This window comes from Lacerta agilis, chromosome 2, assembly GCF_009819535.1.
Source record: "Lacerta agilis isolate rLacAgi1 chromosome 2, rLacAgi1.pri, whole genome shotgun sequence".
In the NCBI taxonomy this organism is placed as follows: domain Eukaryota; kingdom Metazoa; phylum Chordata; class Lepidosauria; order Squamata; family Lacertidae; genus Lacerta; species Lacerta agilis.
Genome location: NC_046313.1, coordinates 85,221,503 through 85,509,860, shown reverse-complemented (window position 1 = coordinate 85,509,860; position 288,358 = coordinate 85,221,503). Strand labels below are relative to the sequence as shown.

General features: G+C 42.5%; 5 protein-coding genes across 7 annotated transcripts; 2 read left to right on the top strand and 3 right to left on the bottom strand.

Moving 5' to 3' along the window:
- Nucleotides 1-3,796: 3,796 nt before the first annotated feature.
- EFCAB12 (EF-hand calcium binding domain 12) lies at nucleotides 3,797-17,246 on the bottom strand. Its single transcript, XM_033141875.1, has 10 exons — nucleotides 17,125-17,246; nucleotides 15,315-15,828; nucleotides 13,399-13,587; nucleotides 12,619-12,781; nucleotides 10,684-10,880; nucleotides 9,594-9,807; nucleotides 8,568-8,712; nucleotides 7,507-7,605; nucleotides 5,599-5,700; nucleotides 3,797-4,071 (listed from the first exon to the last, which is right to left on the bottom strand). The coding sequence occupies exons 1-10, from the start codon at nucleotides 17,244-17,246 to the stop codon at nucleotides 3,813-3,815; spliced, it is 2,004 nt and encodes a 667-aa protein (XP_032997766.1). The 3' UTR covers nucleotides 3,797-3,812.
- A 2,993-nt stretch (nucleotides 17,247-20,239) lies between these two features.
- MBD4 (methyl-CpG binding domain 4, DNA glycosylase) lies at nucleotides 20,240-32,210 on the bottom strand. Of its 3 annotated transcripts, XM_033141133.1 has the most exons (8): nucleotides 32,005-32,187; nucleotides 31,009-31,269; nucleotides 28,865-29,655; nucleotides 27,952-28,026; nucleotides 25,556-25,690; nucleotides 24,147-24,296; nucleotides 22,900-23,003; nucleotides 20,240-20,524 (listed from the first exon to the last, which is right to left on the bottom strand). In XM_033141133.1, the coding sequence occupies exons 1-8, from the start codon at nucleotides 32,049-32,051 to the stop codon at nucleotides 20,447-20,449; spliced, it is 1,641 nt and encodes a 546-aa protein (XP_032997024.1). In that variant the 5' UTR covers nucleotides 32,052-32,187; the 3' UTR covers nucleotides 20,240-20,446. The 3 variants fall into 3 exon arrangements, with proteins under 3 accessions (XP_032997024.1, XP_032997025.1, XP_032997026.1); XM_033141134.1 differs by lacking the exon at nucleotides 27,952-28,026 and having other exon boundaries at nucleotides 32,005-32,204; XM_033141135.1 differs by lacking the exons at nucleotides 25,556-25,690; nucleotides 27,952-28,026 and having other exon boundaries at nucleotides 32,005-32,210.
- A 340-nt stretch (nucleotides 32,211-32,550) lies between these two features.
- Nucleotides 32,551-95,220, top strand: IFT122 (intraflagellar transport 122). Its single transcript, XM_033141132.1, is given in 32 exon segments — nucleotides 32,551-32,676; nucleotides 34,764-34,830; nucleotides 36,408-36,492; nucleotides 36,831-36,909; nucleotides 38,130-38,206; nucleotides 38,885-38,951; nucleotides 41,025-41,171; nucleotides 43,034-43,201; nucleotides 44,708-44,783; nucleotides 45,371-45,562; nucleotides 46,749-46,887; nucleotides 48,664-48,866; nucleotides 52,325-52,472; nucleotides 53,608-53,718; nucleotides 53,721-53,764; nucleotides 54,103-54,300; nucleotides 57,897-57,927; nucleotides 57,930-58,036; nucleotides 64,655-64,708; nucleotides 75,646-75,807; nucleotides 79,057-79,223; nucleotides 80,082-80,253; nucleotides 81,100-81,202; nucleotides 82,764-82,904; nucleotides 85,102-85,199; nucleotides 85,541-85,641; nucleotides 87,180-87,345; nucleotides 89,732-89,843; nucleotides 90,087-90,215; nucleotides 92,007-92,086; nucleotides 93,617-93,781; nucleotides 94,619-95,220. Coding segments are annotated over 32 exon segments (3,720 nt in total). The 5' UTR covers nucleotides 32,551-32,635; the 3' UTR covers nucleotides 94,709-95,220.
- A 3,796-nt stretch (nucleotides 95,221-99,016) lies between these two features.
- Nucleotides 99,017-105,826, top strand: RHO (rhodopsin). The gene is made up of 5 exons (XM_033141131.1): nucleotides 99,017-99,658; nucleotides 101,642-101,810; nucleotides 103,035-103,200; nucleotides 104,392-104,631; nucleotides 105,667-105,826. The coding sequence occupies exons 1-5, from the start codon at nucleotides 99,298-99,300 to the stop codon at nucleotides 105,787-105,789; spliced, it is 1,059 nt and encodes a 352-aa protein (XP_032997022.1). The 5' UTR covers nucleotides 99,017-99,297; the 3' UTR covers nucleotides 105,790-105,826.
- Nucleotides 105,827-133,347: 27,521 nt separating this feature from the next.
- PLXND1 (plexin D1) lies at nucleotides 133,348-287,682 on the bottom strand. Its single transcript, XM_033141130.1, is given in 42 exon segments — nucleotides 133,348-135,904; nucleotides 142,812-142,886; nucleotides 143,344-143,484; nucleotides 147,483-147,630; nucleotides 148,811-148,974; nucleotides 150,717-150,821; nucleotides 151,876-151,910; nucleotides 154,796-154,859; nucleotides 156,016-156,119; nucleotides 157,270-157,426; nucleotides 159,902-160,048; nucleotides 175,133-175,331; nucleotides 177,030-177,160; nucleotides 179,034-179,141; nucleotides 181,100-181,212; nucleotides 182,376-182,483; nucleotides 183,842-183,956; nucleotides 188,458-188,607; nucleotides 189,976-190,097; nucleotides 190,100-190,190; nucleotides 190,192-190,257; nucleotides 191,442-191,501; nucleotides 191,503-191,533; nucleotides 193,771-193,781; nucleotides 194,168-194,324; nucleotides 195,610-195,646; nucleotides 195,649-195,738; nucleotides 198,798-198,839; nucleotides 198,842-198,903; nucleotides 202,333-202,484; nucleotides 204,690-204,853; nucleotides 209,004-209,097; nucleotides 209,701-209,790; nucleotides 213,209-213,313; nucleotides 221,084-221,186; nucleotides 223,190-223,298; nucleotides 225,518-225,692; nucleotides 230,450-230,579; nucleotides 232,659-232,759; nucleotides 237,423-237,554; nucleotides 241,743-241,919; nucleotides 285,739-287,682. Coding segments are annotated over 42 exon segments (6,081 nt in total). The 5' UTR covers nucleotides 287,338-287,682; the 3' UTR covers nucleotides 133,348-135,787.
- Between the last annotated feature and the right edge of the window lie 676 nt (nucleotides 287,683-288,358).

Sequence of the window (288,358 nt, the reverse complement as noted above, 5' to 3'; positions counted from 1 at the left end):
TAAGCTTGAAAAAATATAGCCCTAGACACGGAAAACTATGGTAATTGCTTATTGTGCGATCTAGCAGTAAAGAGCAACCCCTTCTTACAGCCCTTCTAGACGATCAGGCTTTGAATACAATTTATTAACTCAGTAAATAAGCCATTTGTTTTAAGGGGTGCCAAGCATTTTATTGGGGGATACTGTATTTCGTTAACACTCTACTGCAGTAAAAAATTGCAAAGGGGGGGGGAGAGGGAAAATGCATTTCTTTATGCAGGAAGAGTTGCCATTGCTACTGGAACGTCCAGAAAATGAATACCTATTGGACAGTGTCTGGCACAGCGATTAGAATTTGACTGTGTACACACTATGGCACTGAACCACATTCGAGGCATTTTCTTTCCCTCAAAGAATTCTTGGGACTGAAGTTTGTTAAAGGTTTGATGGTGTTTCCTGCTTGGCAGGGGGTTGGACTGGATGGCCCTTGTGGTCTCTTTCCAACTCTATGATTCTATAAGGTTTCTTGGAACTGTGACTCTGTGAGGGGTGAAATACAGTGCCCAGAATTGCTTGAGAGGGGGAAATGTGATTCAAATTTGCTTTAAAGGCATGCAGACTGTGAATAATTACAAACAGAGTTCCTGGTGCTGAATGGGCAACAAACTGGTAAAGGAGATTCAGTATAAGTAAGTAGAAAGAGGTGCACAATAGTGCACCCCCCAACTTCATAATGTGAACAGCATGAACTAGCAAATGTATGGGATTGTGGCTGCTGCAGTCGTCCCTGGGTCCTGCTGCTGCCAAGGTTTGGCTTAGTGTTACATCTATACCTGGGATGTTTTGTCCTGCTTGACCTGTAGTCAAGCTTTGTTCTTGGCTTATTGTTTGTGTTATTTTCCGGGGGAGATTGCGGCTTAGCTCTGGGTGGCATGGCAGCAGAAGCTAAGCAGCTGTGAGTACTGCTGTCAGTCTCCACACGCTTGTACATGCATAGCCATAGTTTGGCTGAGTGTCATGGGCTACCATAGCCAATATATGCTCATAGGATCTAAGCTGACCATTAGAAACTAGGAAAGAGATCCTGTAGTTATGGTGGATAGTTAAGTGAAAGATCAACAGAGTGTGGCTGCATGTTTGGAAAAAAAGACAAATTCAGTGCTAGAGATTATTAGGAGAGACTGAAAAAAACCTGCCGGGATTATAATACCTTTATATAGATCTATAACGTGAATGGATTTTGAATACTACATACTCTTCTGATTGCCCATCTTAAAAATGAATATATATATATATATATATATATATATATATATATATATATATATATAATTACATTTTTCCCATTCAAGGACTCCCAAAGTAGCTTACAAAATAATAATAATAATAATAATAATAATAATAATAATAATAATAATAATGCTGCATTAACAATACAATCAGGAAACAAAGAGCAAAAAACTTTTAAAGAAAAGAGTGAAACCAATAAAAGCAGACTTAAAACTCCACACAAAGGCCTGGGAAAATAAATGGGGGTTATCTGGCACAAAAAAGGTAAGACTTGATGTTAGAAAAACACCCTGGGGATAGAACTTTAAAGATAGGAAGCCACCACACAGAAGGAAGGCAGATCTTAAGCTGATTACTCATTCATGGGGTAACCCTTAAGGCAGAAGTGTCAAGAAGGAACATGAGATCTACTGGTGGACCTCTGGATGATTTGCAAATGTTTCTGGCTCCCAACTCTTTTAACTATAGCAACAACTAATAATAATAATAATAATAATAATAATAATAATAATAATAATAATAATAATAATAAATTTTTATTTATACCCCGCCCTTCCCCGCCAAACCGGGCTCAGGGCGGCTAACACCAATAAAATCACAACAGAAACATAAAACAGTTCATTAAAATACAGATTAAAATACAATTTAAAATTAAATCTAAACTGCAGCCTCATTTTTAAGTAGCCCACCAATCACGCCAAAAGAACGAAACATCAGGGTTAAACAACTAAGACTCCCCCCGCCCCAAACGATGTGTTAAAATAAAGATTATGGAAGAATCAAGGAGTTTTTGTATTAAAGGATTGTGTGCTTAGCTCTTACTCACAGGAAGCAGGTTGAAATGAATGGAAATAACTTAGTCATGCTCATTAATTTCAATGTCTCCCCCCCCATCCCCCCAGCTACTATTTCACCCTCTAGTTTGTGAAATATAAAGACCTGTCTTATACTGAGCCAGACCATTGGTCCATTTAGCTGTTGCCTACATGGATGCTAGTGCCTCTCCAGGGTTAAAGGCACAAGTCTTTCTTGGTCCTTTCTGGAGACTGCATAGGTGGCACATGGCACTTTTGGCATGCAGAGCATGTGCTCTAACATGGAGCCACAGCTCTTCCCCAAAACAGATCCTGCATGCCTGATGTCTGACCACTCAAGTTTAAGGCCCTTGGATCCTGAGCCATTTAGGATGTTACAGTTAATACCAGCACTCTGCATCACACTTGGAAGCAAGGCACGAGCCCACTCTAGGACTCCAAAGTGATGGAAGAGGTGTAGAAAGAGGAATTTCAGTGACCAGTTAGTCAGATCAGCTTTCCTATGAGAAAAGGCTAAAGTCTTTGGAGCTTTTCAATTTGCCAGGGTGCTGGGAGGTGACCAAGAGAGGGCCTTGACAGTGATGTATAAAATTATTGGATAAAGAGAATTCTCTTAACACCCTCAGTAATATCTGAATAAGGAGGGGGGAATCAGTGGTCTACCAGATGTTGAGGAACTACAGCTCCTGTCATCCCTGATCATTGGCCATGCTGGCTGGAGCTGATGGACTTGGGAGCCAAACTACACCTGGAAGGCCCCAGGGTGCCTATCCCTACGCTAGAACCTGGGACCAGACTTCTGTACCTGTAGAGTCTCCCTATACATTTACAGTAGGAACCCTGATTCTCCACAGATACATAAACACTCCTGATGTTTCCCAAACTTGAGTCTCCAGCTGTTTTTGGTGCTGTAAGACAAGATGGAGAGTTCATTTGCTCTCGGCTGATGTACATATTTCTGGAATAAAAAATGACTTAGAATAGAGCTGTCGTCTTCAGAAGCTTCATTGACTCTTTCACTTCAGGAGCTGCGCTGCTTATCTCTGCTAAGACTGCTCGTTATGCAGATTGTTGGAAACACACTGGACCCGAGAAAGGCTGGGTTCTGATCAGCCGGGAGGGATCGTTATCCACTTGGCTTACGGTCGGCCTTATCTCCAATAAATTCCCATCATCCCTAGCTAGCAGGACCTATGGTCAGGGATGGTGGGAATTGTAGTCCAAAACCGCTGGAGACCCAAGTTTGGGAAATACTGAGATTGGGTGACAAAATCAGCAATGGGGCTGTGGGGACCTAGCAAGCAGGCCCCCTAAACCCATGCATTTACTTCCTCATTTTCGGAATGCCTAAAGTCAGAAAATGCAGTTGGGTCACATGACTTTTAGAAAATATCTGAAGGCAGCCCTGTTTAGGGAAGTTTTTAATGTTTGATGTTTTATCACTTTTTAATTATTATTATTAATATTATGTTGAGAGCTGCCCAGGTTGGCTGGGGAAACCCAGGCAGATGGGCGGGGATTATTATTATTATTATTATTATTATTATTATTATTATTATTATTATTGAAAGTCTTGAAAAAACCCTTTAACCAAACAAGACTGTTGCCATCCATCTTTCACTGCAATCTTCTTACCATGTCCTTACGATATTGGCTTTTCACAGCAGATTCGCTGGAGTAGTCACATGCTCATGAAATGTCAGTGTTCTGGAACATTTTGAAACACTGTCAAATATAATAATTATGCTTTTGGGAGTCTGGATCCCCGTACGACACGTATCCCTGGTCATTGACTGGCCAGCTGCGGTCAGGATTGTATCTAGCAGGATAGGCTGGGGACGTGCGAGGGACGTGGCTGAATATAGCATCCCCGTTGTCGCGGGCTTCCTGGGGTAGAAAGAGACGCAGTTTGCTAAGAAGATGTCCTGGCCAGAAATTATTTGGGTCAGTCTTGGGATTCAGGTGGGCAAACATCTTCCTTAGCTCACTGAAAAAAATAATCCAAGGAAATAAATACTGTTAGTGTGAAACACAAACCAACACACAACCACAATATGCAGGCTTCGTTACATGGAGAATTCATGAAAACATGGTTCGTTGTTCTTGCAAGCATATGAAAATACACAGGTCTGCGTAAAATGGAAAGGAGGCCTAGATCTGGAGTAGGGTAGTGTTAGAAACTCAGATATATAAGCTAGGTGCTGAATGACTCCTTAAACCAAGGTTAGGTAAAGGTAAAGGTACCCCTGACCGTTAGGTCCAGTTGCGGACGACTCTGGGGTTGCGGCGCTCATCTTGCTTTATTGGCTGAGGGAGCCGGCGTACATCTTCCGGGTCATGTGGCCAGCATGACTAAGCTGCTTCTGGCGAACCAGAGCAGTTCACGGAAACACCGTTTACCTTACCATCGGAGTGGTACCTATTTATCTACTTGCATTTTGACGTGCTTTCGAACTGCTAGGTTGACAGGAGCAGGGACTGAGGAACGGGAGCTCACCCCGTCGCGGCGATTCAAACCGCCGACCTTCTGATCGGCAAGCCCTAGCCTCTGTGGTTTAGACCACAGTGCCACCAAGGTTACTGTCACCAAAATTGAATGTCTAGTTGCCATTTTGGGGCAAGATGGCTCCAAAGTCTTATTTTTCAAATGGTGGACTGACTGTGATTGATTCTCATTTAAACATCTGGGTCATTCAGATGACAACCTTCAGCTAGGTTAAGAGCTTTGAGAACTTAAGGAAGAAAAGGCACTATATATGCCTATTCCAACCTCTTTTTCTTAATGGTGACTGCTCCTGCTCTGGCTGCACAGAAAAAGCATTTTGGTTCCTGAAATTCATTATGATTGTGCAAATCAAATATAACTGATCGAATTCTACAGGATGTGGTTTTAGTGTGTGAAAACAATCTGGATCTCCCCCAGATGATGGAGATGTCAGGCACCATCCTGACACATCTGCACTAGACATTTAAAGCACTATGACACCACCAGTCATGCGTCCCCCTACAGAATCCTGGGGACTGCGGTTTGTTAAGGGTGCTGAGTTGTTAGGATACCCCTATTCTTCTCCTCACAGAGCTACAATTCTCAGAGTGGTTGAACCCTCAACTCCAATTTGCAGGTGACTCTGAAAACTGTGGTTCTGTGAAGGGAACAACTCTCAGCACCCTCAGCGACCACAGTACTCAGGATTCTTTGACTGTTTAAAGCGATACCACGGTGTTTTAAAAGAATGGTGTGGACACAGCCTTAAATAAAGATGGGATGGGGAGTTTGAGGGAATGCACACAAGCAGGGAGAGAATAAAAGAATGAAGCATAGTTAAAGAATATTATCATTAAACCTAGGAACGGGAAGAAACCAAAGCAAAGTGGAAAAAAGGTGAGGAGAGGGAAGGAGGAGGCCAACCAAACATTTAAATCAAAATCCTGCATGAGGAAATTCCTTGAGGTATAAGACTATAAATTGTTTTTAAAACTCTTCTAAAAGAAAAGAAGAAACGTTGTGCCATACCTTTCCACATATTGTTCCACAAGTATGCCCTTTGATTCATCGAAGGTTACGTGAAAAGCATTGAAAAAATTATCTGGAGGAAGCACTTTTTTTGAGTGAGGCCTGCAAAAAAAAAAATGCATTTTAAGCTTAGAGGTGGCAAAGCTGGAAAGGAGAATCTGGTGAACAGTCAACTGACAGGATAGAGGAGCCCCAGACCCAACACCTATTTCTATCCAAACCGTATACCGTATTTTCCGGCGTATAAGACGACTGGGCGTATAAGACGACCCCCCAACTTTTCCAGTTGAAATATAGAGTTTGAGATATACTCGACTGCAGATTCTCCACCTGGCTTATAAAATGACCCCTGACTTTTGAGAAGATTTCCCTGGATTAAAAAGTAGTCTTATACGCCAGAATATACAGTATCTGAAATATTTCAGCCTGATTTCAGGTCTAATCCCTGGAAGCAAGCGTAGCCTAACTTCTATGTGACACACGTTATGCACTCATTCACACCGAATGAAGCATGCTCACTGAATGCAGTGGCTGAATTCAACGAGAAGGCAGTAGCAACCGGTTCTGCCAGCACTGATCACCTGACAAGTCCCTGACTTATTCTGAACACCCGCCCTGCGAACGCTCTTGCCCGTGTCTGCACTGGTGGTGGAAAGCAACACCTCGGCCTCCAGAATAAACGGAGCAGCCAGCAGGCTGGCTTTGGTTGATGCAGAACAGGAGTGGGGAGCTTTCTTTCAGCAAAAGGACCGGATGGCGAACTGGCCCTCCTTCCATCAAGCACCTGACGCCATCACCTGAGGGCACTTCGAAGGGGCTTGCTGCCTGTGCCAACCAGCTGACAGCGAAGCCTCTCTTGGTCAGTTTGCAGGTGCATTTTGGATTCAAACCACACCTGCACATGGATATATTTCCTCTGCAGACCGGCAAAGCTGCCTGCAAAGCTGCTCTGCGAAGGAAAAAACATCCGTTTGCGAAGCAGTGGAACCCATAGCTGTCAAACTTCCATTTTTGTAGGAAATTCCCCTATCAGTACTATAGTCTATAGTATAGTACTGATAGGGGAATTTCCTGCAAAAAAAGGGAAGGTTGACAGCTATGGTGGAACCACAAACTGAACCTGCGAACAGGCAACTGCAAAGGGGCCTGCTGTCCATGTGCCCCGCTCACCAAGGAATGTCCAGCCTGTGGGCCTGCTTAGGCACAGCAGGAGACCTCATTTGGCTCACAAGGCTGTTTTCCAAACTCTGCCTGCTTGTCCCACATCAAATGTCCTATGTGCCATCAGGTGCGAGGGCAGGTAAGGGTGCAGCCGCAGAGCAGCAACCGGACGTTTACAGTGTTCTCCGTGTCCTCAGTGGCACAAGAATGCCTTCCATCAGCTTCGGCTGGTGACCCAGCTGTGCTCTTATTTAGACAGGGACAGCCTATCTAATGTTGTCTGTGCTCTTGTAACTTCTAGGTTACCTTACTGCAGCGCGTTACACATAGGGCTGCCTTCGAAGACGGTTAGGAAACTTCAGCTAGTGCAGATTTCAGCGGCCAGGTTGCTCACTGGTGCAGGATGGTTTGAGAATATTACACTGATCCTGGTCCAACTGCACAGGCTGCCAATTAGTTTCTGGGCTAAACATTTGTCCCATGTGGTTTAGAGATATAGGCCCCAGAAGTGGCTTTTCGCCCTCACTAAGACAAGACACCAACCAGCTTTTGCAGAGTGACCGGGTCAACTTCAATAGAAAGAAATAAGGCTGCAATCCTCACCACACTTACCTGGGGGTATATCCCCTTGCTTCTGAGTAGACATGGGTAGGATTGCAGCCTGAGGGGGCCAAACTCAGTGGCACAGCTCTACATTGCAAGCACCGATAAAAATCTAGGATAACACCCAGCAGACTGAACACATACTTCATGACTTTCCAAAACTCTCTGTATGACTTATAGCGGGTGCTAAGGGTCTTGTCTGTTTTTTGGACGTCTGTCTTCTTAACCTCTGTCGTCTTCTTTCTAGGGGAGAAGGAAAAACAATTTGTTTAGAGACACCAAGAGGGGAATAGATGGAGAAGACAAGAAAACACTCAGAGCGGCATTTGTCCGCAAGCCTCCTAATATTTTTGCAGCAGCAAAGCGGTAAAAATGCTGTTGTTCAAATGTTGCTGAGGAAATGATTTTAAGCCAGTGACACAGTATTGGAGCCGTAAGCAGCCCATAATGGCTGTACTCTGAAGCAGGGGCATGGGTGTGGCATAGAAATCCGAAGACCTTCCAGTCCAGCGTTCTGGACTTTGCATCCTATAGTGCCTCTGCTTTTGCTCATGCCAGGTGAGGCATCCGATGCTCAAAGTCCACCCCCTCACTTACTTCAAGCCTTGGTGCTGTTCAAGCCTCAGGAGCATTTCCTGCAGTTCTTGGGGCTGCATTAAGGTACAGTGGTACCTTGGGCTAAGAACTTAATTCGTTCTGGAGGTCCGTTCTTAACCTGAAACTGTTTTTAACCTGAGGCACCACTTTAGCTAATGGGGCCTCCCACCGCCGCCGTGGAATTTCTGTTCTCATCCTGAAGCAAAGTTCTTAACCCGGGGTACTATTTCTGCGTTAGAGGAGTCTGTAACCTGAAGCATCTGTAACTTGAAGCGTCTGTAACCTGAGGTACCACTGTATGGTACTTCAGCCAAAACCAGGTGCTCTAACCTTATGCAGCTAACAGCCTATATTCCATATGAAAGTTGCCCACAACACCCATGGACAATTAAGCCAGGGAGCTGTGGACTGAAAGTGCCCAATCGATTCAAAATGCCCAGTTGACTGGCTTTGGTTGTAAGCAAGGAAATTCCAGCATGAGAATTTGCAAGGACTTCTCTGCTGCTTGTACAGGAACTGTAATAGGATACATTCTTCAAACCAAACCAAACCTATTTGGATATCATCTTGATTTTAAAAAACAAACAAACAAAAAAACCCAAACAAACCCTTTTTTGTCTCCCGAAGTGCTTGATGGTTGTGCTGATGGCAATTTTGGATGGTATATAGATTGGTCATAATAGCCTCCAGGTTGTCTCATCTTGCGGAAGTGGTTCCCCTCTCTTACAATTTTGTCCGGTGGGTAGAGCAAAGCTGAAGGTACAGAAAACGAAAATTTTAAAAGAGAGAAAGAACTGTGGCATTACAGTCAACCCACATACAGCAAAATTTCTACCTTAGCTATACAAATAATCCTGGGTAGGTTCAAGCAACTAGTGGATTTCCCCATGACTCACTTGAGTGGTGGACCTCTAGAGCAGACAGCTTGCCTGAAAGAGCCCAACATGAGCCAGTGCATCTGGGTGTTGCTGGTGTAACTCTGTATCAGCCAGTCTCCCTCCTCCCTTTCCCCAGCTTACAGAACTTGGGTGGGCATTGCCCACACTCTAAATCCTACTTTCATAAGAGCTAGAAACGCAGCCAAGTTGGTGTGCTTGTGGAGCACTTGTACGGAATCGCAGGATACCGGCAGGCCGCATGTTAAGTTCTGCAGAGCAACCCTACCCATCTTTACTTGGAGATAAGTCCGCTAGAACATAAATTCCTAAGCAAGTGGGTTTAGGGTTGTAACCTGAGTCAACTGTATTCTTTGTTATACCAGATCCACCACCCATCAAACCTGAACAACTACGTTACAGTTTCAGTTACAGGTAGGTAGCCGTGTTGGGTCTGCCGTAGTCGAAACAAAATAAAAAATAAAAAAATTCCTTCCAGTAGCACCTTAGAGACCAACTAAGTTTGTTCTTGGTATGAGCTTTCGTGTGCATGCACACTTCTTCAGATACACTTCTTCATGCATGCACACGAAAGCTCATACCAAGAACAAACTATGTTACAGTGTAATTCTGCCTAGGTATTTTTTTTTGGGGGGGGGATTAGCAGGCGACTTCGACCCTGAGCCAGTGTAAACACCACCCTGCTTTGATGATATACAGGTATACAGCACTCCCTCCAGTGCCCTTGTTGCACCATACCCCTTTTCAGTATCTTTTCGGTAAGTGGGACGCCGTATTTTTCGCACAGCTTGAGACACTGAGTGTAGACCAGGTGGCAAGCCAGCCGGTGTTGGTCCACCAGCTCTCCCATTTCACCCTGGATGGTGCTCGGAAAGCAGTGGCCGTCCACAACTGCGTCTCCGGATCTCACAAGCCGACACTGTTCTGCGTACTCTAAGGGGTTGGTCTTTCTCTGCAACGAAAAGACATTGCCTCTTTTGTTGACACTATCTGAACGCCGCTGTGCTGTGCAAAACATTGTAGCGTGCCGAGGAGGATTTTCCAACTGAGAATTAAAGGACCTACTAATACAGGGCTTGTGGGAAAGTGTGGCCCTCCAGATATTGTCGGGGCAGCAACTCCTCTCAATTCTAATCAACAGGACTGATGGCCCCCGCGGGATGAGGGGGATTCTTAGTTCAAACGCAGGTTTCCCATTCCTGACGTAATGTATATTCCTTTCTAACCCTGAGGAATGACTGCTGCCCTATACACTGTCGGGGCGGGGAGCCTGTGGCCCAGCCGGTGTTGCTGCACTCCAACTCCCATCAGCCCCAGCCAGCATGGCCAACAGTCAAGGGTGATGGGAGTTGGAGTCCAACAACAACAACAACAACAACAACTGGAGGGACAAGAGTTCCCACCCCCGATCTGTGAAAAGGTACCTGAAAATGGTCTGAGAAGCTTCCCCCCCCTTGAAAAAACCTCCCTTCCTCCTGCAGCCTTTTAGTGACCCCCAAATCTGCTCAGAGGGAAGGGGGAATCAAGTGTGGAAGGTGATGCTGGTGACAGAAAATGGAAAGAGAAATTGCTAAAAGGAGTGTCCAGTTAGCAGGGGGAGAATTTCCACTGGATTTGACACACTGCTGTGAATGGAGTAAGTCCTTTAACTTGCAAAACCCAAGGTTTGGAGCCAACTCAACCGAGTTAAGACAGCGTTCGAGGGGTAACTCGACATTTCTTTTTACAGTGTCGAAGGTGGCTTGAAAGAGGGATCACCAATTATGGCCTCCAGAGTCAAAGCAAGAAGAACGAAGGCGCAGAGAGTTCTGCCGCAGAAACACGGTACCTTAGCCCGCCGTCTCATTTCCCTGTATCTTTTCCCAACTTCCTCCATCTGATTATAAGTTAGATGCATGCGGTCTAGTTCGGTGTTGATGGGGGGAACTTCAAGCCGGCATATCTTTGCTTCACCAGAATGTTTGGCGAATGTAACGCTTTTCCTACAACACTTGTGTGCTGCGGAAGGTGGGAGCTCTTCTGTTTCTTTCAGAAGGGGAGAAAGGGGGGGGGAAACAGACACAGCAATAGAAACCTGTCAGAATCCCTCTCACACACGAAATCTGCGCTGTGACCACCAGCAAGCACCTATCGCCTGACAGTTTAATGCCCTTTCACGCTAGATCATGCCGGCTCATTCACTTTCTTCAAGGGATGACATCATGAGATATTTTTCCTCACAGGGGTTTTCAAAGTGAACAGTAGCCATTCTTGTCATGAAATTCTACTCAATATTGATCCAGAGCAGAACTCCGACGTTTAGTTAGTAGAGTAAAAACTTAACGTTGCAGGATTCCAAAAAAATAGACCAGAGGCAATTAATATTGAATCCAGCAGAGCTTTACTGCTACTGAAGGGAAATGAGCATAATGGTCACAAATCCAATACATTCAGGATTGGCACAGTCCATAAGACATACAGTTGCAGCAGATTTAACTTAACCTTACAATAACTTATAAGTCTAAACCTTAACACTAAGCATACTATGTACAGAACACCACACCAGAAGGAAAAGAGACAGAAAGAGAAAGTGAAACCCAGGCTCCTTCTGACCCTACTTTTATAGTCAGCATGACCTTGACTGAAAGAGATAAGAAAACCAGTTTAAACCAGCTGTATTCAGCTTCTCAGAAGGAATAACCCAAACCTCAGTAACCTTCTGCTTGTTTCTTTCACACAGAGAAGCTTCCAGAACCCTACTGAATTAATTAGAATATGAAAGATCTCTACACATCAGAACAATACTTTCTGCACTAAGAAATGCAAACTGACAATTCTGGCCTGCTGTATTAAAAGAAAGTAATTCCCTTATTCGAGAGTAATCACCTCAAATCCAGTAGGGGCCTACTTCTGGGAGCATCTGCAGAGCACTAGGAATTCTAATCTGAGGTACAGACTCTCAGAACTGTGGAATTGGAAGGGACCCAAAGGGTCCTCAAGTCCAAAGCAGGTAGCTATGGTGAAAACCAAAAGAAAGCAGCCCTTATTTCTGATATAATTCAGAACGCTTTTGCCTTTGGCTCCACCTCCACTGGCCTGCAGCCCTTAACAGATTACACACACACACACACACACCACTGAAGGAAATACAGTTCTTGACATAACAAGCCTGCCCATTTGACTCTGAATTGCATTTGTTGGGGTTTCCTTGGAGTTGGCACAGCAAAGGGGACACTTTCCCCTGCACCTTTGTCCCTGGCCAGCAGGGGTGGAAGGACTGTGGCGGCAGCTGTACTGCTCCATCAGTCTCCTTCGCTTCTGGCCAGGGGCTAGGATGGCAGCCTTACAACATATTGGACAGCAGAGTGTCTTTTGAAGAGGACTGAAAGCATGGACTGAAAACTGAGGGTGGCCTCCCCCCACCCTCCGGCAGTGGTTTGCTGGTCATGCCATTCAATTACTTTATGTGAAGATTGACTCCGCAAGACCAATGCTGCTGGAGGTGAAAAGTACTACTAGGGTTATTCAGATATGACTCAAACATGCTTTTCAAACATGTAGGCTGAACATGCCTTTCTTTCCCATCTGTAATCAGCTTGGGTTAGCAAGGCTCTTAGAAACTATTGGAGGTGCAGGATAAATTGCTACAGCCAGAGCTTGTATACACACTGGATACACAATGGAGTGCCAATTTAAAAAAAAAATTTTTTACAAGGAATTCCATCCCCGTTAGCGATGTCAAGACAACAGAACCATGTCCTAACACTTTGGCTTGTTTGTTTACCTGGCTTTGATTCTTTAGGCTGCCTCCATTGCTCTCTTAAGTTTTCTGCCCATAATCTCTGACACTCAACGAGGTCATCATTGTTTATATAATTCACTTTCTTTGACATCATGATGTAGGTGATCACGTCTTCCAGGTCAGTTGTACTGATAGGAACGTTGGTCTGCAAACGAGTATAAAATCAAAACTGCAATCATCAGGTCCAATCACAGTAAGACTGAATATGTGTGACCACCAAACTGAAGAGAGAGTCGCTCCTTATTGCAATAATCTGCCTTATCTTTGTATGTTTTTCACAAAATATGCATGTTTGAAGTGCATTATATCCTAAAAATACACATTAAGTATGCATTTTAACCTAGTATGTGCTTATTTTTAATGTATATTTAGTTTTTTGCCGAGAACCATATCAGCTAAGTGTGAAAACCGAAAGGGTGATTTCATTTCGATCAGTATATTTGCCCAGGAAGCAGAATCCAGAACCCGTTATATTCAAATGCTGACCCATTGAAATCCTTGAGCATCCGTACTGTGTGTGCCACTGTTAGCAGCAAGTGAAATGATGTAGGCCAATAGTTGCTGTGTGGATGCTTGTGCCCTGATCTGGCTAAGAGCATAAACACATTCTTCAACGTAAGAGGAATCAAGTGTGCAAAAAAATGGTTGAACATGTGATTCCCATGGCCGAGAAGCAACTACTGAAAATCCCTACCCAGGAACATCTACCTAATCTCTCTGTCTAAACAGGGACATGGTTTATAAATAGTCTTTGCCACTGACCTCCTGGATTATTTTAATGAAGTCGTCTCTCTTGAACCTCATCGTCTTGGTCCTGTCTGATTTCTTAAAGAGGTCCACCAGCTTGAGTTTCTGCTTGTGCAGAAGGTTTTGCAGCGTTATGAGGGACTTGGGGCAAGGAGCGTTGATACGAGGGATGACAATCTTGTGTGGTGGCTTCGGTCTCACATTCTGAAAGACAATGGGCGGGAGGGGGGGGAATGGAAAGGGACATGTAAAACTTTCTTCCTGTGAAGAAGAAACATTCTCATTGGTCATAGGAACACAAAAGAACCAGCCAATCAGTCATCACAGTGAACACATTATGAAGCTATGTAACCAATCAGAGCTGGCGATGTGTTGATGGTGACGGCAAGAAAAACAATTCCCATTGACCTCACTCTGAATAGAGGGAACAGTTAAGTGTCCCTTTTGATCAGGTGAGTAAGCTGAACTCCCTGTCAAGCTGCAAGTTTTCTTACTGGCCAGGATTGCAAAACAAGCCTGTTGCCCTGATCCAAATGCAGTTTGTGGAGTTGCGGGTGATGAGTTGAGGCAGAATGTGGATAGGGATGCATGCAACTCCCAATTAACATGGGGTTTGTTGCAAGGCATTGCACATTTAAGTGAAATTGAGTATATTTGAAGAACCACCATTGAAAAAGTCTGCAAACACCCTGTTCAGCCACCGCCCTGCCCTTTTTCTGACGTTTCCGGGTCACTTCTGGGTTTGGCGCGATGCATGCATGCATGGTCACACACATATTGGACGCACCTAAAAGAGTCGCTGCCTGTATATATACATTCACATCCCACTGAAGAGGATACACTGTAAATAAACTGTGTCTACTTTTGGATGTGCTTCCAGATACACATGTCCATCCATATTGCATTAACGTAACAAAATGTCCATTGGCTGCACATCCCTGTCTCCACCCTGCCCTAATCAGGATCTATGCTTGATGGGATTGTGGCAGGAGAGGGTTAAGGTTAGCAGCTTGGCAACAGAGACACGTTCCCTCTTCCCCCCAATATCCTTCCCGGTGCATAGATTTTTAACCTTTTGTGTGTGTGTGTGTGTGTGTGTGTGTGTGTGTTTGTGTATGACCTTGTTGTTATTTTGCATAATTTCATTTGTTACATTGTTCTATTTTTGTTAATGGATATCGTGAAAGAGTAATAGCTGAGATGGGGGATCATTTTTGTTTGCAAAACGAAAACCTCCATTTGGGGTCTTAACTACCTTAAATCAAAACAAAATCGAAAATTCTTTCTAGTAGCACCTTAGAGACCAACTGAGTTTGTTCCTGGTATGAGCTTTCGTGTGCATGCACACTTCTTCAGATACCTTAAATCAGTCAGTCAAATTTATCCGATCTGCTGAGCTGCTAAGGCACAGGCAGAAACCTTATACCGGTAAGTAGAATATTTATCCCAACCCATCAACAAATTACGTATTTCTCCCCCTATTATTCGAAACTGAAACTCCCTAGAGAATTCTAACCCTATGAGATAGCACAAAGGGAGCAAAACTGCCTTAAATCTCAAACAGCTGAGTTGCTGAGGCCAGCTGGGGCTCTCTGTGGCACTATGAACTTGCAAGTTCCTAATAAGTTCCAACACTCTGTCACACAGGCAACCCCTCATTTACCCGGGGGTTGTGTTCTGGATCATTGCGCTCTTGTGTGAAACCGCAAACCCATTGAAAAAGCCTGCAAACACCCCGTACTGCCCTTTTAGTGACGTTACTGGGTTACTGGGGTTTGGCACTGTGTGTGTGACAGCACATCTATTGGTCAGGAGAAGGAATCTGGCAGTCAGAGCCAACCCCCTGGGCTAACTGTAAGTAAGAAGGCAGGCAGAGATGGGGGGGGGGCCCTGTCACACTAGCCCCAAAAGGACCAGCCTCCACAGCTTACCTCAAGGGCGTCATCTTCCCACAACTTGGCTTGCACTTTAGTCTTCAACGCTTCCTTGTATTCTTGTATCTTCCTCAGCACATTTTGTTCCTGCTCACTGACGGGTTGCTTCTCCGTCAGCCACTGCTCAAGGTCCACACAGTTCAGCAGATTCTGCAGTTGTATTCTTCCCTGGATCCAAGCTTCCAGCTCTTGCAGGTCTGCCTCCTCTTTCGCAGAGGTTTTATCTTCAACCTCTGGAGGTTTTCCTGAGTCCACAGGTTTCTGCTCTGGAGCGGGAAGTTCAGGCGGGTGTGGCCTGGGCCCGCAAACTGCCATTTCACTCATAGGAGGGGCAATGAGAATGCGACGTCGAGATCTGGGGGGCCCAAACCTGCTTGGTTTCACTTTGAGGAAAAAATGTGGATAAGCCTCTCTGATCTTGAATTGTTTAAAGCAGTGGTCTAAAACCCAATCCAGGTTCTCGGCGGGGGATTCTTCGAGCGATGCTGCATTTGACAGAGCTTCGCCTTCGCTGAAAAGAGAACGAAGGGATGAGGAAGTTAAATTTACCCCAATAAAACAAAACCTTGTTTTATATCCCCCCCCCAAAGCTAAGTCTCTTTCCATTAGACCTCCACCAAGAATGGATAATTCTGCTGACCATTCAATCACAGTTTCACAAGGGCACAATTACAGGCTCTCTCTGAGACACAACAGAGCAGTGGCTCATGAAGAAACGGGGGGGGGGACAGAAGGGGCTGGAGTGTCTCTATGGCTGGGCAGTTCTTTCTCTTGTTTGTTTGTTTGTTTGTTTTTTAAATTATTGCATGTAACCCGTGTACAGATTAATGTGTGTGTGTGTGGGGGGGGACTGCTTACTTTATGTGATGGCCTCGCCCACTTTTGTTTTTAGAAAGGGATGGGGAGGGGGACATTAATGTGACAAAAACTACAGGGGGCTGGAGCTTGCAGATTTCCTAAAGGGCTCTCATACCTAATTGCCCTCCCCCCTGCACCCATAAGCCGGGCACCACATTTCATTACTGTAATGTGCAGTTTGCATGCACAGCGCATTACTGTCATACAGAATAATAAATTCACGGGGATGGGCTGCATTTGTTCATGGCATAGGAACTACATGTGTGAGCGGATAGTTGAGAAGGCAACCCGGAACAGGTGTCTTCAAAGTCTGACACCCCAGCTTGGGTTGCCTGCTGGGTGATTGGGGCCCTGTGTCTCAGCTATCACTGTCTGGGAAACATCAGTATACAGAAAGAATGCCTCTTTTCAGTTGCTCACTCAGTGCCACTGTATAACAGCAGGAAGCAACTTAAAAGCCAAATCCCACACTATGATCATGAGTGAGAAAGAAAGAACTACATACTAGGTAAATTGTACCAGATAGTTAAGATTGCCAGTTTTAAAGGTTTTTACATATCTGCACATCCTTCTTTCATAAGGAAAAACAAACCAGATTTTACAAGATTAAAATTATTCTACCCCTACTTCTTTACAAGCAAAGAACAACCTGGGGGGGGGGGGGTTCTTGTCTTTTATATGCTGTAAGGAATGTTGCTGTTTTATATGAATGTTTTCCTGTTCTGCTTTATAATATATTTATGTATGAGTTTTTCTATGTAACTCGCTTAGATAGGCCTACCTTTTAGTTGACAACTTTTGGCACCACATTGGCTATCTCCGATAAACAATAACAGATCCTAAATACTGCACTACTGAATTCACGCCCCCCCCCAAAACCCTACTGAACAAGTTGTTTATAAAGAGTTATAAACGGGCTCCGTAAGGTCTCATGTCGCAGTCTACAAACCTCTTGGGCGAAGAAACGACACTTAGCTGAGGTTGCGATGAAATGCTAAATTGCCGCGATCCCCCACTCCGAGCGCCTGATGTTCGCGATGACCAGCTCATCTGATCCATTTTGGTCGACATTTCGGTGCACAATCGGACGCCTCCTAACGAAAAACTCGTCCGGTGGGTTTTTCAGAAGAAGCTCAGAAAAGCCTTTTCATCTCAGATCGGCAGAGGGAAAAGAAGCAGCAGAGAACGAACCCCTTATTTCTCTTCTGTAGCCCTCAAGCGGTCCTGGTAGCAAAAGGGCAAGGTCCGCGTCGTTCTTTCTTACGCATATGCGTTAGAGCACAAGGCAAGAGTAGCATTTTGGCGGGCGCCAAGGCAACAGCCGCGGCCGCCGGCAGCTGATTGGCCGAGAGACGCCGGCCCGAACGTTGTGTCGGCAACCCTGGGAAGCAGCTCGCGCCAATCCCGCGCGGCAATGAATGGCTCGGCGTCGCTCTTGCGCCTGGATTGGGGATTCTCGGGACGTAAAGCGGGAAGGAGACTGGACGTGGCGTAGGCTTCTGGTTTGCCCGCAAAAAAAGGCGCGCAGGCAGCCTGATCCTATTCAAAATCCCACTGAAGTCAACGGGGAGTGCGCGTAGTTCTCAAGGTGAAGCACAAGTTAACACTTAAATCGGTTTCTGTATTTTCCCGTCCAAGCAGTTGGCCGAGCAAACAGAGTAAGCTAGCCTAAGCTTCCCAGAGCGACTTTTTAATAGTCGGTTGCCATATTTCAAACAGTGAAAATCCGGAGCTTTTTTGGGCAAAGTTGTTGAACTTTTTTTAGTTTTTCACACACCCCTTGCCGTTTTTGAGCGATTTTTATGGAAAATCGGCATTGGCTGCATTACATCCCAAGTTTCCTGGGCATCCATTGCATTTCCACCCGGATGCCGCTATAGAGAGCGGTATTCCGTATATAACCGGCAATTTCCAGACATATGGCTACCCTATGGTATTTCCATGATAGGAGCCAACTCCTAGGGGCTGAGGGGTCTTCGCCCCCCCAAAAAAATATTTGAGGGGCCCCACCCACCTCCAGCCATTCAAATAGTGTGCGTGTGCCATGTCATCTGATCCATTTTTGCGGGGCGGGCCTCCCCCCCCCATATTTTATTCAAGTTTGCACCCCTGTCTATTTCACGATTCATCCTGCAGCTCCTTCTAAAGCATGAACACTGCCAATCATGAAATTGTTTCGTTATATAAATCACAAACAATCTCATTGTTGGCACTGTCCCACTAAATGTTTCTTTGGCAACATTCATGAATATTTCGTATGCTTGGTACTAATGAAAAACCTTGTATTCCACTATGAATTATATTTTATGGCACTCATTCTTTTCTAAGTTTTATATGATTATTTTATTCTCTTGTAATTTTATTTTTCCTCTCTTTATTATTGCTTTCAAGTACAGATAGGGTAAACCCACAGAATCAGCAGGTTGCCACAACCAGCCATTTGGAGCTATATTCTCTATTAAGGCCACTTTATTTAAGGAAAGGGCTGGTGCTGTGATGTTTTCACTCTAACAAACCCTGCTCTTTGCAATTTTCTTTGCCATGTTCATCTGTTGCAGAAAATGCACCCAAGAGTCTTGCAGCTTCTTAAGGATTAATTTATTATGTTTTACCCCTTCATGGATGGAACCTTCACAAATGCAGTGAGCTATGACCCATGGTAGCTTATGCAAGAGTAAATTATTAGTCTTTGTGGACCAAGATTCTTTGTGATTTTTCTTTGAATAATGTTTGATTATCAGTGAGCAAAAATGGCCTCACCATAAATAAAAGGCAGGCAAATAAATATAATTGAGATTCAATGTTGTACCATCAAACCTAACTTCTTTCCCCTCCTTGCCCCCATGGTCCTCTGTGCTCCTCCAGGAGCATATTTTGGGCAACAAGAAAGCCTGTGAGCAAGAGGAAGCCCTGTTTGTGAGACCAGAAGTCCATTTCCCAAGTTATTTGCAATCCACGCCTAAGCACAGATGAGCAAATGTGGATTCCTGGAGCAAAAATGGCAAGTACTGCATTCCTCTCCCAGTCTTGCTGCCACCCAGGGGCGTTCCTAGCCCCTTGGCTGCCCGGGGCGGGAAGCCAAGAGGCACCCCTGGGGGCGGGGCGTCGCCGCGTGTGTGTGTGATGACGCACACGCGGCGACGCCCCGCCCCCGGGGGGTGCCGGGCGCAGGCTTTTGGAGCCTCTGCAGCCCGCGAAAAGCCACTGGAGGGCGGGGGCTATTTTGGGTGCTGCCGGGGCAGAGCCGCAGGAGCGGCCAGCGAGGGGGGTGACACCCCGACTCGCTGGCGGCCCCTGCGGCTCCACCCCGGCAGTGCCGAAAATAGCCTAAAAATAATTTTTAAAAAAATGTAGGAAAAAAGCCCAGTGGGCGGGGCAGCCCCCCATGTGACACCCCCAGCAGGGGTGCTGCCCGGGGGCCCCCCGCCCCCCCTGCGACGCCCCTGCTGCCACCACACTGCCCAGCACTAAGCTATGGTTTGCCTTGGTATTATGCCTAAACCTGGGCTTCTGGTTTGTCTCCCCCAGACAAATCATGAGCGATAGGCTAAGAACAAACCTTGTTTACAGCTTGTGGTTTATTTGACATAATCCTAAACCAAACCATGTGTTGCATTCCATTAGCTAGAAATCTGTGCTTAAGAAGTTTGTCCTGGGCAGGATCTAGTAGTTGGGAGAAGTGTGTTTGATTGTAATAAATAAGGATGTCTTTAAGAATCAGTTGAATTTATTTCTTATGGATAAATGGGTGGATATAAAACAATGGCTTAGCCCCAGCTAGTGAAAATCCATTTAAACTTAAACGTAGCTCCATTTATTTCAGTGGGTCTGCTCTAAGTATGACTTGATGATGTTTAGAGAAGTTCCTATATCTTGAATTTGTAACAATCTAATATTATATGCTATAGGGACTTCAGTAAATACAGTACAGAACTGCATCTATCGTAGAACAAATTGGAGGATTATTCTGCAATTATGCTGCATTCTAGTAAGGTTAAGTAAATTTCATGGTTGTTTGGTACAGTATTTGCAGTGTTGAAGGACTGAACAATTTAGAAAGTGTCAATATTAACCCAAGTCTTAGTCAACTTTAATTACAAAAGTTCTGAACAGGATTATGTACATAAACCAATGCTGAAATTTAATACACAGTGTCCAATATACAAATATATATATTAAAATGTTTACATTTATAGTAACCAAGAGGGATGATTGAAAAGTTTGATATTAAAAAACCCCCAGTAGATATTGTACCTACACAGAGCTATACATTAATTAATATTCAGTTTATCATGATTTTCCCGCAGCCAGGCATGATATACATTCAGCTTATGGTCTTGTGGCTGTACCTGAAAAAAAGAATCAGGATGTTAACCATTTTAATTAAGAAATACAAAATTTGTATTAAGCTCAGAGTCTCAAGCACACAAATGGAAACCATTCTTGGGCTTACTGCCATAATTTCAAGTACATTTACTTGGAAATAAGTCCCACTGAACAGCTTTGGGCTTACCGTATATCGCGGCGTATAAGGCGACTCGGCGTATAAGACGACCCCCCAACTTTTTATGTGAAAAAACAGAGTTTGGGGTATACTCACCCAGCCCGGGCTCCATGGTGGCTGAGGTGGCGGCGGCAGCTGGAGCGGCGGGGAGAGGTTCCCCTCTAGCCGCAGAGGAGCCGCACTCGCTGCCCACGCCCAGCCCGGGATCCATGGCGGCGGCTGCTGAAGCGGCGGGGAAAGCTTCCCCTCTAGCCGCAGAGGAGCCGCGCTCGCTGCCCACGCCCAGCCCGGGATCCATGGCGGCGGCGGCTGCTGAAGCGGCGGGGAAAGCTTCCCCTCTAGCCGCAGAGGAGCCGCGCTCGCTGCCCACGCCCAGCCCGGGATCCATGGCGGTGGCGGCGGCTGCTGAAGCGGCGGGGAAAGCTTCCCCTCTAGCCGCAGAGGAGCCGCGCTCGCTGCCCACGCCCAGCCCGGGATCCATGGCGGCGGCGGCTGCTGAAGCGGCGGGGAAAGCTTCCCCTCTAGCCGCAGAGGAGCCGCGCTCGCTGCCCACGCCCAGCCCGGGATCCATGGCGGCGGCGGCTGCTGAAGCGGCGGGGAGAGCCTCCCCCTCGCCACACAGGAGCGCTCCGCGCTTGCCTCCATGGCGGCTGAGGCGGCTGGAGCGGCGGGGAGAGCCTCCCCCTCGCCGCACAGGAGCCCTCCGCGCTTGCCTCCATGGCGGCTGGAGCGGCGGGGAGAGCCTCCCCTTCGCCGCACAGGAGCCCTCCGCGCTTGCCTCCATGGCGGCTGAGGCGGCTGGAGCGGCGGGGAGTGCCTCCCCCTCGCCGCACAGGAGCCCTCCGCGCTTGCCTCCATGGCGGCTGAGGCGGCGGGGAGAGCCTCCCCTTCGCCGCACAGGAGCCCTCCGCGCTTGCCTCCATGGCGGCTGAGGCGGCTGGAGCGGCGGGGAGAGCCTCCCCCTCGCCATACAGGAGCCCTCCGCGCTTGCCTCCATGGCGGCTGAGGCAGCGGCAGCGGCGGCTGGAGCGGTGGGGAGAGGCTCCATGGCGGCTGAGACGGTGCACGCACACACTCAGCCAGTGGCGGGGCGGATGTTGCCGGCGTACAAGACGACCCCCGACTTCAGAGAAGATTTTTTGGGATTAAAAAGTCGTCTTATACGCCGCGATATACGGTACTTTTGGGTCAATAGGAATATGCTCACACTGCAATTGTGTTTGCTACTACAATACAAGGCAACTTTGAATCTTCATGGTGAAGGATTGAAGGGTTGGGGATAGTCCAGCTTTCTCCTCTACTCTGATGCCTACAAAATCTTCTGCAGAGCTTATTGCCACATCTTCTGCAAGGCATGAGCGCAACCAAATGGCAGTGCTACATTGCAGGAAGGATACATGGGACTCTGAACACCCACCCCATCCCAATGCTGGTTCTGAGACTATTGCTGCATAGCAGATCACAGGGCTGGGCCACTGTACCCACTTGCTTTGTGCAGTTTTGGTTCATGCTCATTTACACGAGAGGGACTGAAGGGAAGCAGAGCCATCTCAGCTTTGCGGAGAGGCAAGCTCTGTCAGGCTCCTTCTTCCGACAACTGCCACCCGGCAGCAGCTGTTACACCAAACCCAATAGGATCGTTGGCTGACAGATCAGCAACTTTCGGCTCTTCTCTCTTTTTTGTGACTGCTTTTTGCTATAGAACGCAGTAACCTAGAGCTAGTGCCTGTGTTTGCTGTTTTCGCTCCTCCCTCCCAATCGCTTTTCCTTTTGTGTCCTGTCTCTTAGGCTGCAGGCTTGAGAGTAGTGTCTTCTTATTGATCTCTGTTAAGCTGCTCCAGGAAGCTTTTTTGGTTTAGTGGATGAAAAATCATTTAAATAAAATAAAGGAGAAAGGGCCTGCCTTCATCATAGGTCTTGTACCACATGATTAAGGGCTTCTCATTTTAGGGCCATGGCCATTCCATTATATATTTTTATTTATTTATTAAATCTGTATACTGCCCTTCATCCATAGATCTCAGGGCGGTTCACAACATAAAAATATGAGATAAAAACCACAAAATACATAACAACAACAAACCAATAACCCCATCCATCCACTCCCACAACACATTTAAAGGGGTATCAGATGTTATTCTTCCAACAGGCATTACAAAAATCAAAAGTAGAATACTTAATAATCTTTCATTGATTTAAGAAAATGTCAGCATCAGTTACCTCTTTCCACTCATTGATGCAAAAGATCCTGTAAGAGTCATTTCCATATTTTCCAATCCCATGCAACTCAATAGGATACCTCCACTGTTTGACCAAGTATTCATCTATGGAACAAACAAACAAAAAAACGTACAATAAAAGATCCAAGACTGGATTCATTAAATTCACCTTTAAAATTTGTGAAAACATGACTTAGGCTGTGTACGCACTACACTTTTAAAGCACCTTTGAAACACATTCTTTATTTCAAAGAATTCTGGGCACTGTAGTTTATTAAGGGCTGCTGCAAATTGACACACTGTGTTGGGTACACAACACCCGGCAGGCTGATAATACTGTACAAGGAATCACAGCAAGGTATTGCTAGCATGCTACATTGATGCTGACGGAAGTGACTAGAACGTCATCTATAAATAAAAGAGTTTCTGTTTTCTAAACTGCAAGACACAGCATAGAAGACATTAAAATGTAGTGTCACCGATCCAGCTCTCCAAACAGTTATCTAAATGGCAGTCAGTAAGATCAGCAGTCTTTTTACGGCAGAAAGCAAATGTATAAATGCTTTAAACATTTTTTCCCTTCAAAGCTTCCCCACTTCCTCATTAGGTAGCCTCTCAAAACTGCTTAAAAAAAGAAAGAAAGTTCTGTGCTTGGGTAGTTCAGCAATTCAATATGGGCGGTTTTCAAAGGGGCCAAAGGGGAAATGTTACCACTGTTCTCCAATCTTTCCCCTCCCACTCCAAATGGTCCTTCAAGGTAGCAAGTCTATACCCACTTACTGAGGAGGAAGCCTCACAAAACACAGTAGAATATAAACCTGAATAGGATTGCACTGTTAAAAATAAATAAATCCTAATGCTGAATCTCTCAAATATATTTTGTGTTAGCTCTATGGGTCTGAAGAACATCAAAGCTTATATAGAGACAACCTTGGAAAAAGAAACTACCAGTAAAAGAATAAAATAGAAATGCAGTTTCATGTGCAGAGCATGTGTGTTCTCATTCCTCTAGATCATAGGCTCTACTGTTCTAGCTCAGGGGCAGCTGGAAAATCTCCAGATCTTGTCTCATTCATGAATTCACTAAGTGGCCTTTAATATACCACCATCTCTCAGCCATGGCTTCCCATCTGTAATATGAGGATGACAACACCAATCTACTCTGCAGGGCCGTAATTAGGATTTTATGAGATAATGTACTCTTTTCCAAACAAGCTAAAACATACATTACATGCCAAGAGTTGCTACCTGAAAATTTGATGATGGTCTTTGCTCTGAGTTCATAAAGGCCAAGAGGTTTAAGCAACTCTGACATTTCCTTCCAGTTTGCAACTCTTGCTATTTCAGGTGAAGGATATTTCTTGAAAAATTCCCACAGCACAGGGATGGCCATCTTACCTGGTCAGATGCAAGACAGTGAATAGTAGAGTTTGTACTGAATTTCTTTGCAAGGCTGGCATAGGCACATATGCTGAATTGGTAATATAGATAATGTCTAACCTCATGAAACAGCTACTAAAAGTAACAAGACTAACAAGCAGCTTCACGTAATCTTCCACACTTAGCATGAATCCTGCTGCCAATGTGTCTTCTGGCCAAATGTATGTATAGCAAAACAGACACATGTGTTTACTACACATTACAATCAAATGACTTCCACAGGAGAATATTAAGAGTTGTGTGAAGAACTCCCGTGGCACAGAAATATATTTTGTTTTTCAGTACAGACACAGAAGATGTGTCATCTCAATTTTTAAAGGTATGCATGATGCCAAACTTGTATAATACATTCAGCAAATGGCAAAATTTAGGTCTGTTCTAGTCAACCTGCTTATTGAGCATTCATCCTGATTTGCTTACACAACGCTTAAGATGAAGATAAACTATGTGCAGTCTTTACTGAGCATTCACTGATTTGTTTAAAGGGCAGCTACACAACAACGAACATTCATACTGATTTGAATCATGCGTCTTCTCGTTAGTCATTATTTCATCTCATGCTTTTCAGTGCATTTCCTATCATTTTCCTAACCGCAAAAGTTTTTTTTTATGTATTTGTTGCACTAGGATGATAGAGCTGCAGAAACCCAAAGTTCCAGTATGTGTTGGAATCCCTCTTGCAAAAAATTGTGTCATCATTTTGGTAGCCCTTTTTCCACTTCACATAGGTCAAGATCAACAGTGGCCCTTTTCTCTTTTCCTAGGGAATGTGTGTGAATCAAGCAGAGCCATTTACATGGGTCTTTACCATCTAGCCAGCCCCCCACGGGGAAAGCTGAAGCTTCTGCCCACATAAGAGATTTATGAATGCTCCCTAGCAGCAGTGTGGGACTGTACAACTGGAAAGCAGCTCAGCACTGCAGTGTTTGCAAGTAAGGGGCAGGGCCAGGGGTGGGGGAGAACATACAGTGGTACCTCAGGTTACAAACACCTCGGGTTACAAACACTTCGGGTTACAGACTCCACTAACCTGGAAGTAGTACCTCGGGTTAAGAACTTTACCTCAGGATGAGAACAGAAATTGTGTGGTGGTGGTGGTGGCAGCGGGAGGCCCCATTAGCTAAAGTGATACCTCAGGTTAAGAACGGTTTCAGGTTAAGAACGGACCTCTGGAACTAATTAAGTTTGTAACCAGAGGTACCGCTACAGTCTTGTACCTGAGGTCTTATTCAAAAATATAGTTGCAATGAGAAGTTTCCATGGATCATGAAAGAGTGTTTCTTGGACCAAATTAAAAGGAGAACGAGGTGGAGTCCATTTCCGAAATGCCTTCCTTCTAGGTGGGCTTGGAGCTATACAGAGAGAGAATCAAAATGTGAAATTCAATTGCCTCTCTTTTATTTAAATACATTTTTTTCCATAAATCCATCTGTGTCTGTAGACAGAAGCAGAAAAAGGATTGTTTTGTCTGCCTCTAAGGAGCCTGGTACAGAAACAGCTCTTTCAATAGCCCCCTGTGGGATCAGCTGCAGTGAACAAGATCTAAGAGATGCCTGTCCATGTTGCAAGCCTTAATCTTCATTTGCCCAGCTAAGACTGCAATCCTTACTGGGAATTGTGGTTTGTTTAAACCCCACTTATTAAAGTTGGCTTCTACAATATCAGTCACCACAGTTTGGTTGTATTTTGTCCTGAAGCAAGAGTTTTAAACAACTACAATTCTCCCAAGTCTCGCTGTAATGAGGAACTAGGGTTTAACATTGGAAGAAGCTTCTGATAGCCTCTGGTGCACAAAAAGAGAGAACAGACAAGACAGAGTCTCACAGTGGCTTATTCACATAGTGAGAAACCATAGTTTCCTAGGCTCACAGTTAGCTTTTTTGATTGGATACCTTACTATTCAGATATAATTTACTCTCCCAATACCAAACATTTATGAAGTTCTCGTATCAACCAAAAGCTGGTAATAATCTGACCCATTAATTTGACCCACTACATGGAAAGGAGTAAGAATTATGGATAGTTGCTGTGTAATCTCTTCTAAACCCACATAAATTATATCACAATCTAAAAAGCACTTTTATTTGGAACCAAGTCCCAATAGGTTAAGTGGGCTTATTTCAAAGTAAATGTGTGTACTCTTAGCTATGCAAGTGAGAAATACCGTATATACGCGAGTATAAGCCGACGCAAATATAAGCCGAGGCACCTAATTTAACCACAAAAAACTGGGAAAACTTATTGACTTGAGCATAAGCCGAGGGTGGGAAATGCAGCAACTACTGGTAAATTTCAAAAATAAAAATAAATAAAATTACATTAATTGAGACATCAGTAGATTAAATGTTTTTGAATATTTATTTCAAAGAAAAACAGGGGCAAGGAGTTCCATAGGCTTGACTCTGCACCACAGGAATAAGCGCTTTCTTTTATTTGCCCCCTCCCCTCTTCCAACAGTTAGGCTTTCCTTTTTATTTCTTTGGTGTATTTTATGTCCAATATTTCCATCCCCCTACAACCTCTATCAATAAATGGGACTGATTCCTGATTGTGAGGGGGTTTATTTTCAGGCCCTTTTCTTCCCTCCCCAAAGAACCCTCCCTTCCCAAACAGCCAAGCTGTGAATGGATCCAAAGGAAGATAAGACTTGCAGAGCTCCTGTGACCTTGCCTCCTCCTGGGCTTTGCAGAGAGGAGGGGGGCAAGAGGCTCTGTTCCTTGACTTGGGGGTCCTCCCTGCACCCTCCCCTTCATCCCAGGGACCCCCCTCTTCTCCCCAATGGACCCTTTGCAAGATGAGCAGAGACTCACTGGATTCAGGAGGCGCCAGGGATGAAGCACATGCAGAAGAGAGAGACAAAGGCCCCCTCCTCCTTTTGTAGGTGGGCTTGGTATTTCCTGACCTCTCTAGGAATCCCACTCAATCCTTTTTAACCCTTGGCAAGCCAGTGCCCCCAGCTTCTCTGATCCTGTCCTGTGCCTTTTGCAGGAAAGAGCTTCTCTCCACTTCTCTCCCCCCCCCCAACTGACAGAGGGGGAAGCATTGTGCAGTGCTTCTCCGATCCTCCATTCTGTGCCTTTCTGCTGGTGAGTGGAGGCAGAGGCGTCTTTACCCTTCCAGCTTGTGTCTGGAGGCGCTAGGACCTCGCAGACAGCTGCAAACGCACGGGATGGGATCGTGCGGGATCAGAGAAGACGCTGCGTCTCAGATCTCCATCCTGCGCATTTCCTGGTGGGGGGGGGGGGAAACGGAGAGAAACTCTTTCTCTCCGCTTTTCCTTCCCAACCACCTCTCAGACAGCTGCAAACGCACAGGACGGATCGGAGAAGATGCCCCCGTCCTGCACATTTCCCGGTGGGGTGGGGGGAGGGAGAGGAAAGCGGAGAGAAGCTCTTTCTCTCTGCTTTTCCTTCCCCACCGCCCGCCTCACTTGCGCATAAGCCGAGGGCGACTTTTTCAGCCCAAAAAATGGGCTGAAAAAGTCGGCTTATGCGCAAGTATATACGGTACATTGGATTTACTTCTGACTAACTATGGCTAGGATTGGTGTGCAAATTATATTGCTAAATCTTGTAATCCCCCACAAGGCATTTCCATAGAAAGCATTTTTTACCTCCTTGAATGAATTTACTAGAAAAATATGGGCTGGTTTTTCTTCTCTCCACTTGAGGTCTTCGAAAATGGTCCTCTAAAATGTTGAAAAGCAAAGTAAAAAAACAAATGCAGGTGTATAATTCATTGCAAATTTGTATAATCTAAGTACTGCACTATCTTTGTATGTGCCATTCTCTTACAGAGGATCTTCTATCGTTAAAGAGTGGTGGATTGGGAGCCTACTGTGGTCTATCCCAGCTACTGCACTGGCTATGTTTGGAAGTGTGTTTCTCAGCTTAATAAGCAAAGATATGAATAAGTCTTCTGGTGGTGCACACAGCCCATTTGCTCCTTCCTTTGGGCTTTAACCAATGTAGTATTAAGTCTGGGTTTCATCAGCTCAAGAGTACCTGCAATTGCAATGTGACATGGGGCACGCACTGGAGGGGGGATTTCTGTCGCTCTAGCAGTAATCCTTGCACTGATAGGACGAGTTAGTAGAATACCACCTTTTGGGCAAGTGGGAACAAATCAAGAAGTCTTCCATTAACTATAATTTACCATTTTTTTTCTGAACCAGGGAGCTATGGTTAATGACTTCAGAACCAGGATATTAAGCCATGATTTGAAGCTGACTTACCCAGGCAAGCAAGAGGCATTTATTATGGCTCAAGGAAAAAGAGAAACATTCTAGCCAGGCAAAAGCACTCAAGGATGCAGGGACACCGACAGGGAATGGCAGACTGGAGAGAGTCCCAAGAACCAGACAGAGGTGCTTAGACGGTCACATTCAGCAAAATCATGTGAATACACTCAGGTAGACAATACTAGCCAAACCAAAAGCATAGAGCATGAGAAAGTTCATTTGTACCACTGGCCTGTGATTATCTCCATAGGAAATTTAGAAAAGAGCTCTACTCTGAAGAATATACCTTTTACTGATGTAAAATGGCTCTCGTCACTGGTCTGTGAGTCAGTAACTTCCATATTGGAAGCAATGTTTAACTCTTGGCTCCCTGAAGGCTGGTTTTCCAATTCTGAAAAGTTTTCATCAGCTGCTACAGAAACTACACTGGTGGGATCCTCATCACATTTTAAAACTTCTGTGCTTGACTTGTGTTCCAAGACAGCGGCTACCGGTCCAACATGCAACTCCACTTTTGGTTCAGAAACCAGCAGCTCATCCTTTAAGCATGTTTTACTTTTTCTTGAGCCTCTATGACACACTTTATGGACACTATTAAAAATGCATGTATCTTTTTTTCTTCTGGGATTTTTAACAGTTTCTGCCTTTTGACTTTTTGGGGGCCGTTTCCTCTGTCTTGTGTTATAGGCATCATCCAGATTCCCCATTTCTGAACCGCATTTTGCTTTCTTAATCTGAGTCTTCCTCTCAGCAGCACTCCTCTCTTGGGCTTTGAAACATGAATCCTTTGAGGGGTCCTCTGCAGTGGGCCCATCCTGCAAATCTGGCTCACCAGCACTGGCTTGAAATTCCAAAATCTTATTTTGCTTTTCTTCACTGCTTTGCTGTCCAAGATCTAGAGTCTGGCTGCTAGTGATACAGTTCTGTCCTTCTGACCCCAGAGCCCTTGCGCTTGACTGGATACTCTCCCGAACAGACACAGAAAAATCAAAGTCCTCTAATTTAAGAACAGTCTCTCCGTTCTTTGTAAAGTAATCCAAAAGTGCACGTCTGGATCTGACCTTTACTCCTTGGGGACTAAAAGGGAAAAAAGACCATCATGTAAAAAGCAGTCAAAGGGCAATGTTGAGAGGAATGCAGTGTTGCACAACAGGACTTCACCTGCTGCTTCTTTCCCTTGCAGCAACCACACTACCAAAATCAGCTCTGGAGGATCAGAGCAGGTTCTGAGGGCATGAAGGGGTCAGCAGGGGGAAAAAGAGGATGGTGAAGTCCCATTGTAGGAGTGTACTTTTATTCCACTCTCACATGGAAAGGGTTGGATACAAGCTGTCAACTGTAGCCACCCTGTAGATTATATTGTGGAAAGACAGACTATACATTTTTCAAAGAAATATATATTTTGGAAAATCAAAGTTGAAGCTCCAATACTTAAGCTATGTGTAAGCTGTTATAAATGCGTGTACTGTTAAACAGTGGTGCAAGTACAGCTGCCTTGGGAATTGCAACTGAAATATGAGATACAAATATTTTAAATAAAGACAAACTTACGGGTAGTATTTGCAAATATTATAAACACAGATGCATAGAATCCATCAGCATGACACTTGGTTGGAGTAGCAAAGGGGAACACAAAACTGTGTACTGACTGGATATGTGTTTCTAATCTTAAGGAAGGAAGGAAGGCATGCTATCTGGAGGATTTGAAGTTGTTGCTCAGCTGAGCACTATTATTCTTTGGTAAACTGCTTGGGAAAAAGCTGTCCAATGCCCTCTGCCTCTGGAGAGCTATGGGGGCAGGGGAAGGTTACAACAATACAGACTTTGAGTTGGATGAGAGGCAAAGAGCAAGTGATTATAATGCAAGAGATGGGGAGAAAGAGAGGGCTCAAACTCTGTGGTTAAGGAGGAGGAACAGGGGGGCTGCTGTGTTGTGGGGGCTGGCTGCTGTTGGTGGGTCACAGCCCCTTTTTCTTGATAGACCATTCACCCCTGGATATGTAGATGAAACAGTACAGAAAATTGCATCTGTCAAATTTCTGAATGCCAGGTTATTGTCAAAGCCATGAGAGTTCTGTCAGAAAACAATGGCAATGCCACATAATTTCTTCCTCTCTTTAGTAACACTTCAACAAGCTTAAACATAAAACAGTATACAGTGGTACCTCAGGTTACATACACTTCAGGTTACATACTCTACTAACCCAGAAATAACGCTTCAGGTTAAGAACTTTGCTTCAAGATAAGAACAGTTTCAGGTTAAGAACGGACCTCCAGAACGAATTAAGTTCTTAACCTGAGGTACCACTGTATTTACACTTCTCCCTATTTATAAACATAATTATGACACTATGGCTCTCAGTGCACCAAAATATCATTTGGATGACATAAGATGTACAATGTCAAGATTTACAATCAGCATCACTGTACCTGACAAAATAGATGTCATATCTTCCTTTTGTTTTGCCAGACTGTCTTTGCTTTATTATCCTTTCCCATCCTTCAGGAACAGCTTTGTGACACAGAAGAGCCAGGAAAGATACAGTTGCTTCAGACTCTTTGCACCAAGTTAGACTTTCTGTGATGGTCTCAGTATCTTCCTCCTTGGGATCAACACATTCTCCTCCTGCTGTTATAAGATGCCCTTTCTCTTTGTTTGCATCTTCTGTCATGTGCCTATTACCTATATCACTGAAAGTGAATTATCAGAATATCAGAACAAGCTTCCCCTTTTTGAAGCCTTTCCTTAAATAGACATTCTAACCTCTCAATCATTTTAACTGCTTTTTTTGCATCTCCCCCACATCTCCTTTTTGGTTGTTCCAAAACTGGTTTATTTATGGCAGAGTAAGATGCAATAAATTTTGCACTTTAATGTAGAAAAACAAGGTACAACTTAAGCAACGGAGAACCCTGGTTTTATTTTTTTGGCTTGAAACACCAATTGCCTAAAAGGTCTGGGTGAATAAGGAGGTCTCCACTGGTGCCGGAAATGAAGAGGGTGCCAGGCAAGCCTTTCTGGGGAGGATTTTCTATAGCTAGGGTGCCATCACTGAGAAGGCCACCTCAGAGGCAGCAGCCCACCTTTCCTCCTCATTTGGTGGGAGCAGCAAAGCAGTGGGAATGGAAACCAATGGGGCAATAGAAGCAGGAGGCTAGGAACGGCACAAGTTAAGAACGGCTTTATTCCGGTTTGCAGTATTGCCATAGCCCTCAGTCAGACCGTCATGTCAAGACAGCAGAACACAGGCGTGCCATTTGTCAAACTGCCGTGACATCACTGCATGCAAATGAAAGGTGATGATGATGGTGAGGGTGATAATACTGTAGTTGCTTGCAAAGGAGGATCAAAGCAACTGGCCGAGGGGTACGTTGCCTATTTCAAAAGCCCCGCCCTCGCCACTCCCTTCGGCGCTAAGTCCTTACCTGCCGTCAGGCTGCCCTGTCGCCCCTTGAACTAGCGCTAGGGACATCTTCCCTCTCCTCTCTTGTAAGGCGGCAAAGTCTCCCGCGCCTGCTCGTACGGCGCGTGCGCATTCCTAACACGCGCGCCGCCAGCCTGCACAATGACAGTAACCAAGAGCTCTCTCTCTCTTCTCCGCGCCGGGGTCAAACCTCGCGAGCAGCGCGAATACACCTTAGTGGGCTTTTGCGCACGCGCACTTTCAACATAAGCTCCTCCTCTCTCCACACCCCCCCCCGCCCCACTCGCCCCTAATATTAATATTGCGCGTCCTCCCTCGGGCGTCTTAGAAACTATAGGAGAGGGAGAGGGGGGCGGGGAGGAACTCGGCGGAGATTTCGGACATGCGCAGAGACGCTCTTCGCGTCGCACAACCAGGGCGCTTCGCTTGTCGCTTTTTTCCCCCCTTGAGCAAAGGAAAAGAAAAAAAAATGGAGGGGAGGGGCAGCGCGTGGAAACTGCGCATGCGTGTTGCCTTGGGTTGCAGCCCGGCGTCCTATGTACACAAATAAATAAATAAATGAAAGCGGGAGTTGGGCGCTGGGGGAGGGGCAGGCAGGGAGATCGCGAAGGTGATGCGCCCGAGGGGGAAACATGCGAGCTGCGCTGACCTGGAGAGATAAGGCCGAGCAGTGGTAAGAAGAAGAGGCGCCTCCCTCTGACAAGCATGGAGGGTGGAGCGGGTCGGTGGTGGGGGGGGAGACCTGGGGGGCGCAAGAGAAGGAAGGAAGTGGGGGCTTCGACCTCCAGCAAATAAAAAAGGCCTCCTCGGTTCGCTCTCCCTTCCAGCATCCAGTAAGCGAGTCGTGAGGGTGAAGGCATGCCATTATATCCCACACTTTCTGAGCGGCACGCAGCAGAAACCCCCGCAGCGTCCCCCCCCCCCCCGTTTCTGAAGGCAAATGTGTTAATGCAACCAACTGCAGCGCTAGGGAAATGAGCAGCAAAAACAACTTAGAAAGATGCTTCCAGGTTTAAACTGGAAGCCATAAAACTGCTAAGATAATGCTTTTGCAGCAGAAAGGGAGCGCGTGGGTTTCCCCTTTTGGTGGAAGGGACACAAAGCTGGACCCTGGCAGGTTTCACTTGGGGAGGGGGGTGCGCCTTGAAGAGCCGGAGGTGCTTTACCTGCATTTGTTGCCAAAAGGAGCTTGTGGGGGTTTTGAGGCGGAGAGGAGGCTCCTCGGTCCCCTCGACGGTCCTGTTTTGTCCGCTGATGTAACGTTAGTTGATGTTCCCCGCTGAGTTGATTTTCTTACGGTGCTCCATCGGTAGGACTGGAACCCAGCCAGATGGGCGGGGTACAAATAATAAAATACTGTAATATTAAAAATCCCAGATTGTCCACAATGGCCTATACTGGTTGTTTTACTCGCCGCCTCAGTTCTTGTACTGGGCAGGTGGGTAAAGCTTTCATGAGGACACATTAACAAAATAAACAGTTGATGCAGGTTCATTTTTTTCCTAACCCCGTAAGTAGTATATATTGCTGCACATCATCTTAAAATTCAAATGGTTTGGTTTAATTGAGGTGTATCTCCTCCCCTTTTTTGGTACTATCTGTGTAAACTTTGTGACATTGGTCTTCAGCTGTTGGGTTAGGACTCACCTGATCGCCACACCAGCACCATTACTGCTGGGTCAGACCATTGTCCCGTAATCCACCACCTTTTCCTCACAGTGGCCAACCAGATGCCTTTGCAGCAGGACATGACAGCAACAGCACTCTACCCACCTGTGATTTCCAGCAACTCAGAGTCAGAGGCATATTGCCTCTGATATTGGAGGTAGAACGTAACCACCTTGGCCAGTCACCGTTGATAGCCATGTCCTCCATGAATTTGTCTAATCCTCGTTAAAGCCATCCAAGTTGGTGGCCATCACTGCCCTCTGTGGAAGCAAGTGCCATAGTTTAACTATGCACTGCATTAAAAACACACTCTTTCATCTGTCATTAATCTTCCCAAATTCAGCTTTGTTGGATGAGCATGATTTCTAGGGGTATAAGAGTGTGGGAGGAAAAAAAAACATCTACACACTGTCTTTATACCATGTGTAATTGTGTTAATGTCTATCATGCCACCTATTACCTTTTCTGGAAACTTAAAATGTTCCAAATGCTGCAATATTTCCCCTTAGGGCCCTTCGGTTGCCCTTTTCTGAATTCTTATTCTTACTAAGTATTTATAACTCACATTTCATTGGATACTTAAGTACCACAGCAGAGAACAATGAAATAAAGCAATAATAAAAGATACATAAAAAGATAATATACAACAATTACAACAGCCATAAAAACAAGTGTTTGGCTGAAAAGTTGATTTTTTTATTTTTACTATTGACTGTGTGGGTGAATAATCCCCCAGTTTTGTCTAGAATACGTACATTTAACATAGATAAATCGCAATGGCTAGAGTAGCTAAATGAATAAAGTCACTCGTGTTTTGACGTAATGCTTTGAGTATGTAAACTGCAGCCTTTTGATTTGGCAGATATGAAATGTCTTGAAAATTGTATGATTGAGGAAATGTACGAATGACAATTGTGGTATATGAATATTACTCTGAACCTACATCCACAAATTGAATTCTTTAAAAAATATTCATTCTGTAGGGTGGTGATGTCTATATCTAGAGATCTTGTTTTTTATGTACCATATGGGAAAATATTGGGGATATGAGGTGTTTGGTGTGCCATTTAATACCTTCCTTTGTTTTCACAGTATATATGACCTTGCTTTTAAGCCTGATGGAACTCAACTAATAATTGCAGCTGGAAACAGATTACTGGTATGAGGTTTTTTTAAAAAACAAAAAAACACCCACCCACCCTCATTTGTTAATTAACATCTTGAAATATTTGGTAGATTAATTTGTCAAAAGAACTATTATTTCTTTATTATTTACTATAACACATATGGTAATCTATTGAAAGAACTCTTATCCCTTCTCTATTTAATGTAACACATTTTATTTAAAAAAATCTTACAACTGTGATGTAATTTGACTATGTTAAAAGCTAATTATTTTTTAGCTATTTAACATCTTTAAACAGAGAGAAGGCTCTTGTCTTTGTTTTGATAAATTAAGCTAAGCTGGAAGAAGTCAATAGCTATTTTAAGTAGATACGCCAAATTATCTGTCTGCATATTTCATAGATGCTTTTTTCCAATTTCCTAATGTTTGTCATCGTTATTTGTAAAGTTTGCCTCTAATTTCTTGGTGTGGATTTATGAATGGTTTCTAAGTACATGATGAAAGAAGTAAAGTGAAGGTAGGTCTACACCAGCCTTGCAAATAAACCCATAAAGATACTAGCCAGTGGCTTTTGTTTTTCATGCCTGAAGGCTGGTGGCCTGAGTTTCCATGCTGGTTATGGAGAAGGGGGAAGTTCCCTTCTCCAGATCAGTATGGAAATACAGGGTACTAGCCTCTGCTAGAAAAAAAGCCTTCTAGCAAGAGTTTGTGGAAGAGGGATGGGCTTCCCTTCTTTTGTGACCAACATGGAAGCTAAGCAGACTGGCAGAGGTGGGACAAAGAGACCCATTTCTTTTCTGCCAGCCTGCACACTTACCTGTATGGCAGGGATGGGGAACCTCTGGATATTGTTGGACTACAACTTTCATTGTCCTTGGCCAGTGACCATGCTAGCTGGGGCTGATGGAAGCATAGTTCAACAATATCTGGAGGGTTGCAGGTTCCCCATTCCTGGTGTGTGGAGTTTCATGCACTTACCTCCATGGGATTTTTTCTTGCTTATGTCAGTCAGGAGATTTATTAAATGTAAGGCTAGTCTCTGCACTCCTTGGATAAGAGGTTGCTATGTGCACTATGGAAATTGGTTTGGAGGGGTTGGTGCAATGGTATTCAGAGCTTGCTGAAATAAGACTTTCTCATAACTTTTCAAGGCCAGATTGTCCTTTTGATAACTTTCATTTCTTTCTAAGCCCCATGGAGCAGATTCACTGCTCCTAATGTCAGCTCAGCCTGGCGCTGGCTAGAAGCTGTAACACAGGAATTGATTCTTATATCTAGAAGAAACAGAATAGACCTGCCCAGCCCTACTCTGCTTTACCAAACCCAGGATCCCCAGTGGCCTTTATTTGTAATCACACTGGATATGAAAAGAATTGGGTTAGGCTGTTTGTCCTGTTATAATGTTGGCTTCTATGTGTCAGTCCATTAACAAAATTACTTGTTGGAGTTTTAGAAATCATGTAACTGCCACTTAAAAAAAAGAATATTTAAACAGAAGAGAGCCTGTATCTGGACTGAGAAACATAGGAAGCTGCCTTGGTTTGTCTAGGGCTATAGCGTTAATTTGTGCACCTAATTCTTAGACTTATCTCTTTATTTTATCTCTACAGGTATATGACACTTCGGATGGAACATTAATCCAGCCTTTGAAAGCACATAAGGATACAGTGTACTGTGTAGCTTATGCCAAGGATGGTAACTTAAACCTTCTGGATTTTTGCAAACCATTAGCATTTGATCAGGTTTCATAGGAACAATGTCATTTGCATTTATATCCAGTCTATTATTTATAAATATTTTAAAGAATAAAATTTGTATTACCAGACAATGTCAGTACAGTCCATACTATGACAACTGAGTTTCATGTCAGACCAGAGTGTATGCAAACATTTGTAGATACAGGTTTGATTCTTGCTCACCTGAAGGCACTCAACTAATAGTAAACAGTGTCATTGCTTTTCTGTGTGCTTTAGACTTACCAGTTGCAATAAAACTATTTCATAACTTATGTGAGCTTCCATAACATTCCCTAGGTAAGCGCTTTGCATCAGGAGCTGCAGACAAAACTGTGATCATCTGGACTTCAAAGTTAGAAGGTATCCTGAAGTACACGTAAGTGACTTTGCATGCCTTAAATATCAGTTTTGAGTATGGACTCCATCTATTATTATTAATAATGCATAGTAGGAATATGAACACAGGTAAGAAGCTAAACTTTCAAAGACAAAGGGCAATACATCACTGCACCAGGTTAAGGGGAGAATGAGAAAACAGGTTGTGAGGACTGTTCTCACTGCACAGCTCTCAAAAGGGTTTTGCTGCAGTTACTGCACTTCTGAATCTTATAGTACATATGAATTCTGGATCTGATACTGTGTTCCTATTTTCCTTGTTCACTTACATCACAGAGGCAGATTGGCCCAGCATTGTTTCTGTAAATTCTGCATAATAAACATTATGTTACCGGAGGCGGGGGGCGGGGGGGGGGGGGCGGGAGAGGTAACTCCTTCTTCAAGATAACTTCCTGAAGTGCTTTAATTCAGCATTAAAGGATAACAATATAAGTTGCTTGGCTGATGTGTTCTAGGTAAAGTTTTAGTTACTCATTAACAGCCCATTACCGTTTCCTTGTTTTATGTATTTAAGGAACTTTTATTCCACTTTTAAGGTAAAAATTGTCAAAGCGGCTAACATGGCAAAAACTAAAACAATAAGGAATAAATAAGAACTGTGTAAAATAGTACCAACAGAAAGAGAGCTGAGTCAGATCAGAGCATTATACTAAAACCCAGCATAGAAAGGCTTGGGCAAATAAAAATATATTCCCGTGCCACCAAGAGGACAGCAGAGTCATTGCCAGTCAAATGCGCTTGCACTGAGCATTCTAGAACTGGGATGCCACAACTGAAAAGGCACTTTTCATGGGCTGCCACTCATCTCTTTTCTGAAGGTAGGAGGGCCACTCAAAGAAGTTTCTCTGAACGGGGTCTTGGTAACCAGGCAGGCCTATGTGGGTAAGGTTTTGCTTAAGAGACTCTGGTCTCTTACTTTTGAACCAGCACTGGTGCAGCGTTGAGAATCATGATAGAAGTATATCTGTATTCCTCCCCTCACCCCACACAATGCTTGAATCACTTTTTATTTTCAAATAACCATATTGCACCTGAACTATTTTTAAAGCCTGTTTGTTGGATTTTGGTTTGATATGCACTGAGCTCCTGATAGAGTTGGGTGAGGCTTAAAAATAAATAAATACCCAAAGTTATTTGTTTATTATGCCTAACCACTTTTCAGATTGTTTTGTTTCAATGTTTCTGGTTAATTTGTTTTAGGCACAATGATTCCATACAAAGTGTATCCTACAATCCTGTCACTCACCAATTGGCATCTTGCTCCTCCAGCGATTTTGGTACGTCTTCCTCATCCTTAGTTTCTTCAGGCCAAATCCTATGACTTCACATAGCAGTCAGGAATCAATCAGATAGAAATGCAATGTGTGCTGTACTATAGGTATAAGCAGTTCAAGGACCACAGGAAGTTGCAGTACAACAGCTCAGACTGTCTATCTGACCCTGATCTCAGGCAGATCTCAGGTATCCAGAGCTAGTCTTGGCCACTATGAGAGCAGGATGCTAGACTCGATGGGCCATTGGCCTGATCCAGTAGAACCATTGATATTAATGTACCTGTGTTCATCATGCTCATTAATTTCATTGGAACTATTCTGGCTAGGTCTAGATTTAGATACAACAGTTGGTTTCAAATAATCTACCACGTAGAATGCTTTGGACCAATGAGATAACTGATGAGATGTGGAGCCTTCTGGTGCAAAGCATGTGCTCTGTCATTGCGCTGTGGTCCCTTGGCACTGCTGTCAGATGGTGCATTGTGGCATCATGTAAAGCCTTTGCACAGCACATAAGCTGGCAGAGATAAGATGTGGCAAGGGGAAGGACTTTGGGGAGTTGTATTTTGTTAAGATTTAGGAGCTCTTCTCTTTAACATTCCCTCGTCGTTGTTGGTGTGAATGTTTTCTTACAACGATGAATGAACTGGATGGTAACACTATGCTGTTGTTATTTTCAAGGTCTGTGGTCTCCTGAACAGAAGTCAGTCAATAAACATAAAGTTAGCAATAAGATCACCTGCTGTAGGTATGTAAATACTGCGCTCAAATGTAGTTATTTTGTTATTGCAAATATTAAAACATCTAATGAGTTGCCATACGAAAGATTGAGAACTCAAGGCAACATACAACAGAGGTAAAAACAAAACTGAAACAAATCTGACAATACAATAGAATGGGCAGCAAAATTGTCCTCTGATGGGTTTGTAGCATTTTATTATACATTTCATTATAACCTAAGGTTCCAGGATGGGTTGGAACAAAAGAGTAAGCAACTAAAGAAAAAGATAAAAGCATTAAGTTATAAAGCACGTAAAACAGTTCAAAATTGAACAGAACACTACAAATATGTATGAATAGCTTGCTTTCTCAGATAAAGAATATGTAGGCATTAACATTTTGTGGAAGACCTTTCGAAATCATCTTATAATAATTTTTTATTAGTGTTCAATTACAGTCCAATAATAGCCCCATTATAACAATACCAATTTATAATACAATTATTAATACCTATTGTTCAAATACCAAATTATATAATTTAGATAGTGGCTCCTGCGTTCTATATTTGATGATTTTCTTTATTTCTGTGTTCCAAAATCTTACTAATTTCAATAACATTCTGGTCATATTATTAATCCCTTATACAACAACTGCAATATTAATAACATCTATTCGTGTTGACACCTTAAATGATTTATAAAACTACAAGTGAGGAACTCAAACTATATCCTTGTTCTTCCTATGTGTGTCAATTATTCTGTTTGTGGTGTTTCTTCCTTTCCTTGTACAATGTTATGTCTTTCTTTCCCCTGGTTTTTGCTGTTATCCATCATGCTTTGGATGGAGCTGATATCCCATTGTCATTCCAGAAATTTCTCCATCGCTCTGCCCCATGCTTCATTGTTCTGCAACTTTAACAACAGCTGCTAGTCACTCTGTCCCAATAAATAACCCTTTGTCACCATTTTTCCTCTCTTCCTGGGAAGAGTGGTCTGTCGAACTGCAAATGACTCAATAAGGAACTGTATCAGTTCCTTGGCAGTTCAGACTCCTTTCATCCTTCCAACTGAAGAAATATGAACAGTTATTCTTCCAATTAAATTAAATTTCAAGTCCTCTTAGCATTATTCAGTTCACTTTGTAAATAATAAAGGATGGGGAAGAGTCAGCTCTAAGTTTCCATCGTAAACCTTTTGCAAAATAGAGCTTCCCTCCCTTTTTCCTTTTTTTACACACACAGTTCCCTTTGATGTTACATTCCGTATTTATAATCCAATTTCTTCCATCCTCCCTTGTACAAATATTATTTGAACTAACATTGAGAGGACGGTTGCCGAATCATAGAGAATAAAACTTTAAATAGAGAAACCATAGGCTCCCCCTCACATCTTTTGCACCGAATGAAGTCTTATCTCAAGTTCAAACCTTAAAGTCCTTGCAATTGGTTTGTTCCACAGTTTGTCATCTCATCTCTTCTAGCATGTACATGTACTTTAGTCCAAATAAGCTCTAATTAACAGGATAACCTCTGCTTCTTAATGGCTGCGTTGGAAGGTTTTCGGCAGGCAAAGGGCTTTTGCACTCAGCGCCTCCCTGCCCCCCCCTCGCGTTCCATGCTGGAGCGAGAGCCAGGTACCAAGACAAACTGCGAGTGAAGCTTGCCCCCCCCCCACGGTCCCTGGAGGAAATTTGCAAGGATAATTACCCTCAGTCAACCTTGTTTTTCCTTCGCCAACGATCTCCCGCTGTCATGGAGGCTGCTTCCATTAAGGCTGAGTGGAACTGGAAGCCGACCTTTCAAAATCACCATTCAGTTAAACAGAAGTTTCCTTATGCAGCTTCTGCTCCATAAGCTTAATTAGCATGTCCTCCCCTTCTCGGCATGTAGCTGCAGTTCAGTTGGGCAAATGTATACTTTAAAGCCATATTTGTCAGTGCAGTTGAAGAGTTCAAGGAGTACTTCTTTGTGTCCTCTTGAGCATTTTATACACACCTCTTAAGTAAAGGTATAATTTCTGTAGGCCTCTTGACTCTCTCAAATGTTGAGGAGAGGGGAATTTTTTCCCCAAACTGCTCCATTATGATTCTTCCTCTTTCTCAGTTGGACTAATGATGGCCAGTACCTCGCTTTGGGGATGTACAATGGCGTGGTCAGCATAAGAAATAAAAATGGTGAAGAAAAAGTCAAAATCGAACGACCAGGTGGATCTTTATCTCCTGTGTGGTCCATTTCTTGGAATCCATCAAGGTAAATGTTCCTTTCCCTATGTTGTTTGTCTTTGATAGTGTCTGCGCACTAGTCTGTGTGTTTGACTTTTAACAGTAGTTATATAAACATAAATAAGAAATCATTTTGATGAAGCTCAGAAGACTGGTTTAATGCTTTCATTTTCTTGGCAATATCAACAAAAATTCTTAAACTTTCTCCAATTTAAAAGGAATTGCTAGTTGCTGAAGTTGCTACAATTAACTGTTCCTGAATCTTAAAAAAAACCCCACAGAAATAAAGCACATGGTAACTGATCAGCTCCCTCTTTGTCTGCTAATACAACATATGGGATGTTGGTTGGATGTTTTTCTTTGGACTAATGCATTCTTGGATTGTTGAGGCTCTAATAAAATATAAATATATTTTACATATTTAAAGGCTTTTAAATGGTGTTTGTTGCTTAAGTGCAGCCCTCTAGGTCAAAGATTCAATGTACTCAAATAATATACTGGAGATACTGGATTTTAAAGCAAATGTAAAATCCATCTCATATAAATTAAACAGCATAATAAAACTCTGACCCTCCAATTTAATCTAGCCCCCCAAAGCTACTCAGTGCTCTTAGAATGCTCCTGGAAGATCTTTAGTGCTTTGATAAATGTTTATGGTAATATTTGCATAGGTGTCCTGAGAGATAATAATCTCAGGAGCATGTGTTTGGTTAATTTTAGAGCTTGTAATACAAAGTGGGGAAGGATGCATATATTTAGATATGCATGGATTGACTGTTGCATCAAATGATATTTGTTAGCAACTGCACGTTTACCATTGTATGTACACACAAGAGGGAGCTGCAGCAAATTCTAGCTCCTTGGTATATGTACCTGTATGGTTCTTATGCTGTGCATACATCAAAAGAGTTTTATAAACAGTTTAAACCAAGGGTTCATATAAAGTTAATACCCTGTTTCCTACTGTTGCATATTTCAGTACAGTCATGCCTTAGTTTTTGAACAGCTTAGTTCTCGAACGTTTTGCTCCCGAATGCCACAAACCTGGAAGTGAGTGTTCCGGTTTGCGAACTATTTTTGGAAGCCGAACGTCTGACGGGGCTTCCACCGCTTCCGATTGGCTGCAGGAGCTTCGCTTTGGTTTTCAAACGTTTTGGAAGTAGAACGGACTTCCGGAACAGATTCTGTTCGACTTCCAAGGTATGGCTGTATTTGGAAACAGCTGTATTTTGAGAATATATATAAGAAGAACCCTACTGAAACAGAACTAAAGGCCTAGTCCTGCATCTTGCTCTCACAGTAGCCAACCAGATGCCTCTGGGAAGCTTCCAAGCAGCCCGAGTCCGACATCCCTCTCCCTGCTCATCATGCTCTCTAGCAGTGGGTGTTCAGAGGCACACCATCTCCAATACTGAAGATGTTACACAGCCATCATGACTAGTAGCCATTGATAGTCTTATCCTCCATGAATTTGTCCAATCCCCTTTTAAAGCAGTCAAAATTAGGTGGCTATTACTGCATCCTTTGGAAGTGAATTCCATACTTTAACTATGTGCTGGACAAAGAATTGCTTTCTTTAGCCTGGCCTGAATCTTCCAACATTCAATTTCATGGGGAGACATTGAAGAATGACAAACTACTGGTATTTTCTCCAACCTTATCCTTCTCTATCCCACAGAGGGAGGGTCATGTTTTCCTAAAGCCTGACAACCAATGGAGTTTGCACTGAAGAGGACTTGCTGTCCCTTTTAGTAAATCTGGGGAAGAAAAGTTTCAAAAACTACCTGGGACAAGTGTTTTAACACCAGGAGAGTTGATCTTGGGCTAATCTGTTTTGAAATTTGAGTTTTGTAGCAGTAGGTCATGTGAATGAACAATTGATATTTGCAGTCGATGGGAGAATCTCTGGAGTTCTAGAGAGAGCGAAGAGGAGGAGGAGGCAGGTCACGCCTGTTTAGAGGATATACCAGTTCTGAAGTCCATCACATGCAGTAGTCAGGGTAGTGAGGCAGAGGAAGAAGAGCATGAGGAAGATGAGAGCCCTAGGAATGCCAGCTCGTGAGTGAAAAATCAGAGATATAAGACTATACTATGAACATAGACATATATTTAAATCTTAGCTTCTTTCTATCTCTATCAGTTTATAATTATTGGTTCACAGTATATAAACAGAACAGTATTTTATTTATATATTTGTGGCATTTATATTCTGCTTTTCAGGTGGACTTCACAAAGCAGTTTACGTGAAATTGCTACAACAATAAGCATTGGGTGTTTATTTTTAAAATATGTTATAATAACATGGAAAAGACAGCCACTTAGACAAAGCTGTAATTGCTTCTCTCTGCTCCCCGTCAGGGCAATTTGTGGTGATAGAGAAGGGAGGGACCATTACTGGGAGCTGGATTATAGTGACTCACCAGACTATTCCTTTTTTCTCCACTCAAGGCAAAGTGGAACCCCCATCAGGGCAGATAGAGGCTCCTGTGAAGACTATTGGAGGATAGGGAAGGGCCCCTGCTGGAAACTGGATGATAGCAGCTCATCTGGCTATTTTGTGACCACATGAGGTTCCCTTAAAGTGACCTCACAGTGCTTGTCCATACTTCTCCCTTCCAACAAATTTCTCTATTCTTGACTCTTAAGGATAGTATCCAGCATTTCTCAGCATAAGTTCTGGCAGTCTTCAACAGAGGTTGAATGTTTTCCCGAACTCAAGTTTGGGAAAATTTCCATGTTTGTACAGTACACCTTAACTCTAGGGATCTGTAGGCCACACAGATGTTGTCTGAAGAGATTCCTGGAGTTCCAGGTAATTGTTGAAAGGAGGGACAGTTAATACAGGTCGACAGTGCTGCCCCCTGTGTTTTTTCCTGCTAATCAGAAACTGGCATTCCCCCCCCCCCCTTGAATAGATTGACTCCTACGGCTTATGGCCAAATAGCATTTATTTTAATAGATGGAATTTTAATTTATTTTAATAGAAAGGTTTGAACAGCAGTTTGCCAAGGATCATTTTGAAGGAAAACATGGCAGCCTTCTGTAGATGGTGGGATAAGAGGTATATTTAGGTTTTGGAGTTGCATTTTCTTTTGCACTTGTGTGCAGTTGTGCAAGTGAAAGGGAGCTCTACATATATAAGAATGAGGGTCAAGAGACAGTTTTAGGTAAGGTGGGGTGGAGACTCCTTTTCAGGCTGAGGAGTCACAGCCCCTCCTGCCAACCTTCCAGGTGCTGCATGCCACTTGTGAGCGCAGCATGCACCTGTCTTCATTGCTGCTCAGCAGTATCAGCTAAGCTGAGGGAGGAGGAGATAATCAGGAAGGGTTTGGACAACCCCTCCTCGAGATCTCTCTCAGAAACTACACACATCCACACAACACGGTCCTCTTTGCCTTTGCATCATCTGAGCAGTTGGGGGCAGAGGATTGGAAGGGGATTAGTAAACTCTGTTTATACAGCTGACAGCCATAGTAGAGAACACTAGGGGCTATCTGTTGCTTTGCAGTTCATCAGAACTGTTTACAACATATCATAATTGGCTTCTCCTTTTGTGCTTGGTAGAGATGAACACAATGACATCTTAGCTGTGGCAGATTGGGGACAAAGGCTTTCCTTTTATCAGCTCAGTGGCAAGCAAGTAAGTGTTATATTAATACAATGCCTTGGAAAGTACACTTTTTATTTTCTTCCTGGGAAAGAACTGAGTTGAAAGTTCCACTTATCCAGTAAGGTGTGACTTTAAAATTATAGGCCTGCTTGCTGGCCCTTTGTACAGTAAAGCATTTATATTTTTCTATATGAATCATGGCTGAGATTTGCAAGTTGCTAAGGAGATAAAAAGCATTGTCTCCTTGATCATTAGCCAGTTCAAGCTGTACTGTTTCTCAGGTACGCATTAGAGTAGCTCCACAGCTGTGTTGAGTGGTGCCACTTGTCAATGTCGCCGTGTGCTTCAGAGCCAAAGACTGCTGAACAGGAAGATCCTGACCAGGGTCCATTGACTGGTTTGAAGAAGAAAACTGGTATATGAGGTAGACTTGCCACCTGCTACCAGAGCTAAAGACCGATCGTAACCTAAAAGCATTAATTAAGGAAGGAAAAGGAAAGCCTGTGAGATCAAAACAGCGATATGTGACAGATTTAATAGGAACTTGTATTTAATTACTGCGTTACCTATGAACTTTAAAATATATATATCTGATGTCTTCTTTCATATTGTTCTAGATTGGAAAAGACAGAGTGCTGAACTTTGACCCCTGCTGTGTTAGCTATTTTTCAAAAGGAGAATACATTTTAATTGGAGGCTCCGACAAACAAGTCTCCCTCTACACGAAGGATGGTGTGCGCCTTGGCACCATAGGGGAACAGAACACGTGGGTGTGGACGTGTAAAGCGAAGCCAGATTCCAATTACGTGGTAAGAGTGAATTGGTAAAATCCCTTGCACATGTAGAACTGCAAGGGGCCCCCCCACTTTGGGGTCATGATTTTGTTTCCACTCTCCTTGGTTCCAAAACCATCAAATGTGAGGGATACCTTGGTTGACAAACACCTTAGCGGTCAGACGTTTTGGCTCCTGAATGTCACAATCCTGGAAGTGAGTGCTCCAGTTTGCAAAAGTTCTTTTGGAAGTCAAACATCCGGCGGGGCTTCCGATTGGCTGCAGGAAGTTCCTGCAGCCAATTGGAAGATGTGCTTTGGAAGCAGTGGCAGAGGAACCCTCTCCAGCAGCCAGGGCGGGACGCCGAGGGGTGGGGCGAACTGCCTGGTGATGCACGCATGACGTCCGTACGGAATGTGCCCGCGCGGCATTCCGTATGGACTGCATGTGCGGCATCCTGTATGGAGTGTGCACACGCGGCAGTCCATACGATCGCTGTGTGAGAGGCAGCCCGTACGGATGCCCATATGCACAGTGCACGGGAGCGGCAGCCCATACGGACGCCCCCCACTTCGTACGCCCCTGCTTGGACTTCTGGAACGGATTCCATTCGGCTTCCAAGGTACGACTGTACTTCAAAACAAATGGCATGAAGATGGCTTTTTACAGTTCTTAGAACAACTTGTGTCCTAGAGACCATTTCATGTGTTACAAAGAGAGGCAAATCTGAGTATACAGTCAACAGGACAACACAGCTGTTCACAGCTGGTGTTGCCGTATGACACCTGTTTTTTGGCAGACATATTTGTTGCATTCTCCTGTGGTGGTGAATGGATGGCATGTGGATTAAGGTCTCCCGCAAGTATAGTTAGCAGCCAGATAACATGTAATGATTAAGAACAGGTCTGTGCTAGGAAAATTCACTGAGCTCTGTAGCATTTTGCCATAACTTTAATAATACTAATTGAAACCTAACATGCACATTGGGGCATATAACAGATGAATAATGCATCCAATCTCTCCTGCCTTTTTCCATTTCATTTTTCCCTTAAGTGTTGAGATTTGTCTATTTGAATGGCAAAATCTGCCTCTTACTTGGTACAGTGATCTTTAAAAAAGGTCAAGTAATCTAAGAAGGTTGCCAGCTTTTCAGTCTGTTTTATGGTTCAGATACATAACCATATGGTTTTCAACTTCTGGTGATCTTTTACTTTCTCTTCAGGCAGTAGGATGCGAGGATGGAACAATTTCATTTTATCAGCTGATTTTCAGCACAGTCCATGGCCTTTATAAGGACCGCTATGCTTACAGGGACAGTATGACTGATGTTATTGTCCAGCACCTCATCACAGAGCAGAAAGGTAGTTTTTGAGGGGCATGTCTCTCAACTTGGGTGGATATATACAGCTTAATTGCTGTCTGCACATTTGACAGTACAAAGTATATTTAAATGGAAAACATTGATCTGATGTTTTATGCCATGTGTATGAAGCAATCAATGGAGGCCCTGCTTTTTTATTTGGCACCAAAAGTGGTTGAGGCAGGGCCTTCTTTGTGGTAGCTGCTCAGCTTAAATATTACTTCCCAAAAGAAGTTAGACTAATGCTATTCCTGAGATATTCACTCTGGCTTTTAATGAAGTTTCCTACTCTCTTTACTTTTAATCCTTGCTCTTAGTTCTGTTAAATTATGTGCATAATGTTTCAAATTGTCCAGTGCTGAACATTTTTGCGAGCTCTTGTTAGGGCTGAACAGCAATCTAGAAATCGTCTTGTAAATAAATAAATTTTGCCTGAAGGTGTTTTACGTAGAGCTCTCAGCTCCAGGAGACCCAGCATACCCTCTCAGTGGGTATCTTTTGGCAGCTGTCCAAGATTTGTTGCTGCAGCTGCTATTTCGGAAGCTTGCTGTTGCTGATTGGTTTTATTGCTTTAAATCTTGAATTGTGAGCTTCGCTGAGGCATAAGGATGGAAGGTGCAGGATAAAAGTGTTATTGCAAATATATATATATATATTTAGAGAACATGAAATTTAACAAGACTCTTACTTGGATGTCACCATCCTTTTGGGGTTAGTGGGCACATTTGGAATTTTGAGGAAGGGCTGTGGGCACCAGTCACAAAAAATGCAAAGCAGAAGAGGAGTCAGGACCACAAATGGGTGAAGTCAGTGCCGGATTTACGTATAAGCGAAACAAGCTATAGCTTAGGGCCCCACTCTTTTGGGGCCCCCCAAAAAAATTTAAAGAAAAAAAACCTGGATGTACATTTCCAAAATTTTGAGTTAGAGCTTAATAATTATTTCACTATTAATATACTTCTTCTTAATTGTCTTTCACTGTTAATATACTTCTTCTTAATTGTATTTCAGTTCAACGATTACTTTGATAAAATACATATTCTGTTCTGTGCAAATGGCTTTAGATACCTATTAGGTCCATAATTTACCATAACATATATTCAACACAAAAAACAGCGACAATTTGTTGTTGACAAAGGACAGCTAGACATATAAAGGGCCCCATTACCGTCAGTAGCTTAGGGCCTCATCAAACCTAAATCTGGCCCCGGGTGTGGGCACATTCCTACTCCCAAACCAGCCCATCCATTGCAACATTGGGGGAAAGATGCTTATATTAGCCACCACAGCACTTGTTCACAAAGAAAAGCTCTTGCACCCCTCCTTTGTTTGGAACTGATGAAAGGGTGGATGTCCAATCCTAGCATCTATTATGAAATGTGGGCATCTGTAAGGATGTGCATTCAAACAGGCTGATTCATTGCACCTAGAGACAGAACAGAAAAAGAAGCAGTTTTTCATTGATAGTTATTGATACCTTCTATGGTCACCATAGGATAGTTATTGATACCTTCATTGATAGTTATTGATAGTTATTGATACCTTCTATGGTCACCATAGGAATACTAGTGGGCACAGTGGTACCTACAAGTGTCACATTAGTGACACCTTTTTAAACTAGTAAAAAGAATGAGAACTAGTAATAAGTGGCTTCTAATAATTGGCACCAGATATCTGTCTTGTGTTGTATGAATCTAAATAGATGCTGTAATAGGATTTAAAGCAATTTAACTTAACCCTGCAAATCAGTTTACTATTTTTTTTTCTTTCGTTCCAGTTCGCATTAAAAACAGAGAGCTTGTCAAGAAAATTGCGATATACAAAAACAGATTAGCAATCCAGTTGCCAGAGAAAATCCAGATTTATGAACTATATTCTGATGATACTTCAGACATGCATTATCGTGTGAAGGAAAAGATAGCAAAAAAGTTTGAATGCAACTTATTGGTTGTGTGTTCTGAGCACATTATTTTATGCCAGGTAATTAATAAATATATATTTTAAAATGAACTATATACACACATATTGAAGTTTTTTTTTTCTAATAAGGGTTTATTGGGCTGAAATCATCCATAATGAGCTAGTTTATTTCAGAGATGGCTGCGAGATGAGGTGCATTTTTTTTCACCTGTTCCATCCCAAATGTTATACATACATGGCTTTCCCAAAACGTGGTACAGTGGTACCCCGCAAGACGAATGCCTCGCACAACGAAAAACTCGCAAGACGAAAGGGTTTTGCGATTTTTTGGTTGACCCGCAAGACGAATTTCTCTATGGTCGTGCTTCGCAAGACGAGGCATTCGTCTTGCGCGGTACCACTGTAAGAAGAACCCTCCCGCTTGCGCTGGCCCTCCCTGCTTGCCGCTCACTAACGATCGCCCTCCCCGCGCTCCCCGATCGAACTCCCTACACGCGGCTTCCTCCTGCTCGCCCTCCGCGCGCTGCCCCATCGCAGTCCCGACACCTGGCTTCCTCCTGCTCGCCCTCCGCGCGCTGCCCCATCGCAGTCCCGACACCTGGCTTCCTCCTGCTTGCCTTCCCCGCGCTCCCCATCGCCTTCCCCACGCCTGGATCCTCCTGTTCGCCCTCCGCGCGCTGCCCCATCGCAGTCCCGACACCTGGCTTCCTCCTGCTTGCCTTCCCCGCGCTCCCCATCGCCCTCCCCACGCCTGGATCCTCCTGCTCGCCCTCCGCGCGCTGCCCCATCGCAGTCCCGACACCTGGCTTCCTCCTGCTTGCCTTCCCCGCGCTCCCCATCGCAGTCCCGACACCTGGCTTCCTCCTGCTTGCCTTCCCCGCGCTCCCCATCGCCTTCCCCACGCCTGGATCCTCCTGCTCGCCCTCCGCGCGCTGCCCCATCGCAGTCCCGACACCTGGCTTCCTCCTGCTCGCCCTCCGCGCGCTGCCCCATCGCAGTCCCGACACCTGGCTTCCTCCTGCTTGCCTTCCCCGCGCTCCCCATCGCCTTCCCCACGCCTGGATCCTTCTGCTCGCCCTCCGCGCGCTGCCCCATCGCAGTCCCGACACCTGGCTTCCTCCTGCTTGCCTTCCCCGCGCTCCCCATCGCCTTCCCCACGCCTGGATCCTCCTGCTCGCCCTCCGCGCGCTGCCCCATCGCAGTCCCGACACCTGGCTTCCTCCTGCTCGCCCTCCGCGCGCTGCCCCATCGCAGTCCCGACACCTGGCTTCCTCCTGCTTGCCTTCCCCGCGCTCCCCATCGCCTTCCCCACGCCTGGATCCTTCTGCTCGCCCTCCGCGCGCTGCCCCATCGCAGTCCCGACACCTGGCTTCCTCCTGCTTGCCTTCCCCGCGCTCCCCATCGCCTTCCCCACGCCTGGATCCTCCCGTTCGCCCTCCGCGCGCTGCCCCATCGCAGTCCCGACACCTGGCTTCCTCCTGCTTGCCTTCCCCGCGCTCCCCATCGCCTTCCCCACGCCTGGATCCTCCTGCTCGCCCTCCGCGCGCTGCCCCATCGCAGTCCCGACACCTGGCTTCCTCCTGCTCGCCCTCCGCGCGCTGCCCCATCGCAGTCCCGACACCTGGCTTCCTCCTGCTTGCCTTCCCCGCGCTCCCCATCGCCTTCCCCACGCCTGGATCCTCCTGCTCGCCCTCCGCGCGCTGCCCCATCGCAGTCCCGACACCTGGCTTCCTCCTGCTCGCCCTCCGCGCGCTGCCCCATCGCAGTCCCGACACCTGGCTTCCTCCTGCTTGCCTTCCCCGCGCTCCCCATCGCCTTCCCCACGCCTGGATCCTTCTGCTCGCCCTCCGCGCGCTGCCCCATCGCAGTCCCGACACCTGGCTTCCTCCTGCTTGCCTTCCCCGCGCTCCCCATCGCCTTCCCCACGCCTGGATCCTCCTGCTCGCCCTCCGCGCGCTGCCCCATCGCAGTCCCGACACCTGGCTTCCTCCTGCTCGCCCTCCGCGCGCTGCCCCATCGCAGTCCCGACACCCGGCTTCCTCCTGCTTGCCTTCCCCGCGCTCCCCATCGCCTTCCCCACGCCTGGATCCTTCTGCTCGCCCTCCGCGCGCTGCCCCATCGCAGTCCCGACACCTGGCTTCCTCCTGCTTGCCTTCCCCGCGCTCCCCATCGCCTTCCCCACGCCTGGATCCTCCCGTTCGCCCTCCGCGCGCTGCCCCATCGCAGTCCCGACACCTGGCTTCCTCCTGCTTGCCTTCCCCCGCGCTCCCCATCGCCTTCCCCACGCCTGGATCCTCCTGCTCGCCCTCCGCGCGCTGCCCCATCGCAGTCCCGACACCTGGCTTCCTCCTGCTCGCCCTCCGCGCGCTGCCCCATCGCAGTCCCGACACCCGGCTTCCTCCTGCTCGCCTTCCCCGCGCTCCCCATCGCCCTCCCCACACCTGGCTTCCTCCCGCCACCGCCGCTCACTACAGTACTGTAAGTAACCGCTCTCCCCGCTCGCTTTCCCGACACCCGGCCCCGACTGGTTTTTTCCCATAGGAACGCATTAATTAAGTTTCAATGCATTCCTATGGGAAACCGTGCTTCGCAAGACGAAATTTCCGCAAGACGAAAAGACTTGTGGAACGAATTAATTTCGTCTTGCGAGGCACCACTGTATTTAGAAGAAACATCAATATTTCATTGGGGGTTAGATTCCCTCCCTTCTTTACGCATAGCAATATTATCCCTTTTATTTTATTCAGAATGTGAATAAAATGTTGCCAGTAAATCATCTGTCCTTGCTTTTGACAGAGTTGTTCTTAGAGACACTAAAATGGTTTGCTGCAGACACTCAATCTAGTAGTAAAATAATCTGTGGCTATCCTTTAAATGCTGTCTGGTCTTTTTGTCTCTCCTGAGGCTTCTGTCTTATGCAGTCTTGAATAATTTAGATTATAATATGTTGTTGTAAACATTTCTAATGAAGGATCCTTGAAGAATTGTAGATACTGTAAAACCAGCCTTGTGTTGTTGGCCAGAGTCCGGGATACAGAGGGTTCATGGAGCCCTCTGCACCAGCCCAGCCCTCACCAACAGAGCCAAGTGGGGCCATGCCGTGCCATTTCCTCGCCCGCCCAGTGAGGAGCCCGGCTAGCTGATGTGGCCCTTGGCAGGAAAATCCCCCCGACGCTGGCCGGGCAGCCATTCAACAAGGGGGACATGGTGGTGAGGCTAGCTCCGGGGCTCAGAGACCCCTGGTAGCAGGCAGGGTGGGATGGGGATCCTGAGGGGGCCCTTGGTTTGCACTCCCTCAAAATCATGTGCCTAGGACTAAGGCCCCCCCTCGCTACACCCCTGTGTAAAACTTTCCTCACCTGTTACAATGTAAGCAGTTGATTAGTTGAAAATCAGACTGATAACCTGTACCTTGAATGCCTAGCATTAAAAAGGCCTGGCATGTGTACATCACTGTTAGGCTGAGAGATATGAAAATTACTTCAATGTGAATGTAACTTGTTCTTCCCTTTTTGTAGGAGAAAAGGCTCCAGTGCCTCTCATTCAGTGGTACTAAAGAAAGGGAGTGGCTAATGGAGTCTCTCATTCGGTACATAAAAGTAATTGGTGGACCTCCAGGCCGAGAAGGACTTTTAGTGGGGCTCAAGAATGGCCAGGTGACCTTTTGTGATTAAGTTCATAGGATTTTGTGAAATTTGTACTCATTAAGGAGATGATTTAGATACTAAAGCGCCCAGTCAATAGGCTGAAATTGCATATTTGCTTCTTAGTGTCTTTGGCTGCTCTTTAAGTGACATTTTTTGGGTTGTTTTTTTTGCACGTTCTGTATTTGATGGTTACCAAGAATTACACGTTCACAGAAAGCAGCAGTTAATTAAAAGCTTCCTTTGCCACTTCTTTCCTTTAATGGAAAATGAGTTGCAAATAACTAGTTTGCAATAAGTTAGGGAAAAGTACGTACTTAAGTAAAGTGCTGTAGAGAGCAACATAGAAGAGTTGGATTTGATATCCCGCTTTTCACTACCGAAGGAGACTCAAAGCGGCTAACATTCTCCTTTCCCTTCCTCCCACACACAAACACTCTGTGAGGGAGTGGTGGCTGAGAGACTTCAGAGAAGTGTGACTAGCCCAAGGTCACCCAGCAGCTGCCTGTGGGGGAGTGGAGACGCGAACCCGGTTCCCAGATTATGAGTCTACTGCTCTTAACCACTACACCACACTGGCTCTACTTGCAGACTACTTGCAGCTTACTGTTTGGATGAAGTTACTACACTAGCTTCCTGTAAGTGGTGCTGTTGCTTTACCAGTGGGGAGAGGGGAAGAGGCAAAGTGGCAGGGATATTGGCAGGGTGCAGTTGCACTGTGCCTGATTGGCTCTGAGGTGTGTTTCCACCACATCAGCCTTCCTGCCACTTTGCAACAGTGACCCACCTGTTGGGAAACTAATGCAGTGGCTGCCCCCCACCCCACCTAGGAAGCTGTTTCTGCTTTTAGGCCTCATTATATTAAATGCCATTTCAATATGTTTGGGGAAGGAGAATCAAAAGTGTGGAGTTATGGTAATTTTTGCTTCTGATTCTTGTGACCCTAAACCTAGCCACCATCTTGCCTCATGTTTTTATTTTTATTATTTATAATCAAGGAAGTAATTTGGGCAAAAGCGAACAGTCTGCTTAAATTTGTTAGACTAATTATTCTCCTGAGTTTTTATTCTCCCGCGCATGAGACTGACAATAAAATAGTATGCTTTTAAGAAGTATTTCATTAACCCTCTGAATTTAATCACATCCAGATTCTAAAGATATTGTAGACAATCCTTTTGCAATTGTCTTGCTGAAACAATCCACAAGCTGTGCGCCTGCTGTGGATATGAGTGCCTCTCGAAACAAGCTGGCAGTGGTTGATGAAAATGACACTGTCTAGTGTATGATATTAACACCAAAGAGTTACTCTTTCAGGTAACATTTGGAACTCCATCCCTTCCCTTCCTTGTCTACTCCCTATGCCACATGATTGCAAAGAGCTAAATCAGAGAAATAGCTCTATCAGGCTGTTCCTTTGTCACCCTGTATCTTAGAGAAAAGTTTCCCAAAAGGATGAGAAAGGAGCCTTAGTGAGACTGCTTGGATAGCTATTTGGCATTGTTATCTACTAAAAAGAGGGTGGGGGATCACTGGCCACCAGATCAATAATGGCCCAGTAGGAAGTCCAAGCCTTCTTCAAGCATGATCATATACCATAAATGAAGACCATTCATTTTTTTTTTTGCATTGCATGTTGTTTCATCCTCCTCTAGGAACCCAACGCTAACAGTGTGGCTTGGAACACACAGTGTGAGGACATGCTCTGTTTCTCTGGTGGTGGATATCTCAACATCAAAGCTAGTAACTTTCCTGTCCATCAGCAGAAACTTCAGGGCTTCGTTGTGGGATACAATGGTTCCAAAATTTTCTGTCTCCATGTTTTTTCCATGACTGCTGTTGAAGTTCCCCAGGTAATCTTTAACCTTGTTCATTAATTCTTCTCGTTGCTGATGTCAGCATCATCTTAAGTGCTCCTGAAACATGTCTACTTTCTGTCCAATAAGAGTTTAAAAATATTTCTCCACCAGCTTTTTGGCCTTCCTTTCATGAATAATGTCTGTAGTTTTGTGCTTGGAGGAGAAAGGGATAGTTTTCACTGGTAGGTGAAAGTTTATTGTGTTAATCATTTGACACAACAATACAGAATAAAATCAGGTAGACAAGAAAACTCCTAATAAAATTTGGCATTACCAACTTCAATAACATATTACTGTATTCCATGGCATGCTTTCACTTTAATGCTGCTGTTTCTCCTATTACTGTAGTTATGGGTAACTTTGCTCTCTCTGTTTTTTCTTTCGCTTTGGTGAAGTTCCAGCCAAATGCCAGTTATTCTCCTACACATTCTTGCTTGTGACTTGTTCAAGTACCAGTTGTATTGTTCAAAACATTTTAGATCAACAGCAAATGTGATTTGTCCCTAAGAAAACTGTGTTCTCAATAAAACAATTGTTTGGGCATGATGGAAAGTACTAGCAATAGAGCCACTGAAGTATTTAATATAATAAGTAAAAGCTGGTGGTGTCAGTCCACCAGCAGAACAGACCTCCGCAACAGTATTTTCACTTCTCCCCATTGCAACCCTCTGTGCACCCCCAAAGTCTGCTCCAGAAGTTTGTGGGGACTGCAGGTATTGGGAAGAGAGGAAAGGAAAATCTGGTTGCGCAAATGGAAGGTTGCTTGCACAGTGTTGGATTACAGGAATAGTTTACTTAATGGCCAAGTTCAGATGTATTTATTACAATTTAATAAGTAAACCTATGCTTAAGCCTTATGAGTATATACTTCATCCTTGTGCCATGCCTTTCGTCCTCCTTGGTGCAATGCAATTAACTCAAAGTCTTCGGCTTATCATAGTTATCCATTACCTCTAGCGGGGAAACTATGGTTACCAGAATTTAAACAAGTCATGGTCTTAACTCATGGTTTGATGTTGGGTTAAGATCCTTGCTTGTTTGTATCCTGGCAACCATAGTTTCTTGATCTGAACAAAAAGGGAAATAATTAACTGAAAATTCCTGAGTTAATTGTGGCATGCTAAGAAGGAAAAGGGGTAACATGAGAACAAACTGCGCAGGCTTGAGGTACATGCACATCTCAACTTATTAAGGCAAGACACAAACCAGACCATTAAGTTTGTAGGGACTACTTTGGAAATGGCTTTCTTTGTATTGTTTAAAATTTTTAAAAATATGTTGGTGGAATTTGTGCTTGATTTTGCACTTTGTGTCCTATTCACAACAAACATTAGCAAAAAGAATGCAGAACTGGGGTTTAAATTTAGCTGTTTTGCATTTACATGATCAAAGATCTAGTAAATGTCACTCCTAAAATTAAAGGATTTTGGAATGCACTTGTTTTCCACTTGGCTTACATTTAAAGGAAGAGAAATGGAGGGGGTTGTATAGAGCTTTGGCTTGGAGCTGGTGGTCACCCTTTTAAATAATGACTTGAATAAGGGCAGACAACAACTTCTTCACTTTGTGTCAATCTATATTTGGGAGTGTAGGATAGAGGATAGCATTAGAAATGAAAATCATCTTGACTGAGTGTATTATAAAGTTCAGCAAAAATTCTATTTACACGTAATTGTGTATAGAGAAAAAATATATAACAATACAAAAGATTCCTTCCAGTAGCACCTTAGAGACCAACTAAGTTGTTCTTGGTATGAGCTTTCGTGTGCATGCACACAAAAGCTCATACCAAGAACAAACTTAGTTGGTCTCTAAGGTGCTACTGGAAGGAATCTTTTTATTTTTTATTTTCTTTTGACTATGGCAGACCAACACGGCTACCTACCTGTAATACAAAAGATGGTAGACATGCAGAGGAGGATGTGAGGGTCATTCATAAACTAGACCTTTGGCAGCATTGTTGCAAATGCCATTTAGGCAAGTTTCTACACAAAGGGAAAAATTGAGCACAAAAGAATAAATCAACACAAATCTGACATCAGAAACGGCAATATTCAGAAACCAGTGGAACTTAAAACAGACTGCAAAGTAAAACTACTGAATTACAGTAAGAGGTCCAATAAAAGGGAGTGGGTGGCGCTGTGCATTAAACTACAGAGCCTAGGGCTTGCCAATCAGAAGGTCGGCAGTTCGAATCCCCGGGATGGGGTGAGCTCCCATTGCTTGGTCCCTGCTCCTGCCAACCTAGCAGTTTGAAAGCACGTCAAAGTGCAAGTAGATAAATAGGTACTGCTCCGACGGGAAGGTAAACGGTGTTTCCGTGCGCTGCTCTGGTTCGCCTGAAGCGGCCTAGTCATGCTGGCCACATGGCCTGGAAGCTGTATGGCAGCTCCCTCAGCCAATAAAGCGAGATGAGCACCGCAACCCCAGAGTCGTCCGCGACTGGACCTAATAGTCAGGGGTCCCTTTACCTTTACCTTTAAGGTGCTACCAGACCCCTTACCATTTGGGTTGTAATAGTAAGAAGTCTTGTCAGCCAGAAATGGATGGGGGAAATGCAATTGTTTGGCACTTGTTGTTAGACCCATGCAGGAATCTTTTAACTAGATGATTACAGAAGTAGATGTGTACATGGGATCATGTTGGGTGTTGCATTTCACAATTAAATTATCGTGCTGGAAGAGACGGAAAAGTTTAGCAGAGATGAAACAGCATAGAATACAAGAGGCAGGAGAAAATGTTGAATACATTTTAATTTATTTATTAGCACGAAGAACGTTAGCACTTGCTTTGTAACATGGATTTCCCACCAGCAACTAAAGAATGGATTTGTTTTAGCACAAGAGGGATGAAGTTGCTTGAAAAATATCTTTTTAAATTATAAATGGGTGCAATTTTAGCCTTAAGGAAAGGTATATTAAAGGGGATCCTGGAGCGGGAATAATTTTCAAACATTTAAAAGGCTGCGTGAATAGTGATGGAGTAATTGCATTCTGTTGCTTTGACAGAGAGAAAACTGAATGCTATCTGCAAAAGCAGTTTGGCAACAGAACAAGTTAGCCAGGGGATGTGTTTTGGAATTTCCTACACATGAGATGTTTTGTATAAAATTCTTGGTAAACATCTGTCGAAGAGCTTTCTTTAGTGAATACTGCTCTTAGAGAAAGAAACACTGATCCAACTAGTAACACTTAAATGGTATTTATATGTGATTAATTCTGTCATAATGTGGATGGAGATGCACATTCAGACATGAAACCTATGGAAAGCAGTGCCATTTAGATGGGTGGCATTCATTATTTGGTTTGTAGTCCAGTGGACAGTTGAATCGGATGCATGTCTTTCAGTTCCTGATCCAGCAAATGATAGACATCCAAATTTCCAAATTGGGGCACTAGGACTACATTATTGGGGCTACATTACTTATTGTATTCTATCATGTCTGAAATTGATTTATAGCATCCTAGTGGGAAATGCAGAAAATCTGGTTTGCCCCGCAGTTATAGCCGCTGTGATGTGATAGGAAGTTTATCAAGTATGGGAAACCACACTTATATCTTAATGCTTTACTTTGGTTTTTCAATTTGCAGTCAGCACCCATGTATCAATACTTGGAAAGAAAATGTTCAAAGAAGCCTATAAGATTGCTTGTTTAGGAGTAACTGACACAGATTGGAAAGAACTGGCTATGGAGGCTTTAGAAGGACTCGAATTTGAAACTGCTAAGAAGGTAAAGTGTTTTCAGCTTCGTATCTGATCTTCTGCAATTTGTATTAGCATGCAGAGTGGACAAATTGTGCATACATACCCAGCTGTATCACTAGGAACTGTGAGCTGCGTGCTTGAAAAAAATATTCATGTTGAAAACATGTAATTTCTTCTCTGCTATTTCTGTTCAGAATGCAGAAAATCTAATGGACTAGGGGTTAACACATACATTTTACTACTCAGGCTTTTAAATGCATGAGAAATCTCTAAATTCCAACTGAATTCCAGTGATAGGTAATGATTTAAATGTAAGTTTAATTAGAACAGCACCTTTTCACTATGGGTGGAAAAAAAATCACCCGTCCTTAGCTGTGTTGACCACTATGTGGCAGTAAAGATTTATTTTGCTGTAACTTAATAAGCCTGCTTAAAAAAAGTTACAATTCTTTGCCAGTCTTCTTCTCTCCATTATGAACTTCTTTAGCTTTGAATATGGACATTTATTCTATTTCTCCCTCATTCAAAAAAGCTTTGAACATCTCTTTTTAAATGCCCTCCTGTGTATGTCTATGGGGGGCGGGTATACAAACTTCACATGTTGCAAACAGTATGCACTCTCTTAACATCTGGAGCACATATGTCTTCTCATCCTGGCGGTGAGGAGTTGCATGGGCTTGGCCTTGGACATTGTAAACAAACCTAATAAGTGATAGCACATTTTCTTTCTCTTCTCCTAATATAAAGTCCCTTGCCATTAGGACTAGGTAACATTGTGTTTCCTAACATTTGTACTTAACCTGTTTTCAAGTTATTTCTGACGTAGCGTGGGAAAATGTACTTGCTGATTAAATATACTGCCCACCTTTGTCCCGTCATGGAATTCAAGGTTGAGTATATGGACTTTCCAGATGAGCTCCCATTCCGGCACTCACCAGATCTACTTTACTTCCAGCATGGTTGTGGTATGTTGTAGTGTGTCCCTTCAGACCATGCCCTGGGACCATTATTCATCATTTGTCTTTCTGCTTCAACAACAAAGGGGATTGTTTTGAAATTAGGACTAAGGTAAAGGTAACGGGACCCCTGACTGTTAGTTCCAGTCGTGAACGACTTTGGGGTTGCGGCACTCATCTCGCTTTACTGGCCGAGGGAGCCATCGTTTGTCCGCAGACAGTTTTTCCGGGTCATGTGGCCAGCATGACTAAGCTGCTTCTGATGAACCAGAGTAGCGCACGGAAATGCCATTTACCTTCCCACCAGAGCGATACCTGTTTATCTACCTGCACTTCATGCTTTCGAACTGCTAGGTTGGCAGGAGCAGCGACAGAGCAACAGGAGCTCACCCCGTCACGGGGATTCGAACTGCCGAAGTCTGATCGGCAAGCCCTAGGCTCTGTGATTTAATCCACAACACCACCCGTGTATTGCTTAAATACCAAGTTGTTCAAATGTATGTCCTTCTTTCTTAATTATTTTCACAGAGCTTCAATCAATACACAGAGTTTAGTTACAATTTTCATTAATAGTAGATTTTTGTCCCATAGTGATTTTGTGCAAAGATGTTTCTGTTCCTAGAGGTGAGGCATCTGATTTTCACTGATACCACCATCACCTACTGCAACTCTCCTTACTGTATCCTATACTGTTCCAGAGGATTCCCCTGACCCTCAAGAGCAGCTTTTTCAATGGGGGTGGGTGGGGGTGGGTTGTAGTGACAATTGATGAAAAACAAGAGCCTTGCCTTGTGCAAGCAGCAGTGTTTCCTAGAAAGCCACCACTGACTAAAACTCAATATGTTTCTTACTTCTTAAAGCATTTTTATCCTGTTACTTGGTCAAAGAAAGGGTATTAGATCTAGTAGTTTAAAGGGAGGTTGTTTTTACCATCTTGAAGATGTTAAGTAACCTGTCCACTTAGTATTAGAACAGATTAGCACAAAGAAAAATAGCTTCCAGAATACATAAAATGAGAGACACAACTATCCTTGTGTAAGCACAATATATTTGTTTTAGATTAAATATCTGTATAAATGAGGAGCCATCACTGCATTTATTCAAGCAGTAAATAGCTGTGACTTATTTAGTATGTTAAGATTATATTATTAAATGTCACAGATTATATTCTTAAATGCTACAGGGTTTGAGATTTTTTTATTGAACTTTTCACCTCTTAATTTATATGCTATATCATATCAGTGCACAAGGCAGCCCATGCAGATTAAAAAGATAATAAAGATGAAAGATAACAACTGAAATACATTTTTCTTAAAAACATTTTAAAAAGGAGCTCCATGCAGCATACTTAACCCTAGTCAACTCTCATTATTGTAATGACATGGCTGACAGTGGCTAAATTTCAGTTTCTTAGGAAGGCATGCAGGAGCTGTCTCAGATTAGCTGACAAAGGAACCTCCTAGCCATAGGTACTACATTTCCCCCTGTACTATGTTTGGATGCAGGTGCTTGCACAAATTGCACACCTGATTCAGCAGCGCCACCAGTGTCCCACGAATCACAAGTAGCTCATATCCCCAAGAGCATCCATATTACAAGCATTATCATATCTTGTCTGCATTCAACATCTGTTGTTGAGCCTCATCTATTTGACTGTGGGCACTAATCTAAGTTGAAGATAGCTACTCCTAGATGTTTATTAGTGAAATGCAGAGCATGCATGTTCTAAAGCATCAGGTGGTGTCCTCCATTAGCTTCTTATGAGTGTTAAACAACATAGGAGACAGTACTAACCTCTGTAGAACTTTGTGTCCAAACTGCTAAACAGGCTTCACCTAAAATTATTCTCTGTGGCTCCATTCACTCAGGATAGTATCTCTATCCAGAAGCAGATTCTCCACCAGAGTTATAAAAACTGACTTTGTCCTATATCTCTATTTGAAATCAGATTGAAATAGGTCAAGGAATGATATCTCATTCATAATGCCCAGAATCACTTTAATACTACATCCATAGACACCTTTCCAAGAAAGGAAAGGCTAGAAGTTAGTCTGAAGTTAGCTGGATCACCCAGATTTCCCTTTGGCTAGCAAGGCTGGTAGCATAGGTTTAGGCTGCACCTTCTGGTTAAGGCAGGAGCAAACTCTTTAGAAGTAGGCTACTCCCATGATCCTCTAGTCTGCTTCTTGCTTTTGTCAAAGATCCGTTTTGGAGCTCTTAGCAAGCCTTTTTCTGCTTGCAATCCTGAATAGGTTTTTTTGACAGCAAACATAGCCACCTCATTGCTCACCCTTAGCACTGATTTCATTGATCCCAGTACTTCCTGCACCACTCCACACGCTGCCCCACGCAAGGCACGGGGTGGTGGTGAAACCAGCGGGGATGCTGCTGCTTTCTCCACCACCCTGCGCCCCGCGCACCTTCTCCATTCACAGCGGCTCATCCCCGCTTGCTTTAAAGGGACATGGGGACGAGGGGAGAAACGGAGCGTTCTCCCCTCGTCCCCATGTCCCTTTAAAGCAAGCGGGGATGAGCCGCTGTGAATGGAGAAGGTGCTCCCCCTCCCTGCCTTTTAGAGGAGGAAAACCAGGAAAATATTGTCTTGTGGTCCGGAGCGCCTTATGGACCGAAAAATACGGTAATTGGGCTAAGGATTGTGGCCTTGTACCTTGATCCCTAAACTTTAGCTGTGAGCTAAAGGATCAGTGAATGGGAACTGCCTATGTTGTTAGGATTCCCAGCAATGTATTAATTCGTTCATTTTTGCCTCCCCACCTCCATCCCAGTTCCATAGCAGGGGCTGGATAGGTGTTTGGCTTTCTGCCCTCCTGCAACAAAAACTGGAAGGAAAGCTCTGATGGTGTGTTTATTCTTGGGCCCCACTGAATTGTGGTCAGTACACACATGAAATTCCCATTGATTTCAGTGGTACTTGCTTCCAGTTAATGCATTTGGGATCAAGTGTTAGACCAATTATCTTTCCATGGCTATGCCCATACTTAATTAGTGCATTCAAGAGATCTTACAATACTTCCGTCTTTTGAAAACAAAGTAGATTAGTGGTCTGACCTGTTTTAAAGTATGACCTGTTGTTGTCAAGTTTCTGGCCAATGCAATCTTAGTACTTGCTGTATGTTCATTTTAAAAAAAATGATACCTGCTTATTATAGATTGGTTATAATTTATCCTCAATGGTGATGACTAAGGCAGTTCCATCTTCTTTTTGCTGCCTGATGTGTGTGTTGTTTTGTCCCAAGAGTACATGACACATGGGTTCCTGTCAGGGAACTGTCCCCAGCGCAGTGCAAGGTGGTGGAAGGGCTCTTGGGATCCTACAGACCTTACAGTTCCCATTCTTAATAAAGGCTATACACTGCACAAATACATTTCCCCCTTCACTTGAATTAATATCGTATCTATACACATGAGGCTAAGTTTATTACAGAGCGCCCTGTCCATCCCGGGGGTCAGGAGCCCCGCTACCGCAAAGCGGGGCTCCGGTTGGGGTGCGGGAAGAGCGTCCCGCACCCTGGGCTCCCCGGCAGCGCCCGCGGAGGCTCCGAACCCTTCCCTCGCTCCCCCTGTAAAGGGGGAGTGGGGGTGAAGGGACAACCGGAGCCGGGCTTCGGGGACATGCCCCAACCGGGATGCAAATGCGGCGACAGAGCCCGCGGTGAGCGTCTAAGTTCTACCTGTGAAGAATGGAGCTAAAGGAACCCGGTGGTCGTGAGTAAAGAATTTGAGTAGAAATCGTGCTTTTGGGACGATCCGGGGGGAAGGAGAAGGGCAGCCTGCCTCCCTCCCTTCGAGCTCAAGAATCTAACCAATTTGAGTGATTACTGCTACAGAACTGGTTACAATGTATTTAAAATCGACACATGAGACTGGCAAACTTTTCTTTCGGGAAGTTAACTAGAGGAAAATATCTCCATTTAAAGTTGCGGTATTTGCGCTCCAGCTCAGGAAAATGGCGACGAACAAAGAGGGGAGTAGAAATATGACACCCACTTCCTCCTCCTCTGCCAGTATGTTGGGTTTCGTCCTTGAACTGGTATTGAACTCTGGACTAACGGATGAACAGAGACTCACTGCCTTGAAGGTGGAACTGCTTTGTAGAAAAGTCAAAGTCTTGTGTGGGGGTCTGAAATGGAACCAATTGCCCACAGAGGAGGCTTTTAAAACTTTTGACATTTTGGAAGAATGCCTTGCCAAGGAGCTGAGAGGGTTGATGCAAAGTTGGAGAGAAATGAGTGAGCTACTTCGGAGAAGAAATTCGCTTTCTGGGGGTGGCAGCCCCAAGGCGACGTCAAGATTTCTTATATCCAGTCCCCGAGGTGTGAGCTCGGGGGCCAGGGACAGAGAATTAAGGTATTTACAAGAAGAAAAGAAATGTTACAAAGAACCGAAGAAGCTGAGAGATGAGATGGATACCTCTGATCTCGTGGCAAGGAGAGATTTGGACTGTGCCTGGATCTGTGGACGTTTGGAGAGGGAAGCTACATGGAAGTTTAGTGCTGAAGCCACCAGGAGAAGAATAATGGACAGAGGGGGTGTGGGGTGAAGCATTAAGTAAATTTAAGGTAGCCTGATATGGTAAACTGAAATCGGAGGGTGAATACTGTCAACAATTTTCTGTTATATTTTTTATTTGAACATGAAAGGAGATATTTCAAGTTATCATGTTATTAGCAGCAATCTTAAGGATAGAAGAGATAGATTTGATCGAATGAGTTGTGAAGATCTGTGAGGGGGAGTATAAGTAAAGTGAATTTAAGTGGATTAAGTTTATGGATTAAGAGGATTGAGATCAAGATGTAGATTAAGATAAGAAATCGATAAGAATAAATGAAGAAGAATTATGACGAGGTATTATTATGATGATGTATTTTTAGTAAAATGTTGAAGATATAATTGATTGTAATTATACAACTGAATTTAATTTCTTTTTTCTTTTTTAGGAGAAATGGTTATAAAATAGATTAAGGAATATAAACTCGAAGGTGAAAAGGCAGGGGAAGTCAATAGTCAAGATATGGAAATAGAAATTTTTTTTTTTCTAGAAAGATGCAATAAGAAAACTTGACATTGTTTGTATTTGTTTATTTGTTTTGCATTTGTTTAATTGTAGGTGTGGGTGTGGGTATATGTTGTTATAGAAAAATGCCAATAAATTCTTATAAAAAAAAAATAAGTTTATTACAGAGCTGCATTTTTAAAATGTCGTTGTCTCAACCTGACTCTGTGTAACTCAGTGCTTTGCACAGCATGCAGTATGTTCATACCAGATATTCTGTTTAAAACTCCATATTTAGCTCATGCAAAAAGTATAAACAGTAATCCAATTCACTGCCACTTGTGGTACACAGTAATCAATTTTTGTCTAGTATACACAGTAAGTAACCATAACTAAGTACCGGTACTGTATATTCTGGCGTATAAGACTACTTTGTAATCCAGGAAAATCTTCTCAAAAGTCGGGGGTCGTCTTATACGCCAAGTGGAGAACCTGCGGTCGAGTATATCTCAAACTCTATATTTTAACTGGAAAAGTTGGGGGTCGTCTTATACGCCCAGTCGTCTTATATGCCAGAAAATACGGTATATGTGGAATATATTATACCTGTTGACTGTTAGCCTGCAAAATATTAGGACATTGCTGATGCATTTTTGCTTCTTTGTTTCAATAGGCATTTACCAGAGTGCGGGACCTTCAATATCTAGAACTGATAAGCAGCATTGAGGTAAAGGGAAAAAGAGGGGGATGCAAAATGTAAAATAAGGAAAAAGTTTATTCAGTGCAGTATCCATATAACAGAATGGTAAATGGACAATGAATCTATTGAGAGTAAAAAAAATGCTGAGTATTTTTGATTTGGAGTGATGATTGATATGTATTGACTTTGATCCACTCTTATGACAGAAACTTAATGAAGAAATGGGGAACGGCTTGAATATTCAATTATAATGCTGTAGATTCCTATTGGTTTTTTCAAAGTATTTTATAAATAGGAATTAATTAAGTCTTACATCACCCTCTTGAGATAGGTAATTATTTTTATCTCCATTTTCCAGACAAGGCAACTGGCACAGAGGTACTGTGACTTGCCCAAGGTCACATGACAAATCAGTGGCAGATGGGGGTAAAATTTGGGGCTTGCAACTTTCATGTTGTGCTTTTAACTTGTTCAGATTCCTAGCCCATGACTTGATAGATTTTTTTAAATTATAGAATAATTACTAAGAAGAATCTAAAAGAAAAGCAAATCTTTCACCACTCTGACCTTCCTGTAGGATGTCGTAGTAATGTAAAACATGTGGGTCTACAATGAGAAGTCTAAAGGGAATCCTTCATGTAGATGTTAATTGGGGTTCCTGTCTCTTGTGTAGGGATGCAGTCTGCTCTCTGCAGCCACTGGTGGCAAAAATGTCCTTGTTTATCACAGTGCTTAAAGGAAGTTTACTACTGACACGGATGACATTGGATGCAGGAAGAATGCCACAGTTATAATTATTTTTACAAACTACGAAAGAGCAAAAGTGTATTTGCGCTACTGAATCAGCCCACCATCTATCCTGTTGTTGTACATGATCTCTGGGTTAATTCTGATGCCTGAAAATGAATGGCAAGGGACCTCAAATTGTGCAGATCACTTTCGTGTGTAGCGATGGGGATAGCAAAGTCTAGGTTTGAGAATGGCTACCTAAACGGTTGCAACTATTTTAGACCTTTCTTGTGTAAATGTCCCCTGTTAGTGTGTTAGGCTTATTTTGAAGCTAGGTCAGAGCAGTACATGCCCAGCAGTATGCTATCTTGCTTGTGGCAGATCCAATGAAAAGAGAGATAGCAGGGTCCCAAGGTCACATATAGTGCTTTAAAGAATTTCCACTCTGTTGCAGTTTTATGCAGTAAAGGTACATTTTATTAATCATTTCACATGGGAAGAGCCCTGCCGGCTCCTTCAGACCAAAGCTCCTTCCAGCCAAGCATCCTATTTCCCAGACAATTCCAGGAAGCTCACAAGCTGGGCATCAACTCTCCAGCAACTGGTTTTCAAAGGTCTGCTGCCTCTTACTTGGATGGTCCACTTAATTAGCGTGGATAATAGCCACTGATGGATTTATCTTCCATAAATGTGCCAGATCCAGACATTTCATGTCATTTACAGAGATGCTGCATTATCCTAACCTCCCAAACCACAGTTACAGGTAGGTAGCCGTGTTGGTCTGCTATAGTCAAAACAAAATAAAATAAAAAATTCCTTCCAGTAGCACCTTAGAGACCAACTAAGTTTGTTCTTGGTATGAGCTTTCGTGTGCGTGCACACTTCAGATACACTGAACGGAAGTCACCAGACCCTTAATATAGTGAGGGAGTGGGGAGGGGTATTCCTCAGAAGGGTGGTGGGAATGGGTGATCAGCTGATAGGTGTGGAAAACCTGTAGATGACTGTTAACAACTGCAATTTGGTCTTACAGGGAAAGGCAAGGGGTGAGATGGCTAAAGATAGCTTTGTCATGTATAATGAGATAAGAATCCTTCTTGATACAGCACCTGTAGTGCCCCCTTTTTGTGCAGAATCTAGATGCTTGGTGTATCTAAAGATACTTGATGTTACTGACTCCCAGCACAATTTTAGTTTGTTGCTCTGCTGCTGTATGATTCATAAAACAATAAATCTGCCCCCTCCCATTCTATCAAGCTAATTTTGTTTTAGGTGTGGGTTTGTTTTTCCATTTGAAGGCTATGTGCTCCCCCTTTTCAGAGTGCTGTGAAAAAGCTTTGACCATTTCACTTCTCTACTTTTGATAGCAGGAGCTGAATTGAGCTGGGAGGTTCTGGATGCTACCAGTATTTGCAAGCCTGCCCCCCAGCTGTCCTCTGATTGGCCCATTCTAACAGGCAAGTCCTGCTAAGCCGTGAAGGCACAGGGGGAGGCTCTGGTGTCCTCCAATGGTGGCGCCACAATGTGGATGGCCCCAGGAGCGGGCTGCAGCTGCACCGGGCTGCAACCGCCACCCCAAGTTCCAGTTGAGCAGCCATTGTAAGTTTCACTTCTCTGATTTTGATAGAAGAAACTGAATTGATAGAATTCATTTAGGGTGCTGTGAAAGACCCTTCAGGGCAGGAAATGACAAATAAATCAAGCCTTCTGCATTGGAGCATATATCTAGCCTTTCTCTCATTAAAGTAAAGGGAGATGTGGAGCAATGGCTTCTAAAATGAGTCTGAATCTGTAGAATTAGTCATTTGTCCCTACCCTTTATCCTTTGAGATTTGTTTTAGTCCTCTGGCAATGAACTTGCAGATTATTCAAAAGATAAAATGCAGTAGGGGGTATACTTTGTAGGGTTGTGTGTCAGACAGACCCTTAAGATACATGGGGGAAGATTCTGTATGCTGTAGGATAAATCCTTGAGATGCATGAGGGAGCTACATTAATGAAGGAAAAGCTTGGGAGGCAGGGATAGAATAGAAGATGCTATTCTGTTGATTTGGAACACCAACAGCTGATCAACAAAAAAGGTAGGCTATAAGACTTCAGCACTAAATTAATTGGAGAGAGGTGGCAGTGGCGTAGGAAGGGGGGAGCGAAGGGGGTGGGGCGCCCCAGGTTACAGGCTAGAGGGGGTGACATTCTGGGCAGACACACACCCCTGGCATGACACCCAAGCCGAGCCCCGTGGACGCCGGGAAAAAGCTACACTCGGCGGCGGGGCTCACACACCTGCTTGGCGTGCGCTTTGCTATTTCCGGCTCGGGCGGAGGTTAGGGGCGGACTTGCCCCTCGCCTCTGCCTGAGTCGGAAATAGCAAAGCGCGCGCCGAGCAGGTTAGCCGTCAGTGCGCACTTTGCTACTTGGGCTGCGGGTGGAGGTGATCTGCGGGCCAAGCCCCACCCCTCCCCTCCGCCCGCAACCCGAGCGGGAAGGAACAAAGCAAAGTGCTGAGTGGGCGCCGCTCGGCGGTTTGCTTCGTTCCTTCCCGCTCAGGCTGCGGGTGGAGGGGATGGGCGGGCTTCTCTTGGGCCGCTAATGCCCCTCCCTGGCTTGCCTCCGCTTGGTAGCACGCATACGCAGCGTTGCTACACATGCTTCGAACGTAGCGATGTTGCGCATGTGCGCTACGGAGTGACTCCGCCCCCGGGTTGCTGCCCCCGGGTGGCGAAGCGGCTTCCTCCGCCCCTGAGAGGTGGAAGCAAAAACGAGCTCTCCTGCCTCATGTTAGATAACCTGTGAGATGGATCACAGATTAGTCCCTATCTTGTAATTCCCTGTGCTTCACAATGTAAGTCCACAGTGGCTATATACCAGTATGCACTGTTGTTTAGCTTAATGTGGGTAGTTTAGAGAGAAGAGCTGCAGCTCAGTGGTAGAGTACCTGCTTTCGCACATGGAAGGTCTCTGGTACAGTCCTTGGCATTTCCTGGTAGGGCTGGGAATGTCCCTGTCCTGGAACACTGGAAAGCTAGATAGACCAATGGTCTGACTTGTTACAAGGCAGCACCCTACGTTCCTTTGTGATTTGGCATTCTACATATATGCATGCTATAACATTAAACCACCTTCTCATAGATAACATGCCACTAATTAGAGAGAAACATTTGCCAAATCCTGTTTTTCATTATGTTCTTGTCAGATTAATTTTTCTTTTTAATCCAGATGGTATAAGAATAACTTTCAGCAGCCATTTGATAAATTTTAGTACAGCTAGGTTTTGTGATCTTGAAGTGGGGCAATTGCATGTGGTTTGGAATTGCTAGGCTGGTTTTTCGCACATTTGAGGAGCAGGGAGCAACAATCATATATAATAAAATAGTATATACTCACATGCAACTTGGTGTGTTTGCATATCTCTTTAGGTGCAGAACAAGTGGACTGAATTTCATTCTAGACTTGCTTCCTCACTGACTGGAACACTTCTTTGAAGTTTGCATGGTTTCTCTTTAGGTCGTCCAGTCACAGTAAAAGTACATAATGTTGGGAAACCTGTGAGCAATGTGCTTTTTTGGTATAGAAAGCAGGCAAAATCAGAGTAGACAGAATGAAGTAATTTCTGTTGTGGGCTGCCCTAGTTTATCCCTGGGAACGAACAACAGGATTGCACACTCTTTCTTTCTTTCCTTGCTTCTTCCCTCCTTACTTCCCCAGTGCAAACATTCTGGTTTAATTAAACTGCAATTAAATGGTTTGTCCAAAATGAGGAATGTCAGTTTACAAACCAGTTTCTTAAACCAACTACAAACACAATGCTAGACCATTCTTCATTGCTAAATGGACAAGCCTCATGGAGCCTGTGGTCGGCATGAGCCTTGCTCAATAACCCTTCCTCTCTGCTGCTGAGAGGAGGAATTCTGCCGAGTTTACTTTCAGTTCTAAAGAACCTTGGCTTATTTTTACGTGCAGATGAGGAAACCTGGTTGAAAACAAACAATGCTTAGTTGCTAAGCAAGTCAACTTCAAACCGTGGATTATGAACCTGTCTTGTTTAATTAACTGCTGATTGTTTTCAACCAGGTTTCCTGGGTTGCACTTTTGAGACTGAAAGTAAACTCAGCAGCCATCCTCCTGTTTGTGTGAACACAACACTGATGCTTTGCTCAGGCTCATAGAGGCTCATCCATGCAACACTAAACTATGGCTAAGTGTTGTATGTGGTTTAAGATCCTGCTTCATTTGCTAGTATTAATCCACAGTTTCCTGTTTTGGCAAGAATACTTAATTGCTTAAATGAGTATGTACCTGCCAAGGAAGGGTGGAGGCAAGGGAAGCATGCATTCTCATTGCTCATTCCTGGCTAATAAACTATGGATTCAGCATCTGAACTGGGCGACTGACTTGGTAACATTTAAGCATTCTGCAAGTCTGGATATTACATTGCTTGTTTCAAATATTTCCAGGATACATTTAGAATGGAATCAGCCTCTGTGACTTGGTTTAGAGTTCTAGCTAATGCCAAACCATGATCTCTGCAAATGCAGCAAGAGTTCAGAAAATGGCATCCTTAACGCCTGCTATCTGCCAGTCAATTGGTTCCACCAATCACATTCATGTTTTGTTACGCCTCTCTTAAGAATTTGTTTCTGTTTAGGTGATGGGCACTGAACACTCGACAAGCCACAACAGTATTTATTGCTAGCAGTTACTATTTTGATCCATAAAGTACCTAAGTTACTAAGGAAATGGTGCCAATCCTGAATGGAATTCCAGTTAAGTGGAACATCACCTCCCTCTCCTCCCTTCAAATGTCCCTCAGTTGCTGTTCTGGCATTTCCCCCACCATCCAGGGCATATTGTGAGCCTGGTGGGAAGTGGGGGAAAGAAGAGGAAGGAGGAGTTCAGTTGTGCAAGCGGAAGGCCTTGCAGGGACACCCCACCTGTTTTTCATTATTTATTTATTCGCTTTCTTTTAGCATTCCGGTTAGGATTCTTTGACAGACCAATTCTTAATCTCTATATCCAGTTTTTCTCAAGCGGGGAGGGCTGTATTTCTGTTCCTGTGAATAATCAGGTTGGTATGCCTGGAGATTGATTCTGTTAAGAGAGGTGGGGGGGGGGGTGTGAATGGACAAAGTGACACCTTTGTAGAACACTTGAGAAATAGGCCAGAGAGAATGGGGTTTGAAATTGTTTAGTGGGTAATTAAAGTAAAGCGTGGATCCATTTCCATCTCCAAATGATGTTTGTGGAGGATTAGAGGAGAGGGAAGGGAAGGGGAGTATGGTGGCAAATGCCCCTTCCCAAAGAGGGATATGCAAAAGGAACCATATTGAGTGGTATATTTTAGTCTTTGTTCTAAGATACCAAGTTATTAAATTCTTGCATATAGCCAGGCCACCTTTCAGCATAAGTGATGTAAATGCCAAAAATACTAGGGAATAAAAGGCTTGTAAGCGGCACACTGTGCTTTTTAAATAACATAAATATCTTTCGATCCTGCTGCCGGTTCTGACAGGATTGAGAGACAAAGTGCTACTTTGAACAGCTAGAGAGGTAAACCGTCCTAGGTGGTCTGGCCAATCATTCTTTTTAGATTTTTGAGAATATTTGAGTAATATACTTAAGGCCATTGCTTTTAAAAGAATGTGGTGTTCTTAGAACAGTCACTGCTACTGTTGGGATTCTGACAGCACTTGTGTGCAGGCATATTCATGAGTGTAAATGCACTCTCTCTCTCACACACACATATACAATGTGCACATTTCCTCAAAGAAAGCATCTTTCCATGGCAGGAAAATGGTTTTATTTCCACTAATACAACACACATTAGATGGGCAGGGAAAATATAAGATGATGATGATGATGATAGCTGGCAACCAATTAAGGTTAGTCCTTCCTGAATATGTAGATTTATTTCACTGAGAGGGAGACATGTTAGAGAGTTCATTGTACATGTAGCTATCCCACTGATGGATATTTTTATTCCATTGTAGTGACTTTGAAAGTTCTTCATTAAAATTTATTCTTAGCTGTCTGTCAGAGACAACTTTTTATAAAAGTTATGCTCAGTGCCATGTTTCTTAACTAGAAACTATTAAATTTAAAATGCAAAGTACTTAATTAAAAATATAGGCATTTCCATGCTGTTGATCACCATAACAACAAACTGATAGTGCAGATGGTGACCATTAATTTTTAAAATAGAAATAAAAGCAACACCACCACTTTCTGATGTTTACAACCTTGGTTATTAAATCTGCATTATACTATAAAATCTAAGGCTACCAGACACTTGAAATTCCCTTTCATTCTCCTGTTTCTGTATTCGTTTTGCGTGCCTTCCATAACCTTGTCAAAGTTGTAAGAGCTTTGCCAAGAATCACACATGTCAGCAAGTAGAACAAATGTAAATAATACACATTTTTCAAATGTGTTCAGTTTGTATTTCTTTCCTGGCAGGTACTGGAGAAGGAGGAAGGACAGGACTCATGGGGCAGTAAGTGAGCAAGGCAGAAAGGGAGTGGATAGATAAATTTGGTAGAACGGCTAAGGACAATTGCAGGTAGAAACCAGGACACTTCAGAAACATCACCTGGGCTCCTAACCAGGGCTTTTTTTCAGCCGGAACTCAGTTGCGGCACCTCTCAGGTGGATGCCATTGCCATTATAAGAGAGCGAGGGAGGTGTTCACGGTGAGTTCTGGCACCTCTTTTTCTAGAAAAATAGCACTGCTCCTTACAATTTTTTTCACATACTTAAAAAAGTTAAAACAGAGATTTTTCAATGAATTCAAGTGCATACTCCAAAGGTAGAAAAAAGGTAAAGGTAAATGACCCCTGGACAGTTACGTCCAGTCAAAGGGGACTGTGGGGTACGGCACTCATGTCGCTTTCAGGCTGAGGGAGACAGTGTTTGTCCACAGACAGCTTTCCGGGTCATGTGGCTAGTATGACTAAACCACTTCTGGCGCAACGGAACACCGTGACAGAAACCAGAGCATACGGAAATGCCATTTACCTTCCCGGCACTGTGGTACCTATTTATCTACTTGGACTGGTATGCTTTCAAACTGCTAGGTCGGCAGGAGCTGGGACAGAGCAATGGGAGCTCACTCTGTCGTGGGGATTCGAAACACTGACCTTCCGATTGAGAAGCCAAGAGGCTCAGTGGTTTAGACCACAACACCACCCGTGTCCCTTATAATCCAAAGATCCCGGCATAACTTGCATTATTTTCAAAGGGGCTTCTGCAGAACAACAGGATCCTAATGCCCCACCTGAAATTCAAGCATTTTATATGTATGTATCTGCCTTTGTAAGGCAGTCAACTGGGAGGATCCTTTTGGACTAATTTGCATTGCAATTTCTACTGCAGACTGAAGAGTCCAGTCATGGATCAGCAGGGTTTGCTGCAAATGTCACATCTGTAAACTTCATTGACCAAATGCCCTGCTTCTTACACTCAGATTTATCATGCCATGGAAACTGTTTTACACAGCAATTTTGTTTGCCTGTATCATCATCATCATCATCATTTTTATTTATATCCTGCCTTTTCCCCAGATTGGGACTCAAGGCAGCTTACAGATAAAAATCCAAAAACACAGATAAAACAGAAAAGGCTAAAAACAAAGTCTACTTCATGTAGTTGCCATAGTGGCCCACTTAGTATTATGGTTATTTTAAGTCATATTTACAGACATGCTTGTATCAGAGCTTTGGGCTTCTTGGTTTCTTTGTGTTATCTCTCTCATGCATAAGCCAGTACAGCCATTGCTTTTTTAAGAAGCACCAAGGGCCTTCATTGGTTGTCCTGGGAAAAGATACCCATAATGATGAACTGATCTTAACTCAGAAATGCTAAGGATACAATGTGAACAGTGGAGGTGGAAGCTGTTGAGCTTTCTTAACAACTGCAAGTGCATAATTTCTCATTGACAGGCAGGAGGGCAATGAGAATACATGTTTGGTAGATCAGCACCTTTGACTGATCACTTTCCCGCCATATTTAGTCTTTCATTAAATTACAAGTTATCAATTGGTGCCGGGTAACAATTTATTAACTCCTTGAGTTGTATAATTGAGGGTTATCCCAGTGCAGTCTCAGGCATTTATAGCTCAGGGTAACATTTCTGATATGACATCTGCTTTCATTCCTTGGTGATCCGCTTGCTCTCCGCTGCCTTTGGGAGAATAGGGCTGAGAGTCCTCCTGTAGCCATAATAAAAAGCATAAAAGCAACTTGTGTTTTGATATACTGATTATTCCAGTACTGATTTGCTCAGTATCTAGCTGCCTTTTGTACTGTGCTCTTTGCTGGTGAGTTCCTCAAGAATTTTTGATCATGGATCATTGTGTTTGAAGGAGACTACATTCTTTGCCTCAGTGACTGGCACCATTTCATTTGAGTAAGTTTCAACTCAGTCCTTCATGTGACTCTTTATGTGACAGAACTATTATCTGAAAGAGCTCTAGATGGTTCCAGCCATTTCCTTATAAGCCTTTTTTGTCTGGCCGGTAGACACCAAACATCACAAATACACTCTTCCATCTTTCATGCTGAAAGTGTTGATATATTGCAATGTATCCATGGAATCCTATTCCTTTTGAAGTTGCATTTACCTTGGACTGTAGACAAGAGCAGCATTGCAGTAAGCATTGGTAGGAACAAGGTTTGACATGTTGCATAGGATTTGTCTCCATATCATGGCAAGCTAGAATTGATGTCACCTCTCAGATCTTGGTTATCATTGGGAAACCTGCATGTGCCTACTGCTTGTATGTGATAAATTTATTATTATGCTATCTTGAGGCGAAACACACAATAGTGCTAAACTGCGGTTCTTTGAACGTGTTTCAAAATATTTATTCTGAGATACACAAAAGTTTCTTTTGCAAAAGAGCTGTCATTAGCCTTTTTGTCTTTAGCCTTTCCACCAGTCTGTGGGTGATACTCAAGGTTGGTAATCCTCAGTGTACATCCACTGAAAACTGCCTAAGTAATTTCAGCCCATTGGTTTCAGTGGGTCTCCTCCAAGTACGACTTGGCTGGATGTCACCTAGTATCCTAGTGGTTCCCCTCCCTGCGAGAAGTGAGGTTACAGGGAACCAGGCAGAGGGCCTTTCTTGGTAGTGGCGCCTGCCCTGTGGAATGCCCTCCCATCAGATGTCAAGGAAATAAACAACTACCCGACTTTTAGAAAACATCGGAAGGCAGCCCTGTTTAGGGAAGTTTTAAATGTTTGATGGGCAGGGTACATAGCTGTCAACCTTTCCCTTTTTTGCGGGAAATTCCCTTATAGCATTGGGAAACAGCAGGGGGGGTTGACAGCTATGTATATAGCAGTGGGGAACAGCAGGGAGGGTTGACAGCTATGGCGGGGTACAAATAAATAATTATTATTATTGTTGTTGTTGTTGAAATCCACATCTTAGGTAGCTTTTTGCCTCATGATATAACCTGTATTAGAAATAATAAGGAATGAGAAATGTGATGAATTTGGGTTTCATTTATTTGGAGACATTTCATTTGCAAGTTTTATGAGAACTAAAAGTATTTTTAGAAATGAAATTTGGGGTAAAGAGGATTACAATAGGAATATATCATTAAGAACATCTTGGAAATTTCAAGATAAAATACTTCTTCACCTGGACCATAGTTAGCACTCTTCCAGGATGCAGTGATGGGCACCAACTTGAATGGCTTTAAAAGAAAATAAGACAATTCACAGAAGACAAAGCCAACAGCCTCAATGGCTGTGTTTTACTGCTGTGTCATAAGTCTTATGCCTTTGAATACCAGTTGCTGGGAATTTCAGGTGGGCTGTTGCGCTCACGTCCCGCTTGCAAGCTTCCCACAGGCCACTGTTGGAACAGGATGCTGGACTATGTGACCATTAGTCTGATCTAACAGGCTCATTTTATGTTCTTCTTGGGTACTGCATTAAGGTGTGAGCCTGCCTTGACTTTTATGTTAAGTTAAATTATATCTTATAGTAATGGGATATGTTCCGTTTTTTTACTGGGCTATTGAATGGGCGGGGCAGGAGAGAGACTTAACATGGAAAGCTTACTAATGGTGCTATTGATGTTAGCAGGGCTAAGTCAGTTTATGTGTCAGTAATCCAGTTTAAAAGCTTTGTGAATCACGGCTTAATATTTTCAGTGGCTCTAGCCAGTCTTGTTTCCTGCCTGATTATGTTTGCTAAAACATTTCCTGTCCTTTATTATTATTTTTTTCAGGAGAGGAAGAAGCGTGGAGAGAGCAACAATGACTTGTTTCTAGCCGATGTTTATGCATACCAAGGAAAGTTCCATGAAGCAGCCAAGCTGTACAAAAGAAGTGGACATGAAAACCTGGCTCTTGATATGTACACTGACTTGCGCATGTTTGACTATGCAAAGGTACATGGATGTGATTTATGGGGTGTTTATTTAAACTGGCTCTGGCGTCCAAGAATCAAGCAGTTTCCTTTTGGTGCATGCATTTTCTTTGGTTCTTATTTTCTGGAAACTCCTGGTGAATGTCACTGACCTAAGTAACTAACCTCTCAGGAACTTTTCCACACAGCACGTAGTTAAACTATGGAATTCACTCCCACATGATGTATTGATGACCACCAATTTGGGCAGTTTCAAAAACGGATTAGAGACATTCTTGGAGGATAAAGCTGTCAATGGCTGCTAGCCCTGATGGCTGTGTACTACCTCCTCCAGTGTTGGAGGCAGTGTCCCTCTGGATACTAGTTGCTGGGAATCTGAAGTGGGGAGAGTGCTATTGAACTCAGGTTCTGCTTCCAGGCTTCCCATGGGCATCTAGTTGGCCTCTGTGAGAACAGGAAGCTGGTCTAGATGGACCTTTGACTTGATCCAACAGGGTTCTTTGTATGGTCTTAGGAACCTACATGGTGGTATTGTGTTGCATTACTATGCAATAATGTGGTTTAAAAACTAGGATTCCCATTATATCTCGACAAGTTTCACAATACCAGTTAACAGCCTCTGAAATAATCTTTGATTCCTTTGATCCTGTAAATGAACCCTGAAGTTGTTTTTGTATATGTCTGCAAATCAAATTCCCATGTAGAAATAAGTTGTACACAATATGAAGAATGTGACAGTTTTACATGCACTTTCATAAGTTTTATGTTGCAGACTTTTAACGTCTTCTGTGGTATTTTTCTTATCAAAAACCTTGAAAATCAGTACGCTTTATAGTCTCATTAATCACTTGTTACAGACTTGCTCCATCCATTACTGGACATAAGCTTTGCCTTGGCGCACATATTTCTAAATTTCTTTTCTGTTGGGGGGAAAGGTCATCTGAAATGCAGATGGTATTGTCAATGTTTGAGCAACACTGCCTTTCTCTAGCAAGTTAGACTAAAAATTGCAAGGTCTTAATATCAGTTTGTGTTTAAACTCCTCTGAAGCATAAATCTAATTCATAGAGTAGAAATTTGTCATCATGCTAATATGAATTTTCACAGTGCTGAACCAGCTTAGAGTAAAATAAAATCTTTTCAGGGTAGCAGAGCTTCATATAGAGGCTAATGACATATTACACACATTAAGCCCTGAAAGTTGGGTTTTCAGTCTGTTTATTTAATGTTAAAGAAATAGCAGCTCTGAATGAAGTAGCAATAAGGGATTACTTAACTCTTTCTCCATCCTCTCAGTCTCTCCCCCACTTCAAATCCCTCCTCTTGAAATCTGCTGTTCCTTTAAAAAAAAAAAAATCACACAGCTGCCAGAGCTTCATTACACATATTTGCATGTAATGAAGTTAACTTCATGGACAAAAGAGCAACTAAACTGAGTCAATTTTATTCAGTGGTTGAACTTTGGTTTGCCAGTACTGCTTTTTAAAAGAGTATGCGGATTCTTATTTTTTGCCTGCTACCCTCAGGCTACTAGACATTTGCAGAGCCTGTCTCTTGAACCTTGATAGTTTCAAACGACCCTGGACAGTTTGTAGTTGGGAGGGGGGATCCTATTCTGTGGGGACAGCTCTGGAGATCATGTGCATAAGGGACCATAGACTTCTTATCAGTATACCAAATCACACATTACTGTCAACTCACAAGTAATTAATTGCAGTTCAGGAAACTGAACTTTCTGCTTCTAATTTATTTCAGTGATCTAAGCTACAAAATGCAATTACACAAAACAAACACTGTCTCTCTCATTTCTTGGTTCGGCTTCTTCGCAGTCAAATAAAACAAAATGCTCTTATTTTTAACTGGACCCCACAGAACAGCAGGATGTTCTTAAGAAGAATTGAATTTAATGTTGGTAAATGCTGTTCTGGGCTCACAGTCGCTGCAATGATGCTATATACCAGTCACACGAATGGCTAATTCAGAGTGGTTACTTCATTTCACTTAGTGTCTGATCTCTACCGGGTTGGGCTCTACCTTAGAGTCCTGTAGTGTGGTACAATCTAGCAACTGGATATATTTCCTTGCATTACATTAACTAACACCAGTCTGCTGCAGGGATGTGCCAGGATGACTTATGGCACTATTTCACCCAACACAATGTGATTTCCTGCAGGCTTGGTTACAGTTGTGTCCCATTCTAAGTATGTGCTTACTCTGCTTCGAGCAACAGGATTACTGTCACTTTTTGTGGCCTCCTAACTGATCAGTTTCTTTTCTGTGTTTCTCTGTTCCCTCCACACACACCCCAATAGGTTGTAGCCATCCTGTATCAACTGATAGGGTTGTATGCTAGATGTGTGTCAGATTCACAGCCCTTCTCGTGCAGCAAACATTAAACTAGCACAACAGGTACCCAGCCACAGGGCCTTTTCCTTTACTGTGCCATAAGTATTTTAGTAACATCTGGGGTTTGTGTCAAATATGTTAACATCTCTCTAATTATCAGAGGTGCTTTATGGTCTTTGTAATACATATTTTTCAAAACAGTCTAGCAATTTAGGCCTCTTTGGTTGCCATTTTGTAAATGTAGAACCTGGGAGAGAGAGTACAAACTCATGGTGTCTTACAGAATCACAGGCGGTTGCCCCTTCACGGAGATGCCAAAAACTGAATCGGGGGTATGAGGTGTGCAAACCATGTTTCCTGACTCTTTGGTGAGAGACCTTCCTTGTCAGAATCCAGCACTCTGTCTCCTGAGCGACTCGTAGGAGAACACTAGTAAAAAGTAATGTTGCGTTTAATGAAGTGTTTGGGTCAACTATCACAACTATTTTCGACCAGATTTCATAATTGAATCCATTGGCTTTAGGACCTATTAAATTGTAAGACTGACCTGTGTAGAGAAAACTGTCACCTGTCTTTTAACTTTATTTACAGACGTTGTTCTTGGCAAGTCATGGAAAGCGGGCAAAAACTGATATTTCGTTGGTTTTTCCTCCAGAGAATTTTCTGCAGACATTCTGTTTTCTCTGTGTTCAAACTATGAGAGTTCTTGTGTATTTTGTAATACCAGTCATGCTTAAATCTAATCAGTTGATTTAGTAATTTATTCTTTTTTTACTCCTCATGTGATGTAAACTGCAATTAAGTTACCAGAGCATATTGAAAAGTGAGTTGGTAGGGAAATGGGTACCAGGTATTTGGAATGGGCAGTTGGCACAGTGAATGCTACAGGAAGTATCATGATTGTCATCTCCTGCACTTTTATCAGGAATTCCTTGGCTCTGGAGATCCCAAAGATACAAAGATGCTAATTACAAAACAAGCAGACTGGGCCAAGAACATCAATGAACCCAAATCAGCTGTGGAGATGTACATTACTGCCGGCGAGCACATGAAGGCCATAGAAATCAGCGGAGATCAGGGCTGGGTTGATGTGTATGTCTTGATTTGTTTTTTTCAGAGCTATATGCTGCCATCTTTCAGCAGAAATGTTGCCTATTTTTTCTGGTTGTGCTCACTCTATGGGTTGCACAGGTTGAGGGAGGGAGATCCTATTGGCATAGTGGGAATGGGGTCTGTAACTAGCGAGAGACGTAGAGCACCCCTGAATTACTTAGGGGCTCAGTTGTGCTAGTTGTTGTACAAATCTGTAAGTGAAGATAGTTGAAGATCATGATGCCTGTGTACTGATTTGATTTACATGTTCAGCAACCCTGTTTTCAAAGCATTCATCCATTCGTTTGTACTTTTGTGTATGGCTGCTTTTACACAAAATTGCATTCCGAGTGGCTCTGAGCATATCAAATGAGTAGCAACAGATAAAAGAATTCAAAACCATGGTATGAAAAATTAAAATTACAAGAACAATTATAAGGACATTCTTCAAGGTTATCTATAATTACTCTGATTTGTTGAATGTTGGTTTCAGAGTCTTAAGAAAACACTGCTGAAGATAAAGCATGCATGAAATATGAATTCCTTAGGATTTTAATAGGATTCCAGAGTCTGCATCAAGGCTGCAGACTGGATTCTCTGTAGCAAGGCTGAGCCATGCACACTAGAAGTTGCAGTTTTGTAGCTGGAAGCTTTTGCTTACAGTCCAGGAGTCCTTTCTGGTGAACAGGCAGGTTTATAGTTTGGCAAGGAACTTGCTGGACTATACATGTAAACAAAAGTGCTCTGCCTTCATACTTAGAACTCTGTACAACAAGTTGCATGCAAATGTTTTTAAGAGGTAGCAATAACTAAGAGCTTTATAGCCACTGATGGGTCGTCTTCTTCTTCTGCATCTAGATTGATTGATATTGCTCGGAAGCTGGATAAAGCTGAGCGCGAGCCTTTGACAAAGTGTGCCTACTATTTCAAAAAGCTATTTAACCCTGGCTACGCAGCGGAAACCTATACAAAGATTGGGGACTTGAAGGCCTTGATACAGCTCCATGTGGAAACTCAGCAGTGGGATGAGGTAAGTACAACTTATTTTTCATCCCCTGGGTATCTGAATCCTGGATATATCCTTGCCCTTAAATCTTTTCAATTGCATAAACAAAATTTCTCCTTTTTTAATACATAACTTGAGTTGCGTGCATGTCAATGTTCTGTCATGCATTTCAGAGTAACCTTGCTACTTGAGGATAAATAAACCAGTTGTATGAGAAGCCTGTCACCTGAGGAATTCCTCAGCTACAGTGAGCTATTTACCTCAGATGCTGATCTGTGACATCTTTGTGCCACATGGGATTCATTTTTTCACAAGAAAAAGAGGTCAACAGAGGGAAAGAGAGAATGGTTTGTGGGAGATGGCATTCAACTTAACACAGCGTGCTACCCTTTTGCCATTTTTCCCTGTTGTGTGGAACTGCAAAGCCACCCTTAGGGTTTTCTGGTATAACTGAACTAATGCAGTTTACCAAAATCTGAGTGGATCTATGCAGCCCATTTTTACTCAGGAATCGACCTCTCTGTTCAGTGGCAGATAGAGATGATGGAAGTCATAGCCCAAACTATCTGGAGGGCACCAGGTTGCGGAAGGTTGTATTACAGAATTCATTTTCAATTGTCTGGGGGAAGCATTACTTATTGAAATGGCGTGCTGTTGATCAATTTCTGTCACAAGGCACCAGTTCTTGACTGTAACGCAAACCAGGTCTGAAACCCAAGACCCACATGTGGCAAACCACTTCAATTTGATTTCATTGTTTATTTGCCATCAGGAACAGTTCCTCAGATGTATTTGTGAATTGGAAAATCATTTATGTTCAGCTATGTTTCTCAGCAAGCATGTTAAGAATGATTTTTATCCTGTACTTAGGCATTTGCTTTGTGTGAAAAGCACCCTGCATTTAAGGATGAGGTCTATGTTCCTTACGCTCAGTGGCTGGCAGAAAATGATAGATTTGAAGAAGCCCAAAAAGGTAGGACAGCATTGCAAGTACGCCTGTGCGTGTGTTTGACTAAAACGTTGATAGCACTCAACATGCCCTGGGAAAGTTCCAAGGAACAAAAGTTGGAGCACTTTCTCTTTGAAAGTGATGCTAAAATTTGCATTAAAAGCCAAAGAAGACTCTTAAATGGATCTTACTCAATACTTAATTTAGTTGTCGGGTAAGCTTCTTGTTGTCACTAACAGCAGCAACAAATTTAATACAATATAAGTTCAGTAAAAAGAGCAGACAAAAAAGTATATTCTACATCTAGTATTTCTACTCACTTTCTGCTCCTTGATAATAATTTGACACACATATATATTCTGTATTATTATTATTATTTTTAAGGCATGTACTGGTATTGAGGAAAGGATTATCTCAGCCTGAATAACTAGAATGGTAGCAGCTCTCAGGAGAGCTAGAAAAGCATTTGGCAGTCTTGCAAATTCATACCTAGTCTTTAGTAACAAAAAAAGTAATAATGAGCCTTTGTGTCCTTAGCATATCAGTGGAACACATGAGGATTGCTTCCCTAGCCATAGGGCGGTGATGAGTCAGACATGAAAATCTATGAGAATGCAGTTTGTAGAGCAGCAAATTCTGTGTATTACCTTTCATAAGCAGTTCTGTTGTATAAGTTGCACATGGGAATAAGACCATTAACAGAAAGCGTAGGAGTGTGAATTAACCCTGAAAGTTCATTCAAATTTCTGTTTTGAGCTTTTGTAAAGCATATATTTACTGAGTAGAATCTGGACCAAGTTTTAATTTCAACTAGTGACTCTTTATATTTTGAGCTTATGTGCGCTTTACATTTTGAACTTGGGTGCATGAACCTGATTTTAAATGGCAAATGCATATATGGCTTTGTTGATTTGGAAGTTGATGTGTGTGTTTTAAGTGACAGGGTTTCTCAGCAATGAACAGGAAGCAGCAAGGACTCTGCTTTCACATTTATTGCAGGGAATGCTGATCACTTAAATGCTCATGTGCAATTCCTCAGCCATTACTGCTGCTGATGGGTTTTTTGCCATTTTAACTTGGGTTTGTACTGAACCCAAAAACTAAAGTCTGAATTGCTGTAAATCTCTTATGTGTAGGCTTTCTTTTGGTCAGAATTATTTTGCAGCTATTGAGACACAAATAAATTTGATTGGCCCCTTAGCTAGATAAACACCCAGTTACAGTTTTCCTCACTTCACTGCTTTTCAGTCCATTTAGTGCTGCTGCACAATCTTATTGGTTTCAATGGGTCTTTTCAGGAACCATACAGAGGCAACCTTGAAATAAATGGGAGTTGTGTAGCAGTAGTGCTTGGTGGATTGTGCCCACAAAGTACATGAAAGAAGCCTGAGACACCACAAAAGCCACAAAGTATATTTTTGAAGTATCTACTGCTACATTAACTTCCCCACAAACATGGAAAAGACTGGGGTGTAATCCCTTTCATCTGCTCCTTTGTTTAGTTGTGGGCTCTGTTCTTAATTTTAATCAAGTTAATTGGTTTAATCACTTTGTAAAATCTTCTTTATTTTGGCCCCCTTTGCAGCATTCCACAAGGCTGGCAGGCAAACCGAGGCCGTAAAAGTGTTGGAACAATTAACTCGCAACGCTGTGGTAGAAAGCCGATTCAATGATGCAGGATATTATTACTGGATGCTGTCCATGCAGTGTTTAGATATCGCTCAAGGTAAGGAAATACAAGCAAGTTTACATGTAATCTGTTCATGCCTGAAGGCAGAACATCTCTCAGACTCTGACGGCTTAACTGAAAACTCATTGTGAATTGCGTTGTACAAGACTTTTGAGTTTTGTTATATTGTACATATTATGATCTTATCTTTTCATGTATGGCTGAGAAGAGAAACCTCATTCTTAACTCTGGCTCAAGCTATGTCTTCTAAGGAAACTAGGTAACTTCTGTTTCTCAAAAAATGGAGGCACACACATCTGCTAGGGAAGTCCAAGCTCAGTCTGATTGAATGAGCAGCATGGGTTGGTCATGCCCACCTATTCATTTCAAGGTGGAGGGCTTGTCGACAGTCCTGCTCTTCCACGGGCTTTTTGCTCTTCTGGTATTCCTCCTTTGGGATCCTTAAAAAATGTTCATTTATTTAAAATGTTTGTCTCCTGCCCTCCTCCTCCTCCTCCTCCTCCTCCTCCTCTTTTTTTTTTTTTTTTTTACTGATCCCATGGTGGGGTTCAGATCATACAACAACGACAGCAAGAGCAGAAAATACAACAGTATGAATATGATTAAAGTTCCTGTTAAAAAAAATAAAGTTCCAGCAAAATTTCCATAGGTTGATATCATGCAGATGCCTGTGGAAACATAATCATTTGGGGTTGCTTCCAGAAAGAAACTACTGTTGGTGTCAACTGAATCTCCAAGCTGAGAGTATTCTGCAACTGAGGTGCCAACATCAAAAAGGCCCTGTGCCATGTTACTGCTAAATGTACAATCCCTTGGTATCAGAGCATCAGGAAGCACCTCACCTTTAAAGATCTTAACATCTTGATAGGTCAATGTCAGGAGAGGTGCTGTTGTGGACTTTATTTTTGTCCCCATCCATATGCTTTTCCTTCCAATATCCCAGGCACAAAATATGGGGACAAGTTTTGGGTTGGGGTTTTGGTCTTCATTTAGGAAGGCTCACTGTGGCTGTTGACATCTGCCATATATCATTCCTTAGCATGCTGCTCAGTGGGTGGCCAGAAGGCTAAAGTTCAGAGCTACTGGTCTTTAAAAGTGAAAGGCTTTTACAGGGTAGAGAAGTTGGCATTCATTAGTTCTACTTGAACGTGATGCTTGTTCTGGCAATAGCATTGGAGAAGCTGAGCCGTGGGCCCAGGGCCCTATTGGGCAAGCTCCAGAACTAGGGCTGCTGGAGAGGTTTCTCAGTCTAAATGCTCTTGGTCAGTTTTACTGGAGAAAGGAGGTTTCAGAAGCCATTTATGAATCTTTACACTTCACTGTTAGGTAGCAATTCTTTGCTTAGGGGGATTTAATGTGTAGATAACTATGCTGAGGAGCACAGCCTCAACACCCAACTCAAACATGTTTAACTGATAGGTCCCACTGAGTTTCCTGCTGAGTACTCTTGGGATTGCAGCCTTTGCATACAAAATAGCTTAAACTATTTCTTTAATGCATACAGTGATCTTATAAAGCTGGCAGCTTATTGTTCCCATTTCAGAAAGTGGGGTTTACACCAGGAAAAAGCAATTTGCCCAGGAACATGTCAGTCTGAGAGCTGATTTTGGCTCCATATTCATTATTCCCACTGTCATAAGATGCTGTCTGTCCCTAGTTTTGTGTGACCCAAAATTAAGGCGGAGCAGGCATTTTTTTTTTTTAACAACACTGTAAGAACATTGGTATCATTTTGCCAGTACTCTTAAAATACTGTTCACTGAGTAAAGCGCTGCCCTGCCTGTGCACACTTACATGGAAGTAAGCCCTATGGAACACAATGGGACTGCCGTCCAAGTAAACCTGCACAGCAGTTGCAATAATATTGTATAAATTATTCTAAAAATGCTTGTTCAGTCTAAATGTAAACATGGAAAATGTTATTCCCTTTAGTTATAGCTTCTGCAGATGGTGTTGCTAGAAATATGCTCCGCTATTAGCTATGGCCCCTGGCTGTGTTAAAACTATGCATTTGTCTTCTTAATTTTCCTGCTTTTAAAGCCCAAAATGACATATAAAGCTCACCAAACTACATAAGCTATACTTTGAGGCACACTTGCTCAGTGGTGCTAATCTCTTAGGGGTGTTAATGCAGTAAGCAGGATGGGTCTGTGATCTTTCTTGAGTAAGTCTCTCACTGTAGGTTGGCAACTGATCAGAGGTTTTATATTGATGCTGCCTTTCCCTCCCTCAGACAACGAGCAGCAGAAGACTGAAATGTTACAGAAGTTTCACCACTTCCAGCACTTGGCAGAACTTTATCATGCCTATCACTTCATCCACAAATGCACTGTAAGATTTTCACATGGAGCTTCACAGTTAGTTCACTCTTTGTCCTTTGAAACCATTCAAAAGACTGTTAACTGATGCAATGTGTTTCTTAGGCCTCTTGTGTCTTACCCAGCATATCCTCTCATGGAGAGGCTGGTATAAGATTGTCCCCTGAGTCACTTATCTTTGTGGACTCTTTCTTTAAAGTTGAGATTAGATCTAATCTGTTTGGATTCTTCAAGTGTTGTTGCTTTCTGAATAAAGGAAAGCAGTGTGAGGCAAGATAGCGATCAACTAATGCTTAATTCTGTGCATTTCTTTATTAGCTTAACCTTTAATTTTTTTTATTTTTAACATTGCAGGAAGAACCCTTCAATTACTACTTGCCTGAAACACTCTTTAATGTGTCTCGGTTTTTACTTCATAGCCTGACCAAGGAAACACCTTTGGGAATTTCTAAAGTGTATCCTTTAAAAGGCAAAATCCAAATTCAAGAGCTGACAGGCCAAGCAGAAGGCTCATTGGTGTTGTCTGTTACTGGCGTGCTGCAAAAATCTATGTGATCCTTGCTGTCTCAGAGCTGCATTACATAGAATGTTGTTATTCCATCCTTTGTGTGATGTTTGAACCACCAACCCTCTTAAACACCGGGAAGCATAAAACACTTCCTGCATAGCTTAGGAAACAAATGTGAATCGTACAAAAATGTTGCTTAGAAAATTAGCCCTTTACTTGGGCAGATGAAGTTGAATCTGACCCAGGGAAGCTTATGCCACAACAATGTGGTCTTCACGTTGCCACACGACTCACCATTGTGTTTGCTGCAACAGACCAGCATGGATTCCTTTCTGGGGTTTGTCACTGTGAAGGTTGTAGATATGTTGCACTTGCCATAAGGAGTCTCTCGACTGGACATACAGTTTAGTTCAAGGCATGCAAAGTCCAGGCAAGTATCTGGAATGTAACTGAGCTTTTCCTCCCACCTCTCCATGGATGAATGTGTGGGACAACTTGCTTCCTGTCATTTCCTTGGTTACATGCAAAAGGCCCCATGTTCAATCCTTGGCATCTCCAGATAGGTCTAGGAGAGACTCCTATATGAAATCTTGGAGAGCCAAGACTGACATTGTAGACAGCACTGAGCTAAATGGATCTGACTGGCTCTTGACAATCCTCATTTTGGCCTGGCTCCAAATATGAAACTTCCTTTGTTTCTGTCCAGAATTGCTTTTCTGGAAGCTTGGTCCTGGTCTCCACAGACCACATTTATGACCAGCCTGAATTCAGGATGGCCTACATCAAGTTTAAACTGCATGGTGTGTTTTCCTTGGGATTTTTGAGTTTCTAAGATAAACAGGCTTCATTACAATAAGAGGATGACCAAGGTTTTAGGGTGGCTTAGTTTCTTGAAGGAGGTTCCTCATAACTTGCCCTTTTCTGTTCAGTGAAGTCCAGTTAACCCAGCTTAAGTAAAAATATTTGAATTGAGGCCTGTTAATTCCTGTCAAATGCATTTAGTTTATCTAGATAGCAGATTTGGCCCCACTTGCTGTCTAATCACCTTTCAACTGGAAGGAAGCACCCTTGTTTTTTGTAATGGACTTTGTTATGAAAAACAGACTGTAGTGATGCTTGTCTACTGGCTTCCTTTTGCATGCAGTAATTTATGTTGCAAGGTAGAGGCATTTTGACCAACAACAAAAAAAGGAGGTTCTTTTAAGAAAAGCCATCTTCTCTGTGCAAATATCACTAATTTAGAAGAAGCACCTTTCATATTGATGGGATTTCTCTTTCAAAACACCATCCCCTTCAGCCATCTAGCAGTTGTTTCACATTTTGTTTATGTAAACATGCTTATGTAAACAGACTTCTCCGACGGAGGCCTCTTCCATGCCCTGGCTTTGGTTGTGCTTAAGCACATAGCTTCTCTGATTAAAAGCAATGATGCGGGTTTTTTTCCTGCTTGCCATATTTATGTTTTGTTCCTTAATTTGATTATAGCAATACGTTATTTGCCCTGGCAAAGCAGAGCAAAGCTCTGGGGGCTTATAAATTGGCTCGTCATGCCTATGACAAGTTGCAGGGGCTGCAGATCCCAGCTAGATTTCAGAAATCAATTGAGTTGGGAAGCCTGACGATCCGGTCCAAGCCTTTTCATGACAGTGAAGTAAGTTCCCATTTTGTATTTTCTCCATTCCCCCCCCCCCCCTCATATTTGACATGATATGAGACCACACTGGCACGTTTACATCATCTGAGACGCGTTGTGAGTAAATGCACTGCTTCTGCAGAAAAAATATGATGTTATATGTCGTCTCCTTATTAAAATGAAGATAGGTGCGTTGCATGTTCAAATGTATGTCTTTCAAGAAACTGCCTCACCCACTTAATCCCCACATGCTATCCTGGTTGATACTGTTGCGCTGCTTATTCCCACCACTCTGTGGCATACTTCACCTTATTTATTTCATTTACAACATTATTTATAATCTTGCCGGCCCTTCACCATAAGTTCCCTGGGTGGGCAACAACGATACAGTATACAAATATAAAAGCAGGTAAAAGTGGTTCAAGAATAAAACACCCCAAAGAGTTCCAAATGGAAGATAACAGTGATTATCTAACAGTGCAATCATGTCTAGTCAGAAGTAAATTCATTGAGTTTAGTGGGGCTTACTCCCAGGTTGAAGTCTAAGGGGCTCTGTTTTCATGTATTCCCATAAGCATTTAGTTCCTTTCTTCTCTCTGGGACTGTTCACAGTTGGTCTCGTATGTTTGGGCCTACCCCATTCGTCAGGCTCCCCCCTTTTCCAGCACTTGGGACTCATTATTCTTTGTAAATCATGTTTTTAAAAGCTTGCCTTCCTCTTTTTAGCCATTGTCTGAGTCTTGCCAATGTTCTATAAAATTCTATCTAAAGGGGCGTGCAAATCAAAATAAATTGTATGGTGCAAATGCTTAACCTTAAATGAACAGGAAAAAATGCACTCCATCTGGCCACCTGAAATAATATAAACACAATAAGGCCCTGGAGATCCATATAGCTGCCTGAAGTAATTGTGCAATTTAAAAGGACATGAAGTGAATGAATCAAAGGTCCCATGTTTCATCAAGACTCTGAGCCAAAAAACCTGTTTCAGTAACCTTTGTTCACATCTTTCTGGCAATGAGTTGTGTGTTGCATAGTTCTTATCTAACACTGCAACGTTTGAAAATAGAATATCTAATGACTCAAGCAGTCATACACTGGAAGAATATTTATGAAAGTTTAAAGGCCCCAATTTCACTATTTTATGTTTGGTTCTGTTCTCCTCCCCCCCCCCTTTTGGTGTAAAGAAACTTAAGAGAATGAGAATTCTCATGTGGTTCATATAGCATCGTTTTTTGGCTGCCAACATTGAATAGGCAGACTGCTTCAGGGAAGTTCACACACAGTCAGATGTATACAATATTTTACAGCTGAATGTGGCTAGTAGCCATTAATAGATCTATCTCCTCCTTGTATTCATGCCGTGGTAGCAAATGTGCTGCCATCCAGATGTTGTTGGACACCAGCTTCAGTCAACCTCAGCCAGCCTGGTCAGTGGTCAGGGATGATGGGAGTTGTAGTCCAGCAACATCTGGAAGGCACCACTTTGACTACCCCTAGATTGCTTTCTAAATCCTGACACATTGTGAGGCATTCGGTTCCATTACTCACTGATATTTTGTGGTTTTAAAAAGGGTGTGTGTGTCTGCCTTTCTTTTTCTGCTTTTGGAGAGGTGAATAATTTCACTTTACTTATGTGCTTTATATCAGACATGAGATTTTACACTTTGTTGTAACTCCCTTAGCTGTTTTCCTGCCAAAGGTGTCTCTCAACTATACTGAAACTCAGCTAAGCTTGGCCTGAACAGCCTGGGCCCTCTGTATTAAAGATGAACTCTTCTACTTTATTAGGTCTTGATTGCTGCTATCTACTAAGGATGGTTTTAACGGTCTCTTCAGCACATCAGGCAAGAAGCATGATGGCACATGCTTATAGCCTTGTTAGTAGTTGCTGTCTGCTCTGGAAATTTTTCTCTTCTGAAAGTTCACCAGAGTCTGAGCACGTTTTGCAGAATCCATGGGATACATTTTTAATTTAAGATGTCATTTTAGGATTAAGGATATATGTTTCCATTCTGAACCTTTCAATATACGTACTCATTTTGGTTATTTTTAAAAGGTAGATGGCTTGATGTGAAAATAAATATATACTATAACTGTAGTGATAACTGGTCAGATTCAGTAGCTGGAATCTAGAAACCTGCAGGTGCATCTAAGTTCTTCCTCACCAGCATCAGGCTTGGGGATTTCCCCTCCTCAACCCAGTTCCTTGTTTTTGAGGCTGCATTGGAAGGCCCCCTGATTTTTCTGAAGCAGATCTTTTGAGTGGGTGGGGGCATAAGGAGATGCTAGGGAAGGGTTTATTAGGAGTTCTCAGACTGGCTCCCCACTGTTCTTACGATTCTGCCCAACATGTTCAGCTGGGCTCTTTTGCTTGCAGTAACCTCTGTGTGCTTCTTTGCAGGAGCTTGTGCCTCTGTGTTACAGGTGTTCCACCCACAACCCATTGCTGAACAACCTGGGCAACGTCTGTATTAACTGTAGGCAACCCTTTGTCTTCGCTGCTTCTTCTTATGGTGCGTTGAAATATTGCCACTCTCCTGGATAAAATATGTCTGATATCCGTGGAATCTAAAATTATTGTGGTTCTGCATTCTTACAGGAGTATCTGGCAGTGCAGTGCCTGTTTCATGTGTGTGTGTGTGTGTGTGTGTGTGTGTGTGTGTGTGTGTGTGTGTAAAACAACAATGTCTATCTCTTGAATGGATACAGCAGGCATTGTGGATTTTCTAAGTCGTTTTCACCTCTGTTCTTTTCAGATGTCTTACACCTGGTTGAGTTCTATTTAGAGGAGGGGATCACTGATGAAGAAGCTGTTGCTTTGATAGATCTGGAAGTGCCAAGACTCAACAAAAGAGACAATAAATGGCAAGAGCAGATGACTGATGGTATCCTTTCACTCTTGAAAACGTCGCTTCCCTTTTTCACATGTAACGCTAAGCCAAACCATGTCTTAGCATAAAAGAGCATAATGGGCTTCCAGGGAGGAGATTGTGGCCATTATGGTCTTCCTTGGTCATTTAGCCTTTGTGCTTTGCTGAGCTAAACTATGGTTTCGCTTAGCATGCTTTCTGAACCTCAAGTCATAGATTAACCCTCTTCAGACAAACCACAAGCTGTAACCAAGGATTGTCCTTTGGTTTACAGCTTGTGATTTGCAGAGAGAGAGCGAAATGTGAGTCCAAGTTCAGATGACACACTAAGCCAAACCAAACCTTAGCTCACTGCAGCAGCAAAACAACCAAAGTACCTAGCTTGGAGCCTGTATATTTATTCATTTGTGCTACACCAGGTTTTGTTTGGAACAACTATATAGTAACACTGTAATTTTTATTTTATTTTTTAAAAAATCCACATGGTTTATTAGGGTTTACACATTACTGTACTACAATAGAACAGTACAAATCCTTAGTCTCCCTCCCTGCTCCCCACTTCCTTCCCTCTCCCCAGCCTCATGCACTTCTTTAAAAATATATTTTTAGCTACAGTGTTTTTACCTCTGATACTCAGTTATTTAGCATGCTATGCAGTGTTCAGGGTTACATGCACAGATAAAGGTTAAGATAAATGAGTATCAGTGCTCTGCTGCAGTCCTAGATTAACATCTGTTACATTGGAGAAGTTTCCATCCCTGAACTGGGCTAAGCCTATCCAGCCCCCACAACAGGAAAAAAAAACCCACTGTGCAGTTTTAATATATTTTAAATCCTTTTTGTTTGAAAAATCACATCAAACTGTTAGGACTTAAAATAATTGTTTCCCTAACAGACATTAAAGAAACTACTTTTTTATTTTTCAATCCTCCAGCCTCCAGCCAAGGAAGACAAGACCGGGCTTTCTTTGAACTCCACCATTATTGATAGCATTGCCAAAACTTGCCATTTTAACGGGCCATTCACTTTGGGAATCTCATTCTACTGGCTGCAGTATAAAGGCATGAAGCCAGAGAGATTGAGATCCATGTTGAGGCAGGATGCTGTGTGTAGCAGTACACAGAAGAAAATGGGGAATGGGAAATGATGAGAATAACACTTTGAATGCATGTTGGGAGAAAGGTTGAGAGTTAGCCTATTAAGCATCCTTATTCAAAGGACTACCTATGGAATAACTTGTGCGTGTTTGTTTTCCATAATCTGCTGGAACGGCTTAGGGAGCTGGGTATGTTTAGCCTGGAGAAGAGAAGGTTAAGGGGTGATCTGATAGCCATGTTCAAATATATCAAAGGATGTTATATAGAGGAGGGTGAAAGGTTGTTTTCTGCTGCTCCAGAGAAGCGGACACGGGGCAATGGATTCAAACTACAAGAAAGAAGATTCCACCTAAACATTAGGAAGAACTTCCTGACAGTAAGAGCTGTCCTACAGTGGAATTTGCTGCTAAGGAGTGTGGTGGAGTCTCCTTCTTTGGAGGTCTTTAAGCGGAGGCTTGACAGCCATCTGTCAGGAATGCTTTGATGGTGTTTCCTGCTTGGCAGGGGGTTGGACTGGATGGCCCTTGTGGTCTCTTCCAACTCTATGATTCTATGCTGCTCTCAAACACGGTGAGGCAAGCCTTCTGCATCGTGATGTATGAGTTTTTCACCATTTGACATGCGGAGAATAGAGATCCGAACACCACACAGGTGCTCTCCCTGTGCACTCCTTACTTCTGTGTAATTCTTCCCTAACAAATGTTCCTAGATGTGCAGACAATGAGGCTTCTTTACAAAGCAGATGAGATCGAAGAGGATGACCCATTTACAGCAAAACTGAGCTTTGAGGTTAGAAAATGTCTTTCCCCCAAATCTCTTCACCTTTGTTTTTTGTTTTGCTTTGTGCTGCAAAGAGCACCTAGCACCAGCAAATGTTCTCTCCGTGTCACATCTTCATTTCATCTGTAAATATTTTGTAATTTCCCACAAACCTTCTCTACCTTACTCCACCAGATACAGCCTTCCCTTGACTTGTCTGACTGCTTTATTTCTTAATCCCCCAACTGGTGGAGTGTAAGACCCAGCTAAGAATTGCTTATTTGAGTCAAATGGCCAAAATTGCAAGAAGACTCATGAAAATTCATTGAAGGAGCCATCCTGAGCTCCCAAGAAGGGTGGCTGGGAGGCCACTGGATATGGCAAACCTTCACGGTCTCACAGGGAGGTTCACAGCTAGAGGTTTCCCTGGTGGGCTGCTGGCAAGGTCCACTGCTGTAGCTGAGTAAGGTAAGGGCAAAAAGGGAGCACCCCAGAAGCATGCCAGGAGCAGATCAAAGATCCAAAATCCACTTACTCTCTGACCATGCACTTGGAATGGGAGGAAAACCTATGTCAGGCCAAGAGTTGGCACAATTATTTCAGGTTTTATTTTATTTAAGAGCCCAGCAAAGAAGGAGGAGAAAGTGCACACATGTTCACAAGCCCAGCAGAGCTGAGGAACTGCCATTTTTCTGCCTTGAATTCTCCTCCCTCCTACCCAGGAAGCTTCAATAGGATTGCCATGTTCAAGGAGATACGTTAATATCCAATATGCCTCTGCACATTTCATTCCTTTTAAAAAAACAAAAAACCCCAATCACTTAAGGTTATTGATTTATTTTAGAAATACCTATCCCACTTTTTTTTCTTTAAAATTTGGAGAGGTGAACTTAAGTGAAAGGCTATAGAGGCAGCTGGACACCCTGCAGGCAAACGTTCGTTACTGTTTGTTAGAGAAATGGGCGGCTTGCAACATGAAAAAATACATAATTACAGACCTAACAAAAGCAGTCATAAGCAATAAATATAATATCAAAGAGTACACAACCAAACTGAACAATTTCCACATAAATCATAATAAGATATAAAATAAAGATACAAAAATTTTAAATAACATTGGCAGTAAGAGCTGTATGACGGTGGAACTGACTCCCTCAGGAGGTTGTCGACTCTCCTGTATTGAAGGATTTTAAAGCTGAGGTTGAATGGCCATCTGTCATGTATGATCTAGTTGAGATTCCTGCATTGCAGGGGGTTGGACTAGATGACCCTGGGTTCCCTTCCAACTCTACAATTCTATAATTCTGTGATTCAGTGCTTTCCAGCACTGCGTTGCAAGAGGACACGTGCAAGCTCTCCAGGACTAGGAATATTTCCAGGACTAAATACAGAACTGAAAAGAAACTGATAACTCAGTGCAAATGCTGCTTTAATATATGCTGATTATCCCCCCCCCCAAAAAAAAACCTCATACTCCCTCCCTGAAAAAAACCTTGCCTTTCCAGTGATCTACCAAGTTCAAACATGTTTTTCCTTTTCTCAATCACTTGTTTCCTGCAGCAAGGGGGGTCGGAATTTGTCCCTGTGGTTGTGAACCGCACAGTTCTCGGGTCAATGAGCAGGAGAGATGTGCTGGTTAAACGCTGGCCCAAGCCATTACAGTGGCAGTACTTCCGGTCCCTGCTACCAGATAATCCCATTACCACGTGTCCTTTCTGCTTTCAGGTAAGGGCAATGTTTTACTTCAGGAGAGTGTTAAATGTTCAGTTCCTCCAAATAAAATAGTACAGGATTATTATTATTATTAAAGCCCTCATACACTGCTGCTTAATTGTGAATATACCTGTGGCACTAATTAATTTTAATGCTTAAAAATAAAATAAAAGCCTTAAAATTAACTTTACTACATAAGTGGCAAGGCAAAGCATCACTTTGTGGCTGCTGTGAAGCCTTTGGGAGACCTAAAGGAAGCAGCCAAGTTGAACTAAAGTGGATCATAAATTGCACTTCTGTTTGGGGGTTGCCTCCTCTTTTTCTGACAATATTCAGGGCTCCTCCAGATGACCTGTTTATTGGGCATTTGCCTTGATTGGCTTGCACAAAACCTAAGCACACATTATACAACGTCCACTCTTTATTGTGTGTTCTTTTTGGTTTATCTGCAAATCAGGTTATACGACAATGAGGTTATATGACAATGGATGTTAATCCTGATTTGGGTGCCCAGAAGATACATGTCTAACCAGTCAATCATTTTTGCTAGTTTTCAATGTCAGACTTGTGTCCCTTTATTGTCTTTCATAGAGACTGACATGTCTGCTCTATGGAAACATTAGAAGTGCATTGTTGGCATATACTATGTGGGAGAATGTGTAGGTGAATGAGCTCCTGGTGATAATGGCTGATGTTACCAGGGTCATAGGACTGTTGTAGTTTACGTGGATGTTAATACAAATGGAGAAAGCACCAAAAATGCTTTTAGAGCAGTCCTGTCCACTCACTTTCTTCCTACACTGTGACTTAAATTGAGTCACACCTAACATCTGCAACCCTCATTTACAGATGTTTCATTCAGAAGATTACGAGCTCCTGGTGCTGCAACATAACTGTTGCCCATATTGTCGGAGGAAGACAGATGAATCCAGCCAGTGAGGGAAACCAGACGCTCATGCATCCTGCTGCTTGGTTTCTGTAAATGGTTCCTGAGGTCCATTAGGTTTTCTTAACAGCTTGTTTGATGGCAGAGTATAAAAAAGAAAATTATATATGATATTCCTACTTTCCTACTCTTTGTATATGAAACTGGCACATGCCAAGTTTTGTTTTACCCCCAAGAGAAATGTATACATATATATTTATTTTTAACAAGTGTAACTGCAGAATTTGTATGACTGGTGGGTGATTTGTACGTCTACAGAGTTAAACAGAAGAGAGGATCTATGGAGCTATATTTTTTCTATTAAGCAGCCCCCCTGCGTAATGCTAGAATGTATTCTTGACATTTTCACAACAGCCTGTCAATTTGTCACTGCTAACCTTTTAGGGTGAGATTCTGCCTGAAGAAAATATGCTAGTTTTGCACCTGCTAGCACTAGTTCTGGACTGGCTCCTTAGCATTTGGGTTTTATGACAATTTTCAATAAAATATCTCATTTTAAAAGAAACCTGTGTCCTTTTTTCATATTTGTTCTCTGTCTCTCCCTGAACTGCTATGATGAAAAATGGGCTTCCACAATTTTGACAAAATAACTGTACTTACACGAAGGACATTTCTTTTTCAAGGTCTTATTTACTGCCAAATGCTTCCTGTTATTTAGAAAAGAATTATTGTAGTGGGAGTTCCATAGAATTCAAGAGACAAAAGCTGTCATTTTTTGAGGTATCAGAATAATTAGGGTCCTTCACCATGGCCCAAAGACCTGACATTTGCCACATCTGTAGGCATCCTAATTATGAAAACATTTTGCAAGCCACACCTTGAAATGTGGGACATGAAATAGAAGCCAAAAGGATTTAAGTACTTTGACATCACTTACAGAGCTGAACTTTGGTGTGTGGGTGTGTAGTTTGAAGACACTCTGATGATTAGAAGCAAACAATAATGCAACATTTGTAAATATGACTCAGATGGAAGAATGAGTTGTGTCCCCAAATAGTTAAGCTGCTCCCATTAGCTGAAACGCTGAACTTCAATACACACATTGTCGAAGACACACTGATGGTTATAAAGCAAAGATGGGAAGCCTGTGGTGCTCTGGATGTTGTTGGACTCCAACTTCCATCAGCCTCAGCCGACGTGGCTCATGCTAGGGGATGTTGGTCCAGTAGCCAAGGTAACCGTAGCAAGATTGAGCAAAATTCAAGTGTCAATCTATGATACATGTTTTGTAACAGGTGCTGCATATGCAGGCCTCTGGTCCAGCTGTGAGCATCAGCGGTAGCCAAAGCTGCACCCATGTGGGCTGGTCAGCAAATTGGGAATCGTACTGGTCAGCTCTTCAGCAGAGAGGCAACCAGAGACTAGGCCAGAGCTCTTCCAAAAAATGAGGTTTTATCAATAAAGTAAAATAAAAGGCAAATTACTAAAGGTTGTCCAGGAGGGGGAGGGGAAAGATGAGAGTGATGAGGCAATAAGCCAAAGCCAGGTGAACAGAGATGCTTCAGCATTTGGAAGGAAAGGAGCAGGGAACACTGGAAACTTAACGCAAAAAATAGGAATAGGAATAATTTATTGGCCAAGTACATTTTCCAACATACTTGGAATTTTGCTTCGGCTACATTGCAATGTAAACATACATTATACAAACACTGTTCCACTCACAATACAATGACACAGCAAAGAAACCCCACCCATAAGTGGCCTCCCCTTCCGCTACACAACTACGAATTTAAAAATCGTACTCCTAACTCCTAAAACAATAAAACAACACCCTAAAACACTCTTAAACTCCTAAAAAAGAACAAGTACTTTACAGAGCAAAAGCTGAGGCTGCCCTTCTCGGCAGCATCTTAGATGAATGAGCATCTGAATGAGACAAACGTAATAGTGAGATCTTGTTTGATTTGATATTTATTAAATTTCTATTCCACCCCCTCATCCCGAAGGAAACTAGGGCAGCAAATATCAGAATGTTAAAACAATATCAAACACATCCTTTCATTATGATCTGTCAGGAGCATGCCAGAGGGAGGCAAGGATCACAGGATGATAGGCAGACCTGGACTGCCAAAGTCAGGAGATCCAAGAGACAGTCGGACTGTGTGCCTGCTGGCAAGACTGCTCTCTTGAAATCTCACACAGTTCAGGGGTCCAAGACCAGCTATAGCCTTTGAAAAATCAGTAAGGCAAGACACTGTAAAGTTTAGACAGTGCTGTCATAAATATGCTAGTATACATGGAGCCGTGTCCTGTTTTGGCAGCAGACTTGCCACATAACTTCAAAGGTGTCTTTTGGATCTTCATAACGGCTCGGACTGTCAGAAGTTCTGATAATATATAAATATGTCATGCTTAATCTAAAAGGAGCTTTCTTAAAATCTATAGTGGTAGCTCATAGATGTTAAAATATTAACTTTGGCACCACTCAATATCATTACTCATATATGGACCAAACAAGCAATCTAATAAAAGCATCCTTACTCAGTCAATCTGATTTGCTTTATTTCCCCTTTCCCACTTTGTTGATGTGGGTGGTGCACTTAAAAAAAAATACTTTTTATTGCCTTTCAAACCATATAGCCAAACAAATATCTACTGCTCCTATTACAAAAAGCCCTTAAAAGTGAAAAGCTAAAGAAACTTAATAGGCCCTCTTCTGTCTGGTCTTTGACTGCAATAAAGATTTATTGATGATTGATTGACTAGGCCCTCATACAGAAGCTATAGTTATTCTGTGTAGTAGTGACAATATTGCAGACATACTGCAATGAGTTAAGGAAAGTTGTAATGAAGTGATAATAAACCATATGCTGTGTAAATGTGCATTTACAATTTAGATTCTATTGGTTTTGTTAACAAATTTTATTGTCTTTGATTGACCTCAAAGCATTCCTAAGTTTTTGAGTCAGTTTCCCCATCAACACAATACTCCATTGTTGTACCTGTTAGATCTCTCCAGTGTTTTGCTATGGTTAATCGTTCCACCATTAGCAAATGTCCCACCAAAGCCTGTGGGACTTTGCGAGCTGTGTCCACCTCAGCAATGGCTTATTGAATCTTAATATAGTCCGTTTGTCCATCTGAAAGATAAAACCTTTAATCCCACAATGCCAGATCTATGTAATAGCTAAGTATTAGATATCTGGGTCATGTGCACATAGCAGATTCCATGCCCTTGGACCAGCTATGTAGCAGGGGGAGCATTCCTGTACACCGTTTCCTAATTAGACACCCCCTTCCATCAAAGTGGGAAGTCAGATATGCAAGCTTCCTGTCCCACAATGATGGTCTTGTGGTCTCTTGCGGACAGCAAGGCTGACCTGATTTACCTTGCATTATGAGTCTTTCTTGGGAGGATCAGTTGTCTGCTGAAGAAATCAGAGTGCATTTGTTCAAATCCTGACATGAAGTTGTCTACTAATAAATTAACTCTCTTGTTCCCACTGTTATTACATGCATTTTATTTAAACTTAGGTGGCACTAGAAAGGAACCAGTATAAAATACTATATAGCACCCATCCAAGGGTGCTTCATCCACAGTGCAAGTAGATTGTGCCCTGTTAATTTATGTACAAAGCACTGTTTTATTATTTCAGTGCTGCAACTTTATTGCTGATTTTTATGACTGTTTATTGTTACGATGGTTTAATGCCGATTTTTATTATGTGGTTTTATTGATAGTTCTGCATTTGGGTTTCTACAGTGGCTTTCTATTTTGGATATGGTTGGGAGGCACATTATAAATGATGGATAGTGTGCAAGCATATTTAAATGCAAGGTGCTTCTGTGCCACAAGTGTAGAACAGTTTCATTCCCATTTCCCTGCCACAGCTCCTACACACAGGAGCTTGAGGAATGTAAGGGACTGGGAATGTGTAACAAAAGCAATCTGAGCATTTGCATGATTCCAAGGGTTCTTTCAGGGAATCTATTGCATTTAAACCAATTTCGAAGTGGATTCAACTCAGGTGCCTATTGTATAAATGGACCTATTGCTATTGCCTTAAGGGCCGTATAACTGAGATTACATTCAGAAGCAGAAAAGTCTTAATAGGCTAGTTACACAGCTGAACTTCAGGTATGATCAGCAAAAGCATGCAGATATGTGTCCCTGGAACTTCCTTCCAAAGGAGACCTGGTTTTCCAGAAACGGTGCACGATGTTTCTACTCTAGCTGAAGTAAAAGGCAGGGAGCAGCCTCTTGAAGCCAAGCCAATAACTGGTTATTTCCTTTATCCTATTTGACATCTTTGTGTTATATCTAAGCACTCTGTCAAACACACACACACACACACAATCTGTTCTTGCAGCAGCTTTGTAACACCATCACAAGTACTACCTAAGCGTCACCCCAGCAGAGAATTAACAGTTCCAATCTTAGCTTGGATTATTATGATTAATGTTGACCCAAGTCTAAATTGTGCTGACATCAATAACACAGGGCTTACTTGTGGTGGTGTTTTATAAAAGGAACAGTGCTAGCTTAGCTTGGAACAGTCCAGCAAATGAAAGAAAGAGATTTATAGAGAAATACAGAGATCTATACTTGTTGAAGAAGCCAAATACCTACAGAGCTGCCACCATGAATGGAACAGAAGGTGAAAATTTCTATGTCCCCATGTCCAACAAGACCGGCGTTGTTCGGAATCCATATGAGTATCCTCAGTACTATTTGGCAGAACCGTGGAAGTTCTCTGCGTTGGCTGCCTACATGTTTCTTCTGATTCTTCTGGGATTCCCAATCAACTTCCTGACACTCTTTGTCACAGTCCAACACAAGAAACTCAGAACTCCTCTGAACTACATCCTTTTAAATTTGGCCATAGCCAATCTCTTCATGGTCTTAATAGGCTTCACCACTACCATGTACACATCTATGAATGGATATTTCATTTTTGGAACGGTAGGATGCAACATTGAAGGCTTCTTTGCTACAATGGGCGGTAGGTCTGTTTTATGTTTTCCTTCAAGTATCATGCCACTATGAATTCACTGTAGACATAAGTTCCTATTTCAGATCTTATAGAATTGTATAGGTAGAAGAGACTCCCGGTCATCTAGTCCAACCCCTGCAATGTAGGAATCTCAGCTAGATCCTAACATGACTTCATTCTTCAACAGAATTCCAAAAGCTAGTACTATTCAGAGATTCTACTTATGCCTTCTTGTGTCGCATACCTGAGCTAAGTTAACCATGCTGGAATAATGTTAATAGAATTGATGGAAACCAAGCTTTTGATAATGCTGGCAAATGATTAAAACTAGGTTCAACTTCAAAAGTGCAATGCAATATATCCTTCTGTGCACTATGCCTACTTCTCCTGTTTTATAAAGTTTGCAGTCGTGATTTTTCTCATGGTTTTGGTGGAAGACATTCCGAGAGCCCCCGGAGATGTATCTTGTAAGATCTCACACCTTAGCTGAAATGGCAGGGCTTTAGCTAAGGCACCTTTTATTCCACGTGTAAATCAGGAACGGAATTAAGTTGTTAACAAAATGTAGACCAAAACCACTTTCTGTGCTCAAGTCAGTTTCAATCATCATCTCTCAATCATTTTGATTAAGTGATGTTATCTTTTACTTTATTTCTACTTGGTTTTCCACTCGACATACAGTCCTCAGGGTAGAGAAGACCTAAATTTAAAATAAAACAAACCAGTGAAAAGCAAACAAAACCAACCAAATTGGCTCAAGTCTCTTTAGGCGGTCTTTATCCATGATCAAGTGAGGCAAAATTCCAAGTTTTATTCCCTTCACAATTCAGTTTCAAAGTGTCTTGCTGTGGGCAAGGTCCACCCAGTGCTGCTTCCCTACAAGCCCATTCATTTCATTGAGGTTTGTAAAAAAGTGAAGCTTCAAATATGTGGCTATTCCCAGGTTATTGTTTGGCTACAGGCAGACAGCAGAGAAAATAAACTTTTGATCGAGAATTATGTGACTCAGGCCCTTACCTCTCAAACGTCCCTCACTGGGAGGTGTATCCTGCATTCAGCCTGCTCTCCAAGGGCTGAGAAATGCCAGGAACAGAACGGTGGGATGCCGCAGCATCCTTTAAGAAAGGATGAAAACGAATGTGGAATGGTGCTTAAGGCAGCAGAGCTATGTTGGTTTTCGTCATGCTGGGGTTTTTTTCATGTAGCCTGTGTTTTGATCTGTTTTGTTGGGCTTTCAATCGTTACATAAAATGATTTGATAACTCTGTTGTGAGTCACCTTGGGCAGCTGTGTTGAAGCATGAGGCATGCTTGTTTTAAATAAAATATATTAGTAAATGAGTGATTAGAATAAACTCAGATTTGCCTATATCACATACAAAACAAGTGGTGGAAGTCTAATGTAATGAGAGAGGAAAGCAACATCTTCCCCAACACTTACCTCCCTATAATCCGGCCCCCGATGCCCCCCTTTCCTCTCCTGGGCTCTGCTAGAAGGTGTACCTGGTTGAGGGAGAAGCACTTGAGGAAAGGAGCGACAGGGATGTAAGCTATGAGAGTGAATTATTGAAAAGCAGTATAAAAATATTACAAATGAATTGATCAATGGTAGGCACTAAGAGGGTTCAGCGCTCTCATCCTCTGAGCTTAAGTGCATGAATTTGCCACAGTCTTGTGTGAACCTGAAGAATAAGGGAACTAAAGAGGTGTCTGATCAGACATGTAGTATGGTGCTGAGTAGACCATAGGACAGGGAGGTGGAACCTGACGCCCTCCAATTGTTTTGCACAACAACTATCATGCCCAGCCTTTGGTCATGCTGACTGGAGCGGATGAGAATTGGAGTCCAACAATATATGAAGAATCACAAGAAAAAGAGGAACCCATTGAGTTGCTTGAGGGGGTGGCTTTTCCATCTCTCCCTCTCCTTCTCACCTTCTCCCGCTCTTACCTCCACACCTAATTGACAGATGCATCTTTTGTTCTCTTACAGGTGAGATAGCCCTGTGGTCTCTGGTTGTCCTGGCTGTTGAAAGATATGTGGTGGTCTGCAAGCCCATGAGCAATTTCCGTTTTAGTGGGATCCATGCCATCATAGGGGTGAGTTTCACTTGGATCATGGCCTTGGCATGCGCTGGTCCTCCTCTCTTTGGATGGTCAAGGTAGGTATGCATCAAATTCCTTGCAGTAATACAGACTGCTGTATTTTTTTTGGGGGGGGGGAGGAGGTTGGATAGGAGAGGGATAATGGGGCCAGAACAACTAGTTAGCATTCCTTAATGATCAGAGGTGAGAGATGTTATTTGTTGGGGGAAATGACAGATAAATGGCCCACAGTGACTTGAGATACTTCTGGAAGGTGAGGGCCATTTTGGCAAAGGCATACTTTGCAAAAGTCAAAACCAGCACTTTAATTGGACCCAAAAACTAATTGGCAACCAATGCAGTAGGGGCCAGGACCATAGTATGCTCAAACCATCTTCCTCCAGTGAGCAACCTGGCCACTGAAATTTGCACCAGTTGAAGTTTATTTATACCATTAAAGCATTAAATGAATGAATGGATGTTGCAATTTAAAACTACCGGTATTGGAGTGTTAAGATGTTTACCCCCAAACTATGCTCTGTTTATAAACCCGAATATAACAAAATAAAAACCCTGTGCTGGCCCCAGGGGTTTGTCCGTGAAGCGAGGTCCAAGTCCAGTCCTGGGTCTAGGGGTCCAAAGGAGGTCAGTCCGGCGGGAAGCGAGGCAGGGAGCAGGTCAAGGTCCAAGGCACGAGGTTGCAGGTTGAGCATACGCTTGCAACTAAGCTGCTCACGCAACTTGGGCTGGGTCTGGCTGGCTTTTATCTGGCCCTATGCTTAGGGCGGCCCTGATCCTCCGGAGACTCGCCTCTCCTCCGGGCCTGGAGGCGAGCACTCCTTCTGAAAGCACTTAGCTCTCTTCGCCTCTCTGTCCTGAGCCTCTGCAGCTCAGGAGAGACTGGTGGGTTACTGGACCCGGAGGCTGCCTCAGCTTCCTCTGAAGAGGCTGGGAGTGGAGCACCTGCAGGCAATGGGTCCTCCCTCCCATCAGGAGCCAGAGCAGACTCTGCTGATGCCTGCACCTGGGGATCCAGCACAGGTGGGGATCCTTCAGGCTCAAGCCCTGGCCCCGGCTCAGCTGGTTCTGGAGGCGAGGAATCCTGTGCAGGCTGGGATCCCTCAGGTTCAGCATCAGAGTCTGACTCCCAGGCCATCACAAACCCACTGTGACTGTGCGCTCTTCCTCCAAATGAAACCAGACCTGGTTCGCTGCTATTGCTGGAGCTTCTCAACGCTTGTGGAAGTGGGGCATGCACAATAAAATACAATCTCACCCGCTAACTTTTGGTTTAACTGTAGGTATATCCCAGAAGGTATGCAGTGCTCGTGTGGAGTTGATTATTATACACCGAACCCGGAAGTTCACAATGAATCCTTCGTCATCTACATGTTTCTGGTGCACTTTGTCACACCATTGACAATTATATTCTTCTGCTATGGTCGCCTTGTCTGCACTGTTAAACAGGTGGGTGACCCTACGAAAAGATAAAACTCTTCTCCCTCCCCCAGCACAAACCTATCAAGGCTGAAAACATTTCTCCTGACTTCATTCCCAGCCCAGTGCAAGGAGACTCCACAATGGAGATGTCAGGATAATCCAAGTATTTGACTTTGTACCTTCAGTTCACTTCTGAAAACGTAACCACAGCAGTAATTGCGGAATGTTGCATTTATAGTTTACTTAGGAAAAGGGACCCCTGACCATTAGGTCCAGTCGTGGACGACTCTGGGGTTGCGGCGCTCATCTCGCTTTACTGGCCGAGGGAGCTGGTGTACAGCTGGCCAGCATGACTAAGCCGCTTCTGGCAAACCAGAGCAGCACACAGAAACGCCGTTTACCTTCCCGCCGGAGCGGTACCTATTTATCTACTTGCACTTTGACATGCTTTCAAACTGCTAGGTTGGCAGGAGCAGGGACTGAGCAACGGGAGCTCACCCCGTCGCAGGGATTCAAACCGCTGACCTTCTGATCGGCAAGCCCTAGGCTCTGTGGTTTAACCCCACAGTGCCACCTGCATTTACTTAGTTCTCCTTAAATGCTGTAAGCCCTTCTCAATGGTGCCCATGCACCTGGTTACAAAACAGAATATAAATAAATATGGGGGGGGATCAAACTATGATTTGCACCAACTATGAAACCCCATGCAGTTTTTCACATCCCTGCTGCCTGCTCCAATGCCAGCCTTACTTCTGAAAAAGGATTGGGCACCAGCTTCACAACGAAGGGAGCCAACTGTTATTCTTTGGGATGTAACTGAATGGAGGCCCAGAACCTTTAACTCAGGGGTCCCCAAACTAAGGCCCGGGGGCCGGATGCGGCCCAATCGCCTTCTAAATCTGGTCCGGGAATCAGTGTGTTTTTACATGAGTAGAATGTGTGCTTTTATTTAAAATGCATCTCTGGGTTATTTGTGGGGCATAGGAATTCATTCATTATTATTTTTTTCAAAATATAGTCTCCCACAAGGTCTGAGGGACAGTGGACCGGCCCCCTGCTGAAAAAGTTTGCTGACCCCTGCTTTAACTACAGCAACTAAACACGCCCACCCAGAGCTGTATCATCCCCCACTGCACTGGAATGCTGCTAGTTTCTGTTCCGGTGATTAGCTGCCCATTCCCAAATAGTCTTGACCACCCTCTGTTGTCATGCTTCTAGGCAGCGGCTCAGCAGCAGGAGTCTGCCACCACCCAGAAAGCTGAGAAAGAAGTCACCCACATGGTCGTCATCATGGTCATTTCCTTCCTTGTTTGCTGGGTGCCCTACGCCAGTGTTGCTTTCTACATCTTCACTCACCAAGGGTCAGACTTCGGCCCTGTATTTATGACCATCCCGGCCTTCTTTGCCAAGAGCTCTGCTATCTACAACCCAGTGATTTACATCTTAATGAACAGACAGGTAACTTGGCAATGTTGCCCTGGCTTTCCAACAATATAACAATACTTGAAGAGTTTATGGCACTCTCCCTAAGTGCTTAAAGTGCTTCCTTATATATATTAGCTTAATAATTCTTGTGGCAAACCCTGTAAGGTAGGCCATTTTTATTACCCCCCCTCCCGTATTACAAATGTGAAGGGGAGGGATGCTGAGAGACGGTGGCTTCCCCTAAGTGATTGTGTTGCTGAGCTGAGATTTGAACCAGGCTCTTTAGCTCATGTGCTAAATTTATCTTTACTGCATTTTGCTTCTTATTAATGTGCCCGAATATAATGCATCTTGATGCAGGTGCTGATGGTTAATGTGAAAAAAATCCCTAATCATCTGTTTTAAAATAGAACCGTGTGGCAAGGGACTGGAGAGGATGTTCTCACATTATCTCAAGGATGATACTTGCTCTCTGTTGGTTGCCAAAAAGCCTGTCCCCCTTCTCACCCATTTTTAAAAATTAAAACAGCAAGCTCCTAATGACTCTCACCATTTCTGAAGCATTTACGGCAACAGGACTAAGCCTAAGCATTTCTCAGACTATGAATTATAGTATTATCAATTACTTCCCTGGGAGCTGTGTTGTGCCAGGGAATCAACATATGGGTCCCAGGGGATTTTCACTTTCTTTAAAATACAGTGCAGCTTTCACTATGTGACTAGACAGAGAGGGGCAAGACAAAGCAGTTTGTTTTTTTTAAATGTAGGATTACAGTGACAGAAGAACAATGGAAGGTACAGTGAATTCAACTTTAGATGATTTGTGTAGCCATTGTCTAAATCAGGGTTTCCCAAACTTGGGTCTCTAGCTGCTTTTGGACTACAACTCCCATCATCCCTAGCTAGCAAGAGCAGTGGTCAGGGATGATGGAAACTGTAGTCCAAATACAGCTGGAGATCCAAGTTCAGGTAACACTGGTCTAAATGGCCTTTCCTGATACCCAGATACGTCAGTGACTTTTTTGGCATAGCTGCACATGCTGATTTTGTTTGTTTGTTTGTTTACAGTTCCGTAACTGTATGATCACCACCCTCTGTTGTGGAAAGAATCCGTTGGCTGAGGAGGACACGTCTGCAGGCACTAAGACTGAGACTTCCACCGTCTCCACAAGCCAGGTTTCCCCTTCGTAGATCTACCGAGGAAACCTTGGGCTTCAGGCTGTTTCATTTGCATAACCCCTGCTGTCTCTATCACTCTCTGCAGCATGGCATCTGCAATTCACCTGGCAGGGCAGAATGGAGTCTTCATTTTCTGACAGCTGCTATCAGAGAAATGAGCCTATATATATATTTGTTGTGGCGCAAATCAACTCAGGCCCAAGGCTGCAATGTCGCATGAGTTCATGGCCCTAATACGCCTGCCTCTAAAACCATATATTCCCTGCAAATTGACTTACCTGCTTGGTGCAGCATTTGCATCTGATTTTCATCTTCTGTCATATGGCCTGTGTACATAAGGTTGTCTGGGGCCAATTGGCTGTCCTGATGGATGCATTGCCATGGTAAAATTTCCATTTTCCTCCTAGGTTCTTTTCTGAGATTTGTATAGAATGAACAGCTGAACATTCATGCGTAGCGAAGAGACCTGTTTTGTTTTCGTTGTAGCTGTTGTTGCTCATTTCTTATTATGTAGAGAGACATCAAAGCTTAATTTACAGAAGCGTAATCAAAGAAAAATGTATAATTTGAAACTCACTTTTGTGAACTGGGAGTGTGGGCAAATAGGAAAACCAGGACATCTCTTTTGTAGTATGACGTGGGTTGGCCTTTCTTCAGATTGCTTCAACTTTCAATGCAATAAAACTGTGGTATACCACAATGCCAGTGCCCATATGCTGTCAGTGCAAATCTTAGCAGGCAGGATTTACATTTCACTTCAGGCATGTACTCCATTTGCCTTTGTTTCTTCCTTAAAAATTATAACCAACACCTTCAGAGCCAAGTGGCATTCCCAGGATAGATGATAGAAAACATAAAAACAATAGCTTGGATCCTAAGAAAAATTAGCAGAAGGAAAGTTTCCTTTCCACTCTTGTCCTTGCAGCAGTCACAGAAAGCTTAGGAACATAGGAAGCTGCTGTATACTGAGTCAGACCATTGATCCATCTAGCTCAATATTGTACACACTGATTGGCAGTGTGTTTCAGACAGGGTTCCCAGTCCTATCAGGAGATGCTATGGATTGAACTTGGGACATTCTGCATGTAAAGTAGATGCTCTAGCACTGAACTATGGTCCCTCCCTTTCTGGAGGACCTCATGAATAATGTGAGAGAGGCCACAGGGGGACACTGGGAGGTGGGGTTCAATTGTGCCAAATTGGATTTGGGTTCCAAGGTAACTCAACAAGTTCAAGGAAGGAAAATTTTCTATTCCCTTCTCTCGTAACAATTCAGCGCCCTGTCCCACATTGTTCAGGAAGGTCTCCTAATCCTCCAGAAAGGCTTCTCAGGGGTCAGAAGTGCCTGTGAGCAAGAGAAGTTGTGAACTGAACCCATGTGGACAGGTTTCACCTCAGGGTGGCTCCTCAGGCCTTCCAACAGAGGAGTTACAAGCTGTGTAGACAAGCTGTGTAGAGTTGTCTCATGCTGGGTGGAGGCAGAGAATATCCAGCAGTTGAAACGTTGCAATGTGGGAGTGCCTGACCCAGATTTCAGTGGGGAAGTGGACAGGAGCAACAGGGGAGGAAGACAGAAAATACAATGAAACCAGAACGGTTTGGAGGGTGAGGAGAGAGCTATGAGGGAAGAAGATGGATGACGCAGGGGGAAAAGAGGTAAGCTACAAAGGGGATTTGTGCTGCCCCAGTGAAGACAAGGAGGGAGCGGAAAGAGGAATAGGAATAGGATGGAATGGTCTGGGGCACAACAATCGCAGTGGCAAGCCAGAAAGCGGGAGAGAGTACAAAAGGCAGAAGGAAGAGGAAATTGTACAAGGGGAGAGAGGGGGTGAAAGATAGACAGGAGACGAGACCGTTCAAGGGAAAAGTGAGGAAAAAGAAAGGCAGGCAGGAGAGAAAACAGCCTATGTAAAACACCCCACGCCACTGACGCCACAGAAGAAGAAAGGCCTAGCAAAATGCGGCCTAGCCTGGCAGAGGGGCCACCCCCCCCCCCATCCAGGCAAAGAACACAAAAGGGCCAGTTACCGGTACTTACCTCAATCCGGCCGCCAGAACATGCTCCTATTGATCCTGATCCTGGAGGGAAGAAACCAAGTGAGGCTTGGCCGAAAGGGTCAGCCTATTTTCTTTGGCCTTAGCCCCACCCCCGGCCGGCCGTGCATTCCTGGCCGAGGGTGGGTCAAAGGCCAACCCAAGCAGGTGGGAGGCACCCATCCAGGTAAGTCTCTGCTCAGTGCCGCAAACCCCGCCCACCTGTAGGGGAGGGAGGGCGGAAATTAAAGGGAACAGCCAAACACTTCATGCTGGTCCCCACCAGGAGGTTGTCTGAAAACAAGGGACCACCTGAGGGGTTCAAGGACTTCTGGGACAGAAGGCAGGAATGTAGCTGACAAGGGTTTGTGTGCAATGGATAGATATACCTACATGAATGCTGGAGAACAATGGGGACAGTGGCCAAGAAAGGCAACACAATAAGGTATCGATAGTGAGAGGAGGCCTGCATTTGATTTAAGATAGCCAGCCAAATTTTTGATTTTGGATAATACAGTACTTGAATTTCAGAGTAGCTAAAGAGGGCCCAACTCCTTTGCTTTTTGTAATGACTGGGTCCCATTATCTGCTGTTGTGTTGTGTTGTGTTTTGTTTTGTTTTGTTAAGACGCAAGCCACAAGGACCAGCACAAGCAGCGCACTGGAAGAAACCATTCAGAAGCCTGTATAGGGTGTCCAGTTCTGCATTGCCGGAAAGGAGGATTTGCTTCCCCAAAAAAGAGGACAGCAAAGAATACCAATTTGCATAAAATTTGCAAATGGTAATTGTATTTGTAAAGACACTCATTTAGACATACTGTATTCCTATAATTTAACTAGAAATATGGTGCTTCTTACTGTAATGGGGAAGTCAATTTGTGTGCCAGTTCAGCGTGCTGATTAGGTTCTGCCAACTGTTGAAGGGCAACGTCAAGACTCTTGCTGTCCTGTTTTATGATTCTTTATCTAAAGTCAATCTTAGACTGGACAGCCTTTCAAAAAAAGAGAGGGATATTCTAAAATAAAGGCCTGTCATCTGGCAGCGTTTCAGATTAGAGGCCTGCAGCCTGCCCTTCTAGAAGATAGAAACACATAGTCACCCTAAGCCTGTATGAGTGGTTGAGCCTTGGTAATCCTCGCAGAGAGAGGCCAGATGAACTGAGATCTACATACGAGCAGTAGAGGTGTAATGTGGTGGACCGGGTTCGCGTCTCCGCTCCTCCACATGCAGCTGCTGGGTGACCTTGGGCTAGTCACACTTCTTTGAAGTTTCTCAGCCCCACTCACCTCACAGAGTGTTTGTTGTGGGGGAGGAAGGGAAAGGAGAATGTGAGCCGCTTTGAGACTCCTTCAGGTAATGATAAAGTGGGATATCAAATCCAAACTCTTCTTCTACATACATAATTTTATTTGTATTTTTCCCTTCTGCAATTCAAACCATGCTCAAAGCAGCTTACAACATGAAAAAATACATAATTACAACATGAAAAAATACATAACTACAACATAACAAAAGTAGTCACAAACAATAAATAAAACATTTCATGCACAACCAAACTGAACAATTCCAACACAATATCTACAATAAAGATTAAAAAACAAAAAATCTCGACAGCAGCCATTGTCTCAAACCCCCAAACAAACCCCCAGCCCAAGACTCTGTTCAGCAGCTGCAGCTTTTGTAGCTGGAGTCAGTGGGGGCCCTGTCCTCCCAGGCCAGATAAGGAAAAGCCTGCAAGGCAGGGAGCAGGTCTTCAGCCAAGATGGTCTAGATCAGTGTTTCCCAACCTTGGGTCTCCAGCTGTTTTTGGACTACAACTCCCATCATCCCTAGCTAGCAAGACCAGTGGTCAGGGATGATGGGAATTGTAGTTCAAATACAGCTGGAGACCCAAGGTGCGAAACACAGGTCTAGAAGCCAACAACAATTTCATTAAGGGCTATTCTAGCTTTCCTGCCTTGAACTAAGCACTGATTGCTATATGCCTGTCATATAAACATAGTAGCACAAACCAGTACATGTGCATGTCAGTGTGGTAGGGCAAGGCACCACCGGGAAAAAAGGCTGACTTCCTCTCAGCTCTGCAGACCGCAAAGGCATCCCTTCACCAAGACTGGGAGACAGAATGGTATTTGTTTGCCCACCTATCTTCTTTGTTTTGTTGCCTCCAGGCACCACACATAAACGATTCAAGAAAAGGCCTAGGCTAGGAGAATCTTAGTCAGCAGAGACTTTGCAATGTCTTTTTCGTGCTGCGTGACACGTTTCCATGGTAGCATACAGATTGTCATGTGGCCTCATTTTTCTCCTTTCCCTCTCCCTTCCCATTTTCCCACACAGACCACACAGCTTCTGACCTTGAGTTTCTTACCAGTCTCCAGTGGGCACCTTTCTTGTTTTCAGCTGCAATACCATTTGGCGGCTGCCCAAGTCGGAAGTTCTTGGCCAACACTCCCTCTTGAGAGGATTAATGGGCAGCTAGCTATTCTTCACTCTATAACAAGCAAACCAACTGAGCATATGGACTGAGATTTTGACATATGTTTGAGGAGCCGCAAGATGGCATAGTGTAATTGTACTGAAGTATTTGAAACTTTATTTTTAGCTCAGTTTTTTTTTAAAATAAAAAAGTCTCCTTCTCTCTCTTCTGCATTATCAATGCTGGAGACTACTTCTGTGCAGCGTGATGATCCTCTCTCTGGTTTTTAATCCTAGGCAGCTTTGCAGGGAGTGATAGGGAAGGTAACAAGAAGCACAAAAGTTAAATCTGCAATAAGGAACTATTTGCAAGGGCAGCCCCTCTCATTAATTTTACTGACATTTCTACATGTTAAGCTCTCTTTACTTAAGCTGGCACCTAATTACTGTTTCGCACATAAGAGGGGTAATTTCTAGGAGGAATGGAGGTGAACTGAATACTTTTCAGTATTGCCTGGGAATATTTTATCTCAAATTTTATTTGTAAAAAGGTATATTATGAAATATATGGGGTGGGTGGGATTTAAGCTTTGATTGATTAATTTTTACAATTAATCACCCAGGGCATTAAATTGAGTTTTTCGACAGTCTTATGGACTTATCTATAACTGCTGGGATCCACGCTGTAAATAGCAGAGCTGACTGCAGAATACTTACTTAAAATTCTCCAAAGAGGAAATACAGTGCTAGAAAAACAAGAATGAAGAACTCCCGACATACAGCCCAAGGCATAGGATTCCCCTACCCCTAATGCAAGAGGCTTTTAAAATGCAGAGCAGAAAAAAATGTCAAAATTCATTAGCCATTTTGTCCCAACACACATAGTTTTGTTTGTAATTTTGCCATCTATTTATCTATGCAAAGCAATTTCCTCTAATATAGTTATGCATATTATTTTCACTACTATGTGAGTTTAATGCATACTTTACCCTGGCATATGCATTTTTGTGCACATTACTTGGCTGGGCGACTACAGTGCAAAATTAGGACTATGAGCTCTTGTATTTCAAACTTTACCACTGTACCACTTGGTGACCCAGAACTGACATGATTTGTATCACTAGAGAGGCAAAGACCAATTTTCTACTAAGAGTAGCAGTCACCACCAGTCTGCCACATAATTAAACCAAGGAAAGTAGAGATATCAAGGTCTCAAAAGCTGGTTCTTCAGCTGCTGCCTTACATTCATTTAGGCATAAAACAATTATTTAATAATTAAGAGGAGCCTTCCTTTCTCCTAGAAGCTCATGTTGGTGCACAGGGTTCTTCCACGCTCCCTTTCTCCTCTCCACAACCCTTGTCTTGTGGGTTAGGCTAAGAGATACTGGCTGGCCCAAGAGTTTCATGGTCTGTTCTGACCCATTAACCCCTATAACACGTTATTCCTGAACAATTTACCACTGTTCTGATTTATTTTATCAGGTGACCTGCATTTGCTTTCCTGCATTCTTTTGTGTTATCCACACACTTAATTTGTCTGTCTAACTACCAGTACCTATGAAGCATCTAGCTCATGACACTTTTGTTTTAATAAAAATAATAATCTTGTTGCTTCCGTCACACCAAATAAGCTGGAATGGCCTCTATTAAAAAGTTTCTCGGTGCCACCTCTCTGTACTGTATGTCGTGGCTGATCAGGTAGCAGCACCCTGCCATGTGGACATTTTCCAAGCCTGTGCTGTTCATTCCCAATTGGCACTATTAAGGAAGAAACCCCCCAAAACAAGCCAGATTTCCCATACTCTGCAGATCAGTTGCTCTTCTGGAATTCAGTATTTCAATTCCTGAGAAAATTAGGTCATCTCCAACTTCGTTTGACGGCCATGTTAAATTGCTCCAATACATGAGGGATGAGACAAAAGGGAAGCGGGCAAAACCATAGAGAGTAGGTCTAATAGTGATGACCTGAATGTTCAGAGGTTATACAGTACATGTAGCAGGAATAAACCCTGGAGCTGTGCTGCTGTTTGTAGTGTTCCTAAAAGCATCTAGCTCACCCTTGTTGGAAATAGGATTTTCCTTAAATGGACTTCTGGTTTGATCTAACATATATTTTCTTATGGCCTTATGGAACCTTAGCTGGTGATAACCCTTCTCTCTTGCTCTCTCATTTCTGCAAACCTTCTCCAAGCTACCGCTTCCTCTATTTTATTCCTCAAATACAGTAAGATATATGCTTTCCTGAATTTTATTCATCCTTTTCCAAAGGAAAAGTGGGGAAAACTTGAATGCTCTTGCATTTGTCATGCATTTTTTTATTTAAAAAAGAACCACATTTATCTACAAAATAGGTAGAATGGAGAAAACTGATGTAATCACATTTAAAAAGAAGTTGCTCTATGTTATTCACTCTGGGTGTGAGCCTGGCTTCCTATACGGTATCTAAATGGCCTATGTACATTTTATCAAGCTGAATTATGGGCCAGCTGTCAGTCTTACTTCCTCCTTGTTTCATGCGGGCCACCCACCTTGTTATTTCTAAAATAAATGCCCGTATGTTTATCTACATGTTCATCTTTTGCCTTATTTTAAAATGTCAATGTTAAAATGCCATTAAAATAATAATTGCAAAGCTACTGGTGGAGTGGGGTGGGGTGGGGTGGGGTGGGGTGGAGGAAAATATCTTGGTGACATCACAACACCTAAGGCTTACCAGCTAAGCAATTGGTGCTGTTTATTCACCACTGACTTCCCCTGCAAAATCACAATTTGTATCTTTAACGAGGCCAAGCCTTAAACAGAAAAGGTATATTTGTATTGAATTCAGTGTGGGTGCTTCTAGTACAGCCCCACTGCTCTACAAATGTTATCTCTGTCCTCATCCAAAGATGCTGCTGGCTGTGGATGATGTACTTGGCAGTTTCTAGCTGTCACTTTGCTTCTTCAGACTGCTGCATCTCCCAATTCTCGCATCTCTGTTAGTGCATTCAGATGTTTGAATTCACTGTGTGGCTTCCAAAAAGCTCCTTATGATTTTCTCTGTTCGGCTTCCAATACTGGAGTTTCCAACCTCTTCATTTCCAGTTTTAAAACGGAAACATCTCCAGTGTTTTAGCATGGTTTCCAATACCTGTGGTAAATCCCCCCCCCGATGATTTCAGTTCAGGGGAACCATTGTTTCGCTGCTTCTTAGAAGCAATTTCTCCCCCTGTGCTAATGGCACTCCCTTTGGCTGGGGGGGGGGAACTGATATGATTCCAGGGTCTTATCAGGGTACACTCTGGACTCAGAACCACTAGAAGTATCCAACTTTAAACCTTCTTCACACTGTGGTATTTTGTGACCTAGCTTGGACAAGGCCTAGTCACTATAGCAACCACTTTTCTGTTTTGCTCCTCATTTCAGAATCCAGAGGCCCAGAGGCTGAGAAAAATAACAGTCTTCTCTTGCAACTGGAAAGAGGGAGGCTGTTTATGAAATGCAGTTCTGAATGAAATATTTACCAGAATGGAGGACATTCAGTGCTGAGTATGAGGCCTCCCACTGGATAGGAAGAACCCTGCAGCATTTTAATTCATCCCACCCTACAGATGTTTCTGCCTGTGGCTGTGACAGCCTGGACCTTTTTCCCTCCGGGGAAAAAAATCCCAGTTCTTAGCATCTTTGCTATGAGTGTGCGTTTCCTTTTCAGTTCTAGCATTTTTCTTTGTGTGCCCTCCTCCCCGTTAATTGTTGGGTTGTTCTTGTCGGGATATATAGAGTGTTGTGTAGCTCAGTAAGTCTGCAGGCTTGAACTTTCATGTAAAGGAAGCTGATGCAATAGACCTGCAATCTTACTGTGTCAGAGTGACTCAGCAAAAGTGGGCCAACAGATGATTGGCTGTTGCCTTGTATTAAAGGGGAACCTGTTAAACAGGGCGTGGTGGTGGTGTAGAGTGGAGCCAGAGAGAGTGAGAGTGAAGTTGTCCTAGTTGTACTTGTCTTGTATGAACTGTATGTATATAGCTCACATTAAAATACTGCACTAAAGATCCTGTGACTTTGCACTTCTCTGCTGCAACGCCGTGGAGCAATCCGCGACAGGGTTATGGGCCCAGCCGGTCCCGCTGTGCAAAAGTCCAGGTAGCAGTTGTCTAGCCGTGGTGAGCTGGAGGTGAGCTGCAGGCATGGAGCAGTTCAGAGCTGGCGTGTTGCTAGATAAGCTGACGGCCACGAACTACAGCACCTGGTCAGTCCGCATGCAACACCTCCTCAAGCGTGAGGGCCTGTGGAAAGTGGTGGAAACTACGCCACAGTCCCCTGAGGAGATTTGGCAGGATGACCAGGAAGAGGTGGACGAGGAAAAGCTGGCACAAGCAGAGGCCCAGCTAGAAAAGGACGAGAGAGCGCTGGCTACAATCATCCTTGGAGTGGACGACAGCCAGCTTGTCTATGTAGCAGATAAGGTGACGGCGAAGGAGGCGTGGAATGCACTCAGAGCTGTCCATGTGCGGGAGACGGCTGGCTCTCTGATAACACTAACCAGGAGAATGTACCGGTGTCGGAAGAAACCGGGTGACTCCCTGGTAAACCACCTAAAGTTCCTAACAGACTGTTTCCAGCAGTTAGCCTTAAGAGGGAAGCCTGTGGAGGAACAGGACAAAGTTTTCATAGTCCTGAGTTCTCTTGACGACAGCTATGATATGCTGGTCAATTCCCTCGAGTCTGTGGAGGCTGATAAGCTGACTCTGGAATACGTCACCGGGCGGTTGTATGCAGAGGAGGACAGGCGTGCCGAGCGAAAGACGACCTCAGCCCAGCTGTTGGAACATCCCAGAAGGAACAACAGCCAGGAGGAGCGGAGGTGCCAGGAGCCGGAGAAACAGCCAGGAGGAGCTGCTGCAGACCAGCCAGTGGTCAACAAAGTAAAAAGGTGTTTTTGTTGCAAGTCCAGTGGACATTTGTTTCGGGACTGCCCGAGAAAACGCCAGAAGCAGCAGAAACACAGGAGGCAGCAGGAGTCTACCGCTTGGGTGTCTGCAGACAGCCAAGAAAGTGAAGAGCTGTGGGTCCTGGACAGTGGAGCTTCACAAACTTTTTGTAAGAAAAAAGCATTGCTGACTGATGCTAGGACTTCTAACAAAAAGCATGTAAGTCTTGCTACAGGCCAGAAAGCTAATGTAACATGCGAGGGGGAGGTTGTGTTCCCGCAGCTGGGACACACATTCAGGAATGTGTTGTGTGTTCCTAGTTTGCAAAACAATCTCCTGAGCATTCCTGACTTGGCCAAAGCAGGCTTTGAAGTAAGTTTTTTTGGGGAACAGTGCCAGATAAAGCAAAATGGGGCAGTGTTGGCAAATGCTGATCTTAGAACAAATATGTATGTGTTACGAAGTGAGTCTAAGGTTGCAAGTGTGCAAAATGTCCCAACCCACAATATGTGCATTCATCTCCTGCATAGACGCATGGCTCATGCCAGCTTTAAGGTGCTGAACAAAACTTTGGAGTTGTGTGGGGGGATGAAGAGCATTAAAAGTTGTGATAAATACCTAGACTGCAATATTTGCAAGGAGGTTAAGAGCAGAGCTTGCCCAGTAGCAAGAGCAAGCCAAAGAGAGACCAATAGACCACTGGAGCTAATTCATGCTGATGTAACTGGTCCTTTTCCACCAAGTGTATCACATAATAAGTATTGTTTAATTCTTGTGGATGATTTCTCTAGATTTGGTTGGGTCTACCCGTTAAAGCAAAAGTCTGAGGTGCCCCAAACTTTGAAATACTGGATGAGAAGGGTTGAGAGACAACTTGGTGAAAAGGTTTGTTCTCTCCAGACAGATCGAGGAGGGGAATTCATGGCAAACTCCCTGAGAGACTGGTTGCGGTCTCAAGGGATTAAACATAGACTTGCCAACGTGGCAACTCCTCAGGAGAATGGACTGGCAGAGCGTAGGGGAGGTGTCCTGCAGACACAGATGAAAGCATTGTTAGCAGATGCAGAACTCCCAATTAGATATTGGGCTGAGAGCATTAAGACGGCCAATTATATTGGTAATCGCCTGTGGTCAAGTGTGTTAGATGACATACCCTACAGGGTTCTGTATGGCAAAAGCCCCAGTCTGCAACATTTGAGAATATTTGGGACAAAGGCATGGGTGGACATACCTGTAAAAAACCGGAGAAAAGGTGGGAAAAGAGCGCAGCAGTTGTTGTTTCTTGGGTATGAAAGTGGAACAAAATCTTACAGGTTTGAAAATGACAAAAACTTACTGAGCTTTAGTCGGTCAGCCAGTTTTAATGAGCAAAGAAACTGGCCCAAGATACATGCAAACCAGCTGCCAGAGAGTGTTTTACTGCCAAGTGTAACTGATAAGGCAGTTGAAACAAAGCCGAGGTTTGGCAGCACTCCCAGAGAAATTAAAGGGGAGGGGGTAAAGCCTGAGCAACTTTCTCCACCTGCTTGCAAACAGCAAGGGGAAAGTGCAAGTGTAGGAAAGACAGGAGGAGGTAAATCTCCAGTGTCAATACATCCCAAAAGCAGCCCTGAAAGTAGCCCAAGGGGTGAGATTGATGAACCCAGGAGGTCTGAAAGAAGTAATAAAGGTCAACCTCCAGCCCGTTATGGTTTCACAGACACAATAAACCAGGTTTGTGTAACTGAGCCAGAAAACTTTGAAGAGGTGCAAGAGTTGCCTACTCGAGAGAAAGAGGCGTGGTTAAAGGCAATGCAGGCAGAGTATGACTCTTTGCTAAACAACAGTGTGTTTGTACCTGCAGAGTTGCCTGATGGTAAAAAGCCCATAAGCTGTAAATGGGTTTTTAAAGTGAAAAAGCTGGCTGATGGTAGTTACCAGAGGAAAGCCAGGCTAGTTGCCAGGGGCTTTACACAAAGGAAAATGGTACACTATGATGAAGTGTTTGCCCCAACTACAAAAGCTGAAACAGTAAAATCAGTTTTAGCAATGGCAAGCCTGAAGGGGTTAAAAGTTCATCACTTTGATGTTTCCTCAGCTTACTTAAATGCTCCCATTGACACTGAGGTATATCTGCAACAAATACCAGGTTATGAGCTGGAAAGTGACAACATGGTTTTGAAACTGCAAAGAGCACTTTATGGTTTACACCAGAGTGCACGCCTTTGGTATGAATGCATTGATACAACTTTGAAAAAGATGGGGTTTAAACAAAGCCTAGCTGATTCCTGTTTATATTCAGCAACAGTGCAAGGGAGCGCTTGTTATCTGCTTCTCTTCGTTGATGATATATGTCTTGCAACTAGTGCACAAAAACAAGTGTCTTGGTTCATGAACAACCTGGGAAACAAATACAAACTGAAGTATTTGGGAGAAATCCAGAACTACTTAGGAGTAGAAGTTCAGAGGGATGAAAAAGGCATTTACTCTCTGAGTCAGAAAGAAAAGATTGAAAGGTTACTAAAGACATATGGGATGGAAATGGCAAATGAGGTCGACACTCCCATCACTACACAGTACAAAAATGAACCAGAGGGGCAAAAATGTGAAAATGTAACAGCATTTCATTCTTTGTTGGGTTCTCTGTTGTATTTAAGTTGCTGGACCAGGCCTGAGATAACACTGGCAGTGCACATGTTAAGTCAAAGAAGTGCAGACCCAGCACAGAAAGATTTCGTTGCACTTAAAAGAATTCTTCGATATCTGAAAGGCACAAAAGATTACAAGCTGGTGCTAGATACAGGAGGTGATCAGCAATTGTATGCATATGCTGATGCCAGCTGGGGAGACAGAGAAAATGGAAAGTCTACCACTGGCTATGCCATATATATTGGGAATGCCCTGGTTCAATGGAAATCCCAGAAACAAACATTTGTTGCCACAAGTACTTGTGAAGCAGAGTACTCAGCCATAAGTGAATGTGTGTCACAAATAGAGTGGTTTACTTGCCTAACTAAAGAGCTGGGAATACCTTCAGAAATGCCAATAACTGTGCTAAGTGATAACATGGCAGCACAACAGCTTGCCAACCAACAGAACTTTAAATGTAAAAGTAAACATATTGCAATAAGGTATGGAAATGTTAAAAATGCTTTGGAAAGAAATGTGTTAAAAGTTCAGCATTGTAACACAGAATGTAATGTGGCAGATATATTTACCAAATGTTTGGATGCTTCTAGATTTCGAAACTTAAGGGAATTGTTAGGTTTCAAGCCTTTGACTTAAGGAGGAGTGTCGGGATATATAGAGTGTTGTGTAGCTCAGTAAGTCTGCAGGCTTGAACTTTCATGTAAAGGAAGCTGATGCAATAGACCTGCAATCTTACTGTGTCAGAGTGACTCAGCAAAAGTGGGCCAACAGATGATTGGCTGTTGCCTTGTATTAAAGGGGAACCTGTTAAACAGGGCGTGGTGGTGGTGTAGAGTGGAGCCAGAGAGAGTGAGAGTGAAGTTGTCCTAGTTGTACTTGTCTTGTATGAACTGTATGTATATAGCTCACATTAAAATACTGCACTAAAGATCCTGTGACTTTGCACTTCTCTGCTGCAACGCCGTGGAGCAATCCGCGACAGTTCTCTAATAGTGTGTTAGCGCTAGTTTCTCCCTTTCTCCCTCTGCTTCTCTCTGGTTCTATCCCCCCCACCCCAAATATCCCTTAGTTCTTCCCCATTCCCTATTTTGCCACCTGGGTTGCGGATGTTACAATGGAATCATTTACCAGTTTAGACCAATCTATTGGCTTAGGGATCACCGATCAACCCTCAATCAGAGCTCTTCCAGCTGAGAGCTTGGAGGCTGAGAAGCAATGGCTGATGGAACGTGTTTCTTAGGTGCCATGTTGGACACCCTGCTGTCCTTTAGGAGGGTGTCCACCAAACATATTATTACACACCACCCCAATCTCCACAGCAGGGTGAGATTCCAGCAGTTCAGGTGCACTTTATCCTCTGTGTTTCCTTCGTAAAATGAGGCACATCGGAGACTGTGGTGTCTTTATGCTATATGGTTTATTCACACATATATACAGTCTGAGCCTATGGTGGTATGTGGCCAGGATCTGCTCCATTTTCTCCAGGAAGGCATTGCCCTGGGATTTTAATACTAACACCATTAAGCGGCAAGCGGATGCATTGAGCAGTGTGCTTTCTTGTTGGGGAAGGGGACGGTTATCTGCTCATACCCTCTATAAGGGATTCATGAAACTACTATGTAAGTAACAAACTATTATATATAACTACTATATGAGGAGGGAACAGGTAGTTGCATGGGATCATGTTTTTTATGTTTAAAAAGGTAGTTAATCTGCCAAACCAGGACTACCATGCAGCAAGTTGGAGCAGGCAGTTTCAGGTGGCAGAATTTAAAGGGATATAGATGAAGGCAGTAACTGATATCTAAACGGTGCAGAGTGATTAAAAATAAAATAATTGTTGGCCCCAGTGTGGGGGATGACGACGTATGTAGTGCTCCACTTCAGGCAGTAAAGTATCATGGGCCAAGCAGCCTCAGACTCCTGTCTTCTCGGAACGTGATTTCTGCTAGCAACTTGAGCCATCTGCTTCTCATAATCTGAGGAAGTCTGGTATGGTTTGTAGAAAGAGAATCTAAGGGGCATGTGAGATGCACGCTCATTACATCTCCAGCTATGGTTATGGTTCGTTCTCTCTCTCTCTCTCTCTCTCTCTCTCTCTCTCTGTGTGTGTGTGTGTGAGAGAGAGAGAGAGAGAGATGCAAACATTCTCTGTTCTGTATCAAACAGGCTTTTGGATTCTGTTTGAATTTACATTTCCTAAGTGCAAATTCAGCCTGCTGTTTTGTGGATTGCATTGCCACAGCTAGCAAAGGGACTCCATTGCCCGTGCTTCTAAGAAGGGTTTGAATTAGGTTCACACAGAGTATGAAGATGGGAAGGAGCATGCCAAGAGACAGATAGTTGCTCCTCTCTCCCAGTATATATACGTTTGCCATCTCTGCTCGGTTTTTACATACAGTACATTTCCAGAACAATCCTTACACCCAAGGCTGCCAATCAAACTTTTCAATATAAGAGGCTGCTTTGGAACTGTGTGGAGTTCACAATATGGGGTGTTCATTATGTGCTACAAAAGCATGCACTTACAGCAGGACCAATAAGTTCTGGATAGAAATATCCTTTAAAGCAGGAGACATCTGGCAACCTTACTCCAACCAGTGGTTGATACTCAATGGGAACTCACAAGTGGAGGAATTCTGTCTATGTTATTTGGGAAATTCCTGGTGACCCAGAAGTTTCTTCTCTTCCTATTTGTTCTGCTATCTCCATGCACTCTCTGGCAGCCTGTCAATCCACCCACAAGACTCCCATGACCCAACAAAACCGAGAATCACTCGCATATGCAAAGCCTGCTGTGAGTACACATTCCAGCAAGAAGGGAGTGTCTCTGGTTTGGATCTCTTACAGCAGCTGCCCTAATAGGTCCCCCAGTTTTCACGGCTACTCTATGATTTCCCACAGCAACACGGTAACTGGGTGGGGATGTTATCATAGTCTGTTATGTAATAAATCCTCCTCAACTCAGTTCATGCACCACTTTCTGATGCTGTTGTTGTTTATTACAAGAGTGGGAAACATCTTAAACTGGAGGGCCGCATTCCCTCTTGACCAAACTTCTGACTGGCATGGGAGGGACATATGCCAGTCAAGGAAAAGCACTCAAAGAGGGTGTGTAAGCCGGAGGGACTAGGGCCAGTCAGAGGTGTGGCCTATAGAGGAGGCAAAGCCTGTGGAGAATCCCAAGGGCCAGATTCAACCCTGGGCCTGAGGTTCCCCACCCCTGGTTTATTTGACAGTATGTCCAACTCTGTTCAACAGGGCTCACTCCCAAGTAAATGTACATAGTACTGCAGTCCTAATTATTTATGTATTCTTGCATTTCCCTCACCTCCATTCAAAGAACTTGAACAGGAAACAGTGCCATTAAAACTAATTACACTATAAAACAGATTCCAATTAGAATGCAAAATGCCACACATTTGAATTTCCACATGCCACCTTACTGCTAGTCGCTTACGGTAGTCCATACTGTAACGTCTCAGAGCGCTTTCTGAAAATGCCACAAATGCAACTCAGAGAGATTAAAATCAGGTTTGTGAAGGGATTTTAATATCTCATGTACCGGTATCTTACATATCCCCAAGGCCTTGTTTACATGCTGCTATTGGGTGCAGACCACATTTAGGTTGCCTTCCCTTTAATAGTTCTGAGGTACTGGCCTCTTCATCTATCCCTTTCCTCTCTGGAGCTGTGGGGCGAACGCAGAATCATCCCAGATACAGATGGGGAGGGACCAGACTGTCCAAAGAGATCCTTGAAATAGTGGAACAGGGGGAGGGATAACACAGCTGCATGAGCTCCTGGTGCTCAGAACTGTTAAAGGGACAGGCAGCTAATCTTTCAGTGAATACTTGGTTCATGCGAGTTGCACCTATTATCACACCCATTTCAGGCGGAAAGAGTTCACATTCAAAATGTTCTCACGCATTTAGATGAATACACTGGGGTTTGTTTGTTGGTGAGTGTGGAAAACAACCACACTCCATATCCTAATTCAATTCTCTCAGTGACATTCAAGAAGGCGATGTCAACAGGTTCAGCATCACTCTGAGCTTTGCAGAAGTACAATTTTTAAAAAGAAAAAGAAAAACTCAAGAGGAAGGGGGAGCCCCGAAGCAGCCCAATGAGGACTGAGCGTGCTCACTGGCTGTGGAATTCTGACACTTGGGATGAAAACCCAGCGGGAGGCAAAGTGGACTGGGAGTGTCTGGAAAGGAAGAGACACATCAATGTAAAGACAGTTGCTCATTCCCTCTTGTATCGCCTTCACAGCACTGGCTTAAGCGGGCTTTAGGGAGGAGGTGTGAGGCTCTGACAGGGTCCTTCACAAAGCTCGGCAAGAGCTTGTCCGGCTTCGTGAAGGAACTTAGAGGCCTCTAGGACTCTGTGAGAGCCCTCATGCCTCCTTCCCACAGCTGGGCAAGCATCTACCAGGCTTGATTGCTCCTTTGTTTTGGAGTACAACTCCCATCATTCCTGACCATTGGCCATGCTTTCTGGGGTTGGTGTGAGCTGGAGTCCAATAATATCCAGAGTGTACCAGTTTGGAAAAGGCTTGAGGTAGGCCAGTGACTTGTTCTAATTCATCAGGTGCCACTTTTCCTGACACTGAAGCACCATAATAGGAAAGCACACACCTGCCACACACCTATCAGTTGAAAGAAAAAGTTTCTGGTGACTTTATAATAATAATAAATTTATTAAAACGGTCTCAGACCAGCTTTCTGGTGACTTTAACTACAGCCACCACACAGAAATCTAGCAGGTGAAACTTTGTCCAGCACAGATAAAAGCCCCTGCTCCATGCTACATATGGTTGTGTGGAGATGCTCTCAGAAGGTGGTGGTGGCAGCGGTGGCAGCAGCCCTGCAAGGTAATTCCTGGTACAGTTTGTTCCGGTTTAAAGGTGGTGGCTAGAACAAGCCCCTTAAGAATTCTCTTTTATGGTTGAGTTCTCTAATTATCCTTTCCCTCCTTCCTCACCCACACTCCTGTTTGCAAGTGCTGGCAAACTAAATTCAGCCCCACTGCCACCTGTTCGGAATCACGCTGGCACACTGACTTGAAGGAGAATAATTAGCAGCTGCCACTGCAGCCCTCTCAATTAAGATGCTAATCAGAAGCATTAAGAGAAAAGTGAGGGAAGAGGAAGGGAAGAAAGCAAACTTGCTCTGAAAGCAAAGGTCTGCTTGTGCAGTTTTATTTTATGATAAGAAAGGCTAATTCTATTAAGGTAGGCAAGAAGGCACTGGCATGAGTTACTGTCATGGAAGCTGAGCTAGGCCAGTAAAAAGTCTTGAGAAACTGAAATGGAAATAGAACGGAAAGGTAATTAGTAGAGGTTTGGAAAAAGGAAAAATTTGTGTTTATTTTGTGAACATTAGTTGTATAAGTTTGAGAGACCAGTTAATATATTATGGAAATGAGATAAGAATGTGAAATTTAAAGATTGATTCAAAGAAGACAGAATATGGAAGATTGGAAGTCGATATTAGATTCAGAATATAAGTTACTTTATGTAACTACAAGATGTAATTATATGTAATCATATGTGTATATTAAAATCAATAAAAATTATTGGGGGGGGGGGAAAGTCTTGAGAAACTGGTCCGGTTAGTGCTGCCATTGTTTTGGCAGAGCTGCTGTGGCTCTGTAGAAGTCAACAAGTCTTTTCCTAGGATGAAGCTGCAGTGATGGGGACTGCTTTGCCAGTTGTGCAGTAGTTCAAGGCAAAAGACATCCACCAGAGAACCCCGTTTCTCTCCTGTTTGTCCCTGGAGTATTGATCTTGTGTGAATAATAGCCTTGGCAAAGACTAGTGAAAATGACTGAATATGATGCTTTGCTAGGTTTGTAGATCGGGCGAGGCACCAAAACTTCCTCTTGGCATTCTAAGGAGCTACATCCTGCCATCCTGCCAAGACTGCCTTGAATACGCAGGCACCCAATGTGACAAAGTGCTGGAGATGGAGCTTGAACCAATGAAAAAAGTAATCTGGTGTTGCTGGATTCAAATTGAATTCCTTACCTGGCCTTTTTATGCATTTATTTGTCCTATGCATGGACAAAGAGCTGGACAGGAAAATTCAGACCTGCCTTAAGTACCAGAAACGCTGCTCTGCCTTACAGTCTCTGTTTCTGATGTTTCATGTTTAGAGTCCTAAGGTCTTGACCAGGCTTCCTCAGCCTCGGCCCTCCAGATGTTTTGAGACTACAATTCCCATCATCCCTGACCACTGGTCCTGCTAGCTAGGGATCATGGGAGTGTAGGCCAAAAACATCTGGAGGGCCGAGGTTGAGGAAGCCTGGTCTTGACGTTTCTTTTATTTATTTTTATTACTAAAAGGCTAATATTCTCAGGGTGCTGCCTTATGTACAGTACCAGGCATCAACTGCAGAATAGAAGCAACCCAATGCATTCCTGCTCCCTTTATCCCAAAATCTGTCACTGTGTTTTGAGCACTAGCCTCCCCAACTTGCCTACGATTTCTGTATTGCAGAGAGAAACTGCTCTTCATTGCCACCAAATTGCTAGCCATGTGGCAAAACAAGGGCAAATGATTTTGGCTTTCTCTGACTTCAAATGGTGGTAGGATCAACATAATACAAAGGGATCCATGCAACTGTTAAACCCACCATTTTGCTTCCTCTTCCCAAGCAGGGGGATGTTCTGGACTGCTTTTCTTGGACTGAATTCATATTTTCTCATTCTAGGGCTCATCTACACTTACCCTTTGCTCTACTTTTTCCAGGCACAAGTCTGTGCTTTAAAGCTCTGGGTCTGAAAGCCCCACTTTGTTGTTGTTGTTGTTGCTGTTGCTCTGGAGTTTTGCTCTGCTTTTGCTCTGCAAAAACCCCAGTGCCCATCGACCAATCCTAGCCACAGCGGAGAAAGCCCCCTTTATGATGACCACCAACCTGATAGACGATGGAACTATTTGAACATTATCTGTGCTGGATCTTAATGAGTGGGAAGGGATATATGGGGAAATATGCTCACACAGGTATCCCAGAATCAAACCATAAAGGGCTTTTTAGGGTAGTAGTAGTAGTAGTAGTAGTAGTAGTAGTTGTTGTTGTTGTGTTGGGAGCTGCCCAGAGTGGCTGGGGAAGCCCAGCCAGAAGGGTGGGGGTATTTATTCTTATTTTTATTTTGACTTTAGCCCTGAAACAAACCCATAACCAGTGCCACTCACATTAAGATTGGTGTTTTCGGTTCCCCTTAGCTAATTCCAGAAATCTGGGCGAGCTGCAGCTTTCAAACAACTTTCAAGCCCCACATCTGACACATTTCAGGGGGTTCTAGTGCACAACAATTACCAAATCTCTTTCTTCCTAGAACAGGCATAGTTGTTAAATCAGTGGCAGCCAATAAAACATGTTATTGGCCACTCTTTCAACCAGGCAGCTTAAGTTCTGACTGATGTACTCCCAGACACTGAATTGGCTCTTTCTGGGGGGAGTGTTACCCCACTGGGTTATGATAGGCTTATGGAATTGGTCTCATCAGGCTCCAGTTCTAAATTATTCAGACACCGATACTTGACTGTGTTAAGTTCCCAAGCTCCGATGGCCCATTAACCTCCTTGATTTTGCACGAAAGACTGCCCATCTAAACTACTGGAGGCAAGTCTAGCTCTGCATCAGCGTGTTATGGTTTTGATTGACAAATTAGGCCTACTGGCTGATATAGAGGGGTGGGAGGGAGATTAAATAGCCTAATATGGCACTGTTTCTCTTGTAAACAAAAGAAAATGACTCATCTGTGATTCTCCCCTCTCTCCCTGCTCCCCATCCCCAATCTTTTCAACAGATGCTAAGGAGGAGAAACCAAAAGCTGTGAGCAAAAAACCTAAGGCAAAATCCAGCAACATTAAGTCTTGGATGCCAAATGAAGGACTCCCATCTGTTTGCCTTGCTCAGTGCTGCAAGCGCCTTAGTTGTGATTAGGAGCTACTTCTCAACAGTGTCGAAACTTGACAGTGTGGGGGAATGCTGGAAAGGACCCAGCTTCCTGCCATGGAGGTCTGAAGTATTAAACTTTTCCCAAAGCTGCAAATTGAAGCAGAAAGTGCTGGATCCGATGTTTCCGCAGTGACTTGTATTATGACAGCACGAGAGCTTACATTCCTCTGATGAGAATCTGCAGTGTGTTAAAAGTGCTAGAACCCAGTTTTGTAGGCGCGAGCTTGCATACAAGCACATGCTGTTGCGACGATGTTGACCCAACTCTTGGATGCAGGCAGGCCAGCGTGCCTGTGAAACTGAAGGAAGCAGCCCACTGAAGGGGAAAGATGCCAGGGCAGGCAAGAAGCAGGGCATCCTGGAGAAAGCTGGCCAGTGGAACAAAGACAACCACCCTGGCCAGCAAGAAGCAAGTCACAAGCTTTCCCCTTTTCACGTAGTCAAGTATTCACGAGGTTCATTTGCCACGACAAAAGTAAGTTGAACAAGGTCACCTTGCTCTGACTCCACCGTGTTTATTGCTGTGACTTCACAACCATTCTGTAGGCAGTACAATCACATCTTATGCGCTGGGGTTCGGTTCCAAGAGTTCCACATATACATGAAAATCATGTGTGCCCAAATCCTTGGAGCTGCCCTCATGGCTAGTGAGCAAGAGGGAGCGTGAATCCACTGTTCTGTTAGGAGGGTGTTATATGTATAAAAGGTGTTCCTGTTAGGGGTGCCAACTCAGGGAGGCCAAACCATTTTGGGGGAGGGGGCCGTCTCCCCACGTCCCGAAGAATTGGGAGGGTGGCTTCTCCTCCTCCTGCTGCAGAGGGGAAGGAGGGTCCAGGCAGCCCCCTACCAGTAGGGGCTTCAGAAGGCGGCGGAGGAGGAGCTGCCAGCCATTGAAGCCACGCTGTTTCTGCATTCAGCTCCTCCCAACCTCCTGACGTTGCCCATGCAGCATTGGCCTCCCAATTGCCCTTGCAAGCTGGTGCCTCTGCTTCCTATATAAGAACATCACCATAACCTCATAAGCAGGAGATGAGAGGGTGCCCAGAGCTACACAATTTCATTATAGAAGTAAGGTTGAGCTCAAGTTTCTCATCTCTAAGTTTCACCCTGCCAGGTTGGTTGACTGCCCAGAGAGTTGAACAAAGCCCACCCCCCCCACCCCCCGCTTTGGGTAAGCTAAGGTGAAAAATCCTTGCAAAATGAAGTGTTTTATTTTTGTCCTGCATTGTCTTTACTCCTGCTAAAGGTTTCCTTGAAACCTGAGTGTGGCCTCGGCTGTGATGCATTCATTTCTTCCTTTGCCCTTGTTAATTAGAACAATGATAAATGCCGTTTGGGTGAAATGGAGCTAAGCTGAAAGCATGTGGCAATCTTCCAGTCCTAAGGAAAGAATGACACGGGACTAATTAACAAAACTCAATCAAGGGTTGTTCTACAAGGGCAGCCGTGTTCACATCTTTTAGCAGCGGAGGACGGTGTCTGCTTACTCCAGTAGTCTGTGCGACGTTACAGCTCGAGCTTCTAGATAGTTAATAGGAATGATATACAGTTGAGTAGGTCAAAGCAATGTACTTAACTTTTTGAGAAAGGGAGAATTTCAGCTTCTCCCTGCCTCTTCTCTGTTTCCAGTCTGTGCAATCAGCAATTTTGCTGCAGGTAGAAAAATATCCACAGCTGGTTTACACTTGCACGAGTGTATGTGTATGGATCTTTGCAGATCTAATGCCACATACAGAACATCCTTTTTAACAGTGTGATTTTAAATATTCAGCCAACGTTAATTAACTGTAGAGAAGCCCAGGGGAACACATGAACTCATACATGAACAAGCCTTAACAGTGCAAATGCCCCATCGCTAAGTACCACAGAGGACAAAGGGGCTCTCAGCAATGTAGAGCACTCTTTTTTTATTATTAGAATCATAGAACTGTAGTATTGGAAAGGACCACAAGGGTCATCTAATCCAGTCCCCTGAAATGCAGGAATTGTTTTGCCCCATGTGGGGCTCGAACCCATGACTTTGTGGTTACGACTCTCATGCTCTGCAGACTGAGCTGTCCTTCAGGCTGTGCATGTAGACACCCACTATGAATGGAGTTAATGGTACAACAAACTCCATTCGAAAAATGGACTTTCCCCTATAAAATGATAAATAAAGGCATCTGTGGGTTGTTTTTTTCCAGGAAGTAAAGTAGGCAACATAAGTCTCTGAATTAGTTACATCAGTTGAATCTGGGAGGGGTGGGATTCTGCTTGTGATTTGATTGATTCCCCCCCCCCACGCCACTATACATTTTGTATGGTTTATTGATATGTTATTCTCTTCTATGTGTACTATTATCTGACAATTGATGTGGGAAACTGTATTTAATGTTTCGTTGTAATAATGTATTAAATGTTTTGTTGAAATAATTTATTAAGCAAACAAAACCTAGAGTTTGAAATATATTTAAAACAGGTACCATCTAAAATACCTCCATGTTCATTCCCCCCAGCTGCATAACCTGTTTTTAATTAAAATTAGAAGTCTAACAGCCTTCTAAGAAATGCTCAGACTAGGCCTTCAGTGGGTCTCTGAGGAAATGAAATTTCAGGACTATAGAGAGCAGAGCCTGGGACTGCATATGCTGATGACGTCACCCAGATTGTAGTATCTGACTTGTTCCTCAGAGGAGCTGGAGGCAACTAAATGTATGGGGAAATGGCTGCAGTTTAAGGGACAGAAAACCGAGTAAGCGGAAGCTGCTCATTTTTGAGCCTACTTGGTGGTGCAGAGAGCAACATACTTCTCCACTACCACTGTGTCTGCTCCATGTTGACCTGTGAAGCTGCTCTGGGTGCTTGGCAGTCCATATATTTTCAGTAATTAATGTGTTTTTAGCACCTCGAAGGCTAACAAATTTATGATGGCAAAAGCTTTGGTGGGCTGAAGTCTGCTTCATCAGACGACATCTCATTTCATGCATCTGAAGTGGACTATAATTTGTGAAAGCTTTAAACTAACCAATTTATGATGGCATGAGGTGTTTTACAAATTTTCCTTGTTTTTGCTGTCACAGAGCAGCACAGCTACCTCTCTGAAAGTAACTGAGGCATTGCTCTTCACAGAAACCCTAAGTGTTAGTGCTGTGTTCAGAGGCCTGAGACTCCTAGAAATAAGAACCTGGTCTTAGGATATGCTTATTAGATGCACAGGTTTTAGAGTTTCTTCCTTGGTTACAGACACAGCTTATGTACACTTAATGCTTTGCTCTGCTGAGTGGCGGACCTACATTTTTTTTGGGGGGGGGGGTTCACAACCAGCAGTAACCACTGTTGCCTTCTTCAGTGGATTTATTCCACGACAGATCACATTTTAAAAAATCAGCAACTACATCATATATTTTGATTAAAATTGCTGTAGTGGGTTATCTCACATGTTAAAATCACTGGTGTGAATAAAAATATGCCTGGTGCCTTATAGTTTTCGAGTTATAGCTTAGTTGGTAGAACGTGAGACCTTGTGGTCCCTTCCAACTATTCTATGTGGTGCATGGAAAGTAGGAAAATGTGAGATGCACTTTAAAAAGCATTTTTTTTAAAAAAAAAATGCAAGGTGGACTAAAGTCACTTATGGGGCCCTTCTGGATTAGGAGCCCTGAAGCTTAAGCTTAATTAGTTTCATAGTAGATTTGCCCCAGGCTCTTTCCAGGCACAGGTCCACATTTAAAAGCTCCTTATCTGAGCTTTCCTTTTCCTTTTCCTTTTTTGCCCTGGAGGTTTCCCAGTGAAAACCCGCTTCTTAAAGCTCAATCGGTCAATTTGGAGGAGTCACAAGCCCTTAAATGTACTTAGCCTGGAGTATTGTGTAACCCTGGTCTGGATCAAGGAATAGATCTGGCATAAGCTTTACAGGCAGGCCCCCGTTTAATGCAATGATGAATCAAACTACAAACACTTACAATAAGCATGCAACTGGCAGAGTCAGTGAGGAGATGCGCCTTACAGGGTTGGGAGTTTAGGACCGGGAGTTAGGACCAAACTGGGGCATGTCATTAATGCATCTTCTTTTCAACATTTGTGATTGAATGTTGCATGCTATCTGTATCTTTTGACAGTAAACTGCAGTCACAGTTCTGTGGCGGGCAAAGAGAGTGAGTTTAGCCCTGCAATAGTTCTGATGAAGCACCTGTGGTATGGAAGTTTCCAATGGCACCCATGTAAATAGCAGTTTCATAGGGGGTGGGGGTGGAAGCAGGCTGGGAAATGGTCAAACTTCCTCCCTCTGCCTGCTGGCGTTCTGATCCTAATGCCACTCCTTGCACCTGCCATTTGCTAAAAAACAAAAGAAAGGAAAAAGATAAACTCAGCATTCATCAGCAATTGTTAAAAAGAAATACATGTCACATTTAACTGTGTATACACACATTTTGACCCATAACTCATGAAACCTGGGTTAAAATTGCCACTCGGCCACAAAGCATGCTGAGTAACCTTGGCCGGTTTGCTGCGTCTAACCTACCTCACAGGATTGTTGTGAAAATAACAATCAGTGCCTAGTCTTGAGCACCTTACAGGAAGAGTGCAATTAAAAAAAAAACCACAGGTTACAATAATGAAATCAGTAGCTGTGCGTAACTTAAGGCTATTCAATCGATATCAGGAAAGAGGAGGGTTTTCAACCCATGCTTCCCTAGTCAAAGATCAGTGCTCCTTTGGAGAGATGTTAAAAAGTGGAAAGGGGGGTGATGGAGACCTTCCACCTGCTGAGATTTCTGAAAGGCAATGGCTGTCAGTATCCACATATAACTGCCATCTTTACAGACTGATTGTGGTTTGCCCCAGCTAGAGTTCAAGTGAGAGTTGAGTGAAATTGTTTTCCTTGTCTGCAAGCTGGCTCGGTATCTTGGTTGATGCAGGTTTAATTGGACTGAGGATTGTATTCTCTTTAGGCAATCAGATTGTAATAACAGCAACTGGAGATTATCTATGTGACCTCTTCAGTATTTTAGCCAGCTGTTTGTGATTTATAGCATCAAAGTATTGAAATATACATAGGTGAAGCAACACAGATCTACTTTGTTGGATGTCCTTCTCTTCCTACTTTTTCCTTGCAATAGTTCAGGAGTGTTCAACATGGGAGAAATCATAGAATCGTAGAGTTGGAAGGTCCTCCAAATGTCCATCCACCTGCGATGTAGGCATCTCAACAAAGTCATACCTGGCAATGGCCATCCAACCTCTGCTTGAAAACTTCCAAGGAAGGAGAGACCACCACCTCGCGTGGGAGTCTGTTCCACTGTCAAACAGCTCTTACTGTCAGAAAGTTCTTCCTGGTTTTAGTCAGAATCTCCTTTCTTGTCACTTGATTTGGTTCGTGTCCTACCCTCCGGAGCAGGAGAAAACAAGCTTGCAGCATCCTCCATGTGACAGCCCTTGAGATTTGAAGATGGCAATTTTATCTCCTCTTAGTCTCCTCTGCTTGCAGGGGGAGAGGATCAATATGATGGCTGTTGGCCCTACTTCACATGTTCAAGGGTTCCATGAGGGTGGAAGCTTGAACAGAGACTGCCATATGAATTATTCCTACCCTTCATCTCCCCAAGGTGCGTACAGAAGCCTGTTGTCGTGAAAAGGACCCTTGAACACCACGGCAAGACCAAGATTAGCTGGTGCATTTCCCCTCCACACCATCGTTTCTACACAGCTGGACATCCAAACAAGATTATTATTTCTGGTGTAAAATACAGTAAACAGGTGGAAGCTTATCTGTCTGATGTGTCTGCTAAGGAAGCTGAGGTGTCTGTTAAGGATGACCAGATGCAGAGGAGAGGACTCCAAACCTTTCTTTTGCAAAGGAATGAATTTCAGCAGGTTTAGCTTTTCTCACATGAACCACTTCACTGGACAATATCCTCTCTTCTATCCCATGTTTGAAGGCATAATGGTGACCATAGTATTATCATCACAATGCACTGAGCCTCTATGGACCATTGTATATCTGCACCTCTCAGTTACCATTCTGGGTGCTCGGTCTGTGATGTGCAAAGTTAACAATCCCCAATATCTCAAGAAGTGGCGATGAATGATGTTCCATAAATCCAGTGCTTGAAGTGAGAGCAGCAATTCCCACATTAAAAAAAGCAGTTTCTCACTTTATTCTGAGCAAGGCTGGCCCTACCATAGGCACAAGGAAGTGGCTTCCTTGGGCATTTTGATATCATGGAAGTGCAACAAATTTGTTGTTGTTGTTGTTGGTTTTTCCTGCCAGGGACAGGGAGTGGTGCTTGTAGAAAGGATTATTTATTTAATAGGCACCAAAATCTCTTCGGTAGCTTCGTGTACCATACACTTTGACTTGAAGGAGCCACCTTGGACCAGTCTGCTAGCTAACTTTTGATCCAAAACCCTGTGGCCTTTTGTCTGTCAAAAGCATATTGTACCACTTAAAGAGCTGTTATGTGCCTTTCCCTTTGAATGCCAATCTGTTTTTCTGCCAGATGCTACCACTAACTTTGGGATTTTTAGTGTCATTTTTTCTCCTCCAATTCAGTCTTGGTGAATAAGCTGTAAGTAAATTGCCCATGGTTAATTCTCACGTCTATCAATTATAAAACCCATAATTGATTGGGTGCGGGGGTTGTGGCACCTTTAAATCAAATCGCCAAACAAGGAAATAGTCAGTTAAATTCTTTACCTGCTGGTAGCACAGGTTAGCAAGCAGAGGCCCTGGCAGATAGCTGAGTGGGGGCAGGCAACCTGCAACAGGCTGTTGTCAAGAAGTGAAATGTTGAACCTGAAGCACTAGGAAGGCTAGTCAAGACTCGGGGTTCACAAAGGGCAGAAGAATGAATAGGGAGTGGATTACAAGGGACAGAAGAAAGGAGCAGCAAGGGAGCTGTGGAGGCTAAAGGAGTGTGGGCCTGAAAGCCTACAGGGTATAAAACCCCCAAGTTCAAACCTGAGAGCTCTCTACTTTTAAGAGTGGCACCAAAGAAGACAATCTACCAAGTGCCATCCCCCATTCCCTGGCTAGAAAAAAACCACCTTGATTTAATTATCAAGGGATTCTCCCAGGGCCTGGTTGTGGCAGACAGTGAAGCCCAAGAGGCAATCTGAACTGATCAGTGAATCTGCCATGTAGTGATGTAGAGATAACAAACCAAGGACTGTTCCACTAGGCATGTTTTTGCAAAGGAGCTGGAGGGAGACACAACATGGCATGTGGTGGTGAGAGCTCCAGAGCTTGCCTATTCTTCTATACATGATAGCGGTACCTCTGCCTTCTAAGGATCCCTTCTGTCAGACTAAGGGAAGCAGGCAAGGGGAGGGGAAGACACCAGCCTAATCCTGCTTTGGTCCAATTACCCAGACCAATAGCCCACAGTTTAAGAGATTTTCAGTTCAGTCTTGTATTACCAGAACCCAAAGCCCTCTTCCTCAAGACTGGAGCAGGTAGCTGGGTTGTTTCTTCTTAAGAGTCCAGTTTAGAAACGGACATATTCTCACATACTTTTTAGTGGCTTTCATCGTGGGGGTGAGTGAAGTTTCATACTGAAGCTGGAAACATGATGTTCCAGTTGACTTTTGTTCCTCTCCCAAAGTTTTATGAATGGAAACACTCCGACACTAATTTGATCACCTTGTTTTATTACAAAGATATTTCCCACCAAAGATTCTGCCACTTCCATTAAACAGCAGGTAGGGGGAAAACACACCCACAAAGAACATGACAGAATTAAAAATATATTACAATGGAGTTGGGTTCTGGGCAACAACACCAACCCTCAGCTTCTAGTTTGTAGACAATTCATTTCAATGGTTGTAGCAATTATTTGGACAAAGAATTAAATAATAAAGCATATGCCATGATACACATATGCTGCCAAGCACATTACTTAGAGCACGCACACACACACACGCACACGCACACACACACACATTCAGGATATAGTAATATGTGAGGGGGATACAGAGATCGGTCCCTCTGGCCTGGTGGCCTGTCCAGACAGTGGCTTTCTGCAAACCCAATTAAGTGCTGAAACCGTGCTGATGCTTTCCAAAATTACAGCTGTCTGCACTGACTGGGCTAGAAAAAAATCTCTAATCCTGTCTCTGTTTTCCTTCAGCTCTCTCCTCCTCCCCACAACTGGTGGTCCAGCAGACTCTCTTTTCACATTCCTGAGTCAGCCTTCTCTGTATGTGTGTAACTGGCAGCTCTTCACAGTTCAAAAAAGAAAAGAAAAGAAAAGAATTTTGAAGAAGAAAAAATCTCTTTCTAGGTTAAATGTAGCCCAGCTACATCCTTAAAGTTTCTCTTCTGCAGCCACTTTCTCAGCAAACAGATGTAGATTTCCTCAGTAAGCGTAATCTTCTGCAATTCTGTCTTTTTCATGTCTTATATTCCTCTTTATTTTTTGCACTGGATAAAATCTGTAGTTTTAATATACCAATATATAAAATCCATCATGACATGTCGGTTCCCCACATAATATACTACACTATGCATTTCTGATATACTTGACAAAGGATAACTACCCACAACAATATTGCAATGGGGGAAAATAAACTGCTCAATTCCTACCCAAGTGATCAAATCTTAGCCTCATAAACTGCGGCAACTCCCCTTTAGACCTTGCCTTTGATGAGGTAGTGTATTTTTTTAAGCATTATTTGGCAGTTTGTGACCTTGGCATTGTAAGCAGCATCAGCTGGCTTCAGTTCTCACTGTAAATCTGGATTTTGTTGTATGCAACAGCCATTGCCTTCAGGCAGTTACCTATTATACCAAAGAGGAATTCAGAGAGAGACAAGAGAGCTAGGACTACTGTGTATCTTCCTCACAGTTGAGAAAAAATAATGCTTCCTACTGTAGTCAGTGTAAAGGCATACGGGAAACAGTTAAGGGGCTTTATGTTAAAAACCAAATGATACTTTAATGATGCTGGCAAATATAGGATACTGCATTAAAGGATGTTACCTTATGAAACTTCTGTTTTTTGCTTTTGTGAAGCTACCAGTGGTCTTGCGTTAAAGCCAATTGTGGATTTATGGTGAGCCAAGAGTTCAGCTTTGTACATTCCCTCTAAAATTGTAGGGGGCAGAACAAAGGGAAGGAAGTGCATCCCTTTGACCCCCGAAGTGTGTGTGTGTGTATATATTTCTCCTTCTAGGGAAAAATTATTCCTGGAGCCAGATGGGCATTTAGAGGGGAATTTGTCGACTGCAGTTCAGTGTGCATAAACATCTGGGAAGCGGGAACAGCTGCACTGATTTGTTCTTTTTCAACATTGTCTGCTACACAATAATGATCCCTCCAGCAAGGTAACAGCCACTTCCGTTTGGGGGATAAAGTGCTTTCACATGTCTCATGACTACTTAGGAAGCAACTGCATTGTCTAGCCTGTGAGTTCCCCACCTCTGTTCAGCCTCGGATGAAGATGTGGTTATGTTTCCATGTACAGTACAAAAATAAAAGGCACAAAATACATCTAATGCAGCAGGCTGTGTACAGTAAATGGGTTCCCTGATATTTAAAGTACACAGAAGGGAGAGGGGGCACTGTTTTGCAGGGGGTGGGGAGTTCCCCTGTTGCTCCAAGGGCCTTTTGAAACCTTCATTCAGTGTTCCCTGAGATGTCTCTCTGCTTTTCTCCAAACCACCTCAGCATTGTTTCCATACCCTGAGCTCTGGTTTACAAGAGTCTCTCTGGGAAAATGAATAAAAGGAAAGACGGCCACTTTGAATACAAGTAGGAGCTCTTTAGAAGGAACTACTACATTTGGCGGCGCAACTATTGTGCCTCTGTCTGAAAGATCAAATAAATTATGGGTGCCGTGCAGTGCAGATCACATAAGGGATTTCAAGCTGTTTGGTGGCCAAACCCTCCCGTCGCCTGATGGTTCAAGGAGACTGGCCAGACAGACGCACCATCAAGTTGGTTTCTTTATCATCACATACATACAACAGGCTGCATATTGACACACACAGATACTTTGAAAAGGTGTTCCCTAAAGGACAGTGCACTGTAGAGAAGGCCACTTCTAGACGTGGAGCAAAGTCCAGATTGCCACCTATGCCTCGCTGCAGCATTCGTAAATGTTGTCTTCCATGAGTGCAATCACTTGCTCAAATTTGTGCTGCAGCTGTGTGCGCCTCGTCATGGGGTTGGCGTCCAGCGCATTCACTATCTGTGGGAAGAAGGATTGAAAGAAAGGAAAACAACACCACCAAGATTTGAGATTGCAGGGTTTGAGATCCTTGCATTTCGCCAGTGCAATCCCATGCATGTGCAGTGCAATCCATACTCTCAGGAGTAAGTGCCGCTGAGTTTAAAGGGGCTTATCCTCCGGAAAGTATTCCAGGACTTACAAACAAATAATGGTTTCCCTGCCAAATAATTTCATGTCGTTCAAGAGCCTAAATCACACATCTGTTTAAGTCCATCTATTCCCTCCTCTCCCACAGCAACATTTCCCATAATTTCGATTCTCCACCATTCACCTTCATTTTACCCTCTTCCACATCATTTACCACCCTAATTCCTAAATACTCTGCAGGCGCTCTTTATAGAAGGGTACTATCGTTCTCGGTTTAAGCTCAGCCTCTTGTCTCCCTACTTTGTGAACAGCATACTGCCACTTGATTGCAAACCAGGGTTTGTAACCCTGGTTTGAATGCCTGTATTGTAGTTAGAGCATAAACCACAGTTTCCTAGAAGTAATGGAAAACTGTGATTCTACAAATCCTGCATTTATCACATTGCCAACGATAGTCACACTCGGAGGAGACCCACTAAAATAAATTGCTTTCACTGGGTCTACTCTGAGAATGACTAATGGATTTTACCCATTGCATTTGAATTTCATCCTCATACTGCAGTTCTCATAGCTTTCACCCATATTCCGATATACAGATTCTTGCCTATGATAAGTGAATACATTTAGTAACTGAATCATAGGTGTATGAGTTATGTGACTTAATAAAACAGCCCCCTGTCTGCCAAACATTTTATGCTTATTACTACTATTTTTGTAGAAAAGCAACACCATGTTTTACTTGTTTAATACAATTGTTTTGCATTATTAATTTGCATGATCTCTCTTAGGCAAGGGGAGAAATCAACGTCTCACTAATGCAAGTGTTCTGTCAGGGCAAGCATTTCAGCTTGTGAGACTAAACAACCCCTTCTACCCCCCCCCCCGCCTGCTGTTCTGGGGGTTCTCCTGACTCCTGCAAGCCGATTTTTGGGTGCATGGGAGGGAGGAGGGAAGAACAGTGCCATTGCACAAGTGGAAGTCCTTGTGCAGGGCTTCTGCTGGCAGACTCCTTACCTGAATTCCACCCAATATGTTTGAAATACTGATGTTTTAAATTACTACATATTAAATTGCTTTGGCACTAATTGACTTGTAAGATAGGCTTGTTGTTTTTAATATCCACGTAATGTAGTCTCTTCCTGAAGTATCATGCCCTCAAAACCCGCTAAGCTTTGTGAATAAGTAACTGCTAAACACGTCCCTAATATGACTTTCTTTAATACACTGGACTTACGACTTTGGGTTTGCTGTTTCTCTGAGTTGGTGTGTTAATGGCCGTTTAACATTATGACAAGCAAGGCTATCTCCTGAGCAGTTAGAATAACACCAGGATCTGTTTGTTTCTAAACATAGTTAGAATTACTTGTTCCAAGGTGCAATATGTTTCACATCCACAATGAATCTCATCTGTCATCATTGTGCTTGACATTCTGTTTGTATGGATTGCTTCTCATTTTTTGGATTATACAATATCCTGAATGAATTTGTTTTATCTTTAAATGTTGCCTCTGATGTCTTCATATAATTTATGACAAAGTTCAGAAAATTGTGCCAGTATGATATCAAATCATATCATAAAAAGGGACAGGGACCTAGCAAACTACTTCCCAAACACTAACCCAAGTGGGATTTGGGCTCTCTACCCATTTGGCTTCTTAATGTGGGAAGATGGCAAAATTGTCACCCTGCACACTGCCCAACCTTGTCATTGTTCAAATAACATAGCAACAGCAGGTGTACTTGGATACAAATGCTTTAAAATTATAACTCTCTGGTACACGGCTGAACAGTTGTGTGCTTTCTACTGAATAAAAACAACATCTCCCGATTTTGGATACAGTTTTGATCACATATCTCAACCTTTGCTGTGCAATCCTGATGTGCAGGACTTGCAACTGGATGGAAATTTCAGCTGGTGGTAGTAAGGTTTTAATTTAAGAAGTGTTCAAATTACAGTAGGTTTATTTTTGTGTGTGTGGAAACTCCATTGTCCTTTTAAAACCCATTTGTGGATTTTAAAAGCTGGCATTTGAAGCAAAGTGCTTGACAATGGTTGGTTGTTGTTGTTTTTTAACCAGCAGTAACACAGGTCTGCTAGAAAAAGAAGCAACAACAACAACAAAAAGCTGTGCAATATAAATTCAGCACCTTCACCTAATGCTTAGGACCCCAAGGGCACAGCACCGAATCACAAAAGCTGGATGCCTGAGCAAGGTCTGCTTCCTGTGGCCTTCTTTGTTTTAGAGCTGCGATCCACTAGATGAATTATTAGAAGTCATTCATAATCCGGTACAGGTAAACCTAAAAATGATTTCCAAGGACTCTTTTAGATGGAGAATGGATGACGCATTGATGAGAGATACCAAGCTAGTAGAAAGAGCGGCGAAAAAGATGAAAGAATATTTTCAGATTAATTGGACTTCAGAAGTGGAGAAAAGGATTGCCTGGGATGCAAGTAAAGCGGTTATGAGAGGATTCCTCATTAGTGAAAAGGCAAAAAAGAAGAAACAACAAAGTGCAGAAATGGAGAGATTGCTAAAATCAATCAAAGAAAAGGAAAAGGAACTAAGAGGACACCCCAGATGTGTCAAAATCCAAAAAGAAATCAAATACTTGCAATCCCAATATGCGAATATTATGAACCAAGATATTGAATGGAAAGTGAAAATGATGAAACAAAGAACATTTGAATCGGCTAATAAATGTGGAAAACTACTAGCTTGGCAATTAAAGAAAAGACAAAAGGCAAATGTCATCAGCAAATTGGTAGTAAATGGAAAATACGTAGAGAAACCGGAGGAAATCAGATGGTGTTTTCAGAGATTCTACAAGCAACTGTACAAGGAGGAGAAGATAGAAGAAGTAGAGATAGACCGATTTCTGGAAAAGAATGGATTGCAAAAAGTCCCAGAGGAAAAATTAATAACTCTCAACCACCCAATATCGACGCAAGAAATAGAAGATGCAATAAACAATATGCAATTGGGGAAGGCTCCAGGACCGGATGGACTAACAGCAAAATATTATAAGACACTGAAAGATTGGCTATCGCAGCCGTTAAGAGAAGTTTGCAATAGAATACTAGAAGGAGATAGGGCACCAGAGACGTGGAAAGAAGCCTTTATCACACTGATTCCAAAACCAGATACAGATAAGACTCTAATGAAAAATTATCGTCCAATTTCCCTTTTGAATGTGGATTATAAAATTTTTGCAAATGTTTTGGCTACAAGGTTGAAAAGAGTGTTGAAAGACTATATACATAGAGACCAAGCAGGTTTCTTGCCAGGAAGACAAATAAGCAATAATACGAGAATTATTGTGGACATTTTAGAAAAACTGGAGAGAGACATAAATACAGATGCGGCACTATTGTTTGTTGATGCAGAGAAAGCTTTTGATAAAGTATCCTGGACATTCATGAAAAAGAATTTGGAAAAGATGGGAGTTGGAGAAAATTTTTTAAATGGCATTAAGGCCATTTATACAGAACAAAGAGCAAAAGTCATTGTAAACAGTGTGATATCGGAGGAGATCGAAGTAGAGAAAGGAACAAGACAAGGGTGCCCTATCTCCCCCTTACTTTTTATTACGGTCCTGGAAGTCCTTCTAAATATGATTCGGAAAGACAAACAGACAAAAGGAATTAAAGTGGGAGAGAAGGAATACAAATTACGCGCCTTCGCAGACGATTTGATGTTATCCCTGCAAGAACCAGAAAGCAGTGTCCCCAGAGCCTTGGAATTAATTGAACAATTTGGACTTGTAGCTGGCTTTAAATTAAATAAGCAGAAAACCAAGGTTTTAGGTAAAAATTTGAGTGCAGAACAGATCCAAAGAATACAAGAAGCCACAGGCCTCAATTTTGTTAAATCCGTAAAATATCTAGGTATCAATCTCACAAACAAGAACCTGAACCTGTATAAGGATAACTACGAAAAATTGTGGATGGAGATAAAAAAAGATATGGAGATTTGGACAAGACTTAAACTGTCGCTAATGGGAAGAATAGCAGTGGTTAAAATGAATGTCCTACCAAGGATGCTGTTTTTATTCCAAGCCATACCAATTTTGGACAAACTAGACTGCTTTAAGAAATGGCAAAAGGACCTATCGAAATTTATATGGCAGGGCAAAAAGCCAAGAATAAAATTTAAGATTTTAACAGACTCTAAAGAGAGAGGAGGCTTTGCCCTGCCGGACTTAAGGCTCTATTTTGAAGCTGCGGCCTTTTGCTGGTTAAAGGATTGGTTTAAATTAGAGAACGTTGATGTGTTGGACTTGGAGGGACATGACAACATGTTTGGTTGGCATGCATACCTTTGGTATGACAAGGTTAAAATCCACAGAACTTTTAAGTCTCATATAGTTAGAAAATCCCTATATCAGGTTTGGACTAGATACAAAGATCTGCTTGAGAGAAAGACTCCTAGATGGATCTCTCCAGTGGAGGCCAAGGCATATAAGAGACCGAATATGTCTGCAAACTGGTTAAGATATATGGACATATTGCAGCAGGAAGGGGACTCTTTTAAGCTAAAAAGCTATGATCAAGTAAAAAGTCAGGTCCCCGACTGGCTGCATTATCACCAGGTTCATGAAATATTCAAAATGGACAAAAAAGTTGGTTTTCAAGTAGAAAAATCAAAACTGGAAACAGAACTGATAGAATCAAACTTTAAAAACCTTTCCAAAATGTACAATCTTTTGCTAGAGTGGCATACAAAAGATGAATTGGTTAAATCGTCAATGATAGACTGGGCAAAAGATGTAGGACACAATATTATGATGGATGACTGGGAGAGATTGTGGCAGAAAGGTATCAAATTTACTGCTTGTCATGGTTTAAGAGAAAACATAATGAAAATGGTTTATAGATGGTATTTGACACCAGTTAAGATTGCCAAGATGAATACCAAAATGTCAGATGTATGTTGGAAATGTAAACATGCGAAAGGTACCTTCTTTCATATGTGGTGGTTGTGCCCAGCGGTAAGTGCTTTCTGGGATAAGATTTATAATGAGCTCAAGAAGGTAATGAAAGTTACCTTTTGTAAGAAACCAGAGGCATTTCTTCTGAGCATAACCAATGAAGAGATACCCAGTCAAGATAGAGTGTTTTTCATGTATGCCACAACAGCAGCTAGAATTCTATTGGCAAGAACTTGGAAAGGAGAAGAGATACCAACGGTGGAGGAATGGCAGATGAAGATGATGGAATATATGGAACTCGCAGAACTGACCGCCAGAGTCCGGGACCAGAGGGAGGGGAAGGTGTCACAGGAGTGGAAAAAATTCAAAGACTATTTAGTTAAATCAGTTAAACTGAATATTTGAGCAGAATTAGACAGAATATCGGCTTTGGTAGATATGTGTTAGATATAAATGGTAAGAGGAATTTGTTATGTGAAAGATGTATGTGTCAAAATATGTGAAGATAGGTCGTTAAGATAAGATACATAGTTATTAAGATATTTGACTAAGTAAAAGCTAAGTATATTAAAATTTGGGTAAATGTTAATTGAATAATATATAAAGCTACCTTGAAGAAGTATTCGTTTTTTGAAGACAGGGGAGGGAACGGGGGAAGTCCCCAAATAGAGAAGTTAGAAACAAGAAATGTATAAAGATAGATAGAGGTTAAGGTTTGTATATGTTCTTTTTATGCCTTTATTGTTGTTATTGTTTTTATGTTGATTATGTTTATTGTTTATTATGTTTTGTGTTGATGTTGTATTTTGTTTTTTCTTTGTCTTATTGGAAAATAATAAAATCTTATAAAAAAAAAAAAGAATTATTAGAAGTCATTAACTCCTTTTAGAGTTGATTAATGCATGCTGAGATATGGCCTTATTGGACTAAGTTTGTGAATCAGTCATATGGCTGGCTTCACTGTGCATCTAGATCAGGGATGGGGAACCTCTGCCTGTGGCTCCCTCACACGGCCAGCTTTTCCAGTGCTGAGGTGGGTGTGGCTTGGAAGAAATGGCCTTGTGGGCCAAATGGGGGAGCCACAGCCCACATCACATGTTGTGATCCCTGCATTGCAGGGGGTTGGACTAAATGGCCCTTGGGATAGCTTCCAACTTTACAATTCTATGATCCACCCCGGCACTGGAAGCTGTGGGTAGAGAAATGCGGCCTCGTATTATTTTAGCACTGTCATGCTTAGAGCTCAGATTGGGAGATATAAAATCCCTCTGCTTGCTCTTTACAGATCTTTCTAGATACTCCCATCCAATGGCCTGGAGAGGGCTGGAAATACTGAACACTTTTGTATGCATGGATGGTTGTGTGCCTGTGTGTGAAAGTGTGTGCCTGCCTGCATGTGTGTGAGAGACACAGAAAGGGAGAATGCGCAGTGTGCTTGCATGCCTGGTGCATGTGTTTGTGACAATGGGGAGAGGGGAAATAAATGTGCTTCTTTTTTACTTTTGAGAGGTTGCATTTACCCCTGTCCCACCACTGCAATGTGTGCCGTAGAAGGTTGGCCAAATCTGAATTCAGCACTTGGGCTCAAATCGGTTCTCCACCTTGGGTCTGCATCAATGACACAATAAGAAAAATCTTTCTGATAGCTGGTTGTCAATGACTTGATTAAGACCATGCACTGAAGGACAAGGATATGGACTTGTGGTTAAGCTTCAGTGCAGAGGGCACATGTTGAAATTTCATACGACTGTTTCAACCATCCATGCAAACAGAGCCTGTTTGCATTCAACCCAGGTCAACAGCACAAGGTCATGTGAATTGGCAACGAAAGGGGGAAACAGCTTACCTGGCTGCGGTATCTCTTGGCATATTTGTAAATTTCAGTCATGGCAACATTGGTGTTAAACTCATTCCGATATTTCTTCATAAAGGATAAAACAAACAGGGGAAGACTATTAATCAACATACACAAAATGATATCCATCCTGTTTGACAGAAATCAATTACACTAAAATGGTACTTGGATTTCATTGCGCTGTAAGCTAACATCAGCATATTTGAACTCTGGTTCTCTTCTAAGTTAGTTAATTAATATGTGACATACATAACTTCAGAGTTGCAGGAGAAAAAAAGGAAACCAAGGTCAATCCTTTGATTTATACTTGCTTTGGCTCATGCATGGATTTGTTTGAGGAACCCCCCCCCCCCAATGTTACTCTAAATAATATCACTTAGCATCTTTTGGCTACAGAACTTATATTCATATAGATTTGAAGCCAATGTTCTATATACTGGACATAACTAAAAACATTTGCTCCCACAATATGGGATGCTGATGTCATAAGCTACTGCTCTGAGTGGCAGAGCTGATTTCTTACCCTGGATTCCTCTGCCAAGTGTGCATTCATTTCCTGTTCACTGAGAGGTGGCATGTCATGGATCTGTTTGTAATACCTCTGCACTATTTTTCTATACTCAGGAATCTCCTTGGCATACAACAGTTTATTCGTAGGCGAGTCCTAGAGAGAGAAAAACAGGAAGAATCCATTGTTATTTCCTTGACTTAATGATTAGTTCATTTGCTATCTGATCTGGGCATAATATTGGCATCAGTTTAAGAATGTAATATGCAACCTTGCAATTATATGCACCTTGCCCTTTAAAACACAGACATGCAATAGCACATTCAAGGCATGGGGTTGTATCCAACAAAGTCCTCCTGTTACCTCAAGGATTTCCACCTGCACAATGAGACTTCCTCTCCTTGCATGCCACCCTCTCTGCCGTCCCTAAGTCTGTTCTAGGGGTTCCTCCAGAGTAGATTGCATGTGTGTGTGTGGGTTTGGGGAGACACAGAGGAAGTCCCAATGTGCTAGTGGGATGGCTTCACTGGATAAAACCCATGGAAACCGCTGTATTGGTAACAGTGGTTCATGTGTATTACAGTGTGTGATACATATAATTAACTAGGATCATTTGCTGACATGTGTACCAGCAACAGCATATGCCAAGGTTATCCGGCTTCTAGATGACCCACCAGAAGCTTCATGTGGAAAGGGCTAAAGAGCTTATATTATCAACATATTGCCAACATTACACAGAAGCTGGGTTTGCCTCTCACTATTTGCCAATACTGCAAGGAGGAGTAAGGGCATTTACACTGCCTTGGTTAGATCTGTCAAAGTGCAAGTGAAGCTGCCCACATTAAAAACTGACCAGCCGCATCAGTCTCCAACTCTGTTTCTTAGCTCAATCCACCAGTGTTCCTACTTACTGTGGATTAAAAAAACCAACAACTTTAAGACCCCATGAAATGAGGGGTCAGGATCCTTCGGATAAGTCTAGTGAGGTACTTGACTGAAGTTAGCAGCTTTTAAATCATTGGGGTGGGGAGAACTGGGTCCAGTAAAATAATGACATATTATAAACACATGTCACTGTATTTTGATGCATGGGGTTTATTTCCCCCACTTTACTCCACAATACCGCCTTTTATGCTGTTGTATTCTTTGAAACCATTTCCATCTGCTGTCTGACCCCAGCCGACCCGTTTTCTGTCCTAACTTAGGTTTTGACAAGGAAAAACTGTAGATGTTTCATAACAGATGCAAAAATGTTTAGAAACCCAAACATACACCACCAACACATCTCATTACAATGTCACTTCATGTAAATCTCTCTGGGCGAAGCAGTTCCCAGTGTGCAGAGGGGAATGCTCAGCTGCAGTGGTTCGCATGGGCCCTCTCTGCCCCACAGCTCTGCTGCGCATTCACTGCAGACGTGCCAGCATTGAGACGTATGTGATTTACAACATGCCCTAATAAAATTTATTTATGCTAGAAAGTTTCAAATGTCAACACCAAACTCAGCAGAGTCATAAAGAGGACAATATAACACACACACACACACACACACACTTTCTGCTTTAGAGATTGATCTTGCTCCTGAAGCTTGCTCCTAAAAAAATTATATGTGAGCCAGTTCTAGCAGGATAAAGCCTGTGCCAAGTAGTATATGGCCTTATGAGTTCCCATGATACAGTTTTGTGTCCTGACTGCACAGCTTGCAACTGTCCCCCCTGGAACAGGACAAGTGAGCTAAATCAGAGTATCTGTATCATTACTGCATTACCATTCTTTAGCCTCCAACTTTAGCACTATAACCTGTTTTGCAGATATCCGCAGCTAAACATGGCACATACACAAAGAGGTGTTTCTTGCTGCATGGTTCCTATTGCCGACAGTTTCCTTCATAACCATGTAAGAATCTCTCATGCATAAATGGTGGTCTAAATCAGTTCCACCACCAGCAGAACGATCATTTATTATTACAGTCATAAGGCCTGAGAAGAATATATAGGAAGAATCTCTAGAAGAGCCTAGAGACTATTGAGTCTATTCCAGCCTGGATTCTGCAAGCTATCCATCTGCTTAGCTGGACACTAAGCTCCTTTTAAAACATGAGCCAATTGGTCAGGCAGTCTCTCTAGGAAAACGGGGACACTATCTCGAATACTCAAGGACAAAACTGTGTAACTAACAAAAAAGAGATGATGATGTATTAAAAAATGAGAGGATGAAAGTCCAATGCTGAGCATATAAAGGAAATACACATACAAAATGGTCCCATTTGGTTCTATTCTGGCTAAAATGTGGAACAATGCCAAACAGGCCTTTGTTATAATTAATGGTTGTAAAACTCAGAGATGCATCCCATAAATCAGCATCAGGCTTCCTGTGGTTAGAAAGCTTCCTGGACTCCATTAGAATACGGTACATAACATCTACCTACTTAGACAAGAAACAAGGAGAGAGTGGAGTACATATGTTTTCCCCACCCCTTATTTCCAAGAGATTTAGCACTGGTATGATATATATCGATTCCCAAATTACTGCTTCTGTCTTATCTTTTCCCCTCACAATATTATTTTTTTAAAAAACCATATAATACAATAAGGGAAATTAAGCTAAAAAAAAACCCAAAAAGAAAATACAGAGTCCTGTCTCAAAGGTAGCTCTTATAGCCCTTGTCACACACAGAGTGGTGGACCCTCCCAGCTCTCACCTGGTAGCTTCCTGTTCTTCTCCCAGTCTCTCACCTTGAGGGAATCTTCCTTCCCCTGCCACTGACTTATCTTTGTGAAATAATTAAGGCCGGGAGGAGGCAAACAGGAGATTTCCAAAAGGGTGCCATGACTGTTAAAAGTGTCTTTAGCACAAAGTATTAATCATCCTAACAAAGAGAGGTTCATTTTTGTTACAACCTCTGTAAGGAATTTGGCACAAAAAAAGACAACTTGCCGCATCAAACTGTAATGCTTTTTTATTTCAACGGAGTGGAAATGATTTTAAACTAACACTTCAACCTGAAACCCCACTTTTAGTGTTGCCTGTTCAAACTACAAAATGTTGAGATGACCTTGGAATACCAGAAATATCACACTTAAACAAGGCCTGCCACTTCCAATGCACAAACTGGCATACAATGCGGGGATTTCTGGGTACCATAATCTTAAGAGTTGTCATGGAAAAGTCCCTGTTACCGCCATGCGTTACAACGTGGCAAGATAAGGCGTCTTCAGATGACTGTGCTGCGCTGGTAGGTTCAGGTGATCTTTCAGTTATTCTGCTCCCATACTGCACAATGCAGCACCCTCAGCTTGGGCCAGGAAGCAAATAGGATATCATTGCTCTATGGTCAGAAGACTGGGCTCCTGTCAGCAACACTTTTGCATTTTGCACCAATGGAAGCTTCCAGACACTATTCAAGGGCAATATACGGTAGTAGCTTTATCTTGAAGAGACACATGCATGTGTAACTGTGGCGAGAACACCCTTCTACAGAATAGGCTATAGTTAGCAAACCAAAGATGAACAAAAGGAACTCCTGGACACAACCACCTGTTTATCCAGGAACACTCCCAAACTGTGTAGCTGCCAAACCTGCTCTCTCATCCCAGGCCAAGCAAGAAGTTTACTCTCCTAAGCCACAACCTCTTTTTGAGTTGCCCCATTGGCAGGAACTTATGGCAGGCTCCTGCCCCTAGATGTAGTTGCTGAAGCTCAATATCCCAGTCCTGCCAGGTGGGGTCTCAAATTCCAGGCTGCCGATGGCCATGCAGCTCCACTGCTTTTTACCCCACAGCAGATCTCAGGTCTTTTGGTGACAAAGCTGACCTGTCTGCTGTAGGAGCTGATCACTCAAAAAGTGTTTAAAATGTCTGGATGGCAATTCATTTGAGCGGTATGAGCCGGACAATTTATCATGAGTGATTTGTGCCATTAGCATTGCTGTACTGATAACACATCTGACACAGCTACATTTAATAACAATGAAATGGAAGAAAGCTTAAAGTGCCATCATATAATTCTCATTTTGTCGGCTGCCCACAATGGCCAGATCCATCCCCCTAGTATACTTGGCTAAGCCGACACTAGCTGCATTGCAAGACAAACAGAAGGGAAATATCTGTGAGGCAAAGCAAAGGAAAAAGTTGTCCTTATTGGAAGTAACGTACCTTGCCCAATTGCAGGTCAGAGATGGAGCAGGCGTCGATAAAGGCCTGGGCTATTACAGAAAGGCAGGCATCTATGTGGTCTGTTTTGTCGATGTCAAAAACAAACTGGGGGTTCTTCAGAATGTTGACCCAAAACCTCAGAGGTAGGCTGCAAAATAGATGTAAATGGTTATCATTCTCTCATCTCTCCATTACAGTGTGATGGAAACAACTTAGGTCTATGGGAGTATTAAAATATAAACTGCTGAATCTGAATAGTGCAGTAGGGTTCTGGATTGATGTATGATATCATCTGACCGTCATGCTTTCTTCCTGGATTTTCCTGTGTTTATGAAAACACGGGTTATTTATCTGCTGACAGTTATTTCAATGTTGGCAGAGGTTGCTCCATTACTGCTCAGAAAATGACATGGAATGAAACCGCTGTGGCATGGAGAGAAGGAGCACAAGATTCAGTGAATACTCCTCCCTTCACGCATATAGGGTGCTATGGGTCATTAATCTCTTGGCTTTTCAGCCCAAACTCCTGACATGGTTGTCAAAAAACATGGGTGTATCTGCCCCTGAAGAGCTTTGCTATGAGTACCTACTTATTTAGGAGAGGTGCTGTATAACTAATTGGGGAGTGGGAGAGAACCCTACTGATCACTGCCCAATGGGTTATGTTACCTATAGAGTCTGTTCTTCAGCTCTGACAAGTCCGTTTACAGTTGTCCTCACATACAGTGAATCTGTAGAACTCTCTGCATTTGCACAAATATTTGTGGTAGCCTATATTTATATGAAAACTTGCTGACACTCAATTTTGATTTATTTTTGAGCTGGAATGGTTGTTTCCCCTGTGACAACTTGAAAGGCATCTCTTTAATATTCTCTGAGGAGGATATACGTTCCACTGCTGAGCAGACCTGAAGCTATTTTCTGTTCCCTTGCCATTTCCCGCCATTTCCTTTTCTGTATATGCTGTCTCCTGAGAAACTACAATGGAAATCAACGAGATGTGCTCAACCATAAGCATACTTATAATTACAGGAAGTTCTCCCCTTTTGTTTATTTATTCCCATCAGCCTGTCTTGCACCTCAGATGTTGCACACATAAAATGATGATGTCTGTTGCCCCCTTAGTATGATTTACTCCATGCCCTCTCCTCCTCAACTCCTTAATCTTTCTGGGTCTGGACACTTAAGTATTCGAACCCTCACTGCATATTCTTATTAATAATTCTAGTGATAAATAATATAAGCCATGGTTATTTTGAAATTCAAGGGGTTTTTTTTAGAAGTATGTGTTCATTCAAGGCAAAAGGATTGAAAATTATTTTCCCAACCTGTTTGTTTTCCAAATGTGCAATGTGTCTGGGTCAGAGATCCCTCTCTTTTCTGCTTGCTCTTCCAGGAAATCAAAGAAATACTTGATAGCCAGAGGAGGTTTGTCATCTCGGAAACTCAGAATGGCTTTGAATAAGTCATCCAGGAATTTTTGCAGTGTGCCCTAAAAAATAAGAATATTCAAGTTGGTTTAAGAAAGCGGCAACTGTGGTGGCAAAGATGTTGATGAGATATGACTATTTCTTTTTAAAACTAAATTGAAGAAATCTTGCTATAGAACGATTGAAGAATGAGGCAAAAATAAGAGCCTGGAATGGAGGACGGGTTAATACTGTGCACTGTGATATAATTAGCTTTAGTTTGCATTTAATCTCTCTTGGCACGGAGAATCTCCTTCTCTGTTGCTGGAATCCAAGAGCACATCTGTGATTGTTCTGTGTGGTAAACAGTGGGAAAAGCTACAGACCCCTGGCAACTCTTATGATCTCTCCTCCAATTATGAATCACAAAGCACTGGAATTACAGGCTGGCTTAAAGCCAAGCTCTGTGTCCAAGTCTGTTAAGAGCAATGGTCTGATGTTGTAAGTGGGAGTTTCTCAATGCAAACTGGACTGTTCTCCACTGCTGCATCAGGCTGCCTCAGACTCCGTTGAGGTTTAGCACTTTATCTGACACCCCAACATGTGAAATCCTTGCGGACTTTAAGAACTACCATCATATTTCCCATAGTGTTCAGGTCCCATTTAAGCAACAAAACAAGAAGCAGAATTAATGACATGAGAGTGCTTGAAAGTGCCATTTGTGTCACCGGTATTTTGAGAACTACATTGTGAATAATGTAAGTTAGTAAGAAACAGCAAATTAAGCTTTTTCTGCCATGTTTTAGTCCAGCCTTGCAAGTATCCACATACCTTTTTTTTTTTTTTTACACTAACCTGCCTGCTCAATCCATATATCCTTATGTGAAGTCATTTGTAAGTATGGGTGGAGGACCTAATATGTGTTACACACACTACTATGACATGCATTGCAGGAGGACCATCGTGGTCCCTTCCAACTCTACAATTCCATGATTCCATGTAATCCTCACTTCTAATCAACAAACACACTTTTCAAGGAGCTGATTTGAAGCAGAGAGGGCCCTACCCTTCCCTCAACTGCTTCACGATCACAATTATTTTTATTTATTCAAAATTTATAAGGGGTTTTTTGTTTTTGTTTTTTTAGAAAAGAACAAACTTCACAAATTAGTATCTTGAAACCCATGATGGAAAGGTGGCTGAGTGAGTGTGAATTTTAGAGGGAAAGCAGCAAGGAAGGGTTAAGCACCATTTTCTCCAATTCAAGCCACTCCCTGGCACACTCCGGTAGTGCGTTCACCTAAACCAACTGGCTGTTGGGATTTCCCTTTTTGCCCAGGCTCTCAATTATATCTCTCATAATATTATGAGGTACAAAATACAGATGCAGTCCCAGTAACTAAGCAGCATTGGCATATTCTGTGTGGTTCCACTTTGAGGGTCCTGCAAGGGAAGAACCAAAATCCTTTCCCCATTAATAAAGCATTCTAAGTAAAGGATCTTTTAAGGCCTGCTGATCTGAGTTGATAAACTAGATGTACAATCCTAAACTTCTTTATTCAGAAGTAGGCTCCATTGTCTAAGGCTGCAGTCCTATGCATATTAGCTGGGAGTTACCTCCCATTTATTTATTTATTTTTGAATACTCATGCCCAGGATCCCAATATAAGCATTCTGTCCATTTTTGATGAATGAATTTGGTTGTTCTGGGTATTGGTCATCAAAAGCCAGAGACGGGATGCTTCTTCAAGAGTTTAATTTGTGCTGATTCACACTGGTGACAGTCACCATTCTTCACACTCAGCACAGCCATAATGCATCCTACCTTTGTGGACAGCAATCTGGTCAGGTAGATTTCAGGGAGGACTTTTTTCCTGTGACTCTGCCGATGAGATTTCTTACTCTCATTCAGGTCATCTGTGGGAAGGACCTGAACAATTGCAAGAAGACAGGGTTACACATGTTTAAAATGAATGTTTTGAAATAAATGCTGCTAATAAAGCATTTGTGTTAGAAGAAGAAAAGACTGTTAGCCCATGCTATAAACCAGACAATTCATATTATGAGTACTGGAATATATATATATATATATATATATATATATATATATATATATATATATATATATATATATATATATATATAAACACAACACAACAACACCGATTGTACTGTTTGCTAGCTGTGCTGCTTGATTCCTTTCCACCACCCTCCTCCTTAATGAATGAATGATTTTGCCATAGATTCAGTTAGCAATGAATTCAGCTGTCTGAAACATCACCAGACACAATGTTCCCTTTCCCTTCTGCTAATTGGCAGTCATCATAAAGGTAAAATACATTAGAAATATATGCAAGATTATGACTGAGATTAAGATGAAAAATTGACTTCTCCCCTTCTCTCTGCCAAACATAACGTGTGTTCAATTATTATCTTATTACACAAACGATGCAGGAACCACAAGGGTCTCAAACGCACCCCCCTTGGTGGGTCTGATCCTGGGCCAACAAGCTGGCCAGCTGACAAATGCATCAGTCGGCATATGCTGCACATATGGAAAACATTCCTAGATTTGTCTTTGACAATAAACTATGCGCAGCATTACTGCCCTTTCAGTGTACATTGCTAAACTGATGCGAGGCGGGGGAAGGAAAGGTGGAGGTTTGTTTCATAACAAACACACTTGGCAAATTTCATTGGACCAGACCAGCCACCCACCCACCCACCTATCAAACCATTCCGGTTAAGTAATTATTTCCACACGTTTGCATAAAGCTGTTGCGATTTGTGTGTGAACAGTGATTTACCCATACCATGTCATTTACACACACACACACACACACTTTCCTTGTGTGTGTGGGTCCAATTCCCAAATAGACATTTCCTACGGAGGAAAGAGGGGGAAACGACCCCCTAAGAAATCTTTGGCCCACCCAGAGTGGGCGAGTCATTATCCCAGACTGATTTTGGAATAGGATACTTACCAAGTGAAAGTATTTTTCAGTGTCCAGATCTTTCACTGAAAAAGAAAAAAAAGAAATATTTTTTGGAGAAAATGAAAGAAAATGGCTTAGCTTGCTACTTTCCACAGCAAGTTTTTTTCCCCTTAGAAGGAATGTTTCTGCTGCTGAGGATAATCGGCAGTAATAACACACGATATACTTAACTGTGCTCAGAACTTAAGTAACATCCCCCAACAAAACATTAACTGACCCAGATGACATTTACATGAGTATCTGGTAGTAAAATCCATGTTTTATAACTGGAGAACTTGACGCAGTGGCTGAACCGAGAAGGAAATACAGAAGATACTGGCTTCCAGTCCTGCTCTCCAATTGCTAGGCTGCATCCATGCCTGGCATTATTTGGCCTTTGTTGCCCTCATCACGGAACACATGCCAATTCCTTGAATAGAGTGGTAGAGAATTAGACCTGGACAAACTGAAATCTCTACAGTGAATCGGCACCACTGTATTTGCTACAAGAGGAGGCTGCTGTAACTGAAGGCTGCAATCTTTAAGCGTTATCTGTGAATTAAGTCCCACTGAACTCAATAGGGCTGAAGTTTTGAGTAGGTATGTGTGGGGTTGCACTGTAGGTACTACTTCCCTCTCCTCTCCAGACTCTTTCCCTCTTTTATAAGACCTCATTTTCCAGCGAAAAGCAAAATAGCGCAGAATAAGTAGTGTTTTCCTCTTCCTCGGTGACCTTCAATTCTTTTCATCATCGTTTTATTTGTCAGCTTCGCTCTGAAAGTGGCCATTGTGACTGCTGAAAACTTGATCTGCCTACTGGTCGGCCACTTACCCAGCTAAAAGCCATTCTGCCTGGTGTCTGGAGTGGGCGGAGATTGGCAGCTGATGTGTTGCAGTAGAAGATGACAGCCATTCAAGGACAAAGGTCAACAAACAAGCCTATTTAGCAACAGTGAAGAGGATGACCTCATAACATCCAGTCTGATGATGACCAAAGCTATATTATATTTATGGACAGCTCCAGGCCTCGGTGCGTCCCCACCCCCGCCAGATTTGCCAAAATACTGTACTGCTTGCTGCTGTTTGGACACCCATTTCTCTCTCTCCGATTGCTGGCTGCCATTCAGAGAATGTCATGCACTGCAGGGAACAGGGCACTAAGTGTCTCCGCTCTGCTTTTCTGTCTCTTTGTCTAGCCATCAATCCTACTCAGTTCTGTGGTGGACGTTGAAGGCTTTCAGATGAATGGTATTATTCAACAACATAAATTACTGTAGCTTAATCACTGTGATTGAGATAGGGATGTGAATCTTGCTAAGTCCCAGTTATAACAAAGTAATATCATGATGGGTTGATTACTTTTAAGCTGTAGAAATTTTTCATAGTATCATTAAATTGCTTTCACCTTGAACTGGAAAAAAACAAGGAACAACTTCACAAGTGAGGCTTAATTTGTGCCTCCCCCCCCCCCAATTTCTCTTCTTATATATCTTGAAACATTAATGCAGAACAGAAAGTGGGGTACATTTGTAATGCAAGTAACCAGCGCAGGATTTGTATCACAAATCCAACTAAAGCAAGGACCACTGTAAGCCTCACATGTGAAAATACCCAAAGAGCACTGCTACTCCTTGGAGACTAATGGGCTTACTTCAAAGGGAGGATTGGGAGGAAATGCTGCTGAATTTTGCCACAGATGCAACAGCACTAGGATGGACTTCTAAAATGGAACATGGGGCTCAGGAATCCAAAAATTGTTTCTGGGAGGAAGGGTCCAAAAGGTTTGGTGAACTTTCAGATTTAAAAATCTGGCAATAGCAACATTGGTGAAATTGTATGGTCCATTTCCAGCCGTTTTTACAGCAGAGAATTCCTCTTACTCTCAGAGTCAAAGTAGGAAAAGCACTGCTTCCCTTAGCTTCTACCCTCCCTGGAGAAAACACACCTGGAAAAATGTGAATAGATGTTGGGAAGGGAGATCATATGAGATACTATCATTACATCATTACAGCAGCTATGCAAATGGAGTCTGCACAGGAGTGATGTTTCTATTGGGTTTTCCCCACGCCTGTGAGTTTTGAGGTACAAAAATCTCACAGCCCTGCCTTCAACTTTCCATTTTGCTGGACCAAAGATAGCAAATGAACAGACACTCAAAAATCTAAGAGGACTAGGTTGGCTTAGTGATTAGAGTGTTGGCACCAAATTGAACTTTTATCCTATGGCTAACAGCAGTGTGGGTGATTTTTTTGCCAGGATTGTGGCTGGGGGGGGGGGGCTAGACTTATCATCCTAGTATACTGCAGTCCCTGTGGAAATTGGAGTGGGTGGCCCACACCTGTCACTATTATAATTTTTAAAAACAAAACATGTTTCTAATGAACATTTAGCATCAAACCTGATATGACTCTCAGAATGCTTTGCTTGGTAAACCTTACAGCAAAAGCCTTCGCATGTGGAACACCCTCCCATCAGATGTCAAGGAGATAAATAACAATACAAATTTTAGAAGCCATCTGAAGGCAGCCCTGTAGAGGGAATTTTTAAATGTTAAGACGTTTTATTATCCTTTTATATCTGTTGGAAGCCCAGTCAGATGGATGGGGTACAAATAATAAAATAATAGTAATAATAATAATAATAATAATAATAATAATAATAATAATGAAAACATACTAAATACAACTAAGGAATCAAACTATATGTGAAACATGGTAGCATATGGGTCCATTTTGTAAAAGAAAACACAAAACATCCCAACCATTGGTGGTGGTGGTGGTGGTGGGGAACAAGTGACTGAGAGTAGCATGCAGTCTGGTCTCTAAGTAGCAATATGGAAGGCACTCTAATCCTGGCTTCAGTCTGCAATTTATGAAGGAACCCCTTCCCCTCAAAAGGCATAATTCATTAGAAAAAAGTAGCAGCTTACCTCTACTTAAAGTAGTATCTTTCTTATCAGTTAAACTCATAGCCAGGGAGGCACCTTCAGGGATCTGTGAGTGAGGGGAATACAAAATAAATAAATAAATAGAGCAATAGAAAACAGGTGGACAGATGGACTGTGCATTTCAAGCTTTCCCCTCTTTCCTGATAACACTGCAACAATATTATTGTGATGTGAGTGAGCGCACAGAAGCCTGCAAGTCTGCATACTGATAGGAAATCTGAAGATTACTGCAGGGACAAATGAATGAAATGCGACAGGAATCCTGATCAAGATGCATCCTGAAGCCCGCAATCCTGAACACACTTATGAAGGGAGCAAGTCCCAATGAACACAGTGGGACTGACTTCCGATTAAACATGTATGAGATTGCACACTGCATGCCCCGTTTTGAGTCTTCAGAGGAATTGCTTGTGGAAAATATTACACCAGAATGATTTTAAAAAAAAAACATGCGAGGGTTTTTCATGAAAGATCCATTAACAAGATGATAGACGTATAATAACCAGTTTACAGATCCTTGCAGCAGAAGACACACTAGTTTTTGTTTTGTTTTGTTATGACAACATTCTGCATGTGGGTTCCTTGATGGAAATTACTCCAAACACTGCAGTGGAACAATCATAGACCCAGGACTGGTTCACATATGTAGCCATCCATATGATTTGGGTCGTGTGTGCGTCATAATGAGACGACAAGGGCCTAGCTCCACAATACCACACTGCTGGTATTATGTTGCTTCCCCAAGCGCAAGCACCAAGCACATCCGTAGTAGTCCTTTGAATACACACTTAAATTCCTCGACTTTAACTTCAAATGAAATTATTTCCTCAAAAGAAGAAAGAAAGGGGGGGGGAGAGAAACCAAGCTCCCATAAGAGACCAATGGGAACTCTGACACCACTCTCAGCAACAAAGAGGAATGGTATGATTTTAATTAGGATGGATAGCAGCCATTGGGAAAAAGAAGCTTCCCCCCCAGCACTAACTTGTTTCGCATGAAGAGTGTTTAATTAGTCTCGATGTGTTGCAATATTAACGAGTTTCTCGCCAGGGCAGATGTCTGTTCCCCGGAAGCTCTTATGGAGTTATGGCAACCTTCCTGCTTGCTTTTGCTAATTCTGCTTAGAAAGCAAATTGTGGCATCTCCCCGAGGAAAGGCAGGCCCAAAGGAAGGGAAGTTCACGGAGCATTCACACTTCTTACCTTATAATGTGCTAGTGTGTTCAGTTTCTTCCTGCCATCCTCCATCACTGAAGTGTCATCAAGGTCCCGGAGGATGTAGCTGTCAGTGCTTGTGGCAAACCATTCTAAATATAAAGAAAATGGGACAAGTGGAAACCATCTCTGAACACAGCAAGTGCTAGCAAGAACACAGACAGTTTCCTTTTTGTGTCACGTTTGACAAGGGACACAGGTGTTTCGGTGTCAAGCTCTGCGGCTCTTTGGGGGCACTTGTGCCATGAAACTCAAATACACAGACCTTTTTAAGTACCTATTGTGGGAAATCTTACAAGGACATGCCAAGCAGGTAAGAATGTGACCACTGGCATTTCCTTCTGATGTCATGTATCTCTCACACTGTGAATAAAAAACCTGTTCAAGTACAACACATAGTGTGTAAAGAAAATAAAGGAATCTGGGTATAAAGTAAAAAGTACACACCTGATCTCCAATAATAATAATCTGGGCTTTTTTTTTTAAAAAAGTGAGAAAATTCATTTAACTAGTATCTCATTTTGAATACATTTGTATGGAAGTAAGTTCAGCAGATTCGGAATTATGGATCACAGCTTTAGAAATATAATGTAAACAAAGCTAACAGCTTTTCATGGGGAGCAGATTTTACCACACATTTTGTTCTGGTTTCAACTGTGGCACTTTCTCCCCAGTGTGTAATTCAATTACAATCGTATCCTGATTTTGTTGTGACCCGGAAGGGAAACCGCCACAATTCCTGTGAGCTTCACCATATTCAAAATGCATTGCTATGCTGTGTTTGAGGGATGTTAAGACAGACCCAGCGGAGAGCAATTGATCAATCAGAAAGGGTCCTGAATTTTTCAGGTTCTGCTCATATGCAAAATATGCAACTGTTTTGAGGTTTTATTACCATCAAGTGGTATATAAATGTTGCAATATAAATAAAACAAAACAAACACCGAGGTAACGTTCATTCTGTATCAATGTTCATTCCTGATGAGCAGGGTGGGTTCCCAAAAGATGTTTACTAGGCAAGTATTCAACCTGGGACTTGATCTTAGTAGCAGGTTATTATTATTATTTAAATCAATTCGCAATGTTGCTAAGGCACCACAGTTCAACAACAGTTAATATATGGAATACAGGTGTTCCATGTTGGAACATTAGGCTTGCGCATGATGAGCATTTGCGCATGATGAGCATTTGTATCCTAAAGATAATGACAGGTATTTCTGAACAGGGAAAAAAACGGTTTACCAAGATCAACATCTTCTACTCTAGGCCACTGGGAATATGGAATATTCTTGCAAAAGGCTTCAAGTATCTTCTCTTTAACCTGGCTGAGAGTGTCTGTATCCATGACCCGAACACTCAGTGAATCCATCCCACAGCCTTGGAAAGACACATTAAGATTCTGTGGAGAAAGATGGTTGCTTACAGTATGAGGTGATTTGCACAAGTTAAAAGCCGTAAAAAGCCTGTGAGCTATAAGTGGAAGAAAAAAATCTTGGCACACCATAAGCACTGTTCTAAAAAGAGATGAATATTAAAGCTAAGGAAAAGTGCTGATTTACAGTCTCATAGATTGAAATTGACCATATTATTCAAAGAACTATGAGACCATGAGAGAGTGCAGTCTAAGCTTCCCCAGAATTGTCCTGTCTATGAACCCAAACCCTGAAAAGCAGGAACTATCTTAAGCTGGGAGTAGGAAAAGTGACTGTTGCAATTTTCTTCTAAGCACTCACTTTGACACAAGAGGAGACTGAGTGCCAGTGAAGCAACAGGTATAGTACAGTGGCAGCTGGTTAACCTACTGTACAATGATGAACAGTGACACGAGGTAATGCTGCACTTTGAAGCCCTGCCTTTCAGGACTTCAAAGCGCAGCATGGGGCTATCTGACAGCGTTTTGTCATAATATAATGACTAGACAACTCAGCATACAAGCTCCCAAATTCAAGATTTGTAGAAGAAGGAATCATGAGTTCTTCATCATGTGGGGAGGAGCCATCATTCAATGGTAGAGCATTCATGTACTTTCACAAAAGCATTTTGACAGCATAGAATGAGCCATCCATGTTTAATAGATCTATTAATTTTGGTTTGTCTCATTTTTCGAATTTTAAATTCAGTTCTCCACATCTGCAACTTTAAAAAAAATGTTAATGAAAATTCGTAAGCATTTTAGTGTGGATTTTTCTTAACATACACATTTTGTATGCATTTTTGCAAAGGAGTTTCCCCTAATTGTGTGTTGGCATTTAGTATGCATGTGCATTTTTATGCTGACTTACCCTGGTATAAGCATTTTTGAACATATTCTTTGGCTAAAGAACTATATTGCAAAATTTGGAGAAGTGTGGCTTTCGAAGAGTGTGCATTTAGGCTTGTGTTTTGTTTTGAAAGAATTAGGAAAGTTTGCCTTTAAATGGAAGCTGACATGAATTTATCCCCCATCTGAATTTGATAGCAACCTTTTATAATGTGTTTGCGACAGGCAGGACAGCAGGGTGTATCTGAACCTTTCCCTTGCTTACAGGATGCCACTGTTGCTTATTGAACCATTACCAAGTTTGAATTATGCCTATTTCTAGGACGAGAGTTTACTTTGTGAATGGTAAGCAATGGAACTTAAAAGTTTAATGTCTTGTTTTTTTTGTTTTTTTAAAGATAACCAGGTTTACCCACAGTTTGGTTAACACTGATGTTATCTTTGCAGAGACTTTATTTACTGTCACCTGGGAATTGTGCATTCGCTTAAGTTTCACTTACTTGTAAACAAAGAGTCAGTAGCACTTTCCCAATTTGTTCTTATGGAGTTATCTCTGTAAAGAGAAAGTTAATGCCAAAAGCCCTGCTGCTAACCTCCTTTGCTCTGCATCATAAATTATAAATCAGTTGGTAATGTGAACCTACAGCAAGGCAACAAAAGATACCCAACCAAAAACCTGTTCTCATTTTTACACCAGCACAGCTCTTGAGTGAACCCCACTGATTCTGAGAGAGAGCTCCTTCAGATTTATGCTATTGTAATCAAAAGCAGAGCTTGGTTTGGACTTTGCAAAGGTCTGTCTACTGCATTTACTGTCAGGGTTGTAGTTAACATATTCCCCGAGACTCTACATTCTTTGTATGAGTCAGTCCCACAAGAGGCATTTTACAGCATCACTTTTCAGCACGACTTCTGTAACACCCTGCATAAAAGCCTTCACACCATGGACTCCGCTTTACAACCAGCAACCTTCGCTGGCAGTGAAGTCAGTGCTTTGCCAGAAGCTGAAAAGATGTGACACACCTTTTTGATAATGGCTTGTTAATTTCCCCCCAGCATATCCTGAACGTCAGCCAATCAGATGGAATTCTCAATGGCCTCCATATATTCTCTGCCTTGAAGATCTTAGTACCCAGATGTTTTAAAATAAGATATATTTCCATATGTACTTTTCCAAGTCTAATATATGCTAGCACAAGGACGGTAACTTTACATGGAGAATGAAACAATTTTGACAGCGAATCTGAAAACAAAGTTATCTGATATGCACAATTCCTAAGGAACCTGTGTACTTAGGGCACAAGCCTTCCTATGGATCTCTTGACTTGTCAGCCTCAATGTTCTTGTGACTTACTGTACCCATTGATTTTGGTCTATTTACAGGATATACTTGTTGGTCTCATCCACTGACTCAAAATACAATTTCTTTATTTAGTACTGCCCCTCTCCTCCAGTTCTCATTCCCCAAATGCCCAATACAAGTCTAGAAATAGGGCACATTGCTTCACCCAATTAAAAGAGCTTCAGTTCCTAAAACTGATACAGATGACTCAGCTTTCAAATATAGCCATGACACAAACAAATCCTTTTCACTGAAGAGCAGGAATCTCTTACCCTTGGCTTTGCTTCAATATTCTCTCTCAATAGCCATTCTTCGTTGAGAGTATACCTGGCTTTTCCAGTGATGGCATCTATGGAGCCTTTATTGATCTGTTGCTTGATTGCACAGAGCAGGAGGAAGAAGGGCTCCCCAACAGTTTCCTAATAGTGGAAGTAACAGGAAATGGTTGGTGACCAAGAACCAATGAGCACAATTTCTCACAACCCCCCCCCCAATGATTTACAGCAGGGGTTAGCAAACTTTTTTGGGAGGGGGCCAGTTCACAGCCCCCCAGACCTTGTGGCGGGCTGGATTGCACATGCGGCGGAGGGCTTCTCTCTCTCCCCCCCTCTCTCTCCCCCAGCCCCTTCCTCCCCCCCCCATGGTGCTGCAGGCGGCGGTGGGAATCCAGCCTGCCCCAGCCAAAATGGAAAAACAACGGGAAGGACAAACAAGAGGAGCGAAGAAGAGGAGCACACACAAAGCCCCAATCCTACCTCTTGGTAGCAGATCCCAAGGAGGAGCCCCCCCCCCCCCAGGTCCCGCAGAAAGAAATCAACCTCCTTGCCGCTATCAGACAAAGGCATCACCAACATTGGAAAGGAGCAGCACGTGTCACTGAAGCAGGAGAGGCTGCCCTCCCCCTCCCCTCCCCCTCCCCTCCCCCTCCCCTCAGCTGAACTCCCAGCAAGCTAGCACTCCTTTCCTCGGAGTCACAATCGCCTCTTCCTTAGCCAGGAGGAAAAAAGTAAACATTGGCCCTTTCAGGGAGTGAGCGGGCTTAGGGGCTATTTCGCTATGAGGAACAAGGAAGGTGCCGCTCACCTTATGCAAGGAAGGGGAGAGGACGGCCTTAGTTGCACCCACCCCCTCGTCGCTGCAGGTGCAGCACACCATCAAAGGCGGGGGAAATGGCCCGGGATGTGTTGGTGTTGGAGGGAAGCCGCAGTTTGCAATACCGGCCCATCCATGCCTCCCCACCCCCCCAACAGCACCCGGACTGGATTTTTATTTATTTAGTGTGGCTTAAGAGGATGCTGGTGGTGCTTTGGTCTAAACCACTGAGCCTAGGGCTTGTTGATCAGAAGGTCGGCGGTTCGAATCCCCGCGACGGGGTGAGCTTCCGTTGCTCGGTCCCTGCTCCTGCCAACCTAGCAGTTCGAAAGCACGTCAAAGTGCAAGTAGATAAATAGGTACCACTCCAACGGGAAGGTAAACGGCGTTTCCATGCGCTGCTCTGGTTTCACCAGAAGCGGCTTAGTTATGCTGGCCACATGACCCGAAAAAACTGTCTGCGGACAAACGCTGGCTCCCTCGGCCAGTAAAGTGAGATGAGTGCTGCAACCCCAGAGTCGTCAGGGGTCCCTTTACCTTTACTTTACCTAAGCGGACTTGATCCCCTGAAGCTTTGGTACTCAACTGTCCAAGCTGCATGATGAATCACTAGCTTGTAGCTGAATGTATGCAATCACACCCCTCCGGCCCGGGACCTACCTGCTCCGCTGGCTGCTCGGGGTGCAAATGCACCTATATCACACACACGCCCCCTTTTTTTCTTGGGTGCTTGCTCTGAGCTCTGGGTCTGCACCCCCTCCCCCGCCGCCGCGGCTATTTCCGGTCGCTTCTTTTGTTTTATTCTATGCTTGGGGTGAGCTGCGACCCTCCCTGAGCTCCCAGCTGAGCTGGGCGAGGTAGAAAGGGGGTGCCCCTGGTTCCACGATATCTGGCCCTTTACAAACCACCCACGCCACCAGGGTGTAACAAACGGCACATTTTATTCACATTTGGAACTGGGAAAGAGAGAGAGGGAGGAAGAGTACACGCGGCAGAGGGGGATTCTCTCCCCCCCTCCCCCAGCCCCTCCCCTCCCCCTGCCTACCTATGGTGCTGCTGGCCGCAGTGGCAGAGGGACGAGCAGCTCAAAAGCAGCCCTTTTGGGCCACTCTTCCCTCCTCCTCCAGCCTCTGACCCTCGCAAGGGCGGGCACAGGAGCTGTGGTTGGCAGAGCGCAGCACCCCTCCCACCTGCAGCTCCTGTGCCTGCAACTTGTGAGCGGCAGAAGCTGGCAGCGGCCAGCGGCGGTGGGACGAGCGGCCCAAAAGGGCTGGCTGGCTCAGGAGAGGTGCTGCCCAAAATGGCGCTCAGCCAGCTTAGCCCAGCCCCCTTCCTGCACTACACAGGGCGGGAGAAGGACAAGGAGAAGCCAGGAGGAGGCGCCACGGTGTGTGAGAGGGAGGGGAGATGGCAAAAAGGGAAAAAATAATGAACAGAATCGCCAATCCACGGACCGTCCGCAGGCTGGATCCTGAGGGCAATTGCACCAGATCTGGCCCGCGGACTGTAGTTTGCCGACCCCTGATTTACAGAGCCATTTCCCTGCTGCCATATTTACAGAGGTAAATATTAGAAGCAAAGTTATTTTAGGGGGCCTCCAGACTAGTCATTATTTTGTGGGAGGAAATTCAAGTGCAAACTGAAACATTACATTTGTGCAGTTAAAGTGGATTAAAGTCCTATGTTGTCCTAGTACAACAAATCTCACTTAACCCCCCCACCCCCATCTTTTTGCAATTAGGAAAGCGATGGGGAAGCATATAGAAAACTTTGAGGTGAAAGAATGATTAACAGGAAGATGTATCAACACCCGCAAGCGAATTTGGATGAATGCTCATTGTCATCTAGCCACCCTATAAACAAATCAGAATGAATGCTGAATAAATGGGTCGTCTGCAGGAGCCCTTAAGATCCTGGAGAGCAAATGCAGCTTTCAAGCAACCAAAAAGAGATGCTCATCATTCTATACAATCAAGCAATATTATCATAGAAACTAGAGCAGGAAGCAGAGTTGGAAGCAATAATACAATGAAATTACAGGAGGAATTTTAAAGAGTCAAAATGAAATTATCCTATTGTAAAGCCCCACAAATAGATGGGATCCTTGCTTAGTCTCTTGTGAAACCAGAACATGACATTTATATGTCCCTATATTGGGAGGATAGGTAATATTATCAATTGTACAATCTGGATCCTATCCAGACATTAACGCCATACTTATTTTACTTGGCAGTACTTCAATACTGATACCACTGAAATTGGATAACAGTAATTTTATTCACGTTCTCAGTACAGTTTTTCAGAGATTTCAAAGGCAATTTTCCAGATTGAATCCATCCAGTTTCACTGTCAAATAACTGTAAGCTAACCGCAATGTATTTTAATTCAGAAATCCTTTATATGTCAGCCTTTTTAATATTCATAATTTTTTCCTCCAACTAAAACGTTTATATTAATTTACCATTTTTGTAATTCAATTTCACTCTTCCCCTCATGCATTCATGCACACGCACACTTCTTCTGAATTTCTTAATTGCTGAGGGCAAGAGAAGTACAATTACTGCAAAAATGTTTCAGGAATCCAAGTGGCCAGCGTCTGTTCCTTCCGATTCCTCTGCTTGATTGATGCTAACGCTATTAATGCTTTCTCATCACTACAGCAGCTAGTTTAATGCCAGCTTTGGCTTTGCTACACTTGGGATGCTACTATACGGCTGAAGATGGGTACATGCCATCTGTTGTGTAAGTGCCAGGATTTAATTTGCAACAAGCAGCATTCTTATGCTAAAACAATAATCATACTAGCTTCTTATTTGAAGGTTTTGTCAACACTCTGCCAGATACCCACATCTAACTGGGCCTGTTGTGGTCAACAGTTTGCAATGTTTGAATTTTACACCCTCGATTTTTCTGCATGAGTCACACAGCGGTTGCATGAAGAGGAGAAACTATAGCCCCAAACGATAGCGCTATCAAAGCATTGATTCTGAATGGAGATGTACTTTAGGACATGCTTAATGCTATACACATGCTTAATTAAGGTGCTTTGTTGAGTCAAGTCTCACAAAAACTGGAGAACAGACTGTGGTTTAGGGCTCATTGAGTTACAAGTGGGGAAATAGTGACACTTGTTCAAAGTAGGGAGGGAGAAGAAAGATATCTAGGGTCTTGGACCCAAGAATGACGAAGGTCATTGTTACAGAATAAAATAAGATGTATTTTTTATTTTATTTTTTGGTATTCACATATGTTCTTGGAATTAAGCTTTAATGAAAGCAGACAATACTGAAAGTGCTCCAGATTGCCCTCTGCTTCAGATTTTTATAGCACAATCCTATGCATGTTTATATGCCTGCTGATCGCCGAAGAATTGATGCTTTTGAATTATGGTGCTGGAGGAGACTCTTGAGAGTCCCATGGACTGCAAGAAGATCAAACCTATCCATTCTTAAAGAAATCAGCCCTGAGTGCTCACTAGAAGGACAGATCCTGAAGTTGAGGCTCCAGTACTTTGGCCAGCTCATGAGAAGAGAAGACTCCCTAGAAAAGACCCTGATGTTGGGAAAGATGGAGGGCACAAGGAGAAGGGGACAACAGAGCATGAGATGGTTGGACAGTGTTCTCGAAGCTACTAACATGAGTTTGGCCAAACTGCGAGAGGCAGTGAAGGATAGGCGTGCCTGGCGTGCTCTGGTCCATGGGGTCACAAAGAGTCGGACATGACTGAATGACTGAACAACAACAACAAAATGCATGTTTACTTGGAGCTCAATTCTTCTGTGATCAAGGATGCTAACTCCCTAGCTAATGCATTAAAGATTGTAGCCATGCTTTCCGTCTCTGAGCAGGAAGAGTGTGTACCTTGTAAGGGAGTTGTTGAAAAGGCTGACCTTACTGTGAAATGCTAGAGAGGAACATAGGGTGGTTGTGTATTAAAATCAGATTCACCCCTACCCCCACCGCCTTGTAAGGCATGTAGCTGAGTCTCCACCACAAAATGCGTCAGAGTCTCTCTCAGCCACAGACAAATTGCACCTGAATCATAAACCTGCTTCCAAAGCCAGTAAAAGTGTTTTGCGAGAAGGCCACAGTGACAGAGCTGATATTTACTGCCTTGGCATAACATGTATCGCATATGATTAAGCAGAGCATGTGAACACTTCTCCCCCACTACGTCTGAGAGTGCCACAGCAAGAAGCAGTTAAGCAGGCATTTCAGCTGCAGCTACACTATTCATGCTGTAGACTTTACGACAAGAATTATCACACAAGAAATAAACTATTTAAGTCCCAGCCTCTGACATGCTAGTTCTTTGTGTTTCTGAATCCCAGAAATCGTGGGTTGTTGTGAAAATCTGCAGAAACAGAAAGTCAGTATATTTCAAAGATGGGAAAGGAAGTGGACAGCGAGGGAATATAGATGAAGTGGATAACTTGGAATTTATTTCAGATTTATTGCTGGGAAACTGGTTTGGGAAGAAGTCAAAACCATCCTCAGACTAGGCTTTTTGTTGTGGGGGAGGGATGTAAATGTGCTTATTCGTGGGGAAAAGGGACGTTTTGAATACATTTACAGAGCACATTTTATTCTCTATTATATTTGCTTTTAAATGAAACGTTTGGTGATTTGTAACTGCAATGTTATGGGCTCTTACAAGTAACCCTGGGAGGTAAAATCACTTTGTATTAATGAAACCCAAAGTCGGCATCCTTTGAACTGTTCCATATAGGTTGTATGAAGTTCTGTTTCTATATGCTGGAATTGAACAACAACTGGGAGGGGAAGAATGAACTCTTGGGTTAAATTTACAAGCTACTCTTCTAATGAGACTGAAACAATGTTAGAGATGTCTCTTGGGAACATATTATAGACAGTTAAAATGCCTGAGGGCACAAATAAAACTATCCCAACTACCCCAATTCAAAGTCATTTCTTACATTAAAAACATTGCTTTATGGAGGCTAGCAATGGGCACATAATAGCAAACTCCAGTGTCTCAAGCCCACTATCTTGGCTTCACATTCTAGTTCTTTGGCTAGTTATTGGGCCACAGAATCATAGCTGAATCCTTGCCCGCTGTTTCTGCTCTATGGCTAGGGGTGACTTTTACCACCTTTGCCTGGTTTGTCAGGTATGGCCATTCCTGGACAGGAATGTCCATGCATTGGCAACCTTGAAGCTGGATTTCTGCAATCTACTTTGTGTAGGGCTGCCCTTGGGCCTGGTTTGGAAGCTCCACATGGTGCAGAATGTAGTGGGCTGACTGCTGATGGGGACACCAAGCTGACAACATGTTACACCATTGCTAGAATATCTGCACTAGCTGCCTATCAGAGCCAGGTTCCAGTTATTAATTTTGAAAGCTCTGAACGACGTAGGTCCAGGGCACCTTAGGGTTAGCAAGGCTCTTCTGACATCAGCATGTAATAAGAGTTTTTAGTGTCATTGGCCCAGTCCTGTGGAATACTCTGCCAACAGAGATTCAGCAGGTGCCTTCTGTTTCAACCTTTAAATGCCTGCTGAAAACTATTCCATGCTGCCTGGCTTATGGAGGTACCGGTAATCAAGAATACATTTTTCCATAATAGCTGATGCTCTCTAACTTCAAATGTGTTTTTTATTAGACATATATACTGTTGTAAACTTCACTGAAATTGTTTATGATCTAGTGGTATATGCATATTTTTATAAATATTAAATAATAACATTTTCAAGGTGAAACGACAAATTCTTGCACTCTGTGTTCATTTGTCCAGAAGAACCCCTGGCAACACCCTCCAAGGCTCCATACTTACAACCACTAAGTTACTATTCCTACCTCGTCTCTCATCATACACTGAAAAGATGAAAAAAACAAACTACCCTCATTATGAGTACAATTGAGTGTTTAAAAAACATTGACTAATCTGCATTACGTAACCTTAATCTTTGCAAAGAATTACCTAACTTGTCCTATCAAGAGAAGATAAAGAAGTGCTAGAATGTCATTTGTGATAGGCTCGTATATTAGCATTTAGTTAGACTCCAAAGAGGACTCAGTTGATTCTTCCCCCTATGGTTTCTGAAGCTAACTCCAAAGAACTCCAAAGTGCTTCTCTTAGTGCCAAACTAGAACGATGTTACCTATATGACTGCAATGAACATACCTAGTTTCAAACCATCAATAAATAGTGACTGTACAGTGGGAGCAGGTGGGATGAGAATTGGGTACACAGCATGCAGGGAAGCAGAGTAAACTCTTTCCCACCCCCATGTTGGAGTCCCACTGAAAGTGCTCCCACCTGAAGCTGTAATTCAACCCCAGAAGAGACGCTTACATTGACAGCTTCCAATAGCAGTTGGGGAGGGTGTCATTGGGACTGCAGCATATGGAAAAGTGTCCACCCACCTTCTTGGTCCTAATTCTGATCCCCTGCAGCTGCTATTAAAAATTTAAAAACCAGACACGTTAATTGCAATCATGCAATAAACATCACAGCTTGTTTGGCTCTCGTTGTATGACAAAAGGCAAAAGCCTTCTGGGGTTTCTCACTTATAAGTTAATAAAGTCCTAAGTCTGTTACGGCAAATCTAGGTTTTTATTGAGGCACCTTCTCCTTCTCCTGAAACATACAATAACTTTCTGGAAGTCACATCATATTTTTACTGGTACACTTCAGACATCATGCCAAACCATGGTTTAAAACCCAAACCATTCCTTATGATTCCAAATCAACCACTATTTAGAGATGCTTGCTTGCTTTCCTTTTCCTTTTGTGTTTTTCATTTTCTATAGCCTCGACTATGGTTTCAGATTAATTCAGCAAAAGCATGCCTTGCAAATATACTTTTAAACATGATTTCAGACAAAGCTTTGCTGGCTGAATGCAAACCATGATTTATCACTTCAGACATCACACCAAACTATCACCTTCCTTAACCATGAAAGTTTCTTTAACCTTAATTCCTGTCTGAATTGAAGCAATGTGTTTCTGCGGAATTCTTTTCAGGCTTGTGTTTCTGAAACTCTTTGTTTTTCTTTTCCCCAAATGTCTGAACTTTCAGACCTTGACCACAACGGGGAGGTTGGAGGGGGAAGGACCCTGAAGCAAAATAAATTGTATGAAGGTGTTCCCTAAGAATTAAGCTACACGAGTCACTCTATACAATTAGCTGCATTTGTATGTCATGATAAACCAGGGTTGCAAGCTTATCAAAGTTTTAACATGAATGAGTAACATAATGATGCATGCAACCTGGTCATTCCCTCTTCATTCTTCCTTTGGCATGGGAGAAACAAACCATGAAGTTGTTCGATTACCCCCAATGAGGCAAAATTGCTAGCTAGCCTTAAACTATGGTTTGCTGTTGTCAACAGTATTAGCATACCTGGTGGCCATGCTGTGGCCACAGTATTCACACACACACACACCCCAGCAGCATGGAACTGCACCACTGTGAAGTGGACACCACATCTTTGGGTGCCCATGTGAAGGAGGTCTGAGTCTAGCCGACTAGTGTTGCAGAGTAACCAAAACAAGAAGGGGATGAGTCTAGTCAAGTTTGGCTGAGTAAGTCCAAGTGCAATGAAAATAGCTGAATTACACCAGGCAGTTCTTTGTAAGTTCTCTTAACTCTTGGGCAGCAGAACACATTTGTGAAAGCACCTAAAATCTGAGCCTTTTAATTTTCACAATAGGGCTATATTTACAAACTGAACCAACTAGTCAGGCTCATCACTGGAGTTGCCCTTTGCTTAGGCCACGGATGGCTATTTGACTATTTTTGAATGATTCCATTTTTAGAAGCTTTGCTCTTCAACCCTCCATTTCTGCAATACAAATGGATGGATTGTTTGGCACAGAATTAATATAAAACAAATGTTTAAATCATGTAATGCTAACTTACGAGGGAAAATACAAGCAGCTGGAATTTTTCCACTGCACAATTGTTAAGGACCTTTTGCAGCAGCTGTTTCAAATAGATGTTGTGATTAATGGGGATAATTCAAGAACTAAAAACAGACCCATCGTCACATATGTCTCACGGCCCAGTGCTACAGGAGGGCTAGTAAATTTCTTTACCAAAAACTGCCTGTAAGACTGGGCTTGGTTCACAAAAATGTGGTGCATAATGGAAATGGTTGATTTATAGCGGATAATTTAAATTGCAGATTGTGGGTCTAATTTCTTGTTGGTGGATCTGGGTGTAATATCCCTGAATACAGTAGGCTTGCTTTACTTTTCCAAAACCTTTGCAGCTAGAAATCAACTGTGACTTCCATTTTCTTTTGGTCGATCTGACCTGGGCTAACATTCCATTGTTAATCTGAGTTGAAGTTAGTCTGTTGAAGTAGACAAGATTCTAGTGGCACCTTAGAGACTAACACATATATTACGGTATAAACTTTTGTGGACCAGAGACCACTTCATCTAACATTATGAAGTGTAATCCTAAACTGACAGGCAAATATACACACATGATTTTTTGGGGAGAGGAGTGAAGTCAGAAGATCATGAAATGCAAAAAGAATGAGCAGCCATTATTATACAATTCGAACCTTGGTTCCATTGCACTGGACTGGGTTTGGATGAGGCTCTGTTGCTGCAGAAGTTCCCCACTGTGTCCAAAGAAAACATGAGTGGGAGGAAGCAACCAACAGCAGTATACATGCCAAAAGGTTGGCGGCATAAATTATTGAAATGGTGCATCTGGGGACAGAGAGAGGGGTAGAGCTGAGCCGACTCAGTCATCACTGGATCCTAAGATTGTCCAGCTCCTGGCAGGTTGTGGCAAAGGGGACTAAACCTGGCCTGTTTGCTTGGTCTGAAGGTGGAACAGCAAACACGTAGACTCTGCTGCCCTGGCCAAGAAAAGCAGGGTGCTTCACCACCCACTGTTGCCTGCCAGTGGTTAGGACTGCACCCTAACTATGTAAGAGCAAAATGGTGATTGTATCACCAAAACAGCTTTTTCATTTTTTTACAATTGCCACAATGCTCTTTGTTATTTTCCCATTCCCTGATATTCTCATGTTTTCAGGAGGAAAACACATCACGCAGGCACTTCTGAAGAAGTGCAATTACTCTATTGTGATGGCAACTGTAATAATGAGACACTGGTGCAGCCTAACATTTAATGTTATGAATAATAAACTTATGGGATTTTGCTACACTTACATTTACCTTGGAGGCACACACACCTGAAGAAATTAAACACAGCAAGAACATGTTCTCCAATTTTTGGTCCTGCAAGCGTGCATGCAGAAATGGCCAACCATTTCAAAATGTGCAGCCATCTATCATTTGTTTTCTGTGATTCTAGGAAACTGTTGAGTGGATTCAGGGATATCATCAGGAAATTCGTGTGTGGGCAGAATTGTTCTCAGTCCTAATTATCACCAGATTTAACAAACAAATTCTGAAGTCACCACAAATAAATGGATCACTGAACACTGCAATCATCATACTATGTAGCCACAATTGTGTAGGACAAATATAATTTCTGAAACTATACTTTGCCTTCTCATTAAGACTGCTCTCTTTTTGTAAGCATTTGGTGAAGAGCTGATGTAAACTGGATGACTGAATTTGTCCTTTAGGACCAACCTATCAGCAAACCTATAGAGCTTGCTTAGTTTCCTGAGAGAAGGGACCATTCATTTTGGTTACATTATCCATGAAGGAATGTGGGCTTGCAGTGGGAGCTTATAGTCTGAGACTGGAATCCAGACAGGTCCCAGAGTTATCTTCTGTCACGTAAATAATATTTTTTAAAGCTAGTCTAGATAAGTAAGCTAAATTTTGTGCTTGCCACAATCAATTCTGCCCCTCCTCCAATTTAATGGACAGGAGAGACCATGTTTCTGACATTGGACAGGATTCCAGGGACATTTGAAAGCATTGAAAACCTCATTGCATCAGAGTATCCCCAATCATCTATGCAATTGAGTGATCCTACTCCTGGGTTGGGCTTGTGTTTTCCAGTTGTGCTGGACTTCAGATGTGCTCTAAAGCAGTCAAAAGTCTCTCACTACTTCCAAGTGTCTCATAAGCAAATCATGAAATCAAGTGGTCCCTTATGAGACTCTTATTTTGTGCTCACTTGATTAAAGGATGTGGTCTTCACTGGGGTGCTCATTTGTGATGCTGAGGTTTAGACTTACCGCTTCCAGAGAGGAGCAATGAGGAGTGGTATGCCTCTGAATACCAGCTGCAGGGAATCACTAGTGGGAGAGTGCTGCTGCAGTCATGTCCTGCTTTAATGTATTTTAATTTAATGTATTTTTAACCTTCTGTTGGAAGCCGCCCAGAGTGGCTGGGGAAACCCAGCCAGATGGGTGGGGTAGGAATAATAATAATAATAATAATAAGTTTTCTACAAACATCTGGTTGGTGTGTGTGAGAGCAGGATGCTGGATTACCTGGGCCTTTGGTCTGATCCAGCAGGACTGCACTTCTGTACTTAGCAAGAGATGAGGCAATTCTTTCTATGTATGAGACAATCCATGGTATTTTCACTTGGATGATTAAAAGCACTTCTACCTGAGACTGAGATGAGTTCAAGATCTACTATGTTCAGTTAGGCCACCAATACACCTGATTGTTCCTTAGATCACACAATTCATAGCAGCAAGCCAGAAAGTCAGGGGTAGCTATCCTTACTTTGTTTTTCAATGTGACATTTCCTCATCAGTTAAGACAAAACCAAAACATCAGCTGTATATTTCAGGACAAGCACTGTATGTGTTCGTTGTTATAACTTCGCTTCTAAATGCAGTATCGTTCCTAACGAAAAGTGCTAAGCAATTTTATATGCATATACACAAAATATTTTTTTAAAAATATTGAACTTCATCACTGGCATGCTGCCTTTTCCTGTCTTCCGGTTCTACAGCTAAGTAGAGAAGAGCTGATTTTCAGCCGAACGAACAACAGCAGAAGGAGAGGTGGCACTGTCTCACCCTTGTCAAAACCAGCTTCCTTCCAAATTGTCTAATTTACTGGCAGGCTTTCCCCAGATTCAGCCAGTTATCGGCTGCTCCACAAAATACCACAGAATTAAAGCATTATCACAGCACACATGGAGAATCAATTTATGTTTTTAACATCTGTCTTTTATCTTTCTCTTAGCTGGGACCATGCCAGGTTTAAAAGATGGGGGGAACAAATTATTTACAAGCTAGCTTCATGTTTTAGATTAACATTTAAGAGTCCTAATCTTTGCTTCACTCTCCTGCTATGAAAGCTGCATCCTTCACCCTGGCTGTGCAGACCAAACTCTTCCTCTGAGATAGCTCTCCTGCACTCAGACAGGCGCAAGGTGGGATGTGAAGCCTTAGAGCGATAGTAAACAGTGGCTGTTTCTTCATGCGTGCCTATCTGAGAGCAGCAGAAGAGAGCTCAGAGGAACATAAAAGACCATATGAGAACTGCAGGCATTGTTAATTTCTTTTGTAAGACCATCCTGCTCAGAGGTCCCGTAAGATAAAGCTCTATCCCCTCCCAAGGTTCTCTTGCACAACGTTCAGAAGAAATTAGGCAGCTGAGTTTGGTTGTATCAGATTCCAGCTGAGTTCTCTAGTCCCAAAAGAGGTCTCCACTTTCTTAACCGGGAGGCTAAGTATATGCAAAATCAGCAGATTTTAGCACCATAGCATGCAATTAAAAAAAAAAACACACGTCTCCTACTTTCTTTCCCTTCCCAGGCTTGTTGAATGTCTATCACCGACCGCACATGAACAAACTGGTTTTGTTTAAATATGTGATGCAGTTCAGACTTTGAATGCCTACAGTCAAATGGCACACGGGACGCGGGTGGCGCTGTGGGTTAAACCACAGAGCATAGGGCTTGCTGATCAGAAGGTCGGTGGTTTGAATCCCCGTGACGGGGTGAGCTCCTGTTGCTCGGTCCCAGCTCCTGCCCACCTAGCAGTTCGAAAGCATGTCAAAGTGCAAGTAGATAAATAGGTACCGCTCCGGCGGGAAGGTAAAACGGTGTTTCCGTGTGCTGCTCTAGTTCACCAGAAGTGGCTTTGTCATGCTGGCCATGACTTGGAAGCTGTAAAGGTAAAGGTAAAGGGACCCCTGACCATTAGGTCCAGTCGTGTCCGACTCTAGGGTTGCGGTGCTCATCTCGCGTTACTGGCCAAGGGAGCCGGCGTACAGCTTCCGGGTCATGTGGCCAGCATGACTAAGCCGCTTCTAGCGAACCAGAACAGTGCACGGAAACACTGTTTACCTTCCCGCCGGAGCGGTACCTATTTATCTACTTGCACTTTGACATGCTTTCGAACTGCTAGGTGGGCAGGAGCCCTTTACCTTTACCTTTAGTCAAATGGCACATCATACAAATCATATAAATCAGACAAATGGATGATCTAGTTGAGATTCCTGCATTGCAGGGGGCTGCACTAGTTGACCCTTGGGATCCCTTTCAAAATAGTCGAGACTTCTAAATATTGTTCACTTTAATAAGCAGTGCTATTTTTTCTAGAAAATGGGGTGCTAGAACTCACCATGAACGCTTCCCTCATTCTCTTAGAATGGCAATGGCGGCTACCTGAGAGGTGCCAGAACTGAAAAAGCCCTCTTAATGAGGGAATTATAGCCAAATTATGTCATTTGGGTGGGGGGCGTGTTCAACATTATTGGTTAGAACATAAGAAGAGTCTGCTAAATTAGGCCAATGGCCCATCTAGTCCAGCATTGTAATTGTTTTAAAAGAAGTCCACCTGAACATCCATTCCCATTGTTATGCCATTGTTTCTAACAGGCACATTTTTGCATGTAATTTGGCACAGCACACACATTTTTGCAAGCGATTTCCCCCGATGTAATTATTTTTTTATTACATTTATACCCCACCATTCCTCCAAGAAGGACAAGGTGACATATATAATTATCTCACGTACCATTTAATCCTCACAACAACTCTGTGAGGTATGGCAGCCTGTGAGAGAGAGACTCAGCATAAGAATGTAATAAGACCTGGCCAATCCAGTCCAGTATCCTGTTTCCACAGCAGCTAACCAGATGCCTGCAGAGAAACTACGGAGCAGGACACGAATGCAGAGGCCCTCTGCCCACCTGCTATTCCTAGCGACTGGCATTCAGAGGCCTCTGGCAGTGGAGGTAGAACATAACCATTGTGGCTAAGTAGCCGCTGATACCTGCTTACTGCAAACAGCATACGTATTCTTTATGTCTCAACTTAAAAGGTCCACTAAAGGATATAGTACTTGGAGTAAATTTTAAACTCTTTCTGTAATGGATGTGACATTAATTCAAGAAATGAACATACACCAGGGACTCAAAGGTGACTAGTGAAAATTAGCTGTGGGTGAGGACCTTTAGTGGGCAGTAGACATTTGAGCTAATAAGCATAAGAAGCTGAGGTAAGGCAAGACTTACTTAGTTGAAAGTATGGAACCAGAAATTGGGAGCTGAACAAATAAAAGCCTTCATTCATGGGGCTCATTAATAAAATAGCTGAGTATCAGTAGTTTTGGTCATCACTGATTATGTTTTGAAGCATAAAATTGTTTTTTTTTTAAAAATAATAATAATCCAAAACTAAATTTGAGTCTAATTCTTGAAAGCAAACTGCAAGCCTCCAATCCTTTCTTGAAAAGCAACATTTGCAGACAGTATGCTGACAGCATTTGAGTTGAGCCAATTACAAAATTTGCATAAACAGGTGCAGCCTTTGTGTTCATGTTTGGATTTCTCATGTTGGGCTATAGAAATATCAGTCTAGTAATTTTCTAGGATCAGAGGGAGCCCCTCGAAAAGAAAAATGGCCAATATCAACAATCCCGGTTGAAACATTATGATAAAAATGCATTTGTTTTGAAACAAAATCTGAGAGGCTAACATTTGACATTTGAACAGAAATTCCACAACAGCATCAATGGGAATAAAAAAACAACTTGGGGATAAAGAAGTGGAAAATGCTGAAAATACGATGACATAGACAACTGCCCTCTATGCTAGTTATCACCTTAGTATGTTATTTTGCCAGAACATTATTAAGGTAGGCTAAATGGAAAAAGTATCAACTGTTTCAACAATGGGGATTGAGTTTTTTAGAATCTTAACTTTTCAGAGATCACACACATTACTGTTTTGGGACCTCAGAACAACTGCTTAAATGACAGCCGTTCTATATACTTTTAGGTGAAGCTGTGAAGTTTACTTGATGGCCTGGGACAACTCACTGTCCATTATTAACCTATTCTAAATTGAAGTGTTGCTGATAAAGTGATATAACACTATATCTTAATCTCTCACCTGGGCCACCATTACCTAAACAGAGAGCAGGGGGGAAATGCCCTGAGTAGGAAACAATGAACTATCAAATGTGCCCTGCCCATTTGCACAGCCACACCAGGTCGCAGCCTCCCCAAAAGCTAAGTGGTCTTTCCTACTTACTCTAAGAAAGCTGTACATGCAGATGGACATCCAGTTGGTTAGCATCTTCTCAACTACAGATTCTGTCCTCCTCAGCATAAGCTTGGGGTTCTTAGAGGCAGATGCGTCAATGAGATCCACCAAGAGGTCCTTCATGATGCTGGTGTAGTACTCCAGTTTCCCATGCAATGCAATGGTGAGCAAGGAGGCCAGGTTGCATCTGCAAGAAGAGTTAATGGACGGTTTTTGAGACTGATAGTACAACTGGGACCCATCAATCAACATGAACAGAAATTAAAACCATGGTAACATTCCAGATTTTTTGTGTGTGTGTGCAAAGCCTTTCAAAATTGTTGAAGCTTCAAACCATTTGTATTGCAGCTGTGCATAATCACATTGTATTATGCCCCTCCGATAGAAATGGATGCCAAGCGTTCCAAGAAAAAACACTGTTCTGGCACTCTGTAGAATAATAGAGAAGGTTGACACCAGAAAGCTGGAAAATGCCATAGTTGTATCTTTTAAAGAAATAAAGGAACAGCATGATGTTTAAGGGGATATGGTTGTTGTTTTTTGTATGTGGGTTATATACAGAGCCCTTGAGATGCAAGGCTACTTAGGTCCGCTGTACAATAACCATAAAACACATCCAGGCAGCTTTACCAACTACTTTACTTTCTTCATCCTTTAAAAGCTCCCCGGTTGCCATTTCCTTATACAGGGTGCTTCTGAATTAAGTACCATATATTGTGTCTCTTGCTGACAGAGGCAGCCACAGAATGCACTTCAGAACAGGTTAATCCTCCTTGCTCCACGATAACACCACGAAGACTACTTTGTGATATGCTAGTGACTCAGGAGGAGGCCTAAATAAGTAAATAAGAGGGCCTGAATAGTTGTCTAGTGCAGAGAGGATGCAAGAAAAGCAAAGAGAAAATGATTTTAGCCACAGTGCTGTGGAAGCAAGCTTAACTCATAAGGATATCAAATTCCTCCTCCTTCGTCCCTTCTCAATTCAAGGACTGTTGAAGTTCAGTCCTCTTCAGGCATTCTGTCTTCACATTAAGTTAACATGCAAACTCCCCACCCCACCCCGTAGGGACAAGCATGCTAGCCCAGCCCCACACGGCTCTTCCCATTGCCCTCCAACCCTACTGAAAAAGGGAGGCTCCCAAAATATTTTAGAACCCTGATTTTCCAGGAAGTTTTCTGCTTCAGATGCTTGTCCTCCAATCTGTGGAGGGTGATGAAAATTGCAATGGCGGTGGGTGGGTGTGGCTACCTGCTTGTCCCTGCAGCATCCAACAACCATGCGCAACTTAAAACAAAAATAGGATGTCTGAAGAGGACTTATGTGAAGATGAAATCCTACACCTGCTTTTTCCTGAGGTGTTGCTTGGCTTCCTTCTGTCAGGTAGATATAATTTCTGTAATATGTTGAGGGTATGTCCCCACTCAAGGTTGATTTGAGGTATGTATGTACCAAACTTTAAATCCCATCTGTAAGTGTGTGAATGAGCCCAATGGTCTTATATAGCTACAAATATTTATTCATGTAATGGATTCAAAACCAGCAGTCCAAGGCTTATTTAGTATTGCTTAATATCTTTTGGAGTACACAGAAAGTGAACAGGTTATCTACCCTCTTTAAAACTTGGAGTTGCTCTGAGTTTGTTTAAAAACAAACAAACAACATCTGGAAGCATTCATTCCCCCATAAGCACAGATATCAGGTTTAGAAAAAGAACTCAAGAGAAAACCAAGTAATGATTCTGTGTTTATCAAACAAGAAGTACTTTGAATGCCCAAAATCAGGGCAGGGCTCATCCAGGTTTGCAGGGTGAAACAGGTGTGTGGTCAAGTTAGGCTGAAATTGTGTGCCACCTAGTTATCTTAAAATCTTAAAAGAGAACCTCACCTGTCTCTAACAGCAAAATCTTTCTGCTGCTCAAGAGCATGGACGAAGACATTGAGAAAGTGCTTGTTGTTGAGTAAGGTTGAGAACAATGCAATTCCTTCTTCCATGTTGGGTCTACAATTTTCAGGAATCTAAGGCAAAACCAGCAATTTGGATGAGAACAGTGCCACCATCTCCCATTACATACATCTTAACTGGCCTACTTCATTTTAAGACTGTGTACAGCAGCTTAATAGCAGTTAGCAAGACAAACCAACAATTTCTTTACCACTGAAGGCACTCCAAATAGTTTATGACTACAAATTTGATAGGTATGAGCTACCTTGATACACAAAACGAAAACCATTTAATAAAAACCACAGTATAATTAACATATCAACCACAAAGTGAAAAGGGAAATATGCATTCCCCTGCTTTTAACCTGATTCACCTGATTCATGTAAAAACTCCCCCAAAGTTATGATTTGCCATCAAGTTAGACAGGCAACTTTTAAAAGTGAGCCTAAAAGTGTTTCCTTGTGACCTACTAGCAACGAGGGATGGATGAATTTGTCAATTTCAGCTTGCCTGTCTCTCATTTTCCTAAACTAAAGTTCAGTTTGTTTGATTTCTGCATCTGTTTGTGATTGTTTTAAAAGAAGTCCACATGAACATCCATTCCCATTGTTATGCCATTGTTTCTAACAGGCACATTTTGGCATGTAATTTGGCACAGCATGCACATTTTTGCAAGCGATTTCCCCTGATGTAATTATTTTTTTATTACATTTATACCCCACCATTCCTCCAAAAAGGACAAGGTGACATATATAATTATCTCACGTACCAATTAATCCTCACAACAACTCTGTGAGGTATGGCAGCCTGTGAGAGAGAGACTCAGCATAAGAATGTAATAAGACCTGGCCAATCTAGTCCAGCATCCTGTTCCCACATCAGCTAACCAGATGACTGCAGAGAAACTACGGAGCAGGACACAAATGCAGTGGCCCTCTGCCCACCTGCTATTCCTAGCGACTGGCATTCAGAGGCCTCTGGCAGTGGAGGTAGAACATATCCATTGTGGCCATTAGCTGCTGATAGCTGCTTATTGCAACCAGCATATACATTACATGTGTCTCCCCACTTGTGTGTCATCAGCATATGTGCTCCTTCTGACATGCACACTATTTTCGGTGCTGAAAGGGGGAGGAACGGGAGAATCCATGGTGACGTGTGGCAGTTGGGAATGGAGCCCCCGTACTTACTTCTCAACCTAAAAGGTCCATTAAATAAAATAGTACTATGAATTCAAGAAATCAACACATACCAAGGACTCAAAGGCGAAAATGAGTGAGGAAATGGAGTGGCAAATGCTTAGTGTATCTGGGCAGTAAATGTTTGAGGTAATAAGGAGCTGAGGTAAGTAATTACTTCTTTAGATGAAAGTGTGGAACCAGAAACTGGGTTTGGAACAAATCAAAACCCAATTCATGGGGCTCAGAGGTCTGCAGGAAGTCTGCAAGCAGGTATTGAGCGCAACAGCATTCTCCCCAATTGTGATTCTCAGCAACTGTTATACAAAGGCATAATGCCTCTGACAGTGGAAGTAGAACACAGCCATCGTGGTCAGTGGTCACTGGTAGTTTTATCCTCCCTCAGTTTGTCTAAACTGTTAAAGCCATCCAAGTTGGTAATAACATTGTATCTTGTTGGAGCGTATTCCATAATTTGAACTATGCACTGTGTGAAGAAGGGTGCTTCTTCAGTGTATCCTATATCTTCTAATATGTGTGAATGCGTATACATTTATTTTAGAGCTCCCCCCCATGAAATTATTATTTTTTCTACAGCTTTCTACATCCTCGGAGGACATTTCCTATTGTTTTTACTCCTCTGTAGCCAAACTTCAGCCTTTCCCTTTCCCTCAGTACGGAACATATTACTTATTTCTCATGCATTTCTTAATCACTATAATAAAACAACAAACTGATCATTACAGCTGTATCTGTAGCCAATACTCACTTTCCATTCTCCCAACAGTAATGGGTGAGTTTCTTGCACTTGAGAGCCCATCTGGGAATTAAGGTGCTGGGAAGGCAGAATGTAACGCTCTTCATAGAGGGAGGAACACTATTTTTTTAAAGAAACACAGAAAACAAATCCAAAGCACATCTTGTTATTTGGCAAAAAAGGAAGCATGATTGAATCCCTCATGCCTTCTCTAAGTCCCTGTGCCAACAAAGCAGTATTGTTATGGAGTGGCAAGGAGAGATGTCATCATGACTTGAGGCTACTCACAAGTAAGAAATAATTTGGTATGTTTTATGGAGGTTTTAAACTCTCAGCAAGAAGCTTCTGAATGAATGCATAGAAGAACTTTGGGGGAGGCATATTGTTTGAGAGAAACAAGGCATTCACAGTGTGAAGGTTATGAACTGCCTAATCTGACATTCATGGCTTCACAGAAAAGGGGGAATTATTTGGGACTAAGCCACAATAAGTAGTTATTGGGTATTTGAATATTTGCCTCTTCCAAGACAAAAGGAGTGAACTGTTTCATTCTCCTATATTTATATACTTGCCCGAGGCTTTGCGTAATCTGCAAGGCAATTCAAATTCCACTCACAGAATTCATTTGCAAATGAAGGAATTGCATATATTTCCATTTTTTCCTGGTTTTTTGTTTGCTTTCATTTATTCTGCTTCTGAAATGTGGCATTTCAAAAATGTTGAGGCAAGTACCGGGATGGAATAGTGTAATGGAGAATGAAGGAAGAGGGGGCCATGCATACTGTAACAAGAGATAAGATGCGATTGAATTTATTTATCATTTTCTCCACTTATATCCCACCTTTTTCCTTCAAGGAGTTCAAGGTAGCATACATGGTTCTCCTGCCCCTCATTTAATCCTCACACCAACCCTGTGAAGTAGGTTAGGCTGAGAGTGAAAGGCCAAAGGTCGCCCAGTGAGCTTCTTGGCCGAGAGGGGATTTGCACCCTTGTCTCCCAGGTTAGAGGTTCGGGTCCTAGTCTGAGCCTCTAACCACTACACCACATGGGCTCTGATTCACTTCCTCAGAATGTCAATTTTAACATCTTGCTATGTACTAGATTCAGAGAATGCAAGTGCTTACCTCCCTGCTTACTTTACCACAAAACAACAACAACAAATGAAGCTCCCAAACAGAAATCACCCCTCTCTCCCCCACTATCAATAAAATGCAGCTGTTTCTAGGGTGCAATGCTGCTATTAGATAAGAATATATTACATTACAGGCAGACGATAACAAGAAAAAGAAAGCACAGCATTTGGTGTGACATTCATTACCGGGTTTAAGTTAACATACTGGATCTGGAACAGCTCAGTTAAAATGTATACACCTGTGAAGAGTCTCTAAGGCTGTCATAAGGACACTGAATGCTGATTGTTTCTGCCAAGAAAGTGTCTTACAACAACTTCAATTATTGTTATATTCCTATCTTTGAGATATTTGGTTCTGAAAGTGAGCATGGTTGAACAGGCTGTCCAGATGTGATTTGACTTAGCTGAATTATGAATGTGAAATTGAACTCCGTAACACAATTCCTGAGGCCAATCTCAGTGTAACACCAACCATCTTCTCACTGGGGAACTGAAGATATATCTAACCCTGATTGCTGTAGTGCATAAATCAAAAGTCCACAACTGGGGAAAAGATATTTGCTTCTTAAACATTTAAGAAACAGCACTCGATGCTAAGTGATGACATGCTACAGCCCTAGTTTATACTAGTTTGGACTGGAGATCTCTCTTCAATGCCACTGCCTGACTGCGCAGCCATTATTTTCTACTATAAACTTGCCTTCTAATTATCAACAGGTTCTGCTTCTGCTTACAAGACAAGGATCCATGGTGATGGGAAGCAGCTTCTGGGGGCTTGCTGCAGAACTAACATCACAATAACGGGACAATAGTATTAAACTGCACTCTAAACACTGAGTGTTAAAGGCAACATCGAGCATGAAAGGCAAACAGAAACACACACACCAGTGTACAGTTGGGGAAAACCATGCATTATTAGAACCTTTAAAGTGCCACATTGTCTTACTTTGGGAAAGAATGTCCGTGTAACAAAGTACTTGTATTCCAGGAATGGGATTCCTTGGCTGCGATTTAACTCCTTGGTAAGATCTGTCATATCTGTCTGGAGTTCTGCAAAACCTGATCCAAAGAAACCACAATCAGACCAAAGAGCTGCTTTCATGTAATGCAAACTTTTTTTTCTTATTCTGTATGTTGCAGCACGTTGGCAGCAGTTACGCCTACTTTTTTGGGTCAGATCTTGCATCCTAATTATCTGTGGAACATCATGTATAGTGGAGGATTATGTAAAGACTCATGGACTAAAAAGAAATCTAATTTTCCTCTAACTTTGGCATGCAATATTTATATTTATATTTCTTAAGTATCTACAGTGCTCTCATAAAACACAGTGCTCACACAGTGCTCTCATAAAATAGCAGGGCAGCGTACAGCAACATAAAACTATAACACCCACTCCCCCAAATTAAAAGCAGTTTAGAACAATAATTTAAAAGACTGGCTACTCAAGAAAAATGTTGAATAACTGCATAGGCCTGTCGGCATTAAAAGGTCTCCAAGAGACACCTGAAAGTTAAAAGTGAGGATGACTGCCAAATCTCTACTGAAAGTGTGTTCCACAGGACTGGCAGCACTAACCACCTGACTGTGTAGTTCAGGCCAGTCAGGCTGCTGTAAAATGGGGACAACTAACAGAACTCCTCCAGGGAATGCTATTTTAGTTCCTTTCACAATGGATCATACAGCATTATTAAAGCCTCACAGGACTTTTGTGAAGAAGCCATTTCACACATATGGAAACCAGCAACATGAGACCATCTAGCAGCCACCTTCTGACGACGTCGGTAAGACAATATTGAAAAAGAGCCATAGGCAGAAGTAGATCCTGTGCTCCTTGCTCATCAGATTATTTTACAATGCTAGTGAACTGGAAGCTTGCTATTTCCCCAAGTCCATGCAACAAGTTTCATTCAAAAACCCCGACCTTCAGCCATTAGGCTGTGGTTTGCCTACTTGGTTGCGATTTTGTTTACAAGTTCCCCAAATGCAGCAAACCGTTTCTGGAAGTTTCAATCACAGTACGAGGAAGCAACTTCCCTTTTGTAACAATAATCCCATTTTGCAATCTCCGAGTCACAGGACTCAATGCTGTGGGCACTGCTGTTTCTTCTGCATGAACTCAAGAGGGGCATCTCAGGACTGCCAACTTCCCTCAGATGATTTGAGAAGAAACATTTATTTGATGCCCTTGAACACTGACTCTTTAAAGTAAAGGTACTTACCTTTGCGGATTTCTTCTCGGATCTGGGACTCCATCTCTTCCATCTGCAGAAGAGTCTTTTGCCAATAACGCTCCGCCCTGCGGCTCTTGGTGCAAAACACAAACAGGGCTGGAGGAATGGAAGGAAAGAAAGGCCCCAAAGGGAAGACAATAAGCAGTTGTGGCAGCGTTCAACACGTCCATTTCCTATTAAAATAGCACTGGTGTTGCTATTATGATTCACTGGGGAAAAGAGTACGTAACGCTACCCCCCCTAACTGGTGAGAACTGCTGCTCACAAACATGAGCCAATTGGAATGAAAAATAATTGACAGAGCCGGGTCTGATGGCTAGTCCTTTGGATCACGGATGAAGGAATATTCCAGAGGGTTAAGATCAGGGGTCAGCAAACTTTTTCAGCAGGGGGCCGGTTTACTGTCCCTCAGACCTTGTGGGGGGCCAGACTATATTTTGGAAAAAAATATATGAACAATTCCTATGCCCTACAAATAACCCAGAGATGCATTTTTTAAATAAAAGGACACATTCTACTCATGTAAAAACACGCTGATTCCCGGACCGTCCGCTGGCCGGATTTAGAAGGTGATTGGGATGCATCCGGCCTCAGGCCTTAGTTTGGGGACCCCTGGTTAAGATGGTTCAGTTTATCTCACTACAAGAGCAGATGCTGCTGTGATATGCTACAAAGGCCATTTGAGATACGAGATGAACACATTTGTGTTGGATTGTGGTATGGTCTATCCAACTTACATTAAAACAAACAAACACAAACCCACCCACTGAATTATAAACTGTGTGGGTAAGCTAAATGTATTTCTCCTGTTTTCTTTCCTTTCTCGATTATTACATTAATCAAATACATTAGTAGGGTAGCTTACAAAACAACATCAAAACCCCATAAAAAAACAGCTGGTCTTAACCTAGGCTTGGAACCACAATACATGATGGAACACGTCTTCTCATATGAGCCCTACCCAGACTCTGAGGTCCCCAACATAGTTCCTTCTCCATGTATTCCTCTGAATGAGAGTTAAATCTAATGATACCTGGAGGACAACAACCTAACTCATGACCAATATGATCCTCACTATGGCAGTAGTAAATCAAACTCTAACCCATCCCAGGGGAAACAGGAAGGAAAGCAATCCCAACACAAGAGAACAGGCCTTTTCAATTGTATCTCCTCCCAACTTGTGGAATGCTGATATTAACATATTTGATTCCCTTCTACCAGGAATTTGAGTGGTTAACATTTGACTGTTATAATTTGTGTATTATCCCTCTCAGTGTGTTGTTGAACTGCTTTTCATTTGAACAGTCTACTGCCTTTATTTCATATGTTGATTTTCCTCCAGGAAAATGACAAATAAATAAAATAAAATAATAACTCCAATATATCTTTGGAATCTCTTCTTGGAAATTGTTATGTCCAGTGAAGCTGCCTGTGACAGGCATTTGTCCCCTTACCTACAACAGAGAGCAGCAGCAAGATACTACAGATGACTATGGAAACAGTGATTGCCGTCTCACTTCCTCCAAGGTGCAACATAGCAATTGTTTGATTGAATTTCCCAACCTGGATCTAAGAAAGAACAGGATGGAACCATCATGAAGTTATTTAATGAGAAGCTAGGAGCAGTACAGAAATCAGGTACATGGGAGGGATGTTCTGCACAGACAAATGAGTTTAGCAAATCATTTAGTTGCTGGCTCTGCAATACTGAATGAATCAGAGTTCTGTAGTTTAATAGTAGGACCTACCAGTACTTTGATTAGCATTGCTGGGTCTGGTTGATGGTTATCAGACTGTCTGTGTGTCACACACACACAAAGGCAAACCTATCCACTGAAGTTGCTGACTTGGGGCCCAGATACTACTGTTTATATCCCTGCTCATACCCAAGAATCACTACAAGACCCTGGATGACTTCTTCAGATCCTGTTGTCCACTATGTTTATTTATAATGCATGGGTGCACTTTAAGAAGTCATACCCATGCCTGAAGATGAACACCAGAACTAGAATAAAGTATCAGTCCCAGGGAGACAAAATTTATGCTTTGATTTTTGAAAAATGTAAGGTGCACAATTAGCTTGTTGCAAATAAATAAAAAATACACTGCACTTTGTTTCCAACATAATACTTTCATTAAACTTTGTGTGTCACTCCCAAGAATACACCTTTGTCTTTTAATATAATGACCCTCTGTCTCAGCCATCTAAATGACTGTGGGAATTAGTTATTCAGACTCAGTGGATTAAACTTTAAGGTAAGGTTTAAGGTCAGGTTTCTCCCTTCCCTTAGCAGCATGCTTTTTTTTTCAACAAACAACCTTTTTCATGCACAATAATATTTACTCAATCCGAATTCTCCAGCTCAGTTCACATTTAGCAGTTTTTCAACATTTGATTTGAAACAGAAAGAGAAACATATGCAGAACCTCAACTATCTGCAAAGTTATAGTTCCCCCCTCATTAATTATATAAAGACTGACGAGCGCTTTGACCTTCCTGTGCTAGGTGAGCAATGTATGATTTTTTAAACAATATACTGGGGCACAGTTCTTTGTCTTTTTATTTCATGCAGTTTTAACAAATCCCTTGAACCGAGAGTATTGTTTGCCGTTTACTGTTGTCAGTTGTTAAGCTCTTTTAAAACGGGCTGGAAATCTCCAAGTAAAATAGGACCAAGAAAGGAAATGAAGAGCCACAGGCACGTGCTGAAGAATTTGCGGCAGTGTTGGGGTTAAGGCACAGTATGAGCACTGGGGCCTAAGCTCGGCTTTAGACAACCAACTTCTTCATCTCTGCACTCAGAGGTCCAGCGGAAAGCTGGGGGACAGGGAATTTATTTGTGATTTAATGGGGAAGCATACTCTCAGAACAACTAAGAAAACGAGGCATTCTCACTTCTGGAAACTTGAGTTTCGCTTCCCCACAGAAAGGAGTGTGACCTGGAGGGAGCTGGTCTGTACCAGCCATAGTGAATCAAGGGGTCAGCTGAGAATCAAACTCTGTTTTCACTGGTAGACTCTGCACGGGCAACTGCATAATCCTGCTAGAAGTTACTAGAAACGGCCAGGAATTCCACTAAGTGGCACATCTATAGGGCAAAGAAAGAATGAGAGCAAGAGGGGCTATTTGGGCCTTAAATCATTCCAACAGGCAAGAAGTGTTGCTCTTCCCTGTGCCCTGTGAAGGCAGACATCACATCCAAGAGGCCAGGCCTAGAGTTTATTGATATAATTTAGCTGTGGGTAATCTAATTTAATAGAATCTGTCACTTGAGAGTTTCCTGGATGGAAAGTTTTTTAATGTCCTGAAGTTTTATTCTGTTTTTAATGTTCCTGTGAAAGTCGTCCAGAGTGGCTGGGAAACCCAGCCAGATGGGCGGAGTAGAAATATACTACTACTACTACTACTACTACTACTATTGCCACTATAGTAGCACCAGTGAACATACACATAACATAAGCCAAAAAAAAATGAATCCCTTGCACAGTAAATTTTGATACTGAGGTAGACAATAAAGGAAGCTGAGAGAGTAATGAGAGAATTGTACCATGCCTTAGGCTTACTTCTTAGTTGGACCAAGTGAGTCTGCACAAAGCATGGTTTTTAAAAAGTACCCCTAGCCCTGGTGTGAGCCAGTGCACCAGACAAGATCGTCACACAATTGCCTCCCCCCCAAAAAATATATATATATATAAATGGAGAGTACTTACTAAGCATGCTTTTTAAAAAGCATGCTTAATGTAACAAGTAGTTTGACACTAAAGGTTTTTAAGCTGACAAATTTATGGAAAGAGTAGCTTTTAAGCAGGGGTTTGATTATGATTTCACCTAAGCATTCTGGGAAGGGGTTCCAAGCATGGGGAGCAGCAAGAGAGAAGGACTGAAGCTATTTAAAGACTTTTGCGTAAGCGAGGCTGGTCAGGTTGGAGAACTGATGATAATAAAGAGGGATTTGGGGAGACAAAGGAAGAAAAAGATAGGGCGAGGAAAGCCTATGAAGACCAGAAGGCAGTGTTAAGTTGTTCAAGCTGGTTGCAAAAGGAAGTCAGTGAAGGGATTGTGGGGGGTGGGGGGTGGAGAGGGAGTGCATGGTCCGCATGATAAGAGAAGCGAACAATTTTGGCAGCAGAATTCTGGAGCACCACGATGAAACTCAGCCTTGGTCTCTTAGCATCTTCCTGCTTAGCTGGGTTTAATGGCTGCTGGTATGGGATAAGAATGACATTTTCCAAATTTGCTGCCTCTGGGTCATATGTGGGATGCCAGCCAGGCATTGTGACCTGCCAAATACTTGGTAGACCACCCATGTTTATCAAGGAGAGCTGCAATACATACCTAGTGTGGCACATCTACCCTGGGGGGTTTGACAGGCTGATAAAGTGGCATGAATTTAACCAACGGCACACTTTTTTAGGATATGGCAATTTACATGGTATTAAAAGATCTCTGAAGTAAGGGGGGGCCCTACCAGCTTCCCTTTAAATATATATTTAGCTTACCCTATATTTATAAAAGTTCCAATTAAAGATGGAATTTTCTCATTTTATAGTTCCCTGTAACAATGGGTGAGGAAATTCTGAAGCCTGCTATTTCTGCCTGTGTTTGTTTTGCCTTTGCAATGGAATTTCATGTACAAAGACCCAAATAACAAAATAACACCCTCTTCTCAGATGCAATGCTAGAAGCATGGGCTTCTCCAGCTTAAAGAGAAGTTTCCATCCCACATTTGCGAAATGCTGTGCTTCTGGGGAAGATTTGGCCACAGGCTTCTCAAGTCCCAACAGGCTCCCTCCCTCTCCCTCTCTCTAAGCCACATATTCCTGCCAACTTACTATTAACACACTTACTGGAAAAAAGGGACAACTGAGATTTGGGGTGGGGAAAAAGAAAAAAAAGCTGTAGGTTGTTAGGCCTTAGAGAGAATGTCTCCACCTGTCTCAATGTGTGAACAGCTTTAAAGCCACTCTGAAGAAGCTAAGGGACATATAGAAAGTAAAAGTAACTGCAGAGAAATGAGTGTAATTAATGACCCAGTCTGGAAAAAACCCCAGAAATGAAGACTTGTAAAACCACAAAAGCAGACATAAGGGTTGAAGAAAGCTTGCACCAATGAGCAAAACCTTCCTGAACATGAAATCAGCAGCTGAGAAGTGGCCCTTTTGAGGGCTGCGCAACCACTCCCATCAGACTGAGGAAGAGGGAGGAAAGGAGCCCTGGGGAAAACACACACAAGACAGCCAACCATGGGAACTGGCTAAACTTTCTCCACACTGCCTCTGTCCCCACGAATATACTCCCATCTCTCACATCCACTTAGTCTCCTGCGTTGAGAGCGGTAGCAGGAGTGCTAGCTCACAATAAGCTACAGAGAATTGCCATACTCACTATACATGGGTGAATGAAGACAAAGCACTTTTAAAGGAAATATTAGATGATAGACAGGAACTGCAATTCAACACTGCAATATTGCCGCTTGGGAATTCACAAAACCATATACCCAACTTTATTTGTATTTAATTTGTTATCCTCAGCAGAACCGGTCATTCTTAATTGGACATGATCCCACCGGCCTGTCCTTAATGGGTTCAGTTACTCTTAGCCTGCAGGGGGATTGCTGCCTTCTTTCTTTCTCTCCACCTCTTGCCAAGGTTCTGTCACACGTTAGCACTACATTTTAGAGTGACAAAGAAACAAAACCCACGATGAAGAGAATGGACTTCTGTCTGAGTCACAGTTCAGAGCCGCAGTTCAAAAACATGAACATCACCCCCGATAATGAGGTCCCAAAGGGGTAGGGAAGAGACCATCTCCTCTGATGATGCATTCCTGAATCCACTCCCTCACCTTCTCCCACGTAAGATAATTGATGTAATTCCTTTTTAGGAGGTGTGAAATGATGGGGACGGAGATAAAATGGTACACTAAAGTAAAAGTGAGAATTCTAAAGATTGGGTTGGATTGCCTGTACACATAGTGGAAGCCAAAATCTAGGGTGTCAACAGTGTATGTGTGGGCGAGGAGGCAGGTTAAATACAAGCTGGCAAATGCTCTCAGGCTTCTACCACTTACCGTAACAGGGAGTTGTCTTTCTGAGGTGCTCAAAGATTCATTGACTGAGCAGTGAATTACTTTATCTGAAACTATTTGGATCTCGCAGGAAATTAAGCCAATCTTAACTTCATACTCGTTGCTTTCCAGGCCAAGGTTGTCAGGCTCTTTCTAATTATGAAAAAACAAACCAAGTGAAAAATGACTATGCCAGTGAATCAATGCTGGTCTCCGCTACACTGTCTACTTCTCAAAAGGTCCACTAAACTCTGTCTCAAACATTTCTGAAATCTTTTGATTTAGTCCAAAGCTCTCCTTTTCAGTTGACATTTTCCATTTTACCAAGGCACCACAGGAAACACACAGCCCTCTTCCCATATTTCTATTTTGGATGTGATGGAGATACGGAGGACCGGGGTGGGGGGCAGGAACTGTTTTCCAGTTCCTTCCCAACTCCCAGAATGGAAAACATCAGAGCCAAAAGCCTTAAAGGCCCGGGGAAACTGTCTTTGATCTTCCCTGATTCTGCACATCAAATGGTATCTGATTAAAGATAATCATAAGCCTGTATAGAAACTGGTGACAGAAAGAAAGACTAGATGGTGCTTAGATCCTGATAATGGCTGCATTTGACTGGACAATGCTTTTGAAGTCCATGGTACTCAGTGAGAACATTCGCAGTACATAAGGCCTGTGACTAGCATTGTTCCAAATCATTCAATTCTGCTTTGTCTCGATTTCCTTGTTTATTTAATAGGAGGTGTCAAAATGATGTAGGATTTTTCTGAGTAAGTAAATTTTCAGCCTCCATTTCTTCCTTCTAATGTTCTTTTATCTATTGTCCACTATTTCCTTATTTCTGATTTGTTAGAGGAGGCATAAACTCTTGCTTGACTCTCTGTATCTACATTTCCCCTTGTGTTTATTGATTCATAAGGTGCTCCTTCTCATCCCATCTTTAATCAATTGTTATACTGTAGTGTTTGAGGTGCTGGGAGGGTCCTATTCCAGCTAAGTCTGCCTCTTCATGATCCTCCTTTTGAGACATTAAAGGGTTTCACAAATAAGCACAGCCCTGCACCCTTTTCACTTTCTTCACTTATCTGCCTGCATAGGACACAGAGCCATCCAGGCAGCCCACCTTTGTTTTGAGGGTAGTTTCAGATGAGACATGGAAGGTGCAAGGAACAGGAAGTGCAAGTGTCTCTTCTCCACCTCCCCTGCTCAGAAGATGTAAAACTTGTCCGCCCTTCACAACTTGTACATCTTCCAAGGCAGGGAGAGGTGAAGTTCTGGATAGCTGAAGATGCAGAGGAACAGGAGGGAAGACGCATTTGCATGTCCCTCAATTTCTGCATCCTATCCAAAAACTCCCCTTAGGGGGATTAAAATGTATGCTCTTTCTTAGGATAAGCTCATTATGATGCTGTTTGAGAAACAACATCCCCCTTACAATATTTCTCATCATCGATTGTGTATCACCATCAACTCAGTCTAGCTGAACAACAAAGTAATATGAACCAATGGGAAACGCACCACTGCACCACATTCTTACATGATAACTAGCGTCAAAGGCTCTCCTGGATGGTGTTTGGATCCATTTCTCTGCTTGGCTGTGAAGAACTGGGGGTCCATATAGTATTCCAAGTGGAACGTGCTAATTGTATGGCCTCCTCAGGGTGTTCAAAAGGGAAAAAGGCTGTCGTCGGTATAACAGGCGTCCCGTTGATGTAGAAGTCCACAGGTGCTGGCTTGCTCCCGTGAGGTTGAAGCAGCTGGAGAAGGGCAGGTAATCACAGTGTCCGTGTGAACCTTACAGTTCTGAAGAGCAGGGGAGGAAAGCATGCACATCAATACAGATCAACTCAAGTGGTGGTTGATGTGCAAGCAAGGTTTCAAAAGTCCTGCAGCCATTTGAGTATTTGTTTGCATGGGGCTAGATATTTTCATCAAAGTGGACAGAGAAAGATGGCACTAGAAAAAGGGAGCCCTGCTTGCTAAAGGGATGCAAGAGAGGTTTGGGAGGAGAAATCAGCGATTATTAAATTATTGAATCATCTCTGACCATCATTTATCATAACAAAATAAAATGGAAAATGGAAAAATCCTTATATTTTGGCAAAATAAAACAATCCAAAGCCCATAATCACAAAAATGATCCAAACAGACATTTCAAATATGAGACATCAAATTCAGTTGAAAAATATTTCATTTTTAAACAATAGTGGGATTGGTCTAATGAGAGGAGCTTTACAGCTTGACACAACGAAAAAACTGGATACGGGACACCACAAGCAGAGTGCAGGGTGCACCAAGGCTGGTCCTCCCAGACCAATAAGTTAATTTGAAAGCGTCAGTGTGATGTACTAGCTAGACTCATGGACTTAAGACCAGTACTCACTGCTCGGCCATGAAGTTCACTGAATAGTCTTCTGTTGGCATCCTCTCTCAGCATAACTTATCTCACTGGCCTGTTGTGAGGCTAAGGGTGGAGGGAAGAGAAGAAACATGTGACGCCACCCTGAATAGGAAGGGCGATATAGCTGAATTTAAGTAATTTTAACCTGTGGGGAAAATATCTATGCCAGGTTAAGGAATCTATAGCACCCTGGGGTTGTTGGGCTCCAACTCCAGCGGCTCCAGCCAGTGGGGCAATGGTCCAGGGGATGAATGAGGGTTATAGTCTAATGATACCTGGAGGACAACAACCTACCCATGACCAATATGATCCTACATATTGCAGTAAATCAAACTCTAACCCATCTCAGGGGAAACAGGAATGGAATGGTAGCAATTCCCTGATGATCCACGGGAAGAAAAATATTGTAGGAAGTAGGTGGTGGAGGAGGACAGCCATTTTCAGTGGGTCACAACTGAGGTGAACTAATATCATTTCTGGCTTCTATGCAAAACTTTTGCCTTCTATTTTGCACACCAACATATTTGACTGAATGCTTCCATCATTTTGCTCTTTTCTTTATCATGCTACTCTCACAAAGACTTACTGTGTTGTTCTTTCCAACATTGAGAACAACCATAGACACATTCTGAACCATCAAGAAATCCATTTCCTTCCACGGTGATGATTCTGCCTCCACTTTTAAACAAAATGAAAACAAAAAACAGTGAAGTAAGGGATCATAGAATCATAGAGTTGGAAGAGACCACAAGGGCCATCCAGTCTAACCCCCTGCCAAGCAGAAACACCATCAATGCATTCCTGACAGATGGCTGTCAAGCCTCAGTGGAAGAATGCAACATATTTCATTCATACAAGATAAGAAAATTGAACGAAAAGGAAATAGACACTGTCCTGTATTGAATGAAGTCTGCAGTCCTGTTTAGCCCAGCATCAATCAACACTGTGACTTGCAGTGACTTTCAAAAGTTTCAAGCAGAGCCATTCTTATGTTATTCGCTTTACCAAACTGTAGCAGAATAAAGGCTACTTCACACATTACTCAGAAGTAAATGCACACAAATTTAAGCACATGTGGTGGAAAAGCATTGGTCAAGCAAGATGTGCAAGGACAATGATCAGACATGTGGTGGAAAGTATATTTGCTGTATGTGCATCTTACAGTTTTACAAGTACGCACAAAAATGCGTTTTAACATGCATGGATAAAAGAAAATGTAAAAGCATCTGCTTGGACTAAAAAGTGGACAACCTGCAGCCTAGGGGCTCCCAGCATCACCTAATAACTTCAAAAGCACAATTCACTAATAAAATAACAAATAACTATTTCACCACTGAGGCTAAATAGAGAATGCTCAGAATATATTTTACCTCGGCTGCAAAGTACGAATAAATAGTTGCGCTGACATGAATCCTGGATGTTTCAAACACTTGTTATTAAAAAGAGAAAGGTTTGGATAGTCTTACCCCCGTCAGACAAGCGGCCTGAGGAATGCTAAATGTGGCACCATCAATGTGAAATCAATTAAAGAAAATAATGAGATAGCTTTAGCACACGCCACCAATACAGAGAGGAGGAGAGAGGAGAGGCTTGTCTCCATTGGTTACCAAAACTACATCAGACTTTACCCCCGCATGTGGCCTTTCATTACTTCAACCATTTCGTGTTCTACTTCCTTTAATTATACCGCACATCAGGTGGCTCATCGGGGAATTCAGGAAGATAGTGATTTATCCCCTTTGCCTCGAAAAGACACTCAAATCCAAAAGTGATAACACACAGGGATCTTACAAAGCACAGCCTTCGCAGTCATTTAAGGCCTCTAAAGCCTCAGCGTGCTGTGGTTATGCATATTCATAGGGCTCTCTGTAGTTCACGCTACATCTGCGATGTTGTTTGGTGTTTTCCTTGAAGAAATTTAATTCCGAATGGTATTTGATCATTGCGGGGGAAAAACTATGTTAGGTCCAATTACTCTTTTGATGAGGAAACCTACAGCACCATGTTCAGCAGCAGCAGAAGCGTTTGGATTTGATATCCCGCTTTATAACTACCCGAAGGAGTCTCAAAGCGGCTAACATTCTCCTTTCCCTTCCTCCCCTACAACAAACACTCTGTGAGGTGAGTGGGGCTGGCAAATTCAAAATTTCTCTGCTTCATTAATTTTTATTTAGAGACTTCAAAGAAGTGTGACTAGCCCAAGGTCACCACAGCAGCTGCATGTGGTGGAGCGGAGACACGAACCCGGTTCCCCAGATTGCTCTTAACCACTACACCACACTGGCTCTCAGCAGCAGCGTGGTGGCAAAAATGGAACTAGCGGTGAAGTGCTCAAGAGGAATCCTGCAGTATAAATTTCCAAGCACTTTGTCGCCCTCTTTGGATGGCCTACAGTAACAGTGCCGTTTGCGCACCATGGTTTAGGACAGCATTTATTTGCAGCTTAGTGATCTTGAATGGTTTCTGCCTGACTCTTACGTTTGCAACTGCCACCCTGCATTTCTGACCCAGTTCTATCCCGCCTCGCACTCACAAGACTGTCAGAACTTCCCGCCCAGCACTGAAAACTGGGTGTGCTGCTGCTGCTCATTTGCAATTCCCCATGTTGCAATTCGTGTTTTGGTTTTTGTGATCACATGCAATCCCACTTTAAGAACGCTGCATAAGATCAGGGCAGTTGGCCCTGGTTGGCCTTAAAAGACTTCTTGAGTAACTTGGGCTTCAGGTGCACTTGCAGATTTTCTCAAATTTCTTTGTTCACATTATGCTGTTACACTTCAAGACTGTACTAAGCAGGGAGTGATTTCACGGAGAAATTCAAAAAGGAACCGGAGCCCCAAGGGCTCGAGGGGGAAAATGGAATCAAAAGCATTTTTTTTTCCAAAAAGAAAAAAGAAGCCCTGAAATGTGTCTGCCTTGCAGGGTTCTTTTGAATAATAAAAAAAAAAAATGCAAACTGTATCAATCAGTTGGAGCCAGTAGGAATAGTATGATGCTCATGCGGACTTTGGCCTGAATTTCTACATCCTTTGAAGCACATAAACTTAGGATTCTTTCCCCATTATCAGTTTGGAGTTTAGTGATGCTAGCAGAAACTGGGTTTACGGTGAACAACTGTTCTGCCTCACTCACCAGCTCTGCCTGTTTTTCACAGCAACTTGTCTATTTTACTATCCCAGCCTCAGCACAATATACAGACTCCATGAATGCCCAAACCCCAACCTAGATGACCGCCTGCCACCTTTCTAATCCTATTAGACCCTGTTAACAGTTCTAGAAAATCGCACAGAGTAATGTCTTACCTGATCTGACTCCTTTGGGGGTTGAATCTCTTATACTTGGATTTTTCTCATACTTGAAGGTGCTGTTATCACCAATGCAGGACTTCCTTTCAAACTGGACACAGACTTTCACAGTGGTAGTAAATTCCACACCTGGCATGGTGCAAGTGATGCTAGTGTCAGTGCGACTATAAAAAAGAAGACACAATGAGCTGCTGAGTGCAATGCATGGATATGCCCAGTTTTGTTCTCTACAGTGAGAATCCACACTACATGCCATTCATCCCGAAGCTTTATAACGCAATGGATGTTTATGAAATTACAAATGGTGTGTAGTGTGTGTGTTCTTTTTGTCTGTCTGCCTCTTCCCGCAAGCACAACTTGGGTCCACCTAATGACTGATTGGCAACCAGCTGAGGAAAGAAAAAGGAAGTATTTCTTCATAAAATGCATAACCAACAGGGAATTTCTCAGTATGTGGTGACGGACACTAGTCTTTATGACTTAAAGGATAGCTGGACAAATTCACAAAGGGTCTATCAATAGTTATTAGCAATGATAACTAAATGGAGCTCTATTTCCTCAAAACCACTGATTCGGGTGACAAGCTAAAGGGAAAAGTGTTGCCTTCATGCTATCTTCTTAGTAAACTTCTGAAAGGCATCCTGCTGGCGGGCTGCAACAGATGGGACTTTGGTGTGATTTCAAGTACCGGTAGTGCTCTTCCAATGTATGGTGCTGCCCATGGGCATAGCCAGTTGTTTTGCTAGGGGAGGCAGACTTTTTGTGGGGGGGGGGGGTAACTTGAGTTTGCTAGGTATTTTTATTGATTGGTTGGGGGGCAGCTGCCCCTCCTTGCCCCCCTCCCCAGCTACATCCATGGTCCTGCCTCATTCCTCCCATCTTTTACAACCATCCTCATCAAACTGCTGTGCTGGTGTGCTTACCTGTGGCAGTGTAGTGGGGAAAGCCTCATTGCAGGAGAAAAAGCTATTTTGCAATCCATGCATCAAGACTATATTAACAGAGCAAGATGTGCTTCTCCTACATCTCTCCACTGTATTGGATACTCCAGACCGGAGAACTGGGCTTTTTAATAGACTTGTTTTCTCACTTCTGATCAGGGCAGCTTCTGACCCTATTTTAATATTTGCAGCTCATGAGAAAATTCTGCAAATATAAAATTATCGCTAGTTACATATAATTTGAAAGAATTGCTAAGTACCCTTCACAGATACAAAGCAGAGGGGGGAAACCATACAAGACTAGTAGTGAGATAATATGGCTACTCAGCAAGTTTATATGCTTTGCATTAAATAGAGCTCTTCTTGATTTGTTCATACTGAAGAATTTGTGTTTCCTTGGAAAAGCCATTGGACAAACACTTGGCATATGTTTCTTGTTCTTGTTAGGTAAATTATAATTTCCTGCCTCCACTGCTGAATTATGGTTCATTCTGAGGCAAGCACTTACCTGAGGTCTTCACACTCTTTTGTGTTATTAACCAAACTCGGAGCTCAGATCCCACACTCAGGTTATTCCCTGTGATGGTTACTCTGGTTCCTCCTGCTTTAGGGCCAGTAGATGGAGACATAAACTTCACTGTACCGGAAGCTAAGTAAGAGAGGAATATCAAGGTGAGGTATCCATTAGTTTCTTAGTCTGTATCAAAAATTCTTTCCAGTAGCACCTTAGAGACCAACTGAGTTTGTTCCTGGTATGAGCTTTCGTGTCTGTAATGTTACTGATACAGACATACAGCAGGCAAGGAAGATTCTGCATGTCAAAGGTTCTGCAACAATTCTCCAGGAAGAACCAAGGGTGGTTAATTTTGCGAACAAAGAAGCAATTCTAACCACAGTTGTTTGGAAGTGGGCTCCACAGACTTTGTAGGGCTTCCAAGCTGTCAAATGGGACAAATTGTATAACTCATCTCACAAGATGAAGGATATGTAAAAGGATCTGGAGTAGGTTGTCCTCAGTATGCTGCTGATAATCAACTCTATTTCTCTTTTACATCTGAAACCAAGTGAAGGTGCTAAACTGCTATCTGGAGGCAGTAATTACCGGTACTAGATTAGTGCCCCAAAGTTCAAGCTCAGAATGAAAAGGTAGAGCTGCTGTTGGCCAGATTAAGTGGCATCCCACTTGCGGAATACCCTACTTGAAACTCTTAACTGGTATCTATTTTGATGTCATTTGATACCACATACAAATTTCTAATTCTTTTCCTGACTGTAAAAAAAAAAACCAAATGAAAAAAACCTCAAAGCCATTGTTGGCCTTAGCTGCTTGTTTTATCTAGCATTCCTATTCTGCTGCTTTCATTGTTTTGTAATATTCCATATTTGATTCTTTGAAATTGTTTTTAAACTTTGAAATCAGAAGCTGAAGAGCAACACAGAAAACAAAACAAACAATCATTTCTCACTTCCTACCACTGACCTGTTTTCAAACAGTGTCCCCTTGAACTCCGAACCCTGTCTAAAAACTGTGTTCAAATTTTAAAGTCCTCTCGAGTTTCTGATGCAGTAATACACTTACATTTCAGTCATCTTTGTATCAGACTGGCAGGCTCTGACTGCCTTGATTTGTAAGTAAGGATAATAATATCTGTGACAGTAAAACGGAGATGAAATTTATTGTACCTTTGGAAGGAGCATATTTAAAGAAATGCCATAGGTGTTCTTTTTCTGGCCTTCTGAAATATATTCAAATGCCTTTTAGTTGAGTTTAAATCTTGCACAGCAAAATTTAATACTGTATACTATACAGTCACTTTGCAACTTTGAAGGGGCCTTTTACAGAAAAATACTGGGATAAGCAGAAAGTTTTTAGATTCTTTTAAAAAGCACTTTGACTTTAAAAAACCCCCATAAGCCTGTGAAAAAGTTTTACATTTTTTGTAAAAAATACTTTATATGAGATTTAAGAGCCAAAACCATGGTGAACTGGATCTCCTCCCCATGCCTCATTTTTAACACTGAAAACTAGCCACTGGTGGAAAAGTGAAGATAAAGATTTGATGTTAGGGAAGGAGTTAAACTCTCTCTCTGCTTTAAATTGCCTTTCCAAAGCTACTATTTCCCTAAGAGGCAAAACATATAATGCAATAGTTTGGATTGCCCTTTATTTGGGTTATGATTTTTATTTTTATTTTGGTTAATGCCAATTTGCTAAGGTCTATCTCTTCAGAAAATTATCTGAGCCTTCTTCCATTGGGAGTTCCCTTGGGAGTTCCCCAACTGGTGCCCCCCCCCACTCCTCTGCATTGAGCCAGACCATGACATGCAGTGACCTCCATATACAAACTGCAAGTGGTCAAGTTATGAGTGGTACTGAAAGGCTTGAACCTTGCATGAGAGAGGCACCTTGAGGTCCAACGAGACAAGTTGAGATGGAAGATAATCTGGTGAAACACCCTCCACTAGAATTCAAGAGATGAGCCACAAATTGCTTCTCTGGTAGCACTGGACCCCGGTGAGACTCACCCATAGGAGAAGGACCTTGTCCCCACTCTGCTGGTGCAGATGTGAAGAAAAGAGAATCCCTATTCACATGGGATGTGAATGTTGCAAAGTAACCAAATTCTGGGTTTGGGTGTTTGAATTAGCCTCCGTTATAACTGTCAGATTTTTAGTCTCGGACATTGTGCTGACGTTGCTCTTAGATGAAAGTGAATAGAACCCCCTTGGTGTTCTATAGCGAATTAGCATCACTAATGTTGCCAGCTGTTTCGATGGAGGTGGACAGATGATAGAAGGCAGCTGGGCCAAAGTGTGTGAAGGAGCTCTCTCAGAACACTTGAATAATCAAAGAAGAGTAACAAGAGGTGTAGCTAAACATGGCAAGTTTGACACTGTATAGTTGCTGTTTGTCAGCTTTATTAACAGAAATACCTCCTAGCAGTCCCAATGACACACGCCATGGAGCAGGTACCTCTTGGCAAGATAATTATAGTACTGAAGTGAGAATTGTATACTCTGTAAATTTCCGTTTGTGTCAAGCTGGAAGTGTTGATAAGATAGCTCTACCTGAGAGTTTCCATCATGTTTTGTTGTTTGTTTTCTTAATCTTTTGAATTAATTAATAAAACATTTTTTCAGAAAAAAAACTGTTCAGACTTGTGATTGTTGCTGGGCAAATTTTGATGTGTTTTCCTCGTGCAGTTAATGGATGTACCTTCAATTGCTTCTCCTGTAGGAATGTTGCCTGACCTGAACAAAGGCCTGGGAATGTTAAATCAATCATTAAAGGAAGACTTCCAACCGAAGCCACTGGCTCCTATTTTTGCTTCTGTGCAGGTGTTTCCTGAAGATGCAATTTCCTCTGGCACCATCAATAGCTTTAAAACATCCTCATCCTTTTTAACTTCTCCATCACCGCCATAATAGTTCTAACACCAGATACAGTTTTTTGTGAGCTCTAATTTGCTACATTGCATTATATATATATGTGTGTGTGTGTGTGTGTGTGTGTGTGTGTATGACTTAGTGTTGCTATTTTAAAAAAGGGAGACTTGAGAGGAAGAGAACAAAGGAAGCTGCCTCATTCCATTGGTCCTAGTTCAGTATTGTCTACACGGACTGGAAGGGGTTTGAGACATGGGTATTTTCCCAGTGAAAAATTCAAAGTTAAAACCCCCAGTAAGAACTAGAAACAACTTACCACATAAGAGTATCGGTCCCTGGATTTTCCTTCTTGCTCAAATTAACTGTCACCACATCAGAAAATTCATCTGGAGCTTCTCCAGTCCAGCACACAATTCTGTGTAAAGAAAGAGAGAAAAGCAATTGTGACTGAGAAGAAAAATATGGATGAGCATGAAATAGCCCCTCATAAAATAAAAGGTGGGCTGGATTGAACTCGATTCCCCATTCCTTAAAATTCTCTATTTTTATATTAAAAGCATTATTTCGGATTCCAGCTAAGATCCTTTATACAGGAGGCAAAGTAGCTTCAAACCTATGCTCACATGGGTTGGGATACCATTTCCAGTGCAGATGATATTCCCATACAGAAAGTCTGACAAAAGGGTACTCCAGGTCAAAAGCACTGGAATCAGATTATTTTGTTTGTGTGGTCACATGCTAAGGGATACTCCATTCTGCATGAAAGGGGGGGGGGGTGTCTGTTGGTCTCCCTACCAGTTTGCATTAAGAATTCAGAGCACTTTGGATGTTTTGGTAGGGAATGCTCACTCTTCTCTCGATGAAACAGGGATTCCCCCCAAAATGGAATCCAAATGCCCAGCTTGCACTTCATGGCTTACCATGATCAAGCAGAAACAGTGTGCTCTCTTCTATGGCAAGGTACCTTGTCATACTTTCCTCACACAGAAGCCATTTCAACGTCCAAATATTCACAAGTTGGTGAATTCATGATGGCATATGCAATGCAAGGTGACAGGTAAGCCTCCAGAAGGGGGCATATATAACCAAGTGTAAACTAGCCTGGTACAAATTATTTCACTAACCCTTTTCTGTTCAGGATGGACTGAGCTGGAAAGAAGTAACACCATTACTCTTGAGGCAAAAGTCAGTTCAGAATTTTGGGGTGCCCTTCTCAGAATGAAGCAGGGGGCTCCATATCTGTTAACCTCATTCTTATTTAAAATGACTTGACTTTTGAAATTTTGTTGCCATTTTTTCCTGATTGAGCAACTACGTATTTCACATTACTTGAAAACGTGAAGCTCATGAAACTCCAATTATGCTTTATTTCTTACGAAAAGTCACTAAAAATAAAATAAAAGGTATTTTGTGTTATAGAGAAATATGAAGTTTGCTCATGACCCAACAGGAAATAACTAGGTGTTTATATTAGTAGTAAATAATCCTGTGATTTCGATTCGGTAGCACCCTCTACTTCAAACCTAAATAAAGTACATCTGCACCCGCAACCTTTGGGCTTTAATTAATTAATCTTTGGTGTTTTAATTTGCTCCTTGTTGTCCCACTGCTGCTGTTTATGCATTTCCTGTCCAGGCATGCATGTTCCCTTTGGGTCAACAGACTGCTCTTCAGATAATTGCATTCATAAACAACAACAACTAAGAGCTGAATATGTCCACTGCAAAAGCTATGGCGTATCATACTATAGGGTGCAAGAAAGAAGGGTGGGGGGGGAAGTGCTGGGTAGGGGGAACCAAGAGGTCATTTCCATAGGTAATACAACAGCCATCATCATTAAACACTGGAAATACCCCCTCTTGCACCACCCAACAAAGGAACAGCATCTCTTTTTGTGGGGATTACTGCTACTTTAAAAACTTTAGAATGCTTATTCAAGATGGTGCAAAGGACACTATGGGAAGGTTAATACTTAATGAGGCCCTACTCAGATGTACTGAGTAGAAGATCAAACCTATCCATTCTCAAGGAAATTGGCCCTGAGTGCTCACTAGAAGGACAGATCCTGAAATTCAGGCTCCAGTACTTTGGCCACCTCATGAGAAGAGAAGACTCCCTGGAAAAGACCCTGATGTTGGGAAAGATGGAGGGCACAAGGAGAAGGGGAACGACAGAGGATGAGATGGTTGGACGAGTGTTCTTGAAGCTACTAACATGAGTTTGGCCAAACTGCGGGAGGCAGTGAAGAATAGGCGTGCCTGGCGTGCTCTGGTCCATGGGGTCACGAAGAGTCAGACACGACTGAACGACTGAACAACAACAACTCAGATGTAGCTCACTGGGTGGGGTGGAGCCATTACTCTAGCTTCCCAGTGGATTACTGTTGCTTACCGGGAGGGAGAAGGGGAGGCAGCAGGGAAGTCACCACTGTGTAAATGGAACAGCAGAGCCACTCTGTTTCGCCTGCTGGTGCATTTGCACTATGACAACTTCTCTGCTGACTTGCCCCTCTCCGTGTGGGTAAGCAACCCACATGCTAGGAAGCTAGTGTAATGGCCCCGCCCCACTTGGCCAGTCACTTCTCGCACTACTTTTAATTCAAAGAAACCCAGGATTGGGAAGTTAATCGGGTTCAGGACTTGGGATAAAGTGTTCATTATAACCACTATTCACACACGAAAAACAATTGGTGCAGGAACACCAATGCCTTGTTTGCGTATTTTCTCCTCCTCCTCAGATGGAAACGGTAACTTCATAATTGCTATACCCAGCTATTTCCCTGAACTGTTCATAACGGGTAATTTCAATTTCTTCCCAAATTAGACCTTGCTACGTTGCTTGTTATCAACAGCATGCCTTTACGCACAGCCCTTATAAGATTGCTTGATCTGCTGATCTTTGGTGGCCTTGGCTCATTGGCCTCCTAGAACCGTTTTCCATAAGAAATTATCACTAGAATTTCTCCCAGGTTTTTGTGGATGATTTCATTCGAAAGTAACTGCACACAATCACCTCAGCTGGTCTCTGAAGCCTGTCTAGCAGAGATAACGAAGACAACTTTGCAAAAAAGTATGCGAATGTGAAGCTAGTGAAAGGTCTGACAGCACAGAAGTAGTTTGCCAGTTGTTTTAGATAGAGCTGCAGAATTGGTAGCAGCTGTGTGAGTTTTGATTACATTTGTCCTCCTGACCTGCTGAGGGCACAGGTAGGGGACAGGCGGAAGCTTAGAATATTGTGGAGATCAATTCCCTGGCACAGCCAGCTAACTAGGTTAGTTAGTACCTGTCTTTTCCACACTTGTTCACAGAAAGTGTTTGTCTCATGGTAACTTCCCCTCTGAGGATGCATGTGCATCACTCAAAACAAAACAGATAGGACCTACGGTAATTTTCCAGATGGAAGTCCTCAGCAGAGAGTACAATTCACAGGAACGACCTGAGAATTCTAGAATGTGACTTCTCTCAGCTGAAGTTATTACTGTGGAATGAATTCCTTGTGGGGATAAAAAATCATTAATCAGTTTCAATATGTATCATACAGAAATCTGCCCTTTTCATAAATGAGCTGATTCAGAGTCAGCTTGGTTCACTGGGTCACAAAGCAAACAGTAGCAGCTACTATTAACAACTAGGAGGCCAGTGGATAATTGGATGCCTTACTCTCCATTTACGCATGCATGTGAATCCCTGCAAACATTTGCACGCTCATACCAAGCCCTCACATTCCTGATCTCTGAAGAAAGAAAGACCGCTGGAAGAGATCAATCAGCTGAAAAGGAGGAAATAAACGACAGCAACCCCTTTCCTTTCACTCGCTTTTAAATCATTCAGCATGAGTTACTCACTCCTCAGAGACGATATATCTGTCCGGGAGCGGCGAACACTTCACATTCCCTATTTTGACAGCGTTAATGACATCACTGAACCTACGGCCCAGATTTCTCCCTCGTATTGTGACCAGAGTTCCGCCTTCCAGGGGTCCATTCAGGGGCTCGATCTGCAAGTTCAAAGGGAACTCTGATGAGAGTAGGTTAAAGCAAAGGCATGGAAGGCAGCAAGGTGGAGAGCATTCATTTTTATTACCGTCTGGGTACAAACATCAATTTTATGCTCCCTATTCTTCTACAGGTGAAAAAAAAAAGTCTGTGGGTCCAGTAAATGAGGCATATGCTTAAGATTCATCTCCTACTTTTGCTTTGTGACTAATACAGTTTTTTACAGTGCCTTTTACCTCATATAGAAATGATTTCATACACCATTGAAAATACAACCATCAGTATTCTTAAAAGTTTTGAATAACAGTTTAGGGAAGGGGGAAAGTGGTAAGAACTGACCGGTGGAGAAAACACAATAAGGCTACCAGCTCTTTGCGCTGGAAACAGTCAGCACAATCTTTTGTGTAATCCTTAACAAAAGTGTTGGTCTCTCTAAACACCACCATGCATGTTATGAATGATAACAGCTATAAGTGGGCTATTTGTTCCCTGCCTTTTTATATACTGACCCAGCACTGATTCAGAGAGAAGACTGTCTAATTATCACCCTGGGGTTTTTCATTTAAACAACAATATCCAAGTCTTGCTGCAAAAGGACTATAGTTTGTTTGTTTAAAAAAAAAACTGTTTATCTACCTGTCTACCTACCTATGGCTTTTATATACTGCCCAATGTCCTCTGGGAGGTTGTGGTTAGCATCTACACAACAACATTTTGTTGCACATTCAGGAGAGATTTTTATTTGTTGCCCTTTGTTCTGCATTCAGCCACAGAGCCACTTTGATTTTGCTGGACACCTGGCCTAGCTTAATGCCCTACATTTAGAAAGGGCCTTTTAAATTGCAACAAACCTATTGGGGGGAAAAATAAAGCCGCCAAAAGCTGCACAGGAACAGCAGCCTTCCTTCCTCAAAGTACAGTTAGAGAGGCTGCAGCTTGCCATTCACTGTAACTGCTGCCAGCATAACATGACGTAAGCCAAGGGGCAGGAGGTGAAGAGTGGAGGCTCCTTCTTCCGCCAAGCTGCTTAAGGCTGATAATGTTCCCTTACTAAGCTCAGCGTCCCTTTCCAACAGACTTGTGGTTGTCCTCCTCCCCCACAAGACAACTCTGTAGACACTAAAGAAAAGCTTGTTTGTTTTTGCAAATGGAGGGATTTGGATTGAATGTACAGTATCTGCTAAGAAATAGCATCCCCAACCCCGTGACATGCCGTAACCTCAATTCTTGCGGTTTGTTTTCAATTCTTGATTTTGGCAGAGAGGCAGGAGGCTAAGTTTCCTATACTGTACAGTGGAGCGAGATGGGCTCCTTAGCATTTCCTCTGTATGGCCAGGCCTGAGAAACGGGAATGGTAGAAGTTAACAATAAAATGGCTATTGGATTATGAATGCAGCAGGGACCTACCCATCCTCACCAATACAGTTTTAAGAGCATTTTCTCTGGATTGTGATATATATATATATATATATATATATATATATATATATATATATATATATATATATAATTACTACTACTACTGTCCAATCACAAATAGCCCTTCATGAGCAAAGAGTAAGAGAGGACTGTTTCCAAGCACTTCATATGCGCTTAGAGGAAGCAGATTTCTAGACCCATTTCAAACTGGTGCCAGGTCCAGTTTTAGCACTGAAGCGGCACTGATCGCTCTGGTTGATTACCTGTGTCAGGAGAGGGATGGGGGTGGGCAAGCATGATCCTCTTGATTTTTCCTGACCTCTCAGCAGCTTTTGATACCACTGACCATAGCATCCTCCTAGAGTTGGTTTGCAGCATCAAGAGACTTCTGATTGGCCCGGCACCATCTGTGTTAGCATTTTAAAACTGGGACTGGTGAATTTATTCCTACTTTTGTTTTGTTTTTAGGTACTGGTATTGCTTTAAAGTGGGTATTTCAAATGTTTTAATATTGTATTTTTGAAATACATTTAAATACTTTTAAGCTGATTTGGTACGCTAATTAAATACACAGTTAAAGGTTAGAAGCCCTATATTAAAATCTCTGCATTGGTGGGGTCGCACTAGTTGGCTCCAATTCTGAATACCAAGCTAGCCTAATGTATCCACTGTAAAGTCCAGAATACAAGTCCCTGTTCCACCATCCATTAATAACAACCAATTCCTGTATATTGCGGCAAAATGACACTGAGCAGAATGCCTCTTTCTGTACTGTGCCCAAGACTTACCTTCTTAATCTCAGGAGGAGGACACATGCCTGGAATCTGGAGGGACTCAGTGTTTAGTCTACAATTAGAACTGCTCTCGCTCCAAATGCACTGATGACCCAGATCTTCTCTCCCAAGACACTGAGAACAGTCAGCACTTCCAATTGCACAATTATAAATCTCCACTAGAAAAAAAGAGACAAATATCCTAAGCTGGAAGCATATATGACTCTGCTTAACTTTGTGTGTGCAACTGCCCCCCTGCCAGAGTAATGCAACATTTCCAACAGCAGAGTCTGCACATACAACAATTTAAGAAGTTTTGGCCATAGTCCTAAAGATTTCCCAGAAGTTCTGGGCACTCGTTCCCACTGCAACATAATTTAGTACTTGAAAATCCCTTTGTCAATTTGTGCTACATTTTTCTAATTCTAGATATCCACATGAGAGGCAGCTTTGCACAACTCAATACATCTAGTTAGCAAAAACTTTAGTTTACAATGGCAAACAATTATCATTACAATGCTCAGCATGATACGTACATTTCACCAACCTTCCCCCAAATGGGAATCTTTTTACTTCTCTTATTTCTGCCTGTCCTTGTTTCAATGGCTTATTACATTTTTATTAGACCAGGAATGGAAAATATGTGGGCCTCCAGGTGTTGTTGAGCTCCATCTCTCATCAGCCCCAGCTAATGTAGCAAACAAGATGATGGGAGTTGTAGTCCAACGGCATCTGGAGGACCACAGGTTCTTCATCCCTGTGTTAGAGCACAAAAGGATTACCTGCTCTCCTAAAGTTTAGGCCTTTTGCCCCCTGAATAAATAGGAAATCCTATTTATTAATCAACAGAATGTGGTGTCAAGAAACATTTTCGCCACATGCTATAGAACAAAACTAAATCACATAGAAAGCAATAACCAAATGGGAGAAGGGAGGGAAAGATCTGGATTAATAACTGTAGGTGGGGAATCATACAGACTAGTGTTTCAGCCAAACTGGAGCCCTGTTGCAATGAAAATGCAACAACAGACTTTTACAACAACAACATTATAACTCTGAACCAAAGCTTGATTTTGCCCAGTATTTTTCTACCAAACAGTGGTATTTTTCAGACAGCTATCTGAATGATTGCCTTCAGCACCCTCTGATCAGAGATGTATTACCTATGAACATTGATATTACATATGTGTATTACAGCTAACAGCCATTTATAGATCTAACTTCCATAGACACTTGCACTATGAGATACTGCAGGCGACTAGTCTTTTCCTGGTGCTGTTTAGCATCTATATGAAGACATTGGCAGCAGTCATTCAGAGTTTTGGTGCCATGTACCATCAGCATGCTGATGACACCAGGTTCTATTTCTTGATAACATCTTAATCAAGTGTGGCTATGCAGTCCTGGGCTGGTGCCTGAATGCAGTGATGGGCTGGATGAGAGCAAATAAATTGCATCTGAATCCTGGCAAGATGGAGGCTCTGTGGGTGAACTGATATATCAGTTGCTTGTTCTGCAGTGCTGTCAAGTATCCCGTTTTCCCCGGGAATCTCCCTTATTTCAAGCAGTTTCCCGCTGCTATCCCTTATTTTTTTATATCCCTTTAATTTCCCGTTTTTTCAAAGGAAGCAGCTCCTCTCCCTCCCCCCGCTGGCCAGGGACTGGGAAGACCTCACCTCCTGGCAGCCTCAAAGCAAGCGGGAGCCATTTCCCGCGCTTACAGGCGTCGTAGCCCACGGGCAGCATCTCCAAAATACAGTAAGCCTACTGCGCGCGTTCACACCAGTGCCGCCCACTTTTGCTTCTGGCTCCGCCCACCACTGCCATGTGACTGTCCCCAGGATAGGTGAGGCTGCTGATCCCTTATTTTCAAATCCGAAACTTGACAGCTATGTTGTTCTGGATTGGGCTACACTCCATCTGGAGGAGTGGATCTGTAGTCTGGAGATACTACTCATTCCATCATTGTCACTCGAAGCCCAGGTGACCTCAGTGGCTAAGAGTGTTTTTCACCAGTTTGGCTGATACAACATCTCCAGTTGTTCTTGGATGATTCATAGCTTGGCCACAGTCATCCAGGCATTGGCTGCCAGTATGCTACTGGGTCAAGTTTAAACAATTGTTTTAAGTAATCAAACAACTTGGGACCAGAGTATCTCAAGGACTACTTATGTCCCTTCTTGGTCAATGCAGTCTTTAGCAAAGGCACTTTTAGTGGTTCCATATGCTCCTGAGCAATGTCTAAACATGGCTATTGGGAACAGGGCTTTTAGGATTGCAGTGTCTCTTTCTCTGGAATTTCCTCCCTTTTGATATTGGGTAGGCATCAACCGTGCAAAGTTTTCAACCATTTTCATAACACATTTTTGTTTAGACAGACTAAACAGATGTGCCACTGATATTGAACTTATTATTTGGATGTATTATGGCATTTAATGATTTGATATTCTCTTTCTTTTAAAGAAAATTTTATTTAATGATTTGATATTCTCTGCTGCTTTAGCTGCTTTAGTATTTTTACAAAGAGCATTACACATTTTTATATATAAAGAATACAAAAATAATCACCATTTTAAAAATCTGTATGAAAATCTGTATTTAAATTCATGCCTAAATGTGTACTTAAATATTATCTGGTGACAAAATATTTTTTATTGCTTGCTCACCCCTCACTTGAAAATAATTTCTTCTGAGAAGTGAACAATAAAATCAGGTAAGTCGATACAGTATAAATATTCAAAACACTTGAAAAAATTCAGCTATCAACTAAACAAGTAATGCAAAGCTGGTCACACTCTAGGGAAATCTTAAGTAAAACTGTTTTTGGTGATAAATTATTGAATGACATACTACATAACTATATCTTTTGTGAGAAAACATTTAAATATGTGTTTTATACAAATGGACACATTTCTTAATATATTTCACCTGAAAATGCACACTTTTCACATATTTTGGTATGTTTCTGGAGCTGAAAACTTTATTGCAAAATTCAGAGAAGCATAAAACCCAAAGGCTAATAATGCCCCAATCCGTATATTACCCTCAGGGGTGTGAATGAGGTCAGTTTGCTAAAAATGCAGACCAAACAACATTCTCCTCCCTCCCTGGTTGGAAATAAATTAAAAACTTAAGTGGTTGCTCAAGAGTGTTTGCTTTGATTACAAATATATAGGCAGGGATGACAGAATTAGCAGAAATGTGTTTACATATTTTGTTTCTTCCCAGCATTGAAAATACACATATTTCAAATGTATCCCACAGTGACACTGTGTTCCCATAAAAACTGCTGCTGGTTTATCTGGAGATTTATCTCCTTTGAGCTAAATTCCATCCCTGACCCTAAACCAGGCATCCCCAAACTGCAGCCCTTCAGATTTTTTGGCCTACAACTCCCATGATCCCTAGCTAAAAGGACCAGTGGTCAGGGATGATGGGAATTGTAGTCCAAAACATCTGGAAGGCCGGAGTTTGGGGATGCCTGCCCTAAACAGTCCACACATTTTTATTTCAATATCAATCCAGTATGATATTTACAGTACAACCCTACACATGCCTATTTGAAGCCAAGCCCCACTGAGTTCAGTAGGGCTTACTCTCAGGTATGTATAGCATTACAGCTTTAACAGCTCAATCCTATACATGTTTGCATAAGAGAAAGTCCCACTGAAATCAATGGGACTTACACCCAAGCATGTACGTATAAAACTGCAGCCCAAACTATTGTGTATTTAGTAACTGGATGAGTGAACACAGCAGAACATGTGTGAGTATACTGTATACTCACACATGAGTATTTAGCTGGAACTCACCAGAACTCAGTTCTGGCACCTCTCAGGTGGGCGCCACTGCCATTATAAGAGAACAAGGGAGGCACTCATCATGGTGAGTTCCAGCACCTCTTTTTCTAGAAAAATAGCACTGAGTATCTGAGTATACCCAATATGTTGTAATCTGCACCTTATGGTGAAAGTTGGACAAGAAATATTATAATTAATAAATAAACGTCGTAAAACGAGATCCGAAGGCAACCCTGTTTAGCAAGGCTTTTAATGTTTAATAGATTATTGCATTTTAATGTTCTGTTGGAAGCTGCCCACAGTGGCTGGGGAAACCCAGCCAGATGGGCGGGGTATAAATAATAAATTATTATTATATTATTATCCGAATTTTTGTACATTTCCCTGATTTCAAAACATCTACCAATAATGTATGCAAAGAGACTCTAGGAGGTCAAAAGCACCAACTAGCTAAGAATCTGTAAGCTTTCTAAAGGATATTTTACCCTCTCCAAATAAGAAAAAGGTAGAAAATGTGTTTAGAGCAAACCTGTCATCAGCGCTGGACTATCAATGAATCTATCGGGTTTTTCCTTCAGCTGAAGGTTTAGTGGAAAGAGGTGCCTTTTGTCTGAAGTGTGAAGCTGCACAAAGAAAGTGTGTTAAGAGTTATCCCATTTACAGAAACACCAGACCCCAGTGGCAAAATACATGTTAGCTTTATAGCTGTCAACACAAGGCATTTCTATATTGCAACAAGATGTTTCTTGGAATATGATATTCAAATTCAGCAGGAGAAATCAGGAGCCTAGGGCAAAAAAAAAGAGGTACTGCTCTGACTTTGTTAATTAAACCTCAGCAGCAGAGTACCAAACCAATGGGAAAGCAAAATTATGTTTCCATGTGGAAACCAGGCAAGCAAGCTCAACTTTATTTTTAAAAAAATGTTTCTAGCTCTCAACAATTATCCAGAAAAGCCTATCGATAAGAGAGCAATTGGCCCTTTTGATAATCTTTCAATTGGAGTTTCATTGCTGGACATGTTGCACATCACTGCTGCATATTCATGCTAAAAAGAGCGTAAGAAAACTTGGAATGAACTTACGTCATGGAAATGCTAGAGTTCATGGAAGCAGAACCTAATGAACTTTGATAGGATGATATGACTTGATAAAACAGCATACACAGGGCCTGTGGCTCTGTCACTAGAACAGAGGAAACATCTCCACTAGCAGCTGTGAACTCACCAGCACGTTGCTGCACTGAACAGCAGATGCATTCAACCATTGGGCCTCAAATATCCTGTCAGTTTGAAAATGACATTCCAAAGGCATCTCCTAGACAATTGGGAAGACAGGGAAGAATTTGCATAGCAATATCAATTTTTTAAAGTAAAAACACCGATTTTTCTGTACTCCAATAAACCCAGTAAGCCAAATTTTGTTCTTAGTAGTGATGGATGTCTGATCAATTTCAGAAGATCATTTTCTGGTTAATTTCACATATGTTCTATCATAAATCTATTTTATCCCATTTCTGAATTCATCCATGACTGTTTTTGAAATTCGCATGAAAATCTGTTATTAAAATACATATGCAAATAATATTTTTATCACATATTAAAATATGCATTTTGTCTCAATTTAGGTACCTCTTAACATATTTTATCCTAAAATATGCATTGTCTATGCATTTAGGCTTTTTAAATTTTTTTAGCTAAGAGCTATATTGCAAAATTCAGAGGTGTGAAATGCAAAGGATAATGACATTCCAATCCATGTATTAATGAGGAGGGATGAACCAAGTCAGTTCATTTAAAAATGTGGACCAAATGAAACTCTCCTTCAACTCCTAGTTCTCTGTGACATAAGATTTCATTTATCCCAGTAATAATTTCAGAAATAATAACTGTGACCGATAACTAGTTTCATAATCCTAATAAGCTAGATGAAATAAATTTGAATGAAAGAGTTTGATTTAGCGACAGTACTTATCCTGAACTAACCAGGAGCCATAACTCACTGGTAAAGGTATATGATTTGAATGCATAATAAGTTGGCATCCCAGAGACAATGCTGAGACCACTTCTTGAAAAAGTAGAGAATACTGGTCTAGATGAAGCAAGGGTATGACTCATTACATATATAAAAAGGTTCTTATCAAGCTGGTAGGTTTGTTCTTGTAAAAAGTTGAATGATGCACAATGCTCTTAGACTACCAAATAGAATACTAAAAGGTAAAGGTAAAGGTAAAGGTAAAGGACACCTGACAGTTAAGTCCAGTCACAGACGACTCTGGGGTTGCGGCGCTCATCTCACTTTACAGGCCGAGGAGCCGGTGTTTGTCCGCAGACAGTTTTTCCGGGTCATGTGGCCAGCATGACTAAACCGCTTCTGGTGAAACCAGAGCAACGCACGGAAATGCCGTTTACCTTCCCGCCAGAGCGGTATCTATTTATCTACTTGCACTGGTGTGCTTTCGAACTGGTAGGTTGGCAGGAGCAGGGACCAAGCAACAGGAGCTCTCCCCATCACAGGGATTTGAACCGCTGATCTTCTGATTGGCAAGCCCAAGAAGCTCAGCGGTTTAGACTACAGCGCCACCCGCATCCCCTAAAGGCTCACCTTTCAATGCAGGCAGATAGCCACGACTTCAGTTTCCTTCCCAAAGTTGTGCTGAATCAAGCAAATGTGTATCACTCCTATTTTCCTACACTCTGATAAATCAGTGAATCAAATTCTATTCTTTGCTAGCTTGAAAAATAATGCGAGACTAGGCTTGTAGTTCAATCTAATTTCAGAGGGGATTTTGAACCCCTGGATCTGAGGTAGGATTTTGGGAAGTGGAGGCCTAAACTGGTTCAACTGGTTATTGTAGTATTGTGGCTGTATGAATGGTGGTGTTGCAAGGGCGGGAAAATTCACGAGTAATCATTAAAGATCTCAAAATACATGTGTGATTTCAGTCAATGGCGTTTGCTTGTGTTTGTACATATATAGTGCAATCGTGAAGCATACATTTTTCAAAGAAATGCAGTGTTGCTAATTTTTCCCTTGTATTTGCAGACAGGCTGAGAGGAAAGCAGACTGTAAGATACTTGTCTGGATTTGCCATCTAGGAGCTGAGTTTCTTTAGTACCTTTCCTGTTTATTTCACCTCTTATCAAGTTACACACAGTATTTCTCCCCTGTAGCCATCTTGCAGCACCCCAGAGGAAGGCAGCTTCCCCCCACCTTCTCTTTTGCTGTAAACATAAGGGCATATACTTATTTACCAGTGCCAGACCTTAGGGAAGAAACTGTAATAAAGCTACAACATAAAGAGTTTTCTTTGCTAGTGTTGCAAGCCAACTGTGCCTTTGTCTAAGGCTTGTTAAGCTCCTCTGTTGGGTACTGCAACTACTTCAAAAACTGTCAATAAAGGCCCTTTAAGAAGCTTTTAAAACACTTATTTGCTCTGAACAAAAAAGGACAGGCTACATGCATGCACAGTTATAAGCAGGGGAAGTGCTTTTCACACAAACCCACATTTAATTTATACCTGTAATCACATGTGATCATTTAAAATCATGAACCACTATGAGACACTGAAATGCTCTACAATGCTAGCTTTTATGGAAAAAAAAGTTTTCTTGTCTTTATTAATTCATGTGGCATTTGCTGATTAAGCACCTTAAACATTGTGCTCCACCTACCCCAAAAACACGAGAGGAAGAAGAAAGGTAGGATATTTGGTATATCCACACTATAGCTTAGTTATCCCTAATATATGAAACTACTAGGGGATCAAGATGGACATGTGGGAGTGGATGACTAAATTAATACCATGTGTGCATAAGCACCCTAAATTACCCAGACCTGGCCAATGAAAGAGAGGATACTGGGCAGGATGAAACACTATATTCTAATGCAATACACGAGCTCTCATATTCTTTTTAAGGGTTCATATAATAGCAGCTTTCATATACTGTACTTCAGGGGGAATGCACAAAAGTATAAGATACAAATGAAGTATTCTTCTGTATCATTGATTCCTAGACTTCTATAGAAACTAGTCTATGAATGTACCTCAAACACACAATGCTGTAATGCTAAAATTATTTGCCTGACCCAATTCATGTGTCAGGAAAGTACAAAGAGCATGTATTTCCGTAAGTGCAAAAAACCCAGATTGCCAAACTCAAGAGTGTGATTTGCAGAGCAGAGAGGAATTATGTCCATGTTTCTGGCCTTGATTCATTTCCAGTCATAGATTTTGCCACTTGTTTTTAACAAGCTGCTTTTTCTCTTTTTCAAGCACGGCTTGGAGTACATTCCCCTGTGAGAGTTGCACACCTGCAAAGTACACTGAGTGAAATATGGGGAAAATACCTTCAAGTCTATGAAGTTGATTTGCCCCCAAACAATCAGTTCAAGTGAAAGTTTTACAATATTATAAATCCACCTATTGTATAAACACCATGAAGGTTCTTGCATTACATGTAACAGACCCCAAGAGAACGTCTGCATACACAGTACATTTTCTTCTTTCTTTTTAAGCCCACCCAGTCGCTTGCCAAAGTGACTGCTTTCTATTAAAGGTCTTTCCTCTTATGCCTATTTCTGCCATAATGGCAATAGGAAAAGGCAAGTTATGCATTAACTTCATTTCATTTATGATAAGAGATTGCTACCCCATTAGTAATCTCAGTTTTCTGACTTGCGGTGTAAATGTAGACTCTACCTGCTTTTCTGCAATGCCTCTCTGTTTTGTTACCTTTATGAAAGCAGTATTCATCAAGGTGATGACAATGTCCTGGGAAGTCCCTGTTGGTGCTGGTGCAACAGAGGAAGGTACAATCTGTGGACAATCAGTGCTGTTCTGTAGTTCAAGAAGCAAGCAAAAGAAAGGAAGGTTAATATGGGAAAACATGGGGCCTTCTTAACACTCGAGGCAACAGAATTTAGAAAAATGGCATGGCGGAAACATCCTTGGCATTCACTAATTTTTATTCCCAAGTTATAACAGGTAAATGTAAGGTAAAGGTAAAGGACCTGTGGATGGTTAAGTCCAGCCAAAGGTGACCATGGGGTGTGGCGTTTATCTTGCTTCAGGCTGAGGGAGCTGGCATTTGGCCGCAGATAGCTTTCTGGGTCATGTGGCTAGCATGACTAAACCGCTTCTGGGGCAACAGGACACCGCGACGAGTGCCAGAGTGCATGGAAACACCACTTACCTTCCCGCTGCAGCAGTACCTATTTATCTACTCACATTGGTATGCTTTTGAACTGTTAGGTTGGCAGAAGCTGGGACAGAGCAACAGGAGCTCACCCTATTGCGTGGATTCGAACTGCCGACCTTCCGATCGGCAATCCCAAGAGACTACTGTGCCACCCACATCCCTTCCCCAACTCATAGCACCCTTTTGCAGGCAGTTCTCTGCCTCACAGCCTTAAAATCCAATCCTGCAAAGTCCCACCATGGCCAATGGGACTTAATCACTAGTAAACATGCTTAGAACTGTTGTTGTTGTTCAGTCGTTCAGTCGTGTCCGACTCTTCGTGACCCCATGGACACGAAGAGTCGGACACGACTGAACGACTGAACAACAACAACAGTAGTGATTTACTAATCACTAGTAAACATGCTTAGAACTGTAGGCTTAGTAATTTCATTCTATGCATTTCATCTGTGCATTATCAGTAAAAGCCCTCAACTTTACATAGAAGATAGCCGTCAATCCTGAACTCAGTGGCAGGTGCCAACTGCATGTGGTGTGAGCTGGCACTTTTGCTTGCACAGACCAAGAATATATTAGTGCGAAAACAGAAGAAACTTCACCAACAACCTCCTCCCTGGGGTGTGACCGTGTGAGGCTTGCACCATTTCTTCCTATTTATCTTCTGTTCTACGGATAAACACTGTGCTTTCAGACTTCAGGCAACTGGGATCAATCTGGGATTTTTCACAGCGAAATTAATTTCCTCACAAATTAAAAGGAAAACCATATGCTCTCATCAGCTGCCATGTCTGAGGTAGCTACTATAACCGTTATTTCACTAGAAGAAATGAAACCAAATAATATGATAGTGTATTTACAGAAATTCCAGCAAGAGTCCTTGCAAAAAAAAAACCCAAGCATTTTGCTGTGCTTTTTGTTTTTTAAGTATGCACTTGATGCTAAATTTAAGCACTGCGTGCATGTGGCTATGTACAGGCAATATCTCTTAGGAGTTTTAGAGGTGGCATTGAAGGGCTCATTGCCTATCACACACACATCAAAATCATTATTAAGGCATGATTTCTGCACAAATCCATTTTGCAGTTTTGTAGTTCTTCTATAACTGCCCCGAAAAAGCAGAAATAAACAATCAGAAGCATGGCTAGCACTGTTGCAGTAGATGAGTGTACAGTATGAGATGGTTGTGAATACTAAGTATACATAAAGAGCACTGCATTGCTGCTGCTGTTGCATAGTGCATGAAACAATGGGTACACATTTCTGTCCACGTTCACGTTCACAACCATTTAAAATGATTTGGGGGGACGGGACACATGGAAGCAGTTTCCCTTAGGAGTAAACTGACTAGGTTAAAAGCTGCTCCTAAGTTGGCCTGATCATGTTCATGTTCACAACTGTACTGATTTGTACAGGACTAGGGGAAGTTCCCCTTTTTTTAAATGAAAATGGATTAAGTTATTAAGGTTCCTCTGCTGGATCAGGTCTAGTGTAGTGTCATGGGAGCCAAATAGAGAAAGTCATTCCCATTGCTCCAAATGAAATACAGTCGTACCTCGGGTTATGTACTTAATTGGTTCCGGGTCACTGTACGTAACCCGAAACGTACGTAACCCGAACAATGCGTTTTGAGCATGCGCAAAGTGCACAGAATGCTTCTGCGCATGCGTGGATCGCACGCATGGCGGGTTACACTTCCGGGTTATGGGAGTACGTAACCCGAAGCGTACGTAACCCGAAGCATACGTAACCCGAGGTACGACTGTAACCATCTGTATAAAGACTGTGTGTATGTTGAGTGTTTACATTGAAGACAGGCTATCATGGAGCACAACAGAAAGAGGACAACCATTGGTGTGGTGTCATGTGCGTTGTTTGATTAAGCAAGGGCTGCATATGAAGCAAATACAGTGGTACCTCAGTTTTCGAGTGTCTCGGAATCCGAACGCTGAAAACCCGGAAGTAATTGTTTCTGTTTTCGAACGAGCCGCAGAGGTCGAACAGCTTCCACTGCGGTTTTTTCTTTTTTCTCCATTGACTTTGCCGACTGCCCTTTGTGCCTTGGTTGTCAAACGTTTTGGAAGTTGAAAGGTATTCAGGAACGGATTACGTTCGACAACCGAGGTACCACTGTATGTTATCTATTATTCCACAGCACCCGGCTCTATTGGGCGACTTTTATCACAGTTCAAACAAAGGCACAAACGTGCATGAAGCCACACGTACGATGTTGGAAAATACAAAAGAACCCTCTCTCCATCTTCTCAAAAGTGCATCACATAAAACTGATGAACGGACAAAGGATCTGATTACAACAAGCCCAACTTTCACAATTTGGTTCATCTAAAAGGTTTATGAACACACACGCACACACACCTCTGAAAAGTCAAGCTACCGGTAAATTCTTATCTCACTAGTCTACCAAATATGCATAAACAGATTACATGAGCTAACTGAGAAAACATCATGCCCCACAGTGCACAAAGGTTGATTCTCTTGTCATTGACTGACTTCTAATTTACACCTGAGTGAGACAACTTAAGACCTGGGCCTTGTAACACTTAAAAAGATAAACAGTAGAACACTTCTCTATCTCATACGCTGCAAGCACTGGGAACTCCTTGCACTTAAGACTGGCTCTCCCTAGGTTCCTGCTAAGCCCATCTTCAAGGCTTCTCAATTATCTTAAAGTGCTTGTTTGATGGGGAAAAGCATGTTTCATGGTTTATCGGGACACTGATCTTAACCATGCACCTTCCCTGGGCTGCCTCAGCACGAAGATTAAATAAGAGCGATATGCAAGCAGAGAAGTAAATCAACAAAGAGGGATTGATTCTGGTCCCCGAGTCTCCTTAATGTGAGCAAGAAAAAGAAAGAAAAAAGAGGGCAAGCAAACTCAGCAGGGAAATGAACATAGCTTTGTGTGTCCCTGCACAGCAAAGAAGCTAGCTCAGATTGCTAGAAAAACAAACAATAGCGAACAGATTAACTCACTACCTCCTCGCAGTGCCTTCTCCTGCCCTGTGCAAGCTACTAGTTTCATTTGCAGCTGCCTCGGGGAAAAGAGCCTGTATCCATGTTTGTCCCCAGTCTGTCCACTTTGCTAATTGTAATTTCCGCCATCCCTGCTCCGCCACCCTCTCGTTGGACAGACCCTGAAAGGTTACCAAAACAAGACCACCCCACCCCCATTTCAGCTGAGGGCAAAAGTTTCGGCGAAACAGATCCCTCCCTTTCAGCTCATGACTTGCCTGCACGCAGCGATCTCTGCAAATGCTTAAGTAAAGGTAAAGGGACCCCTGACCATCAGGTCCAGTCGTGTCCGACTCTGGGGTTGCGGCGCTCATCTCGCTCTATAGGCCGAGGGAGCCGGCGTTTGTCCGCAGACAGCTTCCGGGTCATGTGGCCAGCATGACAAAGCTGCTTCTGGCTAACCAGAGCAGCACACGGAAACGCCGTTTACCTTCCCGCCAGAGCGGTCCCTATTTATCTACTTGCACTTTTGACGTGCTTTCGAACTGCTAGGTGGGCAGGAGCTAGGACCGAACAACAGGAGCTCACTCCATCGCAGGGATTCGAACCGCCGACCTTCTGATCGGCAAGCCCTAGACTCTGTGGTTTAACCCACAGCGCCACCTGGGTCCCCTATAAGCAAATGCTTATTAAGGGTTAAACTACTAAACCCTCGTTATCAGCTAGTACCTTATTTTCAGTGCCCCTGTCTTTAGTTTCCAATCCAAGGAAACCAAATGAATACTGCAGCCCACGCATCCTGATGTTTAATCACCCCAGCAAACACATTCTAGATGGATGAACCTGGTACATTCAGTTGCACAGCAGGGACAGCTCGCCTGAGTGTACCTGAGACAGAAAGGGCCTTTTCACATTTGGTGTTTAATCCTTTAGTCTGTTATTACTAAGCATAGAAACAGCGCTTTTCATCTTTTGCTATGAAGCGGCTCTCTAAAATGGCACTAATTCTTGCAGCTGGATAGGGGGGAAATGTTTTTTCTACATTTTGCACTGGGGACACTGAAACGGGGGTGGGGGTGGGGGTGGGGGGGAACCAGTGATGCATTCAAACAAGTTAGCATCTCAGAGACAGGGAAGAAACTCCATTTGCCAAATACAATACATACTTTGTATTTCCAGCATAGCTCTCTGGGCCTATAGTTTAGCAAAAAGTATTGCATAATTTAAATAATGCACAATATCTAACTGTATCTGTACATTCATATCTGTTATTCAGACAAATCAGAGGAGTTCCCACATTGCATTTTACCAAAACAGAAGTTGATAAGTGTCAGTTTATAATGTGAGAACAGTTAGGCAGGGTGTCTGCTTCAGGGCTGCTGAGACATGAATTTGGTGAAAGCAGCCTGGGAGTTTGGTGTCTTAGCAGTGAAGCAGTGTTATGGTTTCTTATATCTATTACTAGGCCTCATGTCTTAATATCAGAGAGGCACCAAAAATAACAAAGAAGATGGCACACAGGTGTCTGCGAATACAAATACGTGTGTTTATTTCAATGCAGAATGGTTTTTTTATGTTTGTGGGACTGAGGCAATTATGCTTTCAGATGGTAAGGGTTTGCTGGCATCCTTGTCTATTAAAATTCAGTTCATGCCCTTGAAACTTCATTTGAAATCTTGCTTTATTTCCTCCATCCCCACCCACCCCCACCCCTCAGGATGTAACATCTGTTAACTAAAACCATTCTGTGAATTTCAGATTAATGCAAATCTTCAGGGCTCTCACCCACTTCTCTTAGTCCATCTCATGGCAGCAGAAATTTCTACCTATTCCAAGAGGAGATTTAAAAGGTATATAAAAAGTAAGCACAGGGGTTTCTAGATTAGCCTTGCCAAGCCTTTTTGAAGATGATCCCTTCTGGATGCCCTAGATTCATCTGCTTAGTTTAATCCTCAACAGTTTAGGAGGCTCATTTTGCTGACAGTGCAAGGATCTTAGAGTCCTGAAAAGGTGAAGCGGTGGTCAAAGGGCCACTGAAAATACCATACTTTCCCAAAAGGACTTAGTGTGGAATTCCAAGGCAGGCCTAACATATGCCTTGTGAGGGATGCTTTCATGGAAAAGACAGTATGTGGAACTGAAAAACTGAGTTTTCTTCCTCTGTGTATTCAGATTCCCAAGGAACCATACAGATAGCAATGCAAGTATATAGGCAGTTACTCCCTCCATGCTTTATTTCCTTTTCTTCTGTTCCAAAGAAAAGCAGACAAATTCACACAGTCCTTACTACCCTATTAAGATTTCTTTTCCATGTAATGGAAGTTTGTGGTAGTCAGTATGAAGCAGAGGGCTTGGCTAGAAATGCTGCTCCATAGAGCAGACTTGGCAGCTGGACAAGGAACCAGAATCCAGTGGGTACTAGGGTCAGCAGTGGCGATGGAGGTGCTGAGACCAATCTAGCAGCCTCTGAGGAAGCCTGAATTGGAAACCTCAGGATATCATGTTGGAAGAGGTGGATTGTAAGGACAGCTTCTAAATTGTTTAGAGTTATGATCAAACTAGTAACAGTTGGTTGTCACCTTAGATCAGGCATAGGCAAACTTGGCCCTCCAGATGTTTTCAGACTACAACTCCCATGATCCCTAACTAGCAGGACTAGTGGTCAGGGATGATGGGAATTGTAGTCCTGAAACATTTGGAGTTTGCCTATGCCTGCCTTAGATACTACCTGTAGACCAAACTACTCATGTGCCTACTTTTACTATTCATTCTGCTTCAGAAAAGGCCTAAAGGCATAATTTTGCAAATCTGTAGATTTTAACAACCATCAGTTCAATGTTACGTTGCTGTGGTGAAAATGACATTTACTGAGGAAAACATAACTGAACAAGCAAAACCAAGGCCAATTTTTTAACGAAGCCAAGCATGAAAAATCCCTGTATCTAATAAATTTACACCACACTGATAAGATCTGATTTGTCTAATGTATTCTTTCTGAATATTTTGCACTTATATATAATTGAGGCAGAGCAAAAACTAGAAAGTGAAAATAGAAAGTATTACAAGAAGGCCAAGGCCCTTTCTGAATAAAACAATCCAGGAGAGACTCAACACGCTAGAAAAATTTTCAAAGCTACAAATAAGTAGAATGGAATTTAAAATGCAAATGATCAGTAAACTGACTGCTAAAAGGCCAATTTGTTTAAATTAACCTCAGAAACATTATGCCAAATTTCACTATAATGACGAGATGGATTTTGGATAACAGTGATTTTCTGTTCAAACTGGTGATTTTACTAATGTTAGCTTGTTTTATTAATATCCCACAATAGACTAGTAAAAGGTAAAAAAACCCTGCAAGGTATTACTAGATTTATTTTATTGCTAAAATCCAGACATTGCAACCCATGTGGAAATAAAGATACTGTTCCAGTTTTAAATGGTAATAAAGATCCAATGGATAAAGCCTGATTGAACTGCCAGGAAATTGGAATACTTTTGTTAAACACATATAACTGTCTGTATTATTATTATTATTATTATTATTATTATTATTATTATTATTATTACAGTATTATCATTAAAAACTGTCCATACTTCCAAATATCCCGCACCTGGATAAACTTCTTAAACAGAAATGCTCTACTCTCCATGCATCCGAGTAGGAAAGAGGGTTTTTTTATTATCAATGAACACCACAGCACAAGTTTTAACAACAGGAATGGCAGTGCTCATTTCACTCACGTGGAATGTGAGACGCAGAGGGATGAGGAACGTTATATTTGGTCAAAGAACAAGGTCAGTGAAAAATGGGGAAAGCATGAATACAAACCCATCATGATTAGGAATGACTTTTGAAAGTCATCCGGCCTTCCATGTGGCTCACTGGATCAGGCTCACAGAACTACTACCTGGGACACTAAACAGCTAAATAAATGGGCCGCAGAAGATTTATGTAATCCAACCCACTGTCCATTTATTTTCCTGCACACACATATAGAAATGTCAAGTACTAGAGGTCTGAATACCAAATAGTGAGCAGGCTCTGCAACCTATTATCATTTGGGGGATAACTGGAAATCAGTGTCAAAAGACCTTGTCCAGGATTCCTCAAACTTGGCCCTCCAGATGTTTTTGGCTTGCAACTCCCATGATCCCTAGCTAGCAGGACCAGTGGTCAGGGATGGTGGGAACTGTAGTCTCAAAACATATGGAGGGCCAAATTTGAGGAAGCCTGACCTTGTCCTTCAAAACGTCACCACCACCACCACAATACACAATGTTTATGCACAACTTCTATACACACCATACTAAACTATTGCCATTTCTGTAAGATTTGTAAAAACAAGGTCCTCAAATTTCTACCAAACAAGGAGAAAAAGAACCCTAGTGTCATTAAAACAAAGAAGTATTATTAACTATCAGCGTTATGTGCTTACATTCATCTGTATTGAGTCCTCACATTCAGTTGAATTGGAGACACAGGTGTATTTTCTAGTGCACCAGTAACACTTCCATTTAGCCGAGAGGCAGCTGATACATCTGAAATACATAAAAGGTATGTACACTTACTAATCCACACCAGTGCGGTTTATAGACTCCTGTCTGGAGCTAAATTTCTGTTGCAAGTCTGCAGACTCTTCATTATAGCCTTGTGGCAAGCCCATCCACTGAAGGTTTTTAAAAGTCTAACACTCCATTTTTTTTCCTGGTGAGAAGGCCCAGAAACTGCCCTTCTGCCATTCCACTTAATCCATGGACCAGAGAGCTAATATAACATCTGGTTTTGAGCTACTTCCCTTATTGTTTTTCAGTAATAACTTTTTAAAATAAATACGACTTTCACCATTGCATAGAGGCAACTTTGTCATTAAAAAGCAGCAACCCAAACTTGCTCTGAGTAAAGACTCAACACCATCATCAATGCTCCCGCTCACCACTATTTCACTATAAGAGAAAAAAAATCTTTAGTCCAGTGTTAACATTGTGGCAATGCTGTCTGACCTGCCAACATGAGTTGTAACATTTTATCCTGTGCTTTGTAGTTGGAGCATGATATTAGCTAGTGACAGTGACTTTTAAGCTTTGGGGGATATTTTGCAGAGTGGTAGGTAAGAATCTAAACTTTTAATTTCAAAAAGATCAGTTTGATTGGCTGCAAAGTATACGCTAACAATCCAATCATAATGTAGCCCTTAATTAGCATTTCTCAAATTGAGCCAACAAGAACATACGTAAGCATGAATAACATTCTTGCAGCAACAAAACATTTATTAGCATGGATATACTGAAAGCATGTTACTGACATGCTTTCAATGTTGACCCAAGCAATCAGATTACTCTAGAAGGAGAGTGAATCTGTTCCCCATAGTCATTAACTCTATACTGCCTTCAAAACCCATATCCTTTTAATTTTGCACATCCACAACTGCCTCTTCACATCCCTTAATTACTCTTCTCTTTGATGCTTCCTGCAGAATATATCCCCCTTCCTATAAACACAACAAAAGGGATGGTTATACTTGGGGAACCAACTGTGTCCAACTTTGGGGCTGATAATCCATTCAACAGAGCAGTTGGTCGGCTCTTGAAATTGTACTGAAGTAATGCCATTTCAGTGCATTTCACATACTGCTGTAACTATCCCTGAAAGTTGTCTCCAAAGGTTGACTGGTTAAAGAGCATGATCTGTAAGCACATGGAAGAGAACTTCCTACCGGTAGGGAAAGTGTCAGTGGCACGTGTAAGAGAAACCATGCGTGACAAGCTAATACCTAGTTGTTTCCACAACTCCATAACAACAACAACAACAACAACAACAACAACAACAACAATAATAATAATAATAATAATTTATTATTTGTACCCCACCCATCCGGCTGGGTTTCCCCAGCCACTCTGGGCGGCTTCCAACAAAGATTAAAGTACATTAAAATGTCACAAATTAAAAACTTCCCTAAACAGGGCTGCTTTGAGCTGCATAACCTTCATGCTCACTATGTTTACTGAACCCTGGGAAATTGTATTTTGTTTTGCAACAGACTGATCAGTCCATTAATACAGTATGTAGAATTTATCTCCTGAAAATCAAGCAGAGTTCTGAGGGTTAACGCTAAAGCTTTCAGATAAAATAAAATAAAATATTAAACACGTTTAAGAAACTTGAAAGGAAAAAATGCCAAAAGCCGTCAAAATTGTCCAGATGGTCTGAAATGCTCTAAGACCCTTTCTCTGTGAATCTTGGCAAGCTGCACAGTCTTCTCTGCCAAATCCTGCCCAGGGTCTAAAATATCTGGTTGACAACTAAGTGGTTCCTGCTTAGTTAACCCTCTACAATAATTGCTCCTGGGTGATGAATGTACTTTTTTTTTTTTTTTTTAAGGACTACCTAATTCACAATCTCTCCCCTACCGAAAACAAAACAAAACGCAAAAAGGGTTTCCCAATGTCAGATTCTGATGCAAGTCATAGCCAAGCAACCTACTGTTTGTCAGCAAGCTGCCATCTCCTCTCCACTGTAATTTACGGACCATGAGATCACTTACGCTGTCTTTGGATAAATGTTTCCAGTTCTCTTGCAATCATAGATGGTGAAATTGGCCCACACGATGTTTTTGCCGTTGACCTGTACAGCAGTTTGAACAATCACATGATCTAGGGGGAAAACAAGCCAAAATATACCAGATCATAAGAGAGTTGCTTTTATATTTTTCTAAGCTTTCAAGACAAGATAAATGCCTGGGCGGGGTGTCTCAAAACTGTTTCCTTTCCCAGGGGATGCAAGTCCTCAGTTTGCCTTCCCCCTAAACTCAAAAGTTTCTCTTCACTTAAAATTACAGCTTTCAACTCTTATTTCTCCAAACTAGGTAGTCACACAACAAGGGGGTGGTGTGTAACACTGATGTTAGCAGTGGGATTTGTGTTTCCTGGAAGAAATTGGGGTGGCGTGTAACATATAGAACAAAGAAAGCTGCAGGGTTCTGCTTTTGGCATGTAACCCCCTTTTATTGCACATTCATGATGATTTGTGCTCATGATGCTATCTGGTTGGTCATATGTGATCTCACTTTCAATGCTATTTATGCCTGCAAAAGTTCCGAGAATGTCATACTGCTTCCTTTCTAGTCAATGCATTTTCAGTAACCTGCTGATAAAATCCCATAACCTCTCATACCACAAATATTATGAGGTCGGGTTTTTGTCCCGTGTTTGTTGCACTATATTTCCTCCAGACAGTAATTGGGGAAGAACAACTAATAAAGCAGGATAAATCCACCACTGATACACTATTATAGTGTCAACACCATGTTACAGAATAGACTTGTAATAAAACACCAGTCTGGAGGGGCCCCATGGGCAACTTTTTCTGGATGAAGGAAAATTTGGTACCAAACATTAATACACCTGTGAGAAAATAATGCATTAGTAAGAAAACATTTCATAAGTTCTGAAGCATTTTATCTTCCACACATGTCTACCCTAACAGGATGCCCAGGGAAGGTCGCACAGATTTATTTTACAGAAATAAGATACCGGTAATCATCTGACTTGGTACGTTGTGGCAAAGTTCATGTGCTGTACTCAAGAAATTAGGATACAAAATTCTACACAATTACTTATTCAACACCAGAGTACCAAAAACACCCACAAGATACAAAATACTATTTATGTTAAGCACAGAATTGCAAAGTATTGCAAGTGATTAGAACTAGGCCACATTTAGACTGACAAACCGTGCTTGGCAACTGCAGGCTAATGAGCAGAAAGCCACATGGCAAGCAGTTAATCAGCAGGTAAAGCTTTTCCCAATGGCTTTACATGTCTGAAAATGCTTCTCCTGCAGAATTTCTGCTAATCACACAGCTGTTGAAGATACAGGCGCTGCTGCGCTGAGGGGGAAAGGCTGGCAGTTGTCCGCAGAACTTTACAGGTGTCTGGCATATGGAAAATTGCAGCATAATGCACAAGTGTGGCATTCATGAATTGTCAAGGTCCAGCAATCAATACCAGATGGAGGAAAGAGGTAGTTGCTAAGGCCAGAGGGAATCCATACCACCATTTGGATATGGCGATGACAAATGAAGTCACCATTAATTGAGACTTTTTTCTTCCATCAAGGCTGGTGTTGCAGATGCTCTAGCATGTGCCAAAATCACAGCTCAGTACTTCCTGGGTTGATTTATATTTGGCAGGAGATGGTGAGCTGCAAATTCCAATATATCCAAGACATAAATGAACACGCCTAAGACTTAACGCCATGTTTGTGGTGGGCTTATCACCACAAACTGGTTCTTATATGCACTTACACTATTTGCATGATTTAGGAGCAAATATGCACATCCTTCTTTGCCATGCATCTATGGTGATATTCAACCTGAGGACTCTATGACAACCACCATGTATCCAAAGTCATACTGGATCTTCAAAAAAGAATTATCTGAATCTGCATGATATAGTGAGGTAGCAGATATTATGTTTTCCCCTGGCAACAAGTTGATGTTGTTGTTACAGAGTTCACAGGATTGTGGCCAAGCCAAAAACCTAGCAAGGTAGTACACATGAGGACTTCAATATTCCCTTGATAATGCTCACACATAAATGAACACACACACACATTTCATGCAGTAACTCAGTTTTCCATATCAAATAAATATGAATGACTACGGAAATAGTGGAGTTTCTAATAATAATATATAAGAATAATTTATTATTTATACCCTGCCCATCTGGCTGAATTTCCCCAGCCACTCTGGGCGGTTCCTAATTGAGTGTTAAAAACAATACAGTCTTAAATATTAAGTTCTAAGTCTAAGTCACTACTGCTCTCAATTAAAAAAAATTTAAGCATGTTGTCTCTATTCTTTGTTACATACCTTGATTGTATGGGAAGGCTGGATATTTTTCTCTAGGAAGAAAATTGCAATAAACAAACTGGCTCCAAGAGTGGGCAGCAACTTTAGCTACAGTGGATATATTATTTCCATAATTGCAAGACATCTCCATTCCATTCAAACTTGGAATATTCCCATTTATTTGGATTATCATGCCCTAATACAGACAAAAAATATTGAGTTATTGCTACAAAAAAAGACATACGGAATTTTGAATTGCATTGACTATCTGGTTTAGGAAACAAATGGCTACAATTGATTTTTCATTTTGCGTAATATTTGTCAGCTGGAAAATAATGTATGGAAAGCATGGCTAAACTAGTACAGCTTTCAGAAATGTAATAAGCAGTCGATGAAGGAGACTTACTCTTGGCTAGTAACATTGCTTTCTCTTAGGTTTTTATTGCAATTTCTATTTGGACATTTTGAAAAAGGAAGTTAGAAACATTTTGCTCAGGGACAAAAAAGGTATATTTATTTAAATTTATTTTCCAATTAATTAGCATAAACATTTTTCCTTTAAAAAAGCACTGAAGTGTTTTGCAACAATATTAATATACAAATTATATATATATATACACACACACCATACATAGTTGCATCCTACTACGTTTACTGAGAGTAGACCCATTGGAAGTAACATACCTATTAATCAGGTTCATTCATTTCAATTAATCTACTATGAGTAAGACCAATCCTGGATACAACCCATAGCCTCAATAAGCAGCAAAAATATTGTGTGGACTGGAAGAAGCACCACTCTCCCCAGCCAGCTGTAACAGTTGTATAACAGCTTTGCTTACCAAGTAAAGTGGAATCACATGTACCAAATCCACCCCCTTGCCCATGCACAATGGCCACACCTCTTGCTGTCAGTGCACACAGCAGAAACACTCCCCTGGTGTCTGCATAGTTGGATGGTGCTGGAAAAGAATGCTTCCCAGATACTGATGTTCATGGATAGAACTTCTCTATGTAGGGTACTTTTTGGCTCAATCAGGGTCCTTTCCAATGCTGAGCTCTAACTGTGTACATCAGACAGTACTTGAGGAAAGCCCTTTCCTATACCATTCATTCTACGCAAGCCACAGGATGGAGGAATGACCAAGGTGCACATCAGTGGGGAAGAACCGATGCATGAGGTCTTGTAACCATCCTCACCCCTCTCTCTCGGTGCGTTGCGTGAACTTCCCTTTTAGAACCAGTGAAAAGTGGAACAGAATGTCACATTGTAGGAGACATAATTCCCAAGGGGGTGAAGCTCTAGTCTTGGGAGAGGGAGTGGAATGCAGCAGAGCAACCTGCTCTGGTGTGGTGCTGTAGCATTCCAGTGGTGGCTAACCAAGTGCAACTCAAAAGGAGTGTAATCAATAAATGAGTTCTATTAGTACACAATCTGGTGGCATAATGTAATTCACCCCACCTGATCGGTGCAACAGAACTGAAGAGGTTTCTGTTTCACTAACGGAAATCTAGGAAAAGCTATTTCACGAATTCAAAGCTGAAATATTAAGTTAAATGTATTCATTAACATAATTTCCTGAAGAGCCAAGAAGCAGTAGCTTACTAGTCCTAAAAAATAAACTTTAAGTGAATGTTTGTTGGTTTACTTTAACATTAATAATGCAGTTTTATTAAGGGTTAGAGGTTTCTAGGGGAAATGGTTTAATTATTTACTGGCTCTTATAGTAAGCTAATCCTGATCTCCAGAGAGGAATGACAGAAGTTGAACAAAAATCTTCTGCAGTTTGCTGGCAACCAGCAAAGGTCTTTGGATTTGTCATTCAAACCATATTCCCCTCAAACTCTGGGGAAGTGCAGATGATGCTGTTCTTAAACATAAATAAGTTCAAGTCTGCTTAGGTTTTAGTGCTAAAGACACCTACACTCTTCATCCAATGAAATGTACCACAGTACTGGCCTTGTGTCATTAACAGTACAATCCTGCACGTACACTAGTCAGAAGAAATCCCCACTGAGTTCAGTGAAATGCACATCCAGAGCTATTTGCACATTAGCGAAAAGTGGCCCATTATCACAATTATATTATGTTATGAATAATTATATTACAACATAGAACCAATCATCATTTAGGCATAGTTTCTTCAGCAGAAAAGAGATCTTGGGAAATGATTTGACGAAAGGCTTCAAAAAAGTGAAAAACCATTTTAACTCTGAAATATCAAACTGATGTTTGTGTGCAAATAGGTATGCTGAATATTTAAACTTCATTTTTTTCCTCATCAGTTCAACTGGTTCAGCCTTTTGTGTTCAGGTAGTACTTTCTTTAGACTTGGCCTGAGTGGTATGTTAAGCCAGTTCCTCCTTGCATAGGGACGACACTGACAAAATGATGTGACTTCCTCTGCATGGACAGATATCCCCAATGACTACTTGATTCCATAGGTGCAATATTTTGAATGAAATTGCTACTTCACAGAGTCAAAAAATCCAAAATTACCAGTGCTTTCTCAACTTTCAGAGGTAGTAACATGGCAAACATTCCTTCTAATAGCGATTCAAGTCTTCAAATGTGCACCATTCTGTAGCCAAAATTGTACAGTAGTACCCCGGGTTACGCACCCCCTGTGTTGCGGACGTTCGAGTTGCGAATGCCCGCAACCCAGAAGTATTTCCGGAGCGTGCGTGACCCGCACGCGACCCCCAGATGCGCAGAAGTGTTCTGTGCACTTCGCACAAGCGCTCAAATCGCGCTACTTCCAGGGGTTTTTCGGGCGTTCGTGATACGCACGCCTGAGTTACGTACCGCGACCCGGAACAGATTGCTTGCATAACCTGGGGTAACACTGTACTGTCCATGCAAAAGGGTGATGCAATAGCAGACCTGCGGTAACCCCAAGGTTTGCAGTTGCTCAAAAACTATTTAAAAAGAAAAAAGAGGAAAACTCCCCAAACAGCCCCATGAGAACTCAGTGGTTTGTAGCACTGAGAGACTGAGAAGAAAAACCCATAACAATGGGGGTGGGATGTGTGGGGGTGGAGGGGGCAGATGGAAAGGACTGTGATCCTGTCAATCCCTACTCATAATCTGATTAGTTCTAACTCAGAGTAGACCAGTTTAGGTCAATTGATTTCCATGGGGGTGTGCTCTGAGTTTCACTTAGTCAGATACAACCCATAAAGGATAGAATCATCACATTGTCTAGAAAGGTCACTTCCTGGTTCATACTGAGAAGCCTTTTTTTTTAAAAAAAAAAATGTCCCCAAGGATGTACCGTATTGGCCCAAATATAAGCTGCACCAGAATATAAAATGCACCGTTAAAATTCAGGGGGGGGGGAATATAAAAAATACAATACCCAAATATAAGCCGCTCCCTTAAAATTCTGCAGGCACTCACACCCATTCCGTTTTACCGTATGTCTGTTTCAGCAGCGATATCGTAAAAGCCACTTTTTGTAAGGCTGCGAATTTAAGACGCACTTTAACTTTTCATGGTCGGAATTTGGGGGGAAAGGCTTATATTCAGGCCAATGCGGTAGCAAAGAGAAACCACGGAAACTCATGGATAAAACAAATAATTTCATGTAGGTTGGATACTGTGAGAGAATGGGCGCCTCTCGCAAAAAAAAATAAACAAATTTTCCAAAATGAAGAAAAAACATAGAAGGAAAGAAACAGAGGACTGAGTATGCTCAATGGGCATGGAACACTGACAGACTGTTGGTGGCGGGGGCGGAAAGTGACAAAAATGGGGAGGGGTACAGAATGAAAGAAGAAGCTGCAGCAATTTTGCTGGAGAGCACCACCGGTGACATCTACTGTATTTAAAATGCACACAGTTGAAGATGCCCCCAGCTGCACCTGAAGCCTGATAAAAAAACAAAGCCAAGTGATGTATGCCTACCAGCATACATAAAAGTCAGATTGCAAAGTTCTGTTCTTCTAATAATAGCAAACTCATTTGCTGGTGTGATTATGGTTCCTGCAGGCTTGTGGAAACCCCATGGTTTACAGGTGTAGATAAAAGTATTTATGGGAAATACCTGAGGGAGGGGGAAAGGGGTGAAACAGTTTCATGAGGATGGAGCAGAATGCTGTTGTGGAGAGGAAAAGGAAACTGGGATAAAATGGAAGTATTCTGAAAGAGGGCATGGCTAGCTGGAACAGCGAACCAAAGCACTCTATGCACTGCCATGTTTTGCTGCAGGTCCTACTTTTCCTCATAATTTCTGAAGCTCAGAGGTGGCTTGGATCCATATGCAACCAAAACAGCACAACCTACCCACAAGAGGGTTGTGTCTGCAGGCTCGGGAAAACCAAAAGTTCGCGAGGTACAAAAGTCTCTGGGTGGGGATGGGTGTCCTAATGGGGGCAGACCCTCCAAAACAGCCCAATGGGGACTGAGCATGTTCAGTGGCAGCGGGATGCTGATGGCTGAAGTGGGGATAGAAAATTGGGGCAGAGGGGGAAAGGAGTGGTGTTTCCTGGAGGCGGGCATGGCTGTTTGGAACCCTGAGCATCACACCAAGCCTTTTTTTTTTTGCAGGTTCCACTTAGAATGCTTTAGAATAAATCCCGCTGCTTATGAAACAATATCAATAAAGAGTGGACTTCTCACTTCTGCAGGACTTGATCTCCTTCCGCAGGGCCTGTAATTCCGCCTGGCCTTCAATTTAGCCTGATCCTTCATTTCTTTTTTCCCTTCCCTTTTTCTATGAAGAAACCCTTCTGAGACCCCACATTGAAACTCTTCCCTGTTTTTCTTGCTGCTTGGACAGGTAGCCCCGGCGATGCTACATTTATGTTGTACCTTGTGCTGTTTTTAAGCTGTTTTTTACATCGGTTTTTTTATATAAATGTTGTATATTTGTTGTTAGCTGCCCTGAACGCAGTTTTTAAATCGGGAAGGGCGCGGTATAAATAAAAAATTATTATTATTATTTGACATACTTTGTTCTCCTTCTCAATGTTTATTTCTGAGGGTAGAATGGTCATTGACGGACACTGCTGCACTCCTTCGCTGGCACTTATCCAGAAATTGGGTTCAGAAGAATTAGCGCACTCATGTTGCAGGGAACACCTAAAACAATTAAAAGACAGTCATGACCCTAGACCTCAAAATTATTAATAATGTTGCTGGGAGAACTGCAACCCCCCGCATATTTTTTCACTGTGCTAGCATCCATTTTATATAATCAATGTGATCTCCATGATATAAACATTTTAGCTTCAACACCCAAGTGCACAAGAGACAAAATTTCCTTGTGTTTTTCCACATACTCTTTTTCTGTATCTGATGCTGAGAAATTGACTCACAAACCCATGGAAACCAGAAATTAAGCTTTTGAACTATGTTGGCTTAGCAGACTCAGAGGAGACAGTGTATCAGCTAGCCATGCAAGTTACTTTCTCCCCCTCCCCTGCATGTTCTATTTCTGTTTTATCAGATTTTCCCTTAAAATAAATATATTGTTCCAGCAAACTAAATTGATTGTTCTGCCTTGGTTATCTTTACTATGTTCTGGCTTGTTTCCTATAAATACTCCTGTTTAGTCTTTTGCTCCTATGATTGAGTTAGGAAAGGCTTGAGAGAGCGGCAGGATTCTTATTAGTTGTAGCATTACTCCTGAAGGGGAAGTGCCATAGCTCAAGTGGTAGAGCATCTAGGCTTGGCATGCAGAAGGTCCGAAGTTCAATCCCCAAGTGGGAGAGGCTCTTGCCTGAAACCCTGGAGAGCTGATGCCAATCAGTGTTGACAATACTGAACCAGATGGGCCAATTGTCCCACTCAGTAGACGACAACTTCTTATGTTTCTATGACGTGGCAAACTAGCAACCTATGTGAAGTTGGGTGACTCTGACCAGGTTTTGAACCATTCAAAACCGCACGTAAGTGTGCGGCAGTAAAAATCAAGAGCGGTTGCTAATCTCCAATTGACATTCTTCAAGTGGTCATCCGTGAAGTTGCATGATTAGGTTCTCCACCTACAGAACCTTCTAGAGATCTTCCTTTCAGAGCTGGAGGGAAATTCTTTCCACACATGCTCTGATGGGCAAGGCAGGCACCATCCCTCTCATGGCCTTCTGCATAGCCTTAGGAAAAAACTTTGATCTAGTGTTTGGCAAGTAGGACAGAGCTTATTCTTGTTCATCAGACTATTTTTCAGCTTAGAGAATTGCAGGGTTTTATGAGGATATGTTGTTCTGGGACATGGTGATTGCCCTATATATATAGCCTATGGCTGACCTTGCTCCCTCTGCTAAACCATTCACTTGGGACCATTAGTTCAGTTCTCGGGGCAGGGGATGCTGATTTCATGTTTTCAAGACCTATAGCTTACAAACTTACTTAAAAAAAAATATTATTATCAAGACTACAGATTGCACATGGCCAGATTGTAGATACTATGCTCAGAATAAGACCAACAACATTCAGCTGTAAAATACTCTTATCATTTTCCCAAGGGGTGGTGTAATCCTGTTAGCTTCACTCTTGAATTCCATGGTTACAGTGGACATTGTATTTGACAAAGGAAAAAAGAAAGAACACTCAGCCACTTAGTCCTATGTTGTCCCTTCAAAATATTACCTAGTAACATGTTTTAAAATAATCTTAATTTTCAGGTATATGTGTTATCAAAGAAATGTTCCTAGGATTTTGGTCCCCTGCTTAAAGGAAGCCACTTGAAAAGGACCTTGATAGGTCTCTTCACAGATCTTCTATTTTATGGTACGAGAATAGAAATACAGATGACAAAGCACTTCTATACTGATTTTAATTAGAGATGCTTTTTATTCTTGTCAAACTCAGCATCTCATAATGTTTGTTTTGTAAAGTATTTTTTCCATAAACAATTATGTGTTTGAATTATGAATTATGAAATTACACTTGTGAAAAGTGTGCCTTGTTTACAAGATATTTTTTTAAATGGCTTTTGAATGCTTAGGTTTCAGCCATGACAATTATTTCTTCAAAATGAGCTATTAAAATTAGAAATGACTTTTGAAGACTGTTATCAAACAACCCTAATGTTGTCAAAAGAGCAGAAGCAGAGTAATGAAATAAAAAAGACTATGTGATTTCCCTCAATAACAGACAATTATTTTCTGCACAGAGCAGCCTATTACTAAGAGGCATGTAGTGTACAAAAATACTCACCTGGTCTCCAAGGTGCACCATCCACAGTAAGCATCGGCTGCAGCCAAGCACTCTGTACATGTAGTGTATTGATTACAGGCAGCTACTTTCACACGGGCTATCTGCATAGTAACAAAAGTTCAAGAAAGTAATTTTTAAAAAAAGCTTTCAGAGAGACACTCATCTGGTAATAGGAAAGAAGGAGACCACAGTTTATTAACATTATTGTTTTATGTCATAGGTTACTGTTACCACAGAGGTCTTTAACTATTAGCATAGATCGCGAAAGAACACTCTGCTGCAAGAGATCCTTAAGAAGAAAGTGCTAGCAATCCTAACAGTTTATAGAGACAGGCCCCAGAACAAGCTAAAAAGGTAAAGGTAAAGGACCCCTGACAGTTAAGTCCAGTCACAGACGACTCTGGGGTTGCGGCGCTCATCTCGCTTTACAGGCCGAAGGAGCCTACACTTGTCCGCAGACAGTTTTTCTGGGTCATGTGGCCAGCATGACTAAGCCACTTCTGGCGAAACCAGAGCAGTGCACGGAAACGCCGTTTACCTTTCCGCCGGAGCGGTACCTATTTATCTACTTGCACTTTTTGGCGTGCTTTTGAACTGCTAGGTTGGCAGGAGCTGGGACCGAGCAATGGGAGCTCACCCCATCGTGGGGATTCGAACCACCGACCTTCTGATCGGCAAGCCCAAGAGGCTCAGTGGTTTAGACCACAGCGCCACCCTGTGATGCTATAAATTCCTCACTTGGGTCCAAATCTTATCTCCTAGGAGAAAGCCTTCTCTCCTGTGTGCTATTCAGCATTGCTTGACCCAACCCAAACTTGCATAGCTTCAGCAAGGTTGGTACATTATGTAATTTCAAACCATAGCTCTGGCTTGTGTAGATTACCGGTAAGTGAAACTTTTGACATATTGTTCAGAACATCCTCTTACCTTGCCTAAACAAATCTCCCCAAAGCTAAATAGCTCTGGAGAAAAGGAATCAGAACCAAGTTAGCCAGAGACAAGACAAATTATATCACCTGATGCCTTGCAGACTTAGTCCACTTGACAGAATGATAAAGCCTATCCTAGGTAAACCATTTTGATTTGTTAATGCTAATGGGATACAGTAGTAGCATGATATACTATTCCAAAAGGAATCTTGTGAGAGTCTGTACAGTGATATATGGATGTTCTGTAGGGAATTGCAGCTGGAGAGTTTAAATACCAAGTACAAAATTATTGGTTGCACATCTGTTTCAGTAGATGAAGAATGAATGTAGCTTGCACCATTGATGACTGGAGCACATACCAAATTTGAGTTTCTCTTCAACTAGGCAGTTTAAAGGCAACAGGAAGGCAATAATTATACAAGAAAAGAACACTTTATATGCTGAATAGTTCTCGCTCATGCACTGTGGTATCCAATAAATTAAGTACAACTGTGTACTGAGAACAATCTCTAGTAGTGACAACTTTAAACTCCAGACAAAATTGTGGTAGAAATTTGGTGATACCTAGATTATTATTTTTTTGCTTTCACTACAGATAGCAAAGGAAGGAAGGAAGGAATCACTATCATTCAGCTTCCAAGAAAATCCAAATGCAGAATGAACAACACAGATAAAACTTTAAAGTCCTTTAAAGAGACAGAGCAAAATTATCCTATGTTATGTACTGAGTTGAATAGGATCCAAACTGCAGCAGGCTGATTGGTCCTAGAACAATAGGATTGAGATTGCAGCAGTCTGACTGGTCCCAGAACAATAGGATTGAGATTGCAGCAGTCTGATTGGTCCCAGAACAATAGTTCCAGTTACAGGTGGGTAGCCGTGTTGGTCTGCCATAGTCAAAACAAAATCGAAAATTCTTTCTAGTAGCACCTTAGAGACCAACTGAGTTTGTTCCTGGTATGAGCTTTCGTGTGCATGCACACTTCTTCAGATACACTGAAGCAGAAGTCACCAGATCCTTAAATATAGTGGGGGAGTGGGGAGGGGTATTACTCAGAAGGGTGGTGGGAATGGGTGATAGGCTGATAAGTGTGGAAAACCTGTTGACGACTCTAAACGGCTGCAGTTAGTCTTGCAGGGAAATGCAAGGGGTGAGATGGCTAAAGATGGCTTTGTTATGTATAATGAGATAAGAATCCAATGTCTTTGTTCAAACCAGGTTTCTCCATGGTTTTAAGTTTGGTGATTAGTTGCAATTCAGCCACTTCTCTTTCCAGTCTATTTCTGAAATTTCTTTGTATTAAGACAGCTACTTTGAGATCTTTTATAGAATGTCCTGGGAGATTGAAGTGTTCTCCTACTGGTTTCTCTGTCTTGTGATTCCTGATATCAGATTTATGTCCATTTATCCTTTGGCGTAGGGTTTGGCCTGTTTGTCCAATATAGAGAGCTGAAGGGCACTGTTGGCATTTGATTGCATACACAACGTTGGAAGATGAACAATTAAATAGTCCTGAGATGGTGTGTTTGATGTTGTTGGGACCAGTAATGGTGTTATCCGGGTTTATGTGGCAGCAAAGTTGGCATCTGGGTTTATTGCAGGCTCTGGTACCAGTGTCCATGTTGAGTCCTGTTTTTGTATTATTGTGGGTGAGGAGCTGTTTGAGATTGGGTGGCTGTTTGTATGCGATGAAGGGTCTGGGAGGAAGACCCTTCATCGCATACAAACAGCCACCCAATCTCAAACAGCTCCTCACCCACAATAATACAAAAACAGGACTCAACATGGACACTGGTACCAGAGCCTGCAATAAACCCAGATGCCAACTTTGCTGCCACATAAACCCGGATAACACCATTACTGGTCCCAACAACATCAAACACACCATCTCAGGACTATTTAATTGTTCATCTTCCAACGTTGTGTATGCAATCAAATGCCAACAGTGCCCTTCAGCTCTCTATATTGGACAAACAGGCCAAACCCTACGCCAAAGGATAAATGGACATAAATCTGATATCAGGAATCACAAGACAGAGAAACCAGTAGGAGAACACTTCAATCTCCCAGGACATTCTATAAAAGATCTCAAAGTAGCTGTCTTAATACAAAGAAATTTCAGAAATAGACTGGAAAGAGAAGTGGCTGAATTGCAACTAATCACCAAACTTAAAACCATGGAGAAACCTGGTTTGAACAAAGACATTGGATTCTTATCTCATTATACATAACAAAGCCATCTTTAGCCATCTCACCCCTTGCATTTCCCTGCAAGACTAACTGCAGCCGTTTAGAGTCGTCAACAGGTTTTCCACACTTATCAGCCTATCACCCATTCCCACCACCCTTCTGAGTAATACCCCTCCCCACTCCCCCACTATATTTAAGGATCTGGTGACTTCTGCTTCAGTGTATCTGAAGAAGTGTGCATGCACACGAAAGCTCATACCAGGAACAAACTCAGTTGGTCTCTAAGGTGCTACTAGAAAGAATTTTCGATTTTGCCAGAACAATAGGATTGAGATTGCAGCAGTCTGATTGGTCCGCAGGAGCCACCCAATCCAGCTCCAGGTGGAAGTGAATCTGCACTCTGATTGGCATACAGGAGTATCCCGGAATTAGGCAATCACGTGGGGCCCATTGTGTAAATAGTGTATATAAAGCAAACGTTTTGGGGGAACTACATTCCTCACTACTGAATAAAGAGCATGAAATTCACACTCGACTCCGAGTATCTTTCATCCTAAATAATATTAACGTTCCACGAGATCAATATTGATACTAACTTTGAAGTCTTGTTAACATTTTGTTGTGCATTTTTGTGATGCCCCAAAGCAGAGGTTTTTAACCTTTTTGAGTCCATGGCTCCCTTGACCAACTACATTCTTTATGTGGCACCCCTGTGGGGCTCAGGAACCCAGTTATGTCACTTCTTGCCTGCAGAGCTGACAGCTTCTCACCCTTTTTTGAACACCCTCTCTTGTAGGGTGTTTCCTCAGCCTCCTCTCCTTGAGAGCCCTCTGGGTTGCCCCCCTGGTCTCTGAGCTGCCCTCGCCCCACCCCAAAGAGAGGCGCTTTCTCACGCTGCCCCACAGGGGCCTGGGACTTGTCTGTCCATTCCCAACAGCAAGGGCTGGCGGACTGGCTGGCTGGGCTCCCTTGCCCGTTTGCTTGCTTATTCCGAGGCCACCTCAGCTCCTGGCAACCAGCACCCTCTGACCAGCCCCAGAGGCACCATTCGCCTGCTGAGCTTGTAGCCAGGGTTGCTGCAACCAACAGCTGTGCAAGCCTTTGGGAGGCAGAGACATGAGAAGGCATCAGAGGAGAGAGGTAAGGAAAGAAGGACATAGGCCAGTGTTGCCTGCAGCACTCCTGACCATCATTTAAGGCACCCCAGGGTGCCACTGCACACTGGTTGAAAACCACTGCCCCAAAGCGTTTGATTCTAATCAATGAACAAGTTATGTTCAAGCCCCTTTTATATAACCTATACTTTTACGGTTTTCATGGGTATACGGGTTTATACCAAGAGACTTATCTTTTTAATAACAAGGTATTTAATACCAAGTTATTAAAGCAGACAAATATTCCGAAAATATTTATTTCCAGGATTATTTGTTGTTGTTAAAAAAATAAGTCTCTTGGCATAGACCTGTACACCCACAAAAACCCCAAAAGTATTAATCATATAAAAGGGGCGTGAACATAACTTGTTAATTGATTAGAATCAAACTTCTACAACTTTTTTTAAAATCACCTCATCTCCAGAACACTGTTTACTCCTCCCTACTCACCTAATGGCACTGAGAAGGTATGTCTGTAAAGGAGTCTTACCTGGTGGGAAGTCATTAGATACAGGTAGCTGGAGTCAGAAGGATCAAACTGCATGATTGGATGAACAGGTTCGCCATAAGCCACAGTAATTGACTCCCTGCTTATCTCCTCCATAGAACTGTTCAGATTAATCTGCCAGGGAAATAAATATTTCATAAGACCACCACTTTGGGTTTTTTGAATGAAGAAGGGGAATCATTGTTTATAGAAACTTGAAAGTTATTAATTGAACAGTTAGCATGAATTAACATAGCATTACTGTGTGTTTGATGATTCAATAAACCAGTTTTTAAAATGAAGAATATCCCAAAAGTAAAAAAAAAGAGGGGGGGCTCAGACTGTAATACTATTGGCTGTTTTCCCCAAACCACACCAACAATGACATCAGGTACTTGAAAGATGGATTGTCCTGCTCACATGCCAAAGTTGGCTGTGGGTTGGGGACTGATAAGGATCCAGCCCACTGGGTCCGGCCCCACCCTTTGCTTAGAGTTACATCCAAAGCCACCTTAGCTTAACATCATGATTTATTTGGAGTGAAACAAACCACAATCCCCAGTTCTGATGTATTGCTAAAGTCAGAGATTGCAGTTTGCTGCACCCACTCGCTTACCGGGTGCAGTGAAGCAAAAGCCATACACAGATTCGCTGCAAACCAGACACAGAAACCCTGCTGCTGTGACACTGAGGCTTTACACATACTGCTTATCCATTAATGAATCTCTTGAATATGCCATTGATAATGGTCCTTGTAAAATGCCCTTCTGCGGTGTACTTTATAACTTACCGGATCAGATTAATTCCCTATGTGATAGGAAATCCTAATTGCTGCTTGGGGAGCTGGCTGAACATTGCTTATGCCCTTTTATACTGTCTTGTCTTGGATGGGAAACCTGAATTATATCTCACACCAAGTATTCTGTATGCAATGCCAAGTAACAAGGAGCCCCTAAGGTAAAAAAAAAAAAAAAAAAAAGCTGGTGGTGGTACAGCAGCTGTGTAGCAGAATTAGATTATAGCTATCTGAGCAAATTATCCCAGCAAAGAGCAGCCAGGAGCCTTTCTCTAATGGAGGTTCAGCAGATAAGGCTGCCTTTTCTGATATGATAATGGAAGCAGATCTGTTACTATTGTGTGAATACAAGCTCTGTAAGGAATGAATCTGCACCGACTGCCCTATGGAGCTGGCTCTGATGCCAGCTGCCTACCACTCTGCTGTGTAACCTGTGCCTCTGGGCCAATGTCAAAACAGAGGACCTCTGAGATCTTTCCCACCTTCCTGCTAGGAACATTTGTAAAGCAAAGAAATTGGATTCCCTTCTGTCCTCCCACTCTTCTGATCTAATATTCTACATTATGTGTTATTATCTCCAGACTGATATAAAGCAGGTTCTAATAATGCCCTTTTCTTTTCTTAATGGTCGACATCTCATCAACTGTAGCAACTCCACTGAATGACTACTCTGATTGGCCAATACTGAACCTTGCTTCGGCAAGTGGGCATACACTGTGGTTATTGCAGCTGGTGGCTTTTCATGGCTTGAAGACAATTATAGTGCCTTAAATCTTGGCCCTTGATGTATTGTTTTGACACAGATGAAACGGCCATATCACACACATTGGTTTACATCTCTTCTCCAGCTTAGCAATAGCAAGGTCCAATCAGGGGATATTTATTCAAAATGGAGGGTGTATCTATGTGCTTTTTTACAAGCACCAATCAAGACAGGGAGCATTTCATACGAGGAAGTTGTTAATAACTAAAAGCTGTGCAATAACACTTCAAGTATGGGCATTTATTTCCACAATATATTAAATGACATCTTGATTGCACTGTAGCCTCAAATGCTGATTAAAAGTTAAGAATTAGTAGATATTGTATATCACTATACAATTTAAAACCAACATCCAGTTGCTTCTTTATTGTAGAATGAAAGCCTATGCTGTGCGCTTGTCAAGTGAGGGAGTTTCCTGTTTAAATTAACAGAATCATGGATTAACATGCCAATCTTACATTGCACAAGTATGAATTCTTTAATTTTATCATCAGTAGTCTGATCAAGTGTGCTGCATCAGCACAATTATGCCCACAGTGCTTTGTCAACATGCTTTTAACTCTGAACTGAACACAGTCATCATTAGGCTCCCTTAAGCAGTTGTCCAGCTCTGTTCTTCAACTGTGGGTTCTCAGATATTGTTAGACTACAGCTCCTATCATCCCTGGACATTGGTTCAGCTGGCTGTGGATGATGGGGGTTGTAGTCCAACAACATCTGGGGACCCAAGGTTGACGAACACTCTATGGAAGCATTTTGTTTGAGACATCACTGAATTGGTCACGGCACATGGTATTGTGGTCCATGACTGAATGGAAAGACTTAGGAAAGGGTGGAAGATCTGCAGCAGAAGGCTAACAGCTGAATAACAAGGGGAGTGAAGAAAACTCAGCCTGGACCGACTGTAGTCTAAGAAATATGTGATAAACCTTCAGCAGCAGTCAGACAGGGCTTATTTGCATGATGAAAGAGCTGTAGAGATTCCTAGAGCAACCTCCTCAGGCTGATGACATCATCTACCCCATTGCTGGGAAACTGCAATTCACTCCAATGCAAGAGTGACTTCTGGGCAGCATCATGCCTAGACTGAACTCTCCCACTCTTATCTACTGCCAGCTGACACACAAAGATAGCAATCACCAAGAATAAAGGTCTGCTGCATTGGCAATAATAATAATAATAATAATAATAATAATAATAATAATAATTTATACCCCGCCAAACCGGGCTCAGGGCGGTTAACACCAATAAAATCACAACAAAAATATAAGACAATTCATTAAAATACAGATTAAAATACAATTTAAAATTAAATCTAAACTGCAGCCTCATTTTTAAGTAGCCCATCAATCACACCAAAAGAACGAAACATCAGGGTTAAACTGAAACCAACCCAAAGGCTAGGTGGAACAGCTCCGTCTTGCAGGACCTGCGGAAAGATGCCAAATCCCGCAGGGCTCTGGTCTCTTGTGCCAGACTGTTCCACCAAGTCGGGGCCAGTACTGAGAAGGCCCTGGCCCTAGTTGAAGCCAACCTAGCATCCTTGTGGCTCGGGACCTCCAACAAATTATTATTTGAGGACCTTAAGGTCCTACCCGGGACATACCTATCACAGCAATGGCATGACATGCAGCCTGCAGTCCCACCCCCTTCAAAACAGGTCTTGACTGCCAAAGACACAAAAGCAAACTGAGAGGTCAATGGTAAGGCAGTGTGCGTATTGTTTTAATTTCCCCCAGATATTAAACTGCCGCAGGCAGGCCCAGTTCCTTGCTTGGATAGGCAATAAAACTGCCAGTTTATGGTGAAGGAAATTTCTACAAGATACACTCCACACCTGAAATCTACAGGTTTAGGGCAGTATACAAATTTAAGAAATAATAATAAATAATTCTATTGTTGTGAGGATCTATCACAAGCCATCATTTTCACAAATGCTAACTCAAGCTGTTCAGACAGTCATATCAGCCTTTCATGATCACCCAGTTCCTCCCATACAGGGATTTCAAACACTTAAATATCACTCAGCAGACCTCATAACATCCCTGCAGCCACCTATGAGATAAAAAAGAACAGCTAGTACAGAAAGCAAATGCCCTAGGATAACTCTGATTAACAGACAAGCTAGAGCTGAACGAGCCAGATAATTGGCATTGCAGATAATCATAATGTTCGGTGCTTATCTACTGTTTAGCACTGATAGCACATTAAACAGTGCTTAATCAGCCTGTTCGGAACAGTACAATTTGGTGGAAAATGCAACTGAAATACAATTGATCTTAAACTTTCAAGAGAAACAGTCAGACTATCAAATATGACTGTACATGCAAAGAAAGTGGCTGGGGAATTCGGGGTTTAGAAAGTACAGTTGCACAAACTGTTATTTAGCCAAAGTGCACAAATTAGCAATTTTATTGTTTACAAAAAAGCACCACGGAATCTTTAACAACCACAAGCACTCAGGACTTCTTCTGTCTTTTCTCTGGAAAACCATGCCTTTGGTTCTTTAGCATCCCGTAACATTAGAAGGGAGATGAATCATTAAAACCACTTCCTTCTGATTCAGGAGCTCCTTGGCAGTCAATCATTCAGGAACTGAGCCAGCCTGACTCAATTTACTAAGCATGATAGCCACATAAAGGTGAGGTGGCAATTTAAAAAGCAGCTTTCCAAAGGTGGTTTACTTATTGTCAAGGGTTTCACCGTATAAATATATACCGATTATTAACTACGAAGTCTTAAGTAACCATTTGGTAAGTTTTACCTTGAGCAGTCTTCCATTGGCTGTTCCCAGAAATACAACTGTGTAATTATTGACGCTGGTGACAGCTACTGATGTAAGTCCTGGTGAAGTGAACACTGGCCTGGCCTTGATAGGTTGCAGGATTGACAGTGGGTGCTGGAGATGCGCTGCTCCACAATCCAACTGTTCTGGTTGCAACTGAAAAGTGGGGAAAGGTACATTAGTAAATAACTATTGGGACACTGTAGGTATCTGTAACTCATTGGATATTTATTCAGTTTTTGCATCCCCTGTGCTCTACATTGCAAACAATGCAATGGAGGTGGCCTCGGGGGTGGGGGCGGGGGCGTGCTGAGATTTTAACAGGGGAAGCAAATTTTGTATTACTTCACAATGTTCCCAAACAGAGACACATCTATTTTCCATGTTCTATATTTCCTGCTTCCCCCACATAACACTACTATGCAAGGTAGGTATTGAGCATATATAATGTCAAGGGTTTCAAGCTTGATGCTCCTTTTTTTCTTGCAATTTATTTATTACAGGTATTTTTAGGCCACCCCAGGGCCATTTACAAGAATAAAACAATTAGAACATGATTACAGAAAACAGTAACGTAAGAAATGAAAAGGTCATCAAACCATAAAAGCAGGAATACTATCAAAAGCGAATGTCACTATCCGCCTTAATGTAATCATAGTTGAAAATGATTGATCTTCTACTTCTGTTTGAAAGAGTGTTTGGTGTAATACAGATCTGCATAATCTGTCACCAAAATAGCTTGCCTGATAAATTGTATAGTAGTCTCATGACACTGATGGATTTTCTCGAAATTCATAAAGTCCAGGGGGTGGAAACAGTGGCCTTATACATGAATTCATCAGCACCAAATGCACTTGCTCTCACAGGCAGGAGGCCATGCAGAGAAAAGACTGAACAGGTTATCGTATCATTATTTGTATAAGTCTACAGGGTTTTATTCTTTGTCTCACTTGCAGGTGGTTTTTCTATCTCCCTGCCTTAAACATATGTAAATATTCTGTCCTCTATGTTTGGCAAATTTGCATATATCTTTACAACACTGCAATATTACTGGAGTTAAGCAACCTAAGTCCCTTAACATTTCCTTCCAATGGTTTTAGGCTGCAATCCTCAGCATATTGAATAAACCCCTCTGAACTCATGCTTCTCAGTAGGAATATAGCTTGAGCCTTTAGGCTCAAGGTCCATTTGAAGAATGAAAACAAGCAATGCCAGTATTGTTACGTCGTAGTTGCAGCGCCTATACGATCTCAGCCATACGTGTAGTCAGCTCTGGATAGTGATTTATCATGCTAGCAAAGATATGCTAGGAGTCAAGTTAACAAGAACAATCTCCCTTACCGGTATTATAGTATGAACTTGGCTAACTCGAGGGAAAGGCAGGCTCCTTTTATACTCTCTGACATAGGAGTTGGGGACAAGATACATTCTGATTGGGAGTAAGGATCCAAATTGTGCTAACAAGTTAACCAATAGCAACTGTCACCGCACCCGTTTGAATCACCCAGGAGCGGGAAAGGCACTCATCTGTGCATATTAAACCAATACATAACAAGTATCTTTCACAGCGGGTGGCGCTGTGGGTTAAACCACTGAGCCTAGGGCTTGCTGATCAGAAGGTCGGCAGTTTGAATCCCCACAACGGGGTGAGCTCCTGTTGCTTGGTCCCAGCTCCTGCCCACCTAGCAGTTCGAAAGCACGTCAAAGTGCAAGTTGATATATAGGTACCGCTCCGCTGGGAAGTAAACGGTGTTTCCATGCGCTGCTCTGGTTCACCAGAAGCGGCTTTGTCATGCTGGCCACATGACCCGGAAGTTGTATGCCGGCTCCCTCGGCCAGTAACGTGAGATGAGCACTGCAACCCCAGAGTCGGACACGACTGGACCTAATGGTCAGCGGTCCCTTTACCCTTTACCTTTCAAGTAAGAGTAGTTTCCTGGATCCCAAGGCAAGAAATATTAACCTTGCCAAAGCTGTTTATTTAAAAAGAACAAAGCAATAAAGGTTGCAGCACTGAAAATAAAAACTAGTAACAGCTGCACTGCTAATCTCAGAATCTGCTCAGATAACATGTTAGTAAAAAACAAAAAAAGAGCACTTTGGTGTATGCTACAAGTAAAAAAAAAAGTCCTTGGACTAGAAACAAATGAGTGATATAGAACTTTTTTTTCCTTTATAGCTCTGTTTCGTTTTGATGGTTTACAGAATTGTTCTAACTGAGCATGGAAAATGCAGCAACATAACAGACTCTAAACAGAAGACTCTTGCACAACTCATCAATGTTTTTGGCCAGCCGTCACAGGCTGTCTAGCAAGAGATGGTCAGAGATTCTAAGCAAAGAAACGGTGCATGTTGAAGAAACACACGAGATGAATCATAGAAGGAGTCACACTAGTGGAATGGCCAATAAAGGACTTGGGTCATATACTTGCTGAAAACTCTCCGCTTTTCATGTTTAAAAACCCACCCCAACTCAAAAAACACTGGATTTCTGCCTGCTATTATTAAAGTCAATGCCCTGGTTTACACAATACATTAACCCAAACTTTGGCTTAGCAAGATTGTGCAAATGCTTGGGCTCCCCAAGGCGAGCTTGCTGCCGCTTTGCTCTCCTTGGTCTTTGTTGCTGAGCAAGGGAAAGGTTTGGTTTAGCATGTTGCCTGAACAGGACTTGGGGCTAAGTTGCAAACACAAGCGCAGCAGGTCGGAGGTCACTGGGGGGGGAGGGGTTCCGAAGTGCTGAAGCAGCAAGCATCTTGGGATTGAGATGGCCACAACTTTATTGATTCAGATGGCATAGACATTGGGTATGTATCCTGAATCAGTCAACCTGAATGCTGTCTGTTAGGCCATCCTAGGGTTAAGGATCCCCTCCCCCAATGACGCAAATCAAATAGGACAATCCCACCAGGTTGCCTCTGAATGGGTCATTTTCAGAGGGAGATTAGTTTTGCCACTTTCACTGCAAGCTTTGTCAAATTATAAATTTTAACAGATCTGGGACTTTGGTTTCAGACTGTTATTGTTCCTAAGGAACTGAAACACAAAATCATATTTGATTAAGCAGGTATGGTGATAAACAATTCCCATTCAGAACATTCCCTTGGAGTTGTTCTTTACAGATGAAAGTAATTGTTGGCATCGATGGAGTGCACCTCCAGGATGGGGTTAAACTGCTGTGCTAGTAGCAGAAAAGTGGCCTCCTCAGGGCACAAGCCTGGGCAGTGTGTATGTATGGAGGTCCTGAGTGGACTAGGACTAATGGGTGGGCAGGCAGTATTCCCCATAGGTCTTCATATCCTTTAGATGCTCTTAAGCAAGTATGCAAATAGTGACCTATAATATTCTCCTTCATCAAATGCACCTCTTATCATCTATTTTGATCTCGAACCATTGCCAAGGCAGAATTGAAGAGTTGCAAACTGTTTTCGGAGCCTCTCTCTTCATTAGCAAATTTGTTGCCACAAACTAAAGGGTATGCTTTATCCAAATTACCGGTAACGAACACTATGTCTGGTCATTCTCCCCTATCCTGCAAGGCATTAGTCCAGGAGTTAACTGACTTTGTAAGTCACACTAAGGCAAGATGGAAAGGGCTGATTTAAAAACCTTTTATGCTGAAAACAAGTGCCAAGAAAGACTAACATAGGTTCAACTATATGGCATGGTTTATAAGAGACCAAACAGAAGAGATAATGTGTTACAAATATGAGGATCTCTGCAAAATGTATTTTGCAGCTCTGCATTATTTAATACTATGAAAAACAAAAATCCAACCGCATCTCTGAAGCAATGCTTTCATATCTTCCTGTAACTGGGCAACACTATTGGTTTTTACTATGTGCAAGTCCCTTTCATTTTTCTTATTTAATAGTCCTTCCCCAATTTAGTCTACTTATACAATGGAACCTCGGTTGTTGAACGCTTTGGAAGCTGAACAACTCGGAACCCAAACACCGACAACCCAGAAGTGAATGCTTCCATTTTTGAACACACCTCAGAAGTCGAATGGCTTCCGGGGCGTGTTTCTCCATTTTTTCAATGGATTTTGATGACTGGCAATTGCGCCTCGGTTGTCGAACGTTTCAGAAGTCGAACGGTCTTCCGGAACGGATTACGTTCAACAACCGAGGTTCCACTGTAAATATCTTAAATCAAGTTCCTAGGTCTCTCTCTCTTTTTTAAAAATAATTTTTTATTTTATTTTTCCAATTAACTCAAATTACATCAAATAAGACATCTACAAACATACATACTTAAATCTATGCTCTGCCGAGCTACGACTCCCCTCCCTCTCGCCAGCAGGTTTTCTAGTCCAATCCTATCGCAGTTTTTACCACTTCCATCTATTGAACTTTGTCAAAGGTTTATTCCAGTCCTACTAGTGTTTCCTAGGTCTCTCTCAAAGTGATAATTGAATCAAAGTTGTTGCCACTAAATATAAACTACAGATACTCTATAGATCAGAATAAGGGAGCAATCCAAACAAAATATCTCCTGGATGAGTGAGTTAGGATCAAACAGAACTCCAGCTCAGCTGATTGATTCCTGGAACAGCTAGACTAGGCATAGGCAAACTCGGCCCTCCAGATGTTTTGGGACTACAACTCCCATGATCCCTAGCTAACAGGACCAGTGGTCAGGGATGATGGGAATTGTAGTCCCAAAACATCTGGAGGGCCGAGTTTGCCTATGCCTGAGCTAGACTACAGTGGTGTAAATCACTTGTCCCAGCTCAGCTGGAGTTATGCTGTTTTAACTCCTTCATCTGGCTCAGCTGAGGTTAGGGAAGCTGGAACAACACTGGATGGAAAATGGGGGAATGGCAGGACTGAGCAAGGGTGACTTATGGTGGATCCTAATTCCATGCAGCTCAGTCATGTGATTGGACAACATGGTGGGACGTATACCAGCAAATCAAATTATTTTAAAGGTTTGTTTTCCCTCTGCCAGGCTTAGGACAGCTTAGTTAGCAGTAGCCTCACTCCTGAACAGCATGTCGATCAGAATACTTTACACTGGCTTAACTTAAACCAGCATACTTTATGCTGGCTCCCCATACTTATGACAGTTGATTAGTCCCTTGTAGTCTGTGCAACTGAACTGATTCAAGTACTTTGACAGCACAACTCCTTTCTATGAAACGGAAAAATGAGCCAAAGACCAGAATAAGCAATGTGTTCTTAACTACAGAATGCAAAAGGTTGTCCATGGATCTGATGAGTATATTGATTCTTATCTACGTCAGCAATTTTTGTGAATTCTGCCATACCAAGCAGGGGAGGCTCGTGCTTTTGTAATACCAGGCACCAAAAAGTGTGTTTCTTCCACACCAGAAATGGGTTCAACAAGTGAATCCTTTTCAAACACAACATTTATTCGCAATTAGTACAATAGTGGAGGCTGTCTGTATATAAAACAGCACATATCGCTCTGAAATGAGATACCCCTGTAACAAAAGTTATACCTAGGCAAAACACACGCAGACAGCACACTACAAATTGAAAACAAATGCACATGGCCTTTTCAGAAAATGAGAGTATGGAAGGCCCTTGGGAGAGGCAGGAACAGCTGCTTTCTTTATTTAACAGTCTTGGATTTGGCAACCACTGGTGAAGATAATTGTTTCCTGAACTAGAAGGTCTAGATTTCTTCTTTGAATGCTGTAGAGGACAACTTTCATGCCTAATCGTAAACATATCAAGAGCCAAGAGGGCTGTTTTTAATTCAAATCTATATAATAATCTATATATCATTTTCCTGCATGTACTAGATATAATGGGCAGAGGAAGAGAAAGTCCACTGCTTGGAGGAACCTCAGTCAGAGGTATACATAAGATCTTAAGTGCGTTGAGCTGAGACCAAGTGGTGTCTGGGTCAGAGCACACATTTGGCTTCACCTCTACAGTTCTCCCCAATACATTGTCACTCTCTCCCATTCCTTCCTATAAGAAAAAAAAAGACAACCTTCAAATAGAGAAAAAAATAGTCTCTTGCATGTGACATAGGACAAACACACAGCACCCCAATGGTGTGCCTGGGTACAGAGTTTTACTTTATGCCGAATGAATAAATACCTAGTCATTTCAAAAGGCTAAAGTAAAACTGAAGAACTGTGTCAGGAATTTAGAAGGCTACCAGGTGCAAAATTTGGGTTTGGGCATATTTTTGCACATCTCAACTCATGTTAACTGTTTATTAATCTTTTTGTGTCTTCCTTCTATTGCACATAGGCTGGTGCAAAACTTCTAAGTTAACATACAGTAAAACCAGATTGGAAATGAGAGTTTGGTAACTGGAGTGGGAAAGGCATGAAGCCGACAGAGGAACTAGGATAACAGAGGATAGATAATAAGGAGAGGAAGGACACTGGATGGGTTGGGTCCATAGTCTTTGGTTGTCATACTTTTGATCAAAATCTTCTAAATATGATGAAATATTTCTTCCCCCATATTTCTCTGGGTTTATTTTTTTGTGGAGCATTGTATGTTTCATCTCTGCAAAATTTAGCTTATTATCATGTCATTTATTTTCTGATGACAATGTTGTTGCCTTCCTATAAGGGGAAGCCTGGTTATGAAGCTTGCCTGTTCCAGAGATACTGTGAGATAAGGATGGTAAACGGATGTGATCCTTTCCTTTCTGTCCTTTCTGTCCAGAGTAGTGAATAGTCCTGAGTCTATATACCAGTTCTGGGATTATACTACAAGATACATATCAGAAGAGTACTTTAGCAACTAAAAGACTAACAACTTTATTACGGCATCAGCTGTTGTGGATTAAAGTTTGCTTCAAGTTCATTAATTAGAATTCTTCACCTTAATGTAATTTTAGGGTGATTTCCTTCCACACCCATACAAAATTATTCCAAAAAAAGACATAAACATTTGTATGGCCTACATGACTTTTGGGGTGGAGGTGGGGGGTAGCAGTTTTCTTTTTCATCATCTGCTACTTAGCAAGGAAGGTAAAGGAGGCAGAGTAAATGATGGTAGTAGGAGTCCATGATATTTCAACTGACTGGTCGTTCTTGTTTAGGTTCCTGTTTTGTATGGAATTCTGCAACATATTTATGCTGTTGAAGCTGATGAAGAAAGATGAGTAGGGGAAGAGTTGCATGACAGTGCTCCCTACTGGGCTGCTGTTATGTCCCTGCCAACAGGGTTGAAAAGCTCCCAAGCACCTGATTACCTAGAAAATGTGATGCTTGCTCCTAAAAGCTGATACCAAAATCAAGAATGTGTTATATTATTCCAGTTTTACATAACTGAATAAAGTCCAGGGAGGACACAAACAAGACACCCACCATTCCTTCTGTCCAAATTAGAGAACTGCATATTCTGTACACCTGTAAGCATATATAACCTGGCAGAGAGGTATTTCAGTGTAGGGTATAGTATTCTTATTGCAATTAACAAAAATGGCAAAACTGTTTCAATTCATCTAGTTCATACATATATAAATATATATGAGATATGATTCTGGGAGAAGAAGAAAAAGCTTATTCCATCTAAAACCATAAGGCCTTATATGGCCCCAATGCATTTTTTCTTAAATCTCAAAATTGGGAGTATAAGATAGATGATTAACCACAGTTGCTGCCATGCGGAAGATTAATTAAATTAAACAAGGAGAGGTTAGTTTTCAGGAAGTCAGTTTCTGAAGAAACACAGAAAAGAAGTGGTAAGACAACACTCAAGGAAACAATGAATTTAACAGATTTTGGGTCCTGTATTTTGTGAGCTTGAACGTTCTTGACCAAATTGAGAGGGGTGTGTGTGTGTGTGTGTGTGTGTGTGTGTGTGTTTGTCTTACAAATCAAATGTAAACCTATTTGAACAGGAAATACTGTATTTCTATTTCTGTTAAAACTTTTTTTGCCACAATGCGAAAGGAAGACAGAGGGTTTCTTCTGGTCCTTTTCATGCAACTTAGCAAAGGATTAAGCTGTTGATTCCAAGCATGCATGAAGTCCTGGGAAAATGACATTGCTAGCATTAAATTATTCTTTATGAATTTATGGGACATAAATATTGAGCATATGAAGAAGACCCAAGCCAAAAGCTATTTTTACTACACAAAAATAATTTCTATTAATTCTTATGAAAGAGACCCACTTTTTAAAAGTAAACCATTAGCTGTCATTAGAATTAAAATGGAAAAACTCTCCAAATATAAACATCCAGTGACACAAATCCAGTGTAGACAACACTTTTCACCATCATACAATTTGACAATTGTTATGAATGTGTAGACTTGTGCAGTGCTCAGCCTTTTACATTAAAAATAAATAGCCCACCCTATGCCAATAGGGTTGAGCAAAGGTAAAAATATTGTGTAATACTAGCAAATGCAGGTTGGATTCTCCCCAAATGAGCACTTCCATTCAAATCCAAATATACTGCAGCCATATTCTCATTCATGCTATGCTAGTCTTTTATTTCTGCTTGTCTCTGCCTAGGATGCGCTGTGTTCACATGTAATATTAAAACACACGTGGGTAAACTGCAGCCCCTGACCTAATTTTATGTGGAAGCTGCCCAATTCTTCCGTCCCATCAGAGTTCCTCCCTTCCTATTCGTTTCCCCCTTTGCCCTGGCATTAAAAAGTATTTTCCGTCTCTCATTGTGGAAGGAGCCGTATTTTACCTGATCAAGATAAAGTGATTTAAAACAACTGGCACTTTGTCATATGCATTGGGTCCCAGACCATTTCCTCCAGATCCAACTAAAAAGTGCTGGTTGTAACTTTTAAGGCTAAAAACAGCTTCAGAGCAGGTTATCTGAAAGACTGCCCTTTTGCATCTACAACTGCCTGGTTTTTAATATCTTAAACAGAGCCCCCTGTTTTAACATATGGTCCCTGGTTCAAGTGAAATGAAACATTGCAGAAGTCCTCCTCCTTGAGGAGACATGAACTCAATGCTTTGCTCAGGCTCAGCCACCAGCCTTTTCCACCCAAAAGAGCTGGAAGGAAGGGAAGGGGGAGGCTGGTTTAAAGTGTTTTTTGTTCTGCCATCAAGTACTGTACTTGAACAGAATATGTATCTTCCAAAGCATCTCAACACTACAAAGTTTATACACTTTGGTTTTTGCATTAGCAGATGCAATACAATTACCATTCATTGGGTTTTATAGTGCATAAACTTCTTCTTTTTTACATTTGTATCTTACATGAAAACTGGAAAGGTTGAAGGGACTGGTTATGTTTAGACTAGAGAAGAAACACAGAGGAACATGATAGCACCTTTCAAATTCTTGAAGGGCTATCACACAGAGAAGGGCTACACCGCAGACCAGGGCTGGGGGGGGGGGACATACAGACATATATTGTGATGAAGTTACAGAAGTATTAAGTTACAAAAGATTTCAGTTAAACATTAGGTGTAATGGCTCCACAGAAAAATCAGCTCAAACATGCCCCTCCTGTTTGCACGTCCTGGTAAGCCATAGTCTGAAACAGACTATGTTTTGCTGTGAATGAACTGTGTGCTGGTGTGCACTCCTCAAATCACACCTGCCCTGCTCCTCTTTGCTGAGCTTGGAGAACACCATGCTGGCGCAGCATGACATGAGAACCAGTGCGTGCAGTTTGCTTCTCCCAAACACAGCACGAGTGGCAAGCCAAAGCCTAACCTTCATTTCTGCTCATGGTTTATTTTACGAAAGGAAGCCACAAGTGTCGGTTATCATGCAATGCTAAACCATTGCTGTGGTTTGTTTCCGCCAGGCTTTGGTAAACAGGGGAGTGGCATGAGCGTGATTTGAGCAGAGTGCAACACCAGCATGCTGCTTGTTCACAGTAAGCCATAGTTTGTTTCAAACTACGACTCACAATGACGGGTAACCAAAGCAAAGAAGTTCCCAAGAGTATAAGAAATCACAGGAACCCCCCTAAACAATGAAAATGGTATGAAAATTAACTATAACAAGAAAAAACAAGGCTGTGTGCATATAAATGAGCAAATAAATATGAGTGGTAGCTACTGTTGTGTAACAATTACGACAATTTCCCCACACATCTCAAATTATGATGATGAGATATCCTGGATTGCATCCTGCTTTCTACTTCATCGGAACAACATGGAGGTTTCTCACAGATGGCAGCTGCACATCCCATTACAGCCTCGTTGTTTGACTCTTCAAAATTATGCTAATCTTTGTTTATCTTTAATCTTTAAAAGTATAATACAATAAATAATGTCACCCAAATGACAGGAATCCAAAACTTAAGAATGAAATGCTATTATGAATGGAATACCCAGTATAGTTCCTCCACAAGAGCTTCATCAATGAAACTTATACCACAAGGGCAGGGCCGTCTTTACGCGGGGGTGCAAGGGGTGCGGGGGCACCCGGGCGCTGAATTCTGGGGAGCTGCTGAAACAGCCTAAGCTCTTAACTATCTACCTGTTATGAAAAAAAATATTAATATTTTGATCAAGCTAGAAAAACAAAATCCATATATACCTAGATATTACCGAAATGTATACCTACTGTTTCACTAAAGGATTGTCGACTTTGTGCGCTCATTTACCACGGCGCCAGCAGCGGTGCTTGTCATTCACAACGGCAGTGCTTGTCAGACTCAACGAAGGCGCCTGTCATTCTCAATGGCACCGTGCACGCGAAATTAACTCTTACTTCAAAATATTATGTTATGTATTGTATTGAGCTTCTATGCGGCAGCGGGGTCAGCAGCACCTTTGACAAGACTGATGTTTTGCTAAACTAAATTTGGGGGCGCTGGGTGGATCTTTGCACCCCAGCGGTGCATATGGCCCTGCACAAGGGGCTTGTTGCTCGCAAAGATTAAAACATGAAAGGGTTGCTTAGTTATCACGAATCGTTCTAGCACAGAAAGTTTGCGTAATGGAATAATACAAAGCTACTGTATGAAGGCAAAGTTTCAAAATATATATAAAAAAGGTTTGCCTGTATTACTGCTCAAAAGATACTGCTTTTCACAAAATGTAATATAACTAAGGTCTTACACAGAGTGATGGAAATCAGCTGACAAGCCATGTATCACCAGCATATGTGATTATATTTGAATAGAACAATTACTCACGAGTAGAGCTATTGTTTTAAAAAGTAACCACATATTTACATCCACTTTTCTTTGAGAGAGGAAAATATTTATGAAAATATAGATAAACTTAAGCCATTTAAACCTGTGATGGGGACATGGTATTCAAATTTTGTATCAAAATACTTCTTGTAGGGAAGGTAACAAGTCCAAGGATCTATCTTTTTTTTGTATGAAATAGGATGACATCTTTCTAAATAAATAAATAAAATTAGAATGTATGTGATGACATTACATAAAATCAGGGCTTTCTTCACCAGGAACTCAGTTCCGGCACCTCTCAGGTGGACACCATTGCCATTCTAAGAGAATGAGGGAGGTTTCATGGTGAGTTCTGGCACTTTTTCTACAAAAATAGCACTGCATAAAAATTCACAGTTAATGGGTGCTTCTAGATTTCTAGTAAACAGCTTGGACTTGTGCTCAGTTATCCTCAACCAAGACGCCTGGCCAACATATAACATGCACACATAATCTTGCAATTACTGAAAGATTTTTGTTTGTTTTGTTTTTGTTATCTTTTTGTTATCAACAGGATGAAAAAACATTTAATATCCAAACTCTGTGGACAGCATGTATAACTGAAGTTTCATGTGCATAATAACTGCAGAGACCAATTTATCTGCTAAATGTAGGGTTCTGCTAACTCTTTGGCACCCTGGCAACTAATATCCCAATGCGTTTGCTATTATAGGCTAATGATTAAATTCCCAAGACCCAAATCATCTTATTTGCTTTAGTATTGGATGAAGATGTCAATATTGAACAATGCTATCTGTTCTTAACCTGGACTCTAAATCTGCCTGTTTCGTGAAAACCCTATTGCACAGATCTTGAGAGAAGTAACAATCCTGAGATGTATAAACTTGATCAAATGCAGTTTCCATTATTCACAGTAAGTAGGAAGTTGGACCAGATGACCTACTAGACCCCCTCCAATGATATGGATTATAGCCTACACACAGTAGACCCACAGAAATTAATGAACCTCGTTAGCCCTGCCCATAAACCTCACTGGGTTTATTCTGAGTAGAACTAGCAATGAATATAACAACCCCAGTATGCAATCTACAGTATATTTTTTTAAAAAACAGATTGACAACTGTCCTCTGTTTTCTAGGATTATTGTTGCCTAACATTTATAGACATTAATTTTAGTGCCTTTGTCATTTTATTATGCTTTTAAGTTATTAGCATTTATCTAAGCCACATGCTGAAAAAAGAATCTTGAGTAGCTGCTTCCTTTGCAATATCTATTAACAACTCTGAATTTTTAAACAGTTTTATGCACAATTATTTCCTGTTTAAAATATCTAAGTATTTTGAAAGGAATAGCTCATATATAGCATATATTTTATTCTCCGTGAAACAAAAACTCTCTTAACGTATCTGGATGCAAAACTGATAAAACTTAAATCTGTCATTAATTAGAAGCATGTTTCCATCCTACATGAACCTCTTTTATATCTAATGCCCAAATATTTGTTCTGATGATATTCCAATTGGATCTATTAAGGGAGATTTTCATGATTTGATCTGAAATTGTTGTGAACTGAAAGGGGAACATAAGTACTCTAATCAATGGGGGGAATGCTAATGAGAAAAGAAAAACAAACAAGAAACAGTGAAAGCAAACACTTTGAAGTCTGCTCAGCTAACATAATTCTTTCATCTATTGTGGTAGCTAGACAGAAGACAATGAACTGATGAAACAGCTATTCGTTTTTCTCAACTAATTCTACTGATTTTTCTTGATGTCACTGGCTTTTGTGCAGTGAATGCTCATTTATAAAAACAAGGATGATGCATCTGGGGTCGGCAGAGGAAATCAGTTAATGATTTTACGTGAGCAGCTACACTCGTGCGCTTAGCTCAGTCTTCTGAGTTGGGGTTGAAAGTTTCCATTTCAACTGAGTGTTTGTAATTTGTTTGTTTTCGTATGGTATATCCTTACATTCGGAGCGTCTCTTCTTTTACTTGTACAAAAAAGTTTTCCCTGCTCTTGAAATTCCTTTTGCATTTCAGTGTAGCTTTTTCTAGCCCCCATCACAGAGTAAGAAAAAAGTAGTCATCGGTTCAGCAATATAGTAAACATTTTGCCTCTGAGCTATATTTTCCATTATACATATAAAAAAAGTTTGACTTGAGAGGGATATCCAAAATTCATAGTAGGCCAATACCTTCCAAATGCTGGGGTATCCCATTAAAGGGATCTGGGGGAAGTGGCCATGTCCGTGTGCCCAGGCGGGGGCCAAGGCCAAAGGCACTCCCCCAATTAAAGGTCCCTGCGGGGGTTACCCTATTTGATGTAAGTCTTAGGAACCCCCCACCTGGATTGACCATGCATCACTTTTTGTGGGCGGGCTGGAAGTATTTCGATTGCCCCATGCCCAAGCCAAACCTCTTTCACCTGTATTCAATAAAGTTGTGGCCTGTTTTGACCCAAAACCAGTCTTATTGGTCTCTTATGGGTTGGGGTATGGGGAGCCAGACGCCTGGTCCTGCAACCAAAATATCACAAAACAGCATGCAAGCTTTTGAATTCTCCAGAACACTTCATCAAGCTAGACCAATGTGGGGGGGGGGGGAGTATTGTTACACGCCACCCCAACCTCCGAGCAGTGTAAGATTCCAGGGGTTCCAGGCGCTTCCCTAGAGTTTGTGTTTCCTTTCAGAAATGAGGCACAGCGGAGACTGTGGTTTCTTTATACAGTATACAACCTGAGCCTACAATGGAGGGGTTCACAGCATCAACAAGGATCTATTTTCTCCCATAACTGCAACCTTGGATTCACACAGAAAACAAACACCATGCTCTGCCTCTCTGGCTTTTCAGCCTGCAGCTTTTTGCATTCAGCTTACACCACACAACTCAACTCTGGCTTTTGTCCTTCCCACTAAGAGTTGAAGGGGCAGCCCCACCCATTTGCCATCTGGCACAGAGCCTCTTCTCCTTGCTTTCTTAATGACCCATCGCTTTTCCATTGTTTTCTCAATGGCTCATCACCCCAGGTGACTACCTCATCAGGAAGCTAGCCAGACTTATATGTCAGCTCTCTCTTTTCCGAGGGCTGCTTTGCGGACAGGAATCCGGGTCCTCACAGCGACCTGGCAGTGGGCGGAGGAACAAAAGCCCATGTCAGCGGCATCCCCGGCCACGTCACGCCCCCCCCGGCAAGCCAATTGGGTATGCCTGGGGGCGTGGCTATCAGAGTTTATATTGTGGGGTGGCCAGGGAGGGAGCCTCCTTTGCCTCCACTCGGGATCTCCCAGCCTGCCCACCCTCTTTTCTTGCGTGGATTGACTCTGGCCTTGCTATGATTTATGTCGGTAACCTGGCTGTCGGGACCGGGTAGGAATTTTTCCACTTAGGAAAATTGGCACTAGCCATTTGGTTTTCACCTACCTAGTAGCAATCGTCACAACTTTGTAAGGTTAGGCATTGGGTAAGCCTTATTATGGAAGGGGAGGTTGTTGCCTCCACCTGCCCCTCCATGTTAAGGGTATCCTGTTAAAGGATCTGGGGGAGTGGTTGCTGTCCGAAGCCTGGGTGTGGGCTAGGGCCATGCCATGACCCCAACGGTGACCCAGGGGGGGGGTCATTTGATGTACATCATAGGGCTCCCCCTTCCAGTGGTTGACCCTTAAAGAGACTTCCTGCAGTTGGACATGAGTCAGAATATTGTCTTGCTTCACCCAATTGCCTAAGCCAAACCGCTCACATCTGTAACCGATAAAGTTGTGGCCTTACTTATCCCATTAACCCAATATACTTGTGTTTGTGTATTTATTTCGGAGGGAGCTAGGGGGTCCGGGGCCTCGCCAAGCAATTTAACACTTGCTGAATGCCAGTGTCTGGAACTCAGTTTAACCCTCCAAGCCTTGATTAAATTCTAACACGATCCAGGAAGTATTAGGAAATATTAGGAGGGAATACTGTTAAGTGAATCTACTTTCTTCTCCTATTAATAATACTTTAGCACATGATGAAGGCTCTCTGACCAATTCATACATCGAAATGTCAGGATTTCCTTTCAAAGAGATATTAGCTGTCAGAAGAGCAAGTTTTTGAACAACTAGTTGAAATCTTTCTCTATAAAAATCCCAATATTACTTTTCATCACTTCGCAGATTTCTCAACTATTTTTCCTCACAGGAATAAGTTAAAATCCACACTATCCATCACAGACAAAAGTCATGATCTCATAAAACTTCTCGCTAAGTTACTTTGGCAATGAAGTATTCCATCAGCTAGAACCACTAATCAGTTACGAGGTGCTTCAGTCCATGGAATAATACATCTTAAATCCAATTTGTGTCAAACTCACTCACAAACTCAAGGCACTAATCTTCAAATTAGCTACTCCAGAGTAGCTGTGTGGTTTTGAAAAGATATCTTAGAGGGTAGCCTTAGAATAACATTTTCAGGATGGATCTAGCAACATGCTTCCTATTAGAACTGAACAATTTCCATGTCCTCAAAAACCCACGGGGTTGAAAGTGCATAAGCATATAAATTGGGGGGGGGGTCAAAGTCAGCATCAGTTCTAATGCAGACACTGCTATACAAATATTTCATCAGTTGTCAGTTTTAGAGTTTTTAATGTTCCTCACATTTTCTTTTGAATTAAAAAAGTTCAAATAACGAACTAGTCATAGAGCAAGTTAAAATGAATGCTAATTTTACAATCCAGTGGGACTTGTTTAACAGGGTTTTCCTTTTGTTATTGAAAACTGTATATGGTTTTTAAAAAAATTAAAGAACTACTCAGCTTCATTACACAAGTTTCTCTACACTATCAGCACACCTAAGTCTATGAATGTGGCTTCAGGGTGGGTGCTTAATGTCATAAAGGAGAAGAAGGGGTGGCTATAATCTCAATGCAACTAAGACAGCGAGTGCTCAACTGATTAAAGTTGTTGCAGGAAGTGTTTGCCCTTTCCTGAGAATGCACATCCTCTTTACTAGCTATGAAGATGGATTATTCTTCGTTCTGTGTTAAATACAATACTTTAAGATTAAACAATGAAATCCTCGAACAATGGCTAGACTGATGGATTAATGAATAACAGTCTCTAGAAGGCGTCTTATAGCCAAAATATTGTATGTTTAAGCAACTAAATCCTTTGTGTCCTTTAAAATCACCCTTTTTAGAAAATGCTATTTTTCTGCCCGTGCTCTCCTGGGACAGGAGACATAAGTCAAAGCACCTCTTTGCAAGGGCATCCCACCAATTTAGAAAGCGCAGCTAAAATGTCGCTTTTGAAATTGTTTGGAATAAGTCATCTGATTTATTCAGACTATACTACATTATTCAAGCTATATTTTCTTAGCTGCTCAGTTCTCAAGAGAATCCCCCTTTTACCATTCAAGCTGTGTTTCTCATTTATGTTTAGCTTTGGCTTTGCTAACGGACTTCAAAAATATCCTAACTTTCCCAGAAGACAGAATTTTGGATTGACGGTAAATTTGGCTTCTTACACTTTGGAGGATATATTCTTAATACTGCTACTAATACAGTGCCCCTCTGATCTTCAAAGTGCTTCAGAAGCAATAAAATACAGCTCTGGTTCTGAAAAATGCCCATATACAAATAACATCTTTGTAGTCATTAGGACTATTCCTTGCTTGTACTTAATCATGTGTCTGCTTAGTTTAGTGAAATGCTGGATCTTTGCATATCTTTTCCTGCTAATCCTGCACAGCCAATAGAATTATGGGAAAGGGCAGAGGAATTCATCCCCGCTCAAACTTGCATAATTTACTCAATACCGAGGACAGCTGATGTGGCATACATTTTATTAAAGCCGTTTTTGAAACAACCTTCTCTCACACTGATGTATGTAAGAAAGTTTGAAGGATAGGAAAGAGAAATATTTGTTTCAGATTTACTGGCACAGGGAAGACTAGCCCATCTTCTAACCTAGTACAGTATCTTATTTCTGATGAGAGTAGGGAGTTGGAAAGCACAGCATGCCAGTAATGGGGCACACAATGCTTATTTTTATAAGCATACCAAAACAGGCTTTTATAAGCAAACAAAAAACAATCATCCACTGATCTCAAACTTAAATTATTATTTTTAAAAACTGACACAGGTGCAATCATTTCCCACTGGCCTGGCTTAGGAGGAAATAAGACGCCTCAGGGTGTCAAAGTTGGTAATAAGGAGCAACTATATCACATATCCTGGAACTGTGAAGTGTTTAAAGACCTTGGGAATGAAGTAACCAGCAGATCAAACCTGTTCATACAAATACGTATATGGGAGTTTTAAAAAAAAATGTTATATATCCCAAAGGTGAAGAAATAAAAGTGTGGGGAACAGGAGGAAATAGGAAGATTAGCGGTCATAAATCAGAACTTGATTCAACAGATACCCCAAAATGGAATGAATAGCTTTAGGTTTTCATGAAAAAGTAGTGCACAGCAATAGGCAAACATAAGGCAAGTATGAGGGAAAATGGGGATAAGGAAAGATAAAGCCAGAATGCTCTAATACAGGGATGAGACATGAGGATGCTGATTGCTGATAAGTGGGCTTCTTTTAAAAACATGTCCTCCTTGCTCCCTTTTGTATTGCTTCACCATTTTGTATTGCTTTAATTTTGTACTATCACTACTACTTTGTCAATACTTTTTGGATTATTTGAATACATGAATGGAGCATCATAGGGAAGTGAATGGAGAATATATTAAAGCATCAAACCAATACCAGAAAGATCAGACGATTTGTCTGAGGCCATATGGAAAGTCCACAAAAGGGCAAGTACTCAGAGGTTTCTGAGACCCTGATTTGTGCACAGCCAGTTTATATTAAACTTCTGATACCTCTCTAGAACAGTTTGGACTATGGCTCCTTCAAGAATTCTGGAAACTGTAGTTGCTGAAGTATTGAGAATTCACAACACCGCAATTCCCAGGATTCTCACAAAAGAGGGACTGTTAAGCCAATTTTATTCTGTAGGGTGGATATGCTCCAGCTGTGCTGAGCTATTCTCAAAACAATCCAGGACGCAGCAGTATTAGTGATGAAGGACAAACCTCATTATAAGGCAACCCCAAATTTGAAGGGTTTGGATTCACCTCACGTTGGGATTAAGAATTTTTTGGGGGAGTGGGAACCAATCTGAAGTATACTTCCATCACTAAATCATATCTCTCCATTTGTTTAAACTGCCTCACAAGGATGTAGTGAGCACAGGCAAGATGCTATATAGCATTGAACACATTGATTAAAAGTAAAATCCAAAGTAATCGAACAATTGATTATAATTAATAGTATGCTCAGCAACTGTAGTCTATAGTCATATGATAAAACACTTTCCCAAACATCACTGTACTTTCATAGCTCTTTCCAACATTCACAGAAACAGATGTTTCGAAGAATCTTTGGAAAGATCAAGTAAATATATCAAATCCAGTGTGCGTCTTGTACCAGAACTCAGTAAAGTCAGAAAGTGATGAGAGGCATGAAAGACAATGTTACATTTCAGAGTCACTTCTTAAACTTTAGAACTTTCAGGTCAGTCACATAAACTGTCCCGTCAGATTCACTCACTTTAGTGAACAGTAAGAAAGATGGAACATCTCACCAGACAGTGATCGTTAAGAGTGAAGATTTTTGTTCGCTGCTCCAAATTAAAGTTTCTGTTTTCAGATTATACATTCTTGAGGTACATTCTCAGAGCTAGTAAGAACCTGCTTAGATCACTCCGGGAGATAAAACTCAACTAACGTTACAGAAAAGGACAATGGTGTAGTAAAATAAATGTACACTCTCTGTGTTCTCCGTAGGATATTGTGTGAATGGAAGGCAAGCTCTTTCCTTTACCTCCCCATCCCCTGCAGTCCCCTGTACTACCAGAAAGGCCTCTCCATAGGCTCGGGGACCAACCAGACATTATGGTCTGTGTCATATCTAAGAAGAAGAATTAACCAGAATCTGCTAAGGGAATCTTGTGCCACAAGAACACAAGATTCCTCTAACTGATTTTGGACAATTTCCCCTTCCCACTGTGGCCTGGCCCACAATGTTCAGTAGCCCCCCACCCCATGACTCTCTGGGGAAGCTTTTGTGGGAGGCTGAAGGAAAGATCAGAAGCACAAACAGCCTCCCACTTATACAATGGTAGAAACATCACATTTTGCTTCTGGCTTGGCTTGTGTGCCTTTTGTTTTTCCTGGCATGGACATACAATACTGGGAGACGCTTACCTGCTGGACCTCTGTCATTCTTCTGTTTAAAGACACACAAGTCCTACCAGAACAAAAGGAACCACAGGCTCCTCTGTGCTTTCTTCTTCTTCTATCGCGACTATTATGTATTAATTTATAAACATTGTTATCCCACCTTCAGATTGAATTCCCAAGGGTATCTTAGAGTTATGAAACAAATTGAGAAAGCAAGAAACACACAGCATATTACAGTGAAATAACCAAGCAGAGCAGCAGACTAACAAAAAAGAAAAAACCAGGGGAAAACAGCAGCAACAACAGTAAAACCAGATTAAAAGTTAAAAGTCTTGCTTAAATAAAAGGCTCTTTGGTGCTGAATGAAAAAAGCTTTGGGGGCAGGGGGGAGAGTTTCACAGGTGGGACCACAATTGTAAAGGCCCTTTGGCCAGTCATCCATCTGCCTCCCTCAAAAGGTGGCGGCACACAGAGAAGTGCCTCAGAGGATGCTCTCAACATTCAAGCAGGTTCACTACAATTTAGCTCAGAGGTATCCAACACGATGCCCTCCTCATTTTGTGTTCACCTCCCATCAACCCTGGCCACTGGGCCATGCTGGTGAGACTGAGGGAGTTGGAGTCCAAAAGATCTGCAAAGTGCCACCTTTGTTATCCCCGATCTAGATAGTATCTTTGTCCAGCTGCTAGAAAGGTAATGTTCCCCGTGTGATTATACATTACATTGAACTTTTACCACAGGCTGACCTGTGGCCCTCCAGATGTTGCTGAACTACAGCTCCCTTCATTCTTGACCATTGACCATGGTGGTTGGGCTGATGGAAGCTGCAGTCCAACAGCATTTGGAGGACCACAGATTAACCACTGCTCCCTTATAACATAATTGTTTCTCTTCTTACCGAAAGTGTGTTAAGTGGAACTGTTGCACTTGTGGGGCTCCTGCAGTAGGAACACTGTGTTCTAAATGGCAACTCTCTTTTACCCCATGCAGTTGGCTTGTGCGGAAAGGGAGGTTGCACAAAAGGAGGGGCGGTTGGAATTGGCAGGGAGGTGGAAATGGAGCCGCAAAGTGGGGCTGCAGAACGGAAGAGAGAAGTGGTTTGGGAAGGTGAAAGGGGAGCTTAGTAGGAAAAGAAAGTTCTAGGGGGTTAATGGGGGGGATAATTTCAGGAGATTAGCAAATGGAGCAGGCAGGGGTGCAGCCGTGTGTGTGTGTGTGTGTGTGTGTGTATCTCAAGAGATATATGCACCCATACACTTAAAAAATTAAGCCGCAGAGGGTTTTTGCAGAGGGTTAATTTAGTTGATGGTAATGGTAACACACATCAGCAAATGATGAAATATCTTAACATTTCAACAGAAAGAAGCCAAGCCAAAGAACATCTATCCCTTTGAACAGACATGGATTTAACTGGATCCAACACCGTATATTTTGAGTTCAGTCTGGATTTGGAAGAGTTTTTTCTCCATTTCCACTTTTGGTTCATATGTTTCTGGAGTCTTTAGATTCCTTGGTAATTTAAACCAGAGGCATAAGAAATGGTGGCCAACAAGTGATCGAAGAAGATCACTATCATTCAAGAGAAACTCTTCAAAAGCAGCTGGCTGAAATCTGAAGTTCATTTCTCTCGCATAAATCTATTCAACCAAATAGATAATATTTGTGCTTGAAATATTTTCAAATGGTTATTTTCTAAAACACATAAACATGTATTTTATGCAAATATGATAATGTCAGCAGTAATCAACCAAACATCTTCACTTTTGAGCACTTTTTAGCTACGATAATCAAAAAGTTTCTTTGGCATCAAAAATTAAAGAAAGTGTGAATATATTTGATATTCTACTACCAAATTTTAATGAAAGCCATTCTGCTGAAGCTGCTAAAAGCGATATAATTCTTATCTTTTCTTTAAAATTTTTGAATATTTTAATTTAAAAAATGCTATTTTCCCCACTAAATACTAACATAATAATTTGCACAGTCCTTTTTTATGCAGAAATTTGGATCAGTGCTGTTGAGAAACTACCTGCCAATTCCACAAGATTTGTGACTGCAAGATTTATAATGTCTGTAATTTATCGTAGGATTTTTTTGGCAGCACTTATTCCTTAACAGCCTTAACAGAACTGAATCTGGATTCTTCCTAGGCTTAAGCTTCCTATAATCTGGAATCTACCCCCAAACTTTGTTCACAGGTCGCTCATTTTTTCATTCCAATGATATTTTATAGTTTTAATAGTGTGTAGACTAAAAGCATGGAAGGATGTGAACTAGATGACAGCACATTCAACATAACCAAGAATAAATCTCTTATCCCTTCCACCTAGGGTAGCCAGGGTGAAATAACACTACAAAACAGAGTTGGAAATACAGAGAAAAGGAGCTTTCTTCATTTCTAGGGGAAGAGAATTCCACAGAACTGGTGCTGCAATGCTAAAAATGCATGCTGGGGTCGCAGCCTGCTTTATTGCAGGGGCATGTTGCATCATCAACAAATCTTCATCCACAGAACTAAGTGATAAGTGGAATACCCTGGTCCAGAACTGCATAAGGCTCTTTATGTACCAGAAGTAACGCTTTAATCTAGCACAGTAGCAACTGACAGGCAATGCAACACTTTCAAAGGAGGTGTTGCATGTAGTTGTTAAGTTACTGTATCTTCTGGACCAAAGCCCCATGTAAACTGCATTATAACTATCAAGTCTAAACTCTTAGAAAACTGTCATCCAAGCTCTCCCTGTCCAGGAATGGTCATAACTGGCATATTAGTGAAAGCTGGTAAAAGGCACTCCTAGACACTGAAGATATCTGGATCAAGGAGTGCCCCCCAGTTGCCAATCTCCCCTTCTTGAGCAAGGTTCTTGAGTGGTTGGTGATGGACCAGATCCTGGGGCTCTTGGAGGAAACTGGTTTTCTAGACCCATTTCAACCAGCATTTAGGCCTGGCTTTGGCACAGAAACTGCTTTGGTCACCCTGTATTATGGCCTCCGTCGGGAGAGAGACAGGGAAATGTGTCCTTGTTAATTTTCCTCAACCTCTCAGCAGCTTTTGATACCTTCAACCATAGTATCCTTCTGGAGCGGTTGTCCAAGTTAGGGGTAGGCGGCACTGCTTTGTGGTGGTACCGGTCCTACTTCGATGGTTGTTTCCAGAGGGTAATGCTTGGGGAAAGTTCTTCAGCCCCATGAAGCTTTCAATGTGGAGTTCCTGAAGGTTCAATTTTATCCCCTATGCTGTTTAACATCTATATGAAACTGCTGGGTGGAGTTTTCCGCAGTTTTGGAGTACGTTGTCAGCAATATGCTGATGACACACAACTCTACTTCTCCTTTACATCTGCAGGTGAGGCAGTGGATGTGATGGACTGTTGCCTTGCCTAGGTAATGGACTGGATGAGGGCCAACAAACTAGAGGAGAAATAGGTCCTTTAGGTGTTGTAGGCTGGTAAAGGTGACAAGCTGGAGAGAGGGTTAGAGCATGATAGTTGATTTCCTTTTGGATCCAGAAGCAAGACCCTCTTGGGATGTTAATGCTGTGAGCCCCTCCCTTGTTGTATATTTGTGTAAATAAACCATATATCCTAAAGATACCACAGCCTCTGCTGTGCCTCATTCCCAAAAGGGAATTTGCTCTCACCTGATAGAGGCTAGAGAAGAGGCAATGTAGGTGTGAAAAGTCCAGTGCTCTAAATCTACACATATCAATAAGACCACACTGATTTACAGTAAGGGGGAAGAGATCACATTTAATGATGCTTTATAATTTATCACCTTTCCCTATAATTTATTCCTGCTTTCCCTGGTCACAGTTGCAATAGCGTTCCATTGCTGATCAAGATTCACTTCAGCAGTGAATTCCTATTCTCTCACAAGAGGATGAGAATTATGGGCGGAACATGAGCATAGAATCAAAAGTATTTAGGCTCCATGTGTCACACACACTTGTGCAATGTATCAAAATGCAGTATTTCAAAAAACAACAACAGGACAGATGCAGGATACTTATCCCAAATCAGTGGTGAGAGCACACTGGATGCAGAATAATCAGGACCGTACAGCTTGATTTGGAGTTTCAGGTCAGCCCATTCTGAGGTTGGAGCTTCACAGATTCCAGAAAGTCTCACACTGTTAGAATTCATCAAAATTCTTAAACAGATGTTTGATATGAATGCTGCTCTTTCTGCTGAAATATGTCAATAAATTCAATCAGTCTCCCTAAGAGAGGGATCATTTCAAACAGATTTTTCATTTCTTCGGTTACTTTTAAATTTTTTCTCCCCACTTGGTGAGGAAAGCAGAGCTGAAACTGCTACTCAGCAGATAGAGAAATAATTGTTGAGCATGGGAAGAGCTGCACTTGAAAGTTAATTATCCTGATGCTAAATTCACAACTGAATTCACTTTATTTTTAATCACAAACTATTGATATAGTTCAAGATCTACAGAGAGGACAATTGCTCTCCATTGACAGAGCACGTGGCCTAGAGTTCTCAGTTCACAAACTACTCAATGAATAAACAAGTGACTTTCCTTTAGATCTGCAGCTTCATTACTGAGAAAGAATTTTTACTTTTCAATTTGCCTTCCCCCAAGAAGCACCAAGAGCCTTACAGTGCAATCCTATTTGTATATAATCAGAAGTAAGTTCCACCGAGTTCAATAGGACTTATTATCAGAAAAGGCCAGGGACACAGGTGGCACTGTGGTCTAAACCACTGAGCCTCTTGGGCTTGCCAATCAGAAGGTTGGCGGTTTGAATCCCACCAATGGGGTGAGCTCCCGTGGTTCAGTCCCAGCTCCTGCCAACCTAGCAGTTCGAAAGCACGCCAAAAGTGCAAGTAGATAAATAGGTACCGCTCTGGCGGGAAGGTAAACGGCGTTTCCGTGCGCTGCTCTGGTTCGCCAGAAGCGACTTAAGTCATGCTGGCCACATGATCCGGAAAAACTGTCTGCAGACAAACACCGGCTCCCTTGGCCTATAAAGCGAGATGAGCACCGCAACCCCAGAGTTGTCTGCAACTAGACTCAACAGTCAGGGGTCCTTTACCTTTACCTTTAAGCCCCACCGAGTTCAATAGGACTTAGTTTCAGAAAAGTATAGGATTGTAGCCTTAACTCCTTACTATATGCTAACTGTCTTGAGAGCAAATGTCTTGAGAGCGGGTGAAGCTGTGGTCTAAACCACTGAGCCTCTTGGGTTTGCCAATCAGAAGGTTGGCGGTTCAAATCCCTGCAACAGGGTGAGCTCCCGTTGCTCTGTCCTAGCTTGTGCCATTCTAGCAGTTTAAAAGCATGCCACTGCAAGTAGATAAATAAGTACTGCTGTGGCAGGAAAGTAAACGGTGTTTCCGTGCGCTCTGGTTTCCGTCACAATGTTCTGTTGCACCAGAAGTGGTTTAGTCATGCTGGCCACATGACCCAGAAAGCTGTCTGTGGTCAAACGACAGCTCCCTCGGCCTGAAAGCAAGATGGACGCCGCAACCCCGTAGTCGCCTTTGACTGGAATTAACCATCTAGGGGTCCTTTAACTTTTTTTTTAAACCTTTTCAGTGCTACAAAATATTATTGTGGTAATCCAGAGAAGAGTACCAAACTTCATTATAATTTCACTTGTCTTTGGCTTTATGGCCATCTCCTGAAGCTGAACAGAGGGAAACCAATTTTTAAAATGCATACCGGTATTTCTGTTAAATGAAAGGCCCCGTTAACACATACTGCAACTTTAATCTTTTCAAGCAGGCACCTCAACCCATGGAAGTCTGGAACTAAGAGTTAAAAGTTGTGCACTTAGGTCAAGAGGTAATAATTATTTGTTTGCAAGGAAAGTACTCTAATGTGTGACATGAAACTATGCTATTGACAGCTTTCCAGATATCCGAATACTTCCCCAAAGATGTGATACTAACAAAACAAAAAAACCATGTTTACTAAAAAGTAAATCAAACTGAGTTTTATGGGATTTACTCCCCAACAAATGCATTTCAGATTGCAGCCTAAATCTGTTATAGGAATTATTGCTTTAATCTTAAAGTTTAAGTTAAGCTTTGAGTTCCAGTTTCATTTTTGTGGAAATTTCAGCTGGAAATGGGAAAAAAATTCATTGTCATGTTTTGATTTTCTGGATTAGTATAAACTAGAACTTCAAAGTAGCACAATTCCTTAAAAACCCAATCCAGCTGAGAAAGGCTTGAGTATATTTGGACAGTAAGTAGATGTTCCGTCATATTCCCATGTGGATTCAACTTTTACTCTGGGAACATTTTCTTGGTTTATGTTCAATTTCTAACCCCAAGTGTACACATACCAGAGATGTTTATATAATTTACTCAAGCAATACACTTTATTCAACAAGTCATTACTGTAAAAGTAACTATTGGCTATTCAGTTGCTGAACCACAAAACACCATTTTCAAACGATATGCAAAGCCTGACAGAAAACCACAAGAGCCAGGAAATTCAAAGTTAATGCTAAAATTGTCCTTGCACATTTTACAGCATCATCCTAAGCCTGTTTACGTAGAAGCAAGTACCACTGTGTTCAGTGGGACTTACTCTGGAGTAAGAACTGAAGCTGCTCAAGTAGAACTGTTTGGACTTGGAGCGCAAGTATTTTTCCTTGAAATTAGTTCTCTTGTGTAGAAGATGACCATCTGCAATCTTCACTCACAGCAGAGGTCATCTTACTCAAGGGGATATCTGAAATGGCATTAGTTTGTGACTACACAAGTGCCAGACCAGGAGTTGCTTACATGTTGGAAACATCCCCAAATGCAGTCATTCCATGCAATATGTACCTTCTGGTGAGTTGATTGTTCACAGATGCATAATGACACACCCCCAAGCCTTAGGAACTTCATTGGAGACTGGTGAGATCATCTTAATGAGATTAGCTCAGTGTCAGAAATGGTGTAAGAGCAGTAGAATCTACTGTACAGCCTCATAAATCAACGATACTGCACAATTTTGAACTAGACAGACAGAACAGTAGCTTAAATTGCCTCTGCTATTCGGTGCAGCATTCTGCTGCTTTGAATGGGAACTAAGAGACCTTCAAACCATTTGTGAAGGACTGCCAATGAGTTGCTGTTATGAAGTTCTGATAATGTTTAATGCACTATCCGAGTACGCACAGATCAATCACATCTCCCATGAAATGTGTACCCAACTCTCCTACCTGCAAGAAGGAGGCTGATTCCATTTTCAAGACTTGCACCATCAGGTCTGCCTACACAGCCTGGTCACTTAAATATTATTCCTGCTGCAGAGGCATAACTCAATGAAAGCTGCTCCCATGCATATAATATAAATGTTAAAGGTCCTTTTGATTAAAAATGGCTTTAAGTCTACTCTAACAATTATCTAATTAATAACACATCCCCGTGGAAATTAAGAACACTGCACCGGTATTCTAGCAACGACATTCCACTTTCAGTTTGACAGGGCTATTCACAAACATAAATTAAGCATAAAACAAACATTTTCTAGAGGTGGTGCAAGGAAGACAAATGGTTCTCTGACAAAAGATTATAATGTGAAGTACAATTCTGCAGTTCATTGTTCACTTTATGTGGCCAGCATCAAACCTGAGTCCTTTTGCACTAATTACTACTGTGGGAAAACATTTCAAGAGAGCCTTCCATTCCAACCAACCTCCAATCCCACCTGAGTTCTAACTGCCTGGGGCTCCAAACACGAACAGTCCTGTTAAGCGCTACAGATACAATACGAAGCTTTGCCAGAATAGAATAATAAAGAATAATAATAATAATAATAATAATAATAATAATAATAATATATCCCGCCTTTTCCCCTGACAGGGACTCAAGATGGCTGACAGCTAAAATAGAAACGGCTAAAAACATAGAAAGAAAAGCAATAAATTAAAAAAAAATTAAACATCAATATAATTTATGTATAAGATCCATTAAAACATACAGAACATAACAATACAAACATCACAACACCAGCCCTTTCCTTAAGAGTGGTTGGGGAAACCCAGTCAGATGGGCAGGGTATAAGTAATAAATAATAGCAATAATAGTGGTGGTGATGATGATGATGATGATGTCAGTTCCCAAAAGCCTTCCTTCAAGGAGCTGAGGGCAATATACAATACTCCCTTTATCCTCACAATAACCCTGCAAGGTAGGTTGAGAGAGGGTGGATGGTCCAGAATAATCCAATAAATTTGGGGGATGAATGAGGACTTGAACACAGAGGTCTGTAATCTTAAATCCAACACTCAAAATCACAGCCTTTTTACTTCTTCACTTTTTGCTGGAACTGTGTGTTGATTCTCTGAGGGGAATGATTTGGGAACAACACACAGAGAGGCCTAAAATAAGGGGTATCTTTTTCTCTAAACCCCACTCGGTATTATGAAAAGTGAAAGCAACTTAGCTTTCCTGCTCCTTTCTTCCTTTTCTTTAGTGTTTGTAAAAGCAGGGTCTAGTTTGTCATAAGCAAACTCTGTCAGTTAATAAAATATAATCTGTGTTAATGAACCATCATTCCTTAGCTGCCCTTAATTGGGCTGTTAGCTCAAAGGCAGCAAGTGTAGTGCCCTGAAGATAGAGGTAACATACTCTCCTAGAACTGTATATTAACTGTGCAAAATCATTCTATACTAACTGCAGTTTCTGGATCCTCTCCAAGCTTCTGGATCTTCTTCATGTAGAGGTCATTAGAGAGTGGATCACTGCAGGCAAACCCAGTTGAGGAATGGTTGTAGCTGGTGAACCAGTCATAGCTGGATGTAAGCATTCCTTGCCGCTGAAGCCACCTGTGCCTCTAACAACAGTTTAGAAAGACCAGGGGAGTAGCAAGGGGGGGAAGGCCGCCCCGGTTTCCATAAGGGAGGACTTTGGCCGGGGGAGGGTGGGATATAAATAAAAGTTTTATTATTATTATTACTTGTTATATGAAATAACATAAAACCATTTTTGCGGGGGGGTGTCAATGGGGGGGTCGACAAGAAATTTTCCGCACCGGGTACCACCTGACCTTCCCATGCCTCCGGGGGGGGGGGGACAAATTTTTTTTGCCCCCGGGTACCAATTTACCTTGCTACACCCCTGAGAAAGACCGCTTCCCTTTCCAGGGATATGGCGATTGTGGCCTGACGTGGCCAATGGGAGCCAAAGGGCGGGACCTTTGTTCCTCATAACGGGTTTAGGATCAGAGTTTTCCTTCTCCTAGACAGGCTACCTTCCCAGGTGGTGGAGCCCTAGCAGAAACCACCTTCTTGACCATTGGACCCACTATTAATCTCATCCACTCAATCATGGTGGGATGAGGATTTGAACCAGGGTCTCCCTGGTTATAATCCTACATGCTAAGCTCCGTACCACACTGGGTGTAACCAAACAGAACAAAATAATCTAGGCTAAAAAGCAGTTAAGCACTTGAATTGTGCATGAGCAAAGACACACTTGGAAACTCACTAACCGCTGAAAAGTGGCATTGCAACAGAAAGGGAGACAGACCCTTAACTGCAACACCCTGACAGCTGCTCTAAGAATATATTTTTCCTACTGCGTATTCAAAGCTGGGACACAAAATGATTTAAAATATTTCACTGCCTCAAAGGTAAAAACCAAGGTAACAGGCTTAGTGCAAAGAAACACAACAGTACAACCCCCCTTTTCTCCAGCAGTTCAAGGAGTCAGAAATAAAAGCAGCTTGTTAGTTCACCGGCATTCATGATGATTAAGGAAAATGGGGAGAGGGCATTAAAAACTCTTTCCAAGTAGATGACGAGCAATGAGGTGCCCAGTGGATCCAGTCAATGTTTCTAGAGGCCCAGAGATCAAATTAACAGGACATATAAAAATAGTAAGCAAACAATAATAGCATGTTTCACACTGCGCACTGAAGTAAAATCTTCAATGCAAAATTATCAAAGGACTTTCAAAACGTAATGCTTTTCAGCCACTAAGGCAGGCTTGGTGATAAAAACATGACTATTTTAACAGATCTGAAAGCCCGAACATGTAGAGAATGAACTTTTTGTAAAGCCCTAAGTAGCTCAGGGTGTAAACTTCAAACCTCTTCCCCCAGAATACTTCCACTAGCTTCAGTATATCTGCTCTGAAGCAGATGCTTTTCATGCATCAAAGCCTAACTGCCTGATCCTGTGCTTGCTACTCAGATGTAACAAAATCCAGCAGAAGAGCTCTGGCACCCAAAGTTATGTGCAAAGGCTAAAGACAAATCCTTACATGTTAGAGAAGTGAGGCCGTTTTTTGTTTTTGTTTTTGAATGGGTAAGAACTGAGAAGGGCACAGATGGTGTGAGCAGAGCTTTTCACTGCAGCAGTTATGATCAGGGTCAGGTTCAGATCTCCTGCATCATTATTTATACAATGGGCAGAGCAATCCTAAATGGGTTGGGGGGGGGAGTGGAGAAATACAAATCCACCACCATAGCCCAAGCACTGTCAGCTAACACTAGCCAGGATATGACATTTCTCTCCCTCTTCTTCACTATGTCAGATCCAGGTTGGTATAGCAGTGGGGCCTAAGGATCTGTGGAGCTTTGCCAAAATACCAAAAATAGAACCATATTTAGTAAACATACAGGGTTGCATCTAATGCCAATCCTACTCAGAGTAGACCCATTGAAATTAAGCGACATGACTAGCTTAAGTTCATTTACAGTGGTACCCCGAGTTACGTACTTAATCCATTCCGGGTTACAGTACGTAACCCGAAAAGGACATAACCCAAACAATTCGTTCTGCGCATGCACAGACCGTAAAAACCCGAAAACCCGTTAAAAACGCTCTGCGCACGCGTAAATCGCACATGCGTCGGGTTGCGCTTCCAGGTTAGCAGAGTTCGTAACCCAAAAAGTACGCAACCCGAAGCGTACATAACCCGAGGTACGACAGTATTTAAATGGGTCTACTCGTTCAATAGAATGTAGTTGGATACAAGCCATGGGCTCCAAACACTGTGTCATCCATGGGCATATCCACAAAGTAACTGGGGAGAAACTTGGTCTGCCCTTATTTTTTAGTTTAGGGCAATGGTAGTCAACCTTTTTATACCTACCACCCACTAATGCATCTTTCCTGGTGGTAAAATTTCCTTAACGCCCACCAGTGCTCGATGGAAGGAGGATTCAGCTTGTGCCGTAGAACCACCTACCGCCCACCTAGAATCTTGAAAAGCCTGCAAGTGGGCGGTAGGGGCCAGGTTGACAACCCCTGGTCTAGGGCTATTCCTGTTCAGCTTCCAGTTCCCAGCTCTCAATTCAAAGCCCTAGCCTCAGGCACCTACCCATCCAGGTTTACAGAACTGTTTTGCTCCCTGTGCATTTTCCCTAGCTGGTGGCATCTTCACTTAGCTTCACTGTCAGTCTCCTTCAATAAAGAAAGTGGGACCCACAACAAAATGTTGCAAAACTATTCCAGATGGTCAGCCATCTTACCTTTATGGTACTCGTTTTCGTCCACCTTCCATGCGGTTCCCCACCCACCCCCATCTGAGTTGCCAGTCAGCCTGCGGTGGCCACTGAACATGCATAGTTCTCAGTGCTTCTCCCCCCTGCTTTGGGGCTCTTGTACTTCTGCAAATGCAGAATAGCTCTCTAGCCTGTTGCTTCTTTTCTGTTTGCCCTGATCACTTTGAAACAATCACCTTCTCCCAGCTGGAAGCTGGAAACCTTGACGCGGAAAGAAAAAATGTGAAGAACAAACATATAAGAGTCTGCATTTCAGACTTCTGGAGCTATGCACAAATTATATCAACTGGAAATGTGTGGGGGTTTTTTACATTTTAAAACAGAATTTTAAAAAACCTAATTATTTATTTAAATTTCTAGTATGCCTGGTTGCAAAGGCTCAAGGCAAACTGCAGTCTGAAACATAACCTCAATCTAGGTCATTGGGGAAAATAATAATAATACTGGTTCCCATAATGATTTTGATGAATTGTACTGAGATAAATGTTTCAATCCAATGTTTACTGGGGTAGTGCTGACCAGGTGAAGAATTAATAAATTCTTGTGGTTGTAGATTAACTTACATTTGCTTCTACACAGAACTGTAATTACCCAGAAGGCAACACAGTAAGGGGGTGGTCAAGTACGGAAAGCAAAGCAAAGGAAAGTGTGGTCAAGAGTGGAGTAGTCACAAAGGTGGTTTGCCAATGCTTGGATGATTACTCTCTCCCCCCCCCCCCCATGCTTTCTACAAAACCATGCAAGTCTTCACATAAGAAGAGTCTTGCTGGATCAGGCCAACAGCCTATCTTGTCCAACAACCTGTTTCCAACAATGGCCAACAAGATGCTTATGGGAAGACTAGAAGAGGAACATGAACAGGCCTCTCCTGCAGCTGTTTTCCATGAACTGATATTCAGAGTCATGGTGCCTTTGATGATGGAATTAGCATACAGTCTTCATGACTAACAGCCAATGATTATTCTTATTCGTCATGAATGTGTCCGATTCCATGTTAAAGCCATGAAAATTGGTGATTCCTATATCGAGTAGTGTATGAAATACAGTAAAGAAATCATGAGGTACAGTTTTAACTATGCTCAGATAAAGTTCTGTTCTTTGTCTTTTCTGAATCTCCCATTGTTCAGCACAGTGATAGGCAAACTTGGCCCTCCAGCTGTTTTGGGACTACAATTCCCATCATCCCTGACCACTGGTCCTGTTAGCTAGGGATGATGGGAGTTGTAGTCCCAAAACAGCTGGAGAGCCAAGTTTGGCCATCACTGGTTTAGCATCATTAGGTGATCCCAGGTTCTAAAGTTATGAGAGGAGAAAGACTTCTCTCTACTTTCTTTACACAGTGTTTAGTTTTATAAACTTCTAAACTACATAGCTGCAACTGAGTATCAGTAGCCCTTTCCTGCACCTTTTCCAGCTCTAATATTGTGATTTTGCCAGGTGCTAAACAGAAACCCAGGATCCTTGAATATGGAACTGTGTAATTGTCAAAGAATTTCTAATTGCTATGACAACTAGATGAGATACAGAGTTCTGTTTTTATATCTATTAAATTTTACGGGTGTTATTTTCAAAGGCCTCAAAGTAACTTTTACTGCACGCCTAAACACATTGACTTGGAAATATGTACCATTAATATCCATGGAACCTACTTTAAAATAAAATCGCTTAGGAGAGCAGCCTTAGGGCTCTAGGTTCTACTGAAAATTGATGGACTATATACAGTAGTCTAGAAATGACTCTAAGTCATTCTTGATCACTATAATATTTCTCCCAAAGATAATCAACTAATCATAAAAAGCCTACACTTGTGCACAAATCTAGCTGCTTCTTACAAAGATGTGGTAAACCTTAATCTACCAACTACTGATGCATTCATTCTTTGATTCACACTTTAGATTTGGGGCCAAATGGAACATTACACATAGTTGCTAGTAACTTTTCCCTAACATAATAATAGTAGTAGTAGTAGTAGTAGTAGTAGTAAAGTATGCACAGAAGACTGTGAATTTCACAAGAGGACTAGCAAGCAAAGAGTGTGTATCCTTTTTTCATCCAGTGGTTTTCTGGGCGGTTTTGTGTTTGTCCTTCCATTCTCCAGGAAAAAGATATAGGAACCCATATCTTTTTTTCTAGGAAGTGGAAAAGCAGTTGTGTTTGAGAAGAGATTAAATACCCAGTCTACTGCTCCACTATTAAAATTTGCAAATTCCCATGACTGTGTTTTGTTTAAAACAATAACAACCAGGGGTAATTGTGCCATCAAATGTAACATTTTAACAAAAACTGGTGTAAGGTAGTAGCCAGCTGAGCTGCAGATAAGCAAATTCCTGGTTTGAATTTCACCAGTAGCTTACTATTTATTTGAAACATTTATTAATGCCTTTCCTTATATTTGGATTTCAATGCAATGTGCAATTAAAATTACTGCACTCTCCGTGCCCCCCATCTACATCACAGAGGAGGATAATAATAGTAACTTATCTAAAAGAGCTGTTATAAAGATCACAGCTAGATGAAGCACATGATGTGGCATACTTAAAGGTCACATAAAAATGTGAAGCATGTAGTTTGAGTGACCCTTGCAATATGTGTCTGGCTGCATCTTGCATGATTACTGCTGGAATGTGCCATGCACAGTCCTCACCTCACCCATGTACAATGGTACCTCAGGTTACATACGCTTCAGGTTACAAACTCTGCTAACCCAGAAATAACGCTTCAGGTTAAGAACTTTCTTCAGGATATGAACAGAAATTGTGCTCTGGCGGCGGTGGCAGCGGGAGGTCCCATTAGCTAAAGTGGTGCTTCAGGTTAAGAACAGTTTCAGGTTAAGAACGGACCTCCAGAACGAATTAAGTACTTAACCCGAGGTACCACTGTACTGTTCTGACCTACATCTCCGCTTTCAATTCTTTAGCATGAATTAGTACTTTTCTGTTCTAAGTCTTGCCTTTTTAAAATTGCAAAAAAGTATTTATTTGCAAAATTTTATTGACTTTGGTATTGAAGTGTATCACGAGAAAAGTTTTAGCCTCAGAAGATTTTTGAATAGGGAATAAATTTATGAAATAAAATTCTACCTTGCACCCTGTACACCCGTGAGTACACCTTTAGGGCCAAACTAGATGTGACTATAACATGTGCAAAAACATGCTTAGATGGGCCATATTTGCAAAATATCAACACAGACTTAGCAGAGAGTGGAGGAAAGGTTTAACCCTTTTACCTCCTATGCTGTTTTCCTGCTAAAAAGTACTTGCATCACTGCTACTTGTTGACACAGCTTCAATTTTTGAATGGAAAAAAACAGGAGATGTCTATAAAACTCTCCCTCAATGGATCTGGTGGCCACAGAAGTGTTTTGCAAAAGAAAAAGTAAAAAAAAAAAAAAAGATGTGGCATGTCTAAGCATGTAATTCAATCACATGCTTACTTAATCACATCTACTTTGAGTGGCTTCCTTTTCTCTCTCTCTACCACTCTTCCATGGTACATGGTGGACAATTTTATCTTCTCAAAACTCCAACACCAAGGATAATGGCTCTCTTGCAGGATGTGGTTGCATTTCTGCGGGTATGTTAAGTTTGTTATTTCTGAGCCCGGTGGTACCAATATAGGTCAAGTCACTAGTTGGCAGAACTGCTACTAGTTCTGAAATGGTTTCCTGTTCCCGGGGGGGGGGGGGGGAAATGACTGCCCCATTCAAAGGTCTTGAACAAATATTCTCAGAGCAGACAGTTCTTATTATTAAAATTTCTTCAAACAGAATGAAGCTGAATTGCATTATTATTATTATTATTATTATTATTATTATTATTATTATTATTTCAATTTATCCACTGCCCTATACCTTGAGGTCTCAGGGCAGTTCACAAACAAGACCACAACATATAAAAAAACCCAAAAGAGCCACATTCTAAAAGGGTGTCAGTAAGATCAACAAAGGCCTGGTTAAAAAGGAATGTTTTTGCCATTTAAGGCTTTATAGGTCAAAACCAGCACTTTGAATTGGGCCTGGAAACTAACTGGTAGCCAATGCAGTTGGACCAGGATTGGTGTAATATGCTCAAACTGTTTTGCTCCACAGAGCAACCTGGCCACTGAATTCTGCACTAGCTGAAGTTTCCAAACTGTCTTCAGAGGCAGCCCTACATATAACACACTGCAGTAATCTAACCTTGAAGTTACCAGAGCATAGATAACAGTAGTTAGGCTATTCCTGTCCAGATAGAGGCGTAGCTGGGTTACCAGCTGAAGCTGATGGAAGGCACTCCAGGCCACTGAGGCCACCTGAGCCTCAAGTGACAGCAAAGGATCCAGGAGTACTCCCAGGCTACGAACCTCCTCCTTCAGAGGAAGTGTAACCCCATCAAGAGCAGGCAACCTCTCAGCCATCTGATCTAGGGAAGCACCCACTAACAGTGCCTCAGTCTTGTCTGGAGTGAGCTTCAGTTTGTTGGCTCCCATCCAGTCCATTACCAACGCAAGACACTTGTCCAGCACTTCCACTGCCTCACCTGCAGGTGTAAAGGAGAAATACAGCTCAGTGTCATCAGCATACTGCTGACAACTGACTCTGAACCACCGGATAACCCCACCCAGCGGTTTCATATAGATGTTAAACAACATGGGGAATAGGACTGAGCCCTGCGGAACGCAACACTGAAGGTTCCACAGGGCTGAAAAGCACTCCCCAAGTAACACCCTCTGGGAATGACCATCCAAGTAGGACTGGAACCACTGCAAAGCAGTGCCACCCAACCCTAGTTCGGAGAGTCGCTTCAGAAGGATACCATGGTCGATGGTATCGAAAGTCTCTGAGAGGTCGAGAAGAATTAACAGAGATGTTTCCCTTGTCTTTTTCTCAACAGAGGTCATCATACAGGGCGACCAAAGCAGTTTCTGTGCCAAAACCAGGCCTAAACCCCGAATGAAATGGATCCAGAAAACCAGTTTCTTCCAAAAGCACCTGGATCTGGTCTGCAACCACTCGCTCCAGAACCTTGCCCAGGAAAGGGAGATTAGCAACTGTCTGGTAGTTAGTTAGGTTTTCTGAATCAAAGGAAGGTTTCTTAAGGAGTGGTTTTACCACTGCCTCCTTCAAACAGGCAGGGACCACCCCCTCTCGTAAAGAGGCACTGATCACCTCACTGGCCCAGCCAGTTGTTCCCTCCCTGCTGGATTTTATCAACCAAGAGGGTCTAGAGCGCAAGTGGTCACCCTGACTGATCCACCTTGTCCATATCCTTGAGCCTTAGCAACTGAAACTCATCCAACACAACAGGACTAGACTGTGCTCTGGACACCCCATGAGATTCATCTGCTATAACAGCAGAGTCAAGATCTTGGTGCATGCAAGCGATTTTATCCTCAAAATGCTTTGCAAACAAGTCACAGTGTGCTACTGTTGGTTCTATCACCTCCTTTGGGCCAGCCTGTAAAAGGCCCCGTACAACCCGGAAAAGCGCTGCCAGATGACATAATGAGGATGCAATGGAGGCAGCAAAGTATGCCTTCTTTGTTGCCTTCACTGCCACTAGGTAGGCTTGATAATGAGCCCTTACCAGTGTTCAGTTGCATTCATTTGGATCCTTTCTCCACTTGCTTCTAAGTTATCTGTTGTGCTCAATCATCAAAAGTACTTAAAGCAGTTAATATTTTTAAGTAATTAGTTTGAAGAAGCATTGAAAACAAGCTGCACTTCAGCAACTGGGTGACATAATTGTTGTTGTTTTTTAAATAAAATTTATTGGTTTTCCACATTAAACAACAAATCACAATAATCACACAAATACAATAAAAAACACTACAAATACAAAGAGAAAAAACTGAAAATAAACATTAAAAAGAAAGAAAACTTATACATACCTAAGGACACGAACACTAAAACACTAAATGCTTAATGTTTAAATCTAATTTCGAATCTTATATGGGGACTTCCCCCGTTCTCTCAACTGCGTTCAGTTCTAATTTACTTTAGTAACTTTGTAACTAATTTCCCATCATTCATCATTATTCTTATTACAATTTCAAATAACTAACTTATCTATAACTTATTGCTACATTTAATAACATACATCTTTCATCAACATTACTTCTAATATACTATTTTACCTATCATCTTATAACTAAAGCCACTTTTATTCACTGATTCTGCTTCAAATATCTAATTTTTCACGATTTTTTAAATAGTCTTTAAATTTCTTCCGATCTTCTTGCACCTTCTCCTCCCTCTGGTCTCGGAGCTTCGCGGTCAGTTCAGCGAGTTCCATAAAGTCCATTAACTTCATCTGCCATTCTTCTACAGTCGGGAGCTCTTCCCCTTTCCAGTTTTTTGCAATCAAAATTCTAGCAGCTGTTGTGGCATACATAAAAAACACTCTATCTTGCCTGGGTATCTCATGATTAGTCATGCCCAAAAGGAAGGCCTCTGGTTTTTTACTGAAAGTAATTTTCATTACTTTTTTAAGTTCATTGTATATTTTCTCCCAGAAAGCCTTTACCTTTGGACATGTCCACTGGGTGACATAATTGATAGTCAAAAAATAAAATAAAAAATACCTTCCAGTAGCACCTTAGAGACCAACTAAGTTTGTTCTTGGTATGAGCTTTCGTGTGCATGCACACTTCTTCAGATACATGTGCATGTACTTCTTCTTCAGATAATTGATAGTCTTAGTCTAGGACAAGGAAGACGGGTTCTACACTGCTTAGACACCTAACTAAAAAACCTGAGCCCAGTTACTGCCTCTCAACCTCCTCTACCTCACAAGGTTGCTGTGGTGATATAAAAGGGAGAGAAGGATACAAGACATTGTGTGATTCCTGAAGGAAAGGCAAAATACAAATGCAGCAAAACAAAAACAAACAAACAAACAAACAAAAACTTGCAAAAAACCCAAAATAAACAACCTTAGCACAAAGACTTACTGTGGTAAGTAGCCATAACAGTTATTCTAAGCAGTTAACACCTTTTAGGGCAGGGGTAGGCAATCTAAGGTCCGTGGGCCAGATGCGGCCCAATCACCTTCTGAATCCGGCCCGCAAATGGTCTGGGAATCAGAGTGTTTTTACATGAGTAGAATGTGTCCTTTTAATTAAAATGCATGCAGATGACACACTCAGCCAAACCCTGACTTAGCTAAGTGCAGCATGGGCATTTTAAAAAAGACCAAGGAGAAGCATTGCAGCTGTGAATTCCACTCCATGACTCTCACTTTCATATGCTTCTAGTAAGCCATGCCATGTGAACAAGTCCATTGTATAACGAAGTGCTGGTGACAAGACCCAAGTTCTAGAGCCACTAACTTGGAACGTATCTGTAGAGCATTGGTAGCCAATGTGATGCCCTCCAGATGTTGTTGGCTTCCAACTCCCTTCAGCCCCAGCTGGTATGGCCAATGGTCACATATGATGGGAGATGAAGTCCCGCAGCATGCCAGTTATTTCTGCTCTAGATTAAAATGAATACCCCTTAAATTTCTATCTATGTGATGTGTCCCTTATGAATGTTCACCAATATATTCTGAAATGTTTTTCAGCCAGCCCTCAGCCCTGCCATTTCCTTGTTACGCTTCTATTGAAGTGTTTTTCCCATTAGTTTAAATAATGATGAATATATGCATTTTCATCTGTTCACCCAGGTTCACAAAAACAACAACCTCAAGTTGCTTTGTGTTTGCATTTTTGTATTGCAGACTTCAAGGTACCTTTGAATTTTAAAAAGAACCTCCCCACCCCAATTTTCATACTAAAAAAAGTTACTGTTGTATATGTACAAAGGTACCCAGTTGTCTGGGCACATATTTATTGTTGTTTTAAGCAAAGAAAGAAATTAAACAATCCCAAAGCAAGTCAGTTTTGGGCATACTGATTGTGCTGGATGACTTCATTTTGCTTGATTTTCTTTCTTTCTCTTTCCCTTTATTCCCAATCCTGTAATATCAATGTCTGAACGCTTACTTATCTTTATCTACCCTATTATTATATTATCAGCAATATACCCTACAAGTCTAAACTAATTTAAAAAGAAGAACAGTGCCATTAAATTAATCATCCTTAATTATATATTAAAAATGTGGCCAGTATGCACAGAAGAAGTCAAAAGCCCCAGGAAAACAAGCGAAATGTTCAGTTAACCACTGCCCTCTTTTCAGGCCCCTCTTAAAAGCCAAATATGGGCTTTACCCAACAAAGAGCTTCACCCTACAAAGAATGGAATATCTGATTCTAAAAGCAGTCGACAGTTCAGCCACTGTAAAAAGCAGCATCTCAGCTTAAAAAAATTAGTTACAGTGGGACATGTGATTACATAACGGTGCAATATTTAGTGTATTCACCCTTAAGGAATTAACTGAAACACCATCCAATTACCAAATGTCTTGGCTGTAGCAGCTTAAAACCTGTACTTGATGATTACTGAAGCATATCTATGAATTAACTGCAGTGAGGCCACAAACTTCAGCAAAGCATTGAAGCTGCCATGCCAAATGCATTTGGTTAACAGAAAAACTCCTTTCTGACACTGCCAGTGGAAGGCAGACAGAGAGAGAAGACCAAACTTTCATGGTCCAGCTTCTCTGTGAAATCAAACAGATGTTTCATGATCCCCGGCAGAAATGTGTTGTGCATCTTTCCCAGAGGAAGAGAAAACAAGGCAGCCCTGGTAACTTTTCAAAAAAGGAAAAACAGGCACTGACATTCAGCCGATACTAACATTTATGTCCAGTTGGTAACAAATTTTGACAATAGCAAACTTTCACCCTGAAAGTTGTAAAACAAGGCAGCCTGTGTCCCTTCTTTCTGAACTTTACACATACAAGAACTTCCCCACTGCAGGAATATGTGGGAAGAGAACAACTGTAATGGAACACACATTCTTAAGAGAAAAAACCCAAAAGTGGGTGAGCAGGGAGTGGGGGTGTGGGGAAGCAAAACTATGAGTCACCAGTGGTTCACTTAGGACAGAGAACTTGGGAAGAAAGGCTCTTCTTGATTTAAATTTAAAAAGGGGGGGTTAAATTCTTTATGCATTTGTGTGCACAAAACCACTGCACATTCAGCTTCATTGTAAACTGCAAAAGAACCCAACTGACTTTCACAATGTATCTGGGGTTGATATATGATACTGCATGAATATAAGCTATGTGATAATCACCATGCTTCACCCATCTTTTCCCCTAAAAGATACTCCCTATGTTGCAGGTATACAGCACGCATTTAGCAAGTACCGTATTTATAATGTACCCACAACATATAAAGTGACCATATGCTTTTTATTTCACCAAGTGTACGCAAAGAAACTTAAATTGGGAGAACGAAAGTCATTGCTGCTCTCCATAGCATGAGTTAAAGTAGACACCTACATTTAACTTCAAACATTTTGGGGCACAAGACGATACACACTCTGAATTTGTAATATGTAAAGTGGCCTTAAGGACCCACACACGATGCATTAGGAGAACTGACAATGGATTTAATAGTCATCATGGGTGTGAAAAAAACCAAATGTTTTCAGCAAAAAACAACCCAAAACGTCAGGGAACATTTCCCTCCCCCCTCTTTCCCACTCACAGCATCACTTTTGGATATGGATCTTAACATGTACACTCTCATCTCTGCTCCTTCCCCTCTCACTGCAGGGAGTGCTGAATGAACCAGTAAATCTGAATGTGGGGTGTCCCTGACCTAAGGAAGAAAATGTACTTTCCACCAGGTTTACTGCTGCAGGTTATGTATGGGGTGTTAGGGGATGGGTAATACCTCTGGTAGGCATGCTCCTTCTGGGTTACTTAGTCCACCTTTGGTCCCCACCCTGCTCTCAGCTCCCAGTGGCCATACCCTGGAAACAGCTTTGACTGGCTAGCTAAACCAGGTGAGGGTAGCCAATAGGTCTCAAACCCTCATTGAGTTAGGGACATCGCCTGCATGCAAAGACAGGCTCTGGCGGACTGAGCAGACAAGACCAACAATGTGTCCAACAGGCAAGAAAGCAGTTTCTGCACGTGCTGTAGAGGGAAGTGAGGGGCATATGGGGCTCGTCAACCCAGGAAGGTAGCCCATCTAGGAGAAGGAAAACTCTGATCCAAAACCTCCACTGCCTTGCGGGATGTTTTTTTTGGGGGGGGAAGGCTAAGGAGTAAACCCTACACAAATCCAGAGTGAAGTCTCTAAGACAGTTGGATGGCGGCTTGTACACCTCCTTCTGGCAACTCCTGCAGTCAAGCTGGTGCCAAACGTATTGCTCTGCTTTCCTTTGGACCATATCAGCGAGGCCGGGTGTGTGTGTGTGTATTGTCGTCTGGGCAGCCCAGGACCCCCATACGCACTGCCCAGTCTTGCACTCCAAGGAAGTCACTTTGGTGCTGCTAACGCAGCAGTTTGACTTCACCCCAAAAGGTGCACTCCATTGTCTCTCAAGACAGATGCCGCCAACAACTGTTGGAGGGTGGATCACTGAGATTCTGTGTTCAAATTAATGTGGAATCCCCTAATTAATTACCGTATTTTCCGGCGTATAAGACGACCCCCAACTTTTCCAGTTAAAATATAGAGTTTGAGATATACTCGACCGCAGATTCTCCACCCAGCGTATAAGACGACCCCCGACTTCTGAGAAGATTTTCCTGGATTAAAAAGTATATGCCAGAATATACAGTACGCAGGAGTTGGAAAGGGAGTAAAGGAGCCTAAGGCCCCCCACCCACCCAATGCTCTGCTCAGCTGCAAGTATTGAGGAGGAAATGCCAACGAATAGAACTTTAACATGGCTAAATTGCAAGTTAGAGGTATAGATTATGAATTCAGGTCCCTTTTATACAGACACACAGAAACCAGTGTTGAAAACAATTTAAGCTTTGAATGTGACTATTATAAAAAGCCAGTGTAAGCATTTAAGACCCTGGTCTTGCACAACCACAGTGGCTATGCTCTTTCTCAATGGTTGGAGGTAGTAATGCTTCTGAATGCTAGTTGCTGGAAACCTCAGGACGGGACAGAGCTCTTGTGCTTGGTTCCTGCTTGTAGGTTTCCCACTGGTTTGCCAGTGAGAGAACAGGATGCTGGACTAGATGGGTCACTGGCCTGATCCAGCAGGCTCTTCCTATATTCTTATCACACCCTAACCTACCTCACAGGGTTGTTGCAAGAAGAAAACTGGAGAACCATGTGTGCTGCCTTTTGTTCCTTAGGTGAAAGGAGGGGTGCAAGTGTAAATAATAGTAGTAAATAGAAGAAAGGCATTGCACAGAGAAACAGAAGTTTGCACTTTGTTTGGGATGCAGAATCAAACCTACAAAAATTAAAGATGCTGGGTTCTAAATCAACCTGTCAAAGCTCAGTGATATTTGGACCCAATGTATTGATTTAGTCTATTCATGTCAGGGATACTGTCAGCAGATATGTGAAAGTCCACTGTTTGCAATACAAAACAGGACAGAACAAAGGAAGCCTTGAAGAACCAGTTAGAAATCACTTTTTGAGCTACACTACAGATTTACAGTGCAATCTTAAGCATGTCGTCTCAGAAGTAAGTCCTATTGAATTCAGTGGGGCTTGCTTGCAGGTAAGTAGGGTTACGGTGGCAGGCTGGTATGTCTTTTTAACTTTCATATTGCTTTGGACATGATATAAATGTTTAATTTTTTTTAGAAGTTAGCTCTGTACAAAGAACTATATCCAAGGCTTACACTGACTGTTTAAGGAGCTTTCCCTGCACAAAATCTGCACAATCAGCATTGTGGAGAGATGACAACATAAGATAAACAACCAAGGGAAACACAGCACCATATTCTACCAAAACAATGTACCTTGATTCCAAAATTGCCTCAGCAGATTGCTTCATCAGAGAGATTTCTCTTTTCTCCGTCTCCCACATTGTTTTCCCAATGGAAAATCTGTACTTTGCTCTCGAATAGTAAAATGCCCAGGAAACAAGATTACTATCACAATGAGTCTTTCTTCAGAGATACACATGATGCAAATAGACCTCTTAAGAACCACCTTGCTATATCAGCCCACCTAAATCTATTACTATGCTTTCAACAGTAGCCAAACATGCTTTCCAGCAGGGCCTGAAAACAGCAGCCATTCCCTGCTACTTCTCCACCAGCAACTGGCACTGAGGGGTGGATTGCTGACAGCAATAGGATAGAATCATCTTCCATGAATTTGTCTAATTATTCCCTTTTAATAGGGATAATGGGAGTTGAAGTCCAACAACATCAGAAAAGACAAAAGTTCCCCATCTATGGTTTTACAGCAGTCACAGTTCAGATTCTCATGCTTGGATAAACTGAAGATTGAACTGTTAAAGTAAACAAAACAAAAAACAAAAAAGCCTCCTGAAGCCAACTAAGCCAGGATCTAAATTGCATGGCAGCAAATCCCAGACATGAATTATGCATTGTGTGACCGAAACACAGCAGACTGTTCAAAGAACGTTCGTTACAGGTAAGCAACCTGCCTTTTCTTTTGTCTGTCCTGAAGCTATTTGCAATCCATTTTATCTAGTGACCCCAAGTTCTGGACTTACAAGGGAGGCGTAAAATGTCTCTCCACCCACTTTCTCCACACGCCATGCACAATTCTATAAACTTCTATCATGCCCCTATCCAATCCTTCGGCCACAAGGTAGGTAAACTGAAAAACACTGCCCCCTTAACCTTTGCTCAATGGGGACACAGTGCTCCATGACCTTGATGGTTTTGGTTGACCTTTCCTTTTGCCCAGCCAAAAGGGACACTCTTCAATATAACTCTCCGTGCTGCAGCTACTTACAGAGGGGTTCCCATCACCAGCCCGAAAACACACCTGAATGACGCAGTCCTCTGCTTCTAACATTGGAACTGCTTTACCAGGTGCATCTCACAAAGTCTTCCTCCTAACCCCTATGGAGGGTGGCTGTCCTTGTTCAGCTTTCTGGACATGCTCAGCTGCACTCTCTTTATCACTGTTGGCATTATCATACTACAATTTATTACCCACCCATCACCCTAAGTTCCCAGGGCTGGTTGCAGCAAATTAAAACACAACATTGCTATTAACAAGCACTATGAAAAACAAGTTTAAAACCACCTAAAACTACAAAAACAAGGTGGGTCCCCAAAATACATGGTAGTGAGAGCCCTGGCACTAAAAGCAGGCCAAACTTAATTCCCAACTGTGTCTGGAATTAAGACACTGATTGATAGGCAGGCCTTCTGGGTCTCCTGCCTTCTCCCTTACCTGTATTTTCCTCTTCTCGCAGGCGGGCCCGGTGCCTTGCACCACGCTATCAAGCACCGTGACCAGCCCGGCGTCGGGAGCCACGAAGCAAGAGTTCCTGGCCACCCGGATGGCCTCCTCAATCTCGGCGAAGCGGAAAACACACAGCGCCGAGGGCTGGGGCGCTTGCCGGCCCCCAAACCCCGTCCCGGAGGAGGACGAGGCCTTCTCGAAGACCCCGAAGAGCAGCTCCTCCGGCCGGGGCGGCGAAGCGCTTCCTGAGCCCACCTGCAGGGCGGCGCTAGCGGGGAAGACCGACACCAGTCGGTTGAAGAGGTCGCCGCCGCCGCCGCCGCCGGCCGCCCCCGACGCTGCCCCACCTCCGCGCCAGGCGCCGCTGCTGCACTGCAACCCCATCTGGATGTAGGACTCGGTCAGCTTCTTGGTCTCCGCGCCGCCGCCGCCGCCGCCGCCGCTGCTGCCGTTCAGAGTCGTCGCCTCGGCCGGGTCGCCCAGGCAGATGCGCGCCAGAAGGCTGTGCGAGTGGCTTTCCTTTTCCCGCGCATTCGCCTCGCTGTTGAGGGCCAAGTAGGCGTAGCGGCCGAGCGGGGCGCCTGCCGGAGGAGAGAGCGGGAGGCCGCTCCGGGCAGGGGCGCCGCCGGGGAGAAGGGAAGCCCCAGGCCCGGCGTAGGGACTCCGGCCGCTGGGGGCGCCCTTTTCCTCTCCGGGGCGAGAAGGCGGCGGCGGCGGCAGCGGCTGCGACGGCGGGCGGGCTCCGCGGTGCAGGAAGGCGCGCACGAAGCTGAGCTTGTGGCGCTCCTTGGCGCCCTGCTTGATCTTGAAGATGTTGTCGTCGGAGGGGTTGATGTCGAAGGTGAAGAGGCGCGCCAGGTCCCCGCGGGCGTCCAGAGCGCGGATGGCGATCTCGGGCGTGTTCTCGAAGCGGTGGTCCTCCAGGCTGGCGTTGCGAGGGAAGAAGGGGCTGCCCAAGCCCGTGTAAGTGGCGGCCACCAGCAGGCGCGTGTCCTGCCCGGCCTGCTTGAGCACCAAGCCCACGGTGGACGCGTTGGCGTGGTTGGCCGCCACGTTGAGCATGCTGGGGAACACCGTGACCTGGTCCCCGCCGCCGCCTCCACCTGCCCCGGGCGGGAAAGCGACGGCCACGACGGAGATGTTGTCCATGCTGCGCAGCTGGCAGAAGCCTTGGTAGACGGAGCCGCACACCACCAGGATGCCTTGCTCCGGGTCGGGCTGCAGCAGCTTGTTGTAGTTGTCGGTGGGCTTCCTGGCGTGCTCGCACGACGCCTGGGGCAGCTGCGGAGCGTGGCAAAGCGGGTTGTCCTCCTTGGGTCCCACCTGCTCCTCCACCTCCAGGGTCAGGTTGGGGCCCGACAGCTGGTAGAGCCGGTTGACGGCCGCCAGGTACACCTTGCTTCCCGACGCATCCAGAGCGAAGTTGTTGGTGACCGTGAGCGAGACGAACTTGTGCTGCACTTCCAGCCCGGGCACCGGGAGCAGCGGGAGCAGCAGCAGCACGAGCACGAGGGAAACGGCTGGGAGAAGGCGATCGCCTCGCGGCAGCACCTGGCTAGCGCCTCGCCGACCCGCCGAAGAAACCATCCTGCCTCCTGGGCTGCTGCTCTGAACAGAGCATGAGGCTCCTTGGCGAAACGGGGCTTGGCAATCGCCAGGAAAGGAAAGAGCGGCGGCGGCGGCGGATGAAGCAACGCAGCGAAGCACGAGAAAGGAAAACCTGTTTCCTGCAGAGGATCTAACACGCCTCAGCTCCGGAGTGACGCCAGGAGGGAAGTCCCGAGCCTTTGTTGCAAGCGATCGGCAGCCTTTTGCCTCCTTACTGGACCGACGTCTCGAGTGGGGTTAAAACGGCACGTCTGAGAAAAGCTGCGCCCTCCCCTAAGTCTGACAGCTTCTCCCTCTCCTTCCTTCCTTTCTCTCTCTCTCTCTCTCTTCCAGAGGACAAGCTGCCGCTCTCCGACTTCTCCGAGGTCCTCTTTTTTTTTTTTTGGCATTACCTCTCCCCCCTCCTTTATTTAGGGTTTGTCATGTGAATATGATTAAGTTGAAGCAATTTTCCCCCAAAGCTGGAAGGCAATCACCGCACCAGCCCCAAACACAAAGAAGCAGCTCTTGATAGCAGCTCCTTTGCTAACAAATAACTCTTGTGTTTTGCGCTTCTCTCTCTCTCTTTTTTATGTTGGGAAGCAAGAATGTAGGACTCCACTAGCGGGAGGCGGAGGGAAAGGGTGGTGGTGGGGAGAAGAAGAGTAGGAGATAGAAAACTTTTCTCCTCTAGCCATAAAGCAACACTGCAATCAGTTGTAAAAATAGACCTAACCAAACAACATTAAGGGAAAGGTAACACTAAGCGACCCCTTCTCCTTACAAGCTGTTATTCTCTCCCTCTCCCACCCCCAGCAATGAAAATAAGTTAACTCTCCATCTGCTTGAAGTGCTGCCCTACTCATAAAAAGGGTTTTACCAGAAAGGATAACAAAAAAGAGAAGGTCATGCTGTCTGGGGTTTGGGGGTCAGGAATAAATTAAGAGGACAAGTATGCCAAGCATGTAAGATGAGGGAGGGGGTGAACTGGTTCAGTCCCACTGTGTTTTGCTCATTGGCA

Coding starts and splice junctions, on each gene's coding strand:
- EFCAB12 (XM_033141875.1), bottom strand. CDS start 17,246: ATGTCGACCAAAATGGATCAGATGAGCTGGTCATCGCGAACATCAGGC. Junction 15,829..17,124: donor GTCGTTTCTTCGCCCAAGAG/GTTTGTAGACTG, acceptor TTCTCTTTTCAG/CGAAGGCGAAGCTCTGTCAA. Junction 8,713..9,593: donor CGAAAAGATACTGAAAAGGG/GTATGGTGCAAC, acceptor CTGTACCTTCAG/CTTTGCTCTACCCACCGGAC.
- MBD4 (XM_033141133.1), bottom strand. CDS start 32,051: ATGTCCCTAGCGCTAGTTCAAGGGGCGACAGGGCAGCCTGACGGCAG. Junction 29,656..31,008: donor TATGACATCTATTTTGTCAG/GTACAGTGATGC, acceptor TTTCCCTTTTAG/TCCCCAAGGAGTAAAGGTCA. Junction 24,297..25,555: donor ATTTTTGAATAAGACCTCAG/GTACAAGACTGT, acceptor GCATCTGACCAG/GTAAGATGGCCATCCCTGTG.
- RHO (XM_033141131.1), top strand. CDS start 99,298: ATGAATGGAACAGAAGGTGAAAATTTCTATGTCCCCATGTCCAACAAG. Junction 99,659..101,641: donor CTTCTTTGCTACAATGGGCG/GTAGGTCTGTTT, acceptor GTTCTCTTACAG/GTGAGATAGCCCTGTGGTCT. Junction 103,201..104,391: donor TTGTCTGCACTGTTAAACAG/GTGGGTGACCCT, acceptor TCATGCTTCTAG/GCAGCGGCTCAGCAGCAGGA.